Source organism: Cupressus sempervirens, chromosome 5 (assembly GCF_028749045.1).
Source record: "Cupressus sempervirens isolate cs-2001-9-10 chromosome 5, ASM2874904v1, whole genome shotgun sequence".
Classification (NCBI taxonomy): Eukaryota; Viridiplantae; Streptophyta; class Pinopsida; order Cupressales; family Cupressaceae; genus Cupressus; species Cupressus sempervirens.
In genome coordinates, this window is record NC_143122.1 from 394,324,493 (window position 1) to 394,612,850 (window position 288,358).

Here is a 288,358-nt window from a genome sequence, read left to right on the forward strand (position 1 = left end):
TGAATGAAGTTCTAGTTTACATAAGTGAATAACGGAAACAATATGACAAAACACTCCCCACAATGCAAAAAATTGAACCCTAGTTGCTAGAAGGAATGCGTAAATGAGACAAGAGAAAAAATATTCAAAAATGAATCACAAATACTTGGTATAAAATACTAGTGAAAAGACAGAGAATCTAGAAAGTATTTGAGAAGATCTTTTTGAGGCTTTTTTTAGATTGAAAAACGGAGCTGTACTGAAGAAGTTATGCCCTCCCAGAAGATAGAAGTCATCAATAAACTTCAAATGAAAAAACATGTACAAAATTGGAAAAAAATCCAAAAAATACCTACTCTATCATCTCCATCTTCAAACCATCTTTCCAACTCTTCTTTCAGATAGAAAAAATACCTCTATATGTTCAAGATATTGTGAAAAATGATAGGGTCCTCAATAATGCCTAAAAAAGAATTTATTTAAAAAAAAAAAATTAAAAAAATGATGCACCACCACTTGTGGAGTGATGGTGGTGGCTGGTGATGTGGTGGTAGCAGTGGCTGCAAGAGGGATGATGACCGAAACTTGAAAAATTGGCGCATTTTTTTAAAACACTGCTAGGCTTATTAAACCATAACGATGTTTATAACACCGCACAATTTTTAGAAAACCATGGCGATTTTACTACCACTTACATAATTTTCATATATTATTTTTGATTTTTTTGTAAAAATTGTGTCTTGATATTTGTGTAGAGGTCGTACGACCCTGCTGGGTAATTTGTTTTTGCCTTCTAGATCAACGTTGTCCAAAATTGATAAACTTTATATGAAAATGGGGGGTTTTGAAGCCTTCTCAATCCAACCGTGAGGTTTGTTTGGCCTCAAAGTGTTCTAAAAATCAAAGGTCCCCCTATTTTCACAAAAACACCCAAAAAGTAACAGATCTATTTTGTCAAACCCTCATTTTTCTCCAAATATTGAACAAGCTATAGCAGATTTGGCTTTGATACCATGAAAGATTTAAGCAATACAAATCCATAAAGCCCAAAGAATACCTGCATGTAAAAACTTGTTATAGAGAAGAAAAACACAAGAAGAGGCAAGGGTTTTCTCTGAATATACGCAAATTGTATTCTTAGAAATGAAAAATATGAGAGATAATTACAAAAGATCAATCCTTATAAAAGGAGATCGAAACCTCAAAAAGGGCAACTTAAAAGGTAAATGCCATTTAATAATTACTAATTAATTAACTTATGTGAATGCATAAGTGCATAAAGTGAAATATTACGAAAGAAGTAAAGTGAATTTAATATATGAAATTAAATTAACACTTTACTCTAACAAGCTATACAATAGCAAGATGAGTTACTTTGGAAAAGCTTTTTTGGGTTAACAATAAAGATAGTAGAGACAAACACTATAAACATTGAAGATAATTACAACAATGGAGGAAGCTTAGGTGTGTTGAGTGTGCAAGGCAACACGTCACTAGTACATGCCAACACTCCTGACACTCCAGAGGTTTAGTAGTGAAGGCTCACAGAGTAGAAGGTGAAGAGAAAGAAACAAGTATAGATAATAAAATTGTTTCAACACGTCATATTGAGGAAATCAAAGAGTCAAATAAAGTTGAACAGAGTGCAACAATTGTTGTCTCAAGCACAGATGCACCATCATGACTGAGTGGTGAAACCCCTTCACCACCTCTCAAAGCAGTGCCAAGAAACAACATTACTTCACCAAGCAAAAAGAGAACAATAAAAGATGTTTCATCAAATATTGAAGTTAGTCTAGATGACAACGTTGAGATGCCACAATTGGACCTAGCAAATCTCACCTTAGAGAAAATAATGTTGTTGCAAGAAGTTCTCGCAAAGAATAAGAAATAAGAAGAGCTAAGAAAAGAGCTTAAGAAGAAGCATGTACTACATGATATAAAGCATATTTTTGTTGATTCTTTTGACATTCAAAATTTTGATGAAGATGCACCAATAATCAACCAGCTTGTACATATAGTTGATCAAGTGAATGTTGGTACCTTGGAGTTAAATAAGAAACAAATGGATTGGCCTATGAGAAGATTTAAAACTAAGGTTGTGGAAAAAGTTTCCATAACCATTGCTAGGAAGAAAGTGCAATCAGAAGAGAAAGTACAGGTTATTCTAGAACTAATACAAGGTACAACATTTGTACAAAATTTTTTTAGATGTGCTACGATTCACAAATAACTCTCAAGCACAAATAAATCAAATTTAGTCTGAGATGAAGAGATACAACAACATTATTTTAGAATCAGCAAGATCAAGCATTGATTATTTCAATAATCTACTGAATGCTCAAGGCACATTGGCCAAGCTTTAGGTAGCTAAAAACTATATAAGATCCAAATTGATCTCTATTCAAGCAATGATGATACCTCATTTGGAGGTCATGCAAAGAGAATTGAAAACAACCTAGGATCTCACTATAAAAGATCATAATCTGTCAGTAGCTGATAGTTTTATTGATTTGGTTGCAAAAATTCAATTGAAGTATCATGTCTTACAAGAACCACATGGGGTAATGCACTGTCTATGACCACCAAGGTTAATAAGGAATTCATTGAGCAATATGGATTACTTCCACCTGTTCCACCCCAACATCAATGACATCAAGTGTTCAAAAATAAGGGGGAAAATGAAAGTAGAGGGGGAATGTATGGGAAATAGATTTGATAAAGAGGAAATGAATTTGTTATTCATTTTTACATTTTTATTCATTATTCATTGGCATAAGTCATAAGACTTAGGATGAGACATTATTAGATTGTATTGTAAAGATGTAATTCACTTCCATCTTTCCATGCCACAACACTTCACATCTCATTCAACAAATGCGATTACATGTTTTCCATCTTATTCACCATCTGGACATGCATGTAATCCCATTTTCCATTTTCATCCCTCCATATGCATTCATGCCTCCATGAGCAAATACATGTTTTTCCATTTCCCATGTCATCACATGCTTTGCATCTCTTTCACCCGCACTTACATGTAAAGCACATCCTCCATCTGCACTTGCATGTCATATCACTTCTCATTCCTCATTACATGTAATCCATTTCCATGTAATGATATCTTGAAAGCCTAAGTCACACTTTGGAAATCAACAATCTCCATTTGCATGGATTCTCATGCGCCAAGCACTTTACTTCAAAAAAGAGAGAGTTAAAGGTGTTGATGGAAAGTTATTCTGAGTTTACATCTGGACATCGTCAAGAAGGTTTTCAAAGTGTCAAAGAATCTAGAATGTGCGAATCTACAAAGGAGAATTCACCACAACTTGAGTGAGAAAAGCTAGATCACATCAAGTTTCCACATGACAACAAACAATTCATCAAATACAATCAAAGGTTGTCAAAAGACATAACACCATGGTTATCAAGGTGAATGCAATAGTGCAAAGTACAGGAACTTCTGATCCTATGATCATTGGCGATTGCATCTTCAAGTACAAGACCCTTTAGGATTGTTTCCTTCTCTTCCGTCTTCTTTTTCTTTCATGTTTGTAATTGAAGAGGATGTATTACATGAAGATGTGTAATTACATGTAATGTGAGTTACATGTGTATGTAAAATATGTAATGCGAGTTGTATATGCAGTTGCATGAACCCTATATTTTCTCTTTTAATTAGACTAGGTCAAAGTTGGTTGAGTTGCTCCCACTTTTTTCTCCACCTTTTTCTCGACTTTTTTGCTTATATAAACGAGTGCCCCCTCATTGTAAAATCATAATTATCTTTTATGTAAGAGAACTCTAAAGAAATTGTGCCAGCATAACTTTGTTTGTGTAAACACTATTTTGAGAGAAAGTGAATAAAAAGGAGCATTTGAGACTTAACTTTGATTAAGTGAGATTGTTATTTGTGTGAATTGTAAGCTTTGTCTATAATTCATCCAAGTTGTCTTTGATTTATGTTATTTGGTGTTATTGATAATTGTATCTTGTGAATTGAATAGAAAAGAGTTAAGAAGCAATTGGAGCCAGAGCTTTGACTAGGAGCAATTGTGGAAATGTATAGCTAGAAGCTTTGTCTGTAGCTTATATTTTCTTCTTAATTCACAAAATAGCTAAGTAGTCTTACTTTTAGGAGTCTTTGTGCTCTAATTGTAAAGTTTTTCCATATAGAAGTAGGACCAGACTTAGAGCCAAATCGGTACATTTTCAGCTAGCCTTTGAGTTAGTGAAGGTTTATTGGTGTCACTGTTTCTAGCTCTTGATATAAGTGTAGTTAGAGATTTACCCTGCCATTACTCGCTCCATGAGTAAGTGGATTCTTTCTTGAAAAATAAGAAGAAATGATATTGGCAACACCCATTTTACAAATTTTTTTGATTTCTTGATTACCTTGAGTTGATCATAGGAACGGTGAGAAGGGGGAGCCTTCCCTTTAAGGAAGGAGAGACTCTATCTCACACGTTGTGGCTAGTTATCCTATTTTGCGACTGAATTTTTACCCAAAGCTATTGGTTGCAAAATATCCACCCAACAGCTTCAAGCATTTTTGCTTGAGTTGCCCCATTCAAGCTATCATAATTGTTTAGTAAGTTCTGAAAGTGACTCACAAAGATCTCAATAATTTTGTTAGGGTTTTCAACAATAATCCCACATGGATCTTTGATTTTTAATATTTTACTTTGAGCTCTATTGCGTAGGGTAGAATTATGAAATTTTTTTGTATTTCGATCTTCTTCTGCTAGCCATTTTTCTCTTGACTTTTGTCTCCAAAAGACTTCTTTGGCCAAAATATTTTCCTATTTGGCAAGTAATTATTTTTCTAGAGAAAAGCTAATGTTATCCATCCCTTTTTCTGATTACTTCTAAATGTAATTCTTTTAATCTTTTCTCAATCTCAAATTTTTCTTTAAATATATTATTAAGGTGTTCCTTGTTCCACTTAAGTATGTTTTCTTTAAGCATTTTCATTTTGGAGACAAAAATATACATTTTAGAACCTTTAAAATTACCTTACCTCCACCATTCTTTAATAAGTTCCAAAAAGTTTTTGTCTAGAAACCACATTTTTTTTCGCACTTGAAAGGATTTCTAATATGTTTATGGGATTTAGAGAATTCAATATGAACAAGGTAGTGGTCTGAACTTGCTATTGGAAGAATTGAGGATTGGATATTGAAATTTAAATCACGCAGTTCACCTTTGAGAAAAAAATCTATTCAATTTTTCAGCTATATAAGAAAAATCTTTCCTTTTATTATTCCACACGAACTTCCCATTTTTAAGTGGGATATCGAGTAGGTTGTTAAAATCAAACCAGTTATTAAAATCTTTTGATGCTTGAGAGGTTTGTTGGATGCCACCATATTTTTCATCTTTGTTTAAAATAGTGTTAAAATTACCACCTATGAGGATAAGTTCATAACTATGATTATTAATAAATGTACTTATTTCATCCCATAAAAGTTTTATTAGAGTTGTAGATTGGGCCATAAATGTTTACTAAAATGAACTATAGGTTAGTTTTGATGTTTTTGACTCTACTGCTCATCCAAGAATTAGTTGATTTTAATATATTTAAAGTAACTTTCCTAAGATTCTAAATCATGCCTGAACCTCCCGAGGCTCCTTTAGATTCATGTAGATTAACATTCCATCTACCTAATTTTTTTTCTAACTTTGATCCTTCTTCCTTATTTAATTTTGTTTCTTATAGTATAATTATTTCTGATTCAAATTGTTTTAAGTTATGTTTTAATAATTGTTTTTTGTTAGGGGTTTAACCTTGGATTAAGTAACTGGTTGATTTTTTGTTGCTCTTTTCCCTGCCCATCCACTTTTCTAAGTTCTTTAAGAGATTTCCTGCCTCTTTTACTTTTCATTTTACCATATTTGGGAGAAACTATCCCCTCTTGGTTCATCTAAATACCCAGTTGCTCTATATTCTCCTACACATTTAGAGTAATTTCGGATTGGTTTCCTTCTTTTTCATCTTTATCTTCATTTACTAGTTCTTGTACTATAATTAACCTCTAGTACTTTATAATTTATCATCTGAAGTTGGTACCTTCCTAATGCCAATCTCTTCAAGGTCATCACCTTGTGCTGTCATTGGTAAATCTTCCATTAGCTGAAAAACTTTACTATTTTTGTCTTCATCCTCAATAATTAATAGATCTCTTTTTAAATCTTTAGTAGTATAATTGCCGCCACCTAGTTTGAAGACTTGCTGAAATAGATCCTCTTTCTGTATTTCACTGCTCTGATCTGTATTTTCAAAGCTAAATACTTGAATAAGTTCCTTCGTTAATCGTTCCAAGTTATCTTTTTCAATCTCATCTAAGATTACCCTTTCCAATTCTTCATCCTTTATTGAGTCATTGTTTAAAAAATCTTGAAATTCTTGTGATAAGGTTCTTTTTCTCTTGCTTTGGTCACTTCTTTTTTCCTTATGAACGCTGAAATTAAGATCAAATGATTATGTTCCTGAGGATGGAGTCTGCCAGAATTTGGGGAAATTGTTGACTTTCTCTTTGCTAGTAAATCTGGTTTCCTTCACAGGATCTACTACCTATTTCTGCGGAGTTACCAAAATCCTCTTTTATATATTTAAGCTTTCCCTATTCTGGAAATTCATATGTAAATAGAAGGTTGTTTTCTATTTCTTCAATATTATTGACCATTTTGCACCATGACTTCTTATCCTGAGGTTTCACCTTTTTTTGTACTGATTTTTCCTCTCCATTTATTAATCTTATATCCTTGTCCTTTTTAACTTTTTTAAAAATCTTTTCTTGATTTTTTTGCTGCCAATAACTATGCCTTGTCACCTTATACTAGCCAATTCTTGGGTAATATTCCTTTTTCCTTTGCTGGGCTCTTTGGGGCTTTGATTTACATTAGCAGTTTGCATTCTTGAAATAGGACTAATTCCTTTACCATCCTCCATATTTGGTAATTCAATAATATCTTTGCTAATTGTTGACATTAAGAATTTTCATTTTCCTTTGCTTTGAGGATCTTTCTTTTTAGCATCCTGTGGCTTCTCTACTATTTTCTTCTTTTCTTTTTTGGAAATTGGGGGCGAGCTACTTGTGATCTTTGTCGTTGGATTTGTCAATGTTGTCTTATCACTCTCAAATGCTGGCTCTACTTTCCCTGCTGTTTCCTGACAAATCTTTAAGTGACCTTTCTCGCATATAGAATCCCTTTGATATTCTCTTTGGTTCCTTATGTTCATCATAGGAAATTCATTTTTAAGATCCACAATTAATTGCGAGGTTTTGAAGGAAATTTTTCTTTCATTGTCTAGTCTAATTATTTCTAAGATTTTATCTTTGATAGTTTAAATTATAAAACGCTCTGTTTGTAATTACTTTGATCGGTTTAAATTCCATATTGTTAGCCTTGCAATTGATTAGTAGTTTGATATTATTGCAATATATAAATGATGCATCCATTTCAATTAAATCACCAATTGAGTCCTATTTTCCTAATAATTTCTATATGCATTAGTTCCGGTGGAAGGGTTTGAAGAGAAATCTAGGTTGGAATCAAGAAGTCTAGGATTTTATCCTTACAATCTGCTAAAAAATTTCATAGCGAATCCTTTAAAGTAATAGACAAAAGCAAAAAGAAAGTCTTTTTTAACATTTCCATCTATATAATGAATGTACTAATCTAGAAGAGTGGTGAGAGATAGTTTCTTGGGTTTTGTAGAATTCCTGTAGCCAATCGCTGAGATGGATCATTTCAGATTTTGGCCCGTTTCAGAAGGCAAATAAACCAACACTTTGGCATTCCTTCGAACGGTCTTCGCTATCTTGGTTACTAATAGTGAGAACATTTCCCCCAGAATTGATTGAGTAGGGTTTACTAGATGAAAGAGGTTGTGAGACAGGAGGGGCCAGGGATTTGGAAAAAGAATATCGACGGTGGGGGGATGTAAGAATGAGGTGGAGAGAAGGGAGAGTTGAAATTTGTGATCTCTTTCTTCCTAGGATGAGTTTTTTGAGGGTTCAGGGAAACCACAAAGGCATCAAATCAAAACCCTATTTGTTGAGAAAATAGAGAATTTTTAGTGTTTAACATACTTAGTGAGACTGAAAAAACTGATTTGATTATCTAGACTTACCGTAAAGCAAATGATAGGGCAACTAATATACAAACCCAAGGAGTAGAGAGGATTGGGGGATTCATAATAAGGAATATGGGATTTACCCAGAGGGTTACTAGTCTTTTCCAAATCGAAGTAGGGCAAAGAGCCCTGTTTTGAGTCCTAATTAGCTCGAGTCCGACCACTCTTGATCGTTTTTGACAAAGTCTGGATCCCAATTCTTTCTACAGTGTTTGTCGGAGTCTCTGCTGAAGTGGCCCTTGAATTGATCTGCTTCACGTTTGATTGCTCCAAATCATTCTGCTAATCTAGAATCAAAAACAAATTCATTGTTATTACAACAAACTCGCCTTTGCGTGGTGATTATTATTGAAGGGGAATACACCAATGCGATTTCTCCCCTGCAATATCTCCTTTTGTCTAGGGTTTCATAGTTTCAAATCTTTAAACATGTAATTCGCATTAATGCCTACTCTGCTTGCCATTTTTTTCAATATATTAGTTATTTTAACTATAATCATAATGACCCTCAATTTCGCTAAATGGCTATTTATTTGAATTTATTAAGCATTTTAAATTTATAAATAGTTGCATTGTAATTTTAATTTAATATTAGATATTAAATAAATGTCTAATTACAACCATTTTGTGGGCTAGTTAGCTGCTGATTTGTAAATTGTAATCTTGATTTGCTTCATCTAATTAAAAAACTCATTTAGTGCTAATAGCCCCCACAGAAATACCAAACCAACCCCATTGAAAGACATGTTGTGTACACTACTAAATAATGGATGAGTGTTAACTCTGAAAACAATAACTGATATTTATTTGATTTAAAAATAAATAAAAAATCGAACGGATGGAGCACAAGTTTAGATCATCAGAAGGTTGTGTTCAAATCCCCAAGGATGTTTCACATGCGAATATGTACAGATGTTGAGTGTTTAAATCGAGTGAACTATTGCACTCAAAAAAATTCATAGGTACTGTCCGGCCTTGAATTTGATCGCTGTATTGGCCGTTTTTGCACTTTTGAACCGTATATGATAGGTCAAAAAATTACAAGACCATATGGTTTGATAGACTATTTTTTTAGACAACCGTCAATATGACAAGTAAATTTATTACTAAACCATCAATATTTATTATAGGTAACTTGGTATTATATTTAATATTATACATAAAAGTGATTTCATAATATGTATAATATATATGGATTATTTAAATATATATTATTTTATATGATAGATTTTTCTATTTATTTTTCTTTCTATTTACTTATATTTCTATTTTGGTGAATGCATATTTATATTAATTAGTATCTTATTCAAATACAATATAATAAATTTAAAAAATCTCGTAAAGTACCATACATGAATTTAGAAATTTGCGTCTTTCATAATTTTGTATATAGTACTAATTTATAATTACAATACTTATAAATTTTTTTTGTATATATTAGTAATTAATATTATTATTTTCCAATTTATAGAATATTTAAATTTAAAATGAAAATTGACAATCAATTTTTTTTATTAGAACATAGAATGAAAGTCATGAAAAAATTTTAGCCATAAAAAACATAAAATCATATGACAGCCAGGGCTGACCGAGGCCTGGATACTGTAGTTCACATTATGGAGAAACATAATCTAAACAGGGCATGAAAATTAAAAGAACTTCACTTAAAGTAGCTAAAAACATTAGCTTAATCGGATACCAGCAAAAACAGAAAAAAACCGCAGCACTATTGTTTTAAGCCTAAGATAAATAGAACCATGCACAATATCCCAAAATTATTATTCTTGCATCTATATACAATGGTTCAATTCCGAGTTGATGATATATGCATCATACATCTATCATAGTGACACGTTTATCTTACATTTCCTGAAGCATTGAAATACATATACCCGCATTGAAATTTTACAAATTAGAATTTAGAGAGACTTGAACTTGCCGGATACAGTCATAATACAACACTCCGCCTTCGTATGTCCCAAACAACATCGTGCAACTCGGGAAACATAGTGATAAGCAACAGTTCAAGTAGGCTATATGCAAGCTGCTTAATACATACTGTAGACTGCAAACGAAAAAAAAAATCCTTATTAACCCCAACATGCATAGACCAAAAACTGAAGAAGCTGTCTGAATTATAAGGACCAGAATGTCTCCCACCTGAAGAAATAAATATAGATCTTCTGCACCGCGATTGTACTGCTCCCTGCCAATTATGCTAACTAAAGGTGCTGGTGCTCCTGCAAATCGACATTCAGTGTTATTTAAATGAGAATCGCCAAGCATCAGCTTCATTTTGCCTACATTATACACCTTGAAATAAAACTTGAGAATTAAAATTTCCCACCAGAACTTTCCATCCACTAAGAGCATCAGAGCCACCACTAGCTTGCCTAGCAAGTAATTATTAAGTGTGTGACATTCTTCAATACTTCATGGTTGAAACACCTCTTCTTACAACCAGAAATACGGGCATAATTTGTTAATTCGGTAACTCTGGTAATCATGACTGATCTGAACTACAGATCATACAGATCCTGTAATTCATGAATATCCTTAATAGGATTTGCCTCTTTGATAACCTTAGATGATTAACCTTCTCGGCGACTTCCTTAGGAGCATTTAATAATATTCTTTTGCATAGTTGTTGTTAGTATAATTACTAACTAATTATGATTTCTAGGAGACGCCAATCTTGGAATATAATCAACAGTTTATACATAAGGGCCGACTTAGAAAGAGTCATGTCCTTTGTAAGGACATGCCTCTTGGGTGCAATATAAGCATGAGGTTAGAGAACACACAAAATATACAATTAAGTCTGCTCCTCTACATTACTGCCTTATGTGATTTATTGCAGGGGTAAGAACATTTCCAGAATAGTTATTATAGTCCAAGTAACACTTCATATAAAGGTATTTATATTCAAGACCATCTTCAGCATCAAGAAAGGCATTATATCACTTGGATTTGTAGCAGAATCTGCAGAAACTTTACATAATTATTTAGCCATGACATAAGCCATAGATTTTGATCAATGTTTACTTCTTTTAAACTATATTAATCAAATTAATGTAAAATAATTAAGCAAACTTAAAGATTCTTCCCTGATGATGCGTTATTAGATTCAAGGGAGACACCTGATGGATAAATGGATTCCCTCAAGTGTGGAAAAATCAAATCTAATTGGCAGCGTTTTCAAGATGAGGAAGGTAAAGCAATCTATGGAATCATTACCAATAACATAGCTGAAGCCATGATACAACTGGAAAGCATTCATATAGAAGTCAGTTCAACAATGATTTTGATTTTTCCGCCTTCTTCATGTCAGAATATCAGATATTCAAATAAGTTGGTCAGTGACAGAATGTATATAATCCCTAAGTGATTCACGGAACATTGTTTCAACCATAGTTGAAAAACTTGCCAGGGCCAAAAAAACACCTTGGTGAAAACTTAGCAAAAACTCAAGAACTTAAAAATTTGCTTAAATTTAATTAGAAATGGCATTCTTTTGCAAAATTCAAGAGGAGATTCCAATGAGTCAATAAATGACTGCACAAAAGAAACAAGATGAGTCTACATATATTTGATTGATATGAATGCAAATTGAGTACAAAATGACATTCTCATGTGGAATGCTGATGGCTGATAATCTGATAGTCTCAAGCAAAATTTAAAAAATAAATTGTTTTTGTAAAACTATAAGTAAATACTAGTGTTACAAGACCCGGACTTGGCTGTAATGTCCCCTTTCTAGGCAATAAAAATGAGTGGAATGTTGACTTATCACATGAGTTCCCATAGGTTAACCAAATGGTTCGTGGGCCCATTCTTAGGTTCGTAGAGTGTTGCAGCGGCTCCACGAGGTATCTTGATCCTTCTGACGCAGTTCCTATTTTTAAGGGAGAACTGGCAATTGATTGAATGACCTCCCAGGGGACCACAGGGCAGTACAGGAACCACTTGAGTAATTTCTGGTGATTAGAGTGAGGTTCCTAAATTTTGGGGCAAGTTCTTTTTTTCTATAAGGAGCTGCTAGTTAGCCTGTAGAAGGTCAGACAGTAGCAGCGACCACAACACTTTAGACAAACTTCAATTCTGAGCTCCAGATTGCGATTTATTAATAAATAAAGAAATAACTAGATATTTCCCGAGTATGGGTTTAAATAAATTATAATAATGTCAGTTTATAGTATTAAACTGTATTATGATAAAGTAACAAGTTCGCCGAGCTCTGTGGAAATAGCAGATTCGACATTCAAGGAGGAAATCCCTTGAGAGAAATAGCTGGATGTTCCTCCAGTCTATTCACAGGTTCATGATTATTGATAATTCAGCTAGGGAGCAATTTAGAGGGAAGATTTATGCACCTTGGAAAGAAAAAGCACATATACTGTGTTGTGGATTGGTCAGTTTGGAGTTGAATTGGAGTCTCAGAGAAAATCCTGGCTAGCCATACATCACCAAGCGAGGCTGATGTCATTATTTACGGAGAAACTTGGCAAGTTTCATGAAGGGGTTTGAATCAGATTTGTAGTACCTACAGGTCAGTGATTAAGGAATAGTAATATTGCAGTAGCAGATTGAATTGGAGTGGAGATACTTCATCACCTTGTATCATGACTTAAATGCATCTAGGATGGAGGTCAAACCACAGCTAGTATGTTGAGTGAGGAGGCATAGCCATGGTGGACTCCTATGACTAGAGCCCCTACCTCTCCCCTAGTTTTTACTAAAGCTGGTAAGAGGGAGATGTAAACTGTTTTGATGTTGTATTTACGAGTGTTACATGGCTCTGCGGCTCAGTCGTCTTTGCATAGTCTATTAGCCAATTCTTGTGCCTGAGACTCTACCCCAGCTGCAAGTAAATAAAGGAATTTAAAAAAAAAATTCTTTTGACTTGTACATCTGTATACATTTGCCTCAACTAGTCATCTATATAAGTTTAATTTAGAGGCAAATTCAAACACTGTTTAGGAAAAGAATTAAATTATGTTCAGGCACAAATATTAGTTCCTTTTGGGTTATGCATAATCAGACTTCTACAGCTATTTAAGATTATATTCATTTTGTATGCTTTTCTGAAAAAATCTTCGTACAAAAGATGGAAAGCCTCGTGCTCCAAATCAGAACAAAACACCTTATTTTTAGTTTTCCTTATATAATAGGGAATACTTCTGAAATCATGCCATTGTGCAAAATAAAGATAATAAAAGTAACGCTTCAACATAACCCAAAAATAACTAATATTAGTGCCTAAATATAATTTAATTCTCTACCTAGAACAGCTCAAATCTGCAACTAAACCAAGCTTATATATATGGTCTTGGATGATGTAAATAAGTATGTGGATGTCACTGAGGCTGAGCAAGCAAATATCATGACCACAGAATCACAAAGGACCTATATTAGGCTTATGTTGTAACACGTAGGAGGGTTGCAGGGTCAAGTGGTCACTGATATATACTCCTTTGAGCTTTAGTTTTCTAGGCTCTAGCTTTTATTTTGATATTGTTTTGAACTTACCATTCCATGGATTTCATATTCCATAAATATTGTAGACATTTAACACTATTTAAATTTCTAATTGTTGTTTAGTTTAACTTATTTCCTTCAGCTAAAGCGTAGAATTACACTTATGTGATCAATGTACAGATTTTCAATTTGCTGAGTTTTTACTACGTCTGGACGCCAAGGCCATGTCTGAGTCAAAAATCAGCTTTCTGAAACCAAGCCGATGAAAGATGCCAACCGGGTCTTTGATGAAAATGTTGATGTTTGTTTATCCAAAAAGACCTTGAAGTGAATGATGGTTCTTTGATTTGTGTTTTTCTAGTTCTTAATTTTATTTTTTTATAGGTTTTCTGATTTTTATGATATATTCAGATTACAGTGCTTGCAAGAAACGAAAGAGAATGCTAATTACAATCTGTCTAAAACTAGCAACAAGAATGTACACCTAACTCTGATTTCCTTTTTATTACTAATACTTCTAGTCTGCACTGATCTGGAAACCTCCAACTTTAATACCAATCTCAAAATAAAAGCTAGAGCCTAGAAGACTAAAGCTCAAAGGAACATATATCAGTGACCACTTGACCCTGCAACCCTCCTACGTGTTACAACTTATGCCTAAGATAGGTCCTAGGTGATTCTATAGCCATGATATTTGCCTGTGTCTCAAGCTCAGCCTCAGTGACATCCACATCCTTATTTACATCATCCAAGACCATATATATGAGCTTGGTTTAGTTGCAATTTGAACTGTTTTAGGGAGAGAATTAAATTAAATTTAGGCTCTAATATTAGTATTTTTTGGGTTATGTTGAAGCATTCCTTTTATAATCTTTATTTTGCACAAATGGCATGATTTCAGAAGTATTTCCTATGATATGAGGCAAACTAAAAATAAGGTGGTTAGTTCTGATTTGGAGCACGGAGGTTTATGAACTAATCACCATGAGGCTTTCCATCTTTTAAGATTTTTTCAGAAAGGCATTAAAAAATGAATATAATCTTAAATAGCTGTAGAATTCTGATTATGCATAATCCAAAAGGAACTAATATTTGTGCCTAAACATAATTTAATTATTTTCCTAAAATCATCTTCAAATTTGCCTCTAAATTAAATTCATATAGATTACTAGTTGAGGCAAATGTATACAGATGTATAAGTCAATTTTTTTTTTTTTTTTTTCCTTTATTTACTTGCAGCTGTGGTAGAGTCTCAGGCACAAGAATTGGCTAGACTTCACAAAGTCCGAGTCCAGAGTTGAATAGACTATGCAAAGATGACTCGGCCAGACTCACAGAGTTGTAACACTCGTAAATACAACATCAAAACAGTTTACATCTTCTTCTTCCCAGCTCTAGTAAAAGCTAGGGGAGAGATAGGGGGTCTAGTCCTAGGACTCCACCATGGCTATGCCTCCTCACTCAACACTACTAGCTGTGGCTTGACCTCCATCCTAGATGCAATTCCTAGTAGCACTAACAATGACTCCTTATTGTCCTCATCCTCCTCAATGTCATCCAATATAAATTCAAATCCACCCTCCGTAGCCTGTCTCTCCAAATCATATTTCTCCTCCCATGGAAGCAATGTAGGCTGCTCCTGCAATATCTAATCACTGTAAGAATCTAATCATCCAAATTAATTGGATCAGCTGGTGTTTCCTCCACCTTCATTGTGTGCAACCAAAGATTATGTTGCACAAAGATAAGGTCGTTAAGGGCCTTTTGAGCTAACTTGTTCCTCTTCTTCATGTGGATGGCCTCAAAAAAGCTCCAATTGTGTCTTGGGCCTCAAAGAAAGCACAATAAAATGACTTCAGACTCACAGTTGTGAGTCTCGGTGTTTACTGCTATACCTGGTAAATTAAATACATAAAGTAATAATACAAATTGTAGTGCATACCGAATATAACAGTAACATATATTTCTGTCATGAATTCATTACAGAGAAGAAGACCAGAGATGTATAGTCAAGTATTACAATTCATCCAACTCTATACTACTCTCTTCCTTGGCAATACACAACATATTTAAAGGACCCAATGTTTGCTAGGAGAGACACAACCGTCAACCAACACACACTTATAACTACTCGAGAGTGACAATAAATGAACAATTAGTACTTTGATGACAATTAATACATTGGAGGATCACCAATTTTAACAACCATAACAAAAGGCATTGTGTGCCGACTATATCATCCACCCAAAAGAAAAACTCATCTTCAAGATGACAAGTATACATCAAGTAATAATCAGAAAGACTATGGCAAAAGTGAGCCAATGATTTGTAATATGTAAACTCAACCTTATATTGTGTTTCAAAAATCAAATGGGGGTCAAGGGGAAGTGAAATGTCCTTTTCTTTGTAATGAATTCGTGAGAAGTTTCAACACTTGTATTTGTCAATTCTATATGTATGAAAAGTCATTGTAAATATTATCATTTGGTGATTTAATAGATTAAGGTCATTTTATACAAAGTCAGCTAGTTAGTTTGTAAGCTCGGCATTGTTATTTATTATTTCAGATATTGTAAAAAAATCTCAAAAAAGCATAAACTCCGAAAAAAACTCAAATGACTATAAAACTTGCAAAAAAAAAATCTCTGAGATAGTGAAACAAAGATGCAACCATTGGAGTTATGACTGCTGTTAGAGTGGTTTCCTACCATCCTGCAGGGTTGGGTTTGTTTAAATGCAGCCATAGTGGTTTGAAATAAAGAAACATTGTGCTCACATGGTTGATATTTGAGTGACCAATACTCTTGTTTTTGTGGATATGGGAAAGTGGCATAGCTTGGAAAAAATAGTTGAGGACTTTTCTCAATGTAATGATCCCTTTTTAAGACATTAATTGATTTGTTCGAAAATTCCCAATTAGGGTTTGAATTACACTTGGGGATGACAACTTCTATTTTTTCATCGTAAGAGAATACCCATTCCCAATAATTATCATATGTCATTATGCATTTAAATCATATTTAGAAAATACAAACTTAAACCTCAATTCTTTAATCCTAATTCCTAACCCTAAGGCGGATGGTAGAATTACCATTCTCAAGTATGCAAACAACTTGAAGCTCCTTGATGGTTTTTACCCATTTTGGGACTCTTTGCCTCAATGTGAGAGAATTACGCCTCCCCCTTCACAAACTCCCTATCCCATTAGTTGTATTAGAGAGTGATTAAGGAATTGTCTTAGTATATGCTAAAATCTTTGTGTCACAAATATAAGTATAGACTATAATTGAATTACATTATTAAATATCTAAGGCAATTAATGAATGGTTCATAATACATTTGATAGTTAACATATTTAAGCCTAGATTCCTTATGTCTCTCCTAAAATCAATAGCAAGGAGATTCTAGATTTACTTGTCGTAGGATGATTGACACCAGTACATTCTTTGGATTTATTCTTGCTCTCCTTACACAACACCAAACTATCCTCCCAAGGTGCTATAGCAAGAAACTAAGAAATAGATTTATTAATAAACTACTTCAAATGAATTACAAACAATCAAAATTATATGTGTATGTATATATATTTAATTCATTGTTACTAATACACGCGTGCACACACACAAGATGTGTATATGTTGTTAGCCCATACATATATTTTTAATTTCATTATCATATAATACTTAAATCACAAGGTTTGAGTTCGTGTTTGGCAAAAAAAATGGGATGAAGTTCGGTAAGAATAAAAAGTTAAGAAAAGAATTGTGATTAAATTCACTTAATAAATTAAAAAAAATATATAAGTAATTCGTGTAAATTATTTAAAAATAACTAAACTTAGATAAACTGATACAATTTTTTAATTTCCTCAAATACCTATATACATATTAACATGATAAAAGAAATGATTTTAAATATATATATATAAAATAATATTTTTCTAATAATGTACATATGTAAAAAAAAAATTTGATAGGTAATCAGCCAAAACTTAGATTATTTATTATTCATTTATTATTATTGTTAAGATTAATTATTATTATGTGTTAATTTTGAGTAGATTCTAACCCAAGACCTCCCCGATGAGAGGCTTGCAATTTACCGATTGTAAATTATTTAAAAGTAACTAAACTTAGATAAACTAATACAATTTATTTAATTTCCTCGAATACCTATATACATATTAACATGATAAAAAGAAATGATTTTATATATATATATATATATATATATATATATATATATATATATAGTTGATAGGTAATCGGCCAAAGCTTAGATTATTTATTATTCATTTATTATTACTGTTAAGATTAATTATTATTATGTGTTGATTTCGAGTAGATTTGAACCCAAGACCTCCCTAATGAGAGGCTCGCAATTTACCGATGTGTTGTAGGCTCTTGCCTAATGTACATATGTAATTTTATTTAAAGATGTATTCATATTTAATTGTATCTATTTATTTATACTAATATATAAAATAATAATATTATCTAAAATAGTATTATCTAAATATATAAAAACACAATCTAAATAAATAACCTTAATAAAGTTGAAAAAAAGAGATACAATGACATGACACTACAAATAACCATGTTGAAAGTACATCACTTGTGAATCATTTGTCTTCTCTAGACAACACTTGCGAGTCATCTGCCGCCTAATTCTGTTCTCCATATGTCTATATGTAATCCTTCCCGTCTGGCTGAGAGACGATAAAATGTGATTAACACCCCTAGAAAAGTGGAAAAAAACTTTTACCTTGGGAATGGTGTTCTGGAGATAGTGCTAGGTATATATCCTTACAAATATTAGGTGATTTTCAACAATTTTTTTATACAGTTTTAAGGTTCACCGAATTTTGAACCTCATGGCCTAAATTCGGTGAATCCTATGACTAAGACTAATAAAATATGTGTGTATGTGTGTTAATATTAAATAATCTATAATCCATGTTTATCTATGTTTATCAAATATTTTAAATTATTTATATTTATATTTATGAAAACTTACTAATTCTATATATCTGTATCTATCTAGCTATCTATTTTGCTATTCACTTATTTATCAATACATATCTTTAAAGTGCCTGCCACCTCTATTCCAAATATTACTGAATTCAATGTACATAACATTTTCTACACCATGATTTGCTGACTCAAATTCTGCTGCTGAGTCAGCTCTGTTCTTCCTTAATCCCTCCATTGCCTAGGTTTCTCCTTCAACCTTTATGTCCAAAGGACAAATATATTACTTGATCATTGTTTTAATGAGATCGTTTGTTCACATTGATGGTCTTGTCTTCTCTGCGCTGACTTATGACAGTATTTATTTTGCTGTCTTATCCTTCTATAATCTTTGGAGGAGACCCCTATCTCCACTTTAGATCTCTTTCATTGATCAGTTGTGGCCCTTCCAAGCACTAGTGGCTACGAATAGTCATTAACTATAGTTGGAGACAATTAATTTTAATCAACTACTTCGTCGATAACATAGTGACTTCTGTATTTTATTTTATTTTATATTTTTGCAAATTTAATTACTGTTGCTGAATACCAAGAATTTGTTAATAATAGTAATATATTTACATTCATTCAATAATAATGAATATATCATTTGTCTTATATATATATATATTTTTATGATATATTTACTATCAACGAGTATCCATTTTGTATATATAGTCAATATTTATTGATCTTAATTAATTTATTAACTAATTATTATCTGTGGTGATTAACATTATTTATATTAGAGTAACATGACTCGCCAAGAGTCCACCTTTCCGAGGCAGACTGCCTCTGAACTCGGACTCTGCCGAGTCTTGGTAGAGTCCAATTGGACTCGGCGAGTCCATGGACTCGCTAGACTCAACGAGTCCTGATGCCAGGACTCTCGCTGGCGGGTGAGATGGAAAAGACCAAAAAAACATAAAAATGCTTTGTTTAATAGGACTTTTTTGGTTTGTATAACATGTTATTGACCTAAAAAGGTCATTCCACCATTTTCTTATGCTCACAAGAGAGAGGAAAGAGTTAGAGAAGAATATTGGGGTTTTGAGAGAGAAATCAACAAACCAATTTGCTCTCAAGTATTGATTGCTAATGTTTTGTGTATCTTTCTAGCTTGCATTAAAGCATTGAGAGGAGCTTAAGGGAGCATTTGGAGGAGGTTTCTACAAACTTGCTTCCATTGCTTGTGCAAATTTGAAGAGGTAAGCTTCAAGTTGTTGTTGCATTTCTTTGTGTTGTTTTATACTATGTTTTAAACTTTTACATTCGTATTTTTTTAGTATTTTTACTTCTCATTTTGTTTAAATTTGTTTGGTCTCTACTCTCTACTACTAGTCTACTATTTTTTTACTTCTCATTTTGTTTACATTCATATTGCAGCAAGCTGGCAGCGAACAGTAACTTATTGAAATTTGATATAATGTTTCAACAACAAGGTGAGGGAAGTGGAAATAGGCCTCCATTTAACCCTAATGCAGACCCAAGTGCAATAGCAAGGGATAGGGCTTGGAAACATGCCATCTCGGGGCACAAAAAGGGAGTTGTTACATGTTAGCATTGTGGTGTGGTATATAATGGGGGAGGAATAAATAGATTGAAGTATCACCTAGCACATATACCTCGACGTGATGCTAAAAAATGCAAAGATGTACCCCAAGATGGTATGCGAGACATGCAAACTCTTCTAGAGGAAAAAATGGAGCAAAAAGAATTGAAAAAGAAGCAACATGAAGAAATGGCACAACTAGCCAGAGCCCAACAGAGGTCTTCTAATTTTCGCTCTCCATTATCCCCTACTCCACCTACGGATACCACTGCTTCTACGAGTGTGAGCATTGGGCCTCGCATTCGTAAGAAAAAATTGACACTTGATTCTATGTTTGCTCCACGCACGGCTCCAAGTTCACAACCATCGCTTGAGGGCATGGGTTGGAACAAGGATAAACATGATTATGCAAAATTGGCACTTGGGGACTTCTTCATCTACAACAACATTTCATTCAATGCAGCAAGGTAATTATTTATGTAAATTTAAATTTAAGTCTTCTCTTGCTTTCAAAGTTACAAATTTCAGCTTTCAACTTTCAGCTTTCAATAATATGTTTATTTTGTTTTCAAATTTATTTATAATATATTAATTTGTTTAACTTTAAATTTTATTTTATTTGTTTTAGGCCCCCTTATTGGCAAATTGGAATCGATGCTGTTGCTGTTTGTGGTCTGGGGTTCAAAGCCCCTAGTGTTGAAGAGTTAGGAGGCCCTATTTTGAACCAAAAGGTGGCTGATGTACAAGTTGAAATCACGGAGCAGCGTGAGGTGTGGAAGAAAAAAGGTTGCACCATCATGACTGATGGTTGGACTAATAAGAGTAGAACACTCCTCAACTTTCTTGTTTCTTCATCAGGTAAACTGTAATTGTACTTAGAGTCTTAGACATTAAAAATTTAGAAGTAGAACTTGTACTTAAGTGATTAAGTTTATAAATTTTGAATTTATAAATTATGATTCATCATTAATCATTATACTAATTTGTTTCTTTTTCTTCAAGTGCCACGGTTTTTTTGAAATCCATTGATGCCTCAGGAATAACAAAGAATGTTGAATATCTTTGTGGGATAATGGATGAAGTGATAAAGGATGTGGGTGAGGAGAATGTGGTGCAAATATTTATTGATAATGCAGAAAATTATGTTGCTGTAGGAAAGCTTCTTATGGAGAGACACCCTCATCTATTTTGGACCCCTTGTGCTGCTCACTGCATTGACCTCATGTTAGAGGATCTTGGTAAACTCCCTTGGATCAAAACAGTTATAGAGCAAGGAACGAGTGTATGCAAATTCATATATAATCATACATGGGTCCTCAACCTCATGAGGAAACACAATGAGCAAAGGGAGTTGTCTTGTCTAGGGGTCAGTAGATTTGCAACCAACTTCCTCACATTGAAATCCTTGCTTGATTCAAAGGGAGGTTTGAGACGCATGTTTGTCAGTGAGGAGTGGCTTGCATCATCATATGCAAAGACCACTGCAGGGATTGCTGTAGTTGATCATATTTTTGACGAGCCTTCTTTTTGGACACCGATTGCTGATATTGTGACGGTAATTTCCCTTTTTGTCCTCATTTCAACTTTATTTTGTTTATGAAATTATGTTCTAAATTATTGTTCATTTTTTAAAGAAAAAATTTAAAGCTTATTATTTCTTTTCCAACTTTCATAATGATTGCAGTTTGTAAAGTCGCTTATTGTTCTCCTACGAACTACTGACGGAGAGAAGCCCTCAATGGGCTACATTTATGAGGGCATGGATAGGGTGAAGGAGGCCATTCGCTCTTTTTTGCAGGGAATCGAGATAGGTATGGGCCTATGTGGGATGTCATTGATAGACAATGGCACAATCTACTTCACAGGCCTATACATGCAGCGGCCTACTTCCTTAATCCAGCATACCAATTCAGCCCACATTTCAAGGCTGATGATGAGGTGTGGAGTGGCCTCTACGATGTTGTAGAGAGAATGTCACCTGATTCAGCAGTTAGCACAAATATAGTCTGTGAGATTGAGCTATTTAAGAAAGCTCAAGGGGACTTATTTGCACGAGAGTTGTGCAAGAAAAATAAGACAACATTGATGCTTGGTAAACACTAAAAATCTTTGATTCTATATCCTAATTTCTAATAGTAATTCTATTATCATCTTAATTTGATAAATTCAAAGTGATATGATTCAAAAATTTCTTGTTTCAGATGCATGGTGGGAGATGTTTGGCACAAAGGTGCCAAATTTACAGAGGATTGTGATTCGCATCTTGAGCCAGCCATCTAGTGCATTAGGATGTGAACGTAATTGGAGTCTTTTTGAGCACATACATTCAAAGAAATGCAATAGGTTGGTAGTGCAAAAATTAAATGATCTTGTCTTTATTCACTACAACCTTCGCCTTCGCCATAGACAAATCCTTGGCACCGATACAACACCGATTGTATTAGAGAATGTTGATCCTCATGCAAAGTGGAACACAGAGGTGGATGATCTTGTCTTCAGTGATGAAGATGTGGAGTGGGTAGATAAGGTGGATCGAGAGGCTGAGGCAGTAGCGATGGCAATTGAGAAGGCTAGAGCACGATGAGACAGAGTGGAGGACCCTGAGGCTAGGAGTGATGGATTCCAAGCTGATGACAAAGATTATGTGCGTGAGGAGGATGATGATGATAAGGATGAGGAGGAGGTTCAGGGTCAGCCTCAGACATAGGCAGAGAGGATGGCTCTAGAGTCTTCCATGACTTATCTTAGCCTCACTCGTAGGAGGACATAGAGGATGGCTCTAGTTGTTATTTTGATATATATTTTGAACATTTGAATTTGATACCATGGATTTTGTAATCCATGAATGTTGTAGATATTTGAGTCTTTGATACTGGAGTGACACTATGTTATTACTTTATAGTTTATAATTTTATATTATGTTATTTAGTTTTTTTTCCTTCAAAAATTCGCTTTTATACTTATGTGGTCTATGCAAAATTGTGTGTATTAAGTAGCTTCTATTTATCTCAATTATTGTGTATTTGATGTTAATTGACTAAAAGATGCATGAAACAATCTTAAAATCCTTAAAAATCTTTGAATTTCATGAGTTTTTCAATTTTCCGAGTCCTTGCTGAGTCCTTGCCGAGTCCGGTCACCGAGTCCGTGTCTGAGTCAGATTTTGACTTTCTGAGTCAAAGGTGAGTCCGAGTCCCGTAACACTGTATTGTTCACTAGCAATATATTTACTCATATAAAGAATTAGTTTAGAAATTAATCATGTATTCTCATATGGATCAAACTATATTTTGTATTTTATATATATCACAACTCATGACAGTGAAAGTGAGGTTATGATTTGCACCTTTATGAAGATTATATTACGAGGACATCTAGGCACTCAGAAAAATCACTAGTTGGTAATAGGTTGCAGGATTGGGTTTTGGTGAGACATATAACTACCTTAGAAAAAGTGAGTGTAGATATTGTCATATCAGCAGCTTGTACCTTACCAGTTACACCATCCATCGTCAGTTCAAGATGGACAAAACATTGTCATATGACAATCTGCTTTTTGAGGTTGATATTCATCACTCACTTGAGTTGAGCTTGGCACAATTTTCACCATTTGCAGACTCAGTTTAATTTCCTATAGCAGCAATTGGTGATTTTCCTACATCCACATATTAGTGATAAGGTTGAGGATGTGGCTACATCCGTTGCAGTTACAGGTGCAATTGATACAATTAGGATGAGTGCATCTATTAAGAGCAGCGCACAAACGCATGTTGCACTAGGTTCTCTTGTGGCTACATCCACTATAGGGGTTGTTGGTGATGAGTTAGATGATGGAGGTTTTATTCAGAACTATGATGGTTAGAGTTTGATCAAGGAAGGATTTTTTTATCGTGACTACATAAGGAGGAGTACTCATCACTACTTTTCTAATCCACACAGAGGATTTAATGATGCATCAGTGTGGATTGGCTCCAAGGTTGTACCATACTTTTTGGGATGAGAATTCTCCATTTGGAGTAGATGGAATTAGTGGCTGCAAGTTGGATGACTTGCAAAGTCAACACATCCATGGGAGTTCAATAGAGGATGAAGATGGTGGTCATGTTATAGAGACATTTGGATGTTCTTATCTCCATAGTAGACAATGTGTATGGCAACTCATTTTGAACATTTTTTGGAAGCAAGCTTTGTCATCCTTTCCAAGTTGCTTCCCTATGGGATATTCACTCTTGTGACATCTACAGTCAAATTCAATTCAGTTTGGCAGAATTTGCCATTTCTATTAATGGTGATGTTATAAGAGCTAGTTGATGATCACAAGGCTATTACATAGTTCTACGCTTGGGATCTAGGTGGAATGGAGTTCTACGCTTGGGATCTAGGTGGAATGGTGTGTTATTTGTTTCTAAGATTGCTTGGGGACAACCAATTTCATGAAGGGTGGATTGTAATGCCCCCTTTTAAGCTCAACATGGTTGGTGTTTGGATTAACTTATCAGTGACCTTTGTAGACCAATCACAGGCATAGAGGGTCTTAGTTGGCAGAGCTAGAGGTCAATTCCCACTCCAGAGGTTAGGGATGTTCAAGATTGCTCTTTGTTTGAGTTAGACTGGTCAAACATACTATTTATGAAACAAGATGTTACTTCCACTCATGCAAGGATGCAAAATGAGAATTCCTCTTCAAGGGGGATGAAAGAACTATCCATATTTCAGGAGAACACATTCAAGATAAAAGGCAAACTTCAAAGGAAGGGGGTGATGTGGCTGAAACATCACAAGCAGCAAGTGAAAAATTATTAGCAAGGAATATGGAAGGGAGAGACATACATCTACCACACCTACTCCTATGGCTAGTTCTTCGTCAACTAAGGAAATAGAGACACATGATATGGATCAAGATTTAGGACAAGTTGCAGAATAGAGATTTTACCTCATAATAGTGAGGAGGTAGCTTCATCCACACAATTAGTGCAACAAGGCACAAAGATATTGCCACCATCTCCTACAGTGAAGTTGGTAGTTGATTTGGGAAACAATATGAGACAACCTAATCCCAACACTCAAAAGGTGGAAGATAAGGTTATTTTATCCTTGAAGGGATTTGATGAAGATGAACAAATGGAGGATTGTATGGACCTATCTACAATTCTTGAGTGGTTAAGAGAAAGCATCAAGAAAAGGAGAAAAGTGGAAGAGGTTCTCCCCATGGATGACAATAATGCATTCTTGAGCATGATTGGTAGACTATGTTGTTGGTAAAAAGTATTATAGCTAACGAGTAGAGTTGTATCCAAAAGGGCGCGTGATGGTTGAGTCACCCCTTTGAGAAATTATATGTGCATCGTCCGAAGGGACTATTGGAGCATCATAATTATTATTGTTATGCATAGTACTTGGAGTGCATATGGCATATATGAATAAAGTATCTATTTTGTGTGATATCTTACTATACTACATACGATAAGTATTCTTTTACCTTGTACGGTAAACATTTGGCACCATTGCCAGTCGAACCTAGAACAAAGGAAGTGTTATGAAGATTAATGTCGAATTTGCTTAATAAGGATAGGAATAAGATAAAAGATAAGGATGAGATACACACAACACAAGAATATATTAATTTTAGCACAATAGGCGGACAAAAGTTTCAGCAACTTGTCGATGGACATCGAGGGGGTGAAGGAGCATAGACGAAGAGAGTGCATTCACCTAGCAGATTGAGGAGTGCCAAGGAATTGCTCGAAGAAACTCAACAGCGATTGAATTTGGTGGAAGAGACGAGGGAGGAGTTCCTTAACTTGTATACGCCGAGGGTAGAGAATCTGAATGGAAGGGAAGTAACTCGCATGGCTCAAAGTGTCGAAGGAGCATGAGTGTGGAGTGAACTATTCATTCTTGATACACCCAACGAACGGATACAGGTAGAGAATCAAACAACTTCACTTGAGGAAATCTTTTCTCACCAAGTAACACAGTTGTCCAAAGTAGGGCGGTTGTCCGAAATAGTGCAGTTGTGCAGAACATCGCGGGTGCTCAGAACAACACGGGTACACAGAACAACACAGGTAGACAACAAGTACCACAGAATCAAAAGAAGGTAGCAATGGCAGGACTGAAGGAAAAATTGCCGAAATTCAACAGTGATGGGATGACCAATCCAATCAGACATTGTAAAACATGTGAAACGATCTGGATGGTGAATGGCGTAACAGATTAAGAGGACTGGATCCGACAGTTTCCAACGACCCTAGGGGGTGTAGTGATTGATTGGTTTTCGGATGGCGATCCTCAGAAATTAACTACATGGCTGAACATCAAGAAAGAATTCATAGCAAAATTCTGAAAACTAAGGGATGATAATGAAATAGCAGCAGTAATATATAGTACGAAACAAGGGAAGAATGAAACAATTTGGGTATATGCAAGAAGACTGAAGGAGCTGGTGGGGAAAATGGAGAGCCAACCAACGAACGAATTAAAAAAAAGATGGTTTGTTGAAGGGCTACAACCGACACTAAAAAAAAAGACGAAAATTGTATCTCCAGAATCAAACATAGATACATATAATTGGGCGATGGATCTGGAGAGTGAGTAGAAAACAAGCAAAAAGAAGAAGCACAAATCCTCGGACTCAAACGATTCATCTTCCAAAAGTAGCAGTAGTGATGAAGAATCAAGTAAGAAGGTTCAAGCATTGCAAAAGGATATGTTATGAATGATGGAGTTTAAAAATCTAAAAAAGAATCCTGACTTGGTGAAAGGGGAATTGTGTTGTACGGACTGTAAGGAGGGTCACACAAAGTTCTCCTGCCCAAAATTTTTTTTTGTGATATCTGCTAGATTGCGGGACATTCCACAAAGGAATGCCCTTTCAATATGAAAACAAAGGGACACCAGCAAGTGTTAGTGACGCAGAAAGTGTCCAACGGAACAAACACGAACAACGCAACCTCAGGAGGATACTGTAATAATAACCGATGTGGACGAGGTGGTAACAATAATAATAATAACAATAATGGAGGCCGAAGTCGGATACAGTACAACTCGAGTGGACGACTGATGATACAATGTCGTGCATGCAACCTCTAGGGGCACTTTGCCAGAGATTGTACTATGAAGGAAACACCATAGTTGTGCAGATGGTGTGGTTTGGGAGACTACGAGGATTCAAAATGCCCTAACCAAGGAGTGAACTTGTTAAGCATTGAAACATGTGATGAGGAGATACTAGCCATCACTCATGAACAAGCAAAGAAGGCAATGCACCTAGATGCAGGGGAAGAAAAGAAGAGGTTGCAGCAAGCACAAATGGAGTTGAAAAAACAAATGGAAATGAAAAAATTACAAACAAAAGACACTGTTGACACCTTGAAGAGGAATCTAGCGAAACAAAATATTATAAGGCAGGTAATGCAAATGGAAGTTCCTATGAAATTGAATGACCTTACAATGCCTTAGTTACGAACGACGATACTGGACGACACCACTCTCGAAAGCAATGGAAGAAACAGGAAAGGATGGCAACGGAGCAACTGTAGTAGACCCAATGCTACTGGCACTCACAACGGGAAGACATCCTGCAGTAGTAGAGATGGGTATCTTGAGAACCGTACTCATGAACACAATCATTGATGGAGGGTTAGGAGTAAATGTACTACTGGAGGATATATGGATAAGGTTGGGACAACCTACGCTGTGACCACCTACATTTCAATTGCTCACTGCCGATTAGCACAAGATTAAGCCCTTAGGGACCCTGATGGCACAACCTGTAACTATTGGCACACAACCATTCCTGTTGGATTTTGTGGTCATATCGTTAAAAAGAAAAGGGTATGATGCCATCCTTAGACAGGGCTGGCTGGTACAAGTGATGGTGAAACATGATTGGAAATGGAATACTCTGTCTATGGAAGGCAGAGGCCAGAGATTTATAATCAACTTGCACACATAGATGATAGTTAAGAAGGCAATGTCATCGGATTCCGAAGGCGAAGGTGAAGGTGACAATGAGGGAAGAAAAAAATGGAACCTGACAAAGGAGTATTGAGATTAGGAGGATCGAATAATGATGACCTGGACTCGGTGAATAGCCTACTCCATTGGTAGATGGAGGGCAACGAGCTCTTTCCGAGTTGTAATATTTTAAGGGTCGACAAAGGTAATAAAAGAGAGGAAAATGAATGTTCGAAGGAATACAGAGAAGTGAAAGAAGGAAAGGCGGTTACAGCTGAAGCTGAAGGAAAGAACATACTATACGGCTAGTACAAGAGAAAGAACATACCATACAAACCCAACAAAAGGAAAGATTCCACCGTATGCTACACGGTGAATGGACCCCCAGAAAGAAAAGGTTACACTGCACCGCAAATTTAGTAGAAAGGTGCTGATAGCAAGGAAAACACATTGTACAGTTTGCACAAGAAATAAAGAGAAAGGGCTTCATAAAAACTTCAGCAGCACGGAGTGAAGGTTCTAGAATCAAGAATACAGTTATTGACAGCAAGGAGTGGCAGCTGACAGAATTCATGGTGCCAAGTTTAAGAATCACGATCGAAAACAAGCTAGGAGATATGAAAAGCCTGAGGGAAAGATTGTATAATTTAAATAAACTTGATAAGCGACAATTGTAGGCACAATGGGCCATAGAAGTTACACAACACAGGCATAAGGCATGGCATGACAAGCACTTGAAGTTGAACAGATTTCGACTAGGCCAATTAGTGTTAAGTTTATAACTTGATAATCACCAGGTCTGAAAGTGCAGATTGCACTATCTCTTCTATGTTCTAAGTATTTAAGAAAGGCTTTGTATTTATACTTATAAGTTTCTCCTCTAGGCAGCGACTTTCCAGATTTCTTAATATTAAACAAAGAAACTAACACAATGTGTTAATTATTAGGTAATGTTTGTTTATCTTGCATATCTCCAATTTTAGGAGGAGTTATGAAGCCGACCAAGGAAAGGGACATGCCCTTTCGGGGTGATGTCCTTTGGTCTAGATATTTAAAGGGTTGTGAATACAGTTTAGAAGACCCACAAAAACAATAGTAGGCTGCTCTTCTAAGTATTCTACTTCCTCCAATTTTATTCTGAGATTCTCCTCCACATTCAAATATTGTATTTTTCAGTATTGAATCCGCATATACATAATAGCAAGTTCTTCTAAATTCAGAATTCTTTGAAGACAATTCTCAGCATTGAAAGTCTGGACTACAAGTCTGATTTAGAAACAAGGAATTAACAAAAACTTCACATGGTATCAGAGCCATGTTCCTTCTGTAGAGCCTAAACGGCTTGAAGGTAGATCCACTGGGCACTGTTAATTTGAAAGAAGGTTATTTTTGCTATTTGGTTTGCCCACAGTGCTGCATCTTAGATACAACAATAGTTTTAAATGGAGGACAAATAAGACTTGTTTTTTCTGCGATTACCTTCAAAAGTTGGCCTGTTAGGCCCATGTGTTGGTCAGCGATTAATTCTGTAGAGTACAAACAATCACACCCCGCCCACACAACCCACATTCACAAGTTGGGAAGATACAGGCAGCCCAAGCAATGTACCTAGACTAGTCGGTTTAATCGGCTAACAGGAAGCACAAGTGGTGATTCTTCAGCAATGACAAGGAATGGTGCGAGAAAGGTTCACGACAAACATTATCAATTGAATCAAACATTTTATTCAAGTTGTGGTGGGAGATTCTGAAAACTAATGGGTTTATATTGGATATCTGGAACTTTCTATGAATTCAGTGGCTTATGAAGAGAAAACACCATTAACAAGTATCAACACAGAGTCTTGGAGTAGCTTCCGTTACACAATAGTCTTCCAATATGGATCTCTTGTGTTGTTCAAAGAAGAAAGATAATTGAAACATGGGGAGCGGAGAAGCCATCTGAATAAGGTGGCAACAACAGAAGGAAGTAGCTCATATAGTTGGTTAGATGTGGTTGAAGTGTCACATACTATAGTGTTAATAAAAAAAAATAGATATATACATTTATAAAAATCAGAGACTGGCTTTTATCGGCAAGCATCTCTAAATGCATTCCTCTACAGTGTTAAGACATAAGAGTATTTCTCAGAAGGGAAAATTATTGTAAAGTCGGGCTGGAGTATAATAATTTCTCAAATGATTATGTTTTTCCATAACCTACATATACATGAAGTTTTAAAAGTTATCTCAGAACATGGAAGCCTAGACATGTAGATGCGATGATATCCATATTGCATGAGATGTGAAGAATATGAGGGGTTCAGATTAGTTTGTGTGCAAATAGTGATAGAAATCAACAAATGTTATGCCTCTTCTAGAGTTTGGTAATCAAACCTGAATATATTCAGTATTTGCAAGTACTAAACTTGCGACATGGGTTAAATAAAGAGATGGGAAGAGTGTAGAATTCATACGAAGCACACAAGTCTGAGATCACAAGAACTATCGGCAAGAAATAGCCACTGTCATAGTTCTGCATCACATTCATACAAATGATATGATTGTTTGACAATGGTAAAAGAATCATTATATGGTAGAGTGCTGTGATTCATCTCTGCTAGTTGATATAGATAAGAGAAAGGTGGCAGCAGTGATAAAGATTAATATCCAAAGGATAACTAGTGATTGGCACAAGCTGCAGACTACCTTTCAGAATCAATCATTTCTTTAGATTGAATTGTGATTGGCTGCGGAAAGCTTGTCAGCAATTGTACAGATTTCTAAGCATTATAAGTTTTCTATAATTACCTAGACCTAAAAATAAGATGAGAGCAAGACATGGGCTCAAGATTCATCAATGAGGTTGTTTTTAAAGATATGGTGCATAGTAATAAGAATACACACCATCTATAGAAATGACACCATCTTGTTATGTCTGATGAGAAGTTTATTGTCACAAATTAGTGGAAGACTACAGTTCCACTATGTTTACAACATGGAAATAGATAATGATTTCCAGATAAGGTCATTGTGATATGTGTTGTGCAATCTAATTTTGAGTCAACAGTGTTTGGTTGCTGAAACTTGAAAAGTTTTTGGCTGCTTAGACACGACAATATTTTGTGGTATTTTTGTAAGCTTGTTGTTGCCCCATCTCCAAAACACATTACTCAAGGCATTTCTGATCTTCCTTCAAGTCCAAGAGGGAGTGTTAATGATTGCGGAAAGATGCATTCTATATAACCTTATGACTATTCGGATTATTAGCATTGGTTCTCTTAGAAACGAGGGAATAAAGTGACATCATGCTGTGACACTAAGATCATGGATATTAGCATGGTATGCCTTTCTGACAAAAAGAGAAGCTAAATGATCTGCAATGGCGAATCTTGACTCAGAGGGAGTAGACCATGCTTTATTTATTTTCGAGTAATAAAGAATTTGTAGCAAAAATCATAAGTATCATCTAATAAGAAGGTTATATGTAAGAGAGAGAGTAATTAGAAGATCAAGCTGACTCCCCAGGATCTAGCTTATACAATCTTAGACTGAGTGTACCATGTCAAGATGGAATATACTCATAAAGTACAAAAGCTTTCATCAAGGTCATGATGGAAAGATAAGTATCTATTATACTTAAGCTCTTCTTTTATCTTATGTTTATAATATCTTTCATTTGTATTTTTTATAAGAAAAGTATATGCCTTGATTTTTCTTTTCTGAAGAATGTTCTTGTAGGAAAGAATTTTGGATTCAGAGGGAGTCTGAAATCTCATCAAGGCAACCTTGAATAAGGAGATCGGAAGATTTGATATCCAGTAGGAGTCTTGAAAATCTAAAGTGAGCAACCATTTGATGGGCCTACGTTTATAAACATCATGGTGTGGAAGCATTTCTCAGCAAACAGTCTTGCAGCATCAGTTTGCAATAATAGAAAAGAATCTTCTAGCACGAATTTGCTATGATAGCAAATGATCTTATGGTGTTTTAAATCAGTAGAGGACTACTAGCAAATCTTGAATAATTCAAGATTGTGTTGTGAAAGAGACATTTTGATTTCTATGAATCACAACCTAGATAAAGAGAGAATTTAATTATTCTCTAGACTTTATCCTTAAGTACTGGAAATTAGAAAGTAGGTATTCTTATCAAAACTCTCTGAGAGTAATCATCTCAGGAAAGATCTAGGTATGATTGAATTGTTTTGTATTCTTATGATAACTTATATTATTGTCAGGATATTGATTGTTATGGGGCTTCACCATTTGTGTTTGTTATTTAAGAGGTGACGATCTCTGAAATAATGAACACTTGTATAAAGACATTATAAGAGGTGACGATCTCTAAGATAATGTTTTGACCAGTAGAGAACTACTGGCAGATTTGGATGAATTTAAGATCATGTTGTGATGAAGGCATTTCTATGTCTATGAATCACAACTTGGATAAAGGAAGAATTTAATTATTCTCCAGATTTTATCTAGTGTACTGGCAGATCTTAATTCAGAATCATGTTGTGTGCCTATGAGTCACAACTTGGATAAAGGAAGAATTTAATTATTCTCCAAATTTTATCCTGTTTAAGGCATTCTAGTAATTGATTGTTGGTAGAGTCTAGATCTTGGACGAAATCAAGATCATGTTGTGACTGTGACATTTCTAAAACTCCAAACGTCACAACTTGGGTAAAGGGAGAATTTAATTATTCTCTAGTCTTTATCCTGAGTATTGCATTCTATGCAATACTGTTATCACAAGTTCAGGTAATACTTCATATCACAAGCCTTGTCAAACGCCCTGTGTTACAAGCCTAGGTGATTTGATAGTTTGTATTACGAACGATGCTTAGTGATTTGATCACAAGCTCCGGTGATAACTTATATTACAAGATTTGTGATATGATGTGTTTTCAGGTATCATTTGTATAATGATACATCATGCTTGAAATTCAGAAAGGTATAGAGTGTATATCTATACTTAGTCATCTCTATTGATGTTGTTAGATATTTCTCTATCACTTATCAAGTTAAGAGGAAGTGTTAATTCCTTGTAACTTTGACAAGACAAGTGTTTTGTTTTTCAGATTAGTCTGATCTGGATGCATGAGTTCCCCTAAGTATTGGTCACTAGAACATATTGTCCCCTCTAAACAGATCAGCATTTTCTTTGTGGCTTTTATAAGCCTTCTTATTTACTAATGTGGTTAGTTAGTTACTAATCATTAGTAACTCTCAGAATGGGCACCGGTCTTGAGGAAACAATTATGTTGTTAAGTAGGCCAACCTAGAGAGGGACATGTCCATTTAGTAGATTTTACTGTAAGATCCAGATGAGTTTTAGATCATATTGTGATGTTGGCATTGCTATGTTCATGGGTCAAAAATTGGATAAAGGAAGAATCTTAGTATTCTCCGGATTTATCCTATATTCTGGTAGATCTTAAACTCAAGATCTCATTGTGATATAGAAATACCAGTTTCTATGCGTCACAACATGTGTCTTATCATTAGTAGCAGTGATTAGTCATATCATAGGTTTAGTAATATGACATTGTGTTATGTGTTCTATGATATCACATGCTAAGAAGATTCAGATAGATATAGAGTATTAATTCTTGCGTCGTCATTTGTATTAATGTTGCTAGACATGATATCTCTCTGTGTGATTATCAAGTTAAGAGGGAGTGTTAAGTTTATAACCTGATAATCACCAGGTCTGAAAGTGCAGATCGCACTATCTCTTCTATGTTCTAAGTATGTAAGAAAGGCTTTGTATTTATACTTATAAGTTTCTCCTCTAGACGGCGACTTTCCAGATTTCTTAATATTAAACAAAGAAACTAACACAATGTGTTAATTATTAGGTAATGTTTGTTTATCTTGCAAATCTCCAATTTTAGGAGTTATGAAGCCGACCAAGGAAAGGGACATGCTCTTTGGGGGTGACGTCCTTTGGTCTAGATATTTAAAGGGTTGTGAATACAATTTAGAAGACACACAAAAACTATAGTAGTCTGCTCTTCTAAGTATTCTACTTCCTCCGATTTTATTCTGAGATTCTCCTCCACATTCAAATATTGTATTTTTCAGTATTGAATCCGCATATACATAACAGTAAATTCTTCTATATTCAGAATTCTTTGAAGACAATTCTCAGCATTGAAAGTCTGGACTACAAGTCTGATTTAGAAACAAGGAATTAACAGAAACTTCACAATTAGTTTTGAAGTACAATGGGCACAACGAGATCAAACTAGGAAAATTCAAGGTAAAATGGGTAGGACCGTATAAGATTCGCGAAGTTGGCAATAATGGAGCAATCAAATTATGGATGCTTAACAGGGAGGAAGTGCCCGATGTAGTGAATGGGTCGAAACTAAAAATTTCCCATGAAAGAAATAACGTGCCTCTACAGGCGAACAACTCAAAGAGAATATAAATAATAGAGAACAAAATGTATATTAGTAAAATAAATAAATGTAAATAAAGTATAATAAAGATCTACAAAATAAGAAGCTAAAAGAGAAAATTATAGCATTGGAGCAACAAAAAAATTTAATAAATAAGCTGAAGGCTATATAGAATGAACCGTACAGTCATGGTGAATGTGTATGAGGAGATGCTCATACTGTATGGTTGTGATAAAGCATGTGGATAGAGTGCAACAGGAGATTAAAGCCATAGTACGCCCATCAATTGAAGGAAAAAGACATTGTATAGGCATCCAGAAAGGAGAATGGTACCGAATGACCATGAATTGGAAGGCAAAGGACAATGTACAACAATAAGGGCACTAGAAGACTACCATACAGCATGAAAGAGTGGACCGTATGGTCTTTTTAGAGTTTGCATACCGTACGACCCTGCCTGAGGGAGGAGACTACATGTTATAGCCCGTATAGCAACAAGGAAGGCATAAAGTCAAGTAGAGAGCACTGTACGGCATGAAAAGGAGGAGAGTACATTCAAGAAACACTGTATGGCCAAAATAAGAAAGAAGCAAGAAGATGCTCACCGTACACCATACGGTAAAGTCAAAACAAAGAGGCACAAGATCACTATACGGTTGTACGACCAATACAAATAGTGTTGTCATCGTACAACCAAGAGAGTGCATGGGCATATGAATTAAGACCAAATTTCATATCGTACGGAACAGAAACACCACCATACGACATTGAGGAGAACAAGGGAATAGTGTACGGTCATGCATAAGATATTATGTTGTGTGGATAACCAAGGAATATAATCGTACAGCTCAACAGGAGATAGACTACTACTTAAGGAGGTCAAAGTGATCACTATACGGTGGAGGTGGAATACCGTATGGACTTGCACATTTGGAACGTATGGACTTAGCAAAGTAAGCCAAGTCTACGCCATACGGCTACTAATGAGATAAGAACAACACGGTCATGAGATTGACGAAGGAACATAAAGAGTAAACATTGATAGGCACACGTTGAAAGAGTACCTTTGTACGGACAGGTAGATCTACAAAGTATAATCCTACTGTGCGGCATTGGTAAAACAAAAAAGACAAATCAAAACAATTCACAATGACTAACATATGGTACCAAAGGGAAAGACATAAACAAATAGTGAAGAAAACATAAGCAGTTGGCAGAAAGAGCATGGGATTGGAAGATAATCACAAAAATGGTGTGTTCCATGGACTTCTGTGTGGGTTTGAGGGTGCTAATTTCTTTGCCCTAGGACCCCGTGGGGGTGCTACCCCTCGACCCACTGGGGGTGTTGCCCCCTAGACCCCCAGTCAGTTCAGTTATCGGTCTTGGGAGGTGTAACTAGTTGATGAGACCTGGAGTTGCTGCAAGCATGGAGTGTTTGTATGCCAGAGGTGGAGAGGCATTGAAGCAAGCCTTTCGAGAGGGGTGCTACGCTTTGAGGCAATCGGAGTAGGTGTTGGTTGGACTTGAGGCTGTCTTGGTGGATGCATAGAGAGCTCGAAGGAGCTGACCACCCAGTTGGAGGCAATAGACCGACACTAGGCTCAGCTTACCCAAGAGTTGGAAGCAGAGAAGGTGGCATAGGTGGTTATCAAGGTCAGATTGGCTAAGGAGACAGTATTGTGTTAGCAGAGGCTACAAATGCAACATGTTTTTGGAGACTAGCTTGGTGTAGGCATAGGAGGAATGTGGATGTGATGTGATGGAAAAAGATCTATCTTATTATAGTTAGTCATAGTTAGTGTATTCCATTTTGTTAATTTGTCTCAAACATTTTGTAATTGTCATTTGGAGACGACTTTACTTTTTGGGGGGGATGATGTTGTCGGTAAAAAGTATTATAGCCGATGGGTAGAGCTATATCGAAAAGGGCACGTGATGGTTGAGTCACCCCTTTAGGAAAGTATATGTACATCGTCTGAAGGACTGTCGGAGCATCATAATTATTATTGTAAGCATTGTACTTGGAGTGCATATTGCGTATATGAATAAAATATTTGTTCTGTGTGATATCTTACTATACTACATGCGATAAATATTCTTTTACTTTGTACGGTAAATAGAGTAAAAGAACCTAAACCAACAAAGAAGATTCATTAGATTACTGAAGATTAATCAGGATCTTGCACTGTGCATTTGGCTGTCCCAGTTGGTGATAAAAAAAAGGACGCAATTACTCCTAATGGTTATCATGTATCCTCATTTGATGTTGGGCCGACAAGGAACAAGAATTTTAGGAGTGGAAAGACACTATAGATGCTATTGAGAAAAGGATGGATAAACCGATAAAGGATAGAGATGAGTTAGAACTAAAGAATTTGATGATGAAGGAATTCATACACAAACACGAGTCTATCAAGGCAAGAGAGTGTAATACTTGTTCCATATATTCCTCCTCCTTAGGGATCGCATCGTGCTTGTGGCATGGTAAAAGGATGGGCAAGTGATATTGATTAACAAGCAAAGGCCTTTCTTGCAGGGCTAGTTCAGGTATATGCGAGGTCCACAACATTGTTAAATAACATGCATAGGTTGGAGAAGATGTGGAAGGAACTTTAGCCGATAAAACACAAGATGATTCCTTGTCTCAATATATTAAGGGGTATCCCTATATCAATTTTGACTTAGGAGGGAGTAAGTGATAGAGGGAGTGCATATGGTACCTTTCATTGCTCACAAGGAGGACTACATATGAGCATGCATGCACAGAGTGTGGGGATATTGAGGGTCCTATCTCGGAGATAATTTCAAGGATCCCTGTTGCAATCCAGGAATTGCTTGGTCTTGATATTGATTCTTCAGTGAGTTAGATTTGGATGAATTAAAAGAGAAGATAGAATAACTTTATTTTAGAGACATGGACTCTCTTGAGAAGAGTCACTTTAATGTATTCCTATTACTTAAGATTTCTATAAATGATTCGTAGAGGCACACTTCAGATTGGGATAATATATTAGACACTTGCGTGGAGAAATTAGAAGTTATGGAGATACAACATGACAGCCTCCCTAGTATTGACATGGAGAAACTTAGTGCGATTTTGACTAAGCTCATTGATTTTGCTAAAAAGGCAAAGTGAGTGCACATCTTGGATGATGATTTGTATGATGACTAGGCACATTTCTTGTTTCTTATTGGTTCTCAAAACATTGAATTTTTTCATTGGCTTATCTTGTGGTGCTTCATTTCTATTGGCTACTTTTGGTTGGCCTAATTAGGATTTGTAATGGATTAATCCAGGCCATTAATTTCAAAAAAATCTTAGTCTTTCATTGTAATTGGGTCTCCTATATAAAGCCTCAACCCCTCTCATTTGTAAGAGGAGGTTCTTGGAAAATTTTTACTCATAATGCCAAATTTGCTCTATTCTTTTGCATGGTAAATTGTTGTGATCAAATTTGAACTTTTGCATAGTGATCTACATTCCTCATTTAGAACAGATTTCATTTCAAGTTTGTTAAGATTGAATAAATTTTTAACTTAGTTGGATGAAAGAAGTTGTGGATGTTTACTTGCTTGACTCAAACATAGGTCTAGGCGACTAGCCTCCTTGTTGATTGTAAATGTGCCTTGTGTGGTTAGCTAGTAATTGAATGCACTCAACTTCAACTGATACTCAAATTTTAGTTTGCATTTCATTCATGGGTTTAGAGAGGAGGTATTGATTTGAAAATCATTAGGATTACCTTGAAAGCTTGCACTAGGCTTGGAGTCGCTGACAAGATCGCATCTAGTAGAGTTGAAGTTCATTCATACTTCTAGTTCTTGCATCCATAGTTATAAGGAGTAGACATGTAGAAGTCAAAAGTTTAAGTTTAAGTTGAGAACTCAAGTTGGAAAATCCAATATATTTCATTGCACATTTTGAAGTCTAATTTTTAGAATCAAGTTGACAAGCCCCAAGAAATGACTTAAGTCCCCTTAGTGATCCCGATAAATCACATTATTTCATTGAGCGTGTATCCATAATAGAAGGAACCATGAAGTCATTTCATGATCTTACTTTGCAAAATTAGCATAAGAAGTGACCTTATTCAAGAGAGGATTGATTATTTAATCATTTTGAAACATTGAGTTTTTGATTCTGCACACTATAGTGGAACAAAACTCACATAAAAAATGCCCAAGGTCCCCCCACCCTTGGAGTAACATTCAATGTTTTACAAGGTTTCACGGGGCTCGTACCCCAAGGATGGGTGCAAACTTTGTTTTGACATTTTTTGGCATGCCCAAATGAGACTATCCTTCAAGTCAATCAAACAAATCCACTGGTTAGCCAACATAAACTTCGTTCACTCAAAATTAGGGTGTTATTCTCAGTACCAACAACCTTTGCAAGCAATTTATTAAACACCATGGCGACTCTACGTGAATGTCTCATCATCCATTGCCTTCGATAGGCGGAGCAAAGCAGGATGTTAACTTCACCAGGGGTGGGACATATTATTAGCCATTGCCTTTAATATCCCAAGGAAAATGGAGAAGATTGACATAATACTCAATTAGGAAGGGGTGGATAGGTTATATTTTGGATCAAGGTTTAATCTTACTTCCAATGTACTTGCAATTTGATCCATTTATCCCCCAAATATGAGGCCTTTAACAATTCAAGATCCAAATAGAATTGTTGGTAGTTTGATTACATAAAGATTAGAGGATACTAACCTGGTTGAAATTGTTAGAATGGTTAGGATTGTCGTTGCACCAAAAGGTTGACCTGTCAATGCTAAATACAACCAATAGTCTTATAAAACCACAGGAGGCGGTTAAGCCATGTTGTGAACCCCATGAAGGATGCTGGCTCATTGCTAACAATCCCCCTCCCAGTGTCACTCACCACAACTTGCATGGATTTGAAACATGTGACCAGGCTTTGATACCACTTGGTAGAGTGTTCAGGGTTGTCATTGCACCAAAAGGTTGACCTGTCAATGCTCAATACAACCAATAGTCTTATCGATCCATACGAGGCAATTAAGCCATGTCAGGAATCCCGTGAGGAATGTTGGCCCACTGCCAACTAAAACTGCAGAAATGGTGACCCATGCTGCCACATTCAGCAAAGTGGCTATATAAATGAGTGTTAAGTGTTCCTGTGAGCATCACCTGGATCCAATGAGTGTTAAGTGTTCCATTTATTCTCATGAGAGATGGATTCATGTTGAATCACTACTCATGAAACATGGGTCAATGAGTTTGACTAAAAATCACACAATTAAATCCTAATAGCAATATCACAATTTGGCTTGCTGTGGAAATTATCTCCTACTTATCAAGCTATATAAATGTTTAAGAAAAACAAAAAGATGAAGCAAAGGAGAGATTGAGACTGCAGTTGACTGAAGAAACTACATAGAGAAGAAATTGGCAAAAGGAAGCCAAAGGGCTACAAAAAGAGAACAAAAGATTAAGAAATTACATAAATAATGCGTCTAGGAAATGCAATTGGCAAAAACATCATGATAGAAATGTTGCATTTAATATTCAAATTAGAAGTGAGGTTCTTTTGAAATGTGTTGAAAGCAATAGATTTAATGGAATCTGGTCACTAATACTTTGACGATACCTTGATCAGATCTCTCTATTGGCTTGATAAATGTAAGGTTTACACAAATAATGCCTCTAGAAAATACAACTGGCTAAAACATCATGACATAACTGTTGCATTTAATATTCAAAGGAGAAGTGACGTTCTTTTGAAATGTATTGAAACCAATAGATTTAATGGAATTTTGGTCATCAGTACACTTTTTGAGATAAAACAATACTTTGATGATGACTTGTTCAGCAATCATGTCAAATTGGAGAACAGCTTAGAGAAGAACTTAAGAAAGAGTCTTTTGAAAGTAACATAAGAAATATCACTCACTTTGTAAAAAACTTAGAGAGGCTTAATAAGTTGGAAGGCTCAAATCTGCCATCTTTTTGGGATGGAGAAGGGAAAGAAAGGACACATGAGGACTGGAAGGGTGAGCTTGCCAAATTGCTAGGAGAAGTGATTATGCTAATCAACAGTGATGAAGAGATGCTTGTAGAAAACTCATGCTTCCAATTACATAAGCTTTCATTGTTGGAATTTTGGATGACAGATATCAACAGCTTTGCAGCCACATCTAGCTCAGATGATTGTGGAACATATGAATTGAATAAATCAGTTTGTCAACTCCCACCATCAGCCACTTAGCACATGGCTGAGGCCCTCAAGTTGATTGATTTGTCCTTATTGAAACTTGTGAAAAGGGGTGGAGGGCTACTTCTCATATTTCAAATATTCATGAGGCCTTGATAGATCACCATGATCACGAGTCTCCATTGCTACAGGATGAAACTGAAATATGAGTTGAATTTTTTGGTTTGAATTTCAGTTCAATTTTCAGTGCCTTGACTTTTTGCTTCAACTTGTTCAATTTATTGTTAATTTTTCTCCATCAGTAAAGTGGTTAGAGAAGAATGCTTCATCATCAGCAAAGCCAACACCTTCTCAAGTCAAGCCAATTTTCCCACCAGTGGTTGGAAATAATTTTTAGTCTTCATGTGGGAATGAAGATACTAAATTAGCATTCCATTTTGTCCAAAAGAGGATCAAATAAGATCAATTACAGTCCATAAATGATAGAATAAGTGGACTGTAAATGATTTTTATTTGAAACAAATATTAATCAGTTTGTGAAGTTTATGAATGATATCATGCAGTTCTCTCCAATTTATGTACTCAAATTATAAGAATTCAATATATCAAAGATATTTGAGTTCGCCATTTGAGTTTCCCAATCTTGTGTTAATTGTTTATTGTTCTCTTTCAAAAGAGTTAAATCGCTTTAATCAATTAACTGTGATTTGAGTGCATACTTAGGATCTGAAGTACAAATTTATGGTAATAATACATGTGGATGGTTAATGTAGGGCATTTACAAAGTTAAATCCACTAATTAGACGTAATTTTCTGGTGGAACATTTTTATGGTCTCTATTTGACTCTATGGCCCTAGAACAGGCATTGATTTCTGATATGGTTCAATACATGTTCAGAAACATTCAATTATCTGAATCCTTTTTTATTTTCTGCTAGTAGGAGTAGGTTTAGAGTTAAATTGTTTGATCCCAATTGCTGGCAAAGTGTGTGATAAACCAAGAACGGAGCTAATTTGAAATTTTAAACCACCTTACCTTGGCATATTTTCATTGGGAGCCATCTGCTATAAAATTCATTGTCTGAGCCTAAAATTCTAATAGATCTATAGGCACTGTGTAGGGAGACCCACCTTGGTTCAAAAAGCCTAAAGTGCAAGAGACTTTAATTTTGGAGTGATTCTTGTACGTTGGTTGCTGACCTCAAAATGTATGGATTGAAAATTGTTCAAAGGAAATCCGGGACAATCAGTTGGAACATCCAGCACTGTAATGAGCCATTTAAAACATCAAGTGCATTTTGCGACTTTATTGTGCATTATATTTATCGAATTTAAGGATTAAAGACTAGCTAAATCCTATAGAGTAGTACATAGGACTTTTAATACATTTGCAACACATATGGATAGTTATAAAGCCAAATTCTCAAATAATTAATTGAATGTGGTATCCTTACTGTACACTTTATATTGTCCAGGGCTATAAATGGGCTTGTCATGAAGTGCCTCTTGGTGTCAAATAATAGAACTCAAGAAACCATGAAGATAAAAATTGAAGATAGGCTTTTGTTATGTAACTAACAATGGATCTTGAAATAATAATGCAAATTTATGGAGATTATGTACAAGAAATGGCTTTCTGAAGTGTTGAGGTTCATATTCTTAGTCTATTGCACCTTCAATAGCTTAGTTTTGGAATTTCTGAAAAATTTCAAAGATAAGCATTCCAAAATACCTAAGGTGAATGTCCAACTTTGGTAATCTCTATAAAATAGAAAGTTGCTTCTAGTTGTTGATGGTCCCACAGATGAGTTTTAAGATCTATAAATATGCTAATGGGTGTGTCAAAATCTGCAGATTTGAAAGTTTCGTAAATCCATAAGCAAAGCACGTAACTCTCAATGCAGAACCAGGCAACTGTTAACAATGTCATTTAATGGTGGTCAAAGAGGCAGTGATTGAAGAGTATGAAAACCAGCTCCAGTGTTCAGTGTTCATCAAATGAACTATCATATATGCTGATTTTAATTAGTCATGCCAACCTAAAGCTTGAGCGTGAACATATCTACTGCTAGGCCATAACCATTTAACTGCTTGTATCCAGATTTTACCATAGTGAGAAAGCCAATCTTCAAAAAGGAACATGTTGCAAGCCCTCTACCCAATCTATACATTTATAAGTGCAAAAGATAGGTTTCCTCTTATTTACTGGTTATGGATTTGGCTATGGTGGGTAGCTCTTGGAGTGCATGGATATCATAAGTTAGCAGCTGGTATTCAATTCTATATAAGTTATGTTGCTCAAAATTAGAGGGAAGGCCTCCAATAGCCCTCATAATTACTTGTATAAGAGATCCTTTAATTCTTTTACTTTCTCCTGTATAGGTGCTCTTGTAAATTATGTTATATTACATTTTCATCTCCCTATGGTGAACCTGTCAATAGAGGATCTTAACAAGTTCCCTTCAGTTTCTCTTCTGATGAGTTATTTGTGATCTTTGTCTCTGATTATCAATATTTCTTCTTTCAAAACAAAATCAAAATCATTAATCATATAATGAAGACAATGTGATAGATCTTCTCAAAAATCCAATATTTAAATCCAAAATGAGTAATTAATTAAGAACATGGTCATAGAAGAGTAAAATTGTTCTCACAGTTTAGTGCCTAAACCAATGTAACATACAGATACAGAAATGAAATGGGAATTATGATAAACACATTTCACTAGCTCATTCAATGTTGTTTTCTCATGCTGTGCATGATGCTCTTATAGACCAAACTATATTTTTTAAGATTACATCCAAGAACATATCTCGGTCAACTGAAATCTACTTTAGACCAACACAAATACAATTATATGAAAGGAGAACTCAATGACTCAGATCGTAGGGGAAAGTATGGACAATCTTTTAGGAACAAAAAATATGCTGTTCATATCAAATTCTCTAAATTTTTGAAATATGCACATATGTGCAATCAGAGAATCAGCTTACCAAGAATAAAATCATGAACCATTTTTGCCCTGCGATCTGCTTCTAGTTGATTTTGAAATGGTTCAGGTGGACTAGTATGGATCTGGATTGTTTTCCCATCAAAAGCTCCATCACTAGAGTTAAATGTTCTTTCATTTTCTTGTTGCTGTTGAATACTGTATTCAGAAGTGAAGATGCCTTTATCTAAGAGAACCTGTAAGTTTATAAACACAGAATATGTCAAGTGTACAAATTAGAAGAAGGACATTTACATATTAAGGCAAATTCATTTCCATCTAAATTCATGCTTTCAAATAAAGAATTCCATGTCCAAGATACCAATTTATTAAAGCATGGAGAATTTTGTTGTGTTTAGTTTTAGTTTAGTTTTATTTTATCTTTTACTATGGATTCATTACAATTTACAAGGCAATTTCAATTAGGATGGCAATATTACCAGCTTATTATTGTTCAAACAGCGCCTTTGAAGAATTCCTTGTTTCACCCAATAGAAATATCTCTCATTGTGATTGTACTAATTAAAGAAAATAAAACATACTGTTCTAAATAGATTAAAGAAAAGGATATTCATTGTTATTGAATCTACTTTAAATGTTTGAAGAAGAAACAATGTGTGCAAAACATAACCAGTGGGTTTGTTCTCATTACTCCTTTTCTCAGTCTCTCTTGCTCAAAATGAGTGCACCCATGGAAATGGGAAAAACTATATCAATTGTAGTATGCACTGCACATGTGTGTGTGCCTATTACTTGTCTATCCATGTATCCATCTGTCTATCTTCCTCTTAATTGCATAAAATGGAGTACACAAAATGAAACTTACTTCATGGACTTGATTAATATAAGAAGCAACAACATCTTCTCTCCTCAACAGCCGTATTTGTTCCAAAAGCCATTCATCAATTGCATCCTCCATTACCAAGTGCAAAAATTGTTTCCCAATCCAGAATACTTGTCGCCTGCAAGTCAGTAATATACTGTAAGGATTTTCTCATCTATCAAATGTCCTTACATTAAAAGAACAGAGTACACAAGAACTAACCTTGTTCCCAAGGAAACAAAGATCGACATGATTTACAAAACTAAAAGTTTCATCCAAGGGCATCATCCAGAATATGGTTCTATAATTGGTATATAACATGCACACAGATTATAGCCATTTGTCCATAAACTGGGAAAATTTACAAGGTAGCTTAAATTTCTATCAATTTACTATTAATCTAGTGAAAAGATTTCCATGATTTAAAATGTCACATATCTCGCACTTCCATGAATAAATTCATCATTTCTTTGGTCTCACCTCAGCCAGCCTCTTTGATTAAGCTGAAAAATCTTGTCAACTAGATCCAACAAAGGAGCACATAATTTTGGTGGAGTCCACTGAAAGCATGGCAAGAAATAAAAATCACATGATTAGTATAATTCATCATACAGAAAAGTCTAATAAACCTATAAAATTAGCATCTAAATCATTACTTTAATTGTTGTCAACAAAATGCTGTGAAAAACAACCCTCCATAGTAATTTTGAAATAGCAGTGAACTGAATACAAATAAATTAGACAAAAAAAAAAAAAAAACATGTACCAAAGGACTACAATTGAAAATGGCTTGCAATAATTATATAATATGATTGCTAAGATTCCAAAAAATAAAAAACATATATGGAGGTCATGCTTCTTGTCCTAAAAACAGATAGGATTAAGGGCACTATTGCTTTTGTAAAGCCGGAGCTATTTTTGAGGTCGATAATGAATAGCTAACACATAGAACAAGTTAATATATAAGGATGATAAATGTGGCAAGGAAAAAAAGTTTGATACAACTTAAGTGGGCCTCTATATATAAGGGAGAAGAGTTAAAGGAACAACAAATAAGATAAATGGAAAAAACAATTCCCTTGTAGAAAGCTTTCACAAAAGGGGTCTCACACAAATTTGGTATTTCAATTGGTGGTAACCTTGAATATTACCTTTAGTGCTTAGGTCAGAATAGCATAAAAAATGTGAACACTACACAATTTTATTAAGATGATGTCATTTGTGGTTTTGTATAGTTATGAAACTCAAACTTTTGTTGAGTTCATAATTTTTTATAGCAGTTCCAAAAGCCAGATTTGGTTCAACAAAGTTTAAATAGCCTAAGAACTCTTGAGCACAACCTCCATCATGCTTAGAATCAACAGAAACATATATGCAGATCAATACTGTATTGAACATACTTTTGAGGTTGGTGAAATGCTCTTTTTGAGATTGCGACCTCTTAAAAGAAGCAGAGTAGAGAAGCTTAAGCCCCATTTCTCTGGACTGTACAAATCAGATTGAGGGTAGAAGAAGTTGCTTATGAGTTAAAGCTTCTTGAGAAGAGTAAAAATCACAATATATTTCATGATTACTGTCTCAAGAAGGCACTTGGTCATTATTTTATTCCTTCAAATGATTGTACCCATTTTGTCCAAACACTGCATTTTTATCTCCAATGCTTACCATTAAAAAGTCATCCTTGACTTCATGGTTTCCTAACTATAAACTCAACTGCGAAATCATCCTAGTGCTAGTAAAACCATTTGCAACCATCACCCCAAACCATCTATTTTCTGTGTTTCAAGTCCCCTGCATGCTACAAGTCCCTTGTCTATGAAAAATATGAGTGGCAACTGTATTTATGAAAGCAATCAATCACTGTCCACCTAGTACTCCCGAAATATGTAGGGACCCATTCTTATGAAAGATGGACAAGTTTTACATTATTCTCCTTGCACTTTCCATGCTCTTCTAAAATCTCTCTTCCTTTTCACCGATGAATTGCTTGACTGATTTTTCTAAAACACAATCCTCTATTGTATAGTATTCTTACTCACCTCGCCCACTGTTGCACACTTATATCCTGGGTTCCAAGGCTCCTTGCATAAGAAGCATAATTTCCTTTTTCTTTAGTCATTAAGTGCTTCACCATCAAATTTCTGACTGATATTCATGCTGATTGGAGTCTTTTAAGATTTTTTTTTTTTTGCTTTCTTGTTTGGAAATGATTTGGACTGAAATTTAGATTTAGGGCAGCCAATTCTTTACTCCTTGCTTTCTTCACAAATTCAAGCAAGGATGGAGGATCAAATGCATTAATCTATCCCTTCACTAGCTCCATGACTCCCTCATTGAACAAGACTACTTGAATGTCCCCGCTATTAGGGTTAGTTTGGGACAAGTAATACCTGCAAAACAATGGCTAGAATCACAACAATAACAAAACTAACTATATTATTCTACCCTCTAATTTAACCCCAATCTTAAGGATGTCTCAAGATCGGACTTCCTAATTCATAGCTACCTCGTCATTTTCCCGGGAGCACACCCCTTAAGATTCTTCTTGGACAGTTAATCATCTATCCAAGGCCAATCACATATGCATATGTTGACATCATCTAAATACTTTGGTACATCAATCTCATGTGTGTCTGTCAGATGGAGATTATATCAATCTCACATACCAACATCCTAGAGATGATGAGAATCTCAAGCATGTCGGTCGGATGGAGATTACACGTTAGATATGTCAGTCAAATGGAGATCACCAATCTCACATACTGACATTATTAAAATTTTAACCAATCCTCCAAAATAAATTATATTTATCTTTCCATGAAATATCAAATATCACTTTATATATAATTAATGATTTAAATAACAATCAATTTTTAATTCTTTAAATTTAAACACTATATATATAGAGAGAGAGAGAGATATTACATCATTCATTTAAAAATATATATATATAATGAATATAATATAACATAATTTAATTACACAAAGAAAAGTTCACACCTTTCCCTTAACTTTAATCCCCTAGGTGGTTCCTTCTTTAACTTTATGAAAGAGCTTGTAGTCTTATTCTTAATAACTTATATCTTCCCCTTTTATTCTAAATGATAGCTTTAGTATATATTTCAGCTTTAATTTATTAGCTGCTCTTAAATCCATATTCCTTGATTGATTTCATAAGTCAAAATATGTTCATGTAGATGTAGAAAATCAAGCTTGCCTTGGAAAAGTTTATTTTTTATTTCTCTAATTACATTCCTTTTCTCTGCATAAGGAACGGATCCAACTCGATAGTCCCATGTGTTTTATTTTTTTATATCTTCTATTATATATTCCACCTGCTGCTCGGATGATGTTGGATATATACAATGTACATGTCAAAAAGGTTTCATCCCATTGAAAAGGTGGGAATATAAATCAGTTTTTCAATATAACAAGTTAATATCTTATTATTTTTTTAATCCATTTATTAGAATGTAATCAATATTTATAAGTTGATATTTTTTTCAAATAATTAGTTATCTAATTATCTAATTATTTGATATTTGTTATTTAATTTGGTTGATGTCTAATATAAAACATTGATTTATCAGTTTAGTAAGGTGTAATTTTCCTTGAACAATTATTTATTTTATTTATCTAATAGTCAATTAGCTATTACATATATATATTTTTAATTGATTTATGATTTATTATTAGATTTCATTATTAGGGGGACTATTATAACTACCAATACCCTCTCTATAATCACAGATAGCATAAGAAAAAGCCTTTAAAAATCTGCTATATAGGCATCCACTGTACCATATCGTTTCAGTCGTACCAGTTCACTAAAGTACAATTTAATCCTTTTATCCAAATCTCTCAATGAGTTATTGCTAAACTCATCATATGTAATGATAGATCTGTGATACAAAGTGATTAGGCCATGGTACCACCACTCCTGCAATTCCATCCAAATGCATAATGTCAAACTTAATTGCCTCATCCTCAGCTGTAGGTCTTAGAGCTAGGTTGTTATCCAACTGTTGTACCCATGCTCTAGGAACACCTATCACCACCACAAAAATGGGCAAGTGTAACCTTGCCTAATGCCTGCTAAAGGTTTCTCTGAACTACTGATCCCTTGTAGTTGGCTCTTCCAACATCCCTCTTCTTTTATGATCCATGAACACATGAAGGTAAAAAATTTTAAAAGGTAAATTTTTAAAAAAAGCCTCTAGAAGGTTGTCATACTCAAAATAGGCATTCTTAACTCATCCACCAATGGTAGAGGAGTCTCATGAGAAAACTGCAATCCTCCTTTCTGTAATATGGTGGGCTGGAAAGGCCTAGGAATGTTGTTTGACCCTGCCTCTATAGGCAGACTCTCATTGTTCCTCTACTGACTTTTGGAAATACTTTCTCCATTATGTGTATGGCTGTCTTGTGAGCTGTTTTGATTACCCCATGTGTTATTTGTGGTATGCACTATCCCATCTTACCCAAGCGTTGGGACATTATGTCCATCTTATATCAAACTTCCTCTCAATCTTGGAATTTGGGCTCACTAAACCAGCATTTTTTCGTCTCTCTCTGCCATGTTCCTTGTGTTCTCACTCTCTAGGGGATTTTACATGCATGCCAAGAATACCAAAAACTGTCAGACCTCAAACCTGGTGGAGGCTGCCAATAATTTTAAATTTATTTTCTATGAAAATACCTTTTTCCTATCCCTCAAAGAAGCTATGTAGCTGAATGTAGTTTTTTAACACAATTTGGCAGGAAAGAAAAGCTATAATACCACTGAAATGTTCACCACTGGTATTTATTTTTGTGTTTGTCGATAGAATAAGATGGAGATGTAAAAAGTGCTCTGTTTTTCATGTTTCATTCATCATGTTTTTGCATAGATTGAAATTTGAAACTACCATTGCATAGAAGGTGAATAAACATTTCTTTGCATCAAATTAAATTAACCACTATTACAAAATCAGATAGCATCAAACTATAAACTGAAATTAGACTAAAGGAGTTAATTGCAGACCCGATTACTAAGCCAAGAAGTGTACTTTCAAACCATCAGATGAACACTAAACTTCTGAAAAATCTTCCTGATGAATTTGAACAAACAACCATTCAATCCCGATTTAAAACAATAGAAAACCTGTGCCAAAAAGGGATGCAGAATTACATGACCAGAAAAACCACGTGACAACTGAAGAATGGTGCCTAGCCTAGAAAGTGATTTGCTTAGGTGAATAAACCCTCCACTGAAAACCATGTATGATATCTCAAAATATGGCACCAGCTAACAGGAATGCAATGAAACAATACCTAGAATGGTAGCTAGCAATCCAACAGAGTTATGAGTTAAAACTTGTTTTCTAGTGCCACAGAAAAAGCACACCAGTACACTTAAAAAGCACCAAATCATTACCGAAAATGACACTCCTAGGAAGTCACCACACACCAAAATCACAATACCATATCAAAATAGTTCATATTCCTTTGACATCTCCGCACCCATATCACCAAACCTACCTAAAACCACTGTAAATCTCAAATCAAGCACACTCCCAGCTCCCGCAACCAAGAGGAGGGCTTTTGTCCTCAACCAGCAAAAGAAGAATCCTCAGATCTTATTCCAACATGTTCTTAACTTGTCAAATCCAGTTTATGAATATGAGAGCTCAAACTCATATTTATAGGAAAAGAGAAGAATTAGGACAACTCACGCTTGAATTTGAATATAATTCCCTCTCATTACACTTTTGAAGTAACACAAAATTATTCACAATAGATTCAAGCCCCGTTTTGAGCTCATTTGATTGACCTTTGAAAATGTTTAATCCATCTCATATCTTGGCATCACTTTTGGAGGCATGATATTAATCTTTTATTTGATGAAGTTCCTCCTGCACCTTCGCATCACTTTAGGAGTCCACATTATCTTTTGAAAAATGACTCAAATTGGCCCACTTTCCTAGGCATTGAAATAGGGGAACATTTAATCAACATGTTACCCTTCACTTAAGTTATAAAATGACTTCATAAAAGAGCACTTAAGTGAAATAAATCAAATATGGTAAAAGTAGCTCTTACTATAAGTAACCAAATGCTAAAAACAGAAACTCTGCTGGAATAAAATGAAGCACACCCGCTAGAGCTCTTCTCAAGACATTGTGTCCCCTAACCACATCTGTGCAGCTAATGGGAACTTGGGAATAGGCAAATGGAAACCTCAACTTGACAAGGTGCAAGGAGACATTACAAGTTAGCTCTTATAGAAAAATTCTTGGGGATAAATAGATGCTATAATTATTAAGAGAGTATGTGGTATGCTCAAAATACTTGTTAAAAGTTGAATAAATACTTAGATAATGATATTGATGTTGTCAGAAAGGAATTTCATCAAACTGGTAAGGAGTTGCATTTGGAATTGGTCTAAACCCTATATCAAATGATCTTTGTAGAGAACTTAATTTTGTTTTGTTATAGACTACTTTGCTTCTCCCCATGATGCTTCAAAACAGATTAATTTTGATGTAGGAGGCCACCACACATTACATGGACAAAATATACAAAAATAATCCTAATAAACATTTTGTGGGAAGAATCAAGTGTGCCCACTAACCAATTGGACAATTATCAATAGGCATCATTTCATATACATTATTAGTGTTTCGTTGGGAACTAACTTCAATATTTCATGGCTCCAACCAATTCTATCATACTTATCTTACAATATATTTGTACCATTGGAGGGAAACCAATGTTACCTCCAAAGAGAACATAAATTAAGTTGTAGCTTATTTTGAGCATTCTTGCAATCCACAATGGTTGCAACCAATTTTCACATAGACACTAAACTTGCCACATGATAATAAAGCTTGTAATAGTGGAAAGGAAATCAATGTTCTTCTGAAGTGATTAATAGAACAGATGATTACCAACAAAAAAATCATGCAAAATTCTAAGGTCATATATTCTACCGCTCATTCACGTAAGCATTTCACGAATGAATCAAATTCATAATTGATTGCAACATATTTAAGGTAGAAAAACATTGAGGGAGGGTTGGGAATACAACATAATGATCATATAAAAATAAACAGCAGAAGGAAGTTGAGATTTAGAATGGAAATAAGCACAGAAAGTGTCATTAAAACTACACATATACAAATTTATTTGTCACTATGAATTTAATATTTATTGAGCACATTGAAATAGAAATTTTAAAGTACATTCTCGTGATATAATCACAATACACAATGGATTATTTCAATTGATTTAATGTTGCTTATCCACTCAAAGGTTGACCTAGGATGGCTTCTTTTGGGACCAAATGTGGTACCACCTTTCCCACATGTGGGCTGTAAACGATGATGAAATTTATCTCAGATTAGAAATAATAATCAGATTCTACTTTGCAGGATGTAATCAGAATTTGATCTTTGTCAAATGTGGATGCAAGTGGTAATTCAATATTGATAAATACTGAATGTTAATTAGTAATTCTGAATCTTTATTTGGAGTCACCGAACTCTAAAGGGCAGAGCATATATTTTCGATGCTCTTCTTGGCTGATAGGTTCGAGTAAATATAATTAATGGAGAGTCATGTCCATGAATGGACGTGTCTCCACAAAGTGGAAGCATGTCCATTCATGACACACCTCTTCATTTGTAACTATCTGTTTACCAAACAAAAGGCCCGATTACTAATCAGGATTACCATTAGTTTGCATTCAACCAATAGATATCATATTGCCAATCTGAAATGAAGAATAATCATACCTCGATCTGATTTCATTCAGTCAAAACGTTTGATCATTGGTCGATCAGAATGTGAAGAACATAAAATAACAATTTCAGACATAGAATCTGCAAGTGCAGATCGATAATATACTTGAATTCATGAGATTCTACAATCTGATTAAAAGATAATCAATAAGACCTCGATCTGATTTCATTCAGTCAAACATTTGATCATTATTCCATCAGAATGTGAACATAAAATAACAATTTCAGAGATAGAATCTGCAAGTGCAGATTGATAATATAGTTGAATTCATGAGATTCTACAACCTGATATAAAAGATAATCAATTTCAAGAAGATCTCTATCTATCTATCTATCTATCTATATATCATGCTATTGATTATCATTAATCTGACCAAAGCTATTATCTTGAACACTCCCTCTTAGCTAGGGAGGATAAAGAATCTAACCAAGTATATATCACAATAGGCTCATCTATTGTGAGAAGAGATATCACCTTACTCGTGATATCAGAGGATATAATATGCTCAAGAATATCAAGTCACATGACATTCTTCTTATATATCCAAGTTATGGTATGTGCCCTATCATCAAGTCTCATGATGCCTACCATAACAAATCATGGCATACCCACAGAAACATTTATCCACCATGATTATCTCACAAGAAAAATAATGATCTTCAACTGATATCAAGTCTCATGATATCTATCAAAATGTCCAACGAATACTATCATGACATGTCCACGGATATCAAGTCACATGATATCCATCATGATAGTGAAACTAATCATTGTAAAGTTATCACCTTACAATGTCAAATACAAGTGTTCATTATTTGAAAGATCATCAGCTTTCAAAAATGTACACAGGAGGGCCCATAAAGTCATGGAGTGGCACACACAACAAAGAAAGATTTTACATGTAGTCACCACCGGTTCTCTCACATGGTGTTGTCATGGTGTCACACATGAAAAAAAAGAAAAAGATTGTGCATGAATTCACCACGACTTCTCTCACATGGTATTGTCATGGCGTCACACACATGATATTCACCATGAATCATATCAGAGGGTGGATCCATCATAACTACTCCAGAAAGTGGAACAAGGGTTTCACTTTAAGCTTCTCTCTCACAGAGAAGAATCCAATAAAGTGCATTTCAAGAAATCACTGATGCTAAGACCCCCTCTTAGCAAGGGCTTCATTCTTCAAAACTCCAAGCTAGTCTCAAAATCACAAACTTTATTTTGGTATGAAACTTGGTGAGAATATCACTTGTTTATTCTTCAGTGATAATGTTCTCCATCTAGTAACCATCTCCATGGTCTACTCCCTCTGAATCACTAGGTCAAAGTCATCAAAGATCCACTTGGCAGATCTCCTAGAAACTCCCTTTGTTCTAATGACGACATTATTCGTAAGACTAGTTTCTCGTATTCAAATGTACTTGTTTGATTCCATAGGAACATGAGCAAATTTAATAAACTTTGGATTTATCCCTAGGTTTGGCTATGCTAGAAATTCATGCTAATGGGGCTCCCTTCTTGAAGCACCAAGTACATACATCAACCTCTTGACTTCCAAGTTTACCTATGACGGATGAGCCAAACTCCCTCTTAATGGTGTCTAACTCTCAACAAAGACAAATCAAATTTAGCTAATTTCAATACTCCCTCTTAGCTAGGGAGGATTCAAAACATTCAAAATATTCACATAATCACTATGGCATTCTCAGAAGGTGATATTGAACATCATGGACTCTCTATGATACCATCTTGCATACTCGCAGAGGATGGATCTACCTTGCATTGCCCGTAGAGGGTGGGAGATACAACTAAATGTATCAATGAAGTAGTCTACATATCTCTCATCTTCCCATTGCATTCCTCTTATGAGAAGTAATTACTCCTTGGTAGAAGAATAGTTAGACACATCTGGTACTCTAACCTTGGTGCCATTCTGAAAGCTTTTCACAGAGATTAATAACAGTCCAAGAGAAATATCAATGCTTGAATCGTTCATGATTCACTATCCAAATAATATAGCATGAGTTAATAACAACATGAAGGATTGAAGAGCATTATTAAACCATAAAGAATACTTATCTCTTTGTACTTCTCGGTCCGTCCTCAGTCAACAGATATAGGCATTCAGCAACATAGAAGTCAGACTAGTTCACATGCTCCAGTCCATAGTATATTCTGAAATCCTTTACTTGTATTGATCTTGAAGTAATTTCAAGTGCAGACCCATCTCATTTCATTCTGTTTCCATTATAATGTAAAGTGTTGCTGCAGAGATAATTACCCCCATAGGTAAAATACACACTCTTTCCCACCTCAGGAATAGGCCCATCAAACAAATAGTCATCCATACTAAATTTAGCTAGACTCTGCAAAGAAGCTAGAGACGGGCACTGTACCAGTGAGCTGGTTACTACTCAATAAAAGTTCACTCAGACCACAAGCCTTTGATAAGTCATCAGGGATTTCTTTTGAAAAGTTAGTAGAATGTAGCCATACCTAGTCAGAGTACTGAGACTTCCAAGAATATCAAAGGTACCCCTCATTTGTGACCTCTGCTGCCCATTGACACTCAAAACTTGCAAACTGCTGCTATTTTGAGATTGTTTGTGTATTTACAAATGTAACAATCAAAACATATGGGTCAAAGGGTTTCATGTTAGCTGCTTCAAGAGTCTCTAATATTTCATAAGCCAAAGGAATCCTTCCATCTAAATGAATTCAACTTTGAGGTTAATTTGAATCCAGATTGGATCAGGATAGGGAAACCAGAAATTGTTCCTTATCAACCACAAGCAATATTTGGCTTGACTAATGATTTCTCAAATATAGCTGCCTAGTTGTCTAGTCATCTCCAAATATGGAACTTATTCAAAGAAAATTCTCAACTGCGTCAAGAATGGCCATTCACTGAATGATCTTTTCCTTCAACTTGCTTTCTTTCAACATGTAATGTGAAAGCCAAGGCACTTTCTCAATACATTTGTATCCCCTACTGAATGATAAAGTCATTCTGCATATTCAACACCATGTGGTCATTATCTTCATATTGATTAAGAGCATCTATTTCAGAGAATACTGGAGGATCCCTTCCCAACAAAAGTTTGCATGACTGCACATCTGTTTTGGTGTTGTCATAACCTGAAGTTGAGGTGATGGGTAGAATGTTAAACTATATATAATTTTGTCTGGGACATCGCAAAGGAGCCCAACTACTCATATTCCTTTGTTGTCACTTAACTCTTGGCCTGCGAACATTAATTTGTAACCTTGTGATCAAAATCTACTCCAAATAAATAATGTAAATTTCAGTATGAGAGTTGTTATTCGCTAGCGACTTCTTCCTGACACCCCTATGATTTCCACAGTCATTTCTATTGCTTTTGGCCTCCAATACTATAGTTGTGATGATCAATTTGTTTGAGAAGCTTAAGTACATCTTATTGGGGCAAAACTCCACTTTTGTAGAATGGAATAGAGAAGGCAATTTTTCTGCGGGACCCAAATTTTCGGTTTTTAACAGGGATTTAAACCTGTCAGGTCTCAAATCATCATCTTCCCCCCCAAAAAGGTTATTAGTTGCTTTAAGAAGTGTAAATGGTGGATAGCATCGGCTATTGGGAGCACCAACCCGACAAAAAACTTCCTTCGATTTGACAGAGCTTTTGCTGATAGCGAATGATGGGATTTGCGAATTTGGATTTCACATTGTGTTGTCCTCTGACAGCCTATGCTTATGGACATTTTTCTAGTCAAGTTCACTGTACTCAATTTCAGATCTTTTCACAAATTTTCTTCCTCCAAAATCTGATTCAAGGCAATGCCGCTTGAACTCCAGCTCTTGTTTCAGGAAATTCACCTTCCACACATATCAATGTTTAACCAAGACATAAATCCTTGACGTTTTGTCAAAGTCAAATCTTACACTGAGATAAGCTCAACAAACACACAAACCAGCAGTGATCAGATTCAAGGCCTTTAATGATCATCACCTCATCCCCTTTGGCCAGTGTATCTCACCGGGGCAGTAAATGGCTTTTAGCGTCTCATTGAGATAAAGCTAGATTGAATCATTACTTCAGCTGCTGCTGCTCATGTGGCTCACCTATCCTTTCACACACTCCTCATCTTTTATTTATTTTTATTTTTTAAATGGTTGATCTGCAAACTGACATCAATATTTTATAGATATCTGAACTCCTCTGCAATCATGCTTATAATGATATAGAAGGGATCTTCCATTGATGAAGTCTCAGATATTGTTTGTCCTTGCTACATGCATATGAATTGAGCATGGCTTCGATACCATGTAAACAATGATGAAATTTATCTCAGATTCTACTTTGCAGGATGTAATCAGAAATTAATCTTTGTCAAATGTGGATGCAAGTAGCAATTCAATATTGATAAATACTGAATGTTAATTAGTAATTCTCAATCTGATATTTGTAGTCACCGAACTCCAAAGGGCAGAGCATATATTGTTTTTGATGCTCTTCTTGGCTGATTGGTTTGAGTATATATAATTAATGGAGAGTCATGTCCATGAATGGATGTGTCTCCACAAACTGGAGGCATGTCCATTCATGTCATGCCTCTTCAGTTGTAACTATTTTTTTACTAAACAAAAGGCCCAATTACTAATTGGGATTAGCATTAGTTTGCACTCAACCAATATAAATAATATCGCCGATCTGAAATGAAGAATAATTACACCTGGATCTGATTTCATTCAGTCAAACATTTGATCATTGCTCGATCAGAATGTGAAGAACATAAAATAACGATTTCAGAGATAGAATCTGCAAGTGCAAATCGATAATATACATGAATTCATGAGATGCTACAATCTGATATAAAAGATTATCAATATTATTCCAAGTAATACAACTATTTATGTATATGTGTGTGTATATATATATATATATATATATATATATATATATATCAGTGTACAGACAGATACATACATATACATGTCATGCTATTATCATTAATCTGACCAAAGCTATTATCTTCAACATCGGCCATTCTTCTCCACATCAAACTTTCAAGACTTAATGTCCTTGCACCCCTATCAACTTCCGCTCCCTTGAGAGTGATGAAGACTTTTTCCTCATCCATCTTAGAGGGCTCCTTCCCCCTGGCGGTTTCTTTGAGTCTAGCCATGTTTCCTCCATGTTTGACCTTTTGGTTGTTGCGATTTGGGAGTCTACTCTCCTCTCCATCCCACATTGCCCCCACCCTCGTTCGTTACGTCATAGAACTTTCCCTATGAACCAATAGTTTGATTATGAGTTTAAGTCTTTCCACCACCGCTTGCGCTCTGCTTTCCTGTCTCACTCCGATGACTTCATCGACATGTGTCGCTCTTATTGTTATTTCCTTTGCTCCAAGAAATGGTCATTCATTGCTTGCTAGTGCCATTCCCTTTGTGACACATTGTCCCTCAAACAAAAGCTCTTTGGGTGCATTTTGTTCCCTTTTTGCCCCCCTCTCCCACCCTCCACCCTTGATCTTCGCCCCCTCACCACCCATACCTCCATTCTCTACGACATCCCTAGCCAAACTCCTCTCCACCTCACCTTGCCTCCCAGCTGTCACATTTTCACCCCGTCAACCATCCGTGAGGCCATCAGATTCATGAGCTTTAGCAAGGTGGTAGATGAGGAGGGTTTTCAGGCTAAGCTACTCAAGCTTGGCATCCCGATTTTGGTGTCTTTTCTTCTTGTGCTCTTCAATAGAGCAGTCTATACTGGTTTCCTTGATTCATGGCTAAGGCATGTGATATATCCGATTCATAAGACCGGCTTGGCTTCAGATGCCAATAACTACAAAACTATCATGATTGGGCACACCTTTGAACATTATTCTTTTTGGTGAGCTTGATAGGAGAGCTGGTAGAGCTAGAGGCCAGGCTGGTTTTCAAACGAATTACCAAACCATGGACCAGATATAAACTTAATGGGCTATCATTGAGGAGGCTTGATACCGCTTTGCAGAAGTCTATTGTTGTTTTGTAGACTTTCGTAAGGCTTTTTATATCGTCCCACGGGTGACCCTCTTCCAGAGACTGAGAGACATTGGGATTTCAGAGATCTTATTGACAACTATTATGAGATTATATGAGAGCGTAACTGGAAGATTCAAGATCCCTAAGGGTTTCTCAGCTCCTATGAGCACTATTGGGGTGAAGTAGGGCTGCCCTCTTTCCTTCACCTTGTTTGGCATTTATATTGATGAGCTTGAGACCTTCCTCAGCGACTCTTCCCTCCCTGTTGATGGTTGTTACTTACATTAAGTCCTCATTTCCATTCTCCTATTTGTTGATGATGTGAGCCTTCTGGCCTCTTCTCCTAAGAGTCTCTAGAGGCTTCTAGATGGCTTGACTTCCTTTTGTGACCTTTAGCAGCTTTCCATGAAACTGAAAAAGACTCGAGTTATGGTCTTTAACCATTTGAAGACCTCGCATCTACACTTCTACTTCCAAGGTCAGGAAATAGAGATTACCTCATCCTATGTGTTCCTCAAGGTCAAGTTCTCTGGACCTTGCTTCAATTTGAGGCCCACCATCCAACCTAGAGTTAGCAAGGGGTTGGGCTCCATTGTTCTGCTCAAGAGATAGTGCTTCAAGCATCACTTCCAGGACACTTATCCAAGTTGTCCCTCCTAGACTCATTGGTCAAACTGACGATTCTTTATGGTTCAGTGGTTTGGGGGCCTTCTCTTCTTGACTCCGAATGGGCCTCCATTGAGTGCATCTAGAATCTGCTGCTCCGGCGCATTATCAGATGTCATCGGTTCACCTCCCACGACATTATTTTGGCCAAGTTTGGGGCTCATCCCTTTAGGTTGGCCGCTATTTTTTATCTGATTTGGTTTCTTCACCGTCTTCATGGCTTTGCGAATTCCATGGGTGACTAACATAGATACTCTTGGCTTACTATTCCTTAGTTGCAATTGCGAATTCAGATTCAGCCCCTTGTGCCCGTTGCTGGTTTACGCAAGCTACTTCCCTACTGAGCTCGATTAGGATCAATATTGACCACCTCCCTCCCTTCCAATTCTCACTTGATGCTCCCACTCATCTCTTCCCCGCACTAAAGGAGCTGAACAGGAATGTCAGACTTGACATTTACAGGATAATACATGACCACAACATGGAGTAACCCTGTTGGGGGGTTACGCACAAAGATGGCCTTTTATGCTGAGCACTTCCTTGATATTCGGGACGGTATTATTGCGCGCCCTAGACACTTATCTGGGTGTCATGCCTTATGCATCTCCCTTGGGTCCTTCAGAATTGGCTCCCATCGACTTCAAATTCAAACAGATCACAACACTGACAAATGGCCAAACTTGTCATCTAGTACCTTGGCTACAGCTGAGACTAAGATCCATTTCATTTTTCACTGCCTCATATACTACAAGATTAGAGGAAGATTCTATTGCTTATCTAGAGAGTGCAGTTCCCTCATGGCTTTTTTAGCTACACAGACCAGAAGTGCCTAGCACTACATCTCAGAGAGACTATGCAGTTCCACCACTACACTTTGCAACTCATATTCCCCCAGAGGGAGGCCCCGATTCAGCTAATCACCACTTTCTTCTCTCCCTTGTCCCCAACATGAGGGACAAAACGGCCATCCTGCACCTCCACCACCAGTCACTCCAAGCCTTGCAGCAGTTATATTCGTCAACAGCACCCCCCCAACAATTCTCGACTACGACTTGGGGCCCTTGCATGCCCTAGACCGTACCCTTTGGTGCTTGATTTCTTTCTACCGGGAAAGGACCCCTAGTCCTTGCCTCATTGTTTTCTCCTTTGTTTCTTTTATTTCCTATTTGCTCTTTCCCAAACACTGTTTGGCACTCTTGTAGCCTGCTATCTCTCTGCTTGTACGTTTTTTAGTCCCATAGACCCTTCGGTGGTCTTTTGTTGGACATTAATAAATTTACCTTATCTTATCTTATGCTCCCAAATAAACCTATTGGCCCCTAGTCCCATTGACAATTTTCTTTATTTCTATTTTTAGCTAGATATCCTTCCTTCAAGATGAACTATTCCACCACTTGGGTTACGATATGCATATCTTGCACCATAACACTTCTCTGCATGTATGTATATTTCTCTTGATGATTTATTCTCTTGTAGACTTGTAATTTCCAATTCGCTTCAGCTAACTTATTTCTCCTATCAATAACTACTATTTTATTTCTTTAGAACAGATTTTCTTAATCTTCAAGTATCTGTAAGAGTTCATTTTTTACTTAAAGAAACATCTGTGGAAGACAATGCAGTAGTAATTATAGTTTGTAAGCTTCCTTATTTGCTCTATTAAGAAGTCAAAGGGCCACAGTATTTTCAGAAGTCCGTAAGTCTTCCTATAATTTGATTTGACTCTTTAGTAAGATTTATTTCTAAATTCAAGTGATTGAGGTGTACAGCCTTGGTATTGATATAATTTTCTCTTTCTTGTGCTCTTCTATGTATATATTTTGTTTTCACTTGATTCCTCCTGCATATTCTGTCACTTAGTTGAAACATCCTAGGTTCCTAGAAATTTTGGAAGTATTTATTAAATTGGATCAGAAATTACAACAATTTGAATCATCTAACAAGAATGGCTGAGTTTATATTTTGATAGCTTCCCTCTTAAAGGGTTTATTTTGTGCGACACATGATCTTGACATCTCTTTTGTATTTGATTTAATGCATGTTTAGCTATCAGTTTTTTTATGTTGTTTTGCTGAAATTTGATTGAGTTTTAATGTCCCTGAAGAGATCTTTCTAAATGTTTCCAAAAAAATGGTGTGTTTTAGCAAGCTGTATTTTGAGGAAACTTCAACAAGAGTATGTCACCGATACTTTTTCATTGATGCATGCTAGGGAATAATTTTTCTGATTTCGTTAGTTGATCCATGACCACAGAAAATCACTCTTTGTTGAAACTTCAAAAGAAGTTGTAATATATAATTTATTGTTGTTTGAATATCTTTAATACATTTGAAATATCATAGTTAGAGTAAGTACCATGCAGAGTCACTTTATTGAAATCTTAATGTCTAAAGATGCATGGCAATATATTGATTTCAGTTCTCAGTATCATATATAATAAGGTAAATATTCCACGCTGTTCAAATAATTCAGGTTGTAGAAAAGGGTTACCACTTTTTGGATTGAGGAATCAAATTATAAAGACAAAGACAATATGTTGGCTATCGATAAAGGTATGTATTGCAATCATAGAATACTGAAAGTCCTTTAACATACAATGGTTCCTCAACAGATATCATAGTCGTGCCATTTTGAAAATTTTTAATCGAAAAATATATTTCATTAAAAAGAACCTTGAATGCATGATTTAGCCCCAATGAAGTAACTAATATGAAACCTACGAGTTAGGCTCTAATATCAACTGAAGCGTATCTACTAGTGAGTGAAGCACAAATTTAATGCCGCTGAGAAAAACAAAGATTTCCCAAATTCCAATGTATAACACTATAGAATTGAGTGGAGAAATTTAAATTTTATAGTCCATGAAATAATAAACAAATTTTCTTGAAAAACTGTAAAGGTGATTTAGAACACATTGATGGTACTCTACAATGGCATGATAGAACTATTAAATAGTTAGCATTATCACTGTAAGGATTCTCTTTCTAGATAATGTTATGATATTTTACCAATACCATATCTCTAACATGTGATCACACTAGCATATTGCATTAATAGGATGTCTTTCTTATTACAAGAAATGTGGATTTCACTAGCATATTGCATTAATAGGATGTCTTTCTTATTACAAGAAATGTGGATTTCCTACTTTATTGTAATGCAAAAGTGAGGTATGATTTGCCTCTTAATGAATTCTAGAACATTTTTCTGCCCTGTTGGGATGAAAAATCTACCTTTGCAAGTTTGTTTTGCCAATTTATGCCCCAGTGAATAGCTCATCAGGAGGAAATGGAATTGAGATATTGAATGTGAGATTCATAGAAGGTTTAATGGCAGCTAACTGGTCGACCATTCAGAAAATAACACAGAAAATTCCAAGAAGATAAAAGAAAATTATGTTGCCAATCTATGATAAGGTGTACTCAGTGAAATTTAGCATTCATTACATGACCTTACCAGATCATCTGGAGTTTGAATTGAGATAAGCAGAAAACGGATATATGGCATGAGCGATTTTTTTACACTTGATGTGTCCTTAGAGACCATTTATGATGGGGTAAAGTACTGTATGGAATCAATCTCTTAATCCTTTTAGGAGGCAGAATGAGTTTAGTGGAATGAGGCAATAATTTTTGCTATTCTGGCCAAATATCATTGATATATTTGATGACACTAACACTAATTAAATTATTATTGTGGTTACAAAATCATATAAAAATTCTCCTCAAAGCCCCAGTTCTACTGGTCCATGAATTTACTGCAAATGAATAAAAGGGGCTGTTATAAATGCAAGAAGCCAATATGCATAAATCATATGTTTACCTCAGGTGGAACTCCAACTTCATCCTCTATCATTTCAGATTCTGTCAAAGATTCTGTAGTAGAATATTCATCTAACACAAGTGACTCGCTTGTTTTCTTTGACTGCTGAGTCTTCTCCAGAACTGAAACTGCAGGGTTTCCTCCAAGAGTTGTAATTGACTGAGAAGCAAAATGTTCTTCATGCAATTCACTTTCAGACAGGCAACCATCAGTTCTTGCCATGAAATGAGTGTCACGTACACCTTTCCCCACATGTTCCTCCTCATCCAAAGGATAATAGTATCTGTAGATTCTATCCCAAGTTGTATCCTTCGTATTAGCAGTCTTAGATTTCCAAGAAGCATTTACTAAATGTTGTTTTTCTGCAGAGGAAGTGCCAACGATATTATGTCGAAGACCACTGGAAACTCCTTTAAATTGGCGAAATATGTCAACCATTGCATCATCCATGTTGTCTTTGCAAGAAAAACCATTTCCAATTATCAGTTTAAGGAAGATCTGGATGCCTTTAGAAAGAAGAAAGGCTTCAAGTGTCTGGATTTTTTTTTCTAGCTCACAAAACATGCTATAGTTTTATAACTGATTAATACATCATATTTGCATCATTTCACAGATTCTTTAGAAAAGCAAGTTTTGATAGGATCATATCCATTAGTCACATATAATCACATCAGTTTCTCAATATGTCTATTTGATAGATAGTGCCAGCTAGTGGTGAACGTGGAGGAATAGATCTCAAAGTACAAAAATAGCCCCAGGTCTAAAGATACTGCTTCTGGTATCACAGCTAAGAAATAATTAAATGTTGTTTCTAGAAAAAGCAGTAAACATTGGTTTTTAGGAGAGTGAAAAAATTCAGTGCAGATGGTAAACACCACAATTATTTAAAAAACAAAGCAGAATCATTCGTCAACAGTGCAGTAACTTCTCATCATACAATACATGATCCAACAAGGAACAGAGTTAGGGTTATTTAGAGGAAAATAAACGCTGGTCCTATATTTTTTCAGTGTAATGTCCCTTTATTCTATAATTTAGACGCTACATGTAATTTCACAATTCAAGGAATATATAACAAGTTGTTGATAAACAAATTCTATTATATGATGCTTAATTCCAAATGCATACGCTCCTCTATAAAGATAATGATTGCCTAACAATATATCAACAATATATGGTGGTTGTGTCTGATATGCAGATAAATGTATGCTCAAATAACCTGGTAATGTTCTCTGATATACAATGAATCACATGTGAATATGCAGGCCATCCTGGTAAAATAACAATGTGCTCTATATGTTGTACAGGCTGTGTCTTATATGTCGATCTTAATAATCTCTGAACAATGGAAAATAACAATGTGCTCTATATATTGTACAGGCTGTGTCTTGTATGTCGATCTTAATAATCTCTGAACAATGGAAGCAATCTCTGATATAATCTATGTGAATATGCTTCAGTATGATGTCGTCTCTAACTGTTCTTTATGGCACTTGCACCGACGATTGCCAAAGGCAATACAATGCTCTAAATAGAGCGATTCACGAAGAGATGATTTATATAATATTCTCCAATTCAATAATGTCTTTTCCAAATGATGCGATCTCCAAAAGTATATGCATGATGAGGGGAAGAGGCACGTATGGAAGAGTTGCCTCTTATTACCATAATACTCATAATGGAGAGTCGCCTCTTATCACCATAATTATTATAATGGTTATTATGGTAATCACATATTATTAATTAACTTATTGATCATGCTTTTAGTTATGCAATGTAAGGTCTTTGCAAGCATAGTGCAATCTTATGCTAAGTGCAGATGCAATGCAATTATGGTATTATGATGCTCAGTGACTTATGATGCAATTATAGCATGATATGGTCTGTTGTCCTCAATTTTTACATCACAAAATTGAGGCAACCCTACATAATTCTTCTCATGAATTTGTAGGTGTTACCTTTGAGTTTTGATGTTTACAATGACACATTACGAAGGCAATTTGTTTTCCCTTGAATTGGTTTGAGTTTCACATCTTTTGAACATTGTTTTGGAAGGTTTACATCAAATCTTGATCACCTTATTGCTTGTTAAAATGAGTTTTTCTTCTCCCACTGAAAGCACTTGATTTTTGGCAATCTTCAAGTCTTTTCTTTGTTTTTCTTGTTTATGTGTTTTATTTTTAGTCTTCATTTTTGCCCTAAGATTGTACCATTTTGAAATCCACTTTTTTTGAGCTATCGTAGGCCTCAAACAGAGTTGTCCACTTCAAGTTATTAAGGAATTAAGCATGCTGCAAGTGGGGTTTTCTAGTCTGATTGCATATCTGATGCAAGAGCATCTCGGGTTCTTTAACAATCTTGCATCAACCAAAAATATTTCCTATTCTCTTGTACCAGTCTGCTGATCATGGGACAGCCCTTGTTGTCCGTGTTATTTCTTTCCGTGAAGTTGGTTACTTGATGTAGACCCATCATGGATCCTTTCCCTGTATTTGTGGAATGTAATTCCATTTCGTTGAAGAGTTATCCTTCTCCTTGCTCGAGGTGTGTTCATTTCTTGGCATATCGAGTAACGTGTGATAAATGGCTTCTAGGAGGTTCTCATGATTTCAAGGATTTTTGCGGCCTTGGGGATATCTTCTTGGACCATGTGTGGACATATCTTTGTGTTTGTGGATGTTAGTTTTCTTAATGGTGTGGTTACTAATTTCCCTTTGGGGAAATGACCTATAATTTGTAATAATTGTATCTGTCAGGCCGACTTTTGGTCTTGATGGCTATATATTTGAGATCTAGGATGAGAGTAGGTAACATAAGAATAGTAAGAAGGAAGATAGATGTATTTTGGCATTGTAAGCCTGAGCTTCTAAGTTCGCTGTTTGTAATTCAGTTGTATATAGCTGCAACTAGGTAGGCCTTATGCCTGGCACATTGTAATGTAATTGTCACAACATATTTGCATTGCAATAAAGATACTATTTCTTCTTCCATCCATTTGGTTGTGCTTCCATGTGTAACTCAAGCAGGTTATTAGGTGTAATGTCCCCATTTTAGCAGTTGACCAAGTGTGTGTGCGTTAGCCTTGTTCTACATGGTCCCGAGAGCTAACAAAGGGTTTAATGGAATCCTAGAGTGTTTTGGCCTAGTCATTTCCAGTTTGGGCCAAAACGAAGTTGATTTACTCAGTTTCAGGCATACTTACTATTTTTAGTAAGTCGGCAGGACACAGTGCAGGTCAATTTTGGTGATTGGATTTGATACTCCTCGGTGAGAGCTTTCCGATGAGCTATCACTCGCATTATTTGGAGTCCGATTGCTAATACATTTTAATGCCTGAAGTTCTATTAAAGTAACGCCTAATTTAATTGTAAAATATTAAAGTGTTACTTTAATATTTATTTTATGGAGATGTGTACCCAAGGGAGACATAAGGGGTATTTTAATATATGTTTTATATATTACACATCTTTTATCCCACATTGCCGATATGAGTTGAGCGGACCCTTGGAAATAGAATAAAAGGAAGCATTTGTGGCTTCATTAGACAGGTTGAATATGAGAAGAAATTGGTGTGTGAGTTGCAGCTCCGTTCTTGGCATTTGAGGACGTTTATCCTCTCTTGTAACATTCAAGACGTCATTCCCTTGGAGTTTGGCCTTTGGAATTCTTTGTTATCGGCTTCATTATCAGGTAGTTTAGTTGCATTTCCAGCTACAGGCAAATTTGGTATTTTGCTCATATCTTCTTCACTACTTGTCCAACGCTTATGCCGCTTTGAGGGAATGATATTACGAAGGTAGTGGACTGATTGAAGGACAAAGCGTTGTAGCAGCAAGTTCGAAAGCATGGGCTGGAGTATTATGTCAATAATGCTGAAGTAATTAGTGAGTTGATAAATCTGCCATGTATTTGGTTTTATGAATTCTGAAAATAACATTTTATTGGTAGCAATTCATTTCCACTTTGCATATTATTGTAGTTTCTTTCTTGTTTATGTTGTATGATACCAATTCCATGCACAAAACACAACAAACAAATAAATGTTTGATTTCCGGAGTTATAAGGGGTTTAAAACATTAAACGGAGAAATAAGAGGTTGAATGCAAACTGTTTGACATAATTCCTTTTAGCAATTTGGTTTAGTTTTTTGGGACATTCAGGGGTGCCCATTACAGTGGTATCAGAGCTATAAGTCCTGTCATCCTGTGGAGGTCTTATAGGGAATTTGGAACAGCCGGATAGAGGGAAAAGTGTTTGACGAAATGTCAAAACACTAAAATCAGAAATAAATAAAAAACACAAGCTAAGCATTTATGTTTGAGCATGCGACAGGGGCCTTATAATTTTTGTGATACCAGAGCAAGACAAAATAGGATTTCAAACTTGCAAAGAAAACAGTCTAGTACATCCGTGCAGGTGAACATTGAATCCAGCCATACAGACACAGAGGAGATATTATTTGATCAGGACAACAATATGGGTGATCGAGATGACAGAAATATAGGATTAGGCGGAGGCAGAAATGCCGGTCCAGATCAGGAGGAGGTAATGTTCAGACAGTTACTAGATACATTAGAGCAGGGGCAGCGTATGCAGCAGGAGCAGAATAGGCGAATGGATATGATGTTGCAGCTCATGGCTAGACAGATGGGTGTCAACATTAATCCAGGTGATGCCAACAACAGAAACAATAACAATGAGGGAAACAATAACAATGGGGGAAATAATAACCATGGAGGCCAAGGCAACAACAATGGTCTTGAGAATAACATTAATGGTAATAATGGACACGGCAACAATGGGAATGAGGCTAATAACTTTAGACACGTTGCACGCCCAGCGCGAATTGCGAGCTCGAGACCTCTTCTACCCACTTTCCCACCCAGAGATCCGGTTCAACCAGTAAACAAACCGCAGATTGCCGAGTTACAGGATCAGTTCAGGAGGGACTGGGAGGCTAGTGGACCGGAGTTTCAGGCGGATATTTCCCTCAGAGATTATATGGACTTGAGGATGAGACACATGCCTAGAGCAGGAGGGAGGAATCAAAACTTTGAGCTGAGAAAGAAAGTTGGAAAACTTTATTTACCTTATTATGATGCTTCAGGGAAGATGACTGCACGAGCTTGGGTGCAGAAGGTAGATACATACTTGCAGCTAAATCCTATGCCTGAGGAGGAGGCTATCAAGTATGCGGCTATGCACTTGGATGGCGTTGCACATGAATGGTGGCATCATGGCATGGTGACTTTGGGGCATAATCAAATTACATCCTATAAGGAATTCACCGAAACACTGATTGAGAGATTTGACACTAGGGATCCCGAGTTACATTTTAAGGAGCTAGCAGAGTTAAAACAGTCAGGTTCTGTGGATGCTTACATTGCCGAGTTTCAGCGCTTGTCTGTACTTGTTACCGATATCTCTCCTAGGAGATTGGTGGTGTTATTTTGTGATGGTCTTGCTGATCCGTTACGAGGTTGGGTGAAGGGACATGATCCACTCACCTTAGCTGAAGCAACTAAAAAGGCACGAGATTTAGCCCCTTCGGTATACAAAGGAAAAAACCATTCAACAGATTCTTCCTACCACAAGGACAAAGACAAAAAACCGCTTCAGAAAGAGTATAGCAAACCCAAAGAAGGATCAAAAGGACTAGACAATGAAACCTTGAATGAACTTCGAAAGAAAAAGTTGTGCTTCCATTGTAGAGAGCCTTGGGACTTATCTCATAAATGTTCTCTCAAGGCTAAGGCAAATCAAATGGAGTATTTTTTAGCAGAAGAGTCAGAGTCAGAGGTGGAGGATCAACACTCCAATTCAGATGAGGGCAACACTATAGAGGAGAGCAGCATTCCTAAGGATGATAGATCGTTGGCACGCTTGACAGGGGCCCAAAAGGCAATCACATTTAAGGTCAGGGGTACTATCCAGGGGCAGAAAGTGATATCTCTTATTGACACTGGGGCTACACATAACTTCATAGATGCACAGTTGGTAGCCAGGAGAGGGTTACAGACAAAGGAGCATGATGGGTTTAGAGTCATGGTGGCTAATGGTGATAAATTATTATACACTCGGAAGATATCGAATCTTCGCATCAGGTTTGGAGATGGCTACGAGTTGGAGGATGAGTTCTATGTTGTGGACATGGGAGATTATGATGTCATCCTCGGCATGACATGGATGGCTTCACTAGTTGAGTTCACACTCAACCTAGCGAAATTGGAGATGAGATTCCAGCATGAGGGAAGAATTGTGGTACTTAGAGGACTTTCAGATGGAGGTTGCAGAGTAGTGTCCTTGAGGAGAATGCAAAGACTTTTTCGTCATGATGACATAGAGTGGGCGGCAGAGTGCTACATTATGCCAACTTCACCAGAGCCACAAGAAAAGAGTCATCCACCAGATATCCAGAAGATACTTGATAGACATGCTAAAGTATTTAGCGATATTCCTCATGGGGTTCCTCCTGACAGAGGGATGGAACATGTTATTGAGCTCGAGGAGGGAGCCAAACCAGTTATGATTACTCCCTATCGTCATCCTAAGAAACACAAGGATGAGATAGAGAAGGCGATTAAGGATTTGTTGGAGATGGGGCATATCAAGCCCAGTAAGAGCCCCTTTGCTTCAGCAGTAGTATTGGTAAAGAAGAAGGATGGGACGATGCGCATGTGCATCAATTACAAGGCACTGAATAAGAAAACAATTAAAAAAAGGTATCCCATTCCTAGGATTGATGAGCTGATTGATGAGTTGCATGAGGCATGCTTCTTCACCAAAATTGATTTGCGATCCGAATACCATCAGATCAGGATGAGAGCAAAGGACATTGAGAAAACAACCTTCCGATGTCACTATGGCCACTTTGAGTTCATGGTTATGCCATTTGGTCTAACCAATGCACCCGCTACATTTTAGAGTTGTATGAACCAGGTATTCAGGAAGCAACTAAGGAGATTTGTCTTGATCTTCTTTGATGACATCTTGGTCTTCAGTAAGACCTGGGAGGAGCACTTACATCATTTGGAGGAGGTGTTATCTATTCTGGAGAGAGAGTCATTGTATGCCAAGGAATCTAAATGTGAGTTTGGCATGACTGAGCTCCTTTACCTTGGGCATATCATTAGTGCAGATGGCGTTCGGGTTGATCCCGAAAAGATTAGAGCTATTGTAGAGTGGCCTACTCCCACAAACCTTACACAACTTAAGGGATTCTTTGGTTTATGTGGTTTTTATAGGAGGTTTGTTAAGGGATTCTCACAGATTGCTACACCCTTGACAGATCTTACCAAGAAAGGAGCCTCCGTGTGGACAGGGGCAGCACAGAGATGTTTTGAGCATTTCAAGCAAGTAATGTCTTCATGTCCAGTTCTAGCTCTACCGGATTTCACAAAGCCTTTTGAGCTTCATTGTGATGCATCAGGTGATGGGATTGGAGCAGTATTGATGCAGGAGAAGCATCCCATTGCATTCGAGAGTAGGAAGCTCCGGGGAGTTGAGAAGAGTTATTTTGTCTATGACCGGGAGATGTTGGCCATAATGCATGCATTGGCCAAATTTCGATCATATTTGGTAGGTGGATGTTTTGTGATCAAGACTGATCACAACAGTATTAAATACTTCATGAGCCAGCGTGATCTTAATGACCAGCAACAAAAATGGGTGACTAAATTGCAGGCTTATGACTTTGACATAGACTTTGTCAAAGGTAAGAAAAATGTGGTGGCTGATGCCTTATCTAGGAGACCTCACTTATGTGCTCTGGCAGAGATTTCAGGAGATTGGAGAGATCGGATTATAGCAGAGTATGTCAAAGATGCTTGGGTTTTTGGATTGATTTCAGGTACCATACAGGATGATCGCTATGAGGTGATAGATGGATTGATTAGAGTTTAGGACAGGGTTTATTTGATTCCGTCATCACATTTGAGAGAGGCGATACTGAAGGCATTTCATGATGCACCCACAGTTGGACATCCGGGGGTCTTCAAGACCTACAGGCAGATCCGAGAGCGGTTTTCATGGAAAGGGCTCAAGGATGATGTTCAGAGGTATGTCAGGGAGTGTGTGGTTTGTCAACAGAATAAGGGAGAGCACACATTTCCTGCAGGTTTATTACAGCCCTTGCCCATTCCTGATAGGAAATGGGAAAGCATTTCGATGGACTTCATCACTGGTTTACCACGAGTGCAAGGAAGGGATTGCATCTATGTGGTGGTGGACCGCTTGACGAAGTTTGCTCACTTCTTTGCTATTCCGTCCACTTACACAGCAGCACAGGTGGCAGATCTTTTCTTTAGAGAGATATTCAGGTTACATGGGCTGCCCAGATTCATTGTCAGCGATCGAGATAGTAAGTTTATGAGTGTTTTTTGGCAAGAGTTGTTTAGGTTGTGTGGTACAGATCTTACACCTAGCACTAGTTATCATCCGCAAACAGATGGGCAAACAGAGATTGTGAATAAATGGGTGGAAGGATATTTGGGAACTATGTAACTGCACAACAAAAGGTTTGGATCAGATGGTTGCATATGGGAGAGTATTGTTATAACACCACTTATCATATGTCCATCAAGATGACTCCTTTCATGGCACTCTATGGTTATGAAGCACCTAGCTTCATGGATTTAGTTTTGGGGGACAGTAGAGTGCCCCAAGCCAAAAACTTATTGCAGGATAGTCAGGACATCTTGAAAGTGCTCAAAGAGAATATACAACAGGCCCAGAATCAACAAAAATTGTATGCTGATCAGCACCGAATAGAGCGTAGCTTCGAGGTAGGGGATGTGGTTTACTTGAGGCTACAACCATATAGACAGTCATCGCTCAAGAAGAGCAGAGCTGAAAAGTTGAAACCTAGATTTTATGGTCCCTACAAGGTGATTTGCAAAGTGGGCAAAGTTGCCTGTGAGCTTGAGCTTCCAGAGGGCAATCGAGTGCACAATGTGTTTCATGTGTCTAGGCTTAAGAAAGCCATTGGTTAGAGTGTAGTGCCTTCTGCAGATTTACCCCCTTTGGATGAGGAGGGGAAGCTTGTGTTAGTACCCGAGGCTATTCTGGACACCAGAGAGAGGAAGCTTAGAAACAGGGTAGTGAAGGAGTATTTGGTCAGATGGAAAGACCTGTCGGAGGAAGATTCTACCTGGGAGAGTGAGTAGGTTATTCAACAGGCTGGATTGAGATTGCTTGAGGACAAGCAATTTCAAGGGGGGCGGACTGTAATGTCCCCATTTTAGCAGTTGACCAAGTGTGTGTGCGTTAGCCTTGTTCTACATGGTCTCGAGGGCTAACGAAGGGTTTAATGGGATCCTAGAGTGTTTTGGCCTAGTCATTTCCAGTTTGGGCCAAAACGAAGTTGATTTACTCAGTTTCAGGCATACTTACTATTTTTAGTAAGTCGGTCGGACACAGTGCAGGTCAATTTTGGTGATTGGATTTGATACTCCTCGATGACAGCTTTCCGATGAGCTATCACTCGCATTATTTGGAGTCCGATTGCTAATACATTTTAATGCCTGAAGTTTTATTAAAATAACGCCTAATTTAATTGTAAAATATTAAAGTGTTACTTTAATATTTATTTTATGGGGATGTGTACCCAAGGGAGACATAAGGGGTATTTTAATATATGTTTTATATATTACACATCTTTTATCCCACATTGCCGATATGAGTTGAGTGGACCCTTGGAAATAGAATAAAAGGAAGCATTTGTGGCTTCATTAGACAGGTTGAATATGAAAAGAAATGTGTGAGTTGCAACTCCGTTCTTGGCATTTGAGGACATTTATCCTCTCTTGTAACATTCTAGACGTCATTCCCTTGGGGTTTAGCCTTTGGAATTCTTTGTTATCGGCTTCATTATCAGGTAGCTTAGTTGCATTTCCAGCTACAGGCAGATTTGGTATTTTGCTCATATCTTCTTCACTACTTGTCCGACGCTTATGCCGCTTTGAGGGAATGATATTACGAAGGTAGTGGACTGATTGAAGGACAAAGCGCTGTAGCAGCAAGTTCGAAAGCATGGGCTGGAGTATTATGTCAATAATGCTGAAGTAATTAGTGAGTTGATAAATCTGCCATGTATTTGGTTTTATGAATTTTGAAAATAACATTTTATTGGTAGCAATTCATTTCCACTTTGTATATTATTGTAGTTTCTTTCTTGTTTATGTTGTATGATACCAATTCCATGCACAAAACACAACAAACAAATAAATGTTTGATTTCCGGAGTTATAAGGGGTTTAAAACATTAAACGAAGAAATAAGAGGTTGAATGCAAACTGTTTGACATAATTCCTTTCAACAATTTGGTTTAGTTTTTTGGGACATTCAGGGGTGCCCATTACATTAGGATAGTGGTGTTTGCTTCAATTCCCCTACCATCCTTGCACTAGGTGGTATCAGAGTTGAAGGTTTCCTTCCTCGTGGAGTCTTGGGATTATGGAGAACCTTGATTGGAGTGGTTGTAGGGTGGTAGACCTGGTTTCTAACCTATAACTTGTAGAGGGTTATGATTCTTGCAGGAACTATTGTCAAAATGGTTCGAGGTAGAGGAAATGTAGATAATGCTATTATATACATGTTGAGGCAAATTGCAACAAGGCTTGAAGCTGTTGAGACAACCTAGAGAAAAGGAGTAAATCTTGATGATGTTAGTGATGAAGAAGCAATTGCACCTAATCTTGAACCTGAAGTGGAACAAGATGAGGAGAGACACTTGAGAGCTTTAACCAGAGCGAATTCTAGACCTTCTTTTGACCCTTCAAGTTATTGCAGAAAGCTTGATACAAATGCTTTGTTGGATTGGATCTCTAAAATGGAAAAGTATTTTGATTATGAAAGTACCCTTGATGACAGGAAAGTAAGGATAACGGCCACTAAGTTGAGAGGACATGCTTCTCTTTGGTGGGAACACTTGCAAACTGGTAGGCAAAGAAGAAAAAAGGAAATGATCAAGACTTGGGTAAAAAAATGGTTGGTAAGTTGAAAAAGAAATTTCTTCCTGTTGATTATCAAGTGAATTTGTTGAGGAGAACGCAAAACCTAAGGTAGAAAGACATGATTGTAAAGGACTACATTGAGGAATTATACAAAGTGGACATCAGATCTAGACATGGTGATGAGGTTAAAAGGTTGCTAGAGATCTTAATGGATTGAAAACTTCCATTCAAGATGAAATCAGTTTTGTGAAGATGGAAAGTGTAGAAGAAGCATACTTGTATGCCTTGAGAGACGAAGAGATCTTAGCAAAGAAACAAGAACACAGATAAAGGACAAGAGGAGGAAGATTTTAGAGGAGTAGAGGTAGATCTTATGGGGAAAGTAGCAGACCTGATAGTACATCTCATGACAAGGGTAAATCAAAGGATAATGTTAGCAGAGGAAGAGGTAACTACAATAGAGGTAATTCTTCTAGTTACTCTAGGAATAACAATAGTAGCAAAAGGGAATATAGATCTTGGTTTAAGGGAACTTGTTTTAAATGTGGAGGGCATAGGGCCTTTAAATGTACCTTTTTGGCAAGAAAATAGGAAGCAGTAGCAAGAATGCCTTTATCCAAGAAGAAGTTATTGATCCACCTAATGAACCTGAAAATGGAGAGAACTTGATGATTGGAAGAACATTGTGGAATGAAAAATTGAATCAAGAACTTGTTTTGTGGAAAAGTCTTTTCAAGACTGCATGTTAGATTGAAGGAAAATGTTGCTCATTGACAATGGTAACTCAAATAATTTGGCATCAGAAGAATTGGTTTTTAAGTTGTAGTTGCAGACGTTGAAACATCCAAATCCTTATCACATTTCCTAGATCAACGATGAACACAAATTACTGGTAAGTGAACAATGTTTTGTGAAATTCAAGACTGGGAGTTACTATGATGAAGTCATGTGTAATATAATGCCTATTTGCCATGTTCTTTTGGGAAGACCTTGACTGTATGATAGACAAGCTTTGTATGATGGTAGATTGAATTAATACACTATTTTAGCTAATGGAAAGAAGCAAGTCTTATTACCTTTGATAGAGAAACCTGAGGAAAATCATTGTACCATAGTTAGAGTCTGCTTGGTTGAAGGAAATCAGTTTGTCAAGGACGTGAAGAAACAAAATGTTTGTTTAGCTTTGATTCCTAGGAAAACAGAAAAACAAGATGAACTTGAGCATGCACTTGAGATTAGATCATTGTTGAAAATCTCAAGAAATCATTTCAGACAATGTATGTGATGGTTTATCTCCTGTAAGAAGTATTATTCATTGTATAGACTTAATACTTGGAGCTAGTTTGTCTAATACAACACCACATAGGTTAACACCTGTAGAGAATGAAGAGCTGAATAGACATGTGTAGGAGATTGGGAATGATGCATGTTCGCTAGGATAGCTTCTTTGGAACATATTGGAAGTGTTCATTACAAAATCTTGAAGATTCAACATGTGGGTATTCTCCAAAGGCCCTTCAAGTAGCTTAAAGCCTAATTTTTAAGCGTAAAACCCTTAAAAATAGGGTTTTGTGGTTTAGTGACTTAGAAATGAGTTGGAGCTTGAAACTTTGGAATCCAATAGTACTTTGAAATGGGTGTCTAAAAGTCTATTTTGTTTAGGAGGTGTTTTGGAAGAATTTTGAATTGTTGTCAAAAAACCTGATTAAGAGGCCTAATTATTTTAGGTTTTCTTAGGCATGTTTTGTAATTTTTTTTGTTAGTATTGGTAATGAAGCTTGTAACCTCAGAGATGGTTGATTTAAGTCGATTGAGATGTCTAAAGCCTCTGACGTGCTTATGGGATGCCCTTGTGAAGTTGGAGTTGAAAGATCCTAGGGATTGCTTGTGCTAATTGCTTGGAAGGTAAAGAGTCTACCAAAAGATTGGTGAAGCCTTAAGAGTGGTTGTAGAAATAGGAAAACTTGTGGTAATAGGCGGAGTTGTGAGCACCTATACCCTTACTATCTAATTGCCTAAACCATAGGAAGTTTTGGGACATTAACCTTATCTTCAAGTTTACCTTTGCTAATTGAGACCTTACCTTGCCAAAGTCATATTCTACTTGCATCAAAAGCTCATGGGATACTTGGGTGTTGTGTTTTATAAATACTTGGGAGAAGAATATCTAGAAGTTTTGGGAGCCATCTTGTGGGCATTGAAATCTATATAGAACTTGAAGCGAGACTTGTTGACAAGAGCGATGAATTTGTACCCACTCAAGAAAGGATGAGAAAGAGATGTTGAATGCACATAAGAAGAGTCTCCAAAGGGAAATAGTGATTACATGTGGATACAATGCAAAGGCAATTGGGCCACTTGATGTGCTTGCTACTTTGTTGAATAATTTTAAGGCCCAAGATCATTAGAAATGTGTTCGTACAATGATAGTTGTTGCTATACTGATAAAGGCTTGTTCTTCATTTATTGTTTTGCCAACCCTCGTGAATGATATCAGGTGCTAGAGTTGAATGTTCAAAATGGTGCTCTCAACATATTGCTTCATAGGGAGTGGAACATGTCAGAATGGTTTCTCTAGTGATCAACAATCAGAGGATTATGAGATATGGGATGAAGTCCCATGTATGTAGGCTAGAAGGCCTTTATGTTAACACCTAGGTCATGATATTCCTGATAGGCAGATATTTGATGAGCTTAGGATTCACCAAGAGTGATGTAGACTCCAACCTTGTATTTAATGAGAGCTCAAAGCATGTGGAGATATAGTGCAAGAGAATTCTATTTAGTTAAGGTACTTTAGCACTAATGTGCATAAGACTAACATTCTTACCAAGTCTCTTACCAGAATGAAACTTTTGCATTTTCAAGACACGGTTAGAAATGTGTAGAATAAAGCCCTTGCTAAAAGGAGGTCTAAATATATATCACAAGAAACCTTGGATGAGGAGGTTAGAAGGTTGATATCTGTCTTAGAGAGAACCACGTCATCATGAAGATTTGTTAACGAGTCTTCTTTGTAAGGGAAAAGTTTGAGGTGCAATCCCTTGTTAATGAGTTCTTCATGAGAGAGACGTTCGAAGTGCAATTGCTTGTTAATGAGGTCTTCTTTGCAATGGAGAAATTTGAGGTGCAATCCCTTGTTAATGAGTTCCTCTCTGTGAGGGAGAATTTTGATGTGCAATCCTTTGTTAATGCATACTTCTCTGTAAGAGAAGTTGGAGGTATCAACTCTTGTAGCATTCTTCTCTGGAGAGAAGTTGGAGGTATCAGCCCTTGTAGCATTCTTCTCTGAGAGAGAAGTTTGAGGTATCAACCCTTGTTCCATTCATGGGAGTATCCATGATGGATCTACCCTTTGGGAGTTGCTATGGTGGATTTAATGTGAGATAATCCATCACTAAAACACTTGCATTGAGTCACCCTCTAGGAGTAGTGTTGATGCGAGTTTTGCGTCACTACATAACATATTAGTAATTGGATGCTTGATACAAAATATCAAATACACAATTCCTCTCTTGAAAAGTTATCTCTCATGGGACATGAGTATAACTCCAATGTTCCTTACACCGTTGGATACTCGCTCAGTTTTATCAATGTGATTTGCTGGTAATCACGTAGGCGGCCTTACGTTTTCTTGTTTGAGAAAAATTTGGATCTTGGTGAGAAAATGGAGATGGTGGTTCGGTGTGAATGCTAGATGATGTTGATAGCGCGATGATGACAATGTAGGGTGAATGGCGATGGAAGGTGAGAATGCCGATGTTTTGGTTTACTTCTCTAACTAACCTCTTCTAAGCATGAAATTTGGCTGCTCAACTACTCCTACTCCTAAGAATGGAAGGTTAGCAGATGGACGGGATCGAATCTAATGAAGGCTAACCAGCGGCCCTACCTCCATAGATGCAACGCTTCAAAGGAAAGTAAACTAGATCACCACACAAAGCCTCCCAACCAGCCGCTAGGATGCTAGTGGCCTAGTGTTGACCCCTATCAAACATCTACCAAAGCTACCATGCAACAATCCATTTTATTTTACTCTTACTCTAACAACTTGAAATGAAATTGCTTCAACTTGAAAAGAAAATTTAACTATGTGGAAGTAGAAAACATGCAATAACACCCAATGTTCTTAGTCAACATGCAATGAAAAAGAGAGCACTTTGGTATTATTTTCGCAACAATTTCTCCAACCCCTCTTCTTTACAAATGAGAGCCAATGGCCTTATATAGAGGTCCAAAATACAATGGACGGTAGAGATCAAAACAAGATCGACGATCCAGATTGGATCCCAAAACCCTAATTAGGGTTGCCACCCCATCGGCCAATGAGAAGATGCCACCTCATCAATGGACCAATGAAAAAAGTGCAAAAGTGGCAACCAATGAGAAGGCACCAAAATGGTGGCCAATCAGAAACAAACACTTGTCCTATTCTAGAAGAAAGAGAAAGTTGCCACTTGGGCTTACATAAGATGATCTTCTAATATAATTCTTCCTTTTTCTTTTGTTCTTTTAGCTAAGGCAATGAACTTAGTTAGCCTTTCGTTAACTTCTTCCATAGGAGGACAAGGTGTGTGCTTCGCTCGGAGTTCTGCTGACTTTGCCACGCTGTTTGCTGCTTGTAGTATCCTTTCGTGATCCTTCTCATATTCCTTTGCAAACCCAATAAAAGCATTGAGTGAGGAAAGGGTGTTCAGATGTTTCCTTTTGACGGCAGCCTTTCCTAACTCATCCAATCTCGATCCAAATCCTGTCTCACTGACATCCTCCTCTCTAATACCCTCAAAATCAAGTGCCACCCCAACGTCGCTCATCATGGTCGAAATGGAAGTGTCGACGCTTGGGCCGTGTTGTGCAATCTCATCATGAATTTCTTCAAGTGTTCTGAATCTGGTAGTCAATGCGACATACCAAGATTCAACTATGCTCAATCCTCTCTCATCAACCAACCGGGCTCTTTCCAAATATGCCTCCGGTAGCCTAATGAACTCCTGCAGCCTAGGAATAACCAAATCCTTGATGGGAAGAAAATTCTTCCATTCCTCTTCAAATAATCTGAATTTGTTTCTAACAGTCACCAATGACTGGAATGTTGAGATGAAGGAGGGCAAGAAATTTCGCCCATCTTGGATTGTATCATAGATCCAACCCCTTACTTCATGTAACTGAGCTGATACCTCTTCTGAATTGCTCCCGCTGTCTTGAGGAAGGGCTGCCTGATGCAGCTGTTGGATTGGCTGGCAATCTCTCCAATATTTGTTTTCGGCCTCCAACTTTACTATCCTTTCGTTTGCCTTCCTCAATCTTTCTCTGATTGATGCTATGCCTTCCTGAACCTCCTCACATTCCATATCATCTGTATTTCTTCCCAAATTATGTTCTACTATTTCGTACTCCTGGGCTGCAATCTCATCCGCTGCCTTATTGACTATTGGTATAGCAATCTGAACCCTTCGGTGACCATCACTGTCGCTTCTGATTACCCTTGCCACCGTATTTGCCATCTGTTTTTGGTTCTCGCTATCATCCTTTTCTATTAGTCTTTGGATATCATCAACTGCATGAGCCATTACCACCTCGCCTCTCGGCATAAGCATTTGCCTTAACCATAGTGGTGCAGTGCATCTCCCCAAATCCGGATTCGGTTCGACCAACAAAGCATCACCAACGGCCTTAGACGCCTGACTTATCTCTTCAATATCAATCGGCCCATCATCTTCTCTACTAGTTTCTGCCATATTTCCTTGCTGGTTCTCCGAGAGAGGGGAGTACTCCGTACTTTCACTGTAGCCACTTGATTCCGAATCAGAGCTCACCTCCACTGCGGCCCCTTTATCACTCGAATTGACCTCTTGGCTTCTAGCCTTAGTTATACTCTCCCTTGACGGCGCTGCCCGCTGTCTCTTGGCTGGAGGTTCCGAACGTTCTTGGCTTTTCTCTACCTCCAAAGCCCTCTTCTTGCTATTTCTAACTGTCTCCGATTGCCGGCCACTTCCTTCACCCTTCTGTCCGATTGATTCTACTAGACCTTCCTTCGGTTTCATCATCTCATAAGTAAGGAGAACCTTTTGTCTTTGTAGCTTTCTCAACTTGGCATTATACCACGACTCGATATGCAAATCTACTGTCCTTGTGACTGCCTCCAAGGAAGGATCCTGATGATCGTCCCAATCCACTGGATTCAACTCTGTTCCAACTACTGTCTCATAGTCTTCTCTCAACACACTACGATCATCCTCCAATTGATCGGGAATATCAAGGCCTCTCCATCTGATATCTCTCATCATGTTCACCGACAATCTCAAGAAAGCTAGCTTTCTCACGTGAAAATCATCCTTTGCATTGGCCCAAAAGTCCTCTATAGTGGGAACATGCTTAAATTCGCTTTCATGAGATGCCTTGATAAGACCAACAGGGTCGAATCCTTGCCTTGCTCTGTACCATCCTAGATGATACCACTCCAATTCCTTTTCCGCAGCCTCAAAGGCGGCCCGATTTGGGCAACTATCATTGCCAATTATAATTGAGAAGGAAACGCCTGTTTTCCCCTCATTCCTCATTACTCTATCATAGTGCTCAAGCTGCCTAGCCAATTCCATCAAAACTACCTTGTCGGGCGGGTATCTTGGAAGCCTCTTGGGACAAACTGTACTTCCTGCCACTCTAATGTATGTGAATTGCGGGAATTGGATGAACCAACTCCCAAACTTCTTAATCCTTGCTTCTGCTTCCGATGAAAGTCTCTTAGCAGGCGCCCCGGCCCATTACCAATCTCTCCTAAGGCCCTAAGTCCCGGACTCTCATACAATCTAGCAATTAAGTAAAACAGATAGGATCCCATGTAGAATTGCCTTTGGTTTTGAACTGTTCTAAGTTGCAATTCTAAATTTTCACTTATGATCCTAGCCCAATCAAATTTTCCTTTTCCCTTTTCAATTTCATCAATGAAGAAGTACATCCAGTTTTCGAATTGCATAGCTTGAGCTAGGCCCATGATCCGGCTGAGAAGAACAATGAGATCGCCATATTCCGACTTGAAATCTGCCACTGTAAGCCTTGTTGATTTGTTAACTCCTTTCCTTCCTTCGTGTATCCAATTCCGCTTTAGATGTGAGAAGTAGGCCTCTTGGTTACCTTGAAATGATTTGGTCGCCTGATCCACCATTACAACTGTCATGCCCTTGCTCTGAGGAATATTAAATGTCTCTTCAATTGCTTGTTCGCCAATGTTGGCCAACACTCTCTTCCCTTCGCCAAAAATGATGGATTTACTGTCTAGATCAAATCTGGATGCACACTCCATAATCAATTCCGGACAAGGCAAAGTAGGAGGAAAAGCTGCTGCATGTACAATTCCGCTCTTGTATATCCTCTTTGCCAAGGGGGATTGTCCTTCCTTTAGTCTGTCCCTCATCCGTATCATGTCCACTGTAGCGATATTAGTATCGGTTATTTTCTTCATTTTCGAGAAGAAGGAAGTTTTGGGCGTCATATCCTCTTTGTCTTTCTTAGCGTTTGCCCGCTTGGGATTCTTACTTGCACTATCATCCTCCATGCTCGTCGCCCTATTACGGGATGGTAGAGTGGTGGACCAAAAGGCAAGAAGAACCAAGTAGTGCAATTCTTAGAAAAGAGCGAAAGAATGGATGTCAGCTTAAGCACTCCTTGCAACTCTAGATGATGACTTTCACCTTAACTAATAATCTTACAGCAACTTTTCGGAACCCGGGATATGACATCAAAGAATTACAAATCCCTTTGCAAATTAGAAAACAAAGCCTCTAAGCTTATCCAACACTTGCCTTCTATGCAAAAATCAAACTTTCATATGTATCTCTTCTCCCAACAAAATTGCCCAAATCTGATATAAAAATTGCAGCCCCTCTAGAAAATCAGAATTTTGTCTTCCACAAATTTCGGCCCCCACAAAATTCGGCTAAGCATGAAAAAAAAATCTGCCCTTCCACAAAATTCGCCCAAGCAAAGAAGGAGCAAAATCTGTAAAATCTGCCACCTAGGGCACAAATCGCAGCCCACAAAGTGGAGCAAAAATCCCCAAAACGCAAAAAATCTGGCCCTTAGACAAATCGCCTAACAATGGCAATGGAGAAATTGCCCAAAAATCGCCAAAAAACTGCCTTCCACCAATTTCGGCCAAGTCTGGAAATCTGCCCTTGCTTCAAATTCGCCCAAGCATGAGGAGCAAATAAATTGATGAAAATGAAATGGGAGGGGACTCCCTTTATAGAAGCTTTCACCTTCCTCCCAGGCTGGCCGACTTGGTCCTATAGAGGAAAAAAAAACCAAAATTAAAGCTAAGTTAGTGGCCCACTTTAAATACTTTGCCAAAATTTTAATTTTCTAAAATGAAAACTGCACTTTTAAATTTACTAATTAACCACAAATTGCAAAACGAAATTGAATGGTGCCTTGGGGATGCTAAAAAAATTTTATTTAATGAGGGTTTGCTAATTAATACATCCTTGAAGTTGAATTTTGGCTAACCAAAAGCCATTTCTTAATATTAATTTACCAATTTCATTAAATACCAAAAGCTTTCAAGGCAAATTTAATCTATTAAAGCCAATTTTTGCAATTTTCCTCTAAATCGATTTTGCTAAATAATTAAAATTTATGACAAAAAAAATAAAATTGCCTATAGAGTAAAAATCGATTTTGCAATTTAACTTCATCTTACAAAATTAAATTCTATTTCACCAAAAAAAAATAAGATTTTCCAAGAACCTAAGTCTAACGAAAAATTTCCTTATTTGAAAATCATTCAAATTTACAATTAAATCCAAATTTTCAAAAGAAATCGTCTAAGTACAAAATTCACAATCTTATCCTGCCAAGTTGAAATCAATTTTGAACTTATTCGGCCTAAGGATAGAACTGATAGCTCTGGAAAATCAAGTTGAAACCGGGTGAAAAATACATCTAACCTTCTCCACTGGCCCTAAAGGCGATTAAAAAGGGGGTCCCCAAGATTTTGGGGCGATGTGTGAAAACCTCGCAACAAGTAGCTGTGGTGATCATCATCGTGAGATGAAGACATCACGTGAGTCATTTCGTGATGAACACTTGTGGTTGCCTTCATTTCCATTCATGAAAGTTGCCATGATGGACCCACCCTCTGGAATAGTCACGATGGAGGTCATGTGAGTGACTCCATGGCTAAACACTTGTGTTGAGTCACCCTTTGGGAATAGCTATGGTGATTGTCAGTGTGAGAAAGCGACATCACGTGAGTGATTCTGCGATGAACACTTATATTTGATTGCATTTCCATTCGTGGAAGCAGACATAATGGAGCCACCTTCTAGGGGTAAGCATGTGGACATTACTCTATAACTCATATATGTATGTAGATCCTTCCTAGCTTAGAGGGAGTGCTGAAGATAGCGTCAAGAGTGCAAACCTAAAGTTATCAAAAAGGATTCTTCCCTAGCTAAGAGGGAGTGCCAATTTTATTGTTGTTGTGGTAGAAATCCATAGGCCGACATAATTATCATAAAGGTTGTGATAATATATTATTATTATGATATAATAATATAGATAATATAATTATTGTGATATCGCTATCAAGACTCAAGTGTGTATTTTTATGAGTTAGACTCATTGCCTCATGTTTTATGAGTAGTGGTTCACATGAACCCATCTCTCATGACAAGGAATGGAACACTTAACACTCATTAGATCTAGGTGATGCTCACAAAGGTGAAGCATCAGAACTTCCCAAGAGATCACCCATCCCAATACTACTCCAGCTTGATTGTGCTTAACTACATGGGCTGGGTGACCTCCTTGAAAGTCTCAGTGCTTCACCTCTGTGAGCATCACTTAGATCCAATGAGTGTTAAGTGTTTCATTCATTCTTATGAGAGATGGTTTCATGTGAACCACTACTCATGAAATATGGGTCAATGAGTTTGACTCAAAAAAACTAAGAGTTGAATCCTAATTGTGTTATCACAATTTGACTTGTGGAAAATATCTCCCACTTATTAATATAACAATTATTATATTGTTATATTATATTAATAATATATTATTATATTGATCATATAATTTATATATATAACTATATTATAATAATTATAATAACATAATTTTTATTTATTGGGGCCACATGTGAAGAGTGGTAACCCTTGATGTAAAAACACCTCTCACATATATATATAATGAGATGTGTGATCTCATTCAATATATACACATAATATTGAAAAATAATATGCAAATCAATGTATATCAATGTGCTCAGGGAGACAAATATATCATCTATGACTGGGAGTGTAATAAGAGTTATTGCCAGTGGATAATCGAGCACAATCAGAAAATCACGAAAACTATGTAATGTCCCTACAAATACCAACTCCAGTAATACCAACACTAGAATAACTGATAATACCTGCCAAAACAAATAAATACCAAGAATAGGTGTTGTAGGAGGAAACAACTCAAAAGAAAGCAACTCGAATGGCTGACAAAAGTTACTTCCCAAAACTATGTACAATGAACTATCTTACATGTTATCTAACACGTGTGCAGTTAATTGTATGCATCTAAAAGCGTTCATGCACATGAAGATCAAAAGTAAAACTATAGGCACTCCTCATTGTGCAAACACTTATAAACTCCCTAGTGAGCAATAACTGAAATCCCGGTGCATTTGAAGGATCCCAAACATCAGATAAAAGCCTACCAAGAAGAACATCCTCAAATTTTCACTCCTCTACTCTAAACTCAACATCACTATGATCAATGGGACCTACCCAAAATGCAATCCACCCTATCATCACTGGGGTTCCAAAGCACAATGCTCACATCCATCTACTATGTAGAGGTATGAATCACTAAAGGTCTTCACAACACCACAACAATCTCCAAACTCTGCAAGAATCTCATGGATGTGCTGACTCTACAAGCAATTCTTTACCAAAGATGTAGTCGAAAACCTATTGCTTCCATCTAATGAAGATGGTGAGTACCCATCCCCCTAAGGATGGTACAACCTTGAAGCCAATCTACACTGATGCATCATCAAATCCTCCAAGTGTGGATTAGGAAAGAAGCAATGAACACTCCTCCCTACGCAATTATGATTAGAAGATCCATCCTTGGTCAATAGTTGACCATCATAGTCATGGGATAAAATGACTAATTTGCTTCCAGGGAAGGGAAAAAGATCAATAGATGAGCGAGCATCCCAATTACATGAAAATAGTGAAATTTGTGCCGAACTCAACTCTACAAAAAGTTCAGCAATCTATATCTTGGACTCTTGAAGGGCCAATTAGGTGTTCTACAATGAGCCCATAGTAACCAATTAGGTGCTCTTCAATGAGCCCATTGTAACCTCAAGCTTAGAGGTGAGTTCATCAACCTCTTCTTTCCCATTAAGAGAATCATAACAAATGTCATCAAGCATGAGAAGACGGTCTCTATCTGATTACAGCCGTAGATAATGGTTTTTCATTATTCCCAATGCATCTCTAAGTAACTGAAACTCTGCAAGGAAAAGCTGACTATCATACTGATCGTCAGTTTCAGGAGAACTCCAATCATAAGTTCCCAACATCTGCCGAGCAACATCAAAATATTCTAAGGCTGTAGCAATGATATTGTTATCAACCTTCAGTTGACCAATCAAATGATGAGGACCTTGTGACAAATCATTACCATACAAATTTTCTGGTTTGTAATGAGAAGAGGATAATTCAACATGTGTGCTACAAACTTTGCACACATTAACATCAAAGGTACTGATGTTTTGTACCTCATAAGATGGCTCAAAAGACAGTATATAAACTGTAGATTTGTCAATCTATAGAAACTGCAGATTTGTCAATGTCCTTGCATGCATCTTCTTCTAAGATAGCTGCATGTCCATCCAGATCCTGGGACTCATTGTCCAACAAATGAATTTTCTGATTTATATGATTTATCTGCATCATATAATTCATTTCTAACACCCAATCTCAAGTGTCAACTCTAAGAAACTACATACATCCATCTTTTACACATGGAATGGATACTATCTCATGAGTAGGCTCAACATTATTACTTCTGTCATGAAAAACATAACTATTATGGGTTAACTTTCCCATACAATCTTAATTCTTGGCACTAGTATCATGACTGCCGATACCCAAGGTCACCCCTGTAACACCTTCTAGAGTTGCCATGACTTTTAATCTTCTCCACGTTCAAGTGGACAACTGCCATCATATTATCAGGCTTATTATCATGACTGATAACAACCACTTGAGCACTGATAATGTCCACTTTCTCCTCAAGTTTCACCTTCCTACCACTAGACACAGTTTTCTTATCATTACATGAACCAACTCTTCGTTCAAATAGATCACGAGCTATCCTATGATGTTGTTTCTTTACCAAGTTAGTCTTATAGCACAGTCTTTGGTGAAGGTCCATGAAAGATTTGAAAGATAAATCCTTCCTAACATATTGAGGTCGAGTCTCATACTCCCCAAACATGCTAAGCTCAGTCATTCTAGATCTGTGAGAACTTAGAGGAGCTATCTTCAATAGCAGCCTTCCTCTTCTAGGAAGACTAAGAGACGCTCTGTGTGCACTTCCAGCCTCCCAGCTTACCCTTTTGTCTTGGGGTTTTACTTTGCGGTCCCGGCCTTGATTTTGTAGTGAGGTTTCGAGGGTCTCGTTTTGGACCCCCCTTCCTCTGTCTTTTTTGTTGTTGATATTTTCCCTCAAGCATCGTTTAGCATACCTGCTTTGGGCTGGCCTTTTGCTTTTGTTCGACTGTCCCTCTGACCCTTTGTGGTCTTTTTTGGACATTAATAAATTTATCTTACCTAATAGTGATTGAAGAATCTCTTCCCTTGATTGATTCTCCTGGACTCTCAATCAACTCTTTAGTCATCTATCCATTAGCTCTCCAATCTTCTCATAATCACTTCTGTTAATATTTGGTAGCTTCAATTGGATAAACTCATGAGACTAAACTTAATATATATATGTGTGTGTGCGTGCGTGTGTGTGTGTATAGTTAAATAATTAATTATTATTTTAATTAGATAGTAATGAATAGACATGTCTCTCCATGTGTTTTCCACAATATAAGAAAGAGATAGCTGCTCTTGGAAAACATATAGTGAATAGGCAATGTTAATACATTTGCAGCGATTTTGAAAACCTCAACATGGTATCAGAGCCAGGCTGCAAATGTAGACTGCAAAGACCAATATTCACGAAAGGGCCATTATATATGAAATTAGGGCACAAATGACTCAAACTCAAGATTGAGCATCTACAATTTTTCTGTTTGAAAGTAAAAGAAAAGTGATTGAAGCTTGTTCCTTGAGGTCTGCAGATGGTACACAGAGACAAAGAAGCAGATTTGACATTGCTAATTTATAATACGCAGCAAAGATCAACATGGATTCGTTAAAGATCCTAAGGAGATCTAGGACTAGCATCAAGCAAAGCATATTATAACATATACAGGTCGAGGGTTTATCAGGGCAAAGTATAAGGTGGTTCAAGAAGGGGACATGACAAAGTTTTTCCAAACAAAAAGAATGTCGTTACTTTTCTTTTCCAGAATATGTATGACTTTATCATCACTGCAACTTATTTCCTTAAATGAGTCTTGCGATCACACAACCAAGAGATATACAGTGCCAATGACTGCACCTGACATTCCATAAATTGACAACAAAATTGTAGATCAATTGCAACATTTAAATTGTTCAGCTTGTGTAGTACTTGAAGCTTATGACGCAATGCACTATGTACGGGTAAGGTAGATGATTACTTGATGATTACCTGGGTTCAAGTCTCACGGTCTAAAAGTTGCTCCGAAAATTTTTAACAGGAAACATGTCATACACATCTTTGTGTTACCATAAACTTAACAAAAAATTCGACACCCTATCTAGTTATTTCATCAATTTGAACACATAATTAACATATATTAGAAGTGATTAGAGCAATAGTCTATGTATGCAAAGATTGACAGGCTATATCACAAACCTATAGAGGTTATATTGAATATAAAGTATCAACAACAATCAAGATTTGCAAATAAATGGGTCACCCATTTATAGACTAGTACTGTCACTTCTACCATATGGTGACTATCAACCAACAATAACATGTCGAGATATGCAGTACGAGAGAATTAGGAAAAGATACCCAAAGGTCATACTTCTAGGAAGTCTTCAAAAGTAGATCCTCTATCCATATCAGTGGGAGCACTTGAACCATTCAAGGAGGTCCTACTCCATAATGCGGTGGTTGGCCATATATGTTGGGTTGTAGTATGTGTTGGTTCCCAAAACTGCAGATTGGAAATCCAAGAGCCTGCCACTTCTCTTGATAGGACTTCTCAATCAGTTCTAGCCAACGAAGGGGAATACCTCTCGATTCCCCTGCACTTCAGGCTCCGCTACACCTAGGTGGGTAGACCTTCTCTTCAAACTTGATTACTTGGTTCAGAGCTTTTCTAAAGAGAATTTAAACTTTGAGAGTTCTCCGGCTGGCAAAGTCCTCAAACTCAGTCAACTTCAATGAACTTTTACGTACAACTTCATAAAGTTCATATGCACTTATACTGCTAACAATTAAATCATCGAGATGCGACAGACCAAATATTACGCAATCTTAAATTAGTCCAAATTGAATTTTAACTCCTTTGGTAGGGAGACAAACTGGACACAGATGCGGAAACAATTAAATATTTCACACTATTTGTGATGATCGAATTAAAATGCTAGATGACCATGTCCACTTATCTGATATTTAAATTGTATACAAAATTCCAAAAAATAATTATAAAGGACGATTCGCCTGCAGTTTAAATCTCCACGCCTTTAATAATAAACAAAAAACTTTTTATTTTATTATTAAAATAAAATAATAGAATTTGTATTACAAAGTCATAATGAACCCCTTATTCCTCCATACAATAATAAAATATAAAATAATTCTCCTAAGAGAATATGGATGTTCGGATATTACAATGATGTTCCCCCCTTATTTTTCAAATATAAATTCATATTTATATCCTTGCAAATGAAAGGTAACTTTTGAAAAATGAAAAGTCATACTCTTATGAGAATACACCTTTTTAATTATTATTGAATCACTTGAGTAATTTTCTTTTAATATAATTATAATTCCTTTAATAAAATCATGGGAACCTTTAATTGTTTACGGCATTTCCATGTTGATCCACACTTGTCTTATGCCTTATTTCTCTTTCATCCAAAACTTCCTTGTATTATCACTAAAGAGAATACACTTATTATTTGTCGTGGGTGAAGAAGCGATTTTTTATTTGGATGTAAAATGTCAATTCTTCATTGAGGATTACCTTGCACTCAAATTTTTCAATGGCTGGGAATGTCATCGAGTTCCATGGGTATTAGTTTCATCACCATCAAGGGTTGAGTGTGTATCAGTAAATGAGTCTTCTTCCTTCAAACTCGTTACTTCCATAACAAACATTTGGTGGAATGAATTCATGGCAACAACTCATCTACCTGTGCTCTCCATGTCGCCGGTGCTTAGCCTTCATGCTTGCAAGTGTGAACATGCTCATTGACTCCTGTATGTTTGCCCTGTGTGTTTTCCTATAGATTGACACATGCCATTTTTTATAAAATCTTGAACATTCAATAAATCACATGTATCATTCCTTGAGAATTTATTGCACCATTCCTTGACGTCTTTGTATCTGTGTTAGGTATGAGTTCTATGAATATTTGGTTGTTTTGTCCTGTGCAAGCTCTTGACTATAGACGGTGATGGCCTTTTAAATCTTTGACGAGGCTGATGAATGGATGACATGGCTTCAAGATTAGCAATTCTCTATGTATGTGTCTTATTTCTTCATCAATTTTGATGCTGAGTCATATCCCTACGTTATAATCATCTTCAAAATATCTGAGCTCCATTTTACATTCTTGCTACATATTCCCTTGCTCTTGGCACTATCCCCTATCAGTATATGTTTGAAAGTTAATTGTATAATGTTCAACATTACCATTTCCTGCAACATTTTTGACTTCATAAAACTTGATACGAGCCCTATTTGTTTCATTTGTATTCCGAAGTATGTCTCTACCATTATTTGTCAAATGGAGGTCTAATTATTTTGAGCTCCATTAGTATGATCAATGATTATCTTTTCCTATGAAAAAAATAGCAGCCTGAGATGAAGAATGAGATTAAAGAAGGGCGCCTTAGCAAACACCTTTCTTCTATAGGTCGCTTGTCTGACAGAACGACTAGACATGGTTGGCTGGAGAGCCTAGCCGCTTGACAATGAAAAAATAATTATATTTTGATAACACACCACAAAACACATGATACTTGCATCACACTTGATTCATATATAGTGGAGGATTCGTATTAGGATCAAACATTGAAAGTGTCAAGGGAAGAATATAAGGGAATATGGTTCATCAAAAGATATATGATACACAATGTTAGAGACTTCCATAGTCACCTTGTGATACTAAATAATTAACTATTTGTTAAGGCTATCAATTTATATACTTGTCACAAAGGCCACTAAGGACTACATGCTAAGGAACGTACGGATAAAGTTAGTATTGATAAAAAAGGAGAGATAAGTAGTTTTGGTCATCTTCAGTATTATTTTTATTTATTTTTGAGATCACTTTAGATTATTATATGTGGCATTACTAAGGAAATAATATGTTGAAAATATTAATTAAAGGATATGTATAGAAGATTGAATATATGCTTATATTCTCAAAGCATATATTTAAATTAGACATTTATCTATATTATATTGGGATGATCTTATTATCCTCGAGTATTATCTCTTATTTATATTTTTAATATGTACTATAAGAGTTATTTTCCTTGATTTTTTCCGAGAATGCTCTTGTGGGAAAAGGAGTTTAGATGATTGATATTCATTGATATTCAAAGGGAGTTGGAAAGTCCATATGTGTGATTGTATGATTTTAATGGGCCTAACCCCTGTGTACATCATGAGGAAGTGACGACTTCCACATGATTATCACTTATATTTGTAGAAGTTATTAGAAGGTGATGATCTTACAATGACTTAAATAATGACATACATTTTATGTAAATGTTGAAACAAATCATGATAAATTATATCTCGTAAATCAACAACTAAGTGTTAAAAATCATTCACTTGATGGTCTATGAGTTGTTTGTATAGATAAATGATAAGTATTTGGTGAATATCATATGTTGATATTCTACTAGCCATAACCTTATTAAGTACTTGGTGAATATCATATGTTGATATTCTGTTGGCTATTACTTAGAGTATTTGGTGAATATAATAAGTTGATATTTTGGAGGCCAATACTCATGATATCAAAATGGTGGATATCTTTTGATCAAAGACATCCTTAAATCTTTCCATTCCGTGTATTACCAATGGCATAATATCTATGTGTTTATCCTCCCTAGCTAAGAGGGAGTGTTAGTGATCGGTAGCTTTAGTTGGATAAACTCATGAGACTAAACTGAAGATATATATAGTTAAATAAATAATTATTATATTAATTAAATAATAATGAATAGAAATGTCCCATGAAGGGACATGTTTCTCCATGTGTTTTCCACAATATAAGAGGGAGATCGCTGCAATTACAAAACATATACTGAAGAGGCAATGTCAATACATTTGCAGCAATCTTTAAAGCCTCAACAACTTCCTCGTGACCGAGAAGCTTCAAACCTATAAATTTTCTCCACACCTTTCGAACCTAAGAAGGTTAATTTCTAAACATTTTTTCAAGACTCTTGCTAGAATCTGCATTCCTTACTCCGTTCATTCTAGCACAAGAATAGTTAGTCGCCTAATGGAACTAAGACTTTGCATTGCACTCTTTAGCACCAAACTCCATGAATTTTTTTCTTACGCACTGAAACTTTAAAGCTTCCTGCATCTTCAATGCAATTTCTAATTCCCAGATCCAAGGCTTCCTTATCACCATTGTCATGAGAGGAGATTCCAATTATTGCAAAGGAGGATCCAAAATTAGATGGAATCTCTAGGGACTCAAGCCACCAATGGCAACACCAAAAGCTTCTTGATATTACGAGTTATTTCTTTGCGTTTTAAAATGATTTCATATAGTGATTAGAATATTTAAAATTTCCTAAGAACAATATCTATGTTTCCAATTTTTGGTTGCAATAGGAATCTTTATTTTACCAAGAAAAGATTAAATTATCTCTTTAGATAGAGATGCACTTGCTTTGCTAAGTTTCTTGCAAAAGCCCTTGATCACAACAAAAAGCATATGAAATTAAAACGTCGATCCTAAAATAATATAAGGTACTTTGAACAAGTCTTTACTTATAAATTCAAAACTTGAAAACAAGAGATCACAACTATAACGTCCTCTTTTTGACATGTGGTTTGTGGTTTAGTTTAGCCTATCATTGCCTCTGTAGGCTTAGTCAATTGGTTACAGGGTCCCAATTGGAAGAACTAGAGGTTCTTTCCCTTCCGAAGTATAAAGGCATTTGGTATTACTCTTGTTCAATTTGTTACACTTACTATTTATAGTAAGTCATTTATCTAGCATTTCTATATTTAACAAAGCACTTGGGCTAGCTTCAGTTGCTGTAATAACCTCTACTAGATTTGGCTCAGTATGATCAGACTACGGTTATAGATATTTCATCAAACAGTTGTATGAACTAGTCTTTAAGTAAAACTATGATTGCATTCAAAAATTACTGTTTCTCTGAAATTTATACTGACAGTTTAGAACTCCATTAAATACATAATCAATAATCATGGACACCTTGCAATACCAACTCCTCTTATAAAACGTTTCCTAAACTGATGGTCAAATTACATTTCCAGTACTAGAGATATTAATATGCATAGTTAAGCAATTTCGGGTGGAGAGAAGAGATGACAGACCCGTGAATGTCTGTGTGTGGATGGTGGTTGGGGGTTGAAATGGAGTTAGGACCCGATGCCGCTACCAAGATTCAGCCCAGTCTGCTGATGCATATTGTGTCTGAAGACCACTGCACTGAAGTACCACAACAACGTCCAGACTCTATATCATTTTCATACGTGATTGCTTGCTTCAGACGTGTGAATGTCAACCCAACTTGTCACTGTTGCAAGCTGTAAATACTGATAGAAAATTGACTTGCCTAAACGTCCAATATCCCTGTGTTATATGCCTTGATTATCTCAGCTCTGTCCATTCTGAGATGAAGCTGCTCTATTTCTGCCCTCTTACTCCGTTATGTAAATATTGGTCAATCCTTGACTAAATACTCCTGCACAGAATACAAAGTACGTACCAGTTTTAGCTCAATCTTCTCTACAAGCTTCCTTATCAAAATATGTAACTTGCTGTTGATTTCCAAGCTGTATCCTCCTTGTTTTCTCAGAACTTGAATGTGAATACTAAGTTGGCATCTAGTATCACAACTTTCTTAAGGGATTTCGTCCTTAAGAATAATCTAGTCACACTTTAAGCAACCATTAGGATTTGAAGAGTTTTCATATATTTATTCGTTATCCCAATGTAGCTCCACGCTTTTATAACCTTGATATGAGGGAAGACACAAACAACTAGGCAATGTGGGATTAAAAGCCAATTTCGTCTTTTAGTCACTTAAGGGACTTTATTACATTAAAATATTTAAATAAATCACTTAAGTCACTCAAACTTTAATATCTCTTGAAATACTTGTCTAATTGCCATGTCGTCTAAAATAGGAATCTCTCTTCATAATTCCCCATGTGACCAAATACACTTTCTAAAAATAGAAAGGGTCCATCTCAATTACCCCTGACTTACTATACATAGTAAGTATGGCAAATGGAGTCCACATGACATCGAACGAAGGTCAAATCCATAAATTGCTGAATGTTGGAGATGAACCAATCCTCAGAAGACCCTCTAACCATCCTCGTTAGCCTACCAGGGTCCAATATTAGGCTAATCCCTAAAATACTGATGCTTGCAACCAATGGGGACATTACAATCCTCCCTTAGATTGCTTTCCCCCAAGCAATCCAACAATAATAATGAACTCCAACCTCCACCTAGATCCCAAATGAAGTATTACGTCACACCCCTGTTAATATTGAACCAACTACATACCACTAACATCATCAAGATCAACAACAACACTCCAAACTTGTGCTAATGATATAGGAGTTAGAATATCACCGTAAGAATCCCCCACAAGAAATATCTTCATCCTAGTTCTCACCCATATAATATAAACTGGACTGGAATTCAGATCAACAATTCCTTGAAGAGACATAGCTACAGGAGAACCATATGCACTAAAGCAGGCATAACTCTTGATTGACAACTCCGATTGACCTCTAGGTTAGACCGAATCGAAGGGGAAATCGAAAAGCATGACATGAGCAAATCCAAAGGACTTAAAACAAGCAAAATGCAAACTCAAAAGAAAAGAACAGACTATGAAGGCTTCAAAAATCAAGCAAAGGTTTGATAGAAAGCAAAACGAAAAAGACTTGACGAAGGCTTTCAGTAAAACAATTTGATATTTGAATTGAAATGGATCAATCGATCAATATTAAGCAATTGAATATCAAATTCAAGCTTAGAGAAATGCGAAACTAACTTGAAAAAGTTTCGTGCTGTTACCAACATTTTGTGATGACAAAATGCAGGACAACAAGAAGTACCCTCCTTTTGCTGCCATTGAATAGGGCAAGGGCATCATTTATCAAAACCAGCCTGATGATATTCTGGATCAAGAATATTACCATCATCTTCAATTTGAAAATCAAATGGGATCTCGAGCATATTAGGATCAATGATCTGCTGCAAAGTCAACCTGCAATAGTCCATTTTCATTATATCCAACTTTGTCCCCATGTCAATCCAAATATCTTCTATATGAAGGACATGAGTAAATGCTCTCTTGATTTTCAAATTCATCTCTCTGTAATCAAAATCAAATCTGGCTTTGAACTTCTTCAATGTTACCAACTGAAATTTTGTTTATATGGCCTTTGCTTTGTGTATAAAATTGATCATATAATGACCGATCACCAAGGGCTTGGTAGAAGAAATATCGAAACCTGGTCTATGCAGAGCATGTTGATCAAATTGAGTCTCCATGAGTTGTCTAGCCAATTCCATTAAAATGATCCTATCGGTAGCATACCTAGGTAAGGTATACGGTTCTCCTTTGAAATACCCAACTCTTGAATAAGTAAACGTTGGAAACTCAATAAAGATGCAACCATATTGATTAACCTTATCCTAGGCCTCATCAAACACTCTCTTGATAGACAACTGCTTATCAAACATGTACTAGAAATGTCCAAAGAATGCATCTTGAACTCTCCTATAGTGAGATTTACTATTTGTCAAAGTAATCTGATCATAATATTCCCAAACTAGAACTTGAAGATGGTCTCCTTTGGTTGAAAGTCTTGAAAAAGATCCCATAGCAGCAGCAATATAGAAAAGATAAGACTTCATGTAGAATAGTGTCGATGTTCCTACATTGAGCAACTATTCACAAAGTGCAATGCTAATGAGTTCTCCCCAAAAGATATGTTCCTTATCATCAATAATTTGGAAAATGAACTTATACATCAATGGTTCAAAATCACTGGAATCCTTGAGACCGCATATTCTACTTAGAAGGATAATCAGATTTTTGTATTCTAGTTCGAAATTGGATCTATAAATGGTTTTTGGCCATCTTGAGAAATTGTTTCTCTTGGAATCCAACCAATATAGATTAACATATTTCTAATAATTTCCCTTATTTGCATTCCATATCTCCAAAGATGTTTCTTTAGGCAAATCCACACACTTTGCACTTTGTAGCACTTTAAAAATCTGTTCAATAACCTCAGGATCAAGGCTTATAATAACATTACCATCAACATCCGTGATGGTTTTTTACTTCGGACTGAAACACTTTGCACATCCAACAACAAATTTTGGTTCCAAGGCAGCCATAGGAAAGGAAGACACTAAATGAATATTACTCCTTTTGATACGTTTCATTTCATGACTAGTAGGAGCTTCTATTCATAGCAAGAAATCAATCATATCTACATGCCAAATCTTTGTATTTGACACACTATCAAGAATAGACATGACCTAGGATGGACTCGCATGAGCCAACTCTTTATCATATTGATATTTCATTTTGCCTTTCGATCTTGCAGATGAGGGGTTCCCTTGTGCTTGTGCTGCAACATGAAAATTCCAAAATGTGAACACATCATCAGAGGATATTGCTTCAATAAAAGCGTTGATTCTTGATCTGTTAAACAAAGCTCAAAAGTATGGATGAGACACTTCAAAGACCTAATATGATGGTCTTGAAAAGAAAAAACATGCATATGTAAAGGCCGGAGTATGGCTTGAGGGGATGAAAATATGAGGTGGAAGTGAGTGTTTATGAATATGCTTTAAGACATGAGAGGTGAATGCATGGGAATGCATGCAAAATGAAAAATTTTGAATTTTAAAAAGTGACTTTAAGTCAAAAACGGGTTTTCAAGATGTCATTGCACAAAAAGTGAATTACATGTATATGTGACATGCAATTGGGAATGAAAAGTGAGATTGCATGTTGTAGTATCCCTGTCCAAATCTGATTGAAACTTGCTATAGTTGCTTTTACAAATTTCATCAAACACTTGTACAACAGTGGGATATATGACTAAATTTTTATTTCAGTTTGTTCTCGAAATAAGGAAGATGACTTAAGATTATAGGATGATTGAAAAATGAACTTCTCTTCCACTTAGTCTACACCTAACATGAAATGCAATTCTTTTTGTATTTTTCTGATGCAATATATGACATCTATTCAATGCAAATTAACACTTACAGCCAAGTGGCATTTCGTCATACAATTGGCATGCAAACATAAAAACTAGGGACAATGTAATCAATTCAACTTCAGTTCCAAAATCTCTAAATGCAGTGGAATGACAAGTCTTCTTGGCTTACAATAGATACTCAAGTATAATGCTAAATTTGATATGAAAGATCATCTACAACAGCACCTAAATACACTTGATACACCAATGCAAACATCTGAAAATTATAAGAGGAACCTGATTATATAGAAGCGCTTGATGTTGAAAACGAAGATACAATCAATAACTACTAAAAGGAGCTTCTTCTTAGCCCAAACTGCCCTCTCAAAGCTGAAAAATAAATCAAATTACTGTAGCGTCACCGTAGCGGCGCTGTAGCATCACTGTTCACAACTACTGTTCATGTCACCTTCAGCCTTAAAAAAAAAATCATGGGACCCCAACACTGCTGCAATATGATTTAAATTTGTATCAGAATTATTCCTCAAATCGTTTCTGCACAATTTTGGCCCTAGGCCACAAAATTTGGCACAATGAGAAAACTGAGTTATCTCCTCCAGTAGCTGCAACCCTCCAAGGGATCTTTCACCTCCTCAGTTATGCTATCAATGGAAGTTTTCGTTCCCAAAGACAAAGTCTGCAGAAACCCTTGGCTCCACAAGTGCACAAACGAATATCATTATCAAAATTGGATGATCAAATGAAAGACCCATAGGGTCTATTTATTCACTTTTTAGAAACTTCCTCTAGAAGCCACTTAACTTTCTAGAGACATCCACAATATTCTTATGAAGTCCATTTGCACTTTTTAGATAAAAGGTAACTTTATAAAAATAAAAGTGCAACTCAACTGAAAAATACAACATTTTGGCCCCATATAAAAAGTAGTGATAAAATATAATAAAAATAATATATCCAAGAGCATAATAAGCCATCCAATTCCCAAATAAACGCCAAAATGACTCTCTCATCAAAACCATCTGCCTATAAGAGTCTGTGATAGGAAAATCCACGAAAAATATCATGTCGAACTAAAGAGGGGACATGACAGTCTGCCCCTCCTAAAATTGCTTGGCCTCAAGCAATCTCAATGCTAGATGCTACAAAATCGCTTCTCCCTCCCAAGTAGCATGTTCAACAGGCAAATCTTTCCACTTAACCAGATACTCTCTGATTACTCTCCTACGAAGCTCTTGCTCTTTGCTATCCTAAGATCAATTTCCCCTCATCATCCAAAGGAGGTAATACTGCAAAAGGCACCACATTCTGACCCAACGCCTTTTTGAGGCATGACACATGAAACACATTGTGCACTCTACTATCTGTGGAAAGCTCCAACTCATAAGCCACCTCACCAACTCGCCTGACGATCTTGAATGGTCCATAATAGCGTGGCTTGAGTTTCTCTACACCACTCTTCTTGAGAGTGGACTGCCTGTATGGCTACAACATGAAGTAAACCATATCATCTACCTCAAAACTATGCTCAGTAGTCTTCTGGTCTGCATACTACTTTTGCTAGTTCTGAGCTCTAGCAATGTTGTCCCTGAGAGTAGCAACTATATCCTTACTCTCCTGTAATAGTTCACCTACACAGGGTACTCGACTGTCACCCAACAACAAATCTAAGAAACTGGGTGCCTCATAACCGTAAAGTGCCATGAAGGGTGCCACTTGTATAGTCATATGGTATGTAGTATTGTAGCAATACTCACAGAGATATATCCATCTGACCCAAGCTCACTGCTGAGCTGCCACATAATTCCTCAAATACCCTTCCACTCATTTGTTCACGATCTCCGTTTGACCATCGGTCTGTGGGTGATAACTAGTGCTAGGTGTAAGCTCAATGCCACACAACCGGAATACCTCCTGCCAGAAGTGACTCATGAAGCGGCTGTCCCTGTCACTCACAATGTTCTGAGGCAAACCATGTAATCTAAAAACCTCCCTGAAGAAGACCTCTGCCACCTGAGCTGTTGAGTACATAGTAGTGATAGGGAAGAAGTAAGCATATTTTTTCAGCCTATCCACCACCATATAGATACAATCGCATCCTTGGGCCTTGGGCAAGCCCATGATAAAATCCATGGAGATGCACTCCCACTTCCTGTGAGGAATAGGAAGTGGCTGTAGGAGCCCTGCTGGATAAGTGTGCTCTTGTTTGTTCTGTTGGCAAACAAGACACTCACGCACATACTACAAAACATCAGCCTTAAGCCCCTTCCAAGTGAACTACTCCCGAACTAACCTGTAAGTCTTGAAATACTCGGGATGGCCTGCTGTAGGTGAATCATGGAGTGCTCTCAAAATCAACTGCTTCACTTTCGATCCTGGGACTAAGTAAATCCTATTCTTGTAAATGATCAAATCATCTACAAGAGTGTACTTGGTGTCGATCGTTGTCCCCTCCACTATATCAGAGGCCCATGTGTCTCTGGCATATTCTACTACAATCAAGTGTTGCCAATCCTTTGATATCTGAATCATAGAAGTGAGGTGTGGCCTATGAGATAAAGCATTTGCAACAACATTCTGTGTCCCCTTAACATATGCGATATCAAAATCATAGGCTTGTAACTTACCCACTTCTGTTGTCGATCATTCAAGTCCTGTTGTCCCAAAAAGTGCCTCAAAATTTGTTGCCCAAAAGATACTATCTGAATTTGGCCAAGGCATGCATGATGGCCAACATCTCCTTATCATATAAGATGAATGATCTCTTGGGCCCTCTAAGTTTCCTGCTCTCATAAGCTATAGGGTGCTTGTCCTGCATGAGTACAACACCAACTCCCTCTCCAAAAGCATCACATTTAAGCTCAAATGGCTTCATGAAATCAGGCAATGCTAATACTGGGCATGTAGCCATTATTTCCTTGAACCACATGAAACAGTCTTGTGCCTCCTGAGTCCACACAAATGCCCCTTTCTTCAGCAAATCTGTCATAGGTGCTGCGTGCTGTGAGTAGCCGCTGACAAATCTGCGATAGAATCCACATAGATCAAGGAACCCCCTCAACTGTGTAAGGTTCTCTGGTGGTGGCCAATCAACAATAGCGCGGATCTTTTTAAGATCCATCCACACTCCCTCCGTACTAATGATGTGTCCAAGATACAACAGCTCTGTCATCCCCAAATCACATTTGGACTCCTTGGCATACAAGGACTCCCTCTATAAAATGCTCAATACTCTCTCCAAGTGCTCTAAATGTTCCTGCCATGTCGTACTATAGATCAAAATATCATCAAAGAACACCAGCACAAATTTCCTCAACTGATGGTGGAAGACCCTATTCATAGTGGATTGAAAAGTGGCAGGTGCATTAGTCAAACCAAAAAGCATGACTACAAACTCTAAGTGCCCACAATGACATCTAAAAGTAGTTTTCTCAATAGCCTACTCTCGAACTCTGATCTGGTTATAGCTTGATCTCAAATCAATTTTTGTGAAATAACAAGCCCCATGTAATTCATCTATCAACTCATTGATGCGTGGGATGGGATACTTGTTCTTAATAGTTCTCTTATTCAATACCCTGTAATCAATACACATCCGTAGAGTACCATCCTTCTTTTTTACCAAAACAACAGAAGATGCAAAAGGTGACTTACTTGGTCGGATGTGTCCCATTGCTAACAACTCCTTGATGGTCCTCTCGATCTCATCCTTGAGTTGTTTTGGGTGCCGGTATGGTGTGATCATGATAGGCTTAGTGCCTTCCTCTGGCTCGATAATGTGCTCAATGCCTCTTTCTGGTGGCTTGCTTGGCGGGATCTCGCTGAATAACTTCTCATATTTGATTCTCAATTTTTGAATATCCGGATGCTATTCAGTCTTATGCTACTCCTCCTGGGTAGGCATCAAGGTGAATATTGCCGCCCACTCTATATCATCATGCCTGGCTAATCTCTCCATCTGCCTAAATGAAATAGTCCTGACATCACCATCATGGATAGCCTTTAGCACATGAGTCCTTCCATCCACCTCGAATCGTATCTCCATGTCCTTCAGTCTCAAGGTAACCTCCTCCAAAGAATGTAGCCACTGCATCCCAAGTACTATGTCCATGTCACCCATGTTGACCACATGATAGTCCGCCTTGAACTCATAGTTGTTCAGGCACAAAGGTAGATCTCGCACCATCTTGTCACAACGAAGAGTATATACATCAGCTACCTTGCCTCTCAATCCCTCGAACTCCTCAGTAATGAATCCATGCCTCTCCACAAATCATGCATCAATGAAATTATGCGTGGCACCTGTATCCAATAGAGTAATAACCTTCTGTCCAGCCAAGACTCTCTGAAGTCTGAAAGATCCCTCTCTCTAAATACTAGATAGACGTGCCTCCTGTAAATGTAGCTCTGGATCCTCCTTTTTCTCAGCACTATCTACCTCCTGTTCACCCTCTGCCTTATTAGGGTCCTCATCATGGTACTTTGAGCTATCTGAATCCGAACCCTTGTAATAAGCCCACATCACCCGATTAGCCTTCCCTTTAGGCCTCATAGGATAATCATGACCAAACTCATAGGGACCTTTGCAAAAGAAGCATAGCTTCTTCTCACGCAGGTCATTAAGCATCTCCTTATCCAAAGGTGCAGATGACTTGCCTTTTGAGTCACTAACCTTCTCTTTACCCTTGCTAAATCCCCCTTTGTTATCTCTAAATGATGAAGAACCCTTTGAACTAAACTGGTTTGCCGGAGCTGCAAGTTCCATACTACGGGCTTTCTTCATGGCTTCCTGTAATATAGGAGGATCAAAGGCCTTTACCCACCCCTTGAGTGGTTCAGTCAATCCCTCTGTGAATAAAATGACTAGCCTCCGTTTTGAAATGTTAGTCACCATCACTGCAAGCTTTTGGAAATCATTGATAAATTGTTCTAAGCCTCTTGACTGTCTCAACTGGGCTAACTCTCGGAAATAAACTTCAGGATCCTTTTTATCAAACCTTTCTATCAATCTATCCACGAACTCCTGATAAGTGGTTACCTGAATGTGGTGCAATGTGATCATGCCATGTGTCCACCAATCATGAGCTACCCCATCTAAGTGTAAAGTGACATACTTGAGTGCTTCAAATTCTATCATAGTCTTCAGAGATAGGAAAGTATCCACCTTATGAATCCAAGCACAAGCAGTCATTTTCCCATTGCCATCAAATGTGGGTAATGTCAACTTGTTGGTGACCTGTTGCAACTCACTGTGTTTATCTGTCTGCTTTTGCCTGGTAGCTCTGTAGTTCAACTACCTATCAAATGTCCATCCGTCTTGTACATATGCTAGTAATGAATCCCACTCATTCCTCGCTTGTCAGAGTTCATCTGCAATATCTGTTACCATAGCATCAGGTGTGAGTGCTGGAGTTTCTTCCTTGAATGTAGGATGTGTGGGTCTGTCAGCTATCCCAGACCGTGTCCTTTGCCCATGTTGTGATCCTACAATGCTCCTGTCATCCTAGTCATTATTATGATTATTTCTCCTGTTTTCCCCAATCAAATGTTGCATCATAGTCATCATTACTTGTGTACTTGCCTCTATTGACTATAGAAGCCTATTCTAACGTTGCAAAGCCTCATCATCTCTCATAATTCTGGGTGGGCTTTAAGAATGTCTATCAGCCATGTTCTCAGCTATGCTGGTTCCCTGTGTAAATAGAGCCCTTTTGTTTTTGCTTTTGTGAACTAAATTGAATGGTGGTTGCATAAACTCTGTCAGGCTGGCCAGAAACCGCTCTGATACCACTGTAGTATCCCTGTCCAAATCTGATTGAAACTTGCTATAGTTGCTTTAGGAAATTTTGTCAAACACTTGTACAATAGTGGGATATATGACTAAATTTTTATTTCAATTTGTTCTCAAAATAAGGAAGATGACTTAAGATTATAGGGTGACTGAAAAATAAACTTCTCTTCCACTTAGTCTACACCTAACATGAAATGCAATTCTTTTTGTATTTTTCTGATGCAATATATGACATCTATTCAATGCAAATTAACACTTACAGCCAAGTGGCATTTCGTCATACAATTGGCATGCAAACATAAAAACTAGGGACAATGTAATCAATTCAACTTTAGTTCCAAAATCTCTAAATACAGTGGAATGACAAGTCTTCTTGGCTTACAATAGATACTCAAGTATAATGCTAAATCTGATATGAAAGATCATCTACAGCAGCACCTAAATACACTTGATATACTAATCCAAACATCTGAAAATTATAAGAGGAACCTAATTATATGGAAGCGCTCGATGTTGAAGACGAAGATGCAATCAATAACTACTGAAAGGAGCTTCTTCTTAGCCCAAACTGCACTCTCAAAGCTGGAAAATAAATCAAATTACTGTAGTGTCACTATAGCGGCACTGTAGCAGCACTGTAGCGTCACTATAGCGGCACTGTTCACAACTATTGTTCATGTCACCTTCAGCCTTAAAAAAAAAATCATGGGACCCTAGCACTGCTGCAATATGATTGAAATTTGTATCAGAATTATTCCTCAAATCGTTTCCGCACAATTTTGGCCCTAGGCCACAAAATTTGGCACAATGAGAAGACTGAGTTATTTCCTCCAATAGCTGCAACCCTTCGGGGGATCTTTCACCTCCTCAGTTATGTTATCAATGGGACTTTTCGTTCCCAAAGATAAAGTCTACAGAAACCCTTGGCTCCACAAGTACACAAGCGAATATCATTATTAAAATTGGATGATCAAATGAAAGACCCATAGGATCTATTTATTCACTTTTTAGAAACTTCCTCTAGAAGCCACTTAACTTTCTAGAGACATCCACAATATTCTTATGAAGTCCATTTGCACTTTTTAGATAAAAGGTAACTTTATAAAAATAAAAGTGCAACTCAACTTAAAAATATAACATTTTGGTCCCACATAAAAAGTAATGATAAAATATAATAAAAATAATATATCCAAGAGCATAATAAGCCATCCAATCCCCAAATAAATGCCAAAATGACTCTTTCATCAAAACCATCTGCCTACGAGAGTCTGTGATAGGAAAATCCACGGATAATATCATGTCGAACTAAAGAGGGGACATGACACATGTAAATGTGGATGAAAGATGAGTTTACATGTAATTGCATGCAAAAGATGAGATGCAATGTGTTATGACATGAAATGGGAGAATTACATGTAATTGCTCATGAAGTGTAATTGCATATGAAAGGAATGGATGCAATGTGCCTTGGCATGTAATGATGGTGAAAATGGAATGAAAAGATGCACTTGCATTCATTGATGGAAGATGGAGTGAAATGAAACATGCTCAAGTTCTTGGGAAAGAACTTGCAACTTCTTCCAAATGAAGAAAAACAAGAAAACAAGCATAAGAGAAACACGTACCTTCAAACATGTCAACAAGCAAGATACCTCAACATGCAAACTCGAATTTGGAATTTGGAAAAAAGAAAAAAATATAAAAATGAGACTTTTCATCATTTTTAAAGAGAAAATGCACTTTTCATGGCATTTATATCAACAAATGTGAAACATCAAGCTAAAACATGCATCAAATCAGCAAGATAAGCATGAATTAATTAGCAAAATGGAAAATGTCCACTTACTTTATGACTAATATGCCAAGAATGAAGGAGAAAAAAAACTCCAACTTTGAAAAATTCTTAAACAAACTTGGACCTCTTCAACTTTGCAATGATGAAGCCGAAATGAGCATCCAATGTGGCATTTTTGGATAAGAATGTCCAAAACGTGCCCTAGAATCCCTTCCAACTTCAACGTTTTCAATAAATGCAAGATTTTGGGACATTCTTGGCAAAAAACGAGTTTCAAATCTGCCCCAAATGAATAGTTTTTGGTAAATAAAAGGCAAAAATGTGATCCCAAGAACAATCACATGGATCAAAAACCCCAAATCGACTCCTTCATGGACCAAAACGTGATCAGCAATACCATGAAAATGAGCGTTTTTGGTAAAAAACGTGACTGCAAATCACCATAAAAAGAAAAATTTTGGCATGAAATCAAACATCCATAGCATGGAAATGCCAAGAAATGCAAAAAAGCCTCTCTTGGGATTCTCAAGTCATACCGTGATCGAATCTAAGCATTTGAGTGAAAAACAGGTTCTTGGAGGGCATATGCATGGAGTTTTGCCTTCAATCTTCAAAAACGGGATTTTGGAAGACAAATGCATGTTCTTGAAGGCAAAAACGGGTTTTTGGAAGACAAATGCATGTTTTTGAAGGCAAATCGCACCTTTTAGATGCATTTGCATGTTTTAAAAACTTCAAATTTGGCCTTCATAAGCAAAACACACCTTTTAGGTACAAATGCATGTTTTAAGTTTGAAGTCTTAGGCAAAACACACCTTTTTAGTACATATGCATGTAAGCAATGGGAGCCATATGTGAATATGCACCTTTTAGGTGCAATTGCATGTTTCGAATTTAGCACAAAAATGTGTCTATAGGCAAAACACACCTTTTGGGTGTTATTGCATGTTTTAAAAATAAATGTAATTACATGCAATAAGTCTTTTCAAAGGCATTTCCATTTAAAATCGCACCTTTTAGGTGCAATTGCATATTTTGAATTAAAATATGCTTGTAGATATGTTTGCACAACTTAAGCGATGAATTAAGCAAATGTCAATTTAATTTTTGAAAAAATATTTCTCAAATGGGTCATAAATAATATTTACACTATATAGTTATTATAGTATATGCAAATATTACCTTGAAAGTAATATTTATAAAAAATGTTTTGATTTAAAACTCAAAAATTAAATCAAACTATATAGTTGATATAGTCACTTAAGTGAAAAATTAAAAAACAACTTAACTAATAAATATAACATAAAGTGCACTATAGTTACTTTAAGTGAAAAATTCAAATGATAAAGTAACTTAAAAACATAACATACAATGAATTCATGTTATATTTTTCAAAAAGTGAATGTCAACTTAAAAATATGACATGATATTTTTAATTCGTACAATTGCACCTAAAATGTCCACTTTTTGGGCACTAAAATAATCATATCTTTTGATTGCCAATTCCGATTAAGCCCTAAGATAGATCAAATCGAAAGGAAAACCAAAAGCAATGATTTGAGTAAAACCAAGGGACCAAAAGCTAACAAACACACACTGAAAAATGAGAAAAAAGGATATTGAAGGCTTCAAAAATCATGTATAGGCTTGACAAACAAAAAAACTAAAAAGACTTGATGAAAGCCTTCAGTAAAAGGATTCATTATATCAATTGGAATTGCTTGGTTAATCAATACTAACCAATTAAATAACAAACCAAACTTAGAGATATGTGAAACTAAGTTGAAAAAGTTACATACTATTACCTACATTTTGTGGTGACAAAATTCAAGACAACAACTTGTTTCAATAAAAAAAGAACCAGTAAACTAACCGTTATCTATTTGAGTTATTTACTTATACCATTAGATTTTTGTTACAGGATTTGTCATATTACACAATGTCTGCAAAGTATTTGGGATAATGTCTTTGCATATTTTGTAATCAGTTTCACACTTAAATATGTATTTGCGAGCATAATTAATATTGCTACAACATGTTGGAGGTTGTGACAAGATTTCTTTTTAATACCACTGAGGAGATTACCTCACTGAATACCAAACAAAACATTGCATACAGAAAACCAGTGGTGAATTGTGACAGGATGACAAATGTTTCATAAAATACTCACACTCTAAATTGAAAAATTAGGACAGAATTGAGACAGGATCTTACAATGGTATCTGTGCTTGCATGCAAAGTGTGTGACAAAAATATCTACATATGGAATTGATGTTATAACCCATTCAGTTACACCAACAACATTCTCATAAAACCAATAACTCCTAAAGTTGCATTAGATCATTTAGTTTATTTCAAAAATTGCAAGTTTCCACTAATGCTCCCAATTTATTGGGAACCAACAAGACATCTGGGAGAACAAATAGGATTTTTGAACTGCATTGTGGTCCTTCCCTAGAAAAGTAAATAATAAAAGAAACTTAATGATAAACAGAACTTTATATAGAATACATGCATACACAGTTTTCTCACCAAAATTAACATTATTGCTCATTGCGCATGAGTTTTCAATAACTTCAGTTTTTTGAAGCTTTCAAAATAATGTTCAATTTTAAGTTCTAAACTTGCATTTATAAATAAACAATAATCAAGTCTTATAATAACTAAGATTCAAGCATGTACAGTCCAGATTGCACATACAAATGATGTCCTAACCTTTTTAAGATTTGTTTATTTCTATGTTAAATAGTAACAATCTAGGTCATGCCTGAAAACAATTTCTTTGCATCAGAGGAATAGAAAATAGATACTTACAAGCCAAAGTTTTCATCACCGAAGTTGACTTCCCAAAGGCATAATTCTGTCAAAGATTCCAGACAATAGAAAAACAAAAAAATATATAGATATTTAAATGAAAATCTTCGAGGAAATGATGACTAAATATATATGGTAAATGATAAATGCAAATCCTGAAACAAACAAATAGATATGGGAATTAATCAACTCTATACAGAAACAACAGTGTCATCTTCATTAATAATTCCTTTTCTATATGACGTGTGCACATGCTCGCTAGATTCATGTCCACTTGCATGCAATTATGCAAACTCAAACCCATCTGTCTCGTAGGTACTTTTTTATTTGTACATTTATTATAAAATAGTAATAAAATCAACAATGATACACTAATAAAAGATTTAGAAGGATTACCAACTAGTTTTTTAAAACTTGAATTTTATGTCCTCTTAAGCTTGATACTTTAGTTTATGCTTAACAAATGAGGACTTGGATGACAATGGGAAGATAAGGTTATCTTTCTCTTTGGTCAATTCACCTCAATCACAAAAAATAAAAAATACTTGATTTTGACAAAACATTTACCCTATCTTTTTTGCTGTGGATTCACATTAACCATTCTTAAAAAAAAAATTAGACAAAAGATTTTTGGTGTTCATCTATAGGTAATACAATCTAAACTAGCAAAGGTGTAAAACAAAAGATTAAAGAAAAGAATTTATTACTGTAAAGCACAAATGTGTTATTAGAATGATATTGGATGATGAGTACCTTTTGAAGTAAAGTTAAAATTAGTAAAAGTAAGATTATTTAGATTTGTTTGTGGACAAAGATCAAGAATTCAATAAATAAGATCCTGAAAAGATTTTACGGCAGAAATGCACCCCCTGTCCCCCCTCCTGCCCCCCAAAAGAAAAAGAAATAAAGTTGAAAGAAGTGTGAGGTTCTTTCCTAGAATCTGAGTGTTGGAAATCAGTCATAATTTAAAATATAGTATCATTCTTTCAATAGCCAACATAAAAATAAGGTTTTCCTCTTCTTTTCTTTCAGTTATATTCATTTCATGAATCATTGTTTTCCTCATAATCATTGAATGGTTCTTGGCATCAATGAGTTTTTATGCTACTTTGGTAGAGGAGAACACATCAACAAGAATGCCTATGCAGTACTCAAGGAAAACAATTCCAAGGATCTAGACGGGTAAAGGCGAAGATGAGAAAAAAGGAAATTAACAAAGAAATTATATTAGTGTCCAAATCACCAAAGTAGGTCTTTAGTATTAAAAAATATGTCCAATGACAACAGCCAGAGTATGCCAAAACTGAATTCCTAGCAAGGAGAAGAACAGAGGCTACAAGTTCAATGTAATTTCAACTGAATCAAAGTTACCATGCAATGCTCTTATGTAATGTCCCCATTTTATGACCTTTCTATTATATTCAAAAACTTCAACATTCTTGGAGAACGCCAACCTAATTGTAAAGGAATTTTGACAATAATAGAAGCTCAGGTAATCAAGATGAGTCCAATGATACATTTTGGATGCAGTTTCAACACTCTAGAAGCTCTCTTGGAAAAGTTTGGGAATTTTCAAAAGGACCAATTTCCATAAAACTTGATATCCTGAGAGCTTAAGAATATTTTTTGCATCGTCAGAATTCATATTTGGTTCATTTAATATTTTCCATAACTTCAGCTGGACGTGTGAAAAATAATTAAATGCTTAAAAGTTGAGTTGTTGAAAAGGTAAAAATATAAAAGAAAACTTATGTTAATTATTTACAAGGGGTCGAAAAACACATTTTGGAGGGGCAAATAAGAGGAAACATATACTAACATTTTATTCTTCCAAAAAAGTACTAATAAATAAGGGATTTGGAGATAAGAAATCTAATCCTATACATTTCACTTTTTAGAGACTCTATTGAGAGCTTGAGCATTTTTTTAACTACAGTCCTAAGATGAACTCTAAGGCAATATTGGTTTGGTAGAAAAAAAACCCACCTAGTCAATCCTTGGCATATTCATTCAGAATTCATAAGGGTGTGCAAATTGATGAATAATTGAAGAGGTTTTGTGCTGAAAGGGGAATTATCTTTCTAGATTTATACCTTTTTCCTATGTGTTGACAGCATTGAAATTCTGTATGACAAATAATAAATTTATGAAAAGGTTTTGTGCTGAAAGGAGAATTATCTTGCTAGATTTATAATTTTTCTCCTATGCGTTGATGGCATTGAAAATCTGTACACCAAATAACAAATTTGTGAAGCATCTTGAAGAGTGTTTGACAAATATTTAGAGTTTGGGTTTGAAGCCCTAGGCTTAAGTATATATGTGTTACAGGTGAGCTTCGCTCGCTTTTGCCCCTACCATCTTGCTTGCCCTCTACCTTCTCCTCGCTTGCTATAGAAACAATGGGAACGGTCCATTATAGAAGAATAGGCAAACTGGCTCCATCCAAACCCACACATATTATGCAGTGAGAATGATGGGACCAATAGGGTCTGGTGAATATGACTGTGCCCTACTATTCTTTTCTTTGTTTCCATCAATCAATCGCCTACTATTATAAGGGAGAATAAGCCCCCTTTAGAATCCATTTCTTGAAATTTTCAGACCACTCTTATCTAGCTAACTCAAGGTATTGTTAATCAGTTGAAGGTTTGTGCAATTAGTTTGTTGTAGCAAGAGATTTGGAGGTCCTAACTAATTTCAAGTATTGTTCAAATCTACACCCAACCTAACATCTTTGGCATTCATTACTGCGGGTATATTTTGCATCATTTGAAAGTTAGATAAGATAAGATAAGATAAGTTAGAAAAATAAGTTTTGATTTCTAAAAGAGCAGATTGTATTGTTCATGTTAATTGTTTCCGATTCTATTGAAAGATTGCCAACTCTTTGAAAAATAATACTGTGAGTGATTGATGAATAATGTTATGGCTTATATGAATATATGATTCAAAATTTTAGTTGCAGCCATTCTATGTGGTTGCACTCACGATATCTTCATAATAGATTTTATGCAATGTGTCTGTTAGAAATGGAAAAAGAAATCTGTAAATAAGCAATACCAGGAAAGAATCTAAGTGAGTAAATGCATGAAAAGATATTACCATAAAATAGGAGAGAGAAAGCTTCAAGCTCCAACACCATGAGACAAGATATTTGGAAAGGGGAAAGCAAAGAAAACCCCTTGTGATATTATAAATGAGGCATCAAAAGCCTAAGAAGGAAGAGAGAGAGAGATAGAGAGCAATGCTCATACAATAATTGAGAAGAGGAAGAAACCTCATTGTTGTTAAATAAGAGAAGAGGGTCATCTCTTAAATAGAGATGAGAGAGAGGAGTTAGAATGTAACTCCCATGTCTATGAATGCCACCATTCATATGTGTGTGAGGCCAAGTGTGAGATTCCTCTTAAGGAGGAATAATCTAAAATTAGAAATTACAATATATATTTGTCCTCACATATTCCACTAGATGACAAAATAAGATGTAGTGGAAAAGGGACAAACAAGAAATATATTAGGATACCTTGGCTTATATCCTAATATATTATAATAATAAATAAAAGAAGTCTAACCTTGGTTTATAAACACACCAAGGAAAGATTACAACTTCTAACACCCCCCTTTAATCTTTACTTGGGGTAATTACATCAAAGGGTATTAAACCCATAATTTTTACAAAAATCTGCAACTTAATCTTCAATATGAAGTAATTTGATTGTCTTGAAGCCATATGGAACATTTGTAGATCCAAGAGAAGTACATGAGTCCTTTGAAATAGACACATCTTCGAGAAGGTTCCTTGATGGATCACCTGAAAAAAAGAACAAAAAACAAGACAAATATCCACAAGTAGAATGCCATCATATATGCAAATTCGAAATCCTTTTGAATAAGGATAATAAAACTCTCATAGAGAAATAATGAGTAAAAACATGTTACCACAAAACAATGGAGATATCCTGATATCAAGATAAAGTATATGCTCAAGAAATTGTCAACAAGGACAAATTGAGTAAAAAGCTTGATCAATGCTCTCATGAAAAGTATATTATACTAATGCACAAATGACCACAGACAAGGCCAACTAATGATACTTGCATCAATCTTGCATCAATCACGTGGATATAGACAGTCCACTTAATGAATCATCCCACTACAAGTTACTGGGGGCATCCCTCCATAACATGCACGACTCATGATCTAAGCAATAATGTATGCAGATCATTATCACATTAATATATGAAAATAACATAAAGGAGAGACATGCTGATCAAAGTAGAATTATCATGATTTTTGTTAGGATAATCAAAAGAATGGATTATGAGGATATAACAACATATTACCTTCAAATTGGATTAAATCATCTGAATTTGGAGGGAAAACTCCAATAATAACATCCTCTTCATGAGGAACAGAAAATGGAACAACATGGAGGGAAACTCCATAAAAATATTATCCTATCAAAATGGAACAGATAGGATCAAATGGAGGGAAACTCCATATAAAATGAGTGCATACCAATATAGGATGGAGGGATACTCCATGGGCCAGATAAGGAAACTATGTATCAGTTATACTGAGGGGACCTACATAGTTAACCTTGAAAAAATTGGCTCCCTACGCAACTCAAAATATTATTTAAATCATGTAGATCAATGGTATAAAACCATAAAGTGCCAACATGGGCATAGAATGATGCTATAAAAGCATAAAAGTGCAACTATGGGCACATCAAAATATCAATATGAAGGCAAATGTGTAAGATTACTCATAATCCAATTAAGTAAATATGATTTAAGGAAGATCAACTAAAGATAGATATCAGGTATAAAACTCCATTGAGGGTAGACATGAGTATTTAATTCATTTTGCAAAGGTATATATTAATTTCTGAAATATTATAGTCATAAATTATATATTTATCTAGGCATATATGTGGGCCCCATATATACTCAAATAAATATACGAAAATAAATTGGTTAAAGAAAATAATTACCTTTCCATACTTAATATTTTGGAAAGTCACAATTTATAAAAAGTCACAATATTTACCTTGGTTCAAAAATATAACCTCAAGGTAATAAGAACGTAAAGTCATGGGGCAAGAAAAGATCTCCCCATTTTTCTCATACTATGCCTTCACGATGGAAAGAGATTCAAAAAAGAATTTTTTTTTTGAAATAAAACATTAAGAAAGATATTAAAAAAACTTAGTAATTAATGATAGAGGTCAGATCTGGCAGATAAGAATATACTAAAAAGAGTTAAAAAAACTTTTCTAAAAAATGTTTGAATAAAAGCTTGTAATGATAGAATATTGCACTTGTCTGACAATGAATGATTACATGCCAAAAATAGGTTGACAAGAGGCAATAATAAAAGTAAATGATGCTTCTGTCACGAGCTTAAAAAAGAAAAAGAATCTTGCATGAAAAGACAAGAAAAGATGAGCAATGATCTGTTTTTTAAAAAAAGACAGAGAATAATAATTGCACAGAGAATATTCTAAACATGCAAGAGACAAAATTAGAAACTTAAAACGTGCAAACATGAAAAGACGAAAAAGCATAGTCTTTTTGATATCCTCTATGACAGATTTCTCTTATTTCATGCAAGATATCATAGAGGATATCTTTGGTTAAAGACAATGAAATAGCTCTTATTTGCAACAGATTTTCAAGTGAGGTATAGATATATAAAAAAAATTAAATTCAAGAAATGAAATGGATTAAAAATATTTTAAAATATGAGTAGACTAAGATATGAATTTGAAAAAGATAAGGAAAACCCTTTGGCGGCAAGCCTTCCAAAGGGGGTTAGATGAAAAATAATAGAAAATAAGAAGTAATCTGCACAAATTAGAGCAAACAGAAGTTAATCGGTTTTGGCAGTAAAATAGCCAAACTCATAAAAAAATAAAAAAAATAAAATAAAATAAAATAAAATAAATTCAATTTCTTCCATCTTAAGAAGATTAAAGAAGAAATTAGTGAAATCTCTCTCAAGAGTCTCCTTCGAATCGTACCTTCATGCAAACACTCAAAACAAAGATTAAACTGCTCTGATACCATGTTAGAAATGGAAAAAGAAATCTGTAAATAAGCAATACCAGGAAAGAATCTAAGTGAGTATATGCATGAAAAGATATTACCATAAAATAGGAGAGAGAAAGCTTCAAGCTCCAACACCATGAGACAAGATATTTGGAAAGGGGAAAGCAAAGAAAACCCCTTGTGATATTATAAATGAGGCATCAAAAGCCTAAGAAGGAAGAGAGAGAGAGATAGAGAGCAATGCTCATACAATAATTGAGAAGAGGAAGAAACCTCATTGTTGTTAAATGAGAGAAGAGGGTCATCTCTTAAATAGAGATGAGAGAGAGGAGTTAGAATGTAACTCCCATGTCTATGAATGCCACCATTCATATGTGTGTGAGGCCAAGTGTGAGATTCCTCTTAAGGAGGAATAATCTAAAATTAGAAATTACAATATATATTTGTCCTCACATATTCCACTAGATGACAAAATAAGATGTAGTGGAAAAGGGACAAAAAAGAAATATATTAGGATACCTTGGCTTATATCCTAATATATTATAATAATAAATAAAGGAAGTCTAACCTTGGTTTATAAACACACCAAGGAAAGATTACAACTTCTAACAGTGTCTGATAAAATTTCTGCAAACTGAAATCGGAAATACTGAAAGTATGGACAAAAGTTTATGGAGAGACTTTACAGTGGTATCAAAGCTGGTGATCTTGTTAGCCTATAGGAGAAAGAACATGGATTAGCCACCTAATTCTTACCCAAAGAAGATGCAAATCCTATCCAAGAGATATTGATAAGAATACATAAGGAAAAGATGAAGTCTGAATGAGAAGCCACCAAAATTGTTGATCAATAGCAGGAATTTCTTGATAAATTCAAAAACCAAGTTTTCTTGGATAATTTCTTGAAAATAGTTATAGCAGGGAATCCTAACAAAAGGAGCATTATAAATTACATTAAAAAAATCAAAAAAGAAAGAGGAGAAAAATAAATTGTTCTTCAGAAAGCCAGATTGAGTTGTCAGTTCCAAAGACCAAATTCTATTTCAAGGCATCTCCTTCCAACCAATAGAAGAAGAGTTTTTCCATTACAAGTAAGAATGATGACAGCAAGAATTAAATCAAAAGAAGAAATGGTTGCTTCTTATGCAAAGGAACTTGGGAGCCCATAATAATGGTTACAATTTAAAATTTGAAAAGAAACTTGGAAGAAAAGGAAAATGATTCAGAAGTCTCAGTTGGAAGCTTGTTTTTCAATCTGCTGAAAATTTCGCATCAGCAACTATTGTAAAACAATTTGACAATAATAATGGTTACAACTTAAATTTTGAAAATGTTGATGTATCTGCAAAGTGCAAACAGATGCATAGATGAAACGAGATGAAGATTCAATCAAACATGGAGATGAAAGTAATTGCCAATTTTTTCCTAACCCATTTTTTGAGACGTTTGCAAGGATACCATATGACAAACCACTTTCTCAGGTGGAGTTCTAGGATGACCATATGAGGCAAGCACGTGAGAAAAGTACCTCACTAGATTCTAATGATGGTTTTAAGATTGCTGATATTTTCAAATCAACAACTGCTAATAAGCATTTGGATCGTTTTGATAATATTAATAATTTGATTATAGATTTGACCAAATTTTCCATTCAAGAAACATATTAGTTTGATTTACAGAAAAACCTTGTTGAGAAGCATGCACTTGAGCAGAATATCATGTTTGAGCTTTTTGTAATTCTCAAAACAACAACTGGTGATAAGCAACACTCTTGTTATTTACATGTTCACAAATTCTTTGACGAGTATGGTAAAATGCAGATGCAATCAAAATATGTAAATGCAGTTGGAATCAAACTATATGCAAGATTTCTCTTTTTGGATAAAATATGAGGAATTCACAAAGGGTAAAACATTACAAGCTGATTTCATCAATCCTAGCATCATGAAGAGACAAAGACTTTTAGGCTCTTGGATAGACATAGAGTACCGAATCGTGTGAAATAAGCTTAGATGAGACATCTTGTTGCTAAGAGGTATAGATCAGATTATAGATAGAGAGATTTTAATTATTTTCAAAGCAATATATGTGAACTATCACTGTTATAATCTCCTTTCAATCTGACATAATTCTTCCTTTCTTTGCAGAGATATACAAGAAGATAATAACACAAATCTGAAAGTGTATATATATATATATAGTGTATCTTGTATTGGCACTCAATGTGAATTGTATGTGTTTTTCAAGAACGCAATAATCTATATATATATATATGTCATCATCTAGAGACATGTCTTAACGTAGAGACATATCTCTATGTGAATCTAATTCATGTAGAGATGAGACATGTCCCTACTTCATATTGCCGTTTCCTAACAGCCATTAATGAATCCATTAATCGGTTAATATACCGATAAAGATAGTGAGACACTGTTTGGAATATACATGATGTGTGATCAGAATATGGTCAATCAGAATATTGAAATATATACGACAGCAGTTAATATAATCGAACATATATATGTTCGAACAAATGAATCATGTTTGACCATATATATGTTTTATCATATACAATCAATTTCAATTTTAAGAACAGTCAATCACTAAGCATATTCAGATCGATATTCAGAATCTCATCATTAACTATATTATTATAATTAACATTGTCAAAATGTTCCAGACTAATAGCAATTATTGGAGAGGATATCCACTCATGAGTTGCAAAGGTGTTCACATTATAATTACTCATTTCCATGAAAATGAAGTTTCCAGAATACAATAGGGGTCGTTATATCTCTATAAATGTGTGAAGCAGAATATATATAAACATGTATTTCAGCAAAGGAAAATTAAAAGGACATTAAAAACTTGAAGCATGCCTCAAACCCCCAGAGGTACAATTGAGCCAGGTTTAACCTCTGGGTGACTTTGATGGAGGGAATCCCCCTGCTCATGACTTCTTAAACAAAAAGGCAACTTCTAGTTCAGATGTGTGCTTATGCATCATGTTGTAATCCACTTGTTCAAAAGGCATGGACATGTCAATATCTTGTTTCCATGAAAAATAAATGAAGCATTATTGGATGTTTATATAAAGTACAATAAATAGGAGTCAAGGTGTCAACATTGACAACATTCATCAATATATAATCCCAATGTGTTGACTGCTAATTCCACCAACCACCTTCACAATAATACTGAGGTTGTAGTAATAACAACTAATATGGAAGCAGACTTAGATATCCAATTGCAAGAACGAGATATTAAGGATAACGTGGCATAAAGAATTGACTAAGTATTTTCAACAAATTATTGTTTTTATTTCCATCTAACACTAAAAGTTCTAACAAACAGGAAAGTACATTTGCAGGATGCAATCTTGAGATTATATTAATAGGGGGCAAAGACAAAAGAATAGAATCACTGTAAACTGTAACAATAGTTAAATACCTTAGATGTAGCACTCAGAAAGTCCCATACTTCATGCTGCTCTGCTATGTTTGGTATAGACAGCAAATCCTGCAAATCCAAACTGTATAAGTAGCTTTAGAAAGAATAGATATAGAAGCCAAAGAATTGCCAGACACACATGATGCAAAAGCTTAGATGAAGTTTAGAAATTAAATCTATGGCAAAATTGCCAATGTCAAAGCATTATAGCAATCAAAACCAACAGAAAAATGTTACAGATGTATACCTTTAAATACTTGTCCAATAAAGTGCAACGCTGTCGAATGAAAAAATCATCAAGATTGGATGAAATAAAACTTTTTGGTGGTAACTGAAGTTGATAATTTGGGATAACTCGAAGACGGCGATGCAACTGCTCAAAATTCCGATACCTGTGGATGAAAGTAAGTATGAAAACCAGTTCTCTATATCAATACAATTGAAAAGCCAGATAGGTGCCACTAGTTCTCAGCAAAGGCACTTTTTCTTTGAGAGAAAATATCGATAATGCTTTAAGTTTAAAAATCAATCTCCAAATCATATTATTGTATTAATATCCAACAAGGAGTGCCCTGAAAGGATGCATACTTCAACAAAGAGGTTATAACTTAGAAGCAAATCATTAAACTTATCTGAAACCTTCAATGTTAGTAGGAAGACCATAAAAATCGGATATACCAGAACTTGAATTGTATACATTCCATATGCCATACCTTCTGTCAACAAACCAGGTTTTGTTCTCTGAATTTGTCACAGCAATTGAATAAACAGCTATAGATTTTGTTCCAACTTTCTCAAAGTGTACTCCTAACACCTGCAGATCAACACTCATATTTACCACTTACAAGGAAAAAATGAAGAAAAAACAAGAAGAAAATGAGCGCCAAGTAGTAAATGACTCCATTGTCCATAAGTTTACCCAACAGTCCAGCTTGCGAACAAATATATTTCCAATTTGTCTCCATAAAGCTGCAGATTGATTGTTACTGTCAAAACTGTGATGCATTTCACCTCTTCTTGAATCCTGTGTATTTTCAGGAAGATAACTTTCTCTATCTTTGGAGAGTTGCACATTGTTAAAATATTGCCTCTGTTCTGATTCAGTACCACTGCTTTTTGATCTCCTATGTTGAACCTTCAATATTTGAGTGCCAAAAAATCTACTCTCTTCTTTCTTTTCACTATCACTCTCCAATGCTGATGTGGTGTTTGTTAGCAGAATTCGTTTGCTAGGATTCATATCATGGTATTCTTTCTGGCTACTACTTTGCATAATGCTAGAAATTGGCCCTTGTTTTCCTCTGTCAGTGCATTTTGCATCTCCTTCAGTATAAACTGCATTTGTTGCAGTTGCCCTGTTTGTATTTCCTTGCTCAACAGAATAATTTTCCTTTACAGCTTTGTCCTGCTTTGATACAAATTTTGAGTCTTTCTGCAAAACAGATGACCTGGCCAATGAACCTGAACTATATTGCCCTTTCCTACTATCTTTCAACTCGTAATTCCATCCTTTAGCCCAAAGATTATCAATATTTTTAGAGGCAAGAACCTGAGTTTGCCTTTTGGCTTCCATTAACTGTTCTAAATCAACAGATTGTGATTTTGGATCTTGCAAAAGCTCCATCCTACTGACCAGAAGACCATCACTATGAGAAGTGCTTAAACCTTTTTGTGGATATATGTTTGTTTGTGCAACATTGTTATCTTTTATATAAACTGTACTACTAGGATCCAGCAATTTTATGCCACAGTTTGGCAATTTCTTCAACTGATTTTCCTGTTTGCTTATAATTTTTCCTTCAGATAGTTCCTCTGATTCATCTGTGTCTGCCTTCTTATTTGGTGCTGCTTCTTTTGCAGAAAGTATAAGAAATTCAATGAGCTCATTAATGAATCTGCAGAGCAATCAACAAAAAAAATCATCAATAAATACAAGAATTCTTCATAGTTAAATTCAAAACCTTTCCAAAGACTTGGCAAAGTGAAAAAACCTTGAAATCTAGGGATTTTAAAGGATTTAAGACTTGTTTCAAGCACCTATGGTTGAATAAAGCTTAAAGACACAAAAACATCATCAACTAGAAGCTAATTGATTACATACATAAATATACATCGATCACATAAGTACACCGCAACTTATTAACGACAATTAGTACACTGACAGATGACCAATATATCAAACATAACAATAGACATTTTATGCTGACCACATGATCCCCCCAAAGAAAAAGTCATCTTCCAAACGACATGTATACATCAAGAAATATCCAGGACGACTAAAAACAAGAGTACAGTTAATGACTCATATTTCACAAACTTAGAGTTGTAGTGTACTTCAAAAAGAAAATGGGGGTCTAGGGGCAACACCCCCAGCAAGGGTCAAGAGAAAAAGCCCCTTGCGGGGGTCAAGGGACAGTGCCCCTTGTAGGATCTAGGGGTCAAGACCAAATTAGCAACTTTAAAACCTCTTAAAACTCCATAGCATGCCTCATTTTCTTGAAATTTTAAGATGCCACAAAAAGTACTAATAAAGCCCAAAAAATACAATTTCCAAATCTCTTACTTGTCATACAAAGCATACGAACTCAAGGAATTGCATCTGTCATAGAGAAGAGTGACATTCATGTAGCTTCTATTTGATGATGTTATTGAAACTCAGTGACCCACTTGGATTCTAGATGGGACTTTTGCATCTCAAATTGAATGTTTTCAGGGCTGTAAGGAAGAAATAAGTCAAACAAAGAAGTGAAAAATAAAGTTTTTTATGTTTTTTAAATGCCGACCTTTACATTGACGTCAGTCGAGTCAATTGGCTAGGACTCAGCAAGTTAGGCCATCACTCGCAACTTGGCAAGTCACAATAAGTCACATGCATAACTCGGACGAGTCAGAGTCAGAGTCATTTTGACTTGGCAGACATGACTCGACTCACGACTCGCCTAAAATCAGCAACTCGCTAGGAACTCTGGTCCAAATAATTCAGCTAGAGTCAGATTTGAACTAGATTTGTTAAATCTAATAACAATGCTTATAATATTCCATGTGAGAATGAAACAAAAGTATATCACGAAGTTCACATGCACTAACCAACACAAAATGCACAAGTTAAAGCATATCATGAAGTTCACATGCTCTAACCAACACAAAATGCACAAGTTAATTATCTTGGAGTAAGAAATGGCCAAAACTGATCCTTCTGGATGGGTTATTGGGAATAAATGTTTTTGCACTGCCCCTAACCAATGGAACTTTAGACCATATCTTGTGCTTGGACTTGTTGTACAGGAATCAAGATTAAAGAAGGATGACCACTTGAACTGCTAAAAGAACTCCATTCGAAAATATCAAAGCTTTGAGTAAATGTTTTCCATATTTCTTGAGTCCACTTGATTACAAAACGTGTATATTTATCAAGCCCAATCACTCACATTAAATCACATGAAGTGATCTTAAAAATCAATTGCAAGACTGAAAACATCCAGGCAGGTGATTAAAACAAAAACAGACTGAAGTCTTCTCCATTTGAATGGAAGTACAAGGATATGACATAAGGAAAAGGAAAACAGAAAAGAAAGCCCATGATGTTAAACTTCTAACAGTGATATTCATACTGGTCTGAGTGTGCAGACCGCACATTACTCTTCTCTCCTTGAATACCATCCTAGGGCACTTAAATATATTACATTTGGCTAAGGCGGCGATCCTTGGAAATGATTTTTGTTATGCACTAAACTATAACTAAATTGTTATGTTAGTTAATCATTAATCATCCCCCTTGAGTGCTGATTTCTAGAAGGTAATGTGGGCCGACCTAGAGAGGGTCATGTCCCTTTAGGGGACATGCCCTTTGGTCATGGTATAAGAGGTGGGTGTGATTGAGGTTTAAGGACACACAACACATTGAAGTCTGCTCCTTAAATCAATACTGCCCAAAGACAAATTGCAGGAAGAAGCACTTCCAGAACCATAATATCTCATTCAAACAAGACTGTTTTTCTTTTTCAGATCATCTACAGCAGATTAAGAAAAGGTACAATATAAGTTTGATTCACTTCAGAATTTGCAGAAACTTTACACATGACGAATTTGTGATGTACTCAAAAAAATTTAAAACAATGAAACAATTCTGCATGTGGAAGCAGAAGGCAAACAAAAAACTTAAGTTGCATGGAATATGCAGTTTTAAATAGATTTAGATGATAATAGAAGAATCTTGGGATATGTATATCCAGATTCCAGCTGATAAGATTTAGCGCAGTTACTTAGGGTTCAGGCCTGAGCCACCTCTTCCTTTGGCATTTGTGTATGCTTCATTGCATTGAACCTCTTTGTCTATGGCTGCAGAGACTCCCCAAAGCCGTATGTCAAAGATAATTGATGAGTCACGAGTACATTGCTAGGCTTGGTATGTTGACAGCACAATTGTTGCCAGGAGATTTTCTCTGGAAGGTTTTCTCCATAGCTTACATTTGGGATCTCTATAAAGCTGTTGAGATAAGCTTTTATGTTGCACCTGAAGCACAACAACTGAAAATTTTGCAAGGTTTTGAAGGCATTGACACTATGCCTCCCAGAAAAATGTCAAAAAATGTAAAATTGCCTCTGATAATTTGTTCAGCTAAGCTAATCTCTCTATGAAGAATGGAATGCGAAATATTATGGTTCTTGACTAAGTTACCGATGCTGGTTCTAATGCTGATGCGGGTGCAGGTTGCTGATGCACGGATTCGCGGTTTGCATGCATGCATGCATGTATGCATGTATGTATGTATAATAATTTATGTATGCAAAGAAATGCAAAAAATATACCAAAAAAAACCATTCCATAGCATGATACTTCACCATTGATAGTTCGAATTGAAATAATAGTAATGTCTAATTAGTAAATTACTCAAGTTCAAGATTCCAATGCAATTTGAATTACAAAATCAAAACATAGTTCATGGTTCAATGTTGATCAATCAAGAGTCAAGGCACAAGATTCACAAATCAAATGTAGTCAATCAAAATCATTAGGATTCTCAAAAACATCCACATTCTCATCATCTCCTTCTGCTGCAAGCCCTCTTTTAGGGTCGTTTTAGGTTTTCGAGGCAAATTGGAGAGAATATTTTTAAAAAGCAATTGAACACATGTTTTTATTAAGTCACTTAAGTGATTGGGTGCTCAAAATGGTTGGATGCGCCCAGATTCTCTTTGGATGCTCTCCCAAGCATCTTGAGGGCATCTGCAAGAAGGAATCATGCTTCCTGTCAGCACCCATGTAGCTTCCTAACACATACGCGCACCAAGAAGCAACCGCACCCGCATCCGGCATATTTCCAGGGGAATTGGTATCTGAGGTTCTTGATAATGCAGTTTCTTTGGCTTAAGACATTACTACACAAAGATGTTCTTGGGGGGTGGCATGGTCCTTAGTAGCAATGCTTGTGCAAGGTTACACTCCCAAGAGAAACAAGGACCAGAAACTTGGTATCAAATACAGTATCCCTACTCTCGGTAGAAGTGTAATAACCATGTTTGGTTATAGCTAAATCAAACATCAATTTCTTTCACATTTCAAGGGTTTAACATTTTGTCAAACACTTCGCAAGCTAACTCAATATAACTGTAATGACAAATCTCTCGTGAAGTTTGAGTCAATTAATTTTGCATTTAGAACATATATATTGAATGCTGAATGCATTATTGGTATCACATCTTTGCAAGCACAATTTTCAAGTGAATGCCAGTGCTGAATGCCCAGAAACAATTCACAGCCCCTGCAAATTACAACTGCAGCCCACAAACACGTATGCAACCATTCTGTCTGATACTCACGCCTAGGGTCAAAATGCATAAGAGCAGATTTTATATGCAGATCGAACTCTCTTTCCAGAATTATGATCAGCAGTGAGTAGGAGTATAATTGCCATCAATTTCCCTAATCATGGTTTTTCCAAATTGCAATACCAATTGCTAATAACTACCAGCAAACATATATTGACTTCTTAGCGACATCATGAATAGAAAGAAGTCTCAATAATTCTCAGCTCAATTAATTCTCCAAGCTGCAGGAAACACAGTAATGGAGATACACATATACTCAGAGTACTAACAAAATCACTATACCTCAGCAGTGATTTGAAGCACCAACTTGATCTCAATTCTCTAGATCCAACCCTTATACCACAGCAAGGGGGATTAAAAATCAGAACCTCAGAAAAGTCATCAAGACAACAAAAGCATATAAGATAATCGCATGCTTTTGCATCAAAATTAGCTCATATTTATAGCCCACATTGGCACAAAGTTTCCCAAATGCAATTTCACTTAAGAACTTCAACCCAACATCATTTTATAACATGTCATAATATAATTTATTAATTTCTTTTGGCTAACAAAAATGACCTTTCCAGCCATATCATCACATTATCACACACAAGGCCACTCTTTCTTGTGCCTAGGATTTTAAACTTTCCAACCTGGTTCCAACGATCTATGACACTAAGGTAGCCAAAGTATGATAGTAGCTGTAATGTTCCCATCATAAAATAAATAAATAATCAAATCATTGTTTATGGGTCGATTAATTTAGTATATCTCGGAACCATTTTTTTTTAATTGTTTATGTAGGTGTGGCTATCGGCAAACCCTCGGAGGTTCCTCCAAAGGGTATTTAAGCGCAACATATAGGTAGTAGTTAGTACACATTTTGGATTATTCTCTTCATACTGCAAATTCCTGTTGGAGTTCTGTATTGTTTGTGCCATTTCAGAAGTGGAAGATCTTCCCTACTTGGCTTCTCCGGTTTCAGTGGGATTCAACCCTCACCCTATTCCATTTGTGTATTACCTTGCTTTGGATCTATCACATTTGAAGCGCATCTTTGTTTACGATTATATTTTGTGATTGGAACTGCAACTTCTGGTATATGCGAGTATTAATTTTTCATTCCATGTTAATTGCATAAGTATATGATTTGCATTATCATTATTGGCAAGTACTTTTTATTGTTAATTCACTCTTCGTGTAGCTTGCACACCTCCATTCCTCTTCACCACGCTCTTCATTGCCAAGGTCACCATACAACCGCTCCTATCTCTCTCATTCCCACTGTACACTTCATCTCTGCTACCCTATGACCCCTCCAACTCACTCATTTTGTTGTCTAAGAATTCCCCAGTACACCATCCCGAAACCTCAATTCCCTACACCCTTCCTCCACTACCACCATACAAACACTTGGAAAATCCTTTACGGCCTCCTTGACCTTCACTGTACGGACTCCTGATATCACCGTATAGGATGCTCAGTACTGTGCATTCTCTAGTCTTTTCACCGTACGACCTTGCCCCCCAATCATACCCCTACCATACGAACCATAGCATACCCCTCATCCCTACCATACGGACAATTAGAGGTCATTGCTACTATTATGTGCCCAAACATCTACACTATACGACATACTCATATCAAACCGTACGCCAACAGAGTCCCCTCTAGAAGCAGAACACTACAGTGGTATCAAAGCAAAAGATCCTACCACCTTGTGAACAATGAATGAAAGTTTATAGCTAGAAAAGAAGGAGGTCCCACTCAGTTAATAGAATGGTTGATCAAGAATTCACTCCTACAAAAGTCATGGCACTTTTGAGGGATCTTTTAAGGAATCAGGCACAAATCAATGACACTTAGCGACTTATGGAAGAAACTCTCCAGAAACTGGTAGACAATAAGATATCTAGAGAACAAAATGGTCACAGTATTGACTCGGTTTCAAGAAAGGTGAATCCTCATCCGACACGCTCTCGACCTTCCATGCCGACTTTTCCTACACGCACGGAGGAAGGCAACCAACCTTTGAGGAAATTCAAGAACAATTGAAAGAAGGCTAGAAGAATGCAAACTTGAAAGAGGATATATCCTACAAAGATTACGCAGAATTGAGAACGCAATATTCCTTAGGCAGAAACAGAGGATGTTTTAACGACGATCTCAGAAGAAAGTTAAGTAAAGTAAATTTGTCACCATTTGATGGATCCGGATCCATATCTCCCCAAACATGGGTAATGAAAGCCAATACATACTTCCAAATGAACAAATAATCAGATCCTTTTCTTATCAAATGTCCTCATATTTATAATCTCCAAATGGCACCACTTTCTCAAAAGAACTCCACTTACATAACATTAAAATATAATAAAGTGTTATTAATATAATTTATTAATTGCTTTTGGCTCCAAAACTGACCTTTACCACCATAACTTAATCTTTTGACACACAAGGCCACTGTTTCTTGTTCCCACGATTTAAAACTTTTGTCCTAGTTCCAACAAGCTATGGTACTAAGGTGATCAACCAACAAAACCAATAAAAAAAACAACCTTAGCATATTTAGATGAATGATAATAATAATTCACCCATCTTGCGAAAACAATTGAAGAAGCATCCGAATCGAAATCTAACAACACCAAAGTGATCTTGATGATGAAAGATGATGAATGAACCTAACGGAGTGGCTTACTATAAATAGACGATCCCTCCAAGATTATTGGAGCCCAAACTGGAAGCCTAAAATAAAAACTGAGAGCATCACATAACTCCTCTAACTCAATAGAGATCATTGGAATCAACAGTTTGACTTACTATAAATAGTAAGTCGCTCAAATGGAGCCAAAACACACCATAGGTTGATGAAAAGTCTATAACCCCACAACTAAGACCCTCAAATCCCAATGTCAACTTACGAGGGTCACAATGGTGAGCTGACGAAGCCAACTTCAAGAACCTGTTAAAAATGGGGACATTACAATAGATCTCCTTTTTGGATACCATTAGATCCACATGTGAGAAGAAGACGTAGAGAACACAGCTTTTCGTTGTCACTACGAGCATTATGAGTTCCTGGTCATGTTATTCAGATTAACAAATGCACTAGCTACTTTTCAATCTTGTATGAATCGCATCTTCAACAAACAATTGCGAAAGTACTTGCTGGTATTCTTTGATGACATCCTCGTTTACAACAAAACTTGGGAAGAACACCTGAGACATTTGGATGAAGTCCTAGGGATCATGAAGGCTCCATCTTTGTTTGCCAAGAAATGCAAGTGTGAATTCGAAATGATGGAAATATTGTACCTAGGGCATGTTGTCAATAAATATGAAGTGCAGGTCCACCAGGAGAAGATTCAAGCTATCCTTGATTGGCCCCCACCAAAATCACTCTCTGAGTTGCGAGGGTTCTTAGGACCGTGCAGCTTTTACCAAAGGTTTGTAAAAGGACTCTCTCTCTGCATAGTGCACCATTAACAGATATGATTAAGAAAGGCTCCTTCCAGTGGAATGAAAAGGCACAACACACTTTTGATAAGTTAAAAGAAGCAATGAGAACTTACCCGGTTCTCACCTTACCTAACTTCACTCAACCACTTATTTTGGCATGTGACGCATCCAGAGAAGGCATTGGCACCATATTGACAAAAGTTAGACACCCTATAGCCTATGGGAGTCAGAAGCTTACACAAGTGGAGCGTCTATATTCCATTTATGACAAAGAGATGTTGGACATCATGCATGTACTAACCAAGTTCCAATAATATCTAGTGGGTGCCAAGTTTGTCATCCGTACCGATCATAATAGTTTGAGATTTTTTTGGAGCAATGGGATCTAAACAAGAGGCAACACAATTGGGTAAGTAAAATTCAGGATTTTGATTTTGAGATTGAATATGTGAAGGGAAAGAACAATGCAGTTGCAGATGCTTTGTCAAAAAAACCCACCATCTACTTACTATCTCAGATTTCAGCTGACTGGAAAGCACACTTATTAGTCGAATATTCCAAAAAACACATTTGCATGTAAGCCAATGGGTGGTGACACTAAGGATGACCGATACAAGGTGGTGGATGACATCATTTACTATAAGGATCACATATATGTAGTGCCTGAATCCAAACTAAAGCAAAAAATCCTTAAGGAAATACATGCCTCACCCTTGGCCGGGCACCCGAGGTTTCTAAAACCTATAGACAACTCAGGGAGAGGTTTTTGTGGAAGGGACTTAAAGGAGACGTATTGCAGTACATACGGGAATTGTGCAGTTTGCCAACAAAACAAATCCTAAACACTTTACCTGTCGGACTATTGCAACCCTTGCCTATACTAGAATAGAAGTGGTAAAGTATCTCTATGGACTTTATCATCGAACTTCCTAAGGTAAATGGAAAGGATTGTATCTACGTCGTGGTTGACAAACTGACAAAGTATGCACACTTCTTCGCCATCCCCTCAAATTTCTAGGCCACACAAGTAGCCGACTTATTTTTCAGAGAAGATTTTTGTCTGCACAAGTTACACTAAAACATTGTTATAGACAAGGATGGTCAATTTCTCAACATTTTCTGGACAGAATTGTTTCGATTGCTAGGTAAAGAATTGTCACCAAGTACTAGCTACCACCCTCAGACAGATGAACAGACGAAGATTGTGAACAAGTGCTTGGAAGGCTACCTCTAGGACTACGTTCCGGCATAGCAATGGGCATGGGTCAAATGGATGCATCTGGGGGAATACTATTATAATACAACTTATCACATGTCTATTGGGATGGCACCCTTCAAAGCACTATACGAGTATGAACCCCTTTTGTTTATCGACATGGTATTGACTAACAATCGTGCACCAAGGGCAAGGGACTGGCTTCAAGAAGGGCAAGACATCCTGAGATTCTTAAAGGAGAACTTACAAAGGGCGTAGAATCAACAAAAGATCTACACCAACAAACACTAGATCGAGAGAAGTTTCGAAGTGGGAAACTTGGTCCATCTTAGGCTCCAGCCGTAGAGGCAATCCTCGTAGAAGGCAAAAGGGAAAGAAAAACTGAAGCCACATTTTTACAGTCCTTATTGTGTAACTTGCCGCATTGATGAAGTTGCCTATGAACTGGAACTTCTCGAAGGGAGCTGCATCCATAACGTCTTTCATGTCTCCTGCCTGAAGAAAGCCATGAGACAGAACATCGCAGTAACCATAGATCTTCCACCGCTCAATGAAGATGGGAAGCTCATGTTAGAACCAATCGAGATCAGTGATTTATAGGAGAAGACTCTGCGGAACCGTACCCTGAGGGAATACTTGCTACACTGGAAACACTTGCCACTGGATGACGCAAGTTGGGATGGTGAACACATTCTACAGCATCCGACATTGCATTTGCTTGAAGACAACCAAATTTTGGCACGGGAAGACTGCAAAGTTTCCGTCATAAGATAAATAAATAATCAAATCATTGTTTATGGGCAGATTGATTTAGCATATCTTGGACCCATTTTTATTTAATTGTTTTCATAGGTGTGCCATTGGCTATCTTTGTAAATCCTCAAGAGTTCCTCTGAAGGGTATTTATGCACGACATGTAGGCAATAGTTAGTATGCATTTTGGATTATTCTCTTCATACTGCGAATTCTTGTTGGAGTTTTGTATTGTTCGCCATTTTGGAAGTGGAAGATTTTCCCTACTTGGCTTCTCTGATTTCGCTGGGATTCAACCCTCACCCTATTCTGTTTGTGTATTACCTTGCTTTGGATCTGGCACATTTGAAGCGCATCTTTGTTGCAATTATATTTTGTGATTGGAACTGCAACTTCTGGTATATGCGAGTATTAATTTTTCATTCCATGTTAATTGCATAACTATATGATTTGTGTTATCATTATTGGCAAGTACTTATTCTCAATTCACTCATCGCGTAGCTTGCACACCTCCATTCCTCTTCGCTACACTCTTCATTGCCAAGGTCACCATACAACAACTCATATCTCTCTCATTCCCACTGTACACTTCATCTTTGCTACTGTACGGCCCCTCTAACTCACTCCCTCTGTTGTCTAAGACTTCCCCTGTACACCATCCGAACACCTCAATTGCCTACACCCTTCCTCCACTACCACTGTATGGACACTTGGGAAATCTCATACGACCATCTTGACCTTCATCATACGGCCTCCTGATATCACCATACAGCTACCTGATATCACCATACAAGACGCTCAGTACTATGTATTCTCCAGCCTTTTCACTATATGACCTTGCCCCACCATCTACCCCTATCGTATAGACCATAGCATACCCCTCATCCCTACCATTTGGACAATTAGAGGTCATTGCTACTACCGTGCGCTCAAACATCTACACTATACAACATACTCATGAAACCATACACCAACAAAGTCCCCTCCAGAAGCAGAACACTACAACAACAAAAATAGCAACCTTAGCATATTTAGATGAATAATAATAATAAGTGACCCGTCTTGCAAAAATGACTATAGAAGCATCAAAATCAAAATCTGAGAACACAAGAGTCATCCTGCTGAAGAAAAAAGATGAATGAACCTAATGGGGTGACTTAATAAAAATAGATGCTCCCTCCAAGATTCTTGGAGCCCAAACCAAAAGCCTGAAATAAAAACTAAGAGCATCACTCAACTCCTCTTAACTTAACTGAGCTCATCGAAACCAACTATTGAATCACTATAAATAGTAAGTCCCTCGTAACGGAGCCAAAACTTACCATTGGCCACTGGAAAGCGTAATAACTCTGCAATTGAGACCGTCAATTCCCACTATCAACTCACGAGGGTCACAATGATGAATTGACCAAGCGAACTATAGGAACCTACTAAAAATGGGGACATTACAGTCCTCCTTCCCTAAGATTCCTTGTCCCTAAGCAATCCCGGAGCAAAAATGAACATCACAGCCCACCTGGATCCCAAAGGTACAACTGTGTAGTATGCTTGAGGTGCACAACTGGCTCTTGTAGCACCAATACTCAAATTTAAAAAATCAGCAGATAAATCATTTGGAAACTAACTGTAGGTGCTAGTGAAGCAAATGACACCTCAGTACTCAAGCCAATTGAAATACCAACTCTTTCAACACCCTGTTGTGAGGTTTTCACACCATCTTCCCATTGCAAATGGGAACCCCCTCTTTTGTTTTCTGCTTAGGCTATTGTGGAAGTAGTTAGGTTATTAAAATTTTGGCATCGGGCTTAAGTTTGAAAAGAATGGGTTCTTGTTTGGGTTGAAACAAAGATTTGGCTAAGTTTGAGAGATGGAACAAAATTGGGAGTAATGCTTAAGAAGAGCTAAAGTGTAAAAATCATCTTGGGCAATAGCAAAATTATTTGGAAACTAACCATAGGTGTTGGATAAGTAAATGAATCCTCGAAACTCAAGCCAACCAAAATACCAACTCTGTCAACACCTTGTTGTGAGGTTTTCACAACATTGCCCCACTGCAGATGGGGAATGCCTCTTTTGTTTCCTGCTTAGGCTGTTGTGGTAGCAGTTGGGTTCTAAAGTTTTGGCACTGGGCTTAAGTTTGAAGAGAATGGGTTTTTGTTTGGGTTGAAACAAAGATTTGGCTAAGTCTGGGAGATGGAACAACATTGGGAATGATGCTTAAGAAGAGATTAAGTATAAAAATCATCTTGGGCCAAGACATGTTTCCCTACCCAAGTAAAAGTTGTCTTAGCTTGGTTGAGACGTGTTTCACTACCCAAGTAAATGTTGTCTCAGCTTGGTCTGGACATGTTTCGCTACCCAAGTAAATGTTGTCTTAGCTTGGCCCAAACGTGTTTCGCTACCCAATTAAAAGTTGTCTCAGCTTGTGCTAGAACTTGATTTGCTACCTATGATAATTTTGTCTCATCTTAGATCAAGGATCTTTCAGCCATTAAATGGGAGGTGGAGCCTAGACGTTTGTTGCAAATGTGTGTAGCCTCTTTTATATAGGACATTGGGCACAAAATTCGAGGCAAAACAACCCTAGGAAATAATGTATGAGCATGGGGGATTAAATGCCCTAGATTAAATATTTATGAAGAAATTAATTTTGGAAGTGAGGTAAGATCCATTTGTTAAAGTTAGAAAAAATTTACAAAAGAAAAAAAATTGAGAGAAAATGGCAAAAATCAGAAGAAAAAAAAGGGTTTTAAATAGAGACAAGATTTAAATTTACCTTGATTTTGCAAAATATGGATTGATTTTAAATGAATTAATTAATTCATCCATTGTTGCATTGAAAATATCCAAATGGCATCATCTTTAACAAGTAGAAATTAAATTTAATGGAAAACAAATCATAAATGGTAATAAAATAAATATTTTCCAATTCAATTTGCATTACCCCATAAAAAAAATTGAAATTAAAATGGCAAGTTTGTGATGATTTTCTAAATTTAATTGCAATTATTATTTAATATTTGATAATTATTTACAATTGGTTCTTTGCCTTGCAGGATAAGGAACACATTTCCCAAAGCAATGAGGTGGCATTGTCTACCATGGGCTCTCTTCTCATAAATCCATGTGTCATACATCCTTATCAAATTGTTTTGGATTTGAATTTTTTCATTGGCCCAGGCCCACATAGTGGTGCTTAATTGTAATTGGGTGAGCATTTAGTATTTGTAGCAGGTGGTTATAAAACCCTAATTAGGGCTTATGTAGATTAATCAGGGCCCTTGGTTTTAAATCAATCTTGGCCATCTGTTGTTTTGACCTCCCTATATAAGAAATGCCCCCTCTCATTTGTAAAAGAGGACTTTTGGAGAATTGTTACTATAATGATACTAAATTTGCTCTACTTTTCATTGTTGTGCCTTGCATGGTGAATTGTTGTGATCAAGTTTGTATTATTACATAGTGATCCATATTTCCGCACTTAGCTTAGGATTTTATTTCACAATTTTTAGTAGTTTAGTTGGATGGAAGTCATTGTGGATGTCCACTTGAATGACTCGAAAAATTCGGGTCACTAGCCTCTTGCCGATGGTAAGGGTGCCTTGTATGGTGAGCCGATGAAAATACTTTAACTTTAATTGATGTTCAATCTTTGGTTTGCATCCAAATGATGGGATTGGAGATAGGATATTGATGTGAAAATCATTTGTGTACTCGTTAGAATCTTGCACTAGATGGGTGGAGTCACTGGCAAGATTACATCTAGTAGAGTTCAAGTTCATCCATGATTCCTTGCATTCATAGTAGAAGTAGGAGTAGAAATAGAAGTTAGAAGTTTAAGTCGAAAGTGGAGTAGATAAGTTAAGCTATATTTTCCTTGCACATTGTAAAGCCAAATATTTAGAGGTGTAAGAGTTGATATCCATTGAATGAATAGTGTAAGTCCCTTTGTGATAACCAACATATCACATCACAAAATTGAGTAAAGCCCACAAATAGAAGGAACCTCGAGGTCATTTCATGATCTTACTTTGCAAGCTTAGCATGAGAGATGACCTTATATCAAGAGAGGAATGAAAGTTTGGTGTTTCTCCTTGAAACATTAAGTGTTTGATTCTACATGTTGTAGTGGAACAAAACTGACATCAACACACCCGAGTCCCCATCAAACTGACACACACCCAACTGCACTATAAAACTATTAACAACCATAGGTACCTAAATCACTACCACCAACTCCAACCTCTAATAAAATTTCCTAGGCGTGTCAATACTACAAGTGGTCTAACTTGCAGTTGTCGATCCCATCGGCAGAAGATGGTGTTAACTCATCCCATAATGGATGCTATGAAATTGGAGCCAACCCACACCGTCTTAAAACCAAATCCTGTTCCTGTGGGTCAAAAGTGAAATGATGAGCACTTCTAACTATGTAATGCCGGTAAAAACTCCCAATTTCTGTCAAGGGCTCATCAATCTCAAGCTAGGAATCAAGAGACTACTCCAATCTCTAATTCTGAACTACTGCTTGGGCAAGATCCTGGGAAACCCTCTTAGCAAACCCAACCACAAAATCCTTGTTGGAAGTATTGTTGCCAAGGTCTCTACAATCTTCCCTGCTAATCACCATATAGCACAAGAGCCCCGAATGAAAGTACCCTCAAATACTTTGTATGAATCCTCCTGCAAATCCAAACTCTCAAGTAAATATTCCATGAATGACTCATTTTAGTAGAAATTTAATGTGGAAGCGCCAATCTGCTCCCCTACAACCCACAACTAATCCCTCTGAAAATGTGGCATTGCCAACTATCCAACTGTACCATCTATAAGAGATGAAATAGACTTTCTTCCAACAAAAGGAAGCAAATCACCATGAGAGCTTGTCTCCACAAATGCTCTCACCTCCTTTGTACCTATCATACCCATATCCTAGACAGATGTGTCTGCCACATCATCATGTCCATCATCCCCGACCATGGAAGCAAATTCACCACCAACCACAACAATATGTAGCTGGACTAGATCTAGGGTTGGGAGGGACCAAGCATGCTCCAACTCCATGGTCAGCTCATCCAACTATGACTATGACTCTTGGAAAGCCAACTAGGTACACTGTAGTGAGTCCACAATCACCTCAAGCTCATGGGTGAGCTCAACCATCTCCTCCTCTTTCCCTAACAATGTTTCATAACAGGTGTTGCCCACTTTAGAAGGTAATCCCTGTCAACAACTAACTGCGAATAATTATGCTTCAAGATCCTAACAGACTCTTGAAGCCCATGAACCTTTGCTAGGGAAAGACCTACTATCACTGTGCACATCTGACATAGAAGCAACCCAACCATATGTGGCTAACATCTGACAAATCACATCATAACACTGAAAAGATGAAGAGATATCATCACTACTCACCTTCAGCTGATTGTCCACATGATGCCTATGTAACCCCTAACTCCAATGCAAGCTCTCTGTCTCGCTAACTGCATTGTGATAGAGAACTAAATTAGAGTTGTTCACCACAAGATCACTCACATGTATGCTATTGTCCTCCCACACATCTACAATTGAGATATAACTAGTTGGTACCTCAAGCAACACCTCCTCTAGAAGAGAAGCGGAAACCCTTGTATCGTACTCCTCGTATGACTCTATTTCCCCCTCAACAAAAAGTCCCTATAAATCCTAATCCTGGGACCCATCCAAAACCTCTTTAGAGTCATCACCCAATATCTAGCAAGGAATATTATACCCAATGTAGCTCATAGCATCATCCAACAAATCATCAGAGGTGTCAATACTCACTGTATCCACATCTCCTAACAAATGCTCAACTGTTATTACCTAACTTTGCACATAGAACTCAATGTCAGGCTTTGAATCAATAACAGTAGAGCATGAACCAACATCCACCGACTCCGTTGTAACACCCAGATCACTAATATCATAGCTGGCTAGCCCCATGCTCTCGCCTATCCCTCCTGAGAAAGGTTGTGCCTCCTACTCTAGAGCAATGCTACGACAACTAACATATAATCTCCAATAACAATCCACTCCTCTAGAGAATCTGAACAATCAGTAGTAACTACTACATCAACTGCCTCTGCACTAACTACAACAACTCTGGAATCCTCAACCTGCTGAAGCTCAGTGTTGTCGTCCACCAATGGCATTGACATATCTACATGTCTCTATGTGGAAAGTCCATCATCAGAACTACAAGTAGGATTAGTGGGGGCCGTACTAAACACAGGTATATTTGCCTCTTGAATGCCAACCATAGAGAACTCAAGCCTTCATCCCTGCATCCTCAAAGTTGGTCTACTAAAAGTGGAAACCATAAACCTCATTGCCCTATCAACCGTCTCTAGATCTAACAGTCTTGCAGTCAATCTCTACTGATGAAGCTTAAGTCTTTCCATACTCTCCCTCAAATCTTTTATTTTCCTGCTATCTTCCTCACTACTCCATCGACTCCTAGAACTATTGGTTCTCCTATGTCTGTCTATAACTGGAAAATGCAAGAGTGCTAGTTACTCCAAAATTCCAAAACACCAGCAGATCTAAAATAATAAATATTTTCCTACCGCACAGGGTGACAGGAAACCACTTTATATACCACTGTAATAACTCTGTTTGATTATAGCTAAATCAAACATCAATTTCTTTCACATTTCAAGGGTTTGACATTTTGTCAAACACTTAGCAGGCTAACTCAATATAACTGTAATGACAAATCTCTGTGAAGTTTGAGTTAATTACTTTTGCATTTAGAGCATATATATTGAATAATGAAATCATTATTTGTATCACAACTTTGTAAGCACAATATTAAAGGGAATGCCAATATTGAAACTAACACAATCACATAGACTAATAACCATCTTTATTCAATACAAATCTGATTGCAATGATGGCAGATGACAATGGTATAAACTAGAAATAATTACAATGGAACCTATGTTTGGCACAATGATGTAATTTCCTTGTAATAACAGCTTGCCAATCAATTGCAGCGTCCTAGCAACAAGACCGGGCCTTCAAAACTCCAACACAGTCCACCAACAATAGAACATAGACTTCCAAAATGATCATGGGCTCTCCAAGTAATGAGCACAAGCATTGAATAACAAAATGTAGGCCTCTGGCAGAAATCACAGAGCTTAGAAGGTGAACGTGGGCCTAGGAAAAACAAATTGCAGGGCCCAAAAACAATCTGCAGTCATTGCAAATTACATCCGCAGCCCACGAATACGTATGCAGCCACTCTGTCTGATACTCACACCCAGGTTTAGAATGCACAACAGCAGATTTTATATGCAAATTGAACTCTCTTTCCAAAATTATGATCAACAATGAGCAAGAGTATATAATTGCCACAAATTTCGCTAACCACGGTTTTTCCAAATTACAATACTGATTGCTAATAACTCCTAGAAAACATATTTTGCCACAAATTTCACTAACCACGGTTTTTCCAAATTACAATACTGATTGCTAATAACTCCCAGAAAACATATTTTGACTTCTTAGCAACAACATGAACAAAAAGAAGTCTTAATAATTCTTAGCTCAATTAAATCTCCAAGCTACAAGAAACACAGTAATGGTGATACACATATATTCAAAGTACTAACAAAATCACTATACCTCAGGAGTGATTTGAAGCACCAACTTGATTTCAATTCTCTAGATCCAACCCTAATACCACAGCATGGGGGATTAAAAATCAGAACCTCAAAAAAGTCACCGAGACAACAAAAGCATATAAGATAATCGGATCCTTTTCCATCAAAATGATCTCATATTTATAACCCCCATTGGCAAAAAGTTTCCCAAATACAACTTCACTTATGAAGTTCCTCAACACAACATCATTTTATAACGTCCCATATAATATAGTTTATTAATTTCTTTTGGCTCCCAAAAACGACCTTTTCAACCATATCATAACACTATTGCACACAAGGCCACTGTTTCTTGTGCCCAAGATTTAAAACTTTTCAATATGGTTTCAACAAGCTATGACACTAAGGTAACCAAAGTACAATAGCAGCAAAAATAGAAACCTCAAAATATTTGGATGAATAATAATAATTCAACTGTCTTGTAAAAATGATTGTAGATGCATTAGAATTGAAATCTGACAACACAAGACTGATCCTGATGAAGAAAAATGATGAATGAACCTAATGGGGTGACTTACTATAGACACTCCCTCCAACATTCTTGGAGCCCAAATGAGAAGCTTGAAATAAAAACTGAGAGCATCACTCAACTCCTCTAACTCAATTGAACTCATCGGAAGCAATTGTTGACTTACTATAAATAGTAAGTACCTCATAATTGATCCAAAACTCACCATAGGCCGCTAGAAAGCCTAATAACTCCACAATTAAGACCCTCAATTCCCACTATCAAGTCACGAGGATGAGATGATGAACTGACTAAGCCAACTACAAGAACTTACTAAACATGGGGACATTACAAGAAGCAATAGCCCCTTTGCTAAACCTACTTTTGAGCTACTTTTCTATTTCAGAGACTTCTCTTTCTTTAGAGCCAAAGGAGGAAGCCGGTCCCTCTCAAGTCAGAAATTTCTTGAGCAAACATCACTTAGAGGCCTATGGCCATCAAGGACACACTTTATAGATGGATCTCTGAAAAATGGGTTTGCACAATCTAGGCCTTTGTAATATCTCTTGTCACAAAGAGAATCTTTAGTTTCATGTTGTATATAGTAGAAGACAAATTTTATGCTCTACAAGAGGGCTTCCTTTGGAAATACATTCTCAGAGGCCTATGGCCAACATAGGGAACTCTTTATAGTTGGGTCTCTAACAAATAGGATTTGATCAATCTAGATCTTTGTAAATCTCTTCTCACAATGAGAATCTTTAGTTTCATCTTTTATATAGCAGAAGAAAAAAGTTATGTTCTGGGAAAGGGCCATCACTTCCTTAAGAAATACATTCTCAGAGGCCTATGGCCATCAAAGGATACTCCTTAGAGTTGGATCTCTGACAAATGCAATTTGTTCAATCTAGATCTTTGCAGTAGCTCTTACTGCAAGGAGAATCCATAGTTTCATCTTCTATATAAAAGAAGACAAATTTTATGTTCTGTGAAAGGGCCATTGGTTCCTTGGGATATACATTCTCTGTATAAAGCTTTAGCATCCACAATGTCTTTTTACCAAAGACTGAATTCATTCTAGTCTGGGTGAGACTTCCAAATCTTTTTTATTTATTTTTTGGATGAAAAACCCTTTAAGAAACATACTGGAAGTCAACCTGGGATTTTTTGTTCAAGAGGAATCCAAGGGACCATATCATGTGTTAAAATTTGGGCCAAAACAGAGACCATAATTGAAGATGTTACATGCTCACAGCCTCTTGAGCATTAAATGCATTTTTCATGTAGAAATTGTTTGGCTATTACCATATCAGAACTAGAAGCTCTAAAGCGAAAAATTTAGATACCACTGTCCAGGAACTGAACACTAAAGGTGTTCCAAAGAAAGACCTAAATGACACAATTGAGAATAATAACACTTTGGTGCAGACACCTTGAAGGAGGAAAACAAATTTGTATCCAAGACGGATGAAGAGCTCATGGAAATAGACATAGAAGATCAGTCTGTGGAGGAATAAAAACTAGTTAAACTGAAAAAGGAACTAGAAACCTCTAAAGAATCTCTTACTCGAGAAAGTAAACACCTTAAAAAAAGTATCAAGTTGCTTTTTTCAATGATACCAAAGTAGATCTTCATATGAAGATCTCTAAAAGGAATCGAATAGTTACAGAAAAAAGATAAGCCATAATTTTCAACAAGTCAATTAAGGTAAGGCTTTTGAAAACCAAACTGGGAAGAATTGTACAAGATAGCAAGCATCACATTGAAGGGGAAAATTTATCCCTTTAGTTATAGGACAATTAGATTAGACATTTCGACTTCTACTATATAGCTTATAATGCCTTCATTTTTCTGCTCCTTACATGTATCATTGACATCCATTCTCATCACTAGTGTCAAGCCTCTTTAGTGTCGAATCAAATTATTTAATTTCCCACTCATTTCTTTTGCTTTCGCTGGCTTCATACCAATATTACAACTACATAAACTAGTGTAGAATCAATTTGCACACCAAAGATGTGTTTGCATGAAGATCTTAAAAATATAATGTTAAATGTAGATCAGATTTATATAAGGTTAATCTTATTTTATTTTATTAACTATTGATAATATCTATCAGAAATAATAATTTCTGAATACCTGTGGTTCCATTGAATATCTGACTGCAGATAGTACTTTATAATTTGTCTGATTAAGTGCAGAAGAGGCTGATACTAGAAGACTGGTTTTCTTATGTGTTTGTGTATCGACAAATGACGACCTGAGTGTATAAGAAGGGCAGTGAATAGTTGGGAGTGTTAAAGTAACTGAGATCGTCTCTGCAAATGTACTTTCATTGCCATTGTAATTGATGATTTCCAAATGCAGATTTGGATCTCATATATGTATAATATGAGAGGAGGAAACATGTCTCTTCAAGAGTCATAAAGAGACATGTCTCTATAGTTAATCACCATTTAGTTTATAAATAACTATATGCATAACTCATCTTATATATAATATTAATATATTAACCATATATGTAATATAATATAATATTATTATATTATTATATAATAATATATAATACATATTATATTACATATATATATATATATATTATATATATAAGAATCACCAATAACAATTTATCTGAAAAATATAAACACAGATTAATATATCAATGTTTTACTACTACTGACGCTAAAACATTAACACTCCTTCTTTAGCAAGGGAGAAGTAAAACATCATTAGATTAGAATCAGAATCATTATGTAATCAACACAATGTATATTAAAATCTCTTAGCAACATAAAGTATTTCCTATCATCTCTACTTGCACTTAAGCAATGTCTAGAGATGTCCATAGTGATTAAAATTTTCATGATCTCTACTTGCACTTAAGCAATGTCTAGAGATGTCCATGACACATTTGCAGTTCATGATCTCTACTTGCACTTAAGCAATGTCTAGAGATGTTCATGACACACTCATGATCTCTACTTGCACTTAAGCAATGTCTAGAGATGCCCATAACACACTCATGATCTCTACTTGCACTTAAGCAATGTCTAGAGATGTCCATGACACATTTGCAATTCATGATCTCTACTTGCACTTAAGCAATGTCTAGAGATGTTCATGACACACTCATGATCTCTACTTGCACTTAAGAAATGTCTAGAGATGCCCATAACACATTCATGATCTCTACTTGCATTTAAGCAATGTCTAGAGATGTTCATGATACACATATGATCTGTTACCCATGATCTCTAATTGTCCGAAAACAATATCTAGAGATGTCCATGATAACAGGACTATCATTTGTATGATCCTCACCTTACAAAGGTTACCTTTTGTTTGTTATCATGGTGTCTGGCAGATTCCGGCCCAAAGAACCATGATAACGGGCCTATCATATGTAAGATCGTCACCTTACAATGATTACCATCTGTTTATATATGCCAATGAAAGATCATCACCTTTCATTACATATCTGAAACAACAATTATATAACCAGATATAGATTGAAATCAACATATCAATTTTTGCCTTTGAAATATTTCAATTTAATATTTTGCTTTAGAACTTCTTCTCATGGAGAAGATATCATACATAAGGGATTGTATCTCAAAAAAATTCCCTTTGAATATAGATCCTGGGATGTCAGGTCCTCTTGTTACTTCCTCAAAAACAAAAACTCTCTTTTCCCAAGGATGCTTGACAAACTCATCACTCGCTCATGATATACGCAGGAGTAAGCCCATCATCATCATGCAATCACCCACATGGATTTCTAAACTCCCTCTGAGTATCAATCTTCTAAGCTCCAACATTGCCTTTGGACAAGTGTCATACTCCCTCTTAATGTATAAGAATCTCATAATCTCAATCATCAAAGATACTTACATCAAGATCCATCTTGATCATTAGGGTCTTTGGAACTACTATCATTAGATTTAGTCTACATAATATTTGGTAGCATATTTGAAGTATCAACCTTCTTTTCCTGAAAGAATATCCTTAAACATAAAGGAAAAGATCAAAGCAAATAACCCTTAATAAATGAATAGATAAATGTAAAAGATATAAGTACTTATCTGCCCCAAGAGGGACATGGAAAATCTCTTTTTCTAAGGATGGTTCAAGTGGGAATAGAACATTGACTATTAAATCCCCCCCACAATGTAAAATTCCCACTCATTCTTATATTGTTTTGTATCATATATGATAACTTCTAAGTTCAAACTTGCTCTTTCATATTATGTACACAAGGGTAGGTTCATTAAGATCACATAATTGAATGAATTATAGTTCTCTTTACTGTTACAATTTATCGATCATTGAAGATTCCATCACAATATGGTTTACTCCCTCTAAATCAATATGATCGAGATCACCGAAGATTTACTGAATCATATCATCTATCTGCTCCCTCTCAAAGTTGCCTGAAATATCAACCTCCCTCATTTTCATTTCTCCATCCACGATGACGAAAATGGAACTAATTATATTTCTCCATACGTGGGTGTTTCAGAAGAAGACCCTTCACCATATTTTGTAGCATGTGTGATGAGCAATTCTCTCAGAACATAATGAAGCTCATTTACTACGTTCTATCACACTGCTCCCCTTCACAATTTCTCCTTACTCTACAAGAGCCTCAAATGAAATGTCAAGTGTCCAGCTCCCTCATAATTTCAATCTCCTTCCTCTTGTAATAACATTCTCGGAGGAAAAGATCAAGGAAAATAATTTGTATAGTACATATAGAAATACAAATAAGAATGTTAGCATTTTAACTCAAGCCATAACAAAAAATACTTAGTGATGTATAGAAGTCAGAATATAAATATACTTCATCTTTACCTTGTATATTCTCATAATGAATCTCTTTTCTAGTTGATAAACATTATGTCAATATAAAAATAATTGTATATCACATTAATTGTTAATTCCATTATAATAATAAATAATTCTTATATCCTTATAATATATATATATATATATATATATGAAAAATGATAAACAATAGTATTTACAATATGGAATATATATGTTCAATAAAATATATTCATATTAATACTTACTTATACTCACTCAATACTCACTTATACTTAATGGTAATGATATTAGAAGGTTAGTCCATTTATTCTCGACATTGATCTAAGGGATTTTCCTATCAAATTCCTTCATTTCTTCGAATGTTATATGATTTTGAATATTCATATAGATTCTAGAATAATGCAATTTTTCTTATTATATATTATCACTATCTATTTTAAATGGTGATTTATATTATACTTACCTTCCTAAAATATAGCTTTTCTTTTAATGGGGTCCATGACTTTCCTACTGTCGTTGCCTTTATCACCTTTATGTTATGTTAACCCTTTTTGTATTTACTTCTGCTTAGATTCCATACCGTCCTTCGTTTATACGCTGATTAATTTTCTCCTTTGTGACTATGTTATACACTTGCTCCCTCATCATATCTCTGCTTAATGGATTATCCACATTGATTTTCTTGAAGAGAGTATGGAGAGTTTGGCAGGATATTCAACCTTCCTGATTTGCTCACAGTGTTCTATTTTTCCAAAAAAATGATTCAGTATAGCTTCTAGAGTAAACAATGCCTCCAATACTATGAGCCCCATTTTTGACCTCCACAAGCGCCTGAATCACATTGTCCAAACAATCCACACGGTCCTAAACAGAAATGTCTCTCCAACATTGAACAAGCCCATAAATCTTCATAGACGAAGAGCGATGTACAGCCGAATCGGAAGAATAGAGATTAGACAATTTAATCACTTTAACAAACAAATCAGACAAAAGGGCATTCACAATGGACCCAAAAGCTTCAAGATCCGTTGCATTTAAGAGATTGTTTTGCACAAGATAAGATTTGGTGTCCAGATCTCCAATGAAAGGCATGTGCTTGTAGCGCAAATAACACTTGTAAAGCCACACTCTACCCCCAACAAAATTCCCACACTCTTTTCGAAGTGTTGTCTTTGCTTGTATTGAACATGCTTTGCATTCTTCCTCCGTTGTGTCTCCCCTGCATTGAACAAGCCCTGATATGAGATCTTCACCTTGGAATTGCACTATCGTGTTGAATTCCCCGTCGGGGGGGCTAGGTTGAACTAGATAACTAATCACCGCATTGACATTTCTCTCTATTATGCTCCTTGTCCTATTCAAACCTTATGCATTTTATACTTCACGTCACCCTCTTCATTCGTTGCTTTGATTAATTTCCCTTTTACATGGTACACGGGATTGTATCACTTTTATATTTTACAAATAAAATGTATACCCGTATCACATGCATAGGTATTAATATTTTATCGGCCTTTCTCATCGTGTCTAGCAGTCTCATTTATTTAAAATATTTTTCCGGGAGTTATATCCTGTTCGTTCTACATCTGATTTTCCTTTATACGCTTTGGATGAGATTAGAAGGCTACATCTTATGTTATTATATTTTTTGCAACCTCATGTCATTGAGTGTTCTTCATTATTTAGTGATTTAACTTTCAAACAATGATTCTCCCCTTCACATAAACGATTCCAATTTCAATTATTTCCATTCTTCATGCAATTCTAAACACTGATTCAATGTGCACATCTATGCTCAATATTTACTTCAAAGACTTTTGGAGAACCTTCTACGCTACCTAGTCATGAAGCACAATACTCTATTGCCCATTATACAAAACATGATACGTTGCCTAGCCTGTGGTTTTCTCTTTACTGCGTGTTGGGTCTCATGTTTTGTCCATATATGTAGGTAGCACAATACTGGGAACATCAGATATAATTCCTATGTAGATATATTCACAAGTGTGACCAGATATGTTCACTACATATTGACTGCAAATTTTCCAATATATCTGCATCCATATAATCAAATATCACAAGTATCGGTGATTTGTAGTCTCTCCTGTGCAAAGCACCAATCTAGCAATATAATTTCCTCATTGTATGCACAACAAATCTCCACAAATATTTCTACAATGGTTGTCATAAGTTCAACATTGTTTGCTACAACCATTGCAATCATATTACTGGGCATTATAGAGTATGCAATTCAACTAATCCAATATTGAGCTTTGTTTATATATTATTCAGAATCCTGGACAGCTCTATTGGAATTATGTTGTGTCTCCCTCAATGTTTGAAAGATTCCATTTGATAGTTTGAAAGATTTCTTACATTTGCAGTTGGCTCTAATACCATGTTAAAGTAACTGAGATCGTCTCTGCAAATGTACTTTCACTGCCATTGTAATTGATGATTTCCAAATGCAGATTTGGATCTCATATATGTATAATATGAGAGGATGAGACATGTCTCTTCAAGAGACATGAAGAGACATGTCTCTATAGTTAATCACCATTTAGTTTATAAATAACTATATGCATAACTCATCTTATATATAATATTAATATATTAACCATATATGTAATATAATATAATATTATTATATTATTATATTATTATATAATAATATATAATGCATAATATATATAATACATATTATATTACATATATATATATATATATATATATATATATATATATATATATATATAATGCATAATATATAATATATATTATATTACATATATAATATATATTATATATATAAGAATCACCAATAACAATTTATCTGAAAAATATAAACACAGATTAATATATCAATGTTTTACTTCTACTAACGCTAAAACATTAACAAGGAGGCATGCCCATGAAAGATCATGCCTCCAAGGTACGTGAAGACATGTTCTTTCATGGATAAGTCTCCATGTTGGCAGTAAGGTTAATGCCCAATTAAGACAAACACACCGATGTGAATCGGTCTACAAAATGAATTTGCAACATTGTCGATTAATCAAATTAATATACTACATAATAATAATGATATATATAAATATATCTATGTATGTCATTTTCAGTATTATTATTTATATTTATATTAATTTATCCATCATTAAATTTCTCTATTTAAATATTACATACATGAGTTAAGTATCAATCTTTAATATATTACACACACATATATATATTCTCATATATATTTAAATAGTAATTTAACACATGATTTTATCCAACTGAAGCTATAATTCATCAAAAGTCCCTCTTAGCTAGTGAGGATAAAAGATTTATTTACACAAAAAGAGATATTACCTCAATGTAATATCAGAATGAATGGAATTTTGACAAATATCTTCATTTAAAGATATCCACCATAAAGATATCATCTCATGATATCAGGAGTGATGGTCCACAAATATCAAATCTCATGATATTTACCAAGTACTCGAAGTAATGGCCTACGAATGTCATGTCTCATGATATTCACCAAGTACTCAAGATGCCCATATGGTATGTAAACACATATAACTCATTTATATTTACCATAAGGACTTTATAATCATGGTTTGTTCATGGATATTAATCCCCCATGATATATCTATACAATACAACTCATAGATATCTATTAGAAGATATTTGTCTCTCACTTGACATTGATTTACAAGATATAATCTATCATGATATGCTTGGATATCAACCATATGATATCCATCATGATAGAAGGTTAGGCTATTGTAAGATCGTCACCTTACTATAGTAACCACAAAAAAACATCAATGAAAGATCGTCACCTTCCATGATATTTCCACAAAGTCATGTAGTAACTCATATGACATCCACCATGAACATTTTCATAGGGTGGAACAATGGCTTTCACCCCAAACTTCTCTCTCATAGAAAAGAAAACATTACAAGGATTTTCACCTTAAACTTCTCTCTCACAGAGAAAAAACTCATTTGAAGTACATCTTAGATAATCACTGATTTTGAGTCTTCGTCTTAATAAGAGCTCCACTCAATATCTCCAAACTTGTTTTCAATAATGTATAAAATTCACTTTGGCGCAAGGCTTGGAGAAAATATCGATTGTCAAATATTTAGTGATAATGTCCTCTAAATAAATAACATTCCAAGTATCCATCAATGGTTTAGGCATTTGCATAAAGGCCTTTTTTGTTTACGTTATGGAACTGCATCTCATGAATCATAGTCCTCTAACTGATACAGTTTACTGATCACTAGAAAATCCATTTCGTCATTGTCTACTCCCTCTGAATCTAAATCAGCTGAAGTTTATCCTCTATCTTCTCCTGTTGCAGAAGCATACTTTGATACATAGTAACATGAGTGAATGTATTGAACTGTAGGTTTATCCCAAGTTGGTTACATCAGACATTCATGCTATGGTGTGTAATGTTCCCATTATAAAACAAATAATAATTTAATATTTGTAACAAGCCGATTGATTTATTTTATCTCAGACCCATTTTTATTTTTGTTTTTGTAGTTTGTGTCGCCGTCGGCTATCTTTGTACACCCTTGGAAAGGTTTCCCTAACGGGTATTTAAGCACGGCATGTAGGAAGTCTATAGGCATGCTTTGGATTTTATTTCTCTGTACTACGGATTCCTGTTGGAGTTCGGGATTGTTCGCCATTTCGAAAGTGAAAGATCTTCCCTATTTGGCTTGCACAGTTTTGGTGGGATTCAACCCTCACCCTACTCCGTTGGTGTTCGTCTTGGTCTGTATCTGGCAAATTAAGGACTTAATTGAATATCAGTACCTGTTGATGAATCTTTTGGCTCTGTTTTTGCAATTTGTGTATGTTTCCTTCTGCAATTCTAACTAGCATCATTAATTTGTCTTGCACCTTGAAGCATCTTCATACACTCCACTCTACACACTCACCATACACCATTCCTGGCTTCCATACGACCTTAATTTTCTTGGTACAGAAAGTTCTGTGCTTCCACTCTAACCATACGGGCACCTAGAGATACCGTACGGCTTCCTACATTCCGTACGACATTCTCCCCTAGCCGTACAACCTTTCCTCACAACCATACAGCCTTCTACAATACCGTACATTATCAAGACCCTCCCATACTGCTTTCCACTGTACACTTGTTGGCTTCTTCCACCATACGACTTCCTGTAGCAACCGTATGACTTCTTATAGTCACCGTACAGCCATAATTCCTACCGTATGGCTAACACATCGATTCCATACGACCTTCTCTGTTAGTGGCCCATCTTGGCAATTCCATACAGAGATCTATCCCTAACGTACGGCTAGCAAATTCATAACCGTACCTCCTGCACCTTGTTGCACATTCATACTCCCATTTGGGAACCTCCAGCCTACTCAAGGTGAGTCGCCTGGGACATTACAGTGGTATCAAAGCTCTTTGATTCGGCTAGCCTGTGGACAATGAATGAGAGCTTATAGCCAAAAGAGAAGAAGGAAACATTTCGTTGAACGAATGGCTGACGAACGGGAACCAACCGGCGCCGAACTTGTGGCACTTCTGAGGGAACTTGCCCAGAATCAGGCACAAATCACCGATACGCAACGACTCGTGGAGGAAACCCTCAAGAAGTTGGCAAAGAACAAAATATCTGGAGAACAAAATGGACACAGCACGGACTCAGTATCAAGTAAACCACACCCTCAGCCAGCACGCTCTCGATCTTCCATGCCGACCTTCCCACCATGGACGGAAGCACATTACGGAGAGAGACTACCAACTTTTGAAGAGATAAGAGAGGACTGGAGGAATGCAAACCTTGAAGAGGACATTTCCTACAAAGATTATGCAAATCTGAGAATGAGATATTCGGGAGGCAGAAACAAAGGAGGATACTTTAACAATGATCTCAAGAGAAAATTGAGTAAAGGGAATCTATCTCCTTTTGACGGATTGGATTCCATTTCAGTGCAAGCATGGGTAATGAAGGCCGATACCTACTTCCAGCTGAATCCTATGCCAAAAGAAGAAGCAATCAATTTTGCCGCATTGCACCCGGAGGGAGTTGCGCACGAATGGTGGCGCCACGACACCATCACATTAGGGCATGATCAAATAAAAACTTATGTGGAATTCACAGAGAAATTGATAGAATGATCTGATGGGAAAGATCCCAAGCTCAATTTCAAAGACTTGGCGCAACTAAAGCAAATTGGATCGGTAGATCAATTCATTGCGGAATTTCAGAGACTTTTTGTGTTGGTCACGGACATTTCCGAAAGAAGGCAGGTCGTGCTCTTCATGGATGGACTGGCAGAACCACTGAAATGTTGGGTGAAGGGATTCAATCCGTCTACCCTGTCGGAAGCAATCAGTAAGGCCCGAAGTATGGCATCGTCATCGGCATCATCCTCATCTTCTCGAAATAACTCACATCCGAAACCATTGACATTTTTGAGGGACAAACCTTCACCCAAGAAGTCGTCATTGGATGAGGCTACCCGACAGGAACTTCAAAGGAAGAAGTTGTGTTTCAATTGCAAGGGGCCTTGGGGGCCTGGCCACCAATGCCTCGAGAAGGGGAAGATCCATTAGATCGAGGTAGTGTCTAATGATGAGGATGAACACGAACAAGAAGAAATGTTGATGGAAGATAACCAACCTAACAATGACAACATGGTCAGTTTAAACCGTACAGAGAGGATTGCCGCCTTGGTACAGCGTGGAGGATCCATTGCATTGGCTGGCAGTCTGAGGTGCATAGTTTTCCGTGTATGGGGTACACTTCAAGAACAAAGGGTTACGGTGATGTTGGATAGCAGAGCTACTTTGAATTTCATAAACTCATCCTTGGTAAAGCGAAGAAGTCTCCCTACGGAAGCACACGAAGGCTTTCAAGTCAAGGTAGCTAGAGGGACTTTCCTACCCTACACGCACCTTGTTCCTTAGCTAAGCATCACAATGGTGAATCACACGGTGATGGAGCACTTTTTTATAGTGGACCTCGCTGACATGGAAGTCATTCTGGGCATACATTGGATGGAGACACTTGATGAGTACACTTAGAGTTTCAAGCAGATGGACTTCACTTTTGTAGTCGGTGGAAAGAAGGTTGTCCTCCGAGGGATGGCAAATGAAGGGCCGAATGAAGTTTCCGCGCATCAAATAGAGGCAATCTTGCAACACGATGATGTTGCTTGGCTACGCATTGTTTTATCTCGACAGAATCTATAAAGGGGCACCGAACACCTCCACGGGATGAAGAACTTTAGGATATTCTAAGTAAACATGAAAAGGTTTTCATGGATATTCCTCCTGGCATACCGCCTCGTTGAGGGTTTGAGCACACTATCGAGTTGGAATCAAGAGCAAAGTCGGTCATAACCACACCATACCGCCACCCCAAGAAATTCAAGGATGAGATCGAACGAATGATTCAGGAATTGATTGAGAAAGGATGGATCCATCCCAATTCTAGCCCGTTCGCGCCATTCATGGTGTTGGTCAAAAAGGACGGAATGATACGCATGTGTGTGGACTATTGCACGCTGAACAAAAGGACAATAAACAACAGGTATCCCATCCCAAGGATTGATGAGCTACTAGATGAACTAAATGGCGCGGTCTATTTTTCAAAAATAGATCTCCGTTCAGGATACCATCAGATCTGAATGAGGGAAGAAGATGAGGAGAAAACGGCTTTCTGTTGCCACTACAGACATTATGAGTTCTTGGTCATGCCATTCGGTTTGACCAACGCACCTACTACATTTCAATCATGCATGAACCACATCTTCAACAAACAGTTGCATATGTATCTATTGGTATTCTTTGATGATCTTATTTATAGCAGGACATGGGAGGAGCACCTGAAGCATCGGAATGAAGTTCTGAGTATCATGGAGGAACAATCCCTATTCACCAAATAGTCCAAATGTGAGTTTGGTATGACAGAGATATTGTACTTGGGGCATGTCGTCAGTAAATACAGGGTTCAAGTGCATTAGGAGAAGATTCAGGCTATCCTCGACTGGCCTCCCCCAAAATCACTCATGGATCTGCGAGGATTCTTCGGACTGTGTAGTTACTATAGGAGATTTGTCAAAGGATTTTCTCAGCTTAGCACACCTTTAACGGATCTGACGAAGAAAGGGGCTTTCCAGTGGAACGAAGAAGCACAACTCACCTTTGATAAGCTTAAAGAGGCCATGAGCACTTGCCCGGTTCTTGTACTACTTGACTTCACCCGACCGTTCATTTTGGAATGCAACGCGTTCGAGGAGGGCATTGGAGCGGTTCTAATGTAGGATAGACACCCCATCACCTATGAGAGCAGGAAGCTTACACCAGCGGAACGCCTATATTCCATCTACAACAAAGAAATGTTGGCCATCGTACATGCACTAACCAAGTTCCAACAGTATCTGGTAGGTGCCAAGTTTCTCGTCCATACAGATCACAATAGCCTGAGATATTTCTTGGAGCAACGGGACTTGAACGAACAGCAACAAAAATGGGTAAGAAAAGTTCAGTCTTTTGATTTCGACATTAAATATGTAAAAGGGAAGAACAATGTTGTTGCAGATGCCTTGTCCAGAAAACCCACCATCTGCTCGCTAGACCAGATCTCAGCTGACTAGAAGGCACAACTGTTAGTAGAATATTCCAAGAATACATTTGCCTGTGAGATAATGGATGGTCACACCCACGATGATCGGTACAGAGTGGTGGATGATATCATCTACTGTAAAGACCGGATATACTTAGTGCCAGAATCCAAACTGAAGCAGAAGATCCTGAAGTACACAACTCACCTCTAGCTGGACAGCCCAGCTTCCTTAACACTTACAGAAGTATTTAGGAGAGATTTTCATAGAAGGGACTAAAAGGGGATGTGTTGCAGCATGTAAGAGAATGTACAGTTTTCCAATAGAACAAGTCTGAACACACTCTTCCTACCAGGCTGTTGCAGTCGTTGCCAATTCCCGAACATAAGTGGGGAAGTATATCAATGGACTTCATAACAAGTCTTCCCAAGGTGAACGGAAAGGACTATATCTTCGTAGTGGTTGACAGATTGACAAAGTATGCACACTTCTTCACCATCCCCTCGGACCTTCAGGCTGCACAAATCACCAACCTATTTTTCAAAGAAGTCTTTCACCTGCACAGCTTACCTCGAAACGTCGTTAGTGATCGGGATGGGCGATTCGTCAGTATTTTCTGGACAAAATTATTTCAAATGGTAGGGACAGAATTATCATTGAGCACAAGTTATCACCCACAGACAGATGGTCAAACTGAGATTGTGAACAAATGGCTCGAAGACTACCTTTGGAACTACGTCTCAGCACAACAACGAGCGTGGGTAAAATGGATCCATCTCGGGGAGTACTGCTACAATACCACATATCACATGTCTATCGGGATGGCACCATTCAAAGTTTTGTACGAGCACGAACCCCTCTCCTTCATCGACACAATTCTGGGTGATAGTCGCACTCCAAGGGCGAAGGATAGGCTTTAGGAGGGACAGGACATACTGAGGAGCTTGAAAGAGAACCTGCAGCAGGCACAAAATTGACAAGTGTACGCAGACAGACATCGGATAGAGAGGAGTTTTGAAGTGGGGGATCTGGTCTATCTCCAGTTTCAACCATACCGACAATCTTCATTAAAGGGAACAAGAATGGAGAAATTGAAGCCACGCTTTTATGGTCCCTATCGCGTGATCCGTCACATTAGTGAGGTAGCGTACAAACTAGAACTTCTAGAGGGTAGCCGTATTCACAATGTCTTCCATGTTTCTTGTCTGAAGAAGGCTATCGGGTAAAACGTCACAGTCGCTACCAACCTTCCGCCACTCAATGAGGAAGGGAAGCTCATTCTGGAACCTACTGAGATTCTCGAAGTATGTAAAAAAGCTCTACAGAACCGCACCATGAGGGAATACTTGGTCCGCTGGCGACACCTACCGTTGGACAATGCAATATGGGAAGGCAAGCACATCCTCCAGCACCCGGCATTGCACTTGCTTGAGGACAAGCAAATTTTGGGATGGGAGGATTGTATTGTTCCCATTATAAAACAAATAATAATTTAATCTTTGTAACGAGCTGATGATTTATTTTAGATCAGACCCATTTTTATTTTTGTTTTCGTAGTTTGTGTCGCTGTCAGCTATCTTTGTACACCCTCGGAAAGGTTTCCCCGACGGGTATTTAAGCACAGCATGTAGGAAGTCTATAGGCATGCTTTGGATTTTATTTCTTTGTATTGCAAATTCCTGTTGGAGTTTGGGATTGTTCGCCATTTCGAAAGTGAAAGATCTTCCCTATTTGGCTTGCACGGTTTCAGTGGGATTCAACCCTCAACCTACTCCGTTGGTGTTTGTCTTGGTCTGTATCTTGCAAATTAAGGACTTAATTGCATATCAGTACCTTTTGATGAATCTTTTGGCTCTGTTTCTGCAATTTGTGTATGTTTCCTTCTGCAATTCTAAGTAGCATCATTAATTTTTCTTGCACCTTGAAGCATCTTCATACACTCCACTCTCCACACTCACTGTACACCATTCTTGGCTTCTATACGACCTTAATTTGCTTGGTACGGCAAGCTCTGTGCTTCCACTCTAACCATACGGGCACCTAGAGACACCGTATGGCTTCTTGCATTCCATACGGCATTCTCCCCTAGTCGTACGGCCTATTCTCATAGTCATACAGCCTTCTACAATACCGTACATTATTAGGACCCTCCCATACTGCTTTCCACCGTACGACTTCTTGTAGCAACCGTATGGCTTCTTATAGTCACCATACAGCTAACACATCAATTCCGTACAGCCTTCTAGCACACGTACGGACTATTAGCGGCCCATCTTAGCAACTCTGTATGAAGATCTATTCCTGACGTACAGCTAGCAAATTCGTAACCGTACCTCTTGCACCTTGTTGCACATTCATACTGCCATTCGGGAACCTCCAACCTGCTCAAGGTGAGTCGCCTGGGACATTACATGGCAGCTCCCTTCTGAAGCTCCAAGTTCATGTATCAACCTCTTGACTTCCAAGTTTACAACTAATGGATGCACCAGACTCCCTTTTGTTATAGAAGGATACTCATAATTCTAATTATCAAATGACTAATGAATCCTAGATCAAAACTTCTTTGAAGCTATTGTCATAAGATTGAGTCCAGCACAATATTTGGTAGCATGCCCAATGTGCAAGAACATCTATGGAGACAAAGGAAAAGATCAAAGCAAATAGCTCTTATAGTACATATAGAAATACAAATAAGAGAGAGACTACAGAGAGTAGATAAATCTAATACTTAAGGATAATAAATACTTAAATGTACATCAACATCCTTGATAAAAGTTGCTCCAATGAAGGCCCATCTACATCAAATCAGAAAATGCCTCCATGTAAGCATTTGTCAAACAATGGGAATGGAACATTGGTTATAATTCCCCCCCTACAATGTAAAATTCTCACTCTTATATCGTTGAACAATTTTGCATCACATCAAATATGGCTAACTTCTTTATGTTTAATAGATCTGAAAACCTTAGTTTGTTTGCACTATGGGCGGATGCAATAGAAGCAATCAAACTGAGCTTTCAGCTCTAGTCAACAATCACATCACTATCATTGGCAGAGTCATTTCCAACTATTCCAACATCACAAGCTTTTAAAGAAATTTGCCCCACACTATATCTAGTATTCTATTGTATTTGACAAGCATATTTCTTATAACAAGATCTTATCCATTTCCAATGATCTTTGCATCAAACTCAGGCGGAGATGCTTTTGAGATGGCCATAATGTTGTTGTTGTGCTTGGTGCAGAGAACATGAATGTTGTTTTCCTTCAAGGCTCTTCCTGTTAATATTCAAGGAAACATAATCTCAGAGAATTTCGACCAATGAACCAATAATGCTCTCGTCATATGAAAAGTCTTTGATCCAAAATAGTTGTTGGTGATTGTGAGTAACTACATAACCTTGTAAAGCTCTGAATCTCTAATATCCACAAACGTGAACTCAATACTCAGCATAGTAATTAAAGATTCATTTTTATTATGCTTAGTTACTTTGAGCCCATGAATCACCAATTTTCCTCCTTGCATAGGTTGGAGCTGATTCCAACTAATCTTCAACCGCCACCTTAACCAATTCAACCATGGCACATATCATGACTTGGTCTTCCAAAATAACTATACTTTTATCTGTTGTCAGTTTATATCAATAAAAGACACCTACTCTATTTGCCAAAGCCTGATAAATTATAATCTAGATATTTGTTCTTCAAACACACCAAGATTTATTTTGTCTTATTTAGCAGCACCAAACATATACTTTTATAATAAAGGATCTCCTAGTCTACCTGCCAGTCCAACATCAGGAGAAGAAAGTATCCTTGATATCAAAGGATAAATATAATATTAAATTTATTAGCACCCAATAACTATATTATAAACTCATTGATTCAAGAGATATATTTCATTATTCTGAAAATCACTATTCCCTCCCATATTGCAGCAAACTTTCCAGAATATCACAGTCTTTCTCTACTCTTGTCAAAGTTCATTGCCATGAATGAAGCCTTGTGTACAAGCAAATACAACTATTGTTTTCATCAAAACAGTGCATCATCTATTCTCTGCTATCAATAGGCAAGTCTCACATTAATACAGGTATATTGTAGTGGAATTCAATGAACTGAAACATTCGAACGTCAATTGCTATGAACTGATGTCTCACAGTATAGGGTCTGCAGTTGCCAGTGGTTTCATTTTAAAATACCGTATTACCCTTTTAGTCAAAACCTGCAACTTTTGTTAAAACCAACAATAAAAATTGCTCGATAGTGTGAAGGATGAACTCAAGTGCTCTTCAAATATCCCTCGACCTCTGTCCAAACAAATAACTCGCTTTGATACCATGTTAAATGTAGATCGGACTTATATAAGGTGAATCTTATTTTATTTTATAATATATATAAGAAATAGGGGTTCACCCCAAAGCCTGCCTGGTCAACAGAGGAGGCTTAAGGTTGTGAGCAGTTCCCCATGGTTTTGGGTTCAAATCCGGTGGCGTGCTCCAATGATGCACTTGTTCTGTTGGTGAGTAAGTGCGTCCCCGAGGGAATTGTTGGCAACTTGGCTAAGGCAATATGTTAGGCTTGTCATTTATGGCGACATATAGCCTATTTTGAGATAGCAAAACATAAGAAAATGTTTGAAATACAAAAACAGGGAAAAGTATCTTAGTATGATGAAGGAAAACAGTTTACAAACAAATATTTTGATTCAACAAACTTCATAGAAGACATTTGAGGTTATGCACACTTACAGAAAGGTAAAACAAGTTGTATACAACATGTGGGTAATTGCGCTAAAGATTTTTTCAGGTACAGTGTGAGTTATTGCAAATTTACCAAGTACTAGTTGCCAGAACAGAATAGAGTTAAAGGCATAATAATGGCATTTTGATTAAGGAATTATTATGGTTTACCAAAATAATTGCTTAACAATGTTGGGGCGACATCCTAGATGTTAATCCACATGTGGCAAAAGACTATTTAAAAGATTTAGTAAAGTATTAAGCAACAAGACTGACAGGACTAAGAAATTTGGTATAAAGGCAAAAAAATTTGCTAAGCGAAGTGTGCCACCTTTTTGTGTGGCATTGTATTATATTGATATAATGTTTGCATGCGTACTTGATGTGATTGGTATAAATGCGGATTTGGAGCTAAAGAAAAACAAAATAGTTGTGAGTACAGTTTTGAAGGAACTACAAAGAGAGATCAGATTTTGAAGATATCAACACTATGAAAGGCTTTTGTATCTACCTCTATTGATAGCATTACAAAGTTGTATATGCATGTTCATGCAATGGGCTCATCTTACACTCTTTTGTATTGTAATAACAACTCCTAAGGACGGATACACTATACTGTCATGTCCCCTTTTCAAATAATTAAAAAATAATAATCTTTGCTAAGACAGGCAGGCCCAAGAAAGTGAAGTTTCGGAAAAAGGGAGTTAATCTTTGGAAACCGTTGGACTAATAAATGATAATTATTATTAAAATATGTTTCATTAACCTCTCTTGGACGTGAGTTACAGTTATGCCCTTTTTAAAGAGGTTTGGAGGCATTTTGGGGGGATTCCAGACTTGATTTTCACTCATTCTTTGTTATTCTTCAGAGGCTGCCAAACCTGTGGAGAAGGAGACCCAAGAACGGGAGTTTGCAGGTTTCCAGGGAGACCCAAGAACGGGAGTTTGCAGGTTTCCAGGAAGGCTAAGGACGGGAGTTTGAAGCCATTCCATGTGCATGCTCATACAGAGTTTGCCTTTGTGCTGAACAGTGCAGATTTGTGAGTTTCCGGGTGTATTTTTGTAAGAGTTTGGTGTTTCCGGTTGAGTATTTCATATCAGTTTTGGTTGCTGCTGTATTTTATACTTTAAGCTGTTAAAATAGAGCTAAATATATATATTGGGACGTGATTAAACTTCTGAGATAGATTATTAGTGTTCTTGTGGTGTTTCCGAGCATATTTTGTGCTATTTCGGGAGCCCGATGAGCATAGTTTTGGTCCTACATTTTCGAGCTGTTGTGTAAAGGCTATACGGATCTGGAAATATCAATTTGTAGGCTGTTATGCTGCTGAAATTTCTGTAAAAATTTCCATTTTCAGATTCATTAATAATTTGTGAAGTTGTGAAGCTTTTAGCACTATTTTCAACATACCCGATTTGGGGTTTCTTAAGGAATTTGGTGGATCTTTGTGATATCAGTTGTTTGATTTTAAAGATCTGATTAGAGGTTGGAAATATCATAAAAAAATCAGAAAAGGGACATTTCAGTGGTATCAAAGCCAAGATCTTGCCAGCCTGAGGGTTTGTAGAAGTTGCAGGTCAGTTTTGACAACTACCCAGATATTGCATTTCAGTTTTGAGAACTACCCAAATCTTGCATGTCATAATTTATGATTGCATGTTGCTTCTAATCAGCTGCATGTAAAAATTTATGGTTGCATGCTACTTCTAATCATTTTCATGTTAGTTCTTGGTGAATTTGGTGGTTGTAGAAGTTTGCATTTCAGTTTTGACAAGTACCCAGATCTTCCATGTCAGTTTTGACAACTACCCAGATCTTGCATGTCATAATTTGGTGGTTGCATGTTGCTTCTAATCAGTTGCATGTCCAAATCTATGGTTTCATGCTACTTCTAATCATTTGCCTATTAGTTCTTGGTGAATTTGGCGGTTGTAGAAGTTTGCATGTCAGTTTTGACAACTACCCAGATCTTGCATGTCATAATTTGGTGGTTGCATGTTGCTTCTAATCAATTGCATGTCCAAATCTATGGTTGCATGCTACTTCTAATCATTTGCATGTTAGTTCTTGGTGCTTGAAGAAGTTATATCCTATTGGGGTTACACTCTACTTTATCCAGAATGGACAGGTATAGTACAGAGTCTCAGAGGGAACGATCTTGGACAATTGATAGCCAGAGTCAAAATAGTAGAAAGGATGGTTATTTAGAAACTCGAGATAAACTTATGAAAATAAGCCATGACATGTCTAAACAGTTGGTTGAGCACCACCATATAAATGACATGTTATCTGACCCAGCTAAGGTGGATAAGTTGACTGGATTTCTATTTGGCAGATTTTCTCACAGGACAGATGACACAATTCCCAAGAACTTGCATGAGGAGTTTGAGAAACTAGCTGATAGCCAGGTAGTGGTCTCAGATTCTACTTTGCCACAGGAGGTGGTGGGAAAGGATATTACACAGATTGATAGTAACAGTCAACTTGATACTCAAATTGAGACAATTGTTTACAGGTTGTCAAAGGGTGATGCCACAGGTATTCAGGATGGTATAGTTACAACAGGCAGTGACTACAGTGTAGTGGGTTCAGATGATGATTATGAGGATGTTGTTGTGCAGGATGGTGAGATACCTAGTAGAGATGAGCAGACATTGAGCATTCATGAATTTGCTGAGAAAGAGTACCAGGCACAGTTAGATGCTTCATCACATGAGGTTGAGGCAGGTAGTACTTCACATGATTTATCCCGCCAACTGAAGGTGAGTGAAGATAGTATTGTGACTTCATTACCTTATCATGACAGGTATGTGGAGTTAGTTGGTATTGGTCATATTACTCAGGTGAGGAGTTTGCTTGAGTTACCAGTTGATTCTAGTTTACGGATATGGACACGAGATTGTTATATTGGTGTTTGGGATTCAGTTGACTGGAGATCTTTAACACTTTTTGGTCGCAGTGTTTGTTTGGGTGCTATCATGGATTTGATTAGCAGATTACACGGTGTTGTCTTTTCTTGTGCCAGTATCTTGTCTGATGTTGGTATTAGTTTTTATACACCGGTGTTGGGCTTTGTTCATATATCCAGTCGACCATACTTGCTGGAATGTGTTGATGATCTTTCATATTTGGCAGTGTGTACAGATGAGTCCCAGGATCATATTGGCATCGATGACATCCAGGAGGATGTAGTGGGCAATTTTGAAGACTTAGTTTCTTTGGGTACAGAGGAGTTGGACAGCAGTGCTACAAATTTTGATACTCTGTATGTTGATATGAGCTTTAGAGTTGATTCACAGGACATGGATGGTAATACTCTAGAGACTAGTAACTTTGAGGATACTCCTTTAGACAGTGCATCAAAGGAGGTTTGTAGGAGACAGTCAAGCCAATGCCATCATGTGTCTAATCAGTTGAGAGTTAGTGACCGAGACATTGCTATCACTTGCCAACATTTTGATGTTGCTCGTCAATTATTAGCAGTTTATGGATGGGGTTCTCCTACTAGTGATGAGCAGGAAGGAAGTTATCTTTCCTTGACAGAGATCCACTCTTTATGGGAGGCTATTCAGATTTTGAGACAGAATTATATGCAGTTGGTAGCTGATAGAGATTATCTTATGGAGTGGGGTAGTACAACATATGATGCATTGTTGGCCAAGGAAGATGAGGTGAGTGAGCTTACTGAGCAGCTTGAGGTGACTTTTGAGATTCTTGAGAGTACACAGTTGGCTTTCAAGGAGTCACAGTTTCATTTGGCTAAGGTGACCATGGAGTTAGAGCGACTACAGTCTTTATCTGATTCTATACAGTCACAAGCTATGGTGTTTGGTGATTCGAGGATGTCCATGACTGAGATTGTCAGAGACAATGGAGATGGGGATGCATCTATCCTTGATACTAACATTGGCATATCAGGTTCATTCCCACTAGAGTCAGGTTTAGTTGAGTTGGGTATTGTAGCAGATTATTGTATGCCTGACAGGGTGGTGGCCTCTAGTACTGAAGGCACAGAGACTAGAGATGTATCAAAGGTCATGTGTGATGTTGGTGAGTCGACAGTTGGCATGGTTCCTGATAGTAATACTACTCCCTTGGTGATATCTTTGGAGGTAGTAGTCAGTTCCAACATGGTTGATGATCAATTGCAGTTAGTTTCATCTGGATTACAGTCTGAGCCACTGACTGAGATTGGCGCATTCTATCGGCATTACACTGTGAGGTACACTCATCAATTTACCTTTGATGACCATGTTGATGAGATTATGATACAGAGATGTACTTTGGTTCCTAGTGCTTATCATCAATTATGGAATAGTTTGATGCCTCGAGATGAGAGTTGTGATGGGCACGACATGGCGACAGGTTTTGTAGTTGATAGCTTGATAATACATGACTTAGAGCAGGAGTTTTGGAGTGATGCTTCAGCAAGTGTTGTTATTGATTCTACTCCTTTGGCTATGACATCTCCTGACTTAGCTAGTGATCAGTCACAGTGGGTTGTATCACTTGTTCATGGTGAGTTGTTGACTGAGGTTGGTTTTTTTAATCAACATTATATTGCAAGGTATGTACATCAGTTAACAATTGATCCTTATGCTGAGGAGTTGATGGCAGGAAAATTTGGTTTGGGTTCCATTTCTTGTTGTTTATCTTGTGATGGCTTTTCACCATCAGGGGTGCATGGGAGTTATGGTTATGAGACAGTGGCCAATGATCTACAGAGTTGTGTTGACTGCAGGAGTTGTATAGTGTGTGGATTCTCCATACTTGGTATAGTTTCATTTGAGAGCATTCACCATTGTTGCAGAGTTGGATTGTACATTCCATATAGGCCAGTGGAATGCATTGATGGTATTTACTATGTTGGTAGTCCACTTTACTTGGGTTTTGATATTCTAAGAGTTTGTGTCTCATGGGTTTTTGACTGTGGTAATGGTGATTTTGGAGTTTGGTTGAGCTATAATTGCCAGTTTGATTATGGATTCCTCTTGGTCATATTGCAGAGGATCTTGCAGGAGTCTGTGTTAATTGGTAGTAGTATAGTTCATGACTACATTTGGGATCCAGGAGGATTGATTGGTTTATTGTTCAGCCATTGCTTGAGGACAAGCAATGTTTGGGAGGGGAGGACTTGTCATGTCCCCTTTTCAAATAATTAAAAAATAATAATCTTTGCTAAGACAGGCAGGCCCAAGAAAGTGAAGTTTCGGAAAAAGGGAGTTAATCTTTGGAAACCGTTGGACTAATAAATGATAATTATTATTAAAATATGTTTCATTAACCTCTCTTGGACGTGAGTTACAGTTATGCCCTTTTTAAAGAGGTTTGGAGGCATTTTGGGGGGATTCCAGACTTGATTTTCACTCATTCTTTGTTATTCTTCAGAGGCTGCCAAACCTGTGGAGAAGGAGACCCAAGAACGGGAGTTTGCAGGTTTCCAAGGAGACCCAAGAACGGGAGTTTGCAGGTTTCCAGGAAGGCTAAGGACGGGAGTTTGAAGCCATTCCATGTGCATGCTCATACAGAGTTTGCCTTTGTGCTGAACAGTGCAGATTTGTGAGTTTCCGGGTGTATTTTTGTAAGAGTTTGGTGTTTCCGGTTGAGTATTTCATATCAGTTTTGGTTGCTGCTGTATTTTATACTTTAAGCTGTTAAAATAGAGCTAAATATATATATTGGGACGTGATTAAACTTCTGAGATAGATTATTAGTGTTCTTGTGGTGTTTCCGAGCATATTTTGTGCTATTTCGGGAGCCCGATGAGCATAGTTTTGGTCCTACATTTTCGAGCTGTTGTGTAAAGGCTATACGGATCTGGAAATATCAATTTGTAGGCTGTTATGCTGCTGAAATTTCTGTAAAAATTTCCATTTTCAGATTCATTAATAATTTGTGAAGTTGTGAAGCTTTTAGCACTATTTTCAACATACCCGATTTGGGGTTTCTTAAGGAATTTGGTGGATCTTTGTGATATCAGTTGTTTGATTTTAAAGATCTGATTAGAGGTTGGAAATATCATAAAAAAATCAGAAAAGGGACATTTCATATACAGATGTAACAGACTCCTAACAGGGTCAATATCTTTCACAAGATACTTTTGATTAGTGGATCATTTTGTGGGTAGCATTCGCATCAGGGTTTTCTGTAGTTAACAAATAATGGTGTTATGAGTTACATTGTGTTAACTTATGTTTACATTTCAATTTGATCATTTATGCAAGTTTAAAGATTATTAATAATATCCATAGTTGAGCAAAAGTTTGTTGAACACTGATTCACCCCCCATCCCCCCTCTTAGTATTCCCTATTTCTAACAATTGATATCAAAGCACAGTTGCTCAGAGGAAGTCTAGCAGGTTGAGTAAGATCACTATGGATATGGAGCAATTGCAGAAGAATCTTGAAGAAGCTCTTGAGGAACTTGATACAGTTACAAAAGAGAGAAATAAAAAGAAGATCAAACTTGAAGATGCACAAGATTTCATTCAGAAATTGAAAGAACAGATTGAAACCTACAGAACGAAAAAAGAAAGAGTCTCATGATCAGATCTGTTGTAAGATTTTCACACCATCGCCCCAAAATTTTTAGGGACCCCCTTTTTTGGGCAAGCCTTGGCAATTTTCACAGGTGTTGGGAATTTTTCAGTTGCCTTAGCAAAATTTGGAGCTGTCTAGAGGTTTTTGAATTGGCGATTTTACACCTTGGAGGCCTTCAAGCTAGGAGGGGATTTGGTTTGTTTTCACATGGTGTGAAACTTGATTTTCCAGCACATGTAATTTTGTCCTTAGGCCTAGCAGGTTTCAACAACAACATTTTTCATGGCTAAAACAATATTTGGTAGGATAAAATTGCAAATTTTGGACTTAGACGGATTTTGAATATTTAATTTTATTTGAACAAGCTTGAAAGTTTTCAAAATGAATTTTAGATTTAGTCATTTTGGAAAATCTTGAATTTTTTCAGTGAAAAGAATTTTGATAGTGAAATTGAATTTAGAGTTTGAATTTCGATTGCCTGGAAAAGGATTTATCGTGTTTAAAAAATTGAAATTGTATTGCAAAATTGAAATTGGATTCAATTGCAAAATCTCATTAATTTAGTTAAAATTTTGCCTAGAGGATTTTATAAATGTTAAAGAAAATTGGTAATTTGGAATTGAAAAATGATTTTTGGCTTGCTAGATTCAATTTTAATTGCCGAAGTGTTGTTAAATGAAAATTTTGACATCTCCTAGACTTACTTTATTTCTATTTTCCAATTATGAGTCAAACTGGCAATCAAAAGGGTCAATTTCACTATGGGGCTTAGTTATTTTCATGTTTTATTTAAAATTGGGCCATTTTGGGGGGTCCAACTTAAGTTTTTGTTTCTTTCCAAGCAAGTCAGTCCACTCTGGAGGTCAATAGGAGGATATAAGAAAGGGCTTCCCCCTCTTATTTCCTCATTCCATTTCAACTCCTCTTGCTTGGTATTGAGCGATTTCTTCTAGTTGGGCGAATTATCCTTCAGCAATGATTTTGGCTTGAGGATTTCCATTTTTGGGCAGAAAATTTCTTCCTAGAGGCTGGGCCATTCCTTCCCTAAGGCGAATTTGTGGGTGAAGATCTGATTTTAGGCAAGATTAGACAATTTTGGAGGTCTGATTTTCCTCCCAGGGCAGCGAATTTTTTTCTTCAACTAGGGCAATTTTATTTGGTGGCTATTAGAGACAAATTCAAAACATTTGAAGGGGAATGAAAGGATTTCCTTCTAGTCAAGAACTTGGCCATTCCCAGGCTACAAGCATTTATTAGGCTACCGAAGAGATATTTGGAGAGAACCAAGTTGGTGGATGAAGGAGGAATGAGTACGGTGGAGTCTTGGTATGTTGCCTTGACCATCAGATTGAGGATACTTGAGTAGATACAGAATGAGATTGCACAACACAGCCCAGGTGTTGACACTTCTATTTCAACCATGATGAGCAATGTTGGGGTTGTGCTTGATTTTGAAGATATCAAAGAGGAGAACATCAATGAGACAGAATTGGGATCGACATTGGATGAGTTGGAGAAAGTTGCCATCAGGAAGAAGCATTTGGGCACCCATGCCTCCCTCAATGCCTTTATCGGATATGTGAAAGAATATGAGAAGGATCATGAGAAGACACTGCAAGCAGCAAGCAACATGATGAATTCAGCTGAGCTCAAGATGAAGCACACGCCTTGCCCTCCCATGAAGGAAGTCAACGACAGGCTAGCCAAGTTCATTGCCTTGGCTAAGAAGATGAAAGAAAAGGGTAGAATTATATTAGAGGATCATTTGATGTAAGCCCAAGTGGCAAATTCTCCTTTCTTCTTGGGTAGGATAGGTGTTTGATTCTGATTGGCCACCATTTTGGTGCCTTCTCATTGGTTGCCGCTTTTCCTTTTTTTTCTCATTGGCCGTTAGGGTGGCAACCCTAGTTAAGGTTTCTGGGATTTGATCTGGATCGTTGATTTTGCCTCTTAATCTCTACCGTTGGTTGTATTTTTGGCCCCTATATAAGGCCATTTGCCCTCATTTGTAAAGGGTTGAAGAAAATTGTTGCTTAGATAATACCAAATTTGCTTCTTTATCATTGTTGTGTCTTGCGTGGTGATTAAGAACACTTGGTGTTATTGCACGGTTTCTACTTCCAATAGTTAAACTTAAATTCCATTAAAGTTGTTAAAGTAGATTTTATTTCAAGAAAGTTGTTAAGTAAGAGTAAGAATAGATGGATAGTTGTATGGTGATATTAGTGGATGTTTGATAGGGATCCATAAACTAGGCCACTAGCATCCTAGCGGCTTGTTAGGAAGCCTTGCGTGGTAATCTAGTCTTTTTCCCCATGAATCATAGCATCTATGGAGGTAGCACCACTAGCAAGCTTTCATCAAATTTGATCCCCGCCCATCTACTAATCTTTCCATTCGTAGGAGTAGAAGTAAAGCAACAAATAGTTCAGTAGTTGGAGTTTTGAAGAGCAAAGTTAGAAGTGAGATAAATTCGAAAAGTAAATTGAGGGAGTCAAGTCAATATACATTGCGAAGCTAGATTTCATCACCATCATAGCAAAAGTTCGACATCCTTGAAAGAACAACGTAAGCCCGCCTACGTGATTAACCAGCAAATCACATTAATATAACTGAGTTAGTATCCACAGGTGTAAGGAACCTTGGAGTTTTCTCATGTTCTTCATGAGTATTTACTTTTCAAAAGAGGGTTGAGTGTTTGGTAATATATATCAAGCATTCAATTGCTATATGTTATGTAGTGGTATAAAACTGACATCAACAAGATCAAGGATTATGAAGCAGTTTCAACTTTCAAGACCTAAGAAGGAGAATGAAATTCTGAATCATGAGCTTGAAATTACAAATTTGAAGATTAGTATGATGGAAGATAAAAGGAAAAGTCAATCAGATTTAAGATTTGGGAATGCAGATCTAAAATCCAAACTTACTAAGGTGACATCTAAACTTGAGACTACAATATGCACAACTTGAGAAATACAACACTATTGTTAAAGGAGAACTTACACAAACAAAGCAACATCTTGAGAAGTTATACTCAAGCGCTAAGAAACTTGATGAGCAGATTATGGCAAAAAGACTTGTTGGAGACAAAACAGGGATTGGATATGTTAAACAAGAAACATCTAAAGGATCTGAAGTTACTAAGGAACAAGATTTAGTGAACTAACAACCTAATCAACAAGAAGAACTAAAGAAAGAAGTACCTAATCAACCTGAGCAACTTGAAGGAGTAAAGAAACAATTCCATGGAAGATGTTTGCATGTAATTAGCTTGGACACATGAAGAAGGACTGCACAGGTAAATATTCTAAACCCTTTTATGGTTATTGTTATAATTGCTTTATTTATGGTCATAGATTTAATGAATGTAGGAAAACTAGATTTTATAATGATAATAGAATGTATGAAAGTACTAACCTTGCAGCTAATAAACCTTTGGGAGCAACAAATGTTATCAGAAATGGAGTTATAAGTGAAAAAATTTGGACATATTGCTAGAGATTGCAGACTACAAACTAATCAATTTGGACCTAAATATGGAAACAAAGTTATAGCATGTCAAATTTGCAACAATTTGGGACATACAACAAGATTTTGTAGAATGAATAACATGAGAACACCTAACATGAGCTCACAAAACATGAGAACACATAATACTAGAAGTGTGAAAGGAAAGCAAGTTGAAACTCTTAATAAAACATTTGTTAGAGAAGGAACACCTGCAAGCACTAAGGTATGGATTGAAAAGACAAAAGACAAATCAGAGAATAAGATAAAATCAGTAATTACTACTGAAACCCCTTTATCAACTTGAGCAATCATCTTTATGAAGAAAATAGGGGTACAACAAATATTCATTAGACCCCTTTATAGGAAGAATTAAGTTGCACGTAGTTGGTAGTAGCTTCGAATTAGTATGAGGATGAAAAGGTTAAGAGTGCAGAAAAAGATACGAAGATATGGGAGGTCGCAGAAAAATTGAAGGTCTATAGGATTTAGTATCAGCTTTTTGATTGTGCGTCCCTGTGCAATTAATACAAATGCAATTTTGTAAGGATTTAAGGGTTGAAATGAATTGAATTGGTCAACATTTGATCAATTGGAGCTTAGAGAAACTTGGCAAAGAGATTGAAATGAGATTTGAAGGATTTAGAAGCGAATTCAGTGAATTTCCGTGAGAACCCTAAAATTGTGATTTCAAAGGTATTTGTTTGTTTATGGGATCATTTCTTGAACTGAATTTGAAAATAAATTGTGGAAAATAGATTCACCAGTTTATGATATTTTAGAGAAGCCTAGATATAAATTAAATAGAAACCCTATTTTATCTATGGATGACGACCCTGCCAGGGCATTTTCACAAGTGCTGGAAGGAGTGTTGTTTATGGAAAATGTTAGGAAATATATTCACTGCGAGTTTGAAACATTAGGAGAAATGGATTTGTACAAAGAATTTAACAATGTTTACAAGGATGGTAAGACTTTTAAGGAAGGTTTTGAGCACTTAGGGCAACTCAATGTTGCACACTATATCTTTTATGAGGAATTTATAATGATGAATGATCTAGAATCATTTTATGAAGAGTGCATGATAACATTTTTTGGGTTTGGGAATAAACCAGTCAAAATCGCAAGTAGCCTAGTTCATGAAGTAACTGGATTGTGTAATAGTGGTATTATTCTTATTAATGAGAAGAATGTGAAAAAGATAGTTCAACACAACAGTGAAACAATTTGGAATGGTAGAGGCATGATGCTTAGCAAGATGAAGCAGAATGATGTGAGATTCTTGAGTAAAATTTTAGCTTACAAGATGAAATCTAGTTCAAGGGAAGATGAGGTATCAACTAGATTTATCCATGTTGCATACAAAATGTGTGTTGATAATCTTGAAAGAATCAAGAAGAACAAATATGCGGGATTCAAAGTTGAGTCCTTAGTCACTTATCTTTTCTTTCATGTTGTGAAAAGATTCCTATATATACCTATGTCAGAATGGAACTCAGGGAAGTGTACCATGGAATAATTGATTACATATTGGTTTAGGAAATTTCCTGCACAGAAGATGAATGACAAAATTAATTTGATGATGAAGTCATTTCAGACTAAGATGAGAAAAAGAATGAGAATTCCTAAGTCAGTAGTGGAAAAATACAAAGATGGCATATGTTTTATTGTAGAAACACATAAGACATGCATGGAGGCTGTAAGAGCCTAGAGTAACGTTTGTTGATCCACTTGGATATGAAGTGACAGAGGATATGATTGAAGCTTGTGCAAAAGAAATGCTTGAATCAGACTTGGATGAGAAGAGTAAGAGATGAGGAGCATATGAAGAAAAGTGAGTGAAGCTCAACAACAACTCATAGCAAAGCAGCAAAGAAGAAAGTGGATAGTGTAATGAAGAATATCTTGAAGGATTCAAAATGACAAGGAAGAATTTTTTAAGACAGTACAGACAACCTTGGAGATGAAGGCTAGTGGACAGAGTAATATTTTGTTGGTTAAACCATTAGCACTGGAGGCAACACCTAGTACCCCTGCAGCAACCAGTATACCACAGATTCCACCATTAGTTGCACCAGCATAAATACCTACTACACCTTTGGCTACATCAGTTGAGACTTCAGCAAAGGAAGAAGTTAGCATAACAAAAGTTCAGTCTACTCCTGCAGCAGCTACAAGAAGGTCAACAAGGACCTCTCCATCAGTTGTACAAGCAACAGTGGTTAAGGAAGAAAAGGAGGAGGAAACTCCTAAGAGAACTAAGAGAGTAAAGGAAATGGAAGCTATGCCAAGACCTAAGAAGAAGCCAGAGACAATCTACATGGGCAGAAAGAAGCCAGATCAGCCTGAAATTACACCAGTCAAGTCAAGAATGAAAGGACAGGTCTCTTTACCTACAAAACAGACAAAGAAATATCAAACAGAGCAAAGCAGTGGCAGCAAGAAAAGGAAATGGAAGCCAGAGATTGGAAAAATATTTGAGATAATCATGACAGACGAAAACTTAGCAAAGTTGAAACAATTGAACAATTATGATGCTATGCAAAAGAGGAATTTGGAAGTACCTGTCATCAAGTTCATGATCAAGTTTAAGACATCTCTTATTAGTTTACATGGAACTTTGCCTGATGAAATGTATGAGAGATTGAATGAATCAAGGCTAAGGACAGTTGAGGAAGAAAAGAAATTAAGAGAGCTATCAATTCATAAATGTTGTGTAATAGAGAATGAAGAATAGTTAGAGAGGATCAGGCAAAAATCGAACCCACTTTTGAGGGACAAAATGAGGGCAATCAGATTAATGGGTGGTTTATATGAAGAAGTAAGAAAGAAATGGAGAAATTCGTTTACCAAGTTCGAAGTGAACCTGGTATACTGGACACATCACCAGCAGTAGCAACAACAGGACAAACACAAGATGACACAGTAATGGATACCCTTGCAGATCAGTTTGACAGCATGACCATTGGAGGAGTGAGGATCACTATAGATACTTAAGAGGATCCATTTAAGGATCAAGCCAATAATGATGTTGGCAATTTGGTAAAAGATAATGTAGAGCCTGTAATGAGCCTGAGCAACAAGTAGAGCAAAGTCCAGACAGATATGATTTGCTGTAATATCCCTCTAATAACGAAATCCAATATTAATATTATTAATTGTAATTATCAAAAACTATATATATATAGTTGATTGATTATTACATAATAAATAAATATATATTGATTAAATAGAATTGGTTTAATGAATATAATATTGATTAAACAAACAAACTCAATAAGTAATTTTAATGATTAAATATTTATTAATTAAATGAATAAACATAATCACCTAACCTAATGTAGAAAGGTTATGACCCTTAGAAAAGCAATGAGCATATAAAGCATGCATCAACCATGATGCAAGAGGAGAGGTACGACTGGAACAAAGCACAATATGAAATCATAAGGTTTGCACATTGTTCAATGAAGGAGGATAACAGCGGAACAACAAAGGAGAGGTATGATTTCCCACATAAAAGTGAATCAACAAATCACAAACAGATATGCCACATCACTATCGCAAAGGAGGAAGTAGACCATCAAAGGATATATGCTATGTTCCCCCAAGTTTCCAGTATGGGGACGGCGGGGGACAGCGGGACGGGTTTCCGGGACGGCAAATTTTTTTGACGATTTTGGGGACGGGGGGGGACAGGGACGGCTATATATATAGGAAAATTTTAAAATATAGTATATACATTGAAATTTGTAAATATACATGTCATTCATATGAAACTAAGCACAAAGCATGTCATTTAAACATTATAGAACCATAAGATACAACATTTGAATGCCATCTATGAAATAATATCCGATTTTAGTATTTTACTATTTAGTATTTTAGTATCCAATTCTCAAAATGCATATCAATACAATATCAGAGAACACTGAACAATGAACATTAAGTTATTAACCATTGTCAATATCATAAGACTCATAATGATAAGCATGATAAATCATAAATCTGAAAATCAAAATCAAAATATGCCCAAAGCTATAGGCTGCCATAAAGTAATAAGTATCATTTAATCAATGTATCATAATCATGTTCATGTTCAACATAAAAAGCAAAACATAGAAAATAAAGCAGACTGCTGCTCCTATTCTGCCTCTACTAATCCATGGCATCAAAATCAGAATCCTCCTCACTGTCATCCTCCACAGGAAGCGTAGTCTCATCTAATGGAACCCCAACTAATCCTGGTGCTATGTCATCCTCATCTATCTGGGCCACATCCTCAGGCTCAACATCCCATCGCAAAGCTGGTGTCTACCTATACTCTGGAGTCTGGCGATCGGCAAGTCGAAGAGCATGATGCACTGTCACTAGCTTCTCTGCTCTTTTAGAGGTAAGTCTATTCCTCTTGATAGAGTGGATATATGAATATGTGGACCAGCTCCTCTCTGCAGCTGAAGAACTAGCAACCTGTGAAAGGAGGCGACCGGTAAGTATCTTTAACTCAGGTGTATCTCTCCCATGCCAAGTCCACCATCCAATAGGATCCCTCTGTGCCAAAACAACTCTATCCAACCTTGCTTGTGGCTTACCCAAGTTTGGGCCACGAAGGTTGGTGAAGTCAAGGAACTATGCACGAACAGTAGAGGCATCTTGAGCTGAATACATCTTATCAATTGCTTTTGTGAAGCCATCCAAAACCTCAGGATCATCACATGGGAGGCCCCTTCCACCCAACTGTGCATACCATTTGGGATTTAGAGCAAATGCTGCCATATGAAGCGGGGTATTCATTATGTTCCACCTCCGCGTCACAATAGGCCTAATATGCTCCTCATAAAAGCCCAATGTAGGATCCTTTGCCGCAACAATTCTCTTCATCTTACCCAACATGCTGTCAATAGTCTCATAGATCTCTCCTAAACTAGGAGCATCAGTATCAGCATATCTAATGACATCAACAATGGGTGCTATGACAGAGCAAATGTATCTGCAAGATCAAAATGCCAACAAAAAAAAATTCAGAATTAGAATTTTAAGAATTTTACGATTATTAGTAGGAAAATCAGCAAGCAAAAGACTAATAGTAAATTTAAAAACCAACAACTTACTTCATTGTGGACCACCAACTCTCATCAAGGATCCTTTGCCTCACCGCTTTTCTTTCAGTGGACTTAGAATGAGACCATCGTCCCTACTCTGGATTCACCACCATCAATTGAAGGGCCTCATACACCTCAATCATCCTCTCCATTAAGATGAAATATGTGCAATACCTATAGCAACAATTAAAAATTAAAAATTAAAACTTAAACATTAATGATAGATAGATAGATAAAATTTTAACGTCCACGAGGCTAAAAATAGCCTATGGGACAGCAAGACAACTCAAGCAGACTTAAGTAGCGTTGTTCGCCTCTTGTGTAGACTAATGATGAGCCCCCCCAATTGCTCAATGTACTCTTCGTTGAACAGGTTATGCCAAGAACTGTCACATATAGTATCCACAAACTTATCCCTGCTATCCTTGTAGGCCTCACATTCTAGAATAAAGTGCTGTTCAGTTTCCACTTTCCCAGAGTTGCAAAATCTGCAAATTCTCTCTTCCCAAGCCTCCTTTGGCCTCTTCCAACGCCCGGTCTCACAACGAAGTTGGTGAGAGTTGGTTCTCAACTGAGCAATAAGAATTTTAGCTCTCCAAGAAATGTTGGCTCCTATGTACGTTTTTTCGAGTTGATCACAAGTGGGGTTGAACTCATTTATATAATATAGTTTCTTCCTCCCAATCTCGCTTCCCCAATTTCTCTTGTAGAATTTCTCCATAACAAAGACCTTTATTTCTTTATTATTTGTAAGGCACATATTGAAATGAATATTCCATTTACTCATCCACTTGATGTTTTGTTGCATCCATGTCCTTTTTCGCTTACATAGTGTATCCCTAAAGACAACTTTCGGCCATCTATCCTCTTCCATTTTTTCGATTCTTTTTAGATAGCTTAAAAGGCGAACCATAGCAAGTGCCTTGATAGGCGCAGCCCCCATTTCACTTAGCAAGATGTCATATGGAACAGTGCTTTTAATTTTAAACTTGCTTGTAATCAAGCACTTTTGGATTCCTTCGATTTGTTTCCATTGTGCTATAGTAGTGCTGCTGGCCCATAATTCACACCCATAAAGAACAACTGGCAGCACAAGAAGACCGAACAAGGTTTGAATAGTTTTCCAATCCCACAACTCCGCTTCACGGCACCTATTCTGAAGAGCGTAGAAAGCCTTCCATCCACCTAATGTCCTTTTATACCTGCAGCTAGACCAGCTTAGTTTTTTGTTGAAATCGATGCCAAGGTATTTATATTCCGCAACTTCTTCGAGAACACTTCCATTGTAATAAAATTCATGTTGATACTGTTTTTTATTATTAGAGAAAATCATAACTTTGGTTTTGCTGATATTGACCTGCATCCCCACCATTCTACAAAAGCGCTCAAGAGAAGATAGATGGTCTTGCAAACCACAAGCAGATTTGGCAATTAAAATGAGGTCGTCCGCATATAGGAGTAGCTTTATAACAAATTCCCCTAGCTAAATGCCTTCATGCTTTTGCGTGTTTAACCACTCTTCCAGTTTGTCAATATATAAACCAAATAAAGTAGGGGATAAAGGGCAGCCCTGTTTGACCCCGATATCGCTCCTAAAACATTCTGAAATGATTAAAATTTAAAACAAAAAGCATCACATGTAAGTAAACTTATAAATAATTTTTTAAAATAACTTAAAGTTAAAACAAACTAAAAGTAAACTATAATTATAATTGACATACCTTGTCTCGGCTGGTTTGAGGAACTCCTTCTTAGAGAAGGACCTGAATAGAGCAAGTGAAGTGTGGTGGTTGCAAATAAACATTTGCACTTCTCTAGCTTCTAGCACCGCTTGCTTCAACCATTCAATCTTCCCTATATCCTTCAATGCATTGTTCAAGGAATGAACACAAGGGGTCCAAAATATGTGCCTATAAGCACCCTCTATCATCAAACCTGTTGATTTGCACACAGATGCAGAATCTGTGGTAACCTGTACAACATTAAAGGGCCCAATCTCCTCTATGGCATCTCGCAAAATGGTGAACTGAAAATCTGCATCCTTCTTCTTTCCTGAGCAATCTATGGCTCTCAAAAAATAAGAGCCAGCAGAGGATGTGACAATGATATTGATGAGTGGCCGATGTCTAACATCGGTCCACCCATCCATCACAATAGAGCAGCCTGTCCTAACCCAAGTGCGTCTTATATCCTCAAATAATAAAGCAACCTTTGAGTACTCTTCCTCTAAGATAGTGGTTCGTAGCTTATGCTCACCGGGAGGCACAAATGAGGAATTCATGCTCATAATATCTTTCACCATTTGTTTATAATAAGTGGAACGGGCTGCATTATATGGGATACCATTAGCAACAAAGAATCTACCAATGGATGCCTCACACTTCTCCTTTGCATGTGCATTAAACATAATTTCCATCGAGCCCTTCTCACTACTACTTACCTTTCTCTTCCCTCTAGACCCACTAGGGCTGCCACTAGTACCAATGGCGGATGAAATATGCCTAGATGATTGTGAGGGAATGGATGGTGATGTCACTGTCAAATTTTGCCCCTCCATTTCAGCCTCTAAGTGCAATCTTTGACATTCTAATTTTTGTTCATCGGTTAGGTTAGGACAAGCTTTGACTCCTTGGCATGTAACACCTAAAAAATGTGACTTCACTCTTGTATAGCTGCCCCTAAAATCATCAAGACAAACATGACAATCCCACACCCTAGTCCCTCACGAATTCTTTTTATCTTTTGGCCTAGGTATGACATATTGGAGAAGAGGTTTTTTCCTATTGAAAGGACCCTTTGCAAAATTCTTCATAATGTCGGAAGGGCATTTAAACAAATCAGCTTTAGGATTGGGTTTTTGCCTAGTGTCACTACTAACAACATCAACCTCTACATTTTCTTCTTCACTACTACTACTTGTACTCCCACCGCTGCTCATTGTGTTTAAATATGCAATTGAATAGATATATGAGCTGAAACAATGAAAAAAAAAAAAAAATCAGAGTTTGCAAGCTACAAATTTATTAAAAAAATGATAAATGAAAGCACAAAGAGTTTTATACTTACTTGGTGGACAAAATAGAAGATCAAACCCTTGGTCAAGCTCTTGGAAGCAAAACTATTACCTCCTCTACTTGCAAAATGAAAACTTCAACCGGCTGCAACATAAAATGAAAACCAAAGAATGGTTAAAACAATTTAAATGTGTTGAGTTATATACATTTTAGGGTTTTTGGAGGAGTGGGGCCCACTAGCTGACCAAAAAAGACACAACAAATGTTTTTTTTATGTTTTGAGCTTGCAAAAAAGGGGGACGGCCGGCCGTACCCAGTACGGTCGGGGGACGGCTAGACGTCCCCTTTCCGTACCGGGGACGGCTGGCTGTCCCCCTTTTGTCCCCCCCACGTCCCCAAGTTTCGGGGACGTCCCCTGCAAAAAAAGGGAATGTAGGGACGGCTGGGGGATGTTCCATACCCGTCCCCCCGTCCCCAAGATGTCCCCGTCCCCGAAACGGGGGGTTTTAGGCCAGGTATGCGTCCCCGAGGAACATACGATATATGTGGAATGTTGAGTGACAGCCACATAAGCAAGAACACTCGATACAAACAGAAATCATCACCGCTAAGAAAAGGAGGAACGAACATAGGCCATTAATACCAAAGGCCACAAGATTGACGAAAAGAAAGGAGGTCGATACTTATATACCTTCACTTTATAAACGAAGGAGCGAAACACAATGGACCTTGATATGCAGTGAGAATGACCAATGGCATCAGAATATAATCTGACGTGGTACATGGAAGGTATTTATAAATACTGCCTTCATACTGAAGACTATGGGAATGATATAGCACATGGGTAACACCACGTTGGCAAGAGGAATAACAAGCGGGGTAGATACCTAGACCACTCGCCTCCCAAGGAACACCAAACGTTGGTAGTCCTAACAAGGATAGAATACTAGTCAGATTATAGACTCATAAAGACATCGGCGCCCACAAGGTAAGTAGGTATAATGAAAAGGTAAGAATATTTATGCAGTAATGTTTAGTATTAGTTATATTTAGGAAATGGGGAATTTTTAAATGGTATTTAGTTATTAAGTAACTATTACATAATAATAGTACATTTAGTATTTATTCAATTATTATTATTATTATTTTATATTGAAACTATTACTATCACATGGTAATAGTTTAATTATTATTAATTTGTTATACAATTTTAATAGGATCGTAATTAGGATTCATAATATGAGTAAGTAGATATAATATTAAATATAGATTATTTTAAATGTAAAAAGACTATTGATTTACATTAAACATTTAATATGAATCTATTGAAGAGAAATGTAGTACATGTAGTCTCGTAGGTCTTTGAAGGATGATGGCTAACTAATCGAGGATTGTTTTGAGGAACCTAGAGGGTCTTCCCAGAGGATTATGAAGCCCAACTTGAAAGGTAGTTTTAGGGAAGAAGGCCAAATAATTGAAGGCTATTCCTCATGAACACAGGGGATCCTCCCAAAGGGTTACGAAGCCAAATTAAGGATCCTCAAAGATGTGTATAAATGTTGGAATCCCTAGTTATCAATCACCAGAACTGAATTTAATAGTCTATACTTCTCATAATTTCTATCGGTAAATTTGTCTATAATAATACATTAATCTATTAGAAGAATTATAAGACTCGAGGCATGGAGGTAGCAAGGTATTAACACCTTCAACCAACCACCATGGCCAGGAATTCTCTGTGTTGCCAAAATATTCTAATGTTGTCAAACATATGCATATGTCGTTGGACTTGGATAGAAGATGCCCATGCAAGAAGAATCTTAAGGGGTGCACTCCCGGGATGACGGCGAAATAGCTATGAGTTATGAAGCCCGATCTGGAGACATCCTTAAGATTGGGTTTAACTTAGAGAGTAGAATAACATAGTTAGTTTTATTATTATTGTGATTCTAACATTTATTTTGCAAGTATTACTTGTCCCTAACTAACCCGATTAGTGGTGACATTACATTTGCGCAGTGAGGAAACTTCACTGCCTATTCTTTCAACTTTGACACATGACAGTTCACAATTAATAACACCTAGTGCGAAGACGCAGATTTCAGTCTGCAAAGTCAATGGCAGAATAGTGTACAGCAGATCACTACAATAGTGCAAACAAAAGCACCAATTGAGGATAAAGAAGAGAACAAGGGAGAGAAAAAGACAGAGGACATGACAGAGAACAAAGGTCAGTCTACAAATCAGCCAAAGCAAGATTCAGAATAGAGGACTGAGAAGGATGGACAAGACACTCAAGTGTAGTTGGTAACCCCTACAAAGGATATCAGCAAAGATATTGCAAGTTCATCACCATTTGAGATTTTGTTGGCTAGCATGGCTAGCAATGCACCCATGACAAATGATATGGATATTGAGAAACTATGTCAAGTTGCAACAGTTTCTATGTGTAAGATTGCAGAGAAATCCAATAAGTTGGGCAAGAGTGCACAAGACACCTTAGAAAAAGTGACAGATAGACTTCAGAATGTTATACCAGTAAAGGTCACTGAGCAAGATTCGGAGAAGAGAGCAGAAAGAGTAATGGAAGCTTTTGATAGCCACTTCTCTACACTTGAAGGTGCAGCCACTTTGAAGGCTCGAGCAGAACATGATGCAAGTTTGTTCAGCACAGTATGTGGGAATATCAGGAATGATCTAACAGTTTTAGACATATGCATCAAGGAGTTGACGAATTGTACCTCTAAAGATAAAGTTTTGTATGGAAAATGTGCCTTAGCACATAAATTTACTCGAGACATCTCCACAGGAATCAAGAATAAACAGGATGAATTGAAGAAAATGGTACAGGAGTTGAAGAATCCAAATGCCAAAATTATAGAAATTGAATAGAAAATCAGTACAAGTTATGCTGAGTTAAGGCCGTTTGAGCTAAACAAGGAAAGAATCTTGAAGAGATTCTCATTACTTAAGAAAGCACCTAACTTTGAAGATTGATATTGTTCAAAGGAAGTAGGACACATGCTTAGAAGCAAAGGAATCATATGCAAAATTTTCCTATTTAGATCTCAATGCAGTAGAAGTTGCAGCTTATGGCTTGCGTGCTTTAACCAACATAGCAGATGCAGTAAAGGACTCTTGGGATAAAGATTTTGGCAGCTTAAAGAAGTGTTTTGGTGACTCCATGACACTTCTCAACACCCATACAACATGATGAAATAAAGGTAGAGCCACAATTTTGCCTCTATATACATTTTTGACTCACCTTTGTCATTGATGTCAAAGGGGAAGAGTGATTGTGTGAAAAAATTGTAAATATTATGTATATTGTAGAGCATAGTCTCAAGAGGAGTACAGCATTGTACAACATATATATGTAAAAGATGGTATGATAAATAGAGATTTTGTCACAGATTTTGCAATTTTGGAATTTTGACACTTAGCCAATTTTTCCCATATGTTACCATCAATGTCAAAGAGGGGGATTCTTGGCAATTTGGTTAAGGCAATATGTTAGGGTTGTCATTTATGGCAACATATAGCCTATTTTGAGATGGAAAAACATAAGAATATGTTTGAAGTACAGAAATCTAGAAAATTGTCTAAGTATGATGAAGGAATACAGTTAACAGTCAAACATTTTGATTGAGCACACTTCATAGAAGACACTTGAGGTTACACGCACTTATAGGAAGGTAAAACAAGTTGTATACAACATGTGGGTAATTGCGCTAAAGATTTTGTCAAGTACAGTGTTGGTTATTGTAGATTTACCAAGTATAGGTTGTCAGGACAAAACAAAGTTGAAGGCAAAATAATGGCATTTTGGTTAAGGAATTGTTTTGGTTTACCAAAATAATTACTTAACAATGTTGGGACGATGTCCTACATATTAAACCACATGTGGCAAAAGATTATTTAAAAGATTTGGTAAAGTATCAAGCAGCAAAGATGATGCAGGAGCATCCTGGGTGTAAGGGCAATCTTGCATCACCCTAAAATATTTATGTTTCCAGTTTTCCAGTTTTTGTGTTTTTTAAGAAGGGCTATTCCTGTACAGAGTTGCTATTTGAGGGAGCTTGCTAATTTTAGTAAGTTGGTATTATGTGCTCAGATTGTTTTAATCTCATATATGGAGGTTCATCTTTGACATATCAGCCTGGTGGATGAGTTTTATTATCATATCATATGTACTGATGTAGTCATTGTAGATTTTTGGTATGACTTTTGGCTATCAAAACTTTAGGTCTAGCGATGAAGGCCTAGATGGCTTTCGCAATCAGCCGATGTAGATCGCTAGCCAACGATTTTGGAATGGGGTTATAATAGCTCATTGGGTCAATGGTTTGCTAGTTATAGTCACCAAAAAGGGACCCATCCAAAAATGTAATTTGTTAATTGTCTTGAGTCAATCATATGTAATAAAGTGTAATGGAATAATGTAATATGAGGTTGGTTGACCTCAAGGGTCAGGGCTTAGTGTCTAGAACCTTCCTAAGCAGTTAGTCTAGGGCAGTTTCCAGTGATAGTCACATCTATGTCTTGCAGATTGTTGTAAGGAAGGTGCCCATGTGGGTTTGCATATTGTAATTTTGTAATTCACCATTTGCGGAGATAATAAGAAGCCCATAATTTTGTTCTCTCTATTTGTGTTCTCTGTTTTTTCTATTTGTTGTGGTATTAAGGGGAGCACCCTTCATCAAAGGCCGACAAGACTAAGAAATTTGGTATAAGGGCAGAACATTTTGTTAAGCAAACTGTGGCACCTTTTTGTGTGGCATTGTATTATATTAATATAATATTTGCATGCAAACTTTATGTAATTGGCATAAATGTGAATTTGATGCTAGAGTAGAATAGCTGTGATATAGTTTTGAATAAGGAACTACAAAGATAGATTTGATATCGAAAATATTAGCACTATGAAAGGTTTTGTATCTATCTCTATTATTAGCATTGTACAGTTGTGTATGCATGTTTGAGCATTGGGCTCATCTTGCACTCTTTTGTATTGTAATAACAACTCCTAATAGGGTTGAGGCTTCTAGCAAGGCCTAGTCCTCTAACAAGAATAGATACACTATACAGATGTAATAGACTCCTAACAAGGTCAATATCTTTTACAAAATAGTTTTTGATTGATGGATTATTTTGTGGGTACCATCTCCACCTAGGCTTTCCCAGTTAACAAATAATGGTGTTATGAGTTGCATTGTGTTATGCTTGTGTTTACTTTTTAGTTTGATCATCTATGCAAGTTTAAAGATTATTAATAATATCCATAGTTGGGCAAAAGTTTGTGGAACACTAATTCACTCCCCCTCCCCCCCCCCCCGCCTCAATATTCCCTATTTCTAACATTAGTCTCCCCCAGCTCGCCTCAAGCTTTTGGGCACTGGGCTGGGTCATGGGGACACCACTAGGTCAAAAAAAGAAATTATCAGAAATAATAACTTTTGAATCCCTGTGGTTCCATTGAATATCTGATTGCAGATGCCTGATTAAGTGTAGAAGAAGCTGATACTAGAAGACTGTTTTTCTTATGTCTGCATGTATCGACAAACCATGACCTGCATGTATAAGAAGCGCAGTGAATAGTCGGGAGGCATGCCCAAGAAAAAACATACTTCCATGTACCATGGAGGCATGTTCTTTCATGGACATGTCTCCACGTTGGCAGTAAGGTTAATGCTCAATTAAGACAAACACACCGATGTGAATTGGTCTACAAAATGAATTTGCAACTTTGTCAGCTAATCAAATTAATATACTGCATAATTTTATATATATATATATAAATATGTCATTTTCAGTATTATTATTTAATATTAATTTCTCCATCATTAACTTTTTCTATTTAAATGTTATATATGAGTTAAGTAAAAGCATCATTCTTATCTCTCTCTCTCTCTCTCTCTCTCTCTCTCTCTCTATATATATATATATATATATATATATAGAGTAATTTAACACATGATTTTTATCTGACTGAAGCTATAATTCATCAACATATAACACATTTTTTTAATCAATTTGATCCTCAAGATAATATAGATGAAACTGCATAGTTTTCTAACAAACATGTAACAACAAACAGAAAAAAGTAATTAATTCTGACGAGCTTTTAGGATATTTTGTACACAAACAACTCATGTATTTTCCTTTTGTTTACATCTTGAATTTAAAGATAGGGTAACCCAACAGCCATTTGAGCTCTGTCAATATTCAGTATTTATTTTAATTCTGTAAGTCAAAAGAGGCAAATACAATTAATATCATTCAATATCAATGATAACATGATGAGGACCAAAGACCAAATGGTATTGACAAAATCAGACATTCTAAAATGGTAAATTAAGTTCTATATCAGTTTAAGATCATCACATTTTTATTTCTATTGTCTTGGTGGGAAAAAACATACAATAAATAGAGAAAGGGATACTTATGGCTAACATTGGGCTTGCGAAGTCCATGATAGGTTGCATAACAACACACGCTAGAAGTTCACGTGCAAGGCTTCGAGCAATGGGGCATTTAGCATCATTTGACCTTAAGACAACAGCTACTACTCCTCCCATGAGCTGCTGAAGGACCTGGAAATTTTCAATTTGAAGCAAACTAATATAAGTGGACCTAGGATCTAAAAGCTTATGTATTAGTTATAAGCTTTTATAAATGTCAAGTCAGTTTATAAATTACCAATGTCCTTACCTTGCACTCAGTGTCTGCAGATATGAGGGCAGGGTGCAGTTCTCTAGAAGAAGCTAAATAATGCTTCAATCTTTCATCCCTTTCATTGGGTGGTAGATTCGCCATCACATCCACCCCTATATAAGCTTTGTTTCTTCTATAAAGTTCTATATGACTTCCTATCAGATCGACCACATCCCTAAAAATGAAAGTTGATACAAATCAACAGAAATCTACTAATGGAATACGAAATTCAAACAGTAAAAACACCCATACTAAAAAATACAAGGAATGCTGATAATTTGATGAAGAATGATGCAACTCTATTATCAGTTCACCTGGTCAATAATTCAATTAAATCAATATGCTTCAATCTCTGTGCCACTTCGCCCAGCACATCGTTGATTAGTAAACGAATCTTATCAGGAAATTCTTGATCAGGAGTAAGTGATGTATACCACAAATCTGTAATAAACTCTTGTACAATTTTCAAAGTAAAATTGTCCACGGCTGCTGCGACTACTGGAGAATCTATCTTTCTTTTCCATTTCTTTGAAATTGATGAAGACGAAAGGGTTGGATCACTATGAGAAGGTTGTCTGATTTTCAGATGAGAATGATAGGATTCCTGGTGAACAGGAACCATCCTCCATTGAAGCTTGAATTCCAAGTAAAAATGTCTGAGCATAGATAAAAGAAGAATGGATATTGGAATGTTGAACCAAACAGAGTTACTTGTCACTGCACCAAACAAAAATTGGCAATCAGTTCAACAACCTATCAACCATAAAACTATAAACATGCATATTGATGTCAAATTACCTAAAGTCCCTTGTGAATTTTAAAAAGTACAGAGAAAACAGATCAATAAGAACATTCAACCCTAATAATGATGTTCCCAGCACCCGACATACCTTACACAACCTTATAAAACATGTCCTTACTTGGACTTGAGATTATTGCCGTACTATTACAGCCAAGAGGCATTTAAAAGTTAGTCTCATTTCCAGTGGCTACTAACTAAAATAGGAATTTCAAAATTGATGATGGATAATTTGCTTGTCACTCTTCTTTATGATAGTATTATATTTGTAATAGGATCACTAAATAATAGAAAAATGGGCATTTATAGATATCATAGTATTCGCAGTAGGATTGCTATTTGACTTACAAGAACAAATTTGATAATCATAAAACTATGTTACCTATTCTGGTACAAATCCGCATTCGAGTATGTTGATTTGGTTCATGGATGCAGAAAAAACAACTTTGGGAATAATTATACATTTATGATTTTTATGTTTTTTATAAAATAACACAATCCAAGAAAGAATTTTGCCAGATCCATGAACTTAAAACCAGGATCTGACACAAAACTGGTTGCATAGAATTTTATCAAATTTCTGCCCGTCAGTCAAACAGCAATCCTACCTTGAATTCTATAATATCTATAAATGCCCATGTTTCTTCTGTTTAGTGAGTCTTACAAGACCAATACTACCATAAAGAAAAGTGTCCATATAAGCACATTGTCCATACCGAATTTCAATATTCCTATTGTAGCCATATATATATAGCTACACCCTGACAATAGGAATTAATATTAGAATATCACATAGTTTTAAATAAACAACAAAATCACCATAAACTTGAATGTCACTTAAAACATAAATGGTAGATTTGATAAAATATTTAATGTTCAAATTTCAAGTTCAACTGGGGACCCCTTCTTTTTGCTTCCTATTGGTAGGTTTACGTAGTGAAGCAGGTTGGCAACAATTTGCAAGCCCTCCTAGAGTCAAAGCATTAGAAAATTGAAAAGTGGCAAAAAATTGGGTAATATGAGAACAAGAAGGTAAGAGCCAAATGTTGGGTCGAGCTAGTCATTGGAATTTACCAAGGGGAGCAAGGATGTGTTTAAAAATTACTTGGTTAGATAGGATGGTTGTTCCACCCTGTTAGATAAAGAAGTGGAATCCACTTCCTTAAGTGGCAACCTTCAAATATCAAAACCAACATTTAATTTGGCCTTGTAAGATTGTCCAAGTCAAATCACCATAAGGAAAAACAAGCAAAGGTCAAAATGTTACTTCTTTGAGTTTGTCAAATAAAAAGGTTGAACCCACTCCCTTAAGTGGCAACTTGAGATATAAAAAGGTGGAATCCACTCCCTTAAGTGGCAACTTAACAAAAAAAAAAGGTGTAGTCCATTTTTCTAAGTAGTAACTTGACAAATAAAAAGGTGGAATCTACTTAATAAGTGGCAACTTGACAAATGAAAAGGTGGAATCCACTTCCTTAAGTGGCAACTTATAAAAAGGTGGAATCCACTTCCTTAAATGGCTATGGAGTGAATTACATTTATTGGATAGTTGAGCTAAGGCTTTTAATCTAAATGAGAGATTTCAATTCAATGAGGTGAGAAACAATGTTAGACAAAGGTATGAAGGATTCACAACCAATCACAAGGCTCCTTCATTAAGTTCAAACAGCCTTAATAAGCAACGTGTCGCCCAATTTCACGAGATATGTACTTAGCATTAAACTTGCGGACCCTTATACCTAACATGTGGGCTAATTGTGTAATGTCCCCTTTTTGGGACATTAAAAAAATTAAAGTTAAATTAATGACAATTTTAATTGGCTTATGAAAGCTTAATGCAGATTTATAGAAAGCTCAATTTAATATTATAAAGTGCGTTAATAAGAGACAAAATGGCAAAGAAGACAAGGAGACATGGTAAGGGAAGTCGAAGAGTCATAGCATTGGACATTATAAAGAGGAGAGTTGATTTCATTTGGGCTATGCTTGGATATTGGTTTTGGATTCAGATTTCTTCTGTTGAAGAATTGGAAGCTCAGCTTTAGCCAGCTCGAGGACAGAAACCCTCCAGCCAGTAGAGGGTGGACAAAAACCCATTATCCATAGAGATGTCATATTAGGTGTCTCACTTGTGCTTACACTTTAGTTTTACTCTCCAATCTGACTGTCATTTCTGTATTTACGATTGGAGCTGAACATTATTCTCCTGAGAAATTTGATTATAATATTTGTGGGAAAATTATGTTGCTGCTGATTATTTATATATATTGCTGAAAAGGGAAATAAAAATCATTATTTTCCCTAAGGTTATTATTTTGTTGTTTTAAATCTGAAGTTGCAAGAATTCTCGGTTATAATTCTGAAAATTATTTTGTGAGGAGTTTGGTTCAATATCCTAGGTGGGATATTATAGTGGTATAAAAGAAAAACATCCTGCTATCATGTGGAGTTTATTTAGAAGCAAGTTTCCAAGAAAAATTATCAAGGGCTTTTTATCAGGATTTTATCAGAGACAATTTCATAGGAAGTGCAGAAATACCTTCATGTTGGGTGAGAATATTGGTCTGAGAAATTAATATTTAAGACTCAATACAACATCTAGAGAAAGATTAAAATATTTGAACAGGTATCATTGGAAGGAGGTGAATATAGTAAAGAATCAAGATTTTATTTTTTCTCCTCACTATCCTTATCGGTGCTGGGTGATATATTCTGGTAATTTCATATTGACACCTGCAGCTAATATTTGAATTAAATTCATGTGTGAGGTTTTTGGAAGTACAATGATTGAGCTCTCAAATTATAATGAATAAATACTTGTCTCTAATGTTTGGAGGATAAGCATTGCCGAGAATCAAGAAATATACAATCCAAGATGCAGGCCTAAAATATTTTCCATTCCCTCATGCTGCCGTATGAATGAAGAAGAGAATTATAGTGTGCGGTACTTTGGAATATAATCTGGGAGAAATATTACAGATTGAAATGCTTCTATTGGTTCATTCCATTGTTAAGAGAAGTAAATGTTAATAGATATTATTAAATAGCAGTGGGACTCGATTCTTGGAGGAAATCTTAGATGGATGCTGATATATTATAATCGCCCGAGAATCGCCAATACTTTGTGTCGAAATTATTTAATTGCAACTTTAATCCAGCAAGGAGGAAATTTAATGAAATATTTTGCCATTCACGAAGGGTGGAGTTGAATATTAAGCAGCTGGAAATTAATTTGTGCTGAAACTATAGTCCAGAGGAACAAATTATTGAATTGAGCATTCCGTTGGCTGAAGCCATGCTGGAGAGAACCAGGGACGGAAAAGCATTGGTTTGTGGGGTTTGACTCAAACCGGTTGTGCTAAGAAAGACTATAACCATTTGCATTTGTTGTGAAGGGCGTTTTCATGCAGAGCAGCACATGGAGGAATTTATCAAATTGAGAGCCTTTTATAAATATCCTTTCTTGAGGCAATAGTTGCAGAGACTATATTGTAACACTAGACTTGGCACTTTTATTATTCTTTGTCATCTTCGGTGGGCATTACAACTGGTGGGGATCGATCAAGAAGCAATCAAATATCAAGTAACGGTGTCTTTAAAATATTGAGAACAACAGACTGAAGCGACACCTTATGAACAGGGCTTAGTTGTAATGAGTCATGTTGATTCACACTCTATCTACACTGAAGAACTGATTGTTAAATTGTTTTGGAAGTTTATATTTTTTTGTATTTTGAAAATATTTGCTTTTTTGTAATTTTTGGATCACAAGATAACAATGCATGTCAAATTGGAAAACTAACACAAATTTGCACACCAACCTTTTTCCCTAATTTGAACTTGCACATATTTACAAATGATCAATGTAAACTTGTTAAACGAAAGAGCCTGGTAATGAGAATATTCATGCAATATGCATAAACTTGTTAAACGAAAGAGCCTGGTAATGAGAATATTCAATGTTGGATTCCTTGATGATCACAGAAATTGATCCTTATCAAAAATTGCAACTCTATTGCTCAAATGGTGCCTCCACAATACTAATTGCAGCCCATTACTATGAAACGCTGCTCCACTAAATAGATCGCAGCTTGTGGGAATTCAACGCTGCCTCTGTAATTCTGATTGCAGATCCTCAATGTGTACTCTCAGGGCATCAAACGCTGTATAAAATAGCAGAGATATAGCCACCCCTGATAGTTGTCACAAAGATTACCAGCAATATTAGAATCATTCTTGGCACAATTATCCTCTCAAACCCTGATCAATTTGCAGCCAGCTGATCAGATAAAAACACAATTCATTGGCAAGTAGAGCCAACTCAAAGTGCAGGGAAAAGATTGAAGAAATTTACAATTTCCCCAATCTAATGCCCAAACCCTCAAAATGCTTCACAAATCACAACTTTCACAAACATAGATGCATAATGAGATGATTTGACCTTGGCAAGCAATTGTATTTATAATCTTTTAATTCCAAAAGCTTCTCCCTTACAATCAACGCCTTGAATATTCTTAGAGCACACTTTTCGCTAAAGAGGCTTCTTGGACACACCATTCAATTAGAACAATAAACTAGAGTAACAAGAATTGCCACAATTCATCCGATTTAGGCAATTCAGTGATTCGACTTGACCCTCCTGATTTTTCCTAACTTGTTGAATTGCCTCAGCAATTTTTGAGGCATAAATCATCAGTTTAGGCAATTTTGGGCGAGTTTTTCCTAAATCGCCGAGTCATATGCCTCATGACTCGGTAAAAATAAATAAATCATTTTTTATTTTTTTTGTCAGTTTCTTTTTTTCGCTGCATCTCAATCATGAGTTATGATCATTTAAATTTTTTATTGTTTGATCAGCAGATATTGGTGTTTTGGAAACATATCAGATATATAGTTACAAATAACTTTGAGAATACCTTCCTTGACCAAACATACCATAAACTCCAACATTCTTAGAAGATTAATTAGATCCTCCTTAACCTCTTTCAATCATATGAAACACTTGAAACCTTTCAAGATCAGATATATGATATATCATATTATCAATTTCTATTCACTGAAGCTACAATTTACATTTTACGTATGTGATGGATTTATCATTTATGTTTCTTGTTTATATATGTTAGCTTCTATTTGGTGATGTTATAGTGTGCTTAATTTATATTCAATAAAGGGTGCAAGAAATAAGTTTTAAATCGTTAAAATCTTTAAATTTCAAGGGTTTTTTCACTTTGTTGATTCATGGGCGATTCACAATTTCCGTAGGTCTTGTTGATTCTGATCCGATTCCGAGATTTGGTTGTTTGCAATAAACATATTAAGTTATTTAATTAAGTCAAACTTAATAAATAACCTCCATTATGCATCTTATTATTAAAGCTCTATGAAAATACTGAGATAGCATGACTCAAGGCGTCACAACTGTGCATTGCTAAAAATAGAAACCATCTCCCTTGGCTTACTATAAACAATAAGTTGACCAAACAAAGACCCTCAAATCCAAGTGTTAGCTCAGGAGGGTTGCGATGATGAGCTGGCATATCCATACTCCTAAAACTTGCTAAAATTGGGGGCATCACAGTCCTCCCTCCCCAAGATTGGTTGTCCTCAAGTAATTGCAATCCAGTAGCTCATCAAACCCCAACCTCCACTATGATCCCACTGGAAATTGCATGTGATGTCCCTATCATCACCGAATAATTTCTATAAATACAACACCATCTATGTGAATAACAAAGTCTGCTAAATTAAACTCAATGCAAGAAGTGGTGATAGAAGTCAGAACATCACATGGAAGCAACTCAATAGGGAGTTTACGTTTTCTCCCTTTCTCTATGCCAACTAAGTCATCATACCAAACATCAAACTTAGGCACAGACAAGCTCTGCACCCAATAAACATCATGTATATGGGGAGTAAATGTGAAACTATACGCACTCCTCACTATATACACCTCTGTGAACTCCTCTGTAAGACCTGTCTAAAACCCTATAGGGACTGACTGACATCCTAGTGTACTGGTGGAATCCCAAATATCATCCTTACTCATTACCTGAGGGAGACAAACAACAACCTCAAATAGTGGATTGGCGTATGACAGAGTGACATCAATATCAAACTAGGGATTGTTCACAAAGTGAACTACAACCATATGTTGATCTGAACTAGGTAACTCTGAACTACGGGAGACATGACATGTAACCCGCTCCACCTGAATTCTATCATGCCACTGTAAATTCCCACTATCCACCACACAAAGAGACATAGTACATAAACTTCCCTCTAGGATACCCTGCAACACATACCTCTTGCCCCAGTACTCAAACTTCATTTCCATCGAGCGCAAACTAAGGAAAAACTCCTCAATATATTGTATCCACCACATCCCTAGCACAACATCTATCCCTTCCAAGTAGATCTCATAGAAATCTGACAACATCTCATAATTACCAAGAAATAAGGAGAGAGATATGCATTGGGTACAGGTAAGTGTGTAGCTATCTGCCACCCTGATTCGAAACCCAACAAACTCCTCCAACTGTACGCCACATCTACCAACAAAACCCTCCTGTGAAAAATTATATGTGGCCCCATTGTCTAACATAAAGATGCACCGATGTGCATCTATCAACCCCCACATTCTAAAAGCAGAAGGAACTAGTACAACAATAGATAACACTATAGGGGATAGCCTGGCATCATAAACAAACTCAATAGGGATCCCCTAAACATCATCACCATCTGAACCAACAGGTTGCTATAAAGATTTGGCCTCAACCTCATCATAATACACTCACATAGAATGGTTTTCTCTTCCTATAGGCCTCAAAGAACAAGAGCGTTCTCTATCATAAGGTTCTTTGCACCAATAAAAAAAGTTGTCTATTCAAATCCTAACGAGTTGCCTAGTAATCTCGCCACTATTAGGGTTAGTTTGGGACAAGTAATACCTACAAAATTAATGGTTGGAATCACAACACTAACAAAACTAACTATATTATTCTACCCTCTAATTTAACCCCAATCTTAAGGATATCTCCAAATCGGGCTTCCTAGCTCATAGCTACCTCGTCGTCTTCGCGGGAGCACACCCTTTAAGATTCTTCTTGGACGGGACATCCTCTATCCAAGGTCGATCACATATGCATATGTTGACATCATCAGAGTACTTTGGCACATTAATTCTCGGCCATGGCAGACAATGGAGATTTTAATATCTCATATTCTCCATGCTTTGAGTCTCGTTAATCTCCATGGCACTAACCCCATGGGTTAACACAACATTATCCAATTTCTATTATTTTTCATATGAAGCATTTGATTCATTCTATTTCAATTAATAGAATTATTAATATTCATATTCAACTACTGAATTTTCATTAACTTTACCAAAGTCTTATAATCATAACTCATTTAAGAAAAATATATCAATAACCGTACATAGAATATCCTATTAATTGAGATAAACCATGTTCATACCTTTATCGGCGAGGTCTACCTTCAGGATTTGTATTGTTCCCTTTGTCACTTGCCTTGTATGGTCATCTACGTGGTATATTATTATTTAAAAATATATGTTTTAAGCACCTACACCAATCGTACTTGACTCTCACGTGACCGCTGGCTTTGATGTTCGATGTGTCTGTATTTCATTAGAATGGCTTGTGGCCCACAATGTTCCTTCTGTTCGATGTGACCTGCAAAGGGGTCAATTCCTACTACTAATGGTGGTGTATGAGGTGTGATGCTCGATCTACCCAACTTGTCTGTTGTGCTCCATGTAACCACTGATGTATATAGTCCCTTCCTCCCTCGATGTTCGTAACCTTTTCCACTTATATACCACCCAACTTATTTATTAAGTGTCACAACCTTTAGTAACGAGACACATCCCTAGGTGATTTTCGCCGTGTAAGGAAATTGATTACTTTTAACTAGATAGTCGATGGCATAGAATTATTAATTTATAAATATATGTATTCATTTGTTAATGGATAGTCATTTGATATTTATTTGTTGTAAACATATTCTATAATGACGTATTTAATAAGACTTTATAAATGGGAAAATATTTATGTTTAATCAAAATAATAATTATTCTATTTTGATTAGGAATGTCGTTTTATCAATTAATATCAATTTCACAATTAGAGGGGGATATTGCAGTCCTACCCTCCCGAAATTGCTTGTCCTCAAGCAATTATTATTTCATTGCATACATTAAATTTTAATTGATCCCTAACTTTATTATACAACTCTATCAAATTTGATGAAACTAAGAGGTAATGACTAGATGCGAGAACTTCGATGGATTTAGATGCTAATAGGATTAGTGAAAGCAAGATTTGATGATTGACTTATCATTCCATTTGTGTTTAATGATTAAATTATCATAATGATGAATTATAAATATCATAATATCGAAGTTGGCAAGTTTCCCAAATGATTCCAAGCATAATTTTATTAATAACTTTATAATTGAAAGATATGTGGTGATTGGTCTATATAGTTTCAATTCTTTTTGTTATAATTGATGATTTCATCAATGGATCCTTTGAGGATCATTAACATGCATTTGGAATGCAATAGATTTAATAATTGGCATACCGACATCAAGTTCTTTTTTGCTCCTTACATTCCTTCGTTAAAAAAATAGGAATTTCAAAGTTGTGGGAGTTAGACACTCATCTACGAGAGGCTCCCTCAAGGCATTAGGACTACATGTTCGTACCCATGTTGGACTCTTTCCTCAAGGAATTTGGAATCATGTTCTTACCCATCTTGGACTCTTTCCTTGGGGTATTTGCAACCATGTCCTCACCTAGCTCAGAATTTTTTCTCAAGGCATTGGAACCCATGTCCTTGCCTATCTTGGAATCTACCTAACTCGTGAGGATTTACTCTGCCTCTCCCTTCTTGACAATAAATTCCTTTATTCGTGAGTTTATATTCATCATATATGTAATCATGTCTCTCAGCTAAATTTTCATGTGTATTCAATAGTTCTAAACTTTATATTGATTGAACTATTTCTAATTGCGCTTACGCTAAAGGATGGCAAGATCATAGCTCTAATACCACTGGAATGTCCCCACTATTAGGGTTAGTTTGGGACAAGTAATACCTACAAAATAATGGTTAGAATCACAACAATAACAAAACTAACTCTATTATTCTACCCTCTAATTTAACCCCAATCTTGAGGACGTCTCTAGATCGAGCTTCCTAGCCCATAGCTACCTCGCCGTCTTCCCAGGAGTGCACCCCTTAAGATTCTTCTTGGGCAAGACATCCTCTATCCAAGGCCAATCACATATGCATATGTTGACATCATCAAAATATTTTGGCACATTGATTCTCGGCCATGGCAGACAATGAAGATCGTAATATCTCACATGCTCCATGCTTCGAGTCTCATTAATCTCCATGGCGCTAACCCCATGGGATAACACAACATTATCCAATTTCTATTATTTTTCATATGAAGAATTTGATTCATTCTATTTCAATTAATAGAATTATTAATATTCATACTCAACTATTGAATTTTCATCAACTTTACCAAAGTCTTATAATCATAACTCATTTAATAAAAATATATCAATAACCATACATAGAATATCCTATTAATTGAAATAAACCATGTTCATACCTTTATCGACAGGGTCTACCTTCGGGATTTGTATTGTGCCCTTTCCCACTTGCCTTGTATGGTCATCAACGTGGTATATTATTATTAAAAATATATGTTTTAAGTACCTAAACCAATCATACTCGATTCTCACATGACTGCTGACTTTGATGTTCGATGTGTCCATACTTTGTTAGAATGGCTTGTGGCTAACAATGTTCCTTCTGTTCGACGTGACATGCGGAGGATTGATTCTTGCTACTAACGGTGGTGTATGAGGTGTGATGCTTGATGTACCCAACTTGTCTGTCATGCTCCACGTAACCACCAATGTATATAGTCCCTTCCTCCCTCGATGTTCGTAACCTTTTCGGCTTATATACCGCCCAACTTATTTATTAAGTTCACAACCTTTAATAACGAGACACTACCCAAGGTGATTTTCTCCATGTAAGGAAATTGATTACTTTTAACTAGATAGTCGATCGTACAGAATTATTAATTTATAAATATATGTATTTATTTATTAATGGATATTTATTGATATTTATTTGTTGTAAACATATTCCATGATGACGTATTTAATAAGATTTTATAAATGGGGAAATATTTATGTTTAATCAAAATAATAATTATTCTATTTTGATTAGGAATGTCATTTTATCAATTACTATCAAATTTCACAATTAGAGGGGGATATTGCATGCCTCATCATGTTTCACACTTTTTTCTTTTTTCTTCAGTAACCGATGGTTTTCTCTCATTTGCAGGTGGAGTGGTAGGTTTAGGTTGTGTTTGCTTCTTATGAGCTGAAAGCTCCATGTTCATGGCCTTCTTGATGGCCCACTGCAGAAAAGATGGATCAAATGCCTTAAGCCACCCTTTGAGTGGCTTTTGTAACCCCTCTATAAATAACATAACCAAGCGTTTCTTTGTCATATTGGCAACCATGACAAAGAGTATCTGAAAATCGCTAATGAAAGACTACGTTATTTGTTTGCCTGAGCTGAGCAAGGTCCTAGAAATAAGTTTCTGGATCCTTCTGGTCAAATCTCTCTACCAATCTATCCAAAAACTCCGAGCAGGAAGTACTTTGATCATGATGTAAAGTGACCAACCCATGGGAACACATACCATCCAATTGTAATACAGGAAAACCAAATAACATCCTTCTCAGTCATAAGACGTAATGTAAGATATGTATCAAGCTTGTGAACCCAAGCTCTAGTTGTAACCTTCCCGTTTCCATCAAAGTGAGTCATAGTCATCTTGTTGGTTGCTTGCTTCAAATCATTCTGTCAAGGCCTATGTCTCATTTCAGGACCAGGTCTACCTTTAGAGTGCTCTCTTCTATGTCAAAATCTTATGAAAGTTCAAATTTTGTTTATTGGCATGTGGAAATGCATCCCACTCTGCAAAATGAGCTACCACATCATCAACAAAAGGAATTGCCTCAGTCTTAGTACTAAGTTCTAACCACATCCATCTTAGGCCTCAAAAAAGTAGGACATTGTGGCTTGTCATGTGTACCTATAAGGTCTATCTTGTCATCTGCTATAGACCAAGACCTATGAGAACTGACTGATACACTTCTCCTACCCTATCTCTGCTACGGCCTCTAGGTAGAGCAATGCGTTGCAAGGTATCAGAGAGGTATTGCAGAACATCAACAACCTGATGCTGACCATGTCAAGGTCCCTGACCATATGCATAGTCTCTCTATCAATATCATTACCTGTACCAGCATCTCTTTCATTACCTGAACCACCAGCATCTTTGACAGCCATAGTGCCAAACTGAATCTCCTGTTCACCTTCAGCTGGTGGCAAAGTTCTACCCCTATGAGTATAGTGTACTCCTAGTATAAATCTTTGTGCCATAAGTAGACTGGCAAGAAACCACTTTGATACCATTGTAATGAGCTCTGCTAGCTCACACTATTTATATTTTTGTTTTGAAAGTTCTATATTTTTTTGGTATTTTAAGAATATTTGCTCTTTTTGTAATTTCCAGATTGCAAGATAACAGTGCACATCAAATTGGAAAACTAAGACAAATTTGCCACCAACATTTTTTGCTAATATGAACTTGCACATATTTACAAACCCCAAAGCTAAGGTGTTGTGAGTGGTAGAGAAGTATAATTGGGAACAGGTGTGATATAGCAGTTGCTGCATAGACCTTAGATAGCATCCAGAAGACACATTGATTGGCCGGGCATTACACTAGCACATGCAGCACCAGCAATTCATCGACCGTCAACACTTTGTGCATCAATCTGTGTATGTTTGACCTATTAGATGAACACTGAGTAGTAACTTATATTAAGAGGCATGAAGGCTGTCATAAATCTTGATACGATCTTATTGTTGTAGCTTCAATCAACGATATAAAATATTGGCTTGCCTTTGAAATTTTTTGTCTTTCCATGGTGTCTTTATCTTTTAATTTCATTGTTATTTAAAGAAATTTCATATGCATTACATTGCAAAATTAAAACCAAATATTGAATTAAAAAAAACATCACTGAAAACTAAAACAAGGAAATTCAGTAAAGTTCCTGTGAGCAAACTTTTGTCAAGAAAATTCCTCACTGAACAAGAGTACTAGGTAATTTTCTAGTCACAAAGGGGTGGGTATTCAGAGTTTGCAAAGAAAAAAATTGGTGGCAGATCCTTCTGTATTTAAACTTCAAGACATCAAAAACTTCATTGGGACAGGCAGGAAACTTTGGGTCAGAATTGAGTTTAATCGTTGTAGTTGATACAGTGATAGTGTAAAAACAAATCAGTGGAAACTGGAGAAGTCTTCAGTATATCAGATTTGGTGGTAATGAAACAAGTTGAGTACAATGGAAAAACTGAAACAAAAGGTATTCTCCAAAGAATTTAACGAGCCTTTTAATAACAAACAACTTGGAGACTTGCAGAAAGAAAAGGAAGTTGGAAATGGACTCTATAATTGCAATAGCGTCTCATGAAATTTTTGGACAATATATTTCTGAGTTTGGAAGATTTGAATACAGATAAATCTAAAATGAACCAATCCGATTGGAGGTTGTTGAATTGCGCTTCACAACCTTCAATGGTTGCTTTAGTCCAACATGGATTAATTGGGCACCCATGTGAAGATGTGAGGTTGATAGTTGCTACTTTCCTTAGCGCAATCATTCAAATAACAACTGAGTTACACCTTATGCTGATATCACTTTGAGACAGGTTTTACAACTAATAGTGGATAGCCTATGTGGATTTAAGGATAAGACATTGGAGATTATGGTGAAAGCCAGATATTTCATCATAAACTGAAACAAAAGGTATTCTCCAAAGAATTTAATGAGACTTATAATAACAAACAGCTGAGAGACCTTCAGAAAGAAAAGGAAGTTGGAAATGGACTCTATAATTGCAATTGGGTTCAATGAAATCTTTGGACAATATATTTCCGAGTTTGGAAGAGTTGAATACATATATATCTAAAATGGACTGATCCAATCTGAGATTGTTGAATTGGGCTTTGCAACCTTCAATGGTTGCTTTAGTCCAAGACAGGTTAATTGGGCACCCATGTGAACATGTGAGGTTAATAGTTGCATGTACAAAAGTTAGCAGGCTTTCCATGTGTGGGAAATGGTTGGATGGGATGTCCCAGAGTTCACACTCATGATTCGAGTGTTAGAAATGAGTTATATGATGTAGATTCATTCCATAATGATTCTGATTTTCATGACAGTAATGAGAGTTGTTTGCATCAGCATAAGATATAGAGGGTTTACAGATAGAGGATGCTATACTAAGGATTTGAGTACTAGTGATGTTATTTATGAGGATGACTCTTGTTGCAGTGAGTCTGCTATTTCATATTGGACTTTAGGAAGTGTATTAGAGAATTCATTGATTGATGATAGGTCCCAGGTTCATGACTTAAAGGGACTTACAATTACATGGGGAGTGGGAGTCTGTGAGGAGATTGATATAGCAGCAACTTCTACTCTTTCAGATGAGCCATTTGTCAAGGAACCCAACAGAAATACCTCGGTTATTGATGTGTGCGGGGATAATAGTGCACATGATGATAGTGATCATGAAGTAAGCATAATAGATACAACTTCCTATCATAGTGTATTGTGGGACAGGGAGCTTACATGGGAGCGTGGGAGTTCAGAAACATCATGTGGTCGGGCAATTGAAGGTGATTAATAATCATATTGCTACAACCATTGAGCATTATGACAATGCTTGACAAATGTTAGTCATATTTCGTTGGGGTGTTCCTATGTCAAATGAGCATGGTCATAGAGGCCTTCACCTGACAGGGTTCCATTCACATTGAGAAGCTATTGGTATTATGAAACATAATCACTTGCAGTTATTGGCTGAGAGAGATTAGCGTCTCGAGTGTGGTTGCACTTGTTATGATGCTTTGATGGGAAAGGAGGAGGTAGTTGAGCTTACTCTTGAGCTTGAGGTGACTTCAGATATTTTGGAGAGCACCCTGTTGGCTCTTCAAAAGTCGTTGCTTCAGTTAGATGAGGTTACTGTGGACTTAAGCCTAGTCTTCACCAGCAACATATCTAGTTCAGCTTCCTACAACGCCGATTGGTAATGAGTTGATACCCACGGGTTGTAGTGAGGATGTGGCTACATCTATCACTGATTTAGGTGTAGTGGATTCAGCTAGGATGAGTGCTTTGATCGAGAACTACAAAGAGCCTCTTGTTGTATTGGGTTCTCCAATACTCAGCACATTCATAGATGATGGGGGGCAGGCTATTGAGAGTCCTTGTGAGGTAGAGGTGGATTTGGTCAATGAGTTTTGTGACAGTTCTTGGAACTACTCCATCTTCTTGACCGAATATATGCAAAGTATCATCTAGTTGGGAGGTTGATTCTCATGTTGGGTTGTTTCCCTTTAGAAACAATCCTGTTATTTCATCCCATGCATTTAATTATGTTCGGGAGTTTGTTGAGCCTCAGAGATTGAAAGACCAGTTGAGGGTTTCAGGAGAGAAGGTTGATTCAACCTTGTCTTGTTTTGACTACACAGAGATAAGTCGAGTACCTATATTGAAGAGCCAAATTTGAGGAGAGGCACTATGGTGTTGAGGTTGGTACTCGTATTTGCGATTTGAGATTCATCTAGAGGGCATTGGAAGCACTTTAATCAAAATATCTCCATTCATTTCATGGTAGAGAGTATATGATTGGGTATGCAGAGAGGTTTGGCAATGCATCTTCCTAGTCAGTTGTTGGGGGTTAGAGATCGGAGTCATCTTCTAATTCCCTAATTATTACTGGTGATCCATTGACAGAAATTGGAGCCTTTTATCGTAACTATATAGTGAGGAGTGCTCTCATTTCTCTTTCAGTCCACATGTAGAGGACTAGGTTATGCTTCGATGTGGATGGGCTCCAAGATCATACCATCATTTATGGAGTGGGTATACCCTCAATTGATGGAGCAAGTCGTTGCAAGTTGGTGGGAGACTACTTGTAGAGTCAGCACATCCATGGTTGTTTAGTGGAGGATGGATATCATGATTGTAATACAGTGACCCTCAGAAGTTCTTATCTATGAAGTACATTTGGATTTCACACCCATGGGGGACTGGTGGAGTGTTGTGGGTGTTTTGGCATAGCAGGTTATTTCTGATATCTATACCTCCTCATGATCAATGGATGTGAGTTCCATTTATATTGGGAAATGGGTGGTGATAGGGCTAACATGCAAGTTGGATAGGTTCCATCAGGTTGTTTCAAGGTGTTGAGGACCTAGAAAGTCGACCAAAGATCAAACTTTGACCAAAGACCTCAAGATGGAATGATTTTTGAGATTTTGATGTTTTTAGGTGATTTAAGGTCATATGTAGTGGTTTGGAGACAAGTTGAACCATTGAGAGGCTAATGGTTTGACAAAATTGCAAAAGATGTAAAAGTTGCTCATGACAACTTTGTAATTTTGCAAAAGGTGTCATGACAACTTTTCCTAAAAACTTGGAATTGGGTTTAATGATATCCAAAACCCAACCCAAGAAATTACGTGACAGAGCTTTCATCCAAAAAATTAATGGATTGAAAGAACTCAATTAATGCATTGACACCTTAGCATATGTTGTTTTCTTACTTTTTGTAGCATTGGTTTGATTGATTTACTAGGTTAATTATCTTTTTGTTAATTACTTGTGTCTTCTTGTTTCACTGCCTGGTTCAAAGCCAGTTGTACAAAAATGACTCCTACTTGAGTTCCCGTGGTTGAACTTCCATGGCCTCTTGGAATGAAGTAGGAGACTATGTAAATAGTCTAAATACAAGTTTTGGAGTCACAGATTGCAAAAGAACTATTTTTAACACCAAACCCTAGGTGAGTGCAGAGGCATTTTGGCTAGGTGCTTGTTTAGAACAACAACAACAGGGCTTGTTGAATGGATTGGAAGTGTCAATCCAGGAGCGTGGAAGTGAAGGGGCATGTATCTGGGACATGTACAAGCAAGGAGGAGTGCAAGGAAGAACTTTGAAGCACTTATTGAAGGCAAAGGCATCTGCAGCATGGTGGCATCGGGCTCAGATTATTGAGGCTAAAAATAACATTTGTTCTTCTTGGTCAATTTTGTTCTAGGATTTGGGTTCCAAGCATATTTGGTTGGACACTTTACAATGTGCTATGGAGTCCTTTGCGTGTATCGGGATTCCAATCTAGGTTCACTAGGGAGTGTTGCAGTGTGTACATGGTGTGTTTTACTGGCAATGTTACTTTTGATCCTCACATACGTTGTTTGTTTCAGATGCATAGTCTCAATGCATGTAGTTTGGACAGATGGATTATTCAAAGCTATCAGATTTCCACAATCCATGAATATTGTATTAATTTCTGATGAAAAAACTCTTACACAATCTTTCCCAAAAATTAATACAAGATGGATTATTGTTCATTTCTGTGAAGTTGTGGTTATTGTGATGCTTTAGCAAGACTATTGTTGTGTGGAATGTTTTATTAGAATATTATAATATTTCTTTAATGGTCATCTTAGTTAGTCTTTAGTTTCTTAAGTAGTTCCATTTACATTGGGACCCGGGTGGTAACAGGGTTAATAATGTCGGTTGGATAGGTTCCATAAGGTTGTTTCACCATCTGCAGCATGGTGGCGTCGGCATTAGATTAGTGAGGCTGAAAACGACAATTTTTCTTCTTGATTGATTTTGCTTTAGGATTTGGGATCCAGGCATATTTGGTTGGACACTCTTCAATGTGCTATGGGATCCTCCGCGTGTATCAAGATTCCAATCTGGGTTCACTAGGGAGTATTGTAGTGTGTACATGGTATGGTTTACTATGGAGGTATTGATAAACTGAGCTCTAAAAATTTTGAAACCATGACAAATTCCTTTGCTTTTCTTTGAACTAAAGTTTTAGATAATATGTTCAAAGCTTTCAAAAATGGTATGTCTTAAAACCCTTGAAAAACCCTTGGACTTTATGTTTTCGTATTACCTTTTTCATCACTTAAAACTATGGTCTAAGTCACGCTAGGCGAGACCATATATTTTCCTAATGTCATGATTTATTTTCTACTCTGGTTTCTGTTATAATTTCCACAAGTCTATGCCTTTTATTGTGCTTGTAGTTCCTTTAGCCTTAGCGATTTGTGGGTCCATCTTAGATCAAGATCAACGACCAGAGCATTTTTGCATTGTTTTGAATGACGTTAGTATCCCCATTCAATTTTGCGAAGGGTTGCCACATGTCTTAGTTGTCGGGCCCATGGTCTTTGTTCATCACTTGAGATCCACCAAGATCCAATGGTGCATGCATTTTCACATTGAGAAGTTATGAGATCTTTAGCCTTTGCGAAGATGTGAGATTCAAACACGTATCCCTAGCCCGCTGCATGGTAAACTGGCCCCAGTCTGATCCTTGCTTGTTCTTGATTGGTTCATTGTTCTAATAGATCTCATCGACAAGTTCAGATGTATTGTGTCAGTGGAACCACAAGCGTTGGATGTTTTAACTCATCGATGAAGCTCAAAGACTCACACATTTTCGCAATAAAAAACTACTTGAAGGATAACCCATGCAAAGATGCATAATCATGCCACATGGACCTACTCGCTCCTATTGCTTTGAATTGTCAAAGGGTTCTATTGGGGCCTTTTCAGTGTTTCTCTTGTCTCTGATTGGTTGGAGTTTGGATCCCAATTGCCAAATAGGTTTTCAACACTGATCATGTTGATTCTAGACTGTTGATCATATGGTAGATGAAAATCTACGGTGATTTTTTAAAGTTGATCAAGTCTGTAGGATGCGGCCATTTATTTTACATTTTGAAATAAATTCACATGCTTCACGGTTTTATGAGGTCTTTGAAGGATGATTTAAGGCAATTTTTTCCTATTTTAATTCATAAAAGCAATTGATTCAGTATCTCAGGGCTCTGCAAAATTGGAATTGTGGAAGAATTGGCAAATTTGTGAGATCCTCTATGCATAATTCAAGTAGTGTGCCCTAATTTTAAAGTTGATCCTGAAAGGGGTTTTGGATGTTCTATGTTAGGGTTTTGATTTTTGAGATCATTTGTCAAAATTCTAGGTTCATAGGTAGCGGATTTCTTGGTTGAAAATTTCTATAATAAATCACAATCCCTAGGGAGTTAGAATTGCCATAGTATTATAACCATGCCTCCTAAGAAAGCCCATTTTGAAAAATTAAAGTATGAAGAGGCACATGTTCGATGATCTGCTCAATCAATTGCCTGGGTTAACAATGGATAAGCCTAATACTGCTGAATGGACCAAGATAGGAACAAAAATGTATCCAAAATTGAAAGATAAATATGGATGCATTCGAAATTCTTTCATGCCAACCCCGTGGTTAGAAATTTTTAGGCACTGGTATGGCCAGTCGAATATGGGTAGCCCTCCATGGATCACTTTGCAATATGATTTGGAAAAACTAGTTGTTCCTATTATTTTCTTAGATGTTGATTTGTTATTAGCGTTGGCCGAAAAATATGACCCCATCACAAAAGAGATTAGGGATTTGGAGGGGGGAAGTTTTGATAAAAATTTCTACAGATGAGATTAGCAAAAATTTTGATCTTAATGATGCATCGACCACTCTAGAAGAAATTGAATTGGAGAAGTTCAAAAGCTTATATTCACACATCCGTGACCAGATGAAAAGAGTTCTTGAGTCACACTTGGATATAGTTGGGGGAGTACAGTATACTTTGAGGGATTTAAAAACAAAGCCCTTTGAGGTTGGGTATTTTGAGAGATCAATTGTTGATACCCATACCTCTGTATGTCAGGTCTTAGGGTTACCTAATAATGATCTTATTGATAAGGATGCCTTATGGATGTGCCTTTATATTCAAACTCCACATTGTGCCATAATTTATGACTACCCTTCTTACTTGGATGAAAAGATGAATGAGGGGCTTTCAATGCTACATAATGGATTTGCACCAAAATTCAAATGGTGCTTTGTGTTGATGCATATGACCCTATACAGAAATATGACATATTTTAGAGATTTCATGGATTTGAGCATAGAGGAGGGTGAGAGACTGCCAGTGCAAGGACTATGCTACCCTTTCTATTTGGTCCCTATCTGCCTCTTAGGGGAGAAAAGAGATTATCAATGATGCAGGTTTAAGGGGAAGTGTTATCCTGCAAAGGGTAGGTGAAAAGCGCCTAGGTGAAGTTGTTGGTGGAATGGTTTAATATGTCCAATTTGTTGAGGGCTCAGCAACTCAGACAGAAAAGGACTATGATGACTAGGCCCAGAGATATAGGCTTGTTTATAGAGAGTATGAAATCAAGTTACAACTCTGCAACAATCTAGAAACACAGGTAAAATTACTAAGAAAAAGAGTTGCAAAATTAGAAGTTGCTCAAGCATGTGGTGGGGTTGCTTCTTCAGGACAATTGAGAATCATGCCTTCAACAAAGGATGCAGATAAATCACCCATCCATAAAATTTATTATGATGATACAGATAAGGCTCTTGAACAATTGTCCCATAAAGTTTTTGAATTGGAAAGAAGAGAATAGCATAACAGAACAAATTTTGAAATGGATAAGAGAGATATTGTTCAGATTATCCTACTATATTTACATGAGAATGTGAATGTTGGATTGCTTGCAACAGATGAAGGTTATTCTTTACTTTACCAGACAATCAGTAAACTGGATAAAGATAGACAGGTTGCCAGGCAAACCTATGAACTATGGGTGCAGAGGATTGAGAAGATGAAAACTATTGAGCTCACGTCAAAATTTCATGCTCAAAGATCAGCTTTAATCCCACAAACTGCCAAATTGGCTAAGTCTTCGGTGAATATTCCTGTTTTGCCAGAACATAGTGAAAATAGGATGCTAGAGTTGCAGAGAGGGTTTGACACACTTGAAACACATTACTGTCTCCCATCCTGAATGTACATGAGAGGATAAAACAATGCCAGGAATGGCATGATGAAGCATTCGAAAGAATTAACCAGGCAATTGACAAGATTTTACAAGATTTTTGAAGAGCACACAATTATACTGAGGGGAGAATCACTATAATAATAACTTTTTCCAATTTAAATTTTTTATCCAAACAATTGTGTTAATTACTTTAAATGTTGAAATCAAGAATTATGCACATGAACACAATGACATAAAGATTTGCATGGAAACCCAATGCGGGACAAAACTACGGCAAATAAATGCTTTTATATAAAAAAATTCTTTTACAATGTTTTGTAGGCTCCAACCTACTAGAGACTCCAACCCCTATGTTTATGAGCACTGACTCAATGGAAGCTCCAACTCCCACACTTCACAAGCTCCGACCCGCTGGAAGTGCCTACTCCCACTGCTGATGAAAATCTGAAATTTCACCTTTACGTAGTTGCTTACTCAACCTAATGATGGATACAGTTTATTATCAAATCTGAAAATATGGTTTTCCTTTTTTCTTTCCTAATGTCAGCCATTAAATCTGCAAATATAAATCTTCTTCTATATTCCACTCACTTCCTTTATAATCTTATATATATATATATATATATATATATATATATATATATATATATATATATATATATATATATATATATATATATATATATATATATATATATATATATATATATATATATATCAGATGGAACATCCGATTTTATATTTATATTTATATATATATATACCTTTTCTTGCACTCTTACTTCTCAATCTGCTGACTTGCCTCTATGTTCATTGTTCTTTCATTATTTATATATTTTTAATTTTAAAGATGTGACTTTTCAAATGAAAAGTCATAAACTATATTTTACCTCTTCTAAAGTTGATCGCACCTTTTCAACTTAAATAGTTTTCTTTAACTTTTGATTAACTTAATTTTTGGAGGCCTTTGCTCTTCGATCCTTTTGGTATCCATGACCTTTGACATCAATCTTTATTTGAATCTGCTCTTACATAAACATTTTAATGTTTGCATTACTATCCATAGGTTGTTTGGACAGGTCTTCTTCCCTTATCGGGTGATGCAGCAAGTGAAGCTCATTCTGGTAAGCTCTATATTCCTTTAGCGTCATTGTGCGACTTTCTTCTTACATGCCATAATGATTTTTCAATGTTTGCACAAAGAAAAACATGTCACGATAATCATGCATTCTGAGGGTATTCACATGTGCTTTGAGACTTCCCTTATGTTGTCTATGCTTCTTGTCGGGGTTGTGTCATTTATAAAGTTGTGTGAATTCATCAACACAACTGTGTACGTTATATTGATATGCTTTTGTGTTGTCATAAGCATCTGGTCTTCTATTTTCGACACTACTGCACTTAAATATATTTTGTCTCCATTCAAACTGTCTTACATATGCTGTTAATGCTGGGAGCGACTCCTACCATCTTTGACTGCACAATTTCTATCGGCATTTCTGGATTGATGTTATCAAATCTGACAGTATGTTTATATATGCCACAGCTCATGTGAACACAAACTCCATATAATTTTGTTGTTGTACAATATGTTTGATTTGTGACAAGTCTTTGTCTTATGTGACTACCTGTACCATCACTGCCCAAAACTGTCAATATTTGACAAATCTTTTTTCCTTTCATTATGTGCAACTGAGACTCTTCACCACATGTGTCTGATTTGATGACCTGGAAATTCTGACTGAATAAGTGGCAACATATTTTCTTCCATCTTATATATATTATTTCACCGTTGGGAGGCAGGGTATCATAACATCATTCTTTATTTGTTGACATAGCCAGCTCTTACAGGTATATGTGTGAGCATCTTTTATACTGCCCCTGATCGAAATCTATACTTCTATTATTATTATTTTTTAATTGCCCATGAATGGATGGAAATTACACATATATTGCTTTGACTATCCTCCTTATAATGCTGATGGTGTATAGGATTTCTATCCCGTAAAAATAAACATACTTGTATTTTCTTGCAAGAACAACTGGTCTGAGAAAATGTAATCTGAATAGTCTTTTTGTCAAACATGTTCTGAAAAACATATTAAAAAACATATCATTGTGCTGTGTTGTTTCATGATGAATTTAATTATTGTATATACTGATAGATAATCAGTTTAGTGCTACCAGCTTATTGTTGTCTTGCTTCTTACTCCCAACAGTATCTATACAAGTCCTTTGTTCTTCTTATTTTATATTACTTTTCTAACTGCTGAGGTGCATATATATGATCATAGTTAATGTCTTTAAATGCTTCATGCATTACCAGCTTGACATCAGTGACAATTTTCATAAATTTTAATAGGGAACATTTTGATATATGCATGGATAAGATTATTAACTCCTGGTTGTATCATGAAAATTTTAAAAGAGAGGTAAAACCAGTGTGCAGTCAAATATAACCCGTATAGGAAAATGGCAGATCATATCCTGGATTTTAAATGGCTAACAGATGAAGCAAATGATGCATGCATCCAGCATTACACAGTTGTGGATAAATCGTCTCTGAGGCCCCACCACAGTAGCAGCCTGAGTAGTGATTTGATCTTTCAAAGGAACGTGTGGTTACAAAAACAGAATAAGAGTCATGGATATAAAAGTGTCAACATCAACCTTTCAAAAGTGACTAACTGAGCGCATGTTGTCCTTCCAGCTAATTGTATTTCGTTATGTTTCAAGTTGTGTCAAATCAATGTATGACATGTGTCCTTTTCCAATGTCTGAAGCTTGTTGCAATCCTTCTCTATAAAAGGATTTCCAAGACTTGGAAAGAGGGTCCAAGTTTTCATTTGATGAATAGATATCATAGTTTGTTGGTCCTAGCTATGTTGTGAGTTCTAAATATTTATGCTTGTACTCAGATGACAGGTTTAAATGAAAAAAGTTTGTCAGTGCTTTAGCTAATTTTGTCATTAAAGTCATATCAATATACTCTAATGTATGAGTTTCAAGGAAATTAATACAAAGATTTTGCTGGAGTATTTTACTATGGATCTTGTCTCCTTTCTTGCATTTTGTAATTTTCTGAACATCTTGAGCAAAGTTATCTTGATTATAGTTGCAATGTCCTTTGGAGTTGTATATTATATTATGTTTTGCTATCAATTCAATAAATTGAGTAAATGCTTGATATAATTCGATGAAATCACAAGCCTGCAGGAGTGGATCACCAAAGTAGAAGGTCCAAAATTTTGTTAGATATCTCATTTACAAGGTGAATGAATAGATCTGAGTGTTATAGTATGTGATTTGACTCTAATGGCCCACAGGATAGAAGCATTGATCATTTTGAAATAGTCAAGCAAGTGTTCAAGCTTTTTTCCACAGTTAAAATCAAAATAATCAAAATCATTTTCATTTCATGTCATAAGGTTAAAAGCAGACCTTCAACTTTGTTTGTGGGTTGATAGATTATGTAATTAGTTGTTACATTTCTATTGTTACTACACAGCTATAGAAGAATTGAGGTCATATCCGCTTTGTTTGGATTAGATCTGATGTAATGTTATAGAGCAAAGTGACTAATCCTAGGTGGACCCGCCTGAATTTTCAGAGTTCAAAGAGTAGAGGGTAGAATTGCCTTGTTAGTTGGTCCAAGTTCTTATAAGATACATTGAGCATGGGACTTAGCTAGTCCTTAGATATTTTTCTTTTAAGCTTCTTGTAGTTAAAATATTTGTCAAATCAGGAGCCAACATACTGGCAGTGTTATTTTTTATCCTCATGTACATGGTTTGTTTCAGATGTACAATCTCAGTGCACAAAGTTTGGACAGATAGATTATTGTTCATTTCTGTCGGTTGTGTTTATTGTTATGCTTCAGCAGTGCTATTGTTGTGTGGGATGCTTTATTAGAATATTATAATATTTCTTTAATGGTCATCTTAGTTGGTCTTTAGTTTCTTAAGTAGTTTCTATTTTTCACGATTGTTTCTTTTAGAAACATCGTCTTTGTAAATCTATATAAAGAGTTTTCATCTCCTTTGTTTAATTATTTAATACAACTACAACAACATTGATTTACCATAACATGGTATCAAAGCAAGTCAATGGGATTTCATAAAATTTGGCGAATTTTTAAAAAAAAACATTGAGTCTTTTTTGATCTGGAATTTTTTCCAGAAATTTGTCTTTCAATTTTCTGAAACAAAAATCATCAAAGGCATTTTATGTAAATTTTGTGACTTGTCTTCGAAGATTTTTGCTAAAATCGCAAGCCAAGTTGAAGGTTTTGATAGTGTGATTTCTAGGTTTTGGCAAAGTCTCTTATTTTGGAAGGTTGCATGTGAGTTGCATGTTCTTGCATATGATATTTTACCATGCGAAGTCTCTTGTTTTCCCGCATGAAGATTTTTTTGATGGGTTTTCATAAATTTTTGCATAAAAAAATTATCCGATAGGGTTTCATAATTTTTTCCCTCAAAACAATTATTATTTTGTAATTTGCAAAGTTGCATGAGACTCCTTTGCAAGTTTATAATTTTTTCCTCAAAAGTTATCTATTGGGTTTATAACTTTTCCTCAAAAATTATCTGTTGGGTTTTATCGTTTTTCCTCAAAAATGATACTTTGCATGTTGATCAATGTCTTGGATTTTGTTGTCTGGTTTTGATCAACTTTTCACCTCAAAAATTGCATCTGTTGTTTTCAATTTTTCTCCTTAAAAATCATGGTTTTTTGCAATGTCTTGGAGCAACATCCTCATCTACAAAGTTTGGAGAGTTTGTCGATTTTTCCTCAAAATCGCGTTAATTGTTCTCAGTGTTTGTGTCCATCTCTAGGGAAGAGCAGATCCATTATCCAACATCACATTGGATGTTTTTGTGATGATTTATGGTTAGAAGTTTTTCTAATTCTAGGCGGATTAGTAGCGGACTCATATCAGTGGCAAGCTCTTGTCTTTTTTTGCAAGGCTTTCTAAAGAGGACACCCTTGTCTATTCTTTTCTAGAGGGATTTTGGCTTCTTGGTCATTAACATTTTTCAAATCCAGGGAAGGTCTTAGCAGCAGCAAAATGTTTTGAAGAATTTTTGACCAAAAGACAATAGTTAGACAATGGCCATTAAGGGAGGGTATTAGAATATTATAACTTTTCTTTAATGGTAATCTTGGTTGGTTTTTAGTTTATTAAGTAGTTTCTATTTTTCACAATTGTTTCATTAAGAAACATTGTTTATGTAAATCTACATATGGAGTTTTTATCTCGTTTGTTTAATACAATTACAACAACATTGATTTACCATAACATGTTTCATAGTCTTCCTTTGGACTTTTTGTGCAATGGAGTTTCTTTACAAACATGATTGCTTGAGAACAATCAATCTTAAGGGGGCGGACTGTAATGTCTCATTTTCATGAGCATCCGAATTTGAGGAATTAGCCTATTATTGTGAGCCTAGTAGGCTGATTACTATGGATAGAGGGTCTTTTGAGGCAAGGGCTTGGTTTATGGAGGTTCTTGCCTTCTCCAAAATTCAGTATATTCTAGCTTGGTCTTCATTTAGCTTGGATTGGACCTTGTTTGGGTTCCGTTCCCCATACTTACTATTTCTAGTAAGTCTAAGGTTGATCGAAAAGTACCCTTTCTATTTTTAGTAACGCAGTCATATGGATAGAGGATACAAGGGTTGACTCTCTTGTTCAAATAGTTTGTCAAGTTAACGAGATATTAATATTTTAATGGTCTTTATTGATATTTAATTATTTAAAGTTATATTATAAAGTTATAAATTAGCTTTATAATAAAATGGAGGCCATGTTAAGGATAATGAATAATTAATACTCGTTGATTGAAAGTGCACTTTATTAATGATATATCAAATTCAACTAAAAGAGGTCAAAATCATTAAAGAGCCTTGCTAATGAACATTCATAAAGAATTATAAAGAGCCTTGGAGAGAAAACAAAAAGGATTCTATTGTGCATTTGATTACTATATACTTGTGGAAGTTTGTAGTGATGAGGATTTCCGGAATTTGGCTTCAGGAATTGTGAATTCTTGCAGTATTCTCAACACAGTGAATTGGTTGACGGCCCAGCGAATTGTGTTTCAGCAATGTCTTCATTCAAATGCCATTTGTCTGCTTAAAGGAGATTGATTGGTGTTAATTTTAATTGTTTGGTTTCGTTATTTGTTTCAGATTGTAGTAACCAGTTTACATTGCTAGATCGCAGCCATTGGTGACTGTGACATTATATTGTGGCCGCCACAGAACAAATGGAAGCCATACAGCTCAATCACAAGGGTTGTAAGTATTGATTGCAGACTTGAACGTTACATTGTTGCACTATTTAGCAGTGCCAAAATTCTCAGAATATCCTCATTGCCGACCTTGCATTCTAGGCACCTAGCAGCTCCTACGATGTACACCAGGTTTTAAATATAATTTTGTAGCTGGTTCCTTTCCTTGGCATTAGGCAATCATTGTGATTTGATCATCTACAGGCAAATTAATTAAGGGGTTACAAGGTTGCACAATAAGTGTTTCATTTCAGTTTATAATATACAAAATGCTGCTTTGCATGGCAAGTGTCTGTAAAAATGTCCATTGTCTGTAGGTGCACATTTACATGTAGAAATCACATGTATGCATTCAAAAACACAAAAAGGATTGCATTTGCATCCCAGTTCTTTGTCTGGAAATCTTGGTAATCATTTGCAAACATTTAAACTTCAATTCAAACCATTCCAAGCAAGCAAAAACAATCTGAAAATAAAAGACATGAGATAGAGCTTGCATGAAAAGTGTTTGACAAAATGTCAAACATCTGAAAATTAAGACAATTTGAATTTTGTTAGAGTTAGAACCAGCAGGGGTTCTTACATATAAGGACTTAACACTTTGCCATTTTAATATTTACATAAGCCAGGTCAGCATTATATAATTGGGACATATTTCTTGGGCATGACACCTGTACAGGTGAAGTTTACAACATCTTCACTCTTAAAGCAATTCCATTCAAAGACAAGCAGACCTCCAGTGACTTCAAGGAAGAGGACAAATTTCAGAACAGACCTGCAATGCATAATTAGATCAGAAAAGGGCAAATTTCAGAGGCAGATTTTCAAAGAGGTAAAGCAGGTTTTCAAACTCAAGTCAAATTTGAAGGAGGATCCTAGCAAATTATAAAGAAGAGGCCAATTTATCAGCAGTCAGATACAATTTTGAGAGGCATTTATCTTATTTGAGTGGTGAATTTCATATACAAGGTCTCATTACAATTAAAATCAAAAGAACTTTCCAATGATTAGAGGCAATCTCTGCCCCTAAATGGTGTGGATTCCAGACCTGGATGCAAGGAAAGATAAGAGAAAATCAGGCCTCTATTGCAGAGATGGAGTCATAACATAACTTTCCCCATCATGGCAAGTCAAAATAGACAGAAAATGTTGCCAAAATCATCGAAGTGTATAAATCTGGGCAGCCAAGGGTTTGAAGTTCAAAGAAATTGGAACATTGGAGGAAGATTGTGAATCATCATTTTGGATACAATTATTAGAATATTGAAATGTTTCATTAATAGTCAAAAAATTCAAGCCTATTTTGATCTGGAAATTTTTCCAGCATTTTGTTTTTCGATTTTTTGAATTAAAATTGTTGGAGATATTTTAAGAAAATTTTGTGCTTTGTCTTCAAAGATTTTTGCTAAAAATTGTGAGTCTAATCGAGAGTTTTGATTGCATGATTTCTTGGTTTGAGCAAAAGTCTCTGATTTTCAAAGGTTGCATGTGACTTGCATATGCATTTTGTTACTTGCACGTGCTGTTATATCATGCAAAATCTTGTGTTTATCGGAATGGAGGTTTGTTTGATGGGTTTTCATAATTTTTTCCATTAAAAAACCTCTGATGGGTTTCATATTTTTCCCCTTAAAAAAATTATGGCTAGGTTTTCATAATTTTTTCCTCAAAAATTATCTGGTGGGTTTATAATTTTTTCCTCAAAAATTATCTACTGGATTTCTAATTGTTTACTCCAAAATTATCTATTGGGTTTTACCATAATTTCCTCAAAAATGAAGCTTTGTATTCTCTGATCTATGTCTCAGATTCAATTGTCTGGTTTTGATCAATTTTTCCCCTCAAAAGTCATGTTTGGCTTTTTTTATTTTCTCCTAAAAAATTATGGCTTTTTGCAATCTATTTTGGGGCATCATGCTCATCTGCAAAGTTTGGACGGTTTGCCCATTTTTCCTAAAAATTGTGCTAGTTGTTCTCGGTGTTTGTCTCTGTCCCCATGGAGAATGGAGAGAAACTCTGATGATCCAAAAATGGGTTGGATGCTTTTTGTGATGATTTCTAGTCATATGTTTTGTTGATTCGGTTAGGGTTAGTCGTAGACTCAATGCCTAGCTCCTCTCTTGTAGCAGAGCATTTTGAGAAAGGGTCACCCTTCTCTATTTCGTTTATTTTGGGTTGGCTTCTTGGTCATTAACATTTTGCAAATCTAGGAAGGGTCTCAGCAGCAACAAAATGTTTTGAAGAGCTTGTGACCAAAAGACGGCAATTAGACAATGACCATTAAGGAAGGGTATTAGAATATTGTAATGTTTCTTTAATGGTTATCTTAGTTAGTCTATTGTTTATTATGTAGGTTCTAATTTCATCTTTAGTGCACGATTGTTTCATAATAGAGACATCATCTTTGTAAATCTATATAAGGAGCTTTCTCCTCCTTTGTTTAGCAACAACAACATCCATTGACCATAACAACAAAATCAAGCAAGTAGGTGGTGAAAAGTATCAAACTTGGTTATATTCACAATAAAAGTAGAGGTTTATTGAACTAAGGTGTTGAAAGTCAGAATTGCAAGTGCAGGAACACTGAAACCTCTATAGACCTGTAGGAATAGATTTATAGTCTTTCATTGGCAGCAAGGTTCTCCATTGGTGGTAAGATCTTCCTAGCATTTCCAATATTGTGAAGACATATTTAGTAAGTTTCCAACCAAGTGGAAGTCAAGGAATACCAAGAATTTGTGAACATGAACTTTGATTTTAATTAGCTCTCATAAATGGGAATTCAGCAAAGCAATTTATGTTTTGAATGTCATTCAAATTATGATTTCTAACATTGTCATGAATTTGAAATAAGAGAATCTAATGTATAATGTTTTGTGATAGGTTGTGGAATAGAAAGGTTTGAATTGAAGATCAGGGTAGGACGAGGTGCAATAATTCAAGGAACAAGTTGTGAAGGAGAAAGAGTTAAGTCTACAAGCCAATGCAATTAGAAGATTTCTAGGGATCATTGAAGTTTATTAAGAGGGCAAAGAGTATTTATTAAGCCTATAAAATAAGCATGTTGAGGTCATGCACATTTCTTCAACCATTCAAATCATGTCAAGTGTCCTAGTGGAAGAGCTCAATAATACAATGTCTAGATTCATTGAATTTGCCAAACGAGGAAAAGTCAAAGAAAATTATTTTCTAAATGAAGATTTGTTGTAAGCCCATGTGATATTTTATTCTCATTGATTGGTAGCTTATAGTTATGTAACCTCTCTTCTAATTGGCCTACAAAATATTGAAATTTCTTATTGGCACACAAGGTGGTGCTCTTTTGGAATTGGGTGGGCATGTAATAATTATTAGTGGAGATTATGTCACCCTAATTAGGGTTGTGTTAGATTGATCTTGCCCCTTGATTTCAATTGATCTTGGCCACTCATTATACTAGGGATTACTCAAAAAGGCCAAGGCCATCCCATTTGTAACTCATTACAGATGAGATTAGAAGATTAGAAGAGAATTAGATTAATTTAGCTAAGAGAGGGACTTGTTGAAATTGTTCCTATAATACTACCAAAATCATTCCTTCTTTCATTGTTGGTTCTCATAGTGAATGTTTGTGACGCCTAGAGCATTGCATGGTTTCTCCACTTCCTCAATTAGATCAGACTTCATTTCATGTTTACTAGAAGTAAATGAATGGAAGATACTGTTGAATGGTGATTAATGGTACAGCTAGAGTCCATACCTTTTAGTACTTATTGATTGTAAGTAACAGCGTAAAGTTAGTCTGAGCCTAAATTGCAAGTGTTTAAATTCTATTGGAAATGTTTATTTAGATTGCACCCTCATAGGACATTTCAATGAGTTTTGATAATGTGGACAATGCATTAGCAATTACACTTCTTCCCCTTCACAATGAAAATCTTGAAGTCATAGACCTAGCTCTTGCTCACCCACATTTATTGCCTCTTATTCAAATCCTTTTGCTCCAAGAAATACCAAAGGCTGTTGTGGTCAATTCTTACCATGAATCTCCCCCTAACCAAATACTACTTGAACTTGTCCACGACATCCATGATAAGAATCCGAAGTACCACAATACATCAAGATATGTTCTTTCTTTGAATCATTCTTAGTAAAATTAGTTAAATTTTGTGACCTAAAATTTATATTCATAACCATCTAGATCCAAATGGAAATTGTTGTTGCAGGACTAAAGTGAGGTGCATCGATCAAGGAGAGATTATCAAATTGCTTGAGCACAAGCAATTTTGGGAGGGAAGGGATTTCATGTCCCCTATTTCAACGTTCTCTTCTAAAAGGAAGATTCCATAAATAGACAACAATAAATAAATAAATAATAATGACAAATAGATCAATAAGAAATCTATTAGTGATACAAGATAGAGAAGTTACAATATAAATCATAATAATTCATATATTAATAAATCAATTACAAAAAGTTTTTATCGCCATTTATATAATAATGTAATATATCATCAAGATATTATTATTAATAATAATATTGTTATAATATTATAATATAAAAATTAAAATATATATAAATATCGTTACCCAAAATTAAAAGAAATATCTTGAAACAATATATATACACATACATAGTGATAACATAATCTTGTGTTCATGCAACACTCCTTACATTGGTGAAACAGGTTGCTCCTTCAACACCAGAATCAAGGAGCATGCGGCAGATATAAAGCATAAGCGCATTCTTAAGTCAGCCTTGGCGGAGCATTTCTCTTCTACCAAGCATCACATCTGCTTGGAGAACACTCAAGTTGCTTTTTCAAAAGGAAGCTCAAGGAGGCAATCAAAATCAGCAATAACCCCTCTAACCTTAACAAAGATGATGGGTGGACCTTAAGTAATTCTTGGCATCCTTTGTTGTCTCGCTTGAGACAATCTCCTAATCTGGACCCTTCTGCTCAACCCCCTTTTGTTGTTTCCCCTTTCTTCTCTCTTGCTGGTTTGTTGGCTCCTCTGCTGTTCTCTTGTCCCCCTCTTGCTGGTGGGATTCTTTCCCCTCCTCTGTCTCCTTCTCCCTCTTGGTTCCCCTTTGCGTCTCTCTCTCTCTCTCTCTCTCTCTCTCTCTCTCTCTCTCGGCGTCCCCCCCTTCTAATTCTACCTTGGTGGCCTTTCCTCCCCCTAGTCTTTGGTTTTCTTCTCTTGCCTCTTTTTTTTGTGTTCCCCTTCTCCAAGTGGCCTTCTACTTCTCCCCTTGGTTTGGTTCCTTCTTTGGGATATTTGCATTTGCTTGCCCCCCCCAGCCTCCGTGGGTGTGTGGGTTTGTGGTTTTTGTTGTTGCTGGGTTTTTTTGTTATATAGGTGGTTGTGCGCCTTTTTTGGTTTAGCGCAGATTTCATTTGTTAGGTCTTCATATCCATTAAACTTTTTGGTTTTATTCTTTCTTTATTCCCTTCGCTTTGTATTTTTAGTTTTCTTTGTTCATTATTTTCTTGTTCTATTCTTAGGTTTAGAATTGGTTCCTTAAAGAGGAAATGTACACACATCAATTCCTCTTCTTTATTATTATTTTCTGTCTTTTATTCCTCTCTTTAGTTTTGTTATTTATTTCCCTTCAGTTCATTGTGGTTTGTTCCTCTCATTGGTTTTTCTTGTTGTGGCATTTAGTTCTTTATTTTTTTCTATTTCTTGTGTAGTATTTTTGTATTTTTATTAATTTTATTTTCATTTTTATTTTTATTTTTATGTTGAGTATTTATGTTTTAATTAGTTTTTTGTAATTTTATGCATTTTTTTATGTTTTTTTGTATTCTTATGCATTTTTTTATGATTGTTAGGGCATCGATTTTACTTCTTTGTTTGTATACTATTTATTCATAATCTATATTTTTGATAATTTGTTTATGTGCATATACAATTATATATTTTGCATATATATATATGCACACATATATATAGTGACATATCTTTATATTTTTTATCTATTATTTTCTTATTTTCAGTTTGTTATTTGCATTTGCATTTTTATTTGTATTTTTAACTTTGGCTTAGTTTTTTCCTTGGTTATCTGTTTGGTCTTTCCATCTTTTGGGTTGTTTTAGAATTATCTTTTTGTTACTTCTTTTTGCTCCTGTGGGTCTTGTGAACATTGGTCTCTGTGTCTGCTACCAATCTCTTCCCTTCTCCTCTTTTATTCCTTCTTTGGTCTGCAATCTGCATTTTTATGTTCCTTTGCTCTCCTGCATCCTGATGATAGATCATGTAGTATGATCCAAACATTGGTGCTAAAAAAATTCACACAATCGATTCCAGGGAAAAGCAAAAACATAATCTTAACATAATAAAATTATTCAATCAGCCATCTAACCAAAAGATATTACCAATCAGGAAAAGAGGATGATGGAATTATCTTCTCAAATCCCTTCTAATGGCATTCGTTGACAGTGATTATGTGAGTAGACCACTCAAGTATCAATCACAACCAACCTATATTTATAAGCCCATATATGACTAAGGAGACTAGCAACAATTCCATGGCAGAGATAAAGCGAAGGTCGACAGTAAGACCTAAACTGTAAAGCGACAGAGCGATTAGAAATAACAAAGACTTAGTACAGGTGGAAGCGACATGTCTCCAAACATTGTGCCTCATCACAATTAAAGGTATAAATGAACGCGGTCAAACAGGCAAAAAAATCATCAGTCAGATATAGCCAGCTAACGTGGACGACAACACACTTAGTGATAAACATATTATTATATTTCATAGTCAAGCAACCAGAACAGGAGTATTGTGTATCAATAGTGAATATACACAGACGAAGAGGATAATAGAAATGCATTATCATTTACCGCTGCTTACAAGGAGTGATAGTAGCAAAAGACAAGCCATCAGATATTAATAGCGAATAGGATCAAGTAATACCACTGTCAAGGAAAGGCAAACTGATCGATCGGTAGGAACAAGTAAGAGGTCAAAGCATATATTTGGTGATTCCAAATCAGACAAAGCAATAAAATGATATCCCCGTGCTAGGCAAGGAGTAACAGAGGATACACCAGCATTCAGATCATTAGACAACGATTGATTCCAGTTTGCATTATTGGAAGGACTGCACACATCAACAATTGTGATCATTGGAATCGAACAAGACAAATTCAAAAAGTCATTACTGCCATGTTAGTGACAGGATTTAGCAGGGAAGATTTCATATACTAATTAGCAAATGAGATAAGGCGTCAATCAAGGGAGAGATAGGAAATGAACATGGATTATTACAAAAAGAATATACAAGGAACATGAAAAGAGTACGTAGACATCGAACACAGCAGAGATTTTCTTTAGAACGATAAGCAAGGGAAAGACACGTCGATCAGCCCAACAAAAGGGGATTATATTTTCTTCTACTCAGTGACCTCAACATGTTTAAGGAATACATCAGACAGTTTTTGGAAGACCAAATCCAAGGAGTTGATTTGGCAGTAAAGGACAAAATCATCGTAACATCAGATATATCATCATCAATACATATAGTAGACATTTGGTCCCTGGCATGCATTCTTAGAAAACTACATAAAATATAAGGAGTGATACAGCTAACGTGAATAGCAATAAGCTATCAGATAATCTGTGAAGTCTAGATATTACAGCCAATCAAAAGTAGGTTCACATCAGTCAGCAAATTCAAATTAAAGTTGTTCTTTTCAAATTTCCATTTACAGTCCTCATATCAGTACTTGTATTATTCAATAATATTGTTGGACTATTTAAGAATAATTAAGTGTTTAGCATAAGTTATCCCAATTTTCATCTAGAAGGGACATTATGCTATCAGGAAAGCTATTTATTAGAAAGAAGCCTTTATAATTAAAATTTGAAGAAATCAAATCTTAAATCCTAGAGTTCCGGGCCACAGGGCACTACATCCATGTCATCCAAATCAAGCAAAAAAAAATCATCTAACTGTGTAGCTTCCATGGAAATTCTCAATTGTGATAGCAAATGTGTACAAGGTAGAATTGATCCTCCTACCACCTTGTTCTCAAATTCCTCATTCTCCAATGTGTGCAATCCCCTGTAACTAGGATGAATTGATGAAGTAGAGTGTAGCTTCACTGTCAAGCATGACGATGACTTGTCCCTGAAGAGTGCCACACTACACTAGGGAGTCCCAAAAAGTGAAGCAATGGTACCTCCTTTGTTCACAAGTGTGGCAATCTTCTCTACATGAGTGGTTTCTTCTTGCCACCCAGTTCCTTTGATTCCTGCTCACTATCGAACACCACCTCAATGTAATGGATCTTCCCCTTGCCAAGACATCTATGACCCGATTCCCATGGTTCTTTAAAATTGAAACAATTTTTTCTCCTCCTAAGATTTTGACAAGTGACTTCATCCATCGAGTGAATTGGTTTCTTGGCCTTGTCTTTTTGTGAGATGGGTGGCTTTGGATACATGTGATTCTTGGAAGAAGGGTAGACATGTCATGTGCCTTCTTGATTTCCTTGTTAAGTGTGCTAGGTGTTTAGGGCCTTCCCACCCTTCAAAGGATCCAACAAGTCACCCATGAATGGTGCTATTAATCTCCTCTACAAAATGTTAGTCACCAAAACTGAAAGCCTCTAGAATTAGGTAATATGGCTATCCATTGAAGCACCTTGTCTCATCTATGCCAATTCCTTGAAGTTGAGCTACGGATCCTTCCCCTCAAATTGATCAATGACTCTCTCCATAAAGTCAACATAAGAAGTGATTTGGTTGTGTCCATGCACAACCAACCCGTGGTGCCACTATTTGTACACGATCCCATGAAGATGTAGGGTTGCAAATTTAATCACCTCATCCTCAAGTATAGGATTGAGCTGAAAGTATGTGCCTGCCTTTTGCACCCAAGCTCTTGAGATCATCGTTGTAGCTCCCAACTCCTAGTAGTCATACATCTCATCCTCAACTCTACATAGTCCTTGAGAGCCAATTCTAGTCTACATCCTCCAAGCCAATCTTTTTTAAGTTGCTCTTACAATTCCAACTTTCAAAAAAGTTCATTTGTCTTGCTACTTGGTCCTTTGAAAAAAAGTGGACATCATAAATTGTGTATTGGACCACTAGGCATGTGATATTCCATTAACTTGAAAAAAAGTTCATTCAACTTGCTACCTGGTCTTTTGACAAAAAGTGGGCATCATCAATCGTGTATTAGACCATAGGTATGTGATATCCCATTGACTAAGTTGTTGCCATGACAATTGTGTTCTCCATTAACTTATGTTCCACACCATTTTGGAGACGAAGATGACAAGGGGCATGTTTCTAGGACATTTCTTAGAGGGCTAAAAATAGGGGTTGGCAATATACAAATTTTTAAATATATATATATATATATATATATGAATTTTTTTTAATTTATTACTTTATATGTTTTATATAACTTTTAATGGCAATATCTATGATGAAATCAGAAAATGTCTTGTTTGAGACACAATCTAAACTTGCAACTCCAACACTGTGAATGTATGAAACATATATTCAACTTAGTCCTAGCCTAGAATGGGGATGTCTTTTGGGGAACAACAACGGGGGACAGCGGGGAACTCGTTTCCAGGACATTTTCTAGAAGAAGAAACAATAGGGGACATGTCCCCATGTAACATAGCCATTAACTCCATTTGTCTTTCCATCAACCAAGTGTCAAAGAGTATTGCCAATTTGTTATGGTCTACTTGTTAGGGTCTCACTGATCTGATGTTGTCCTCTTGTCAATTCCCTCAATAAGGCCATCATGTTTGCATGTGTATCTCCCATCCTATCCAAGGAACATATATTGTTCTTAGATCTCCCAACTAACAACAAGAAGCCCAATTTGAATATATCGCAATAATCACAATCAATGATGTATGTTTGATGCTGCCAAGCAATCGAATATAAAATGCAATGTGTGTGTAAGAAGTTGTTGATCAATCACATATGGAGAGTGTGCTCGCACTGCATATGTATGTAGTCAATTTTCCAGTTATATGCTTGCCAAATTGTATACATTGGTGCTACTATGCCTTACTGGTATGCTCTCATCTTTGCCTAGGGGTGATGATAGTTGCAATGCCAATTTGACATAATGCCACTTTCGGTGAATGCACTCACTGCTAGAGAAAACTGATGATAACTCTGTTATCAATGCCGAAAAGATGTGTTGATGTAAGCCAATTGCAGTTCTTTGTGCTGATGAATATTATTGACGCCAAACAGATGTATAATGAAGACACAGGACTGCCATATTGATGTCTTACTGATAGCTGAATCTTAAATTGTGTTTGCTTACAATCATACTGCCCAGAATAAGTCACTAGCATTCCACTGGATGTTAAGAAGAAGATCACCGATCTGCAACAGAGGTTTTGATGTTCTGCAATCTATTTCCAAGCCTCTCATGATGTCCCTACTCTGATTTGCAACCAAGGTAATCGCTGTAATTAGTCCAATTAGGTCACAACGTGCCTTCACCTAATCAAAGAAATTAGCAAAACAGGGAGGATGTATCAGCTCCAAAATTGTAACTCCAATTTTCAATTCCAAAATAGGAATTACAGAAACAAGAAGATGAATTGATGAGTTGATGATTATGATCCTCCCACAAGTACAATTAAGTATGAAACTATAGTCTATAATACCTACTATGCAAGGGGTCGGCTCTCTCAAATGGGCGCCACAAACTTAAAATTAGAATTAGGTCCTACTAACGCCAAGATGGCACACAAGTGCTACCCCTTGAAGGGCTAACTGGCTCTCAAGGGACCAAAAGAGCTAATAGCAATTTAAAATTGGTACAACCAAAGAGGGATCATGACACTAACATGATCTCATGGTCAAAACTCGTCCTTGTATCATCTATGCATTTTTCACATTCATGCATTTGTTAGTCCTATCTCTCAACCTTGCCTATATAAGCAAGGTGTTATTGAACATTTTGTAAATATTCTAATATTTGATCAATAGATCATAATTCATTTTGCACCATATTCAAGCAATATTTTCTCTTGTTGCTCACTTGTAGAAGGTAATCTTTGGTGCTGCAGGTGATCTTAGGAGCTTGGATCATTCATTGGTGAGTATAACACTATTTACTGTTGTGATGAAACTAAACAAACAATGATATCACTTAATTTAAATAGGGTATGTTAGTAAGGCTTTCTGATAAATGATAACGATATAATTGTAATCATCTTACTTCTTAAATACTAATCACAATCCTTTGAGTTAATGATTGAATGAATAAGTAGTTTGGACAGGCATCACTTTTGTTCAAAATTTGTAAATGAAAAGAATGAACCTTTATGTGTTTTAGTATGATATTCATCATTTGTTTAATGTTAAGCCATGGTTAAGTTTCCCTTAACTAGACAGTAGTACCCACACAAAGTGGAACGCATTCTCCTCTCAATCAGAAGTTTTTATAAAGATTGACGCTCTGGTCTTCAATTATAGGGTTTCTAACAGCTAGCCTCCTATTACAATGCTGTTCAATCCGTTCCTAGGATCAAATAATGCAGGAAAACTAAAAGTGAGTTTGATTGGAGGATAACCAAAATTCTAGTGACACTGCGGGGAAGTGAATAGCTGGAATCCAAGTTATACCTTTTGCATGTGCTTGAAGCGAATCTGCGTCATCATATGCAGCGCCTTTTTCTGCACAGTAATGTGCTCTAACACTATCAAGGGTATTCCTGTTTTTAAGTAAATTCACATATATAGCAATTGTGAGAAAGAGGTAATTTCAAGAGGCATCATGTGCCCTATAAGCTTCAGTAGTTCAGAAGCAGACCTTGGGTTGCAAATCCATGAGTTTCTACGAAGAAGTGTTTCCTGTCTCCAGTATTAACATAACACGTTGCTTGCAGTTAATTGCAAGCCTTGTGGTCTCTCTGGCCATAATTTTGATAATTTGCAAGCCATATGGTACAACCGCATATCCCTGGTGTGGGATTTCGTTATAAATTAACACTCCCCTCCTCATGGGGCAGAGAGAATCCAAATAAAACTAGCTTCGAGGAAATACAGATGTGAGCTGAAAAATCGTGATCAACTCTACACTTACAGAACAACTATGAGTTATGTTTTTGACCTAATTCATGAACTAATGATATTCAATGACAATGGCTGCCCATATGAATTATAATAAAAATCGTACTCATCACACGGCATACATCATGTTATTTTACGAAATATAGGTCGAGAAGTCAATTCACATAAACTTGTCAACACTGTTCTAACATCAATATTGAGCCTCCTTTCAAACAGCTCGGAATTCAAAACAAAGGGAGCCCAATTGCAGAATACAAGGAAGCTATCCATCTTGCAATTTGGTATGGTAACCAATTTCATTGTTTCGAATACAATGGCTTCAAACTGCCTTCTTATTTTCAGAATAACAGCAAGAAGAGAATAAATTACATACGTGAGAGAAGATACGCAAGAGCTGTGATAAGAAATATATACAACGTTGTCCTGTCTTTTGCTTCCTCCATCAGATCTGGCAGTTTCTCCATCTTCATTATATACATCTCTTTCTTCTACCAAAATAATTGGGAGCTTTCATTGGGAAATTATTTCATGTACGAAAACCTTCACGTGGGTATAGAAATTTCTTCGACAATTACAGGGTTGCTTGCTCGAGATCTTCAAAGAGTTCCAGGATTTCGTCAAATAGCATATTTTATAACGTGCCCGAGGAGGATGTGAAGGCTCGAGCTGCCCCCACGTAGCTCGTTTCACATTTGTTTTCTATAAATTAGTAGAACGAAGTTAGGTGAAGGTAAATTTTACAAGGGTCCATAATATTGATATCAAAATTTAACTTTTTTCAAACAAATTTATTGATCAAATATTCATTAGTTTAATTTTATTTTTCTATTTTTAATTGTAAAGAGTTATTGTTTAGTTAAAATCACATTTTATGTCTACTTTGAATTAGGTGGGGCTATAGATAGGGAGTCATACTTCCTCCCAAGAAACATGATATATATGAAAAATCTATTAACAAGTTACTACTATTTAGCACTACAAGGTTACACCATCTTTGGTGTCAAAGTCTAAATGCATATTAAAAGATACTTGGTGTTTCAAATCCTTGTCCTTCTTCCGTGTCCCTAATCGAGGTAGATTGCTTGAAATTGTTTCCATATAGGTTGATTGCTTAGGCATACCATCTTTATCCATCATTGTGTCATGCACAATACTAGCATTATCCTTGCTTTCACTCAAAGATTAGCTCGAGCTCTTTGGAGGTTGTTGCTCCTTGATTGATGCACCATTGTATTCTCCTTTTTTTCTCAACACTTTTCATGAGCTATCTTTGTTCTTACCTTTTTTATCACCAAAAAAATGTCACAATGTAATCGTATAGTTTTTCAATCAAATTTATTGATCACATATTATGAACTTATTAGAATGAATGGTCCATTTTTTTTCATTCTTAATTGATAAAGAGTTTTTGTTCTATTGAAACTGGATTTTATGTTTAGCCTAAATTGGTGGGGCTATAAAAAGGGAGTCATCTCCCCCAACACACACACACCCCCCGCCCTCCCCCTCCAAATACATAAAATCACCATGTAAGAACCCATGAACAAGTTACTACCATTTAGCATTACAAGTTTACACCATCTTTGGTTTGAGTGTAAACGCATATTAAGAGATCCTTTTTTTTTCAAACTCTTGTCCTTCTTCCCTATCACTACTTTCTAACCTTCCTCCTTTGAATATGTATTCTAGAGCTTCTTAGAAATATCTCAAGGTAGATTCCTCAAGGCTATTTACATATAGGTTGACTATTTAGGCATACAATCATTGTATCACACACAATATTAACATTGTCCTTGTTTTACTCAAAGACCAACTCAAGCTCTTTGGAGATTGTTGCTCCTTGATCAGTGCTCCATTGCATTCTTCTTTATTTTTTAACAACTTTCATGTGTTATCTTGGTTCCTAACTTCTATTTTCATCGACTAATGAAGTTGAAAAACCTCTTTCCACCAAGCAGTCATTTTTTTGGTCTATGTTTAGCACAATGAGTACCAATGTGTCATGTTCAAAAGCAATATTAGTGTCTAAAAGGAATGTTTTTGTAATTCAATAGTTACAGCCAACAATCTTTCTAGGTTTGTAAATAGGCTTCCTCTAGGATATCTTATATCCAACTCCTCTGAGACACAAGTATTAGTAGCATGTAAAGAAATTAAAGATCCATCATTAACCATCAAGAATCTGCCCAAAAAATTACCAACAAATTCAAATCATAGTTCAACGAATATTGCAAAGGAAGATTTGGCAATCTTTCCTAGATTGGAACTTTATCAAATGATTATATTGCTAGGTTGAGGTATGGTAGTTATCCTCTCAACTTCACTAATACTCATAAAAAATGAGATTCTTTTCATGTAAATTTTCAAAAAAATCATGAAAAACTGTCAAGATATATAATAAATGTGAATATATCCTTCCAATCAAATTTTTGCTATCTAACTATGTATCTCATTAGGACTCAACCAAAACCTTTTGAACCTACCAATCAAGATGACATCTACAAATTGCATCTTAATTTTGACCACTTTTCCTTCCATCTCCTCATCCAGAACACCTACTACAAATTTTCCTATATGTTATAAATTTCTAGTTGGCATCTCAAATTTACCATTTTATTTACTCTATTTGTTCCACCACACCCACACATTATTTCCTTCCCTTCCTTACTAGTAATCTTTTCCACCCATAAAAATAATTCACTTTTCCCCCAAACTTGGTAAATAATTTTTTTGTCCACAATACACTTCATTCTTCTCCACAAAACTCTCATGTCACTTGATCACTTACCTACCCTTTATACTCTTTCAAATTCCCCCCACCAATTTTGGCCCACTCTAGTTGAGGATGATGTTTGAACTCTATGTTAACAAGCAAAAAGTCTATTGTTTGTACATCCCCCATTGGCTTTTTCTTTCCTCCGTTGAAACCTTCAATTTTCTCCCTGCACCCCACCTCCAATCAAAATTGAAATATCGCTAGCCTATGAATAATCTTTAAAGATATTCCCCCTCCTACTCGATACAATTCTAGACTATGTTTCCCAAGTGTCGTAAGTGGCTCCACTTTGATGCTTCAACAAAACATCCAAACCTTTTGCATAGAAACCCTAAGTATAAGAGGGTGGGGAAGTGTTAATAGCATTGGCATTCCTTCTCTTCTAGGACTAAGAGCATTTATTGATTACAATAGATAGTTTTGGTGCATCTAGGTAGCGTTAATAGGAGTTTAACATTGCAACTTTAAGGAGGTCACATATCTTAAAAGTCTTCTAACTCAGAGGTGCTTAATTATGGAGTTTTTCTAAGATCGCTTTTTCTTGTCTTGCTCTCTCATGTGCAAAATATTTAATGAGTGTTGTGCTCTATAAACCATTTATTATAGATCCCCCTTTACCTCATCTAATGATAAGTAAGAATTATTTCTCATAGTTTGTATCAAAGACAAGTTTGGAATCCTACAAGATTGTGAAAAATGCTTGATAATTGATTGTGGAGAAATTATTCTAGTGGTGAGTGTTGGGTAGAAGGTTATTATTGAGTTGATTATATATATGTCACCAAACTAGTTATAATTTACCTCAAACTTAAGGATGCCTCATATAAAGATGAAAATATTAAGATGGACTCCATATTAATATTTAATATGATGGAGCAATTTCCAAATCCAATAGGATTAAAGAGAAGAGGATAAATGATGGGCGTCATAGATTTAGAATGAAAAAATGAACCATGAATAACATCGCGGACCAACTTTGAAGGTATAATACCAGATTGAGAAAAGATTAAAATTGTTGAAGGCTATTTATAAAATTTAAGAAAACTATACTTGATTTTCCTTATTGCTTTATTAGTGTGAATCTTGAAAAAATAATTGGTTAATTTATTAAACTAAAAAAAGAATTAAGTATGAATAAATTATTGACTAAAAAAAATTGAAGTTTGCAAACATAGATATAAAATATTATGGTGTTATTGGGTAGAAGAAAATTTTGCTAAGGAATATAAACAATAATCTATATCTATCTTTCTTGACACACATGCGCGCACATGTATACACAACATGTACACATATATACATATCCATGCACATACATGTATATGTATATTTATATGTATATGTATATGTGTGTGTTTATGTCTATGTTTGTGTCCATGTATGTGCCAATGTATGTATGTGTGTGTGTGTGTGTGTGTGTGTGTGTGTGTGTGTGTGTGAGAATAAGATGGTAACTAATTTGAATTTTGAATTCAGTCCTATAAGTTATTAGTTATATTTACTAAGAAAGTTGTTAAATCTAAGATAGAGAATGTGAAGTTTGAAAGATCATACTCAATAAAATTAGAAGTTGATAATAAGAGTAGATCGTCATGAATTTATTAAAGAGAAGGTAACTAGATATGAATGACCTAAAAATCTATATAAGAAGAGCCACATATATTAATCATCTAAGTATATCAATTTTCCTTGACAAAAAGAAATAAACTAAATTGTACACTTTAGAATGAGAAAAGAAAGAGAGAAAGAAGTGATATTTTAAAAGGAAAATGTTGAAGGAATTAGTAGAGAACCTTATAAGAAAAATATAAAAGTAAAATAATATAATGTGATTTACTATAGTAATAAATCTATCTAATTTTAAAAAGGTAGTAACATTTCATTTTAAGGAACTTATTTCACATGTAGTGATTAAGGACAATATTTAAATATACAACACAAGAAAAATATTATAGAAGATTTAGAACAATCATGAAAATGGCACATGTTGATGAAATTTCTTTAGAAGTGAGCAGTATGCTTTCAAGAGGGTGATTCATAATTTTTGAAAAGAAGGGTGTTAATTGTGCAAGAGATCTAAATGAACTATTGCAAAGGAAAATCAAATTTAAAACCACAACATGCAAAAAAAAACTTCGTAATGATTTTGAAGATTTTATTGATAACATAAGTAAATTGCATTCATTGTAGACACCTTAAATAATCCTTCATTGGGATCTACTTTAAATTTACACTACATTTATCTACAAATCCAACAAAAATCATAACTTTGTGCCAATACTACAATTGGTACATGTCACCATAATGGACAAAAAAGACCAAGTATAAACTGCAAACATTCCCATGTTGAACAACATAGATCCAAACAAAACCTTCATAGAAATCCTTCTTGGTTATCAATCACTCTTAACATCAACCACTTATGCTTTCATTCGAGCAAGCCAAGAAAACCACTTGGTCCCCTTCTAGAAAAAAAAATGGCCACATAAACCTCATTTTTATTTCAATTACCCTCTACTTGGGCAAACCCTACATCCATCCAAAATCCTTGTTCTCCCAACACAAAAAATTGGGCCATGAAGACCCCTAAATTTATTATCTTATTTTAACCATTTAACTAACCACCCCCCACCCCCAACTCCGCCCTCACAAACTAAAGCATCGATGCCAAACTTATAATAGCCACACAAAAAAACACATTCACAAACCCACTTAAGGGCCTAGGGGCTTTTAGCTTACCTTAGGGCTAAGGGAAAGAAGCCCCTAATTCTTTCATCCAAAAAAGCATTTATTTTGTCTTTAGAACATGAATCACCTTCACTACTTACTTGAGAATCCTCAACTTGAGCCTTCACCATTTTTTCCATGGTCGCATCATCTTGTGGCCTTCAATTAGCCCGTTCCTCATGGTTTTAATGTATATGTCCAAAATGTGTTCCATGACTAGCATATTTAGAGCATAACATCCCATACATTCATGTTTAAACCTAATGTCTAATTTTCACAAAGTGCTAGACAAATGGAGTAATTTTCATACATAGGATTTTTTCAATCCATGTTTCTTTCTCCCCTAACAGCAAACCCCACCCTAGAATTTAAATTGCAAGGATTTCTTCCATGCCAAGGAAGGTGCAAGCAGGAACAATTTTCTTCATGATAAACCTAACTCTTTCTTTTAACTCCCCAAGTTGCAGTGCTCATGCCATAATCATAGAATACACATTTATGTTAGTTTTGTGTCTATTTTCCAATTTAAAGAACATTTCCCCTAATAAGAGATCAATTTCATATATGAGTCAATTATGTTTAAACTCAAAAATATGATCCATTCTCGCCTTCTTGGTCACTCCATGAAAAGGGTGTTGTTGTTCGTCACAGGTAAGAATGAAAGATGAATCCATGTGAAAACCCTTCACTAAAATTAACCAATCCTACAATGAGAGGAATTTTTTCTTTGATAGAAAAAAAAGACTGTGTTGAAGGGTGGAAAAATTAGTGCTAATAAAGATATGTCTCATCCACCATTTAATGTTGCATGTGGCACAAACCACAACAAGAATGAAAACTTACACATAATTAAGAGCTTTTAGTTCACTCTATCCAAAGTTAAGTCCAGGGATTTGGTTTATCAATTGTATGTGTGAGTAAATCTTGGAAATTTTCAATAACTATTTCATTTAATTTCAAACTTAATGCCCATTTGACCGATTAGCTCAAGTGGTATCCATTCTTTTAATTTGCATAATCTTAAAGTCTTCTGATAAATTCAACTCCTGACTGATGTTGGTGATGTAACTTTCTAGAGGTGTCATGCTTTCAATAAAGCCTTTATAATGGCATTTATGATGATGAAAATGGCACATGGGGTTTTGGTGGGAGACTTCCTCATTTTGATAAGAAGCTAACCAATGATGTGAAACAATAAATTGCATAGTTTTGGAACTCTAGCTCAAGAGTCTCACCCAATGCTAAAGATGTATTGAAGTTGAGAATTGGCATTAGAGACCATATGTCACATCCTAAACATTATTTGGAGGTAAGTCAACCTATGTTGTTCAAAGAATTTAGAGAGAGTCATCGAACATTGCATGTATCACAAAGGGATTTTGAATCTTTGAACCCATTTTATCGTGTGCCACTTAAGATTTGAATTACATGTTGCAAATATCATGTGGAGTTTTTTATGCACCATGAACTATTATGCTCCGTCTATTCTACTTTGCATAGTAATGAAATGTTAGATAATTGTGGTGCTATTAGGCTTCCAAAATCATCAGGAGACTTGCTAGATCATTTTTTATGTCATAGAGTTTAGAGAGGACCCAAGTGAGATTAACCTCACCATATCCATTCACAGGTAACAAAATGTAAATTTGATATTGCAAGATAATTGTAGTATTCATAATCTAGTGTAAGTGAGATGATCAAAAATTTGAATTTAAAGAGTTGAAAATATCAACTTTATAGTTGGTGCAATTAACTATTCTTCATTACACTTTACTTAAGCTTACTTAGGGTAATGCATTAAATAGTAGTTTTCATATTAGACACCTAGGAGTTAGAATCTCATTTTAGCACATGGCATAGGATCATTCTACTTTTGGTGGTGATAGTTGTTATCTCATTCCACTTTATGTGTGAGATCCACCTTTAGTTATCTTATCACATTATCATCCTTACATTTTTTAACATACTTCGTTGTGAAATAGATGATGATCCACCTTTGATGGGCATGTGATTCTACTTAGAATTGTTAATAAGTTATCATTTGAATATCTTGTAGTTATCATGCATCATCTTTGTATTCATTTGATATATTTCATTGTTGATGATTATTGAGTCAATTCATTTAAATGATCATATCATTTTGTCTCTCTTCATTGGTTGTCTAGATCTTGCCATTTATTTCATTGTCTTAGGAAAATCCTTACATGGTATTAGAGCTATTGGAATTTTCATAGCCTTAGGATAATTTTTGCTTCAATTTTTTGGAGGGTCGCAATTCAAAGTCAAAGTACAAGCACCTTGTTGGAGCATCTAGAGAAATATAATCTCACCATTGTGTCTGAGTGGCCATTTTGATAAATTATGAGTATAATTTTTTCTAACTTGTCTAAAAGTCAAATATGAGGCAAAAAAAATCATAAGTTGAGCTTCTAAGGTCAAATTTGAAAGTGGTGTAGTTTTATTGGAAAAGATATTAACTTTTAAATCTGGAAATTATTTTTAAACTATTTCCTTTTCCTCTACATATTTTTTTCAAAACTTTTGGCTTTTTTGTCGAGGACCTCCCGTCTGTATTATGTCATTTATTGCAAAGTATAGGTCACTGTCATCCAATAATTAAATAGATCAGTCTTTATGAATTTACCAATCATTCTTGCCCTACTTCAAGAACGTTGTTGTCCCCTAAAAATGCTTGTAACTACCTAGTGGATTGTTAGAATCACAAACCATTTGAATGGTAGACACATTTCTATGTCCTTTACATATTCCATACTGCATGGCCAAATATCTTCTCATGTGTTCTTGCACAAATTCAAATTGTCAAACAATGAAATTACCATTCTTTATCTGTGATGCCATAACTCAACCAAAATACTATATCAACATTTGAAATGTTACATTCATCATGTATACAACATCTACATCATTACATAAGGTGTACTACTCCTCATCTTTAGTAAAATGTGTATGAAACTTATTTGAACATTCACTATTACTAGTGAAACTGCATAAAAACATTCATATTTTATAATAGACACATATTTTATGAATTTACATCCAAATTTCATGATAAAAATATAGAGATCAAATGATAGACAAGCTGACATCAATGGAAATACATCCAACTTGTCAATAAGATCTCCCTTTGGCATTAATGGCAACATTCTGTGGAAAAATATAACTAACACAATCAAGAACGAATAGTCATATCAATATTATCAAAAATACAACATTATATTTCAAATTCTCTCTAACTTGGTTCTAAAACTACTCCCCCTAGGATCATGATTCAGTTATATATAATTCTCTCCATTAGTTTCTCCTGCTTGTATTTACCCTACTCTCTTATGTTGAAAATCTCTCTTATTTGCAAGTATATTGACTTGCTCTTCCTTGTTTGATCCATCTGCTTGAATACATGTGTTTGAAATATAAGAGGAGTAATTGAGAGGGGAGGGGTGAATCAATTACCACTAAAATAGTTCTAAATCCCTTAGATGTCAATACAAACTTATTATTCACTCAAATCCTTGCACAACTTAGTTAGAACTAGATATTCATTGTAACTCAGTTAACAAAGCAATCTTGAGATATTAATGTGTATTAACCTTTAGTAACTTAGTCATAGAAAGATAAAGCAGTAAGAAAATAACACGAACACATGAGACACCAAGATTAATGTGGAAACTCAATTTGGGAAAACCACCAATGCAACTAGTTACAACTTTTCACTTTTATGAAGTGAGCCCTATTAGGAGCCAACCCTACTAAAGGTTACAAAACACGCTATTAGGTGTGACCCTGTCAAAGGATTTGAATCACCCTATTAGGATTAGCCTTGTTAGAGGTCTTAAGACACTTCAATCTAGAAATGCCACCTTATTGGAGGATTTACTAAAATGATTGTTAATTCAACTCTATTAAGTGATTTCTTCACTGCTACAATTGCTAGAGAGTAACAATGATTGACTTGATTAATAAAGCAATTGATTTGTAGATTCAAATCATTGTTTTGGCTTATCCTCTAGATCCTACCTAATCATGATATTCTTTGTATCTCCTTGGATGTTCTGCCCTTAATCAAATATCCTTCTTTATTTGCATCTTATCTTCTTCCAATCAGATATCCTTCTTTATTTGCATCTTATCTTCTTCCACTTCTTCATATTTTAATTCACAGCTTGACCTTTCATATATATGAAACCCAATGTCAAGTCGTCTTGAATACCCTTACAAATAATCAAATAACATCCACTAAGTCGGCTTACATAAACCAAATAACAAACAAGTTATTATGTTGTAGGTCAGCTAATATTGAAACTAAGTCACTTAGTTACCACTGAGTTCCTTGGTAATCGACCTAACTAGGTTAACACTTGAATCCCTTTGGAAACTGACCTAACTTAGTTGACACTTGAATCCTTCAATGACTGGCCTAGCTCAATTAACACTTGTTCACTAAACTAGGATTTTTTTGAACTTCTGCTCGGCTGATATTGGTGTCTTCTAATCTTGGTTACTATTGGCAATGCTTGGTTAGAGTGTAACATCAATGACAATATGCAATTGAATAATTGTTTTCAACAACACATACCTCTTATTCTCTTTACTTTTTAACATCCACCTCTTCTTTATTTGATTCTTCTATTTACTTTCAACTTTTTTTGGCACATCTCTCTCTTGACATCAATGACATAGGTGTGTCATCAGTGTTTGTATTTAACTTGACCTATTTAATCAATATGTCCTTTCTTTTCCTTCTCTACTTTTTCTACCTTGTCAGGCTCTTCTTTCCTTCTTTTACCTATCTCTATAATACTACACATCCAATAACTAAAATACCTTCAACCCTTCATCAAATAGTTGTCACTAAATTATTATGGATCTTGTATATCTTCTTCAAACACATGTATACTTGTCATGAATACTAGTAACTCACCATGTTGTTTGCTCTCCCAGAGTAGCAGCCTCCAAACATCAATCTAATTGCAAGATATTTAATTTAAAAGTACTATATTGATGAAACCTCTTGAATCTTAGTTAAAATAAGGAGGGATAATGACCCCTAACTTGACTTTGAGATACACAAACGAATCCTTACGCAATGACTTTGTGAACAGATTCACTAATTTTTCCTTGGTAGGTATGTATTCCAAATTGACTTCTTTCACATTTACCTTTTTTCTTTGAAAATGGTACTTGATTGATATGTTCTTTGTCTTAGCATGCTGGAATGGATTCTTGGAGATATATATTGCACTTGAATTATCACAATCCCAAAATTTAATAACTTTTGTCTAATTCACATTATTCGAGTACAGTTACTAGCAACAACAATGTACTATGCTTCTATAGTAGACAAATAAATTGAGTTTTTTCTTTCTCATCCATGAGACCAATCTAATTCCTAGAAAGAATGTGCCACCACTTGTGCTCTTTTTGTTATCAATATCACCTAACCAATCAATATTTATATACATATATGCAAAATTCATTGGCAATGCAAAATAGACTATTAAACTAATTAATCTAATCTAATTAAGCACACCAAATAGAGATTAAAAATAAAAATATGAATAAAAATGTCAATTTTTACCTTCACCTACCAAGTGAAACCTATCTCCATTATCCTGATTCTTGATTTTGTGAGCTCTCATATTTAAATGAGCTCCTTCTTCAAGATGCTTCAAGGTATTGGAGAATTATAAATTCCAATGCAAATAATAGAATAATGATTCCTAGAATGCAATAAAAATAGATAAATAAGTGAGAGATGGATTATGATCCTAATGATGCCATTATGTAAATTCTATGAAAATAATGTTAAAATACTAATGAATTTTCTAGACTGCTTTATTTCTCTTAGGATTATAGATTTCTCAAAATGCTTGATTCTCCAAGATTGTTATTTAGCTTGTAAATGATATTGAAGGCCCCTTTTATAGATTTTTCAGAGACCTTAGCCTAAGTGGCACAATTCAATGGTTGAGAGTGAAAGTTAGACAAGTGTAAGGTTAGGATTGACTTGGTTAAGGGAATTCACAAAAACAAGGGATTGGTTGGGATGTGAGACAAAGAATATGGGTCATTTCCTTCTCACCTCAACACAAAGAAATTTGATGTGGAAAGGGAAGACACAAATAATTTGTCTCATAAAGGCCATTGAGAGAAGGGTGGTGAGGCCCTACGCTCATTAGGGACTATTTGTACAAGTATCCTATGAATCGCCTTTGACTAAGTGAGGTGGCTTGACCAATATCTAAAATGTAGGGGCAGTGACAAGGACTTTGTCACAAAGAGGCAAGTGTCCCTATGATGAAGTCATGTGAGGGGAAGTGTCCCTATGATTCTTTCCTTTGAGGACACATAATTGTCTTTGACCTATTAGGAATACAACTAATGGGTGATAACAATAGGAATAATTAATAAAATTAATTTATTGGTGCAAGTTTGAGGTGTCATGTGACATGGACTAGGGATGTGGAATAGGAGATTTAGTCACATCAATGAGTGTGTAATTAAGTAATCAAATAAATCACTTGATATGACTAATTAGAAGACTTGGGATAGTGGGACATAACCTAGGTGAATTAATTTAATAAATAAATAAAATTATTATTATTTATAGAGGAAAGACATTAAATAAATATTAAAATATTTAATTAATTAACTTGACAATATTTATTTGTATACATTTTGCTCCTCTTTGAAATAGTGTGCTTATCATATTGTTTCAAATAAAAATAGTACTATCATCCTATTTACCTTGCCCGAAGCTTTCAAATGATACAAACTAGTAGGATGCACCCTTAAAAGATTAATCATGTTTGTTTGCTTTTTTGTAATGTATTAATCAATCATTTGATAAGAAAACATAGAAGAAAAAGAATGATGATGATAAAAAGTAAAATTGGATGTCAAGATGTCACTTCCAAGTAAATTTGGTGCCATAGCTATAAATATGGAGAAAAAGGGGCAAATGAGTCATCATTTGCACACTTGGCAATAGGAGGTTAGAAAGGATATCCTAAAAGCAAAGATGTTGTTCCCCACTGCAGACCATCAATTCAAGTGCATTAAGCAATCCTAGTGGCCAGTCGACTATGAAGAGTTAGTAGGTTATTGAATCCTCTCAAGGATGTTATATTTTAGCATGATTTTTTTTATTAGAATTGGTAGATTTTGATAGATTTTTAGATAGGTTGTCGATAATCTTAAATTTTTTAATAAAATTCAATATGTGCAGATGAATGCATAGTTATAGCGTATGAATGCTCTGATGCATAGGTATACTACATCCATGTGTAGTTATTATTGCAAATACACATCTTGGGAATTTTTGTTATTTGTGGCACATACATTGATTAAATTGTTTCCTTTTTGATGTACATGTGTACAAACAATATATGTGCACATTCATTTAGGGTTTAAGTACATTTGTGTAAAATATTTGCACATACATTATATCTGCACTTTTATTTAGGGATTATGTGCATGTGTCAAACTATGTACAAAGTGATGAATTTTGTGTTTTATAGTGCATCATGAATTTAGGAATTTTGTGCATTTGTGAAATTTGGATGATTCTCATGATTGTGTGATAGAAAAATCTAAGAAATCTGTTGATTTAGGTTGAAAGGTATCTTTAGGATCATGATTAATTTTTTTAGGATAAAAAATAATTTGACTAGATTAGATATCATTGTCACAAAGTGTGCTAGATACCCAAGTAGGTAAAGACAAATGATAGATTTGTTTGATAAACACATGATAATATAATATGAAGAATACAATAGTGAGATCATGATTCAATCATATATTTTCATGATTGATTATTTCATGTTATTCTAATGACTGCATGAGGATATTATAAATATTCTGATGTTAAGGGAGCGGTATCCCATGACTTAGTCATTGGGGCTAATTTTGATAGAGAGCAATAGGGTTCTTATTGCATGTTGTGGATTCCATCACATGTTATATTTGCTTGAGATTAGGGTTAATCTTGACTTACTAAAAATGATTGCAGAGATCTAACACTCTGAGATGATAATGTCTGATCGAATAAATGACCATCATATTGGAGGATGTATATCATTGTTGGAAATATTCAAGGCTATGCTAAGTTACTGAGAGGGGAGGGGTGAATCGGTAACTTCTAAAACTTTACCAATTTCAATTTTTAATCCAATAAATCAATTAGCACTTAATTCATCACATTTGATCTAATTGCATGCATGAGAAACTAAAAACATGAAAGTATCCATAACACTTGAACACAAAGATTTGGTGACCCAGAAACCTTCCAAATAGGAAGTAAAATTGGGGTGGGAATGATACCCACAAAATTTAGTACTACAACATAATGTTGGTTTGTTAAGGCTTACATTGATCACTTCTGATGATCTGCCTTGTTAGGAGCAAATAGGACTACTAGGTCCACCTTGTGAGAGGATTTACAAACATATAATGAAGTATGCACTTGATAAAGAGATTTATAAAAGACTGTTTGGTCTACCTTGTTAAAGGATTTTGACTAGTTCACCTGTTAGGATGAAGCAGTAGATCTCTAACTTGCAACTGAGTTTGCTAATAGAGATTCCTTAGTGTACTAATGATGCAGGAGCATCTTGGGTATAAGAGCAATCTTGCATCAGCCAAAAATATTTTATTTTCAGCCTTTTCTATTTTAATAAGGACTAGTAGACAGGGTAGTTACTATTTATGGGAACTTGCTATATTTAGTAAGTTTGTCATACGAGCTTAGAATGTTTTCATTTTCTATAGGAAGGTTCATTTTAGAGATATAAGCCTACCATAAAAATCTCATTGCTCCAGCTTAAGTATCAAAGAAGTCATTACTGATTTTCGGTGGAAAAATTTGCAGAAAAAATCTTCAAGCTCATCGTTGGAGGCCTTAAAGTACCTAGATGAGGTTCGAAAACTCGATAGAAGGGAACTAACACTATCTTGACCCTATAGATCAGGAGCTGGCATTTTCGAAAAGTGGTTATAATAGCCAATTAGAGCAACGGTTCATGAGTTATGGCCTTCAGAAGTTGGGCTACCAAAATTTCTAAAATAATTGTCAAAGATGTATTTGGCTAACTCTACGTGTATTGTTAGGGCCTATCGGCCCTAGGTTTTAATTTTGAGCATCTAGAACCTTCCCGGGCGACATAAAACTGCCTATTTAAGAAAGGCCCGAACATTGTCTAGGACAACTCTGGGTGATAGTTCGCAGCACTGTCTTACAGATTACTATAATGAAGGCACCCATTTGGGTTAGCATATTGTAATTGAGAATTCTGTAATTTCCCCTTTGTGGTGATAATAAGAAGTCTATATTTTGTTCTCGCATTTGTTGTTGTTTCTTTGTTTCTATTATAAGTTTATAGTATTAAGGGGAGTCCCCTGCATCAAGTGGTATCAGAGCTAGAGTTCTTGAGTGTGTGGACAGATCGCCAATTGTGAGGCAATTTGCACTAGGACTGTGGTTTGGGTTGAACGTGTAGACAAATCACTAATTGTGAGCCATTTTGCACTAGGGTTTTAGCAGAAGCGCAAAAATGCCTCCACGAAGAGAGTGTAGCGGAAGAGTTGTAGGTGTTACACTTGAGGGTTTCCAAGCCCTCCAAAGGCAAATGTAAGCATTGGAAGAACAAATGCGAAGAGGAATAAATCTTCCTATAAGAGATGAAAGCGAGGATGAGGACGAAGTAGAAGAAAATGTCAAAGTAGAGGTAGTTCTAAATCCAGAGGAAGAGAGGCTTTTTAGGGCCATCTCCAAGATTGGAAAAAGACCTAAGTTTGAGGTTCGCACATTTTCAGGAAATCTTAACCCAGAAGAGGTAATTGATTGGATCAATGAACTAGAGGAGTACTTTGAGTATGAAGATATTGAGGATCCAAATTGAGTCAAGTTTGCAAAGGCAAAACTAAAGGGACACGCAAAGATCTAGTGGCAAGAGGTTCAATTGGAGTGAAATAGAAAAGGAAAGGACAAAATCCCTAGATGGGATCAGATGATAGCTAAAATGAAGTGATAATTCATTCCTATGGATTATGAGCTTGATCTGTTAAAGAAGATGCAAGGAATGAAGCAAGAAAGAAAATCTGTTCAAGAGTATACCAAAGAGTTCTATCGAGTTCTCATTAGAACTGGCCATGTAGAAGCTGATCAGGAGATTGCCCTTCATCAGTGGTATCAAAGTGGGAGTTCCTGAGCATGTGGATAGATCGTCGAATGTGAGGCAATTCACACCAGGACCTTGGATTGGGTGAATTTTTTGAAGAATAAGTTCTTGAGTGTATAGACAGATTGTCGATTGTGAGGCAGTTTCCATGAGGATTGTGATTTTAGCTAAGTGTGTAGACAGATCGCCGATTGTGAGGCAGTTTGCACAAGGTTCTTGTGTTGCAAGAAGTTTATCTTATATAGACTTGATTATGGAGAAGAGAAAGAAGAAGATGAGTTTTATTATTGGATGGATTCTAAGGATTCCTAGACTTGAGAAAATTAGAGCAAGAAGTCAAGAGGCTTTGTAAGTTGCATTCTTTGATTTGCAGAAGCAAGTAAACAAATTAGAAGTAGAGTTGCGGAAGAGAAGAGCATGTCACCAAAAAAGAGATGTTGATGATTCCTGAAACAGAAAAATCTTGCAAGGAATAAAATGTGCCATCTTTGAAAACCTGTCAACCACCACAAAAATAAAATCATGTCCATGTTGTGTCCTCAGTAATCCAAGAAAAAAATCCATGCTAACATCCACCCACAGCTTCTCTGGTACAGGTAATGGCTGATACAACCCTATATTTCACTTCACTCCTTTCGCCATCTAACACAAAATCACCAGATGGGATCAGATGATAGTTAAAATGAAGCGAAAATTCATTCCTATGGATTATGAGCTTGATTTTTTAAAGAAGATGCAAGGAATGAAGAAAGTGGGAAAATCTATTCAAGAGTATACCGAAGAGTTCTACCGAGTTCTCATTAGAATCGACCATCTAGAAGCTGATAAGGAGAAAGTCACCCATTATCTTAATGGGTTAAGGCCAAGCATTCAAGACAAGTTAAGTCTGGTTCAGATGAGTAGTATTGAGGAGGCATACCAGTTTTCCCTAAGAGGTGAGGAGAAATTTAGCAAGAATTTCAACAATAAGTATAGTGGACGAGGTTGTGGTGGAAGATTCAATGGATGATCTTATAGAGGCCACAATGATGATCAGAAGAACAAGGATGAGGCTGGAAGTAGTAATCAGAACCAAAGAGGAAACAATTCTAATCATTTTCATGATTAGAATAATAGAGATCAGAGAGGAAGAGGTAGAGGACAAGGATCTAGAAGAGGAGGCTTCTGTGGAAAATGTTTTCACTACAAAGAAGAAGGGCATAGAGCATTTGAATGTACCTAGTGCCAAGGATAGATCGAAGAACAGAAGGTTAGGCGAGAGTTGCACATGTTGATGAAGATGCTAGATCCTCATATTCTAAAGATGCTGAAAGAGGAGAAGTCCTAGTTAATAGAAGAGTCCTATTAAGTGGTGAGAATGAACTTGATCAAAGAAGGAGTTTGTTTTTCACAAGGTACTCATGTGAAGATAAGTGTTGTAATGTGATCATTGATGGTGGAAGTATTGACAATCTAGTGTGAAAAATGATGGTCACCAAGTTGAAGCTGAAGAGACAGAAACACCTGCGTCCATACCATATTGCTTGGGTGCAAGATGACCACAAGGTTATGGTCAATGAGTCATGCTTAGTGACATTCAAGATTGGGAGCTACTAGGATGAGGTACTATGTAATATCATACCTATGGACATATATCATATGTTGTTGGGTAGGCCATGGTAGTTTGACAGGCATGTTGTACATGATGGGCAAGCAAATACCTACACTCTAACTAAGGATGGAGTGAAACATAAGTTGAAGTCGTTGAAGGATAAAGAAGAAAAGGTATGTAGTGCTACTAGAATATGTTCTGTTGATGGAAAAGAGTTTCTTAAAGGTATAAATCATGAGCATATGTGTTTTTCTATAATTCTTAAAGATAGTAAAGAAGAAGTAGAGGAGGTACCTACAAAAGTTGCAGATATGTTGGAAGAGTTTTTTGATATTTTATCAAATAATGTACCTAATGGATTACCCCCAATGAGGAAGATCAGTCAGCAGATGGATTTGGTTCTAGGAACCAATTTGCCAAACAAGGTAGCGTATAGAATGACACCAACAAAAAGTTAAGAGCTGAATAGGAAAGTTCATGAGAGTTGTTGCACAAGGGGTTGATTCGAGAGAGTCTAAGTCCATGTGTTGTACTAGCAGTGTTAGCACCAAAGAAGAATGGAGAATGGAGGATGTGCATAGATTCTTGTACTATCAACAAGATCACCATCAAGTATAGATTTCCTTTTCCAAGGATAGATGATATTATGGACTGTTTGAGTGGAGCTCAATAATTCACAAAGATAGATCTGAAGAGTGGGAGAAGGTGATGAGTGGAAGACTGCTTTCAAGACAAGGGAAGGACTATATGAGTGGAGAGTCATGCCTTTTGGGCTAACCAATGCACCGAGCACTTTCATGAGGCTCATGAATGAGGTACTGAAGGAGTTTCTATGTGAGTTTTTCATTGTGTACCTAGATGATATATTGATCTTTAGTAAGACATTGGAGGAGCATTTGATTCATATTTGCAAGGTGTTTGAAAAGTTGAGGGAAGAAAAGTTGTTGATAAACTTGAAGAAGTGTAGTTTTGTAAAGAAGGAGTTGGTGTACTTAGGATTTGTAGTCTCAAGAGAAGGTCTGAAAATGGACCTAGAGAAAGTGAAGGCTATCCTTGAATGGCCTACTCTAAGGAGTGCAATAGAGGTTAGATCTTTTCATGGACTGGCTACATTTTATAGAAAGTTTAGGAGAACTTTTAACAATGTTTATGGACCTTTAACTGAAACAATGAGAGGAGATCTAGGAAAAAGTTTAAGTGGACTGCAGGAGTATATAAGAGTTTCAATCTGTCGAAATAGAAAGTTACTGAGCAACCTATTTTAGCACTTCTTGATTTTAACAAGGTGTTTCAAGTAGATTGTGATGCTAGTGGTACTATAATAGGAGCTATTTTGAGCTAGGAAGGTAGACCAGATGCTTATTTCAATGAGAAGTTGAATGATCAAAAAGAAAATATTCGGTTTATGATAAGGAATGTTATGCTATAGTTCAAGCATTGAAAAAGTGGAGCCACTATCTTCTTCCCAAGGAGTTTGTTTTGTATCCTGATCATCAAGCTTTGCAATATTTAAATAGTCAAGGAAAATTGAACTAAAGGCATTTAAAGTGGGCTGAGATTTTGTAGAGTTATACACTTGTTTTGAAACACAGAAGTGGGAAGTCTAACAAAGTTGCAGATGCTCTTAGTAGAAGACAACTTTTGCTAATAGAAATGCAGATAGAGGTGGTTGGGTTCAAAGAACTTAGTACATTCTATCCAGATGATCTTGATTTTGGTGAAGTGTGGAAGGCTTGTACAGAGCTTGTTACACTTGACAAGACAAAATGATTGGATTTTATGATCCAAGATAATATGTTGTTTAAAGGAAGCCAGTTGTGCATTCCAAGAAGTTCAATGAGAGAGAACCTCATCAAGGAGAAGCATAGTGGAGAATTGGCTGGACATTTTGGCAGAGATAAAACTATAGCTTTGGTTGCTAAAAATTATAATGGGCCATAGTTATAGCAAGATGTGATGAATTTTGTACAAAGTTGTTGAGTATGTTAGATGGCGAAAGGAGTGAAGTAGAATACAGGGTTGTATCAACCAATACTTATACTAGAGAAGTCATGGGAGGATGTCAGCATGGATTTTGTTCTTGGATTATCGAAGACACATCATGAGCATGATTCTATTTTTGTGGTGGTTGATAGGTTTTCAAAGATGGCACATTTTATTCCTTGCAAGAAGACTAGTGATGTTGTTCATGTAACAGAGTTGTTTTTCAGAGAAGTGGTGAGATTAAATGGTTTGCCAAAGAGTATTGTTTCAAATTGAGATACCAAATTTGTTGGATATTTTTGGCATACATTATGGAAGAAGATGAAGATAGATTTGAAGTTCAGTTCATCACATCATCCATAGACTGATGGACAAATAGAAGCTGTGAATCGCAGTTTGGGAAACTTGCTAAGATGCTTGGTTGGAGATAGACCAAAAGGATGGGATATGATTTTACCATAGGCAGAATTTGCATGTAATAATTCTATCAATAGGAGTATTGGTAAATCACCATTCCAGATTGTATATGAGAGTAGTCCCATAAATGTTTCTGAATTGAGGAAGTTGGATAAGGTAGAAATAAGTAGTGCTGAAGCAGATGATTTTGCTGAACATTTGAAGAACATCCATGAGGAGGTGAGGAAGCACATCATAAAAATGAATACACAATATAAGGCTAAGGAAGATGTGAAAAGGAGATATAAGGAATTTTAGATTGACAATGAAGTCATGGTTCATTTGAGAAAGGAGTGTTTTCCAATAGGTACATATAATAAGTTGAAGATGGAGAAGTTTGAACCATGCAAGATAGTGAAGAGGTATGATTCTAGAAATGCATATGAAGTGGAGTTGTCTGCTGACTTGAATATTTCACCTGTATTTAATATTTTAGATTTGATAGGGTATTATGAGGGAGGTGATGGATATGAAGTTGCAGAAGCATAGTGGAGCATTCTAGTAGCTAATTTGGCTACCAAGGATATTGAGGAGATACTAGATAGTCGTGTTGGAAAAAGTACTAGAAACAGAACTTATGAGGACTATCTGGTCAAATGGAAGGGGAGACCAATTGAGGATTCATCATGGCTACCAAAGGAGGAGGTTAACCATCTTGGTTTTCCTCTGAACACTTGAGACGTGACAGGGTCACTTCTCAAATTACCTCGGGTGTCTGATGTAGGAGCATCCTGGATGTAAGAGCAATCTTGCATCACCCAAAAATATTTTATTTTCAGCCTTTTCTATTTTAATAAGGACTAGTAGACAAGTTGGTTTCTATTTATGGGGACTTGCTATTTTTAGTAAGTTTGTCACACGAGCTTAGAATCTTCTCATTTTCTATCGGAAGGTTCAATTTAGAGATATAAGCCTACCATAAAAATCTCATTACTCCAACTTAAGTATAAAAGAAGTTATTGCATATTTTCAATGGAAAAATTTGTAGAAAAATCTTCAGGCTCACCATTGGAGGCCTTAGAGTTCCTAAAGGAGGTTCAAAAACTTGATGGAAGGGTGCTAGCGCCATTCCAAGCCTTTAGATCAGGAGCTGGCATTTCTGAAAAGTGGTTATAATAGCCAATCAGAGCAATAGTTCATAAATTATGGCCTTCAGAAGTCAGGTTACCAAAATTTCTAAAATAATTGTCAAAGATGTATTTGGTTGACTCTATGTGTATTGTTAGGGTCTATCGGCCCTAGGTTTTAAGTTTGGGCATCTAGCACCTTCCCAGGCGGCATAAAATTGCCTATTTAAGAAAGGCTCGAACATTGTCTAGGTGATAGTTCACAACACTGTCTTACAGATTACTGTAATGAAGGCATCCATTTGGGTTAGCATATTGTAATTGAGAATTTTGTAATTCTGCATTTGCAGCAATAATAAGAAGTCCATATTTTGTTCTCGCATTTGTTGTTGTTTCTTTATTTCTGTTATGAGTTTATGGTATTAAGGGGAGTCCCCTACATCAACTGATCACCTTTTTGTGATAGATATGTCTCTACTACTCCTTATATTGGTATGGTCTTTATAATTCTTTATCTACTGCATTCATAACTTGAACTTTTCACATCTTACATTACAATACATATGCTCCCACATTTACATTCTCACTCTTTAGATATGATACAATACATTACATATATATACCAATCCAAATTACAAAATTACAAAGTCGGCCATGACACAAGTTAACACAAATATTACAAATTCAATCCACATGAAGATACTCAAGTTCTGAAGACTAACTTGGTGAGGTTCTGATACTCGACATCCATTGTCAATGCTTTGCATCATCATGCACTCAATAGACATAGAAGCTCGGTCCATACTGATCACTTTCAAGTAGTCTTGAACTCAGTTTGCACTAGTGACTTGGTAGATATTGTGCAACTCAAAAAACACTAAATATTTGGTTAGGATGAAGTAGTTCAGTTAACATGGCTTTGCATCACATGAACTGCAAACTCGGTAGATACTGTAATGCTCGATAACCACTGATAAACTTGGTGTATACTAAAATACATGGTTTGAACTGCTGAACTTTACACTGACTAAATCTACTCGGTAACCATTGGGATTTGTCCAAAAGACTCAGTACCAACTATAGAGCTTGGTGGCTACTGAATTACATGGAAAGCACTATAAATTGTTCAATGAGCTTGGTAGCTATACAGAATCTGAATAAGTGTGTGTCACTAATAACAAACTTGACTGATATGTCAACAATCTCCCCCATTTTCATTAGTAACAAAAACATTTATTAGCCCAAAACTGAATACCTTGTATTCATCACCACGTGATACTAGCTCGGTATATTTTTTGAAAATTTTCAAAATTGATCTTTGTAAGGTATATATAGAGTAGTTGTCACCATAGCATATTTCTCCCCATACTATGTATTCCTCTATGTACATGTCTTGATTCCTCATAACATATAACTTTTCTCTTATATTCATATGACATTTCTCCAATGTAACTTTTCTCCCCCTTTTTGAAAGTAATGCCAAAGATTTATTCTAACATATTTACATAGAGACACCAAAATGGGATAAGAATTTAGAATGTACCTTAAGTGTGATTGCCAAGGTTTTATCCCAATTTTCTTGAAAGACCTTGCATGTATGAATTGCAATTTTCACCTCTGCTAATAGTTCAATCATGTGGTCTGCAACAGAGAAGTTGTTATCATGGATCAAAGTTTCTGAATATACAATATGTTTTTGCATACCATCCATGATTGGAAGGATCATATTTTGTATGTCAATCAATGTTGAACAGATCCTTGCTTCTTCTCTTAGCAATTCAACTTGCATGTCTAGAAAAAATATGATCTTCTTGAAATCTGCAGAGCTTGAACTTGGGTCAAGTTGTAGCTGCTAAGCACTTGCTTCAAGATCTATATCAATTTTGGACAATTTGTCCTCTACTTCCTTTGTATACTCAGTGACATCACATAGTTTCCCAAAAAGTGATGACACATTTGAATAGGATGCCTCAAGATTGACCAAAATTGTTGAAAGCTCAACTTGATAAATGGCTATTTGTTGAGCAATATGCTCCAACACTTTATTGTTAAATTTCTTTTCAGCTAGCTTATCTTGACCTTTGGTGTCCTCATTGAATTTTTGGACCGCTTCTCCAAGCTGACACAAGATAGGCTAAGAAGAATCAACCTCAATTCCTATTGCCTTGGTCAAGATATTTTTGGCATCATCAATTATCTTATACTTTTTGTCTCTTTCCTCTCTTAATCTTTGTTATTTGTCCTTTTTCTGGAGGAGTTCACCAAATATGTGCATTTGGTCTGTAGAAAGATTGTAAATATCCCATTTGGGAATTACTATTTGTTCATCTAAATCTATATCTTCCTCTATCTACTTTCCTTTCCCCAAAAATTTTGTACTTGGTTGAACCTTAGGTTCAACCATCCTCGCACTTATTGCTTTTGTACCTAAAAGGAAACAATAGTGGACATACTTGGGCTTGCAGTAAAAGTTTCTACTGTACTAAGTGACGAAATACTTACAGAGATGCTTGAAGAATCCAAAATTGATGAAGTCAAAATTGTAGAATCCAAAATTGAAGTAGAAAAAATTGGAGAGCTTACCATGGATGTACTCAAAATTGGATAAGTGAAGACTAAAGAACTCAATTTGGTAGATGAAGAAGGAGTCTACAACTCGGTGGATGAAGTGGAAGTTATTTCTATCAATGATATGCTGAGCTAAGTTGGGGCAAAGAGTGATTGGACATTTGATGTATCAGTAGTAGTCACAACCAAACTTACTGAAGCTATCTCCATACTTGATTTAGTCAATGGTTTGCTCGGGGAGTGAGGAAGTGAGGCAATGACTGTAGCAGCTATCTTGACTAGGTCAGTCTCCTCATCATCTTGCTTTTCTTCCTTGGCAGCTTCTAGACCTTGATCCTCTTCATCTTCTTTGTTATCAAAATGAGTCACTTCTTCAACATTTTCTTCCTCATCTTTCTCCTTATCTTCTTCTTCATCAACATCCTTTACTTCAATTGGAAATTCACTTTGTTTATGAAGATGATAAATATTTTTCCAAGTGTTTATAACATTTTTAACAACATGCTCTATGTCCTTGATCAAAACCAAACAAGTATTAAACCTTAGAGTTAGTTTTTCTTCATTTTTCTTTAAAGACTCTTTCACCTCAACATCTGATATGCTTGGTAGTAATTGCCTTAGGGTTTGTGCATATATGTCTTGGACTATTTGCATAGCAAAATCCCATCTTAGCTTTATCTTCTCTAACTATTCACTGGAGACTTGAGAAGCAATCTAGTCTGGTGAGTACTTCCACTTGCCCATTTTGCTCAGCACCAATTCTTCAACTTCCTTTTTCTCTGGGTAAAGCACAAACCTATGTCACCTTTTATAAAGAAACGAGATATCAAAATGTGATAGTTCAACATTAATGAAAAAAAGTGGTATTTGTGTTTAAAATATGAAGATGATGTAAACTAATGAAATGTGTAGAATTGGATGAATTTTATGCCTATAATTTTTATAATTTTTTGAGTAAGAATTTATTCATTTTATTTTATTTTGAAGTCCCTTTTTTAACTATAAAAAATATAGAGTGTAGTTCTCGTCAAACAAGTATATGCAAATCATCTTTTTTTGTTTTGATTTGAAAATATCTTATACATGACATGTATAGCTAGTAAAAAAAAAAAGAAATCATTTATTTTGATGTATATTTTCTTTGTTATAAGTACTCAAGTTTGACCTTATCATAATCCAACCATTTTTTCCTCCCGTCAAAACTTCCCTACCAAATCTATACCTTCTTGAAAAAAAATTACATATCCGTGAAGAGGATTCTCTCCTCTAGAGATAAATATAAATTTTAAATTTTTTTAATATGATTTACTATTTTTTTCCTATTTTGAGGGAGCATCTTCTAAAATGTTGAAATATCGACTTATAATATTTTGAGATTATAACATATTATAACTAATCAAAACACTAAAAAATTTATATAATGATGATATTTAATCTGAGATCTATAAAAAAGTATTTTTAGTTTTTGAAAAAAAAAAGAGTTTAGATAGAGAAATGATATTTGACCAAAACAGGTTTTGGTATCATAAACGGTAACACAAATCTATGGTTTAACCCCTCTTCCTTAGTCCTGATCTGGTATTTCAAAGATTTAAAGTTTATTATTCCTAATCCTTCTTCTAATTACTTCAACCTATCCTGGAAGGTGGGTGGAGGTTTGTTGAATACAATGTCGCTTTCTTTCATGACCTCCTTATGAAGATTGTAGTGGATGACTTTGTAGGCTTCATGATGATCACCTTGCCCTTTTTCTTCAAAGGTTCTTCTTCTTTCTCAAATTCTTCCTCATCCTCTGCTTGTTCCACATCCTCACCTTTTCCCTTGGTTAACAAGAGAGGTGCACTTGATTTCAGCTTTGCTATCCTTCTCTTCCCTTTGTTAACTGCTTGTGGGAACTTTATTTCTAGCTCTATTCTGGTCTTAGCTTCACCATAAGTTCCAAAATAAGGGGCCTTGGGATTAATAGGGTCATTGACAAGGGCTCCAATGATGTCCTTTGTCTCATCAATATTCACCTCATAGCCAAGAGGTTTGACCCACACAAATCTAGGCTTAACTACCTAGATATATACCTTGTCACTATCCACCATGAAACACACATCATCCTTGAAGTCTTCAACTAACTTCTTTGGAATTCTGAACCTATTGTTCATTTTCTCTTTGGACACATTGAAGTAGTTGTCCATGATGCTGGCATAGTTCTCACCTATTTTTGCAGTATATTCATTTATTTGGTAAAGTATAGGCACATCTTTTCTCCAAACTATAGTGCCTTTAGAAGGGAAGAACTTCTGAACATAAAAGAATAGATAGGTTAATGATGAACCAAATTTGCATAGGTTGTTCTTTGATGTTCTAATACTTTTTGTGTTTTTGTTGAATTCCCTCAACAATAGGTTGGCAAGGTCATATGATAAGTTGTTTTTAACCACTTTATATGCCAAATCCACAGCTTCACATGATACATTGCTAAGACAACTTGAGTTGTATATCTTATGCACAATACCATGAATTCCAAATTTCAATTCTGCATCTGTAACACTACTTATTTTCATACCTCTACCATCCCACTCAGCTGGGGTTTTCTTCTCCAACTTTGCCTGACCTAGGCTTTTCGTTGTTTTGGCTTTAGCAAGCATGGGAAGGCCAGTGATTTGATGAATCATCTTCTTTGTTATTAGAATTTGCTACTCTAACTCAAGTTGTCCATTATGCACCTGGCTAAGGATAAACCTAATCCATTTAATTTGAAATTCTTGAGGTATATGGGGAATATGTGTCAATCCTTTTACTTCCAAATGTTGATGCTCTGGTTTTAGGGTTCCATCAACACATAACTAACCCAGGGCATCATCCATCTCCAAAGTACCAATTTCTTGAATAACACATTTAAAATGAGTACAAATGTTGTTAACAAGAAGTGCCTCGGGAGGGATTTGGGATTGAGCTTCGCTTGGGTCTAGGTTTTTAGCAATCAGGGGTGTGAGCTTGAAATCTGGTGCTTTCCGTTCAACTCCTCAAACCAACATGTTAGACCCTTTCTTGACCTTGCTACTACTAGATGCCATTTTCGCTTGGTAGCTTGAGAGAACTTCAAAATTTTTTTTATAGGAAATTCACTCAAGTTGCTTTGATCATACTGAAAATAACTCTTTGTAATAGCACTAAAAAATTTATGGTAAGAAATGAATTCAATTCCATGACTTTTGTTAAAACTTTTCCATTAATGCTTGATACAGAGGTAGATAATTTAGTAGACTGTCATCCATGATATGATATTGATTACTCAGTGACATCTTCATGATTCAGTAACCATAAGTGCCTTTGTTACTCTCAACCTTGCTCGATAGAGTCTATGACTTGACTTGACTCAGTAGAGAAGGTAACTCAATGATAACTGATACCGATCTTGCTTAGTGATCCTTTGTATCTTGTATACAGATTTGGATCTTTGTCACTTTTCAACTGGAACTGATTCATATGTCTTCTTTGATATCCTTGTTCTAGTTCTTCCTTGAGAACTTAATTACGAATGGTAGAGTTGCCCAATTCTTGAGTGACTTGACCATCATTACTTGGACTAGTATCCTTGGTAGACGTAGGAATCCATTGCTCTCTCATCTACTTTCGAATGTTATCAGCCTTTGCTTTCTTCTCATCTTCAATTTTACTAGTATTTATACAATTCTTGGCAAGATGACCAAGTTCTGTATAAATAAAACATCTTTTAGTGGTATCTCTTTTTCTCATATGATGTTTAACACAATTCATACCAATGTGTCCAAATTCTCCACATTAATGACATCTACACTAGGTATTGTAATCCCAACTAAATATTGCTTTCACAATTTGTTCTATAGGATCTAATGTCTTTGTTTTGCATTCTGATGCCTTGTGTCCATGTTTCTTACATTTATGATAGTTGCCTTCAATTCTTGGTTTCTCTTTGCATTCATTAGCCTCGTGACCATGCTGATTGCAATTGTAGCATTTTTTATTGAATTTTTCTTTTCCATTATTCCAACATTTGTTTAATGTATGACATATCTTACCATAGTGATTGCAAGTAGGTCTTTGATTCTTTTGAGCACCTTGTTTGGAGGATTCACCTTCTTCTTTGTATCCAATTCCTGCTTTTCCTTTTTGCCTATAGAGGTTTTTCTTATTCAATTGATCCATGTCTGCTTGAGATTTCATCATTATTTCATTGATTTGCTTCTCAATGTTTAGGTCATTTCTCAATCTTTCATTGATTTGTCTTTTAGATCTCAGATCATTTTTTATTCTTTCAAAATTTAGATCATTCCACATTCTTTCATTTTCAAATCTTAGGCTCATGATTTCCTCATTTGCATTGGAGAGCTAATCAATAAGTTATGCTTGCTGAAGGGATTGGTTTTGGATTTCATTGTTCCTTCCATCCATCTCTTCTTTTATCTTGTTTCTCTATTCCAAAACTTCACATAACCTTACTGACTGAATTTCTTGTTCTCTTTTTAGCTTTCTTACTTCTTCTTGTAGGGAACCATTCTTCTCTAGGAGTTCTTTGATTGCATTATTTTCTTCATTTGAGCTACTTGAAGGGTGAAGGTCTTCAATTCTTTCTTCAATGTAGAGATGATCATTCATTTGATTTGCAAGTTCCTTTCTTCTTTTTAGGAATTGGGAATGTTGCTCCTTAGCTTTCTCGAGTTGGGAAATGGCCATTTCTAGATCCAAATTTTCATTGTCAATAGCTTTGTCAAGTCTGAATATCTCCATATCCTTGATCTTTTCTCAAGCTATTAAACTTTCTCCTAAGAACCACAAAAATCTGATACCAATTGTTGGAAATATTCAAGACTATGCTAAGTTACTAAGAGGGGAGGGGTGAATCAATAACTTCTAAAACTTTACCAGTTTCAATTTTTAATCCAATAAATCAATTAGCACTTAATTCATCACATTTGATCTAATTGCATGTATGAGAAACTAAAAACATGAGAGTATCGATAACACTTGAACACAAAGATTTGGTGACACACAAACCTTCCAAATAGAAAGTAAAATAGGGGTGGGGATAATACCCACAAACTTTAGTACTGCAACATAAAGTTGAACTATTAAGGCTTACATTGATCACTTCTGATGATTTTCCCTATTAGGAGCAAATAGGACTACTAGGTCCACCTTGTGTGAGGATTTACAAACATACAATGAAGTATGCACTTGGTAAAGAGATTTATAAAATACTGTTAGGTCTACCTTGTTAAAGGATTTTGATTGGTTCACCCAATAGGATAAAGCGTAGATTTTTGACTTGCAACTAAGTTTGCTGATAAAGATTCCTTAGTGTATTGATCACCTTTTTGTGATAGATATGTCTCTGCCACTCCTTATACTAGTATCACTTTTATAATTCTTTATCTGTTGCATTCATAACTTAAAATTTTTGCATCTTACATTAAAATACATATGCTCCCACATTCACATTCTCACTCTTTGGATATGATACAATACATTACATATATAAACCAATCCAAACTACAAAATTAAAAAGTCGGCCATGACATAAGTTAAAACAAATATTACAAAGTCGACCCACATGAAGATAGTTAGGTTCTAAAGACTAACTTGGTGAGGTTCTAACACTCAATATCCATTATCAATGCTTTGCATCATCATGCACTCGATAGATGTAGAAGCTCGGTCCATATTGATCACTTTCAAGTAGTCTTGAACTTGGTCTGCACTAGTGACTCGGTAGATATTATGTAACTCAACAAGCACTGAATAAATTGGTTAGCATGAAGTAGCTCGGTTAACATTGGCTTCACATCACATGAATTGCAAACTCGGTAGATACTGCAATGCTCCATAACCACTGATAAACTCAGTGTATACTGAAATACACAGTTTGAACTATTGAACTTTACACTAACTGAATCTGCTTGATAACCACTAGGATTAATCCAAAATACTTGATAGCAATTGTAGAGCTTGGTGGCTACTGAATTACATCACAAGCATTGTAAATTGTTCAATGAGCTCGGTAGCTATACAAAATCTGAATAAGTGTGTGTCACTAATAAAAAAATTTGACTGATATGTCAACAATCACATCCTTCACCTACCTATCACATGAGAGATTATGCAGTATGATTTGCATGTAGGATTAGTGGAGTGTGGAGATGTTTTCAAGGATGAGTTGTTGGATGATATAAAGATCAGTTGGGAGGACATGATCAAGTTGTATAAGCCACTTTGTACAATTTTGGTAGGGATCATCATTGGATATATTTGTATGGATAGGAGATTATGAGGGTTCCTAGTTGGATGGGGGGGACTATTTAGAAGATAATGGAGCAGGGTACTTGTTAGCTCACTTATATCATGATCTACACCATGTAGTGCATCATAGAGGAGCTTCTTTATTAGTTAGAGTAACATTATTGTATGTTTGGGTGTGGGAGACATAGATTATATGCAACCTATTGCTATGAGGTTAAGGGGTGTAAGGAAACCCTATATTTTTCTATATGTATCAATTTAGTCCTAGCCTAAGTTGAGTAATTTGAAATACTAGATATATGTATGAGACACATTGGATTTGACCACATGGATACCTTACCTAGATTACAAGGCATGGGATGATGAGATACAAGTAGGATATTGCTTTGAGAGAAGATGACTGATTGGGAGGAATCCCTACATACTAGAGAGATAGTTAGTCACATGTATTTTTAGACAATTTGAATGCATCTAGAGAATGTCCCAAGGTGTGATAGAGTTCACATGGACTCATCAAGAGAGGTGAGGTTGGGAGCCCATGGCCTTATATGAGATAGCTAGACATAAGTTTTATCATATACCATTTCAAGTATGGACCATGTGGAGAGACATTATGGATCCCACAATGACAGCAAAGTATGAGAGATATTTATGGGATCATCCTATTATTTGGATATCATCACTAGAGGATCCAACTCTAATAGATAGGGTTGATAGGAGAGATTGTAGGAGGATACGTGAAGGTAGAGGAGGTGATCAAGCACTATAAGCACCACCTCTTGATAGAGACAAGGAAAGGGAAAATTCCGATGGTGGTAATGAAGGAGAAGATGGGAGAGGTTAGAGAAGGGTTATGATTCATGGGTACATCACTAGATGTTATGTACAATGAACATATCCTTAGCCACATGTACAGTGACATTAGGAGAAAAAGCTTGTGTATAGTTACAAAGGCCATGGGATGAGGATGGTGCAGTGGAGATGGTGGTTGAGGAGGTAGAGAGACCCGTAGAAGATAATCTAGCACAATATCTCCCTTAGGACATGTCTATATATTTAGCACCCTTAGTAGGAGGAGGATTTTGATGTTGATGAGACCCTAGTAGAGCTTTTATCAAATAGATACATGTAACTGGGGTACCACAGTTGGAGCATAGGATAGAGTAGTTAGAGACACAATTAGTCATAGTTAGTCGAGGCTATAAGAGAGAGGGACATTTCTATAGAGAGATTGGGTGAGGTGGAGACCTTTTTAGAGGAGTTGGAGAGTGCATGGACCTTCGATCCACATGCTCATAGTTTGAGACTCATGCTAAGAGGTGTCAGGGAGATTGGCTATTGAAAGGATATATATCATTAAGGTGTACCTAAAGTTCATGGTTTGGGAGCTTTAGAGAGAGATTTTATGTAAGGAGGCCATTTTTTGGACCTCAGTGTAAGAGTGGAGATGTGGCATTAAGACTACTAAGACCATCAATGGGTAGAGGGAATGGTGGATCAAAGGGTGTAGGATATTCCATGTCAGTTGTGTGTGTGTGTGTGTGTGTGTGTGTGTGAGAGAGAGAGAGAGAGAGAGAGAGAGAGAGAGAGAGAGAGAGAGAGAGAGAGAGAGAGAGAGTTTGGGGATAGTGCTATGTAGCTACTTTCCATACACTTTGACATAGATTGTGTACTTTGATAGACTATGTACTTGATACACTTTCTTATTATATTTTGATATCATTAGCTATTGGATATTGGACACTTTATTTTATATCTTATCATGTATTGACATCATATGATGGACATTAGAATTTGGGCAATTTAAATCATTATATATATCTATTTATGGTGATCTATGATGGCCCTAACATGTGCAAGATGTTTATGATATGATTTATATATATATATATATATATATATATAGTTATATACACATTTCATTGTTCTCTATGATGTGATGTAGTTATCTTATATGATATTATGTTTCTATCTTATGTGATATTTATCTATGAATGATTTAATGATTATGTATGACTTACATTATGCATGTATCTAAATGATGATTTTACTAATGCTTTATATACATGGTGAATAAATGGATATGAATTCTTTTGATATATCATGTTGTTAGCCCCAACTGATAATGTTGTTAATGTATGCGAAAGAGTCATATTAGTTGTTATGTTGTCATTGATATCAAGCCTTAATTGGTTAGACATTATGCTATTTCATTAGAATTTCATATCATTTGATTGATGAGGAGGATTTGAAGAAATTGTGATGAGTTAGAATGTAGATAAGTGTATGGTACTCAAAGTATGCTTGAAAGTTAGACTCTAATAGTCTAATGTTGGTTTGATTATTTTACATGATTTGATTAAGTATATGAAATCATGTATATACAATATAGTTTAGTCAATGAATGAAGGAGCATAGTAATAACCAAGCTACTACCGATGTTACTGAGCATCCAGAAAAGAAGTTTTAAAGTTTAGTGTTAACTGAGTCAAGTAGTGAATAGTAATATATCACCAATATTTTCACTCTTTTGAAGTGAGCTCTGTTAGGAACAAACCCTATTAATGTTTACAAAACACTCTCTTAAATGTGACCTTGTTAAAGAATTTAATCACCCTATTAGGAATGACTTTGTTAGAGGACTTTAGAACATTCTATTAGAATGCCACCTTGATTAAAGGATTTAAATATAACTATTATTTCAACCTTGATTAAAGGATTTCAATACTCACACAATGGTTAGAAAGTAACAATAGGTTTTGATCTATCAAATACAACTAATTTTGCAAATTTAGATCTTAGTTTGGCCTACAAGTTGATCCACTGATAAGTCTCCATTGTCATCTCAGTCTCTAATTCACTTGGAAACCCTTCAAGTAATCACACTTCTCCTTTTCTCAAATCTGCTCATCCTTCCACTTAACTTCACTAGTCAATAGCATCAACTACTTTTCCAATCTTCAACCTTGATAAAAGTTAGCCCTTGTACCTCCTTAAATAGGTAATTATGATCTTTTTTTGCTTAAACACCACTGTAGATCTTATGGTTAACATCAAATTTAACACATATAATGAATCTGTCCCTCTTTTTTTCATCCTCTTCTTTTTTAGAAACTTCTTCATGAATCCTTAGAAATGTGCAAACATGGTTTCTCTTGATTTAAATGTTCTAGGTCATCCATCCTTATCTTCAACACACTTTCCATATTCCAAGAAATTAACTTTGTTAGTTGGAAATTACTATTTCTCATAAACTGTCAAAATGTTGTTCCTTGGCCAACACTATGTTCTAACACTCTGTCATCACTAGGTTACTCGGTCACTACTATATTTCTTGCTTGACACATATACTGTCACTCAATCAATACTGATGCTTGGACAACACTATTTTTTCTTAGTACATACTATGGCTCGATCAACACTAGCATCACTTAGCATAAACTTCAAGTCCCTTAATCTTTTGCTCTGTTGCTCAATCAAACCTATGCATTTGGTCTATCTTTGATCACTTCTTCAAAGTTTTAGTGTTACTATCTTCTCCACTTGTAACATGATTTAAACAATCACTTATCTTGTCAAATTTTAACAAATCAAGTGTCCATTTATAGTTTCCTTTTCATAACTCAACCTTTTCTCTAGATACTTCTATTATGACCATCATGTCAAATCATCTTCATCAATCAAATAGACATGACACTTAGATCATATAGAAAATTGTCTCAGCAATACGATTTGACATCAATGACAATATAACAATTGTTTCAGTTGTAGTTTCCAACAATATGAATGTATAACTCCATTTGTTTGATTTACAATGAATAAAATATAGATTTTATCTTTAACCAAAAGGAAAGGAAGACACACTAAAATTCACCCATCAACATGACATGAATTTTATTATTGATTTAAATGACTTGAAAACAAATTAAATACATAACACAAAGGTCATCTAATTAATCTTCCTACTATACAGAAATGAGAGGGAGATTTGATATTTCATTTTACCTATATGGATGCATAATACCAACTATTTTTTTGACAAACTCATACACCTGATAAGATGAAACAAAATAATATCTAAAAACTAAATTAAGTAACCAACATGCTATTTTTAATTAGAAAAATATATTCAAACAAACAAATTGAGAAGATACATTTCTCCTTATTTTTAAATATATGATAGAAATGACTAATTGATCATTTTTATCCCTACATCATCAAGACATTTGTGAAAATAAAATATAACTCCCCTTCTCCTTTCTATGTTGCAATTACAAAAAAAAAATTATTTTCTTCTCTAGTAGCCTACAATCTTTCAGAAATAGAACCCTCAAATAAGAAGAAACCATTTCTTTGCTAGAATTACAATTTCTAGTTACCCTCTCTTAGTTTTTTAGTTTTTGGTAACTTTTCCATTGTATAATTGATTCTTGAGTCTTAGAAGAGTTTATAATCCCTTTACCTTTCCATGTTCATATCATGTTTAATTCATTATGGATGAATTGAATATCATAAATTAACAAGTGGGATTAAATTGGGGGAGAGACTTTTGTCAAACATGTTATGTCTCCAAGATTAATACTACTACTACTCCCATATATGATTGGAACCCATAATATGATTTGTTAATACGGTTTTTTGTTTTGAAAATGTGTCTCCATCATTTAAAAATTCCACCCTTGAGTCAAATTATCCTCATTAAGAGGCTCTTTATTTAGTCTCTTCTTTCTTCCAATTCTTCTTCCTCATAGTCTATCAAACTAAAAACTTCTTGTTAAAAATTTCTTCTTGCAGATCGCTGCCATTTATAGAAAAATCTTCTTGAGGAGGATTTTGTGTCTACAATTGATCAACCTAAAAAATTGTACAATTTTTTTATTAAATCTTGCTTCAGATATTTTTCATCTGATTCTATTGTTTCCTCAATTAATTGCCACTACCATGTTCCTCTTATTGTACTTAGAATTATACAAATAGGGAGTTGAACTATTGTTTGAAATCCCCAGGTATTGCAGAATAGTCATCAATAGAAGTAGAAGTCATTTGTTTCTTAACATGTAAACTACCCTCCAACACAATATTTGGGCTGAAATAGATAACTTTGCACTTGATTTACATAGTTAATTCTTTTTTCATCATGCTAACATTTCCAAGCATGAAGAGAAACCCATGTTTACTGTCTTCACCATAATTTTGAATAATAGTGAGGTTAGGAGAAATTATCATCTTTTTAAAGGATATTGCACACAGAAAAATAGACAGAATTGCATGTTCTTCATGAATGGACCCATAAAATACCACATATATGATACTCATTATGCTATTGACATCATCATCACTATAAATGTGTCATACAACCCAAACTAGATATCCCATCCACTATACAATTTCCTTCAAAGCTACATAGGTGTTGTTTAATTTTTTATTAACAAGGACTATCCTTAATGAACCATTAATTACATCATCCACATTAAATTATCCAACTAAAGGGACAATCACCTCTATTACAAATGCATGTTCATTCCATACACCTGGGTAAGAAACTAGACTTCCAACTACTACATTATAAAATTGTATAATGTGAAGCCTAGTTTGGATTACATTTAATCTCTTGTATGTACAACCATAAAATGTTCTTCCTCCCTTATTTCCTTTGGAAAACTAGGAATAAAAAAGAAGTTCCTATAGTTAAGCATGTGATACATCATCGACAGAGCATAATCTAGAAAAATAATCATGTTAGCACGAACAAATGCAAACTTCCATTCACCGATGTTATTTATATGTTCATTTGAAGTATAAAGCTTAAGTGCATTTCTAATGAATTCTCATGAATAATTTATACCACATGTACTATTTTAAAAGGATCCATAGGATCATGCGAGCCACCCAGTAACACATATTATCAATGTGAAACTTATTGTGTGCCTCCTAATTTAGACTGTCAGGTTCAAACTCAAATCGAAAAGTTGGAGAAGAATGAATATTTGGACCACTTTAATTTTCTTTAAGAATCTTTACAGAAGTTCAAACACTACATCAAATTTATAGGTTATAAATGAAATTATTTTAATTACATATCTATCTATGTAGTAGATTTCTTCATGCTCTACAATACCACTTTAACCATCTAGGTATCTTCCAATATCACGAGCATCAAAGATTGCAAACATCTCATAGTTTCCTTCGAATAATCATAGCTTATGATGTTAGAAATTACATCCATATGCATTAAATCATGGTAACAACCTTGATAAAATAGGGATAATTTAGCTAAAATAATGCTCGACTTTTTGAAAAAGAGGATCCAAGAAAGAAAAAGCTTTTGATACTACATTGAACACTATTAGATGGACTATGTAGGATCACAATCCACATAAGCATTTGTCGCATCCTCAAAAGTGCATAAAATGGAAAAATAGCTATGGAAACCCTAGTTGACTATTCAACCATCCATGATATTAACCATAATCAAATATTAACAATAATTACTCGACAAATGAATGATTCATGATATCAATTCAATGGTGTTGGCGTACACGTGATACATGCATCTATATACATGGTCCATACATTGAACTATTCAATAAATTTGGATACATCAATTTTATGTACATAATTACATTCATTTTTTCAATACAAAAATGGATACATCAATCACAACATATGATATGTTTTGAACAAAGATTTCCTTGGACATGTGTCCTTTTGAAAGTCCCTATCTCCTTAGTCATTAGACATTGTCCATTTGCTATCTACAATTGGAGTGTATTCCAGACACTTTTACCACCCAACCATGAAGTGGTTAGCTCCCAAGGTTCTTCCTAACATGAAGAACACCCTGACCCTAGTGTGAGAATCCCAACAACCCAAAACAAGAGGATGGTATGGATCTTATGCAACCATGAAACTAACTACAATTACAACATATTGGCTATATGTAAAACATATTCATGGATGTGGTGGAGAAATGAATTAAACAAGCATATATACACATATGTAATAACATCTTTTCAATGACCATCTTATTTACAAAACATAGAAATGATGCATAGAAGAGTAGTGGTTTATATATAGCCATCATCCAACTCTATTATTGAGTTTGGATAAACAATCAAAGGAAACACAATGTATCAATCCATTATGATAATATTTCTTTATGACCAAATAGCATATGATTTTTGAAGACAAATAGGTCATATCAAATATGTTCAATTGATTTTATACAAAAAATGATCAAATTGATTTTGAGTATAAAATGAAACCCTAAACATGGTAGTATTATTGCATAGACCCAATATAAAATCAATTTAGCACCTAAATAGGAGTGGAATGTTGTTATGTGGAGTCTAATCAGACTCATTGGTTAATTTTTCCTCTCTTCAGTCGGTGTGATTTCCCCCTAGATTTTACTATGGGGGTTTGGGGGTTGCACACACAAACTCTAGGGATCCCTCTTGCGAGGTCAAGTGGTAGCACCCCCGAAGCCAAAAATGAATTTACTATTGTAAAAGGCATCAAGACTTATAATTTTCTATTGGTTAGCTTATTCTAGCCCTAATTTTGTAAGCGTAAAAATCTTGTATAAAATGGCTTAGGATTAGGGATTTCATTATGTATGATGATATTGTAACTTCTTGTGGCAATATTGAGTTGTAAGGAATTAAAAATAGCAATCAAGTTGTAATCACTCAATAATAAGAATATTGGATTTTCTATTGGTGGACGTAGCCTGGGGATCGACTGAAATGCATTAAATTAGTGTCTTATGTTCTCTTCTATGTGCTTTATTATTTTATGACATTGGTTATATTTGCATGTAATTGTTATTTATGTCTTATTAATCCTAATACACATGTTATGGCTAGTTGACAAGAAGGGTAGACTGACTAAAATAGATTCAAACCGCCCATTAACATTTCCAAACTCTTCTAAAACCCCAAGGATTGATTTTTGAGTGGTGAACATGCAATGCTATAAGTGTTGGCATTTACAAAGGAATAAATTCTTGCTGGCTCACAAAAGTGGGATGCATTCAATCACATAGGCCATACAAATACAAACATTAAAAAAGTGCATGGCTATTATTTGACATTCATTCAACTAAAGTAACAACATGTATCAAGATTTCCTCTTATTTTCATTATAGTCTTAGACTAAACTCAAAAATAATGAAATAGTACAATGAACTGCATAATAATTGGAACATGGTATTTTTAGACCAAGAGGTTCCTTCTAGTTATCCTACCACAACTTTTCCAATCTTCATTCCTACATTTCTAGCTCTCCCTCAACCATTTTATAGCTTCACTCCCCCATTTCAAGATTCATAATAGCTTATAGGATTAATTCTTAATGGTAATTGACCCAATTTTATTTCCTAGAATTGAAAACTTTCACCCCTTTTCATAAATTTGGAAGGAATAAGATTTTAATTGGTGCATACATGTATAGGGTTATTGCCATTTAAAAAAAAAATCTATCATTATTTAGTATTTGAAACAAATAGAAATTTCTCATGTCTTAAATACAATTGAAATGTTATCACATCTAATTACACTATTTCATAGGATGCTAAGTGTCTACAAAATTATCGTGTAATTCTCTTTTTTATTAATCCATTTATATTGTTTATTCAATTTAATTGCCCAAATTTTAATTCAAAATCAACCAAATATATCCTAACTTTTTATCATCGTATATTTAACATTTAGGGGTTAGGGAAGAAACAAAATGCTATATAAAATCAAGTCAAACATTTTGAACTTCTTAAGTAGTGTGTGGGATGCTAGATGATCTGATCATCCCCTTTCAAGGAGCTAGCCTCCTCTGCCTCAACCACAATCTTGTCTTTACATTCTTGCAATCATTTGGACACCCAAAACATAAAATGAGTTAGTATCCACACAACAATTCCATAATCATTAACTATTAGTTAACATTTTAATTGTCCACATTAGTGATTAATATCATGATCATATAATGAAATGATATAGAAGCATTAACATTAACATCATGATTTCATATGCATTTATCAATGCATCATATAATTAACATCAATTAATGAAATTAAAACATCTTAAACATATAAATCAATGAATCATAAAATTTCATTAAACATGAATAAATGCATTTAACTTAAATATTTCTCTAAATCAATATCCAAAACATAGTTTGACCAAGTCAAAGGTTGTCAAACACATGAAATACTACGACATTAGAAGATGGGATGTGACAGGTTACCAACTAGCCAGTCACAAAGCTATCTACATTCAGACTAATCAAGGAAGAAAATTCCTCTATATAAGAAATTGTTTAGCATTAGCATATAGAATTTTTTCCCTTCAACATTATGCTTTCTTAAAACACAAATGAAAAATCCCCTTCAATATGTTTGACGATTACATAACCAAACACAAAATTCATGTTGTTTACACTAATATAAACTTTCACACTTTTTAAAAGGTTTGATAATTCCATTATTGACAAATCAAATCCTTTGGGGATTTATTATTTTCAATTTCACAAATCTTTGAGAAACTCAATGATTAATCTTTAAAAATAGTGAGTCCCTCTTTATTTTGATTAATAGGGTCTTTATGCTCTATAAATTGTAATATCGTGAACCAAGAAAAAAACCGCCACTATTTCAATTTAAAACATTTGGCAAACAACCATATTGCATGATTATTCAAAGAAATTCATTGCTCAACAATACTAAATCTGGAATCAAACTTATCAATATTGTTAAAGAAATAAATTTTCTATAAATAAATGAATTTTCTATTAAAAACAAGGTAGGTATCTATTAGAAAACCCTTACTTTTTGGACTAGTATTTGTTATGATAGACCACTAGACCTAGAAGGCCTCTTAAGTTATGTAACATGATGTAATTCTTTCTTTGTAAATCACATTCCCACCACATTATTATTTGAAATTATTTCTTTTCTATAATGTTTACATTATTAGGGTTAGTTTGGGACAAGTAATACCTACAAAATAATGGTTAGAATGACAAAAATAACAAACTAACTATATTATTCTACCCTCTAATTTAACCCCAATCTTAAGGATGTCTCGAGATTGGGCTTTCTAGCTCATAGCTACCTCGCCATCTTCTCGGGAGTGCACTCATTAAGATTTTTCTTGGATGGGCATCCTCTATCTAAGGCCAAACATATGCATATGTTAACATTGTCAGAATATTCTGATACATTGATTGTTGGCCATGGCAGACAATGGAGATCTTAATATCTCACATGCTCCATGCTTTGAGTCTCATTAATATCCATGGTGCTAACCCCATAAGTTAACATAGTATTATCCATGAGTATAATTCATTAATATAAATAAATTCATAAATATAATTAAACAAATATAATCCATAAACATACCTTTCTTACGTTCTTCTTTTCTTGGTCCATGTGGCTCTATCCTTACTCAACCTTTCAATGAATTATTCCTTCTAGATTATCTCAACTCTATATTTACTTTCCAAAATTCTTCCTTTTCTAATTATAAGGAAATGACAAAATATACATTTTGTCTCTTCTTTTGCAAGAGTCACAACCTTTCATAATTATGTCATAGGCATTTCTTACATGGATTGTTCGAGTTGATTTCTTCCATCAATAACGTACACTTCTCTTCAAAAATGGATGACCGTCAAATGGATTATGTTCATTAAATTTTATATAATATGACAAGAACAAGAAAGAGTAAGCTAGTGCTATTTACTCCACTTTCTTCTTGCAAGGTCAATGTGACTTCCAAGCTCAAGTTCAATGTTTTGAACAAACTGTTTCTTTACATTGATTCCTTAGAAAAAAAGTGTGATTGTTCGCATACAACAAGTCATGGGGGCTAGAGAAGAAGAGCTAGATCCCATGGCAGATGAGGAAAATGATGTCTTTTTGAACATGTAATTTACCTTTCAAACCCTATGCAACCATGTCACACTCTCTTTCCTCATCATTGTCAACTACCTCCTCTCTACTCTTTCCAACTTGTATAGCATTTCCCTCTTCTCTCCCCATACATTATTGTTCTACTTTTCCTAGTTTCTGCACAAGTTTGGAAGCTCTCTTGAAAATAATTTAGGTTTATTACCATGAGGGAGGAAATTCATTAGACAACTCCCAATTCAATTACTTTCTCTTTGGTATGTTACAATTTTTCATCCAAAAATAGGGAATTCTTGACTATTATTCTATAATTCTTTGATAATATTATGTGGAAAACAAACTTTATTGAATTTCATTGCTGATTAGAGAAATGAAATTTATTTTTTTACATCTAGACGATACGATGTATCCTTCCAGCACGAGAATGGCCACAGTGTGCCGCAAGAATATCAACCTGATATGAAGGCTAAGAAATTCAAAGTTTCACTACAAAGTTCTTAAGAATTTAAATATGACTTTCTCATTGATTCAATTTGATCATGAAATAAGGTCTGAATAAAAAACTTGACATTTAATTAGAGCGATTATACAACATATTCAAACTAAAAGTCTCTATTTTTCTTAGAACTTAAGAACTATGTAAATAATGCTCAATAACTTCTTCATTTTGAAAAGTACACCAATAAAAATATTAATTATGTTCTAAATATTTTGTTAATAATATGTAATTTCATTTAAATTCAGTAAGCAATCACACACACGCACACACACACACACACACACACACACACACACACACACACACACACACACACACACACACACACACACACACACACACACACACACACACACACACACACACACACACACACACAACTTTAAAAGTTACCATATTTTCATGTATGTTAATAATTATTAGTCTAATTATTAATTATGCCAAATCAAAAATAAAGTTGTTAAATATTAAGTTTAAGTTTCTTTAAAGCAATTCTACCCTACCTTAGCTAAAATAAAATCAATAAAAAATACTAATTTTCTAACATAACTAACACAATCAATTTTGAATATTTGATTTGGTTGAAAGTTAAAATCTTAGCTTTAAGCAGTTAGGTTACATGCTAAAATATCTAAAAAATCCCATCAAAATCTTATATAATTTGGTATATCTATTGAACCAACAAAGTTAGCCTAGACAACCACTATTGATTCCTTTCCTCTATACAAAATGCTAATTATTTGAGACCTAACACTCCCACGGTCTCAACCCTTCACATTATTTTACTAAAGAAACAAAAAAATGAATATCTAGAGTGTTGGAGAAAGATGCAAAAAGAGATAGAGATTTAGAGGTCTAGGAAGAGGGAGACAGATTGATTGATTGAGAGAGACACATATCAATAAATATAGAGGGAAATAAGAGGGTCAAGATAAACTAAAGATAGAGTAAGTGAAAAGATGGATACAAATAAATATAGAGAGATAGAGGTTAAGATAGAGAGACAAAAATGTGTATATGAAAGGGTGGGGTAGAAGGTGAGAAGGAAAGATAAAGTGAAAGAGAGATAGAGTTATAAGGATATCTAGAGAGAAGGGGAGAAGATAAAGAGATGGTCTTGATTCCAAAAAGAGATAAGTAGAGTGACTTGATTAAATATAGAGACATGGAAAGAAAAACAATGGCGAGCACACATGTGCACACACACACACACGTAGAGAGAGGGGAACAAGGAGGGAGTACATGAGGGAAAGTAGAAAGGGAGGAAGAGATAGATAGAGAAGGGAGAGATAGAAAAGGGGGAGGTAGGGAGAGAAAGAAGAAGATGGCAGGGGGGAGAGAGAGTATAGATGTGGCATAGAGAGATAAAGAGAGATTAAGGAAATAGATATGCAGACATATATATGTATAGAGATGGAGAAATATCCCAATAGCTAAACATAGAAAGATGGAGTAAAATATATAGGATATATTAAGAGATACAAATTTGGGGAGTTGTTGAAATGATAATGGTTATATGGAGTGAAAAGGAGAGTTGGAAAGAGTAGGGGTAATGATAGATGGTGGGTAACATAAGGAGACTTGAAGTGATATACTACTAGAGTGATAAGGGGAGTATGGGGCAATAAGAATCTATAAGAGTGAGAGAGGGGGTTGATGGTAGAAGATGGATGATGGATGGGAGGGATGGAGTAATAAGGATTACATGGATTGATAAAGATACATAGACAAGAAGATGGAGAGATAACAAGATAGGAGTAAGAGGAAGTCTTTGTAGATATACGGATTCAAACATAGTATGAGACACCTACATGAGTCACATCTATTGGAGGTTTTATATGATTCATAAATGTTTTCTTATATCAAGTGGAAGAGCTGATTTTACAATCTAAGAGTTCATAACATTGTAGAAAAATGCACTACTATAAGAGCATTTTACACCATTGAATTTCACCCCACGCTAGCATAGCATTACATAATCTTCAATTATGGTATTATCCTTATGTATATCTTATTTAATATATGTTAATATAATAATAAATTTCCCCCAAATGGATTTTTGTTTAGATACAACCAAATTTTTTAGGCTGTGTTCAGTCTTTTCCTATTGTGGAGATTTGAGATATCATTTTTGAAAAGTATTTTTAATGTTGTTATTCTAATAGGGAATTGTCAAGGCTAAGATGAGAAACCATATATTATAAAATTATTATTATCTATTTAATAATTTTAAAAAAATAGCATAAAGATTGAACTCTATAGAGTCCTAGAGTGTGAGACATATAATTTATGGGAATTGCATGTCAATTAACAAAAATAAACAAATGATATCACTGACCATAAAACCTATAACATATAAAACATATAAGTTTTCCAAATTATTCTTATTGATTTTTGAGCAAAATAGTCTAAAATAAAACATTTAAACTTGGCCAATTCAATATTCAATGTGACTATGCATGTGATAGGTGATGTACTCTTTAGTATAGTGGCATTCGACCCAAATAATACATTCTTTGGGAAGTTTCTTAGTGATGCTTCTTCATGGATGTTTCTTTTTTAAAAAGCCCAATTTAGCTGATAATTATCCATGATTAGGGTTTATGGATGTATAGATAGAAATCCATTTGAAAATGGCGAGTTATATCTCAGATTTATGGATGAGAAAACAACTGGAAGTACAAAGCTTAATCATGGAAGGGAGAAGGTAAAGGGTTTTTTGGATGTGTTGATAGATATTAGAGACCATGATCTCAATCTAAACTATATCAAATCAATCATTTTTATAAGTTCACATTTTTGGTATTTTGTAGAAAATACCTTGTTATGTAGTAGGTTTGATTCAATTTCGTTTAATGTGGACAAAGTTCCCTTTTTTTTTTAATAGTTTTTTCACGTCTCTTACTACTACTAATCACTAAGTCACTTTCATTTCTAGAAGGTCTTTTACTTCTTATTTGTCCATGGATTGTTGCCATATTTTGTAAAGAGTTGTGTACAATTCATAAACTTTGTTTGATTTTCTAGTGAGATATAGAAATAGATAAAGAGATAAACAAATAGAAAGAAGAAATGGATACAAAAATAGAGATGATAGGAAGAGGAGATCTAGAGATGGAGGTAGAAATATATGGGAGATAGGGGGTGGGGGGGAGAGAGAGAGAGAGAGAGAGAGAGAAATATATGGTAAAACAAAGATAAAAAGATGCATGCAAAGAGAAGGAGAGAGATCGAGAGATAATGAATTATAGTCAAAATGAATTTGGGACATATAAAATTAATAAGATATGTATAGAGAGAGGAAGGTGGGGAGAGATAATGAGATATAATTAGATTGAATAGGGAGCATATAAAGTTAATAAGATATATATGGAGAGGGAGAGGGAGAGGGAGAGGGAGAGATGAAAAGATAGAGATAAAGAGGGTGAGAATGACATATATATATATATATATATATATATATATATATATATATATAGAGAGAGAGAGAGAGAGAGAGAGAGAGCTAGAGATTGAGAAGATGAGGGATATGGAAAGTGGGGATGGAAAATATAAATATATAAAGGTATAAGAAGGGGGCAATGAGGAGAGATGGATGGTTAGAGAGATATATATGTCTAGATGAATATAGAGTGAGAGGACGTAAGAAAAATGGATAGAGAGTTAGAAATCAATCAAGAGGTAAAGATAGAAAGAGAACCAAGCACATAGAAAGAGAGACATGGAGAGGGAGAGATAGAGAGGAATAGATATAAATAGTGAAAATTATTGATATAGAGATAACAACGATAAATAAAGGGATATTAGAAAATAGAGAGGGGGATATATATATATATATAGAGGGGGCAAAGAGAGATAGTGAGACAAAAAATTGAGAGAGCTAAATGAAGGTAGATCGGTAGAGATATAGGGATATAGAGAGAGGAGGGGGGGAGACAAGGAGAGATAAGGATAGAAAGAGGGCGAGGTGTAGAGGGAAGGGTAAGAAAGATAGATAGTAAGGATATAGAGGAAGGTATGGAGATTGAGAAGAAAAAGGGATATGGAGGTGGGAGAGGAAGATAAAAATATAGATGAAGATAGAGTGATGGGATGGGAGAAAAATATATAGAGAAATAGAGATAGATCGATAGGGATATGACATATAAAGAGAATTATAAAGAGAGACACATAAAGGGAGAAATACTTATCTCACCTTCCATATTTGTATGATGTACCCATTGCACACTAAGGTACAATTGCTAGTACAAATCCTTTGAAAAGTCACAACACTTCATAACTAAAATCCTTTGGAAAACTCTCAATACTTTATAATCAAAATATTTTTGAAGAGTGACAAATATTCATAATTATGACCCTTCAAAAGTTCACATCCTTTCAATATAATTGATAACTTTTCAGAAAGTCACTTCCTTATTTTCTTCATATTACTTTCCTCTTCCATTTTTCCTTTTTGAACTCCTCTCTTCTCCTCTTATTATTTCTTCTCTCTAAAATAAACTCTCCTCCCTTTTATATCTTAATTTTAAGAAGTCATGTCTATTTATTAAACATTTTTTGAGTTTTCATTACATTTAGTTAATTTATATTATTCTATGTTATATTATTTATTTACTTACTTATTTGTGTTTATTTAATTTATTATTAAATTCTATTTAGAAAGTTAACATAATTTCTACAATATTATGCCTTGTATTTAATTTTATTTCTTTATTTACTCATTGAAATTTTGTTATTTTTTAATTATTTAAAATATCACACTAAATATTATTCAGATATAATATAGATTAAATCATTATTATTTCCTAGTTTTATATTTTAGTATTAGTTTTAATGTTACTTTATTATCATTATTTATTTAATAACATTGTATTATCTAATTATTATTACAATTCTATCTTAAAATGAGGATATATAGTCCACCGTTCCTCAAATTGCTTGTCCTCGAGCAATTAGATAATTTCTTCTATTGAGTTGAAATATATATTTCTTTTAGTCCAAATACTTTGGTTTCTATCATGGATATGTTTGAATCCTTTCTTATGGTCATTAACTTTCTACATTAGTCTTTCATATAAATTATTTTTCTAGATCCTCTTTAACCCTATAGGATGGCAAGATCATGCTTTGATACCATTGTAATGTCCCCACTATTAGGGTTAGTTTGAGACAAGTAATACCTAAAAAATAATAGTTAAAATCACAAAAATAACAAACTAACTATATTATTCTACCCTCTAATTGGACCAAAATCTTAAGGACATCTCTAGATTGGGATTCCTAGCTCATAGCTACCTCTTCGTCTTCCTAGAAGCGCACCCCTTAAGATTCTTCTTGGATGGCATTGTCTATCTAAGGCTAATCACATATGCATATGTTAACATCATCATAATATTTTGGCACATTGATTCTTGGCCATGGTAGACAATGAAGATCTTAATTTCTCACATGCTCCATGCTTTGAGTCCCTCGACCATGGCGGACAATGGAGATCTTAATATCTCACATGCTCCATGCTTTGAGTCTCATTAATATTCATGGTGCTAACCCCATAGGTTAACACCATATTAACCACAAGTATGAATGATTAATATAAATAAATTCATAAATATAATTAAACAAATATAATCCATAAACATACCTTTCCTACCTTCTTTTCTTGGTCCATGTGGCTATATCCTTAGTCAACCCTTCAATGAATTATTCCTTCCAAGTTATCTCAGCTTTGTATTTACTTTCCAAAATTCTTCCTTTTCTAATTATAAGGAAATGACAAAATATACTTTTATTTCTTCTTTTCTAAAAGTCACAACCTTTCATAATAGAAGTCCTTTGAAAAGTCACAACACTTCAACTAAAATCCTTTAAAAAGGTCCCAATACTTTATAATCAAAATATTTTTGAAGAGTCACAACAATTCATAATTATGACCCTTTCAAAGGTTCACATCCTTTCAATATCATTGATACCTTTTCAAAAAGTCACTTCCTTATTTTCTTCATATTACTTTCTTCTTCCATTTTTCCTTTTTGAACTCCTTTCTCTTCCTCTTCTTATTTCTTCTCTCTAAAATAAACTCTCCTCCCTTTTATATCTTTATTTTAAGGAGTCATGTCTATTTATTAAACATCTCTTGAATTTTTATAACATTTGGTTAATTATTATTATTCTATGTTATATTATTTATTTACCTACTTATTTATGTTTATTTTATTTATTATTAAATTCTATTTACAAAGTTAACATACTTTCTACAATTGTATTTAATTTTATTTATTTATTTACTCATTGGAATTTTATTATCTCTTAATTATTTAAAATATCATAGTAAATACTATTTCATTAATAATATAGATTAAAAAATTATTATTTCCTAGTTTAATATTTTTGTATTAGTTTTAATATTACTTTATTATCATTATTTATTTAATAACATTGTATTATCTAAGTATTGTTAAAATTCTATCTTAAAATGTGGATATGACATTTTCCTTCAAATGGATTAAATAGTATACTAATTTTTCACCTCTTTCAAATAAATTTCATGTGTAAATACAATCTCTAACACTAACATAATTCATGCCCTTATCCCCATATAGTAATTAAGAAATCCCCTATGCTTATACCATATTTGTCACTTTAAACTGATGAACTTTGAACCCTTTAAACTTAGAAATCTTGAATCTAAAGACGAACTTTGAACTCATTGAATTTTGAACATTGGATTTTGCATTATTGAAACTCTAGAATTGAACATGCGAACCTTTTTGAACTTGTTGAACCTGTAATTTTGAATATGAACCTTTGAATTTTTTTGAACTTGTTGAACTTGGTCAAGAGGTTCTATGGTTTAAAGGGTTCAATGACTTGTTATTTTATTTAGTTAAAATTTAGCATGCAAATTTGAAGATGAAAGAGTCTAGGGAGGCATAACATGCAAGTAGAGGAGCTTGGCTTAAATTTTTAAATTTGGAGCACTATAAGTGGGCCAACATGATTGTGCAAGAATTTTAAAATGCATTGAGAGTATATAGGAGTTTTATTTTTCTTATCATGATGTCTGAGTATGTAAATGAGATCTTGAAGAAATATGGTACATATGACTCCAAGCCTACTGGAACTCCTATGATAACTAGATGTAAGTTGAAATGATGATTCACCCAATACTAATCAAACAATATACTAATAAATTATTGGTGTATTACAATATCTAACTTACACTAGACTATAAATATCTAATGTTGTTCAAATTGTTGCAAGATTTCAACCCAAACCTAAGGAATCACATATTGTTGTTTTTAAAAGGGTATTCATATCTTAGAAAGGTACAATGAATATGGATTATGGTATGGTAAATGTAGTGTCATTAATTAGGATGAGATCTAGGAACACATATTCCTCTACTTAGGGATTGAATGTTACAATTGGAAGCTATAATCTATTCAAGGACATCATTTGATTGTCAACCTCGAGATGTTGAATTGAAAAAGGTTTGTAAAATATATGCACTAACTACCTATTTTAGACATGAGTTATACCTTAAAACTAATCATGTTGGAATTGAAATTATTGGAAATGAACCGCTACTAATGTATGCTATAGAAAATGAAATCTACACCCACTTTTGAGGACAAGAATTACTTTTTCCCTAGTGACTGCAAGAACAACATAAAACTCTATAATTATGCTAGTTAAAGGAACAATCTCATTAGATTTCTATGGAAAGTAATAACAACTCTTCTAATTGTAGGAATTGAAAGAGAGGAAACTTCCCTAAGTGGCCCCCCTTATTTAGCGCCTTAAGAACACAATAGACTAAGATTAAAACTCCACAAAAACTTTATTCAATTGAATTTAAAAGGTACATAGTACACACTTCTTGAAACTACAATGAAGACAACAATAAACTATTAACCCACTTGCTCTTCTGAAGGAGAACATGGCTATTTATTCAAATCTAGAATCTAATGACTAACTAACCACTCTCAAATGAGGTAGAATTCTTTATTTCATTTTTTAATTTTACAATGAAGAAATAGACATGAGGGAGAAAAATGGTTCAAATCACTTTGAAGAAGTAGATGATCTACTACCCTATATTGGTGTGTCTTCAAGGCTCCTTCAATTGGATTCATCAAATGTTCCCCTAGGAGGTAGATGGTCTCCTAGATATCTCCTCCTTTCATGTTAATGATTTAGTCTTCTTTGAAACAATCTTGCAATGATCTAGTGGTGGCTACATCTTCTCCTTAAAGCTTGCCACCTACAATGACTAATAGTTATTCCTGCGCTAGAGGGTCAACTCAATACATTCAACCTATTAAATAATTCATTATCTCATTCATGCATTCATTAGAAATTAATTAGAAATGATAAAAAATTCTCATATGGTTGTGGGATAGTTAAAATTAATGGCTGTAGGAAGGGTATTTCATTTCATAGGGTCATAAAACACACATCTTTAACAAAACAACAAGCAATAACCATGGAAATAACATCAAAGGCTAATCATAATAGCATATTATATTAAGGATAAAGTCCATGTATTAGTCCCATAATTACCACTTAGTGTATGTTTAACGACATAAAATATATATAAAAGTATTTAATACATGAGAAGAGTACTTAGAATATGAGCCTAAAACATGAGAAACATGGGGCTCATCGTTCCTCTCAACCTATTATCTTGCTAGGTCCTTCAACAAGCCATATTCTTTCTTCATGCAAAGTCCTTTCGATCAACATCTAATTTTTGTCCACACTCTCTAGTTTCAAAGCTCCAAATGTGATCCTTCATCTCCTCTACACATTGTCATCTTCTCTCTTTTTATTTCTTATTGTAAGCATTATTTTCTCCTTTCATGGCCAAAAGTGGTCACATAAGAATAATCAGATGCATAACTAAAGGTAACCAATTTTAATTCTTTGTCCCTGAATTTCTCATGTAATGACTTTCCCTTCTAGTAGTTGCATAGAGGTTATTGGGGGTGTGCGGTTCTTTTCTTTATAATCTCAATGGTAAATATCCCCACCATTCCTTTATATGTATCATAGTAGCATTAAAGTCTTCACTTTATGTATCATAGTAGCTGGTCCACCTCACAATAGGTGTGTGATAATCATGCCCAAAGCCTTACTTAGGGATAGTTTATTCAATCTAAGGATTACTTCTCCCACCATGAGGTGCATTTAGTTTGTCAATCCAGTGATGTATACTTGAAATGGTTGGCATGGTATGTGCACTAGGTTCCTTGAAGAGCCATTATGCTTATGCTGCAGGAAAGTAAAATGCATATAAAGGACCTATACTAGTACTACAGGAAAGTAACACACTTAACTCCTTACTAAAATGAATGTTGGAAATGCAACTCTATGCCAACCTATATTTCAGCACAGACCATCCACTACAACTGCTCTTGCAGATGCTACAGGAACATTTACAAAGTACTATGCTGTAGGAAGAAACTGTAACTTCTATTTGAAATATTGGAAATGCTAGAATTAAATCTACACTACTCTAATCTAATCCACCTCCCAAGTGGGTCCCCTTGGTTGGCTTCTGCTAATCTACTAACACAAAATGTAAACCAAGAATTACTTCATTATATTTCAAAAACTCCTTGCATAAGAATAATACATAAAACTGCAGATAACTCACTACAAGATACAATAATGTCTTTCCATAAACCTTTTCCAACCTCTTTAAACTATCAATCCAATCCCTATAAATAGAGGATCGACACTTATTCTAAAATAGAAAAGAAAACAAACTAACTAGAGATTTGCCAGAGAAGAAGAGGGAAATATATAGCCCATAGAATAAGCAATAAAGTTTGCACAACCAATTCAGCACAATAGTAAACACATAAGGAATATAGAAGCACGCCATCCTTGCATTATTGGAATAATGGCTCCTTCTTTGTAGTAGCCATTTCTTTTGGTGCCATAATGTTTCCTCCATAGTAGCTAGGCCTTGACACTCTTTCTTGAATTGTTGACCACTCTCCAGCTTATTCCTTTCCTAGCAAGTTAGTTGCGATGCAGAAATATTTACGCAAATAAGCATAATCAAACTAAATCTAGATATTAGAACACACATTCTAATGATTATATGAAATACTACATTATATATACAATATTGGCAAAATATGACATAACTATCTACCCATGGTTTAACAATTCTATCTAGACTTTACCATAAGTTCAACTAGTTATGAGTTCACAAATGTCCTGGTAGTATTGAAAATAGAGTATTAAAATTAATATAAAATAGAGGCAATAATTGGCATCATTAGTAGCATTAAAGTTTGCATTGATAGTCCAGAAGTATTGATAAAAAAACTCATCTCCTCAAGGGCTCTATCTTCATCCTAGCCCTTTGATATTCCCATAACTTCTTCCATTCAAAGTATATCCTTTCCCCATTCTTTGACTCTTTCTCACTGGAAGTGAGTTATCATTTTCTACATCATTATAATTGTTAAGTTATTTTCCTATTCTTATCTCATTCTAAATCTAGCAAATTAGAGAAGTGATATGAATATCCCCTAAATAACATAGATGATTCCATTATGTATACTGAGGTACAAGTAAATTATGAAAATAAAATTCATGCAAAAGATGTTTTATATGTTGTGGAAACTCCTTGTATGCATCATAAAATTCATTGGGAGTACTTAACAAAGGGTTTTTTCCTTGCCAAATTCTTATCAATTGAAAATTTAAGTACAATTCCTTTAGATACATAGCATAAAAGGAGAGGATGATCTATATTCAAGTATTTGGGGGATACGATTTACTACATGGTTGAGGTTATCTTTTAGATTGGAAATCTCCACACCTTTATTTTTTATTACCTTTTTCATTCTTCTTATCTCCAAATCATAGTCAGTGTGTTGATCTATCATCTCCTCATAACATTCCTTTCCTACCAAAAAAAAGAATTACATGATGAGGAGACCTAAGAGTATCTTTCTCTAATTTATTTGTCTCTTGTTGCCATTCTTCCCAATGCTTCTCTTTTTCAAGTGTATCCTTTAGTTATTGCTTGACTATAGGTGTCTCTTGAACCTCTTTAAATTTATCAATATTGACATGATGCTTTGGTGCATTGGTAGAGTGTTCATTTTTTCTAGTTGTTTATTCTTCTCTTATCTTTTCAGGGACTCCACATCTCATTTCATCATCATGTGGCTGAAATTTTGTTTATTTAAGTGGTACTTGAGGCTCTTACACATCCTCTAGATTAAGATGGACCTTATTTAGTTCCTCATTATTTATTCCTTTATCCTCTTCTGTTGTCTATTCCTCCTTTTCCTTTCTTATCTCTTCAATCCATATTTCTCTTCCTGCAAAGGCTCATCCCGCAACTATTTTATTGGCTTTTCTTGTAATTGTTCTATTGTTTCCTCATGTAACTTCTCTACAGGTTCTTCTACATAAGTTCTTCTACCTCCCTAGGATTTTTTTCTATCATCACATCTTATGAATTCTCCTTAGGTACCTCCTATATTTTCTCCATCATCCCTTCCTATGGATGTTTTGTCAATTCATCGTGCAATTATTCTGTAATAGTTGCTAACTCCTTTGGGCTAGGACCTACAAATGCATGCTCTATCTCACTCATAGAATTATCACCTTCCTTAAGTAATGTGCTAAAAAAATGTAAAGGTATTATTGAGGATGTGGAGGCACTAGGTAAAGACTATGAGGGATAATAACTAGGAGATGAAGAGATAGGATAATAGGTGGTATGAGCGTTTCTTGGATTTGAATTCTGACACTTCTTCATGGAGGATTAGAATTTTCCTTTAGTTTCTTTAATGTTTTAGATGTAGGAGTAGAGGATTCTTTTGGTTTATTCCCCATGATATTTTTAGAAAAAGGCTTAGGGTTTCTTGCTATGGTGACTCCTCATGCAATATTCCTTTTCCCTTTCTAGAGGAAGGTCTAGCTTCAAAAGCTAAGGTCTATACTTGGACATAAAGAATTCTTTTAGAAAAAGGAATATGATCATTAGAATTTGAGGTCTAATTTGTAGGAGGTAATCTTGTAGAGGTTCTAGTCCAATATTGTGAGATTCTTGATTTGTGAATGAGAGGTTGACCCCTAGGTCCTACATTTGAATATTTGGTTCAAACATCCTATAGACAAATTTATTTTTCCAAGGAATAGGGGATACATCCCTAATAGAAATTTATACATGTAGTTTGATGATTCTATGGCATGACATATACTGAAACTTACCCTTTTTGTACTCGACAATACTACTAGAAAGAAAATTATAAAGAAAATTAGGAACATTCATTATTTGGCCATGACATAAATGTGATAGCATATTAGAATGATGTGAATGAAAGACAAAATAATGATGCCCACACATAAGGTACTTCATAATGTAGGTTTCCCTAGGAATGAATTCCTACAAAAAGCTTAGTCTCTACATCCCTCGTTTGTTTGTGTGTAGAGAAGGGTGTTGAGGACTAAAAAGTTTTGTCTTGACATTTATTGCACTCTTTGTCTATGAAAATAACTTGCTAGTTTTAAGCAACCATGTTACCTTTATAATCCTATCTATTGAGACATCCATTCTCACTCCTTTTTGTCTAACCTTGTCTTTGTTGAAAGTTCTAGAAAATATTTTGGCTATGTCATCATCAAATGTAACAAGCTTAAGGAAGTAATCAAGCTAATTAGATTCTCTAAATGGGGGGAAAAAATTGTGTCTCATAATAGAGTATGATGGTATATTAGTTTATGCCTAATAGGTTGGACTCCCATTATGAATTCACATGTGCAACTTGCCACCAAAATTCTAACTTGAATTTTCATTTAAAACCCTTCTTCCCTCAATTCAACTTTTTGCAAAAACTCTAGACTATCTTTTCCTCCCATCAAACTAAATTTTTGAGCTTCTTTTAATAGGTTACTTCTTTCAATAGATTTAGATAGAGAACCTAGAATTTAAAACATGCAACTCACCTTTGGATATACAAATGTGAACAAAGAGATATTAAATACACAAACAAATTTGATTGTAAGAAATGATGGGAGGTACTAGAATTGCATTCAAATCTCCTCAAATCTTAGGTAATGGTGACAAGGACACTCCTATAGTTATGCCATAGTCATTTTAACGATGGAAAGGACAATGTGGTAATCAATTTAAGGAAATAAAAAAGGTATATATGTGCTATCATTTCACAATGCACGTCAGATTTCTCATAGATATAGGGACACCCTAGTAATTTTCTTGCTTTCCTAGACCCCTAGTCTGAGTTCTAAGTCTTTTTTGGGACTCTACTTGGAGTTCAGGTCAAGCTTTAGCCCTTCAGTTGAAAACCCCAAATCTCAGAAATTGAGAATTTTTTGAGGAAAAGGGAGTTTTTAATGCTAAAGGGCACACTTGAGCACCTAGTGCACATTCACACCCTTCCAAGGTGTGAAAGTGTGCTAAATGCACAAGTGCACACTTATCTCCCTTTGAAGATTCACAACTACACACATGCATAGGTGTGTACCTCAAAAGGGTGCACACCATCCAGGGCCTATAAAATCTCGGGACCCCCCTCCCCTTCCCTCATTGTTCTTCTCTTAGCTTCTATCAGCGCACCTCTTCAACCTCACATGTGCACAAACTCCATCCACCTATACACAAAAAAAAAAAACAAGTTAACAACACAAATGTGTGCACATGCACACCTATTCAGATTAAAACTTTAAAAATACTTAACAAACCTTCAAACATCAGAAAATGAAAGGTGTGCACATGCAGCCCATGTCCAATGTGTGCATGTGGGCACCATTTTTTGACCCTTAAACAAAACACTAAGGGTACGAACATGTGCACCCCATCAAAGTGCACATGTACGCACCCTTAGCCTTGTAAGTCCACTTAGCTCCCCTCTTTGCACATGAATCATGCATGTGCATAGTAGTGCACATGCACATGTGTGTACTCCACAAGGGTGCACAACTACATAGGTGCACACTCCACAAGGGTGCCCACCTGCACAAGTGTGTAACTACACGCTAAAAAACCTTTTAAGGATAATTTAGCACCCCTAGCACACCTATCAAGGTGCACAAGGTGTGCTAAGCTACATATCAGACCCAAAAGGGGGTTTTAAGTGTTTGTGCTAGGTTTTGGTATTTTGGGTCTAGTTTTTTAGTAATCAGGGTTTTTTAAGGTTTTAATTTAAAAAATTTCTTCTAATATTTTTATGTTTTGTGCAAATAAATGTCTTCCTCATCATCTTCGCTTGCAAAAAAGATGGCTTGAAAGTCAATAGTATACAAATTCCATGAAACACCAAAGAAATCACATTTCCAAGATAAACATTTAGAGATTAGAGATATTGAGTTGGGACACATAGACTAGAACATGTTCCTAGTACTCTACCATAAACCTAAAGAGAGGTCCCTGATGGTCTTGATACTTATAAAATTAGGTTCAGTCAATGTGACATCACATCCAATATCGGTACAATCTTCAAAGCTTGTAATGACATTAGTAAAAAACTATGTGTTAGAAGAAAGAGTTGTGAAGAGTATCATAGGGGAGATCATCCTAGACCTAAGACCGAGGAACATTGAGAAAGTTTTCCATCTCTCAAGAGTGGATCAATATGTGAAAATAACTTATCATCAAACATAAGGATGGTATAGAGAGAATGAGAAGAAGGCAACATAAATCATACAATCATTATTCTTGATTGATAGAATGCCAATGGGATGAAGAGCAAGCAAGGTATATATGACTAGATGATATATGAAGGATAATATTAGATACTCCATTGTACTTCTAAGTAGAGTCATGGGTATATCGACATTGGGGCATCTCAACATTTAGATGGTACATTTCATAAAGACCATCAGAACAACTAAAATGCCAATTGATTGGGCCACAATACTAAGTGAAAACTTAGATGAGCAGCTGACAGGAGTCAAAGCTAACCCCAAGTTTTACATGACATCATACTTGGTGTATTTATTGGCAGCAAGGACAACTGACTATTCAGGACTATACAAGAAGGGAAGCATGCAAGATGCCAATGATTGGACCTATGTGGTATACCCTCAGCTGGTGAAGAAGAAGCTCTCAGATCAGAGCAAAGAATTATGGATAGTGAATGATGCCTTCATATTTGCAATCATTTATTCATAGAGGGTGATTATGCTAAGAGAATGTTAGTAGAGGCAACATCAAGGATTAGAGAAATTGGTGCCTACTACATCCAATTTAAAACATCCACTTACCTAAGGGTAGCAAGTATAATGGTGAATCCGAAGAAATTCTTGAGGTATCCATTGGATGCCTTCATCTTATTGGAGATTGCAAGACATGAACTCACATCTACATATGACAGAGTGAGAAAACAACATAAGAAGACATGGGTATAGCCTATTACTATAGGTGCATTTGAGGTGAAGCAGAAGAAGGATATCATGACATTTGACTCAGAATATGATCAATATCCCTAGGAGGATTACAACTCACCTCGTCCATTTTTTAACAATATTGGTAGAGTCCAACATTTTGTAGGAAAGCAGTTTGTTCATGAAGATGTAGTAGAAGATCACTGGATGAACACAATAGATGATATTGATATCCAAATAAGAGATTATTGTAGGATGACTCTATATCTGGTAGGAAGTGCCTTGAAAATAAAGGTCCCACTGAAGGCTGTCCAACAAGACACTCAAGATGTCTTAGATCCCTTGTATGATCATGACAAGATATTTGATAAGCCAATCATGAATGCAAAGATTTATAGGGAAGAGATTATAGATATCAATCACAGGGCAAGATATATAATCCAAATGACAAGAGACTAGATCAAGAAGCCCTTTAAGCTGGACCTAGTTCCTCAAGCAGTAATCTTCCAAGCCACAACATGATCAATAAAGGGTAAAGGTGCAAAATTTACAGTGCTAACATTCCCTGCCCAATCCCTAGTTAGGTCAGAAATGATATATAAACATGATAGGGATGTTGGGTACTTTAGGGCAGACAAAGGAAAGAATAAGAGGAAAAGAGATTCCCCAAAGCAAGCTGAGCCTAAAGCTAAAGAACCTCAACATAAAGAGGTGACTCAAGCTCAAAATACAACCCAAACACTTGAGAGTGAAGAGCCTCAAAATGAAGAAGCTTCGGTTCAAGATATTGCACAAGTTCCACCACCTGAACAAGAACATGAACAAGAACTAGAGAAGGAAGCACAAGAGGTGTCACTAGTGCTCAAGAGGAAGAATCATCTCCTTTAGTGGCTAAGGAAGCTAGGGTTGGACTACAATGAGAAGGGCAAGAAGGAAAAAGATACAAAAGAAGGTTATTCCTATTCCCTTAGTCCCTGAAACCATCTCTGAGGTGGATGATGAAGAAGAGGAAGACAACCTCGCTTTGAGTTAGAGGACTCAGTTAGCTAGGGCTACAATAAAAGAGAGAAGAAGAAGATCAACTTTAACACTACCATCTATTCCGAAGGAACCTATTCAGGTTACTACTTCTAAAGATGAGCAACAAAAGTAGGTTGATGAATAGGAAGGAAAAGAAATAGATGTCTTCAACATATTTGATTTTGATTTTATGCCCATGGGAACTAAAATATTAGGTGATAAGATATGAGATACACCTAAAAAGAAACCTTTGGGAGAAGATTGGAATTAAATGCCACCTCGATCAGAAGGGTTTCTAGCTACATCATCCCCATCATTTCATAACTTGTCATTCTTAGACAAAGATTTTACTAGTCCCCTTCCTCCTGTCAATGAAGAACAAAAACTAGCAATACCTGGAGAAGAGTAGGAAAAAAGGCTAGATGATGAAGTATCAAAGGAGGGGTAGATACATGAAGAACCTCAACAAACTTTTCACAATACAGAGGCAAGAACTAGGGCTACAACATATATAGAGACTCTGAATGTAGATCTCTCCCAGAAGGTGAAGACTCTAGAAACAAGTGATAAGGGAAAAGGGCTTGCAAGTCAAACTCCATCTTCAACCAAATACATGTCTTTGATGGGCACTATAGTAGCCTGGCTAAAGAGGGAAGTTATGGTTAGACAAAAGAGGCAACTGAATTTGAATGAAGAGGGGAGTATGGATGTGCTAGTGGAAGCCCTCAAGAAGCCCGAGCCACTTATGGGTGATGCGTGAACACTGGCCTTCATAATGAAGAATACAGATTAGGAATTATTTGCACATGTTTCCATTCCTCTTTCACATGCTAACATCAAGGATTTGACTCCTAGTGACTACTAGATCAAGGAGGTCCTCTTAGAAAATCCTACACTAAGCACTGCTAAAGTTTTGATTACTATGGGTGTGAAAAAGGTTTTTAAGTAGGTGGACAGATATGAGTTAGAATTGGTGATGTTGAGGAAGCAAAATGAGCTCTTGAGAGGCTATTTTCATGATGTTGTGGGCCCCATTAACTTGGATAATCTAGAGATCACTCTTGCTATGGCATTTAAGAGGAGAGATAAATAAAGTGTATAGTTAGATTCTTTTTTGGGCGCATGTCAGAAATGGTGTGACAATTTTGAGGATAAAGGTGTACAAATTATACAAGCTAATTTGAACTTGTTACACCATGTTCAAGCTAATGCGGATAAACTAGTATCCATAGTGGACTAGGACTTTGGGCTGATGGATGAGGTACATATTTGGGGAAAAAGCCCTCAAGTTCCTCAAACAGTAAAAGGTCAAAGTTATTGTACACTCACAGAGGTGTATACAATGGATAAGATTGATAAATTAGAAGATTGGATCGAGAAGATAGCTACCAAGAATAAGGTAATGGAAGGCTTCCATGAAGATATTCAGAAGTTGAAAGATCAAACACAAGAGTAGATTTTGGAAGCTGAGAAGTATTACAATGATGCTTGCCTTGATATTTTTGAAGATGAGTCAAGGACTAAATTCATTCCAGTATAATCAGTAGTTCAACAGTTTTGACAAACCATTAAAGATGCTTCATCAGAAAAGCATTCAAGATAGAAAAGGTAATGTTGGAGTTAGACACTAAATGGATGATTTTGTGAATATTTGTAAGGAGATTAGTAATTATTGATAGACAGTTAAAAGATAAATATAAGGCCTTAGATTCACCGAAAGCTTCTCAAGTGATGGATATTATAGAGAAATTCAAGAGAAAAAATCCATACATCGCTCTGGTATAAAGGGAAAGAAAACCCAGAAAATAGAAATTCAATTTTGACACTGAAGAAGATTTTGGATTTTTAGAGCCTGCCACTAAGGTGTGCAAGGTGCACTACCCCGAAGGTGCATTGAAAATTTTGAAGAAGTTAGAGCTACACTGACATTTAACTATCAGTTCCAAATTTAGAGCTTTCCATGCATTAGAAATGCATTCTAATGATAGTTTAACTCTTTGAAACATCTAGAGAAAGCTAAGCTTCCATTTTTAGAGCCTCTAGTGATGCCTAGATCCTCTTACAACTTCTTTCTTCATATCTACTATTTCTTTTCTTTGTTTTAAGATATGTAAAGGCTCATACATCCATTAATTGATATAAACAAGGGTGGAATCCTACTTAGCACCATTTAGAGAGTCAATTTTTACATAATTAGATTTGTTTTATTATCTTTAAGCATATATTTGTATGAAGAGATCTCTCACTCTCAACACAAATTAAGGAGATGATTTCTTATAAATTTAGGAATGTAATTTGTATTCCAAGCCATTATTTTGATGCAATAATATATGCTATTAGTGCTTTTATTTTGAGTGTAGTTATTCTTGTCAGAGTGGGTTATTTTTGTGGATTCTTGTTCATAATAATAATGGAGCCAATAGTTTTGTTGTGTTAATATGATTATGCAATATTAAGTTCTATTGTTTGCCACATGTTGACAAATCTCATTGACATACCAAGTTGGAGAAGAGATCACCCTATAGTTCCTATGTAACTTATCATCTCACATGAGTGCACTTTTTGTTTCCTTGCAATTTGATAAGAAGTGAAACATCTTTCAGTTTTACTAAATTCCCATTGATAATTGCATCAGTGGATTTGGGGAAGCGTTGCTCCTACTTTCATTGGTTTCCTACTTGATCTTTTCAATGATTTAACTCACAGATGTGTTATTATTGTAGTTTATGTCCATTAGGAATTTCCCTTTCATTTCTCATTACCCTTTCTTTGTTATTTTCTTTATTAACCCTTGGTTAAATTAGGAATTCATATAGTTGCATTATTAGATTGCATTCATTAAAAAATAGAAAATACCAAAAACATATTGCTTTCATGGTTAATTTTGAAACAAACAAATTAAATATCTTATCCGAAATTGGTTCGAACTAGAAAAGGCCTCCCTGTGAATATATACATTTATCTTCAATTGAGCGGATTCCAATAGGTCATAAGATCGCCCGAAACTTTGCAGTTGATCTCAGATTAGCTTTTCAAGAAAGGAGTTAGAAAGGATTCCTGTCATTAAGCATCGTGCAAAATGATAGTTCAACAAAATTACTAGAAGTGGAACTAGAAGGAGTGCCTCTTTCCATTCAGAATAGAAAAAACAATTTAAAAAGTTTAGAAAAATTTGTGTCTATCACTATTTGAAGGTGCACAAGGTGCCCCATATTTTTGAGAAAGTGTTCTTATGCAAAGGTGTGCTTTTTCTAGAATTTGCACATACTAGAAGATCTTGATCCAACATCCCTATTTCATTGAGCTTTAAGATCTTCAGATAATTAGCTAAAGTTCTCAGAACTTAGTCATTTTTGTAAGCCTCGTAGTGACAAAGGATTTCCCATAATTCTCTCACTTCCATTCAACATTTGGTCATCTTCCTCACTTCTACCTCCAAAAAATGTTGTAGACTCACCAATCAACTTGATAGTACTTAATGACCTTCCTGAGAATCCTAAGAAATTTTGCCCAAGGTTTATATATGGAGAGACAAGAACAACTGAAGCTCACATCAATGTATTCAAAGAAATTTGCAATCAAAAGAAAATTGCTAATGAGAATGTGGTTCTTCACTTATTCCCATACTCATTGGGAGAAGTTTCCTTTAATTGGTACGTCAATTTACCACCAAGATGCATCAGAGACTGGGATACTTTTGAAAAAAATTTCTTGGAATATTTCAAAACTTTCGTCAACCCAACTATGATACATCATCAATTCATATATATCAATAGGGATCTAGCCAAAATAGTTTCATGCTTCAATCATTGCTTTCATATGGCATATTACAAGATGGAAACACTATACACTATACCAGTTGAAGGGGCAGCTTAGATTTATCTAAATTCTATGGAACATCTTACGAATATTTTCCTAAGAAGACTTCCTACTACAAATATTGACACATTGGACAAAGTCTTCTCATAGGCAATTACTTTTATGAAACAAGCCAATCCCAATGGAGGAGGATTGATGCCCCTAGCTCAAGCTATTACTAAAATACTAAAATATCCTATTGGAGCACCACTAATGCCTAGGAAATTCACACCAATGAATTAAACTCCATTATAGTACGCACCCACTCTACAAGTTCTAGCTATAACATACCCAGGATATGGACCTTCAAAAGTTGCTTTCTTTGAGAAAAAGGCAGCAACATCCACTGAGATAGAGAATAATGTTGCATCTAAGCTTGGTCAAATGAAGAAAAATATGTCTCAAATTACTAATGAGATGACCTAATTGAGGTTGTCACAAGGAAAAAATAACAACTTTCAGAGAACAAATCTTGGTCCCTACAACAACAACAATTACAGTCAGAACTACAATAGGAATTTCAGTAGAAACAACAATGTAGGTAATAAAAATGTAGGAAATAATAATGGAGGAAACAATTCTAATCCTCCTAATCACAACAACGATTTCCAGAGATGGAATCAACAATGGAACACTTGTCCAAACAATGGAAGCGTTCCCACAGATAATAATAACAATAATGCCCAATATGTGGACATCAATCAGTATGACAATAATCAGAATATGCCTAACGAAGATGACTCATATTATTATGGAAAAAAACAAGTAAATCAAAATCCAATGGGCAATAGTAATTAATCCCCTATGAAATTCAACGCCATGATGCTAAAATCCTATGATTCTTCACATAACACGAGAATGGAACAACCAACAAATGAAGAGTTTTCTTTTTCATTCAGTTAGGAATCAGATACTCAACCTAAAGAAATGTTCTCCTTCCAAAATGATAATCAAAATACCTATAATTTGTGAAGTTAGAAGGAACCCATGACCAATGGTATTCCTCTCGCATTACAAACAACTCCTCTAGATCCAAGAGCAAGTAACAATCTAGTACCTACCAGACCCCCATATGGAGGACAAAAAAATCAAAATCAAGGAACTGTGCCTACAATCTTGAAGAATCCTACATGGTCTACTGAAAAGTAGAGTGTAGTGGAAGATTTGAAATGAACAAAGTCCAACATGTCCATGTTTGATATGCTACAAAATTGTCCTAATCAGTAGGAACCACTTATGAAAACTCTCAATCATACAAAGGCACCCCATATATGAATATTGTTCCTCAAAAGACAATACTCAATAGGTCAATACTTCGGAGGCCATGCCAACTATGTTTAAAGCCAAGGTTGAGGTGCTCCCTTTTTGCTTAGCATCAAAATATATGGGAAGAATCTTCTCAATTTCCTGATTGATTCAAGAGCTTCTTGTAATGTTATTCCAATTTCAATAGCACAAACTTTGGGAGTCACTCCTCAGCCATCAAATCAAATAGTGATACAACTCAAAAAAATAGAAGTAAAGGTTATCGATGTGTCGAAAGATGTTAGGATACAATAGATAGTTGACCCTCAAATTGAAGACATCATAGATATACATGTGGTTGAAATTCCTAAAACATATGGATCGCTACTAAGTAGATAGTGGACAAAATACTTAAGAGGATGGTTTTCAATGGATTTTACTCAACTGTGGTTAGCTTGGAAAGGGTTGAATAATAAAATCAAGATTGATGTAGAGCCAAAATTGAAAATTATGACTACAAAATATAATACACCAAATGATGTATCATTTTTACAATCTAATTTAGGCTCTTACAAAGTGATGGCTTTTGATACAACTTCAACTAAAGCATTAGATAATCAAAATAGAAGATCCATGATTTTGATCCCAAAAGAAGAGATCATAACATAGTTCATAGATAGCATGGTGGACAACTTACAATGTTTAGGAGAAGAAGCAGACCCAAGTGTGTTGCTCCTTCCTGGATTTTGTAGATTACATAGAGTTAGTCATTTAGATTTTGAATGTTCACATTGCTAGGAAGTGGTTGCTTGGGTATTAACTCATATAATGGAAATAAAGAATGACCATGTTCCAAAAGAAGTACCTACAAAAAATCAAAATTCCACCTACATATTTGAAGCCATGGGGAAGGATGGAGAAGAGGCAAAAGATCTCAATGCATCATACAATGATACCCCTTTAGATGGTGGAGATTTGTCTTATCCTCCACCGGGAATGATTAAGATCCAAAGAAGGAGACATTTCATAAAAGGCCAAGGTTGGACTTTGGTAGTCATTCATCCTAAGCCTAAAGTTAAAAAAATTACAAAATTGATTGGGCAAATTCAAGATCAACAAGAGAAACTACATTCACCATATCAAAGATAAACAATGAAAAATCATCAACCCCATCACGGGAGAGATTAAAATGGATCCCAAAGAAACAATCCTTTAAGATTCAAGTAAAAGAAAAGCTATGGACAAACAAGAATAAGTCTAGGAAGCCCAAAGAAGATCTAATTTGGATACTCTAGTTTGATGGCTCTAAATGCAAATTAGGAGCTAGTGCAGGTATTGAATTAGTCAACCCAAAAGGTAGGTCTTTTTATGAAGCATATAGATTATAGTTTAGATGTACTAGTAATGTTGTAGATTACAAAGCCTTGATTCATGGACTTCTCTTCACATTAGAGAAGGGAGTCAAAACTCTTATAATCAAAGGAGACTCCCAGTTGGTGACTAGACAAGTGAATCAATTTATTCTTGCAATGATAGGAGATTAATCGCTTATCAAAAGAGGGTATGGGATCTAATGGATGACTTCAAAGATTTGAACATAAGGTCCATCCCCAAAAGGAGAAACATGATAGTAGATGCCCTGGCAATTTTAGCTAGTGCATTACAACTCGTCGAGAGAACAAAATTTAAAAGATTTTTCTTAGAATTGGTCACTGCCCTATTTATCTCAGACAACATTACAAAATTGCAAGTTTTCTAGGATGACCAACACATAGTTGAGTTTATCATGTGCAACGACCATTTTAAGGGACAAGAGATTGATGACACTCCAAAGGACAAACATGAGGAGGAAGAACTTGAAGATGAAGATGGGATTCTCAATTTGAAAACCAACACTATTCCTAAGGTAATAGTTGAGTTGGAGCACATTTTTTATCACAATGAATTAATAATTAGCATGAGAATGGTCAAAGAAAAGGGGATCAGAGAATGTAATTCATATAATCTAGGTACTGATGATGATCCTAGAATGGTAAGGGTTGGAAAGGCATGCAACACTTAGGAAAGGAAAGATATGCTCCAATTACTTAAGGAGTACAAAGATGTTATTGCTTAGAGTTATGAAGACCTTAAAACATATGATCCTAATATAATCACACATGATACCAAACCTTTCCAACAAAGGCAAAGACCTGTTAATCCCATTATTAAATCATTGATAATGAAGGAAGTTAAGAAGTTTCTCGATGCTAAGATTATCTTCCCCATTTTCCATTCTACATGGGTCACTAACTTGGCTTTGGTGAGAAAAAAGATTGGAGAGATCCGCCTTTGCATGAATTTTTGTAATTTGAACCTAGCATCTCAAAAAGATGACTACCCTTTGGCTTCACTTGATGAAGTATTACAAATTGTCAATGGATCCAAAATGATGTGTTTCTTAGATGGATATTCTGGATATAATCAAATGATGGTTGATAAAGAAGATAGGATGAAGAATGCTTTCACGAAAAAAATGGGGGACTTTTGCCTGCAAAAGAATGCCCTTTGGGTTGATTAATGCATGGGCTACATTCCAAAAAGCCATGGACAAAGTTTTCAAGGGACTAATAAAAAAATGTATAGTTATCTACATGGATGACTTAACTTTTTTTTCAAAGGATCAAAGCACTCACATTGCTAATTTAAGACAAGTGTTCAATAGATGTTAGAAATATAGCATATCCCTTAATCCCAAGAAGTGTTCATTTGGGGTCACTAAAGGAAATCTCTTAGGTCATATTATCTCCGAAGCTAGAATCTCCATCGATCCAAATAGAATCAAAGCCATTCTAAAGTTGTCACCTCCACATAGTCGTAAAGAATTCAAATCTTTCTTTGGGAAGATAAATTTTGTGTGAAAGTTTATAAGTGGATTTGTTGAGATAGTGTACCCTCTCAATGATTTTCTCAAGAAAGGAGCAAAAATAGAATGATTTATAGAAATAAAGAAATCATTTGAGGACATCAAAATGGCTATTTCTATAGCTCCACTACTTGTTAATCCAGATTATGAGTTGCCATTTAAAATATACTCTTTTGCTTCAGAATATTCATGTGCTAGAATTCTCACATAGAAGAAAGATAAAGAAGATGAAATACCTATTTCTTTCATGAGTTGTCCTCTAAAGAACACTGAGTTGAACTATTCTAATCTCGATAAACAATCTTATTTCTATGATAAAGGTACTCAAGAAATTCTTCCATTATATACTAGGGAGTAAGGTGTATGCAACTATGCCTAATCCTATGGTTAAGACATTACTAATGAAAAATGAATTGGGCAAAAGACAAGGAAAATATTCAACCAATGAAGTTAGTGCATGATAGGGCAAGGATTGACAAAGATGATAGTTGATAATGAGATCAAAAATGAGAATACATTCATCTTTGACAATAAAATCAACACAAAAGATCAACAAAAGAAGATTATAGTGTCTCAAGTTGATATTGATCAAGGTATAATAACAAATTTTTGGTATCAAGATATTGTTTACTATCTTTTACAAAATTGGTACCCCAATTTGATGAGTAGTTCCCAACGTAGAGGTCTCAAGATGAAGGGTGAATCTTATATGATGTAAAATAGGAAACTATATAAAAGGAACTACAAAGGAATCTACCTAAAGTGTTTGGGACAAGAAGAGGTAAAAGAGGTTTTGGAGCAGTTTCATGATAAGTATGGCACATGACATGGATCAGTAGAAGTTGTGACCCATATGATTTTAAGATCATGTTGTTTTCGGCCTACAATCTTCAAGGATACTTTTGAACATGTGCATACTGGCCACATTTTCTAGACTAGTTCTAATAGAGAAAAACATCTAGTGATGCCATTAAAACTAGTGTTCGAGGTACACCCTTTTGCAAAGTGGGGGCTTGACTTTATTGGTCTAGTAAACCCACCATCATCAACAAGACATATGTTCATTCTCACTGCTACAGATTATTGCACGCATTCGACATAAGCTGAGACTTTTATAAATTGCACAACAAAGGTGGTTACAAACTTCTTGGAAGAACACATTGTTACTAGATTTGGGATGTAATTCTTTCTAGTTTTCAATAATTGATTAGCCTTTGCATCAATATTCCTTACCCAGTGGATGTTGAATAATCCGGTTGTAATCAAGTTCTCTTCAAAGTACTATCCACAAGGAAATGGTGGCTAAATCTAATAATAACTTCTTGATCACGGTGATAAGATGTTTATTGAAGGAAAATCCCAAAGATTGGCATACTGAACTCAAATATGCATTATGGAAAAATTGAGTCAGGGTCAAGAATCGTTTGGGAACATCCCCACATCTGCTCATCTATGGACAAGAGCCAATGTTCCCACTTAACCTCAGAATTCTTGTTTTCAAATTTATAAGTAGGTACATTGAAGATGCTGATAGGGTTTAGATTAGACTAATGAATCTCTTGGACATGGATGAGAAATGGACAATTGCTTTAAAGAGCATATGGAAAAAAATTCAGACTATCATTAAAAGATGGTTTGACAAGTAGGCCACAATCAAGTCTTTCAAAATATCTAACCCCATTCTTCTGTGGGACAAGACAAATGAAAAGTTGGGAAACCACATTAAGTTTCAACACTTGTGGATTGGCCCTTATCAAATTGCCAAAATTCTGGGAGAAAATACTTTTAGGTTTAGTTCTTTACAAGGGGAATCAGTTCCATTGCCAGTCAATGGGTAGTTCCTAAAACATTACTTTGAGGCCTAAAAGTGGAAAACATTTCAGAAATTTAAAAATAAAAATAAAAAATTCTACATAATTTATGCATGTATATTTATTTTCTACAAGTGTGTTTACTTTCTACAAGTTTTTTTGCTTCCATTTGTGTATTTAATTCCTGTTGTATGTTTGATTTCAAAGTTGTGTCAATCCAGGAGTTAGGTGAAATCAAGATTTTATCTTGATGCATTTCATAAACTAATTTTCTTGGTTTTGACTTTTGGGAAAAGGTATTTCTTTGTCAAAACATTTAGATGATTTTTTTTCTTGTACCAATTGAAGAACAGATGTCACTTGCACTAATAGAGGACTCCCAATCTTGAAATCAGAATTGTAGATTAACAGTTCTCAACACTTTGCAAATTTAAAAGATTGACTATGTTGGTGTTTTCAAAACAAGCTTGATGGCAGCATGGGATAGTCCAAACCCTACCAGTTCAAACATAAGGTATTTTCAACGGGATTGTGAAGGTCATTGTTTTCTATGAGACTTTCCATAAAGTTCTTAAAAGATGAATGCAAGGGGTGTCAACTAAAGAATGAATTTGAAAAATGACACCAATGCCTCATCCATACAGTCTAAGAATGGTTAGGGTACAAAAAGAAACTAAAAAAGGAAAAGGTGGAGTTAAGAATGACAGATTCCAAAAGGGCCTGAGAAAGGTAATTTGAAAATAGGGATATGAGCTCCAAATTGGCTATCTAGTATGAAAATAATTATTTCATGGAAGAATCAATTGGTGGCATGGGAGCTACATGAAGAAAATTTCAAAACATTACTCAGGACCTCAAACGAAATGTGATAACCCGTTAAGAGCCCTCAGAACTGATTCTCTCATTTGGTCAGATAAGTGATTAATAAAAAATTTTTGTGAGAATTCTTGACAAATGGACTAGTAGGGTGGGAGATTTTCTCAAAGTTGCTAGAATATCATGATAGACTACATTTTAGACGTCAAAAGGAAATGAATACATTGAATAGACATTGGACTTAAAGATTTGAGATTCTAAAGTTTTGACGATGAAGCAACTCGAAATATGCTTGAAGTGTTGGAATTTAGTTGGTATTTGACACACATTACAAGAATACTTGGTGATGAAGGAATACCTTTGTCATTTTTTCCCTTTTGTTGGGGCTATTTTTTGTGGTTTCACAATGCATGCCTCATTTCTCTTAGAAATAGGGATCCCCTAGTAATGTTTTTCTTTCTCAGACCCCTAGTCTGGGGTTTGAGTATTTTTTGGGACTATACTTGGAGTCTGGGTCAAGCTTTAGCCCTTTAGTTAGAAAACCTAGATCTTAGAAATTGAAATTTTTTTGAGGAAAAGGGAGTTTTTAGTGCTAAAGGATGCACTTACACACCTAGCACACATTTATACCATTCCAGGGTGCACAGGTTTGCTAAATGTGCAAGTGCCCACTTGTCTCCCTTTGGAGATGCACACTTGTGTAGCTCCAAAGGGTGCACACCATCTTGGGCCTATCAAATCTAGGGAAGGAGAGCCCCCTCCCCTTCCCTCATTGTTCTCCTTCAAGCTTTTGTGAATACACCTTCACACCCTCCAAGGTGCACAACTCCACCCACCTGCACAAAAAAACAAACAAGTTAACAACACAAAGGTGCACACCTTTATTCACATTAAAACTTTATAAACACTTAACAAACCTTCAAACATCAGAAAATGGAAGCTGCACACATGTGGACCTTGTCCAAGGTGCACACCATTTTTTGACCCTTAAAAAAAAACACTAAGTAAGGGTGCGAACATGTGCAACCCATCAAGGTGCACATGTGCACACCCTTAGCCTTGTAAATCCACTTAGCCCCCCTCTTTGCACTTGAAAGATGCATGTGCGCACTCCACAAGGGTGAGCACCTATGTAGGTGTCCAACTGCGCACTAAACAACCTTTTAAGGGTTATTTAGCACACCTAACATACCTATCAAGTTGTGGCAAGCTGCATATCAAAGCCAAAAGGGGGTTTTAAGTGTGTTTTGCTAGGTTTTGATGTTTTGGGTCTAGTTTTTTAGTAATTAGGGTTTATTTAGGGTTTTAATTTCAACTTTTAGATATAATGTTTTAATATTTTGTGCAGATAAAATGGCTTCCTCATCATCTTTGCTTGCACAAAAGATGGCTCCAAAGTCCATAGTATTTGAATTCCAAGGAACACTAAAGAAATCACATTTTCAAGATGAATATCCAAAGATTAGAGATATTGAGTTGGGACACATAAACTAGAACATGTTCTTGGTACTCTGCAATTAACCTAAAGAGAAGTCTTTGATCATCTTGGCACTTATCAGATTAGGGTTGGTCAATGCGGCATCACATCCAACATTAGTACAATCTTTAAAGCTTGTAATGGCATTAGCATAAAACTATGTGTTAGAAGAAAGAATTGTCAAGAGTATCACAAGGTGATCATTCTAGACCTAAGATTGAGAAATATTGAGAAAGTCTTCCATCTCCTGAGAGTATATAAATATGTGAAGATAACTTATCATCAAGTAGAAAGATGGTATAGAAAGAATGAGAAGAAGGCAACAAAAATCATACAACCATCATTCTTGATTGATAGAATGTCGGTGGGACAAAGAGTAGGAAAGGTAGATATGAATAAAGGATGTATGAAGGACGATATTGAATACTCCATTGTACTTCTAAGCAGAGTCAACAGTCTACTGGCATTGGGCCATCTCAACATTTGAATGGTACATTTCATAGAGACCATCATAATAGCTAAAATTCCAATTTCTTGTGCCACAATAATAAGTGAAAACTTAGATGAGCACTTGGTAGGAGTCAATGCCAACTCCAAGTTTTACATGAAATCATACTTGGTGTATTTTATAGTGGCAAGGACAATTGACTATCTAGGACTATACAAGAAGGGAAGTATACCCTATGTGGTATAC

General features: G+C 35.7%; 2 protein-coding genes across 3 annotated transcripts; both read right to left on the bottom strand.

Moving 5' to 3' along the window:
* Nucleotides 1–9,848: 9,848 nt before the first annotated feature.
* Nucleotides 9,849–218,837, bottom strand: LOC149556461 (uncharacterized). Of its 2 annotated transcripts, XM_089830778.1 has the most exons (16): nt 218,489–218,736; nt 179,223–179,625; nt 178,906–179,083; nt 178,648–178,787; nt 135,358–135,408; nt 117,391–118,366; nt 117,185–117,285; nt 116,719–116,863; nt 116,472–116,540; nt 106,969–107,014; nt 62,793–63,247; nt 44,987–45,066; nt 44,510–44,645; nt 43,688–43,880; nt 10,280–10,359; nt 9,849–10,184 (listed from the first exon to the last, which is right to left on the bottom strand). In XM_089830778.1, exons 1-16 carry the CDS (start codon nt 218,592–218,594, stop codon nt 10,068–10,070), a joined length of 3,276 nt encoding a protein of 1,091 aa, XP_089686904.1. In that variant the 5' UTR covers nt 218,595–218,736; the 3' UTR covers nt 9,849–10,067. The 2 variants fall into 2 exon arrangements, with proteins under 2 accessions (XP_089686904.1, XP_089686905.1); XM_089830779.1 differs by lacking the exon at nt 135,358–135,408 and having other exon boundaries at nt 218,489–218,837.
* Nucleotides 168,571–169,283, bottom strand: LOC149556462 (uncharacterized). The gene is made up of 2 exons (XM_089830780.1): nt 169,190–169,283; nt 168,571–169,068 (listed from the first exon to the last, which is right to left on the bottom strand). Exons 1-2 carry the CDS (start codon nt 169,192–169,194, stop codon nt 168,708–168,710), a joined length of 366 nt encoding a protein of 121 aa, XP_089686906.1. The 5' UTR covers nt 169,195–169,283; the 3' UTR covers nt 168,571–168,707.
* Nucleotides 218,838–288,358: the final 69,521 nt, after the last annotated feature.

Excerpts from the sequence above, each read along its gene's own strand:
- LOC149556461 (XM_089830778.1), bottom strand. The coding sequence starts at position 218,594 with ATGTATATAATGAAGATGGAGAAACTGCCAGATCTGATGGAGGAAGCA. Across the intron at positions 179,626-218,488 it reads TCTTGCGTATCTTCTCTCAC|TGACAAGTAACTCTGTTTGG; the intron begins GTATGTAATTTA and ends TGTTTGGTGCAG. Across the intron at positions 179,084-179,222 it reads TTAATTGAATTATTGACCAG|GGATGTGGTCGATCTGATAG; the intron begins GTGAACTGATAA and ends TTTCATTTTTAG.